This window comes from Carassius carassius, chromosome 21 (assembly GCF_963082965.1).
Source record: "Carassius carassius chromosome 21, fCarCar2.1, whole genome shotgun sequence".
Taxonomy (NCBI): domain Eukaryota; kingdom Metazoa; phylum Chordata; class Actinopteri; order Cypriniformes; family Cyprinidae; genus Carassius; species Carassius carassius.
In genome coordinates, this window is record NC_081775.1 from 26,457,734 (window position 1) to 26,746,091 (window position 288,358).

Sequence of the window (288,358 nt, forward strand, 5' to 3'; positions counted from 1 at the left end):
AGTGCACAGTATTTGATGACAGAGCTACTGTGTGTTTCATGACGGCAGTCACAGGAGTGAACTGTATCTGTGTTGGTTCAGTGCCAGTAACAGAGGTGACCCTGTCACAACACTCTGCCTCTTTAATTAGTGTGAGCACCCTGAGGATGTGCTGATTACTCCTTTCATTACGACCGCTAAGAGCTGAATAGCAAATGGGTGACAATTATCTGCTTGTCCTGGTGTCAGGCTGAGAACTAATCACTGCTAAAATCAATTGATATAGCACAGATTGGCCAAAAATATGCAAGCATGTGACTGCAAAATGCTTAACGTGATTTACTCAAGGGAAACGTGTTCCTGAATCAACATCTCTGTTAGTCCCATAATGACATTATGACCATCCAATCAGATTTTTGGGTTAGGTCCAGTGTTAAGTCCAGGCAGAGAGTCAATTTTAGCTGTTAAGCGATAGCATGCATGGGTTAGTTAGTTTCTACTGGTAAATGCAGCCCAAATTTTTTTTTTTTTTCAAAACATATACACTATAAGTCTGAGATTTTTTTCCATCAAGAATGCAATAAATTGATCAAAATTGGCAGCAAAGATATTTATAATGTCACAAAATATTTATATTTCAATTAAATTCTGTTCTTTTGAACTTTCTATTCATATAAGAATCCTGGGGGAAAAATGTTGCTTTATCTTTTCAATAATCAGAAATGTTTCTTAAGCCCCAAATCAGTATATTAGAATGATTTCTGAAGGAACATTGAAGACTGGAGTAACAATGCTGAAAATTCTTTGTTGCATCACAGAAATAAATTATATTTTAAAGTATATTGAAAGGGAAAACAGTTATTTTTCAAATTGCAATAACATTTGACAATATTGCAGTTTTTACTGTACAGTATGTTTGATCAAATAAATGCAGACCTAGCATTAAGATTTCTGTCAAAAAAAGTGTAATTCTTATTGACTTTTAACTTTTAAATGCAAATATTTTTTGATATTATAGCAGATGTTTGTTAGTGACTGACATTTTGAAAGTTCTTGCATCATTGCAGCTCTTGCGTTATGAAAACATACAGTATATAATGCCCAACAAGCAATAAGTGAGTAGATGCTTCCCAGCAGCCTTCACTGCAAAAGATGTTATTCCAGAAGCAATAAAAGCTGTTGATCCAAGTACACATGGTTAAATGAACTACAGGACCAAGGCACAAGAGTTGAAGTTGTGTGTAGCACAAAACGTGAGGCACAACCTTCAGGTATGTGAACGAGACTAAAACATCGGCTTGCTCCTCAGCGAGGGGGAGGAGTGTCAAGGACAAAATCTCCTGGAGAAATCTATGGCCAATTTTTGGCCAATTAATGCAGCGCTTTGGCTTTACTCCACAAATTACTGTACACTGCTGCTGTGAGCATCAGAGTGTGGAAGGTGCGTATGGGTCATTCTCATGATGAAATATGGAGTTTGGGGATTGAAGGGAACAGCTGACTTCTTATAAGCATTGCACTGACCGATTGGACACCACCTCACTGGGAAGGGCACTGATCATGTGAAATCAGCGTAATATAAGCTGCTTCATATGCACTTTCAACAAAACACATATGTAAGCACAGCCATGACTTTAAACAAGGGGTATGTGCTCACTATCTAGCTGTAGAGCAGATTGGGGCTAGTTGTTACAAGGGAAAAGTCATTTTTTGAGTCAGTTACACAAAGTTCTTCTTCTAGCAGTGGTCTTGTATGTTATAAAGTGTGACAACTTGCCTTTACCTTCAAAATCTCAAATGTATAATAACTCTAAACTCAAGGTAAGCAAATCTCTAAGCTTTTTGATAAATGACTTCAACTTGTGATAGATAAGTATAAATCAATACTCACACCACACAGGATTTTCATCACCTGATCTACCAATGTATTTCTCATGCAAATAATTTAATATCACTATGTCAGAGACACAAATGTGATTTATTTGCAACCTGCACCCAAATATGTGCATAGTGTGGGTGTGTGTGTGTGTGTGTCCTCACACCTTCATATTAGCACACTGTGTTTCACTTGAATGGAGAGCCAATACTTCTAAATGATGTATTAAACCACCGATCTGCTATACAGTAGTTTCATGCATCTCTATTAAATATCAAAGGACACACACCCCCTGTCATACCACCAAAATGATGCCTATGAGACTTAGATTGGAGAACATTCATGGCAGCCACAAGCCTTGGGCCTTGGATAATGAACTTTTCAAAGGTTCATCTGATGGGCACCTCAGTTCGGACTAATCACTATAAATCTGCTCAAAGGTTTGCCAGATTTCAAATTACATACTTCCAGGGGGTCCAGAAACAGCTGAGCAACTGCCATTGAGATGAATGGGAATGCTAACAGATTGCTTTCTCCAGGAATTAAAGACCTTCACTAGCGACAGTCGTGAGCTGATTCAAAAGACAGCAGATGGGGAAGCATAAGTCCATTTCAAGCTTTTAAGAGTCCTTAAAACAATGAATGTAATTAGGGATGGACTAATAAAATCAGCCAATTTTCAAGGGAATTTTTGCATTACAACATTCTAGAGTACAGTAGTAAAAATGGAAAAGATTTAATGAATATATAATGATGCACTAATATTACACTTGTAGCCAATACCAATAAATCTATCAATATTTTTATATCTACATTTTCAACAGATGGCCAGTTTCATTTTAAATGCTATAAGTGAATTTCAGCATCATAGCTCCATGATGTACAGTATAGATTGAGATTGTATTAAAGATTTAATAAATATATAATTAGGAATGTACTAATATTAAAATTGTTGCGGATATATCACTGTGACCACCAGTGAATATTTTCATGTTATCTATATTTTCGATTAGACTCGCTTCACTCTCGACAGAGAAACACTAAACGGAAAATCATCTGTAATACAAGCACACAATAATCTACTCAAAGAGTGTGTTTGGATGACCTGCAATATATAAATACAAAAAGATCAAATACAAAGTAGAGAAACAAACATGCATCATATGAAAGACAGTACAACTAGTTTAGTGTCTCTTTATGTCTGAAATGTGCATTCAAGTGTTTACACACTTTTCCTGTGGCTCCATAATTTTTCACACTGCGTTTGTCACTCAGAAAAAACACTGCATCCAGAACTGAGTGTAATATCTATATAAATGTTGCTTTATCACAATGAATAAGCCAAATTTTTGTTGGACTAGAGTTTCACTTACCCTCAACTTTTTGTGTCTCAGTCGATCAAGATCAGTAAATAATCCTGCACTGAAATATCAAGTGTGACATAAAAATCCCTTTGGTATTGATGTACAGTAGGTCAACAAAGCTCAGCAAATCATGTGTCATATTAACAGCTTCGGATCCAGAAGCTCATTCTTATTCCATGAATCCATATTGCTTTGCAGCCTTGAGAAGTGTGTGAAGCTAATACAGGAGTGTTTATTATTGAGGGCTGCTGCTTAAGCTTTCATATATCAAGGTCAGTGCAATGTCATCTTTGATATGCTTTATGTCCAGGGGGAAAGAGGCAGAAACTACAGAGCGGCAGTTAACATGACATGTCATTTTATAGAGCAACCTCTTGAGGATCCTTGAAAATATATTGCTAAACTGGACCCCAACACAAGCTTTTTAGGCATTTTAGTTAAGAAAGGAGAATGTTTTATCTCCTACTATGAACTGTGTTTGTGTTGGTTAAGCTTCTTCCATGTTCAATTGTGCTGTGACCAGAGTCCAAAATTAACATTAATTAACTGATGACTGATCTGAATCATTTTTAAATCAAGTAACATGTAAAAACTGTCTACTAAACATAAATATTAGTTGTCTGGCTCATCTAAATAAGTGACACAATGAAATAAGAGACAAAATATTTTATAAAATATAATAAAATATCAAACATTAGTTTTTTGTTTTTTAAATAAAAATAATGCAAAATACAGTTTAATGTCTTGAAATTTATATTTATACGAAGTGTATTTTCTTAATTTACCCGCCATTAAAGTGGCAAAAATCATAATTCTGGACCCTTGTTGTGATTTCAGCATTAATAAGCTTAAAATAAGTTAAATAATTAATATTTACTTTCTTCTGTGGATGCAGCATATCGCAGTCTACCAACTGGCTAATGGTATCAACCGACCAGAACACCTTACTTGAGATATAAAGTCTCAGTTTTTGTCTTAAACAAAGTTACAATTACAGAAAATAAAGGGTCAGTTGTGAGATACAGTCAGATTCCTATCATTTTGACTATATCTTAAGTGAGACTCTCAAAAGGTGATGTATTGTGATATTAAGTCACAACTGTGAGAAATAAAAGATAATTTATAACATTGCAATCACAAGTCAAAATGAGCTTTTTTCTTCTTTTTGAGAACACGCATAAGCAGACCACAGTACCATTTGGATAATGTAGAAATCCCTTTGATAATTTTGCATAGTCATGGGTTACAACAACAAAGAAAAGAGATTTACAGATTTTCAGCTGAAGTTCAAACAACTTGTGCTAATTAACAAGCAACAAATTCCAATTAAGCAGTTTCTTTTAATGTGGAATTAATTCCAAACAGCCCACATGATCTCTTCACAGTACAGTTGAGTCATCTGAAGTGCATCTGGCCTTTTGTTTGATTCATGGCACTGGTGTTAACAGAGTAAAATAACAAGAAAGGACAAGACTCACCTGATTTAAAGAACAGTTCCTTTTTCTTCTTTGCAACATTAATCTTCAGTTCAAAAATATCATAATTGCATCATCAGACAATGTTGTTTTGTTGCTTGACATAACAGGTGACATGAGTTCATTTTCCCAGGTGGCGTTGCATATTTAGCTCGATGTTTTCATGGTATTCCTGAATCTTTACATTAGATGGCATTCTTCTGAGAAACGCTCTGCTGAGGGCGATGTCTGTCCAGCAAAAGGACGAGATGACAGCGGAGCATGCATGAGCTCGTGGAATCTTTCAGACTTCCTTGGCTTGTTTGAAGCAAAACCACTCAATTGACATCAGAGTTCAGTGATAAATCCATGTTCCCATGGAAACTTCATGCTATTTTTGGGCCTGCGAGTCGAGCTGTATAATAGACATTTGCATATTCATGTCTGGCCAAAGAGAGGCAAGATGCTCAAAGCGTTTATCATCGGCCATGAGCGCTGATTGAATAGATGCTTGTATCATAATTAGGTGCCATTAGTACTGGGGACAATCGGGCATCTTTAAGGGCCCTTTAGCTCAAAGACAGAGGGTTACAGTTTTCACAAAGATTTAAAAGCAGCTGGTGCAATTACTATGAGAGACCCATCTCAAAGTAATTGGTCTCAAATCTTAATATCAATGTGTAACACTGAAATCAGTTGCATTTCCAACACATGAGCAGATATGGATTTAGAAGCAGCCCTTCACACAGACTCCCTTTGATTCTCAAACACCTACTGAAATTAAACTTGCAGCTAAAAAAATACTGGCCTAAAACATTTTCTTGCAAATAAATAAATAATCAATCAATCAGTAAATAATGTGTATATGTATTATTATTTCATGACACGTATGATACAACTATTATTATTATACTTTATGTAATATTGTAACATTATAAATTATGAGATATTATACTCATGTACAAAACTTAAATTAAAGTTAATTCATAAAGCTTAAAATGTTTTCTTGCAAAAAATGACAAATTACTTTCACATGTATTTATGATTATATATTACAATTATTATTATTAATAATAATACATATTTAATGCAATATTATAACATTATAAATTATGAAATATTGTACTTAAGTAGAAACCTTCAATTAAACTTCATAAATCTAAATAAAAAACAAATACTAATAATAATGTACACTACTATTAATAATATTAATATTTAATATAAGTAATGTTTTAATTATTATTATTATTATCAATATAACTATACAAGCATTAAATATATTATTTGCAGTAGTATAATATTAAGATGTATTATTTTGATTTATGACTTAAGTATTAAAATTACATGAAGCATACTATTTTATAATTTCTAATGTTACATAATTTATTAATTTATAACAATTTATTATTATCATTATTAAGTTGCTAAAATTAACCATAAACCACAATGTGTACACAATGAAAATTAAAAAAAAATTCTCATTTATTTATTAACATATTATATTTACATATGCATCAATGGACAAGTACATCAGACATCAGCATGGCGGCAGATGTGCCATTGTTTCAGCGCATGCAACACGAATAAAGACATCAAAAGTATCATCGCAGTACAATCCATTTCATATTTTAACATCTGCATAGACAGCGTGTCAAGTTAATGTTGCGATATATGGGCTATTACATTAAGAAGGAGCGTCTGGGGAGTAATAATCAACTACTGTATGTTGTATCACCAGAGTTAGCTTTGTATGGGCGGGTTGATGCTAAATTGGGCTGATATTTCTAAATCATCTAAGGGTGGCGGTAAAGCTCTGAGGACTATGATCAGATGTGATGCCGTTATTCACAGATAACACTTGAATAAAGGCTCTGGCAGGGGGCTTTTAGAGCAAAAACTTCTCCATCTGTCTGTCATAATCCCCTTCTTTTCCTGCATCTAGCCAGCAGCCTCTAGTTCAACCAGGGCCAGGCGAGCAGATAAACACAATCTGTGTCCATTTGTCTTATTCAGCTGGTTTAAGAGCCATTAAATGTGATCTGTTTCATCTGGTTTTAATCTAACCAGGTACAGGTTTACAGGGATTATAAGAGCACTTTCTGCTCTTCTGAGTGCATTTTAAGCTTATAATTGCGTACAGGTTTGATGTAGATAAATAAATCTTCTCTACAGTTCATTCGAGGTCAGCTTGGCTGAATTTGTAGGTCTGCATGCAGAGAGGCATAAACCATTCCAACAGTACAATTCAGAAGGTCTTTTTGAGCACTAGCTACATTTTTATGGTCTTACCAAAAAGATCACGAGAGTCACAAGTGAACTAGTGTGGAAAGGATCTATAACAGTGTCTGTTCTTCACATCGGTCTCATCATGAATGGATGGGATGCGAAAGGTCTATATTTGATTTGAAGATGACTGACAACTCTTTGGAGAGCAGATTGTGCAAAGCCACGCCGTCATGAGCGTACACCCATCGCTCCCCCGTCCAATCGTATCGTTTCGGCCCGCTGAGAAAGGAAGCATTTCAGAAATGTCTGATCAAGCTGAATACAGAACATATTGCACTCATTATATCACAGTTAATATTTAATGCAATAAATAGCATTTCTAAAGGCAACGAATAATACTGGCACTTTAAGAATTTGAAATTGAGATTTCTAAGGGTTTTATTTAAAACTGATTAAACAGTTAAGCATAACAAATGAACATTAAGATCTTGGTGTTTAACCTTTTCGGTGTGGAGAGCCAAATCTGTCGGTTGGGTGTGTGTTTGTTGATAACGTATGTACCATGGTCAGAGCCCACTTTCACTGTCAGCACTCCATTCTGTTAAAAAAATGTAACACTCATGTAATCATACGAGGGCTTCATTCCGAGGCTTTAACATTTATCCTTCCAGAGGAGAGCAAGGGGCATGAATGACCAATCAATCTGTCAGCCAGGCCTGCTGGTCACCTACCAGACGCTTAAATGAAACCACAATGAGTGCATTGACTCAATCATTCACTGGGTTTGAGAAAGATATTTGCTAAATAAATTAATGAATAAATACATATCTATGCTTGTGTGTGTGTGTGTGTGTGTGTGTGTGTGTGTGTGTGTGTGTGTGTGTGTGTGTGTGTGTGTGTGTGTGTGTGTGTGTGTGTGAAAGAACTGAAAGTGGCCTTACTCCAGTCTTACAATAACAAGCTAAAAGCTCTGAGTGTTTACAGCCTTCATAAATCCTGCAGGAGATGTGCATTTTCTCTGTATGGTGCTGCAACAAAGGCTGCTACACAAATGGCTTTTATTTTGCTGTGAACTCTTAACAGAAGTCGGGCAAGAGCACTTAACAACAATAACACTCAAACAAACCTCTTTTCCCATAAAAGAAGAGAAAAGATGCCATTACAAAGGTTTTAGGACTCCTTTTTCACTCTACAGAGCAATTACTTAACTGCAATGTTCCACAAAAAGGATGGGGATATCAAGTTTAGATACATAAATTACATGACAGGTGAAGTGTGCAACTTTAAGATTAGATTGAAAAAAGCAACTCCAAATAATGCCAAAAATATTTTGAATTAAATAAATAATTATTGCAATTTTTCACATTTTATAATTTTTATTTACTTCTGTAATGGCAATGGTCTATGTCAATTAATCTAAGAATAAAATATAGAAAGAATATAATATAATATATTTTAAATCAATTAACACCTCCAAATGTTTCTACTCTACATTTATATCTAATTATAGATCCTGGTTCATCCAAATAACAGATTTTTCATTAGGGTTAAGATGAAAAGCACCACTGACATATAACATGCAAGGATGTGAAAACATGGGCATGAGTACGTACTGTACAGAGAAGACAACATCATAGTCCATTCCAGTGAAGCTCTCATCTGTGAGGTCTTCAAAATACTCCGCCAATGCATCCAGTGTCTCATCTGCTAGTCTCTCATATTCTGTCTCTGTTAGATCTCTATAGAAAACAATCACTGTGTAAGTTAAGAAAATACTAGACTCCAATCATTGCAAAATAATTGTAAATCACAACTGCTATGTCTTACTGCACAATTCTTTTAAAATGAATAAATGTTGTGCTCTGTCAGTGATTAAATTTTACACTGAGAATTAGCGAACACTATTTACCTGAACTGAAGTGCCTTTTCTTCTCCAAGCGGCGTGCTTGAATGGAGCTCCCTTCTCTTCAGAATCCAATCAAACCTCTTGCAAATATTTAACCCTCTGGGCTTCTTCGCCCGAAAACGGGCGAAAACTTGAACGTTTTGAAATGTTTAATTTTTTTGCTTCATCGGATGGGGATGAAACTTGGTGACTTTTGTTGTATTACCTATATGAACACACAAAAAAATCAAGGAGATGATTCTGATATGTTAAAGGGTCGTAAAAAAAAAAGTCACACTTAGCTTCCTCCCGCCCGAAAACGGGCGACATAGGAAATGAATGGGAAATACGAAAAAATAGGAAAACTCAGAGAAACTTTTGGTGGTACAAGCTACAGATCAGCAACTGTGCTGAAAAAAAGTGTACAGCAATGAAGGGGTGACACTCTAGAACATCAAGAGTGCAAATAAGACCCCCCCCCCCCACACACACACACCGCCACGCACACAAACACACATACACAGATAAACTGGCGACTGCAACAGCAAATTTGTAGAATATTCCACATAAAATCAATAAATGAAAAAAAAAAAACTTGCTCAAATGCACACACACACACACACACACACACACACACACACAGAGAGAGAGAGAGAGAGAGAGAGAGAGAGAAAGAGAGAGACTGGTAAGACTGCAACAGCAAATTTTGAGAATATGCAAAAATAAATAAATAAAAAATACAAAAAGAGACTCTCGCTCAAATGCAACACACACACACACACACACACACACACACACACACACACACACATTCACTCACACACACACACACACATTGTGTTCCCTTTCTAACCAAATGCTATAGTTTGATTGTAATCATAATGCAAAACCTGATACTTATCTAAACATTTTTGTTAAGAAAATAAAGTAATCATCTTTTAGAATATCTAAATGTATATCTAAATAAAAAAAACGAATAAGATAGAGAAATCATGTCTAAAACAACAAAAGGAATCAAAAAGCCTTTCTATATAGGATATATAGGAAGCTATAGACAGCCTACAGGCTGGTACAGGACATTACACAAAAGTGGCTATTTTTTAAAGCCACTAGATGAAGTTCTTCTCCTGGAACATTTTTTTTTTAGGCTGGCACTCTATTTTGATGTGAAATGCTGCATTTATTGAAATTTTTTTTTTAATAAATATAAAATAAAAAATGATATATTAATTCTAATGGAAAAAATAGCTCATACAAATTATATAATTAATTCAAAGTATCATAAAAAATTCTAAAAATTCTAAATAATAATCAGAAAACATTATAGAACAAAAATATATTTGATTGGTTTTCCTGGGAAAAAGTAAAGTACAATTTTAAGGCTTCGCCCGTTTTCGGGCGGTAGGAAGCTAAGTGTGACCCATTTACGAAGAAGCCCAGAGGGTTAAATAGCGGTTAATATGGGTGAAAGAAGTTAATTTAAACTTTTAGACATTTTGAGACCTGATTTAAAAAGTTTACATTTATTAATTTTGCAGACGCTTTCATCCAAAGTGACTTACAGTTCAGAAATACAAGTGATTCATCATAAGATGTCAATAAGAAATCATAGTAATACAAGCTTTCTGTCATCATTCAAAACAGTAGACGCTAGAACAGAAAGTGTTCAAGGAATAATGAAAGTAAAAGCATGCGTTCACTTTCACTTTTCCTATGTCTATGCTTTCGATATTCCTTAATCGCTTCCTGTTCTAGTGTAGCTAAAATGTAATAAATGTCTCATGTAAATATTCAAGCTTTTACTACAATGTAAAAAGGCACAAAAGAGCCGTGTTCGTTAACGTTACCTGTATATGTCCTCCACATCCATAGGTCCTTGTGACTAACTGTGGCTGTCACAAACAAAACAGACTTAAAATCACGCAAATCAAGACAAACTATTCTGACAACTAAAACACAAACAGTTACACTACTTAAGCTAATCAAAATTGGACTAGAATACAGCGTAAAAGTCCACAATCATGTAACTAACGTCGTATTGCAAGAGCTAAACTACAGCGGTTTGTTTAACATGCAACGTTTTATGAGAAGCACCTAAAAAAAGCAAGCCACTCTGTTCAGACCTTATATAATAGATTTGTTGTCTATAATAAAAAACAGCAAAAGACATTTAACTTTACGACAAGTAAGAGTCAATTATAAGAGACGCGTCTCATCATAACCTGCCACGACGCAGACTGACAATTCAATTCATCCTAAACGTTTGTTTACAACTCACTCACTTCAAGTCCACTTCTCATTGTTGACAGTCTGGAAGCTTGTTGGTGACATTTCCACGTGGAGCTCAAGCTAAGTAAATAAAGACAATGACACTTGTTAGTTAACCTTGACATAGCTTCTAAAAGATGCAAGTCCGCAGATAGCATATGCCGCTTCGACGGTTTTCTTCTCGCAACATTTCAAAATACAAGTCCCAACAAAATAAAAGTCCGCTTTATTCAGCAAGATTTTCGTTCCTATAAGTTTCTCTCAACCGATTTGTCTCGTTTCTTATAAAAGTAATTTAAATGTAAACAACCTCTATTTTTACAAATGAAATGAGTAGAAAGTTTTTGGTTTTTGAAAAATACATTTAAACAAAAATTTTATTTTATGTTATTTTAAAAGTGAAACGAATAGAGTTTTTATGGATTTAAAAAATAAAAATAAAAAAAAGTTTAAGATAGATAGATAGATAGATAGATAGATAGATAGATAGATAGATAGATAGATAGATAGATAGATAGATAGATAGATAGATAGATAGATAGATAGATAGATTCCACCTCAAACCACTAGATGGCGCCAAAGAAAGCGAGTTGACATTATGGAAATGAAAGGTATTTCTCTGAAGCGCAGGAGGAGGCGGAGACACGCAGCCGTGTGACTTCAGTCTCCTTCATTATCGATTCCACAAAGTAGAGGGACACTGAGTACACTTACCTCTAGTGAGCGAAGCACTACAAGTCTCGCAATATCAGTGTGTACTCAAATCTCTCTGTCTGAAGGCAAGACAGACGCCCACCCTAAAGGACATATATACAGGTAAGACAATTTTTTTTAAATTATGCTTATTGTGATGTAAACTGTGTGAACCTGTCAGATGGCCGTACCTGTACTAGTTCTGCGGTGTGTTTTCCACTCTCAAATACTCAAAACGTCATATTTGACATTTTCATGCGTTTAATTATGCTTCAGCTATGCATACTTCTAAAAGTACCCATGTAGAAAAAAACTTTAAATGACATAGCCTATATATATATATATATATATACTCAAAGAGTATAGTTATATTTGTTAATAGCAAAATCATAAAATAGGCTATTTTAAAATGTTAAGAGTTTTCTTTTAGGCTACTCTCTTAAGATTGGCAAATTACGTAATGTTGCAGGGAAGTGTTTTCTCAGAAATATTACGAGGTCTTGTAGATGTGTTGACTGCATCTCCAAATCTAGTGCGCTGTCTATAAAAGGTTAATCCAGCCAAGGTTCAGTGAATTGTGGGCTATCATTTGTCTCTGAACAATAATATTGAAAATCAATGTCAATATGTACATATACAAAAAAACAACTTTTAAACTAACTGTGAAATGCTCATTAAAAAGTATGACAATTAGCCCTGGTCTCGCTTTTATTGATTTAACTTTTATGATTTCAGTGAGAACATGGATAATAATGGATATGATTTATTATTGATAGTTATTTCAAACTATCCATATCGAATAGGCTGGTCTTATCACTGTAGGAAACATATGTGTTGAGAAAAGCCATAAAGATTATTGCATGTTCATAGTTGTTCACATGCAATTTAATAGATGAGAAAAGTCTCATAACTTTTACCCACGTTGAAAATAACCCAGACTGGACAGTTGTTTGGACAAGCTTTGTACCTGGAGGCACGAAGTCGCATGACAGCAAAGAACAATGAGAGGAAGAAGAAATATTCCTCCGGTCTCTCGAAGCTCCGTGTCTCTTGCGCAGATCCTTTTCCCAGGTGGCTTTTCCCAAAAGCCTTCTGCAGCAGTACTAAACTGCATGATTCTGTTTCAGAAGCTTGTCTGATGCTGGTATTTTTGTGCTCTTATGTTGTGCAAAATACCCCAGTTGCAAGTTTTGCTTGTTTATGCAACAAAAATAAAAGGTATGTTCAGAATATAGTATTAGCATAACAGTCTAGTGTCTACTGCAGTATGTATTGTATACTGTCCACATTTTCTGTATGCATTAAGATTACCTAAAAAGTTTGTTTGGTAATATTTGATTATATTTTAGCAGATGTCTCTGAATGACTTTAGATTTATTTGCGGAAAATTGAACTAAAAATAAAGAGTTGATTACTGCTTGCCACTCATGTGCAACTTGATGAGGCGATTATTAATGTGAAAAGGACTTCATGTTCTGTTTACAGACAAGTTTCATCTGTATCCCAGTCCTCTGAACCTCGGAAATCAGATTAATAAGCCACATCATTTCATTTAATTTGTAATCTTTCTGGAGCCTTTCAGAGCTGCAGCTGATTGATGAACAGCAGTCGTGAGCAGCGATCTCACTCCCATGCACATTTCTTTATTGCTCCCACAGTGGCATGCCACATTCCTCTCTAGAATTCAGACTGCAGACAGCCAATAGACAGCAGCTGACACATACCAGATTTACCGACTCTTTATCAACATAAGAAAAAAGATCAGAGTTTACCTTAACTAAACTGCTCTTAGATCAGCACAGAAAAGTTGGGATGGGACGAGACATACTCCTTTCAGCTTGATGTGTAAAATACCATCTCTCTGGCTGGATTGTGCGACCATAATCATTATTATTTGATGGTGACCTTTTCACTAATAGAACTAATCTTGGCACATTACTTTTGGTGTTATTCAAGGTACAAAATTCTGTAGAAATATGTATAGCTTAATAAAATATGCAGCTCTCCCCTAATATAAGTGGCAGCTCTGATGCTGCTTTGGTTCTGTGCAAAAGAAATGCAGCATCAGTGCAGCTTTAAAATGTATTATTGTCATGACAAGCGTCAATATATTTTTTTTTAAATGTATTGAGATAAATACTTTTTTAATTAATTTATTTAACTTTACATTTTCATTTCTTTTTTATGTACATAATTTCATATTTAAATGTATCTATGTATGTATATTTGAATTTGTATTTTTTTTATTGTATTTACAATGAACTAAAATTAAAATGAATTAATAACTTTATTTCTGCACTGACATTTGTTTATGTATATGTAGTTTATACTGCCTCTGCAACATTAAATAGTGTAAATGCACTTTAGTATAGTAAATAATATGCCACTTCAGAGACAGCTTTTGTGCTACGTTGGTATTAATGGATAATTTTGCAGTAAAGCAATCTGTGTTACATTATTCACCAGTGAAGGTTATATTATTTAATACAGAGAGAGCGAAAGGCAACGTTTTGCGTAGGATTTTATGTTCCCTAGTCTTTCATGCAGCTTTCACTGCTGAAGGTTATCGAGCCAGTGCTTTTGAATGGGAAATCACCAGATGTAAATGAGCGTCTGCAAAAACACATCAACTGCATCACTGTCAACTTTCCTTCTACACCTGTGTGTAACTCTCACTTAAAGAATTACATAATGAACCTGAGCCAAAGGTTTACGAGACAAGCACCTCTTTCGTTTGAGCGACTGAAGGTCAATCAGTACCACAATGTTCCTGAATATAAACGAAGATGATTCAGTTAATTGTGATTGTAATACTAGCTTTCATGAATAAAAGGCAAAGGACATTTCTCCCATTGACCCATAGAAAAATGTGCAGTTTTCGTTTGACACATTACATAACCATGCTCCCTGAGGTTGTTTCAGCCTGTAGGCTATTTAGCAGGCGGTCATGATCTCTTGTGTCTTGTGACATTTGTAAAAGCATAATGAAATGCATTCTTGGACGTTGCCAACCCTGAATATGTCTTCTGTTCTGTTTAGAATGTGGAAGTAATAGCTTGTTTGGAAATTGCTTTATGTTTTAATACCACTATATTTGGATACTCCACGTACTGGAAATATTAAATAGGTGTGCCTATTTATATAAACTATTATTAAATAGTTTTTGATCCATCACTAGCAAGATCAGAGAAATGAACTGCCTACATCAGATAACTGTCTATCCATTAAAAGCCAAACAGTACATAGTGTATATAAAACTTGCCTGTCCACTTATCAGTGGTGTTGGTTCCAGAAGTATAGCGTCTTTAAAAATGCCTTTGTTAAAGCTTTATAAATCGTTATAACCAGCTACAAGGTGAATCACAAAAAAGTATGTGAAAATCAGAGAAGAATTATAGTGGAGAAGGCGCGCTCAACTCCCAAGTCAAGTAATGGGTGCAAGTAATAAAGAAGTTATCCAAAATCAGAGAGAGAAGGCAATGGTCTCGGTACTTAACAGCTTTATTGAGGGAGAGAACTACAGTTCCATAAAGCATGGCGAATGACAATCAAATTAAAAACAATGGTGAAATAGAAAACCAGAAAACTACAATTTGTATAATTTCATTGTTTTGTACAGAAACAACATCTTTTTTAATATATTTTAATATATACTCTGTGATTGGTGCAGTCTTCTGTACAGAATCAGGGGTATTGTAGTTTGTCATCACAAATTCCATTGTCTAACATGATAAGTTAAAATAATGCAAACAGATGGCTTCAAAAATATGCCATGAACAACCTCGGGGCTCAAAACAGGCCTGTCTTTAAAGGTTTGGAAGTTATAGTAAAAAATAATACTAATTTCCCTATGAAGAAAATGAATGGAAAACCTGACTTCTGCATTCCATGCGGAGAGGTTGTGTGTGTTTGCTATGAAGTTGCTAAGGCTTTCTGATTCTTTAGTGTCACAAATGGTCACATGACATGCCAATGCTGTTCGGATTCAAATCTGCAACTTTTCAGTGGCATTATTTTTTTATTTGAACACAACAAGGGTGTGATGAAAATTTTAATTTGAAGTGAATTAATTTGTTTAATTCTCTTTAGTGATGCAAAATATGTGATAACTATACACTTCAACTTAGTTTTCCAAAAATCCGCAACACATAACCATTTTTTTCCCATTCCTCTACTTTTCCATAGTTTTCGTGTCTAAACAGAAACACACACTAAATGGTCATGTTTGACCAATGTACTCACATTAAGTGTGAGCAGTCACTAATTGCATTTGTAAGCACCACTACTGTATGTCTCAGTTAAAAGTGTAAAGCGATTACTCAGACTAGATTGGGAGGGCAGACCCACACTGCCCTTGAATGCCTGTCAATGAGCTTTTTGTAGTGATTGGCTGCTTTATGTGTAGACTGAGCCAACATTCTCACATTTAGTATTAAATGTCAGAGAGCAGTGCATGTTAACTGCACTGTGGGGGAGAGACGAATGGAACTGCAGGCGATGTTGTTGATCTCACTGGTTTCATAATAACAATGGAATCTAGACATGCATATCCTGTTCTTTTGATTTTCCAAAAAAGCATCAATTGTCCCAATGGCAACATGTCCCCTGCGGGCAACAACAGGCTCCTGAAAAGGCTCTTATTGTCAGATACAGTCTGAGGGAATTATATGTCCCCTGCATGGATGGGGCTTTTTGACGGGGTTTTTTGTTAGCATGCTATGAGTCTTATGGACAGGTTCAAACTTTTCGTATATAATATGCCTTTAAATAAGCAAATGTCCCCACAACAACATGAGAGAACTTGGAAATGTTTTCCATATGTCATATGCAATGGAAACTATGTACAGCTGAAGTGTTTAATGGATACCTACATCAACAGCTGGATTATGACCAACATTATTTACTTGAAATCGCTCCAGAAAATTTACATCATGTTGACCTTGACAGTTTGTTTTTGCAAATACAAAACAACAATAAATGTAATCAGTTTCAATTATTATTATTTTATTAAGGTCAAAGTGCATGTTCTATTTTGATAATTAAATCTCATTCCGTTACTGTGAAATTATCTTATTCATTTAAATGTTTGGGGTTGGTAATATTTTCTAAAAAAAAAAGTCTCTAATGCTCACCAAGGCTGAATTAAAAAAAACAGTAATATAGTGAAATATTATAATAAATGTAAATAACTGTTTTTTATTTAATATATAAAAAAAAAAAAATTTATTCCTGTGTTGCAAAGCTGATTTTTCAGCATCAATACTCTTATGAAATTGTTATGAATTGTTATGAAAACAGTTCTGCTGTTTAATGCTTTTTTTGTAAACCATGATGCATTTTTTGGATTCCCCAATTGATGCAAAGTTCAGAAAAATAGCATTTGTTTGAAATAGAATATTTTGTAACATTATAATGTATTGCTGTCAGGTGGTGTGCTGACTACTCCTGAAGATTTCATGGAATAATTATGGCTGTATGTGCTGCTTTAAGTATTAAAGAGGTCATTTAATTCCATGGCTACTTCACAACTTCCTGTCTGCAGCATGCAATGACTTAACAGGCACAGTAAAGAGAAGTGCATACTGGTTTTCTTATCACAGGACTGGACCTCAGCCAGAGTGAGAGTGGAACAGCAGGTCCAACTCCATCCTGGGCACATCATTATCAGATAGCAGTGTGATAAAAGTGCATAAAGAGGTTTATTATGTGCCTGGTAGACATCTACCTTTCATATCTTTCAGTTATGGATCATTGACTTTCAATACATTTTAGTTTTATACCTGAAGAGTGAATAGATTTTTTTTAATATTACAATTTTCTAAACATTTGTAATTCTGCAGAGGAATTTGATCTTTTTCTGTATATTTTAGGCAGTTATTATATGTGACCCTCTCTGTGAAATCCAGGCTTAATTCTCAAAATCTAATTATGAGAAAACCATCAAAGTTTTATTTCAACCATTAATTTCACTATGATTTCAATCTTTGACATGGCCTTACTCGGTCAGCTTTATTGAGCTTGATATCAAGATATCAAGGTTACATTTCCACAGAATGTTCTTATTATAAAGGATGTTTTTATGTAAAATATTAAATCACAAAAAAAGCTGGGTTTTCACAGGCTGAGTCACATATGCAAGTACATACAGTAGCATACAAAAATAGTTAGATAAATACATAGCACATATGTGTTCCTGCAAGGGGTGCTTTTTATTTGCTTAATTGTTTTTAGAAGAAAGTTGAGTCTGTATGTGTTTACTTCACCAAAAAGTCATCATTTGATTTAGAATTGTTTTAGAATCGCTGTTTATTCACCTGTTCACATAAATAACTCTTTCTTAAATGCTCAGTATGTTTTTGATTCACTAAAAAGAATCATTTCATTCATTCAAGAATCGGACTACACAGGATGTGCTGTATGCGTGTGATTCACTAAAAGGAACCGATTAAGAGTAATTTGTTTTAGAAACAGACTACACTGAATATGCTGCATGTGTCTGAGTCCCTTAAAAGAGCCGGCACAATAGAGTCATTAATTGGAGAATCGGACTATACAGGTTGCACTGTATGTTTTTGATTCACTAGAAACAACTTACTTATGATCAAGTCAGTAGTTCAGTAATCTTACTTAAGTGATTGCACTATGGATTCAGTACATGTTACAATGTTGTTGCTGGATAACCTTTCTGAGTATTTTACTAGTATGCATTGGCTGAAGTGCTGTTAAAAAATATAAAATGTTCTTTGTTCCCAAACCTAATTAGGACACAGTGTACGACTTTTGGTTGGATAGCACAGAGAAGTGCCCTCTACTGCCCCCTCGAGCACTGCGACCCTTGCATTAATATTTTGATAAAGTATGTTTGTGGCCTCTTTTTCAAGCTGTTTCTTTTTTCTTTTCGTTTCTCTTCTTTGACTTCCACGGTTAATCGCGCTGCCCTTGCTATGAGTCAAGTCTTTCAGCAGTTGGTCTGCTTGATCACCTGGCTCACATTTCTGCGCTCATGCTGAGTTGAACTCGCCCGGAATAGTAAATAGAAGTGTAGCCTGAATGTCATCCCTTCCGTTTACTCATTGCTCCCTTTCTTTATCTCGCACTTCCTCCTTCTGACACTCCCCTGCTGCTCCTCATAGGTCTTAAGATAAGCTCCTCAACACCGCCAAATATATATAGCATATGTTCTTTTTTTTTTTTTTTGCTGAGAGGACTGGAAATGACAGAGAGGATCCCCTTAATACAGGAGTTTTCAATCCTGCTTCTGGAAGGGCCAATGTCCTGCAGAGTTTAGCTCCAACCCACCACAAACACACTTGCAAAGTAATCCTGAAGACCTTGAGTGCTTATTTTAAAGGGCAAAAAATCTGGATTTTTATAAAAAATAGCCAAGTCTTTATTGGAAATTTATTTTAACTTACTACATCTGCAGGATCTGATCTGCCCTGCGGTTGGGCTGTGTCTCCTCACCAATATTTAGTATTTACAGTTTCATTGTTCTCATGTGAAGTAATGCATATTGTCCCAAGTTCAACTGATTTCTCTAAAATGCCTTTAATAACATCATATCCAATTACAGTTTGTAGCGGGACACATTTACACAGTACACTAAGGCATTATGTAATGATTATCACTGTATCCAATTAGCGAACTGAAGAAAGAACCTCCAGTCAGAACAAAGAGTGCATTTGTGAGGCCTGTGGCTTATTGGATATGCTCCTAATCTAGCTTTAATCCCTCAATTAAAATGAAAGGACATGGAATTTTGAGCCTCTCACTCCTAAATAATTCTCTTATAAAGTTAAAAGTTAGAGTTTCACTTCAAAATAACATTTAATCAGAATTTGCATAACTGCACATTGTAAAAAAAAAAATGTGGAGGGAAAATTGAGAATAAACATGCATTTAGGCTAAACTGTTAGAAATGTAGATTTTTTTCTGCACAATAAGGGCATGCTTATAGTAAACTAAACTCTTGGCTAACACTGCTTACAGTTAATAGATATCACTTGCTCACCAATGGATCCTCTGCAGTGAATGGGTACCATCACAAAGAGACTCCAAACAGCTGATAAAAACTTTACATTAATCCACACGATTGCATGTTTGTAATGAACTAATCCATCATTAAGACGTGTATAACTTCAAGCTGTTGCTTCTAGCTAAAATACAAGTTCATGATCCGTGATATTGCATCTCTAGTGATAAAGTCATCTTGTCTGAATCAGGAGAAAAATATGCACAGATCAATCAACTTTTACAGCTGGAAACAGTCCAGAACTGTTCTAAACTAACATGTTGGTGGATTTTTGGTGGACTGGAGCTGTGTGGATTACTTGTGGATTATTGGGATGTTTTTATCACCTACCTATTCACTGCAGAGGATCCATTGGTGAGCAAGTGATGTAATTCCAAATTTCTCCAAATCTGCTCGCATGTTTGCCATTCCATTAAAATTGAAATTTGAACGGTTGATGCCACTAAAAGCTTTGAGATTCTGACCTCAAAAATGCTAAAATCCTCCCCAATTAGTCTGCCAAACTATTATTTGTACCATTCAAATCAATCGGAATAATCATTGCCTTCGGTAGACGTGGCCACTGTTTACAAGCACTGAACCTGTGCTCATAGCAACCACAAAGAGAAGAAGAGATAGATGGAGAGAGTGAGGACTAGTTTTATGGTGATGGAATCAAAAGTGTTTTTCTGTTCTCCTCATAATGTCTGGCACATGCTCACATATCTTTAATACCTTTAAAGGGCACTTGTTTCTTCTAAGAGCACTTCACGATCCATGTCTTTTCCACTGTCAGTGCAACATAATTTGTTTGTGCTTCTTATAATTCGACTATTGTAACTGGATTATAGAAAACGTCATATGCAGTATGTTAAACTTTAGGTTTATATTACAAAGTAATATGATGATCAGGGGCCTCCAGTCCAGGAAGACGTTACCGTAACTTGCATAAGTTGCTTCGCTAACTAAAACTGATGTTTGATTATTCATTTCTCAGACTCTTGTATCCATAAATCATCTTACTATATATTGACACTGCTTATAATGATTTGGATTTATCATAATAAAGACACACATCCGTTCAAAAGTTTGGGGTCAGTAGGATTCTTTTTAAGAATATTAAAATTAATACTTTTATTTAGCAAGGATGCATTAAATTGATCAAAAGTGACAATAAAGACGATTTCAGTTTCAAATAATTGTGTATTAAGAAGCAAATCAGCATATTATAATCATTGCATGTTACACTGAAGAGTGGAGTAATGATACTAAAAGATTCAGAAATTAATTACATCTTAAAATGTATTTAAATAAAAATCAGTTATTTTAAATTGTAAAAATATTACAAAATATTACAATTTTTGCTGAGTTTTTGGCCAAATAAATGAAGCCTTGATGAGGCCTTTATATTAATTATATAGATATTAATTATACACCAGATAGTTTTTAATCTATGTAATTAAAAAAATAAAAATTAATGTGCCAAATCACTTGCTTAGTAAATCGTAAACAACTTGATTGTAATAACTGAATTCCCTTTTTAAATAAATATTGCCGACTTTTGAATTTGCATTTGCATTTTATAAAATCCCTATGGCAATCATCCTACTCCCCTTAACTGTGGTAAAATCACTCTAATGCATGGCCTCTTGTGTCATATTGCGTATTTGATCGTTAAATGTTCCATGATTGTACCTGGCTAATATTTAAACACTGATCCATAAGTTAATGTTGTGACGTTTGATGTGCCCTTTTCTAAGTGTAATATTTTCTCAACTTTGTTTTGATTGTTCTTCAGTGCTGACGTATAATTAATGACAGTATTGTGGTTAATGACTCAAGAAGAAAGTTGCCACTGGCTTGTTTTGCCCACAGTGGATTGTGTAATAGATCTGGATAGCAGTCTTAGGGCAAACTGACACACAGGTGTTAGACGCTCCTCAGACAGCAGCTGGTTATCAGGAGCAAACATCCACACTTTCCCTGTGTTTTACCCCTCTGCAGGCCCAACGATATCGATGTGTTGGCACAGAGCGAATGGCACGAACCTTTTAGAGTCACAGGCTGCTCTTGACTCTGAATAAGGGCTTGCAGTTTGTTTATGCAGACAGTCTGAAAGGCCATTATTTGTCATTTGCGCAGACTGTGAGGCCCTGCTCTCTCTCTGCTGATTTTACGACGCACCGTTTATTCAGTGCTGTGGATGCAGACAGACACTTAGTTGGTCACAAGATCAATTTAAGACAATTCTGCATTGCCTCAATGAGAACACCTGAAATCAATGTTTCATTAAAGGGGAAGTGAGGTTTATGCATCACTAGCTTTACAAACAAGACTGCAAAAATTTAAGTTTCAGTACTCTTTTCTCTCCGTCATTTGAGCTTAGTCTACCAATAATGCACATTTTAAAGATTTAAAAAAATTAAATAAATAAATAAAAAACATTCCAAATGTTTAAATGTTGGAACATTAAAATATTATTTAAATAATATAAAAATATATTTTTCTAAAACAACAGAATATTTTTCGTATTCTGAAGAAAACATTGTCAAATAAAAAGCTTTAAAGACCACTACTGTTCAAAAGTCTGGCTTCGGTAAAACTTTAAAATATTCTTGAAAGAAGTCTCTTATGCTCGCCAAGACTACATTTATTTAAACGAAAAATACAGCAAAAACAGTAATAATATAAAATGTTACAATAAAATACAAAAACACAATAACACAATAACAAATATATATATATATATTGTAAAGTTATTTTTGTTAAATGTAATTAATTCCCTTAATAATATAAAAAGTAGGCACTGATATTAATTTATAAAAAATAATAAAATACAAATTGCCATAACAAAAGCAATCAATAAAAATGAATAAAACAACAAAAAAATAATTTAACAGTACACAAAATCTTAATGGTCAAAATAAAAAAATTTTTAGATTTTGGGTTGAAATGTAACCTTGACATGTTCTTGACAGATTTTCGTGATTCACCCCATACATCTTGTAAACTGTTTGGTTTTTCAGCCACTGCCACACACCTATGCTCTGGCTGACAGGAAGAACATAGATTCTGACCCTGACCTCTGCTTTCCATCCAGTCCACATGACTAAGCCATGCAGGAGCGCTGAACAGCAGACCAACACCTGTGTTCTCAGTTAAAACAAGGTAAACCTCAATTGCATCATATTTTATTAGCAGAGCCACACATTTTCTGCATTTACAAGCCACTCAATTACTCTGGCAGGATATCCTGTGGTCTGTGTCAGGCTCCTTTACAAATCTGATGGTATACAGCTGGACAGACCCTGAGGATGTTATTTACATAGGCTCGGCTTATGGTTGTGAACTAGACTTTTAACTCTTTATCGCTTCAGATGTCATCCGCCAATGAGAATGGAGTCAGCGGGTCTAGCAATAACCGTAGAGAGAAAACATACAAAAAGGTAAATAGTTTTTCTTTAATATTGTCTTTGTCTACCATAACATTATAAAATATGATATTATTGTATTTAAAAAGCAGTTTTAGTGTCATTTTCTAGCTTTGTGTTTCATGTGTTTATGTGCAGACATTTTTAATGTTTGATTTATATATAAATTTTAGCCACAGTTGCTTTTAATTTCAGTATAACTAGATCTAATCCATTGCCATTAAATTAGAAAATTAGAAGAAAAAAATGCAAGGACTTTCAATTTAATTAACACTTAAAATGTAATTGAAAAAAAATATATATTTATTTATTTATTTATTTATTTATTTTTATTTTTTTGCTAGATAAAATATAGACCAGGAAATAAACTAAATATACCAAAACACATAAAATACATAAAAATACAGTAAAACTGTAAACAAAGCAAAACAAAACTAAAAGTACTTTGTTGACTTGTAAATGAATTTTCTAAAGCAGGACCTCTGATTCCATGACTATGTACAGCAGTTATTAAATGAGAGAGTCCCTGAATGTTGATAAAACAAAAATGATTGACAAATTGTCTGCCATAACTCTGTTCAGTGAAGAATGAGCTACTTTTTTCCAGTCACTTTATTTTCAGTTTCTCGAGTGACAAGTGTAGTATGTTGATAATGTCCACCCTCCTAAATGTTGGTATCAACAGAGGTCTATCAGCTATCAATCAACTTCCCAAAATTCCAGGATTTTGCAGTGTTGACAGACACTACACACTTGTAGCCTACCTTTCATGCTAAGTCTGATCTAATATTTCCAGTGAACCTCGCTTAAGGGTTCTGAGCCACAAATGTCATTTGTTTAACCAAAGGAAATTTAGGAGACAAGTTTAGTGTTGCTAAACTCAAATTACTCAAGTATATTCATTTGTTTTGCTATGTATTTCTGGTACTGGTACAGACTACTTCATCTGCCCTAAAAGGAGCTATCCAGCTTGGCATTGGTTACGCCGTGGGGAATCTGACCTCAAAACCTGACCGAGATGTGCTCATGCAGGACTTCTATGTGGTGGAGAGTGTGTTTTTACCAAGGTATGAACAGAGGACAGTGATGCACAAGACATTAGCATGACTGTGCGTGATATTGACAGAGTGGTCTGGAATGAAGACATTTTTTCACAATTTCTCACCCATTGCATTTAGTTTGGGTCATCTGCTCTTTGTTTCTTGTCAAACAAGGAAATCTTAAGATCAGGGCATCTTGCAGTGATTAATCACACAACAAAAGGCAGTGTATCACGAGAACTAAAAGCTCATGCTACATACTGCACTGTTGATTCTCGTGCAAATGATTCCCAAAAGGCTCTTCAGAGTAAGCAGAAAGTTTATACAAGATTCAAAGGGACCACACTGATCCACTAGCCTGACTTCCTTATTTATAGAGTCTGATTCTCCCACTAGGGATTGCACTCCAGTTGTATGTGCTCAGTTTGGACCAGTTTGACAGTCTGTGGAGATGGATTAATAGTGTACTAGCTACTGTGTATACTTTGTGATGTTTGCTATTTAAAAAAAATGAAGCATTATGCAGAGTTTGAAGTAGATTTTGCATCCTGTGTTTACTGCATACTAGGGATGTGCAGGAAAGCCATTATCTGTATTTATATTGGGTATTTGCATTCGGATTGAAGTTAAAGTGGGCATGACTTACAGTAAGTTGGTTAAACTATCAAAGAGGTAAATAGATAATTTCTTAAAAGCACATACACTTCATACCAAGTTCATACAATACTGTTTAAAAGTTTGGGGTTGGTAAGATTTTATGTTTTTGAAAATGCTCACCAAAGCTGCTTTTATTTGATCACAACAGTAAAACACTACAGCTGTGAAATATTATTACAGTTGAAAAAAAAACAGTTTTCTATTTTAAATTTCACATGATCTTTAAGAAATAATTCAAATGTGCTGATTTGCTGCTCAAGAAACATTTATTATTATTGTTATCAATGAGGAAAAAAGTTGTGCTGCTATATATTTTTCTGGAAACTGTAATACATTTTTTTTATTATTAATAGAAAGTTCAAAAGAACATGTAAAATTATAAATGTCTTTACTGTCACATTTGAGAAATTTAATTTTTTAACTTTTTAAACTGACCCCAAGCTATTTTTGTATGGTTAGTAATAGTGATCATGCATAACAGATGTAGGCTAGTATGTATTCTTACATGCTTTAGATGCACTTGGAATGACAATTGAATTAAATTAAATGACAAGTGCATGATTCACATTATGGCAGCAAATTTCTAGAAAAACATACATTTATTATTCTATTAGGCCTATACATAATAACAAAACAGGGCACCCCAGGCAAAAAATAAAATAAAATAAATAAATAAAATTACTCAAAAGCTTTTGTTATTAATTTTAAAGGCAATATTCATGCTTTTCCTAAATAAGGTAATCAGGCACATCCTATACTACTGAAATAATTGAAATACACTGCTATACTATTCTGAACATATTTACATTCATCCATTTGGCAGAATGCTAGTATCCAGAGCCGCTTCCATTGCATTCAAGCTACACATTTGATCAGTTCTTGCTTTCCCTTGGAAACGAACCCATGACCTTGATCTTGCTAGATTATGCTCTACTATGTAAGCTACATAGACTGCATTACCGAAAACAAGGGCAAAGAAATTATGCATACGTCTATGAGACAGATTTGCACATGCAGAAGCCCCATTTTTCAGAGTTAGGTCAGTTGTCTGCCCCTCATCAGTCTGCTATTGTTATAGTTCACAGAGAAAAGCTGCAATTCAGAGGTCAGTTGTAAATTTTGGATTAGGTTACACAATGGGCATGTATTGGGGTTTGATATTGAGACATAGTCTGCAGCAGCAACTCACTACCCCACTTGTGAGGGATCAAAAAATGCTTGTTGTTTATCGTTTCAAAGTGGTATTTTGAGTGATTATGACATCATCTGGACCGTTCAAGTCACACTTTTAGGAATTATTCAAACGGGTTATTCAATCCAAATAATAATGGCCTGCCTCATAATAGCAAAAGGCAAAAAATGGGTTACAGGACTTATATTTTTTTCCCCCAGGGCTTGCTTACATTTCATCATGTGGAACTGCTGTGACTGACCCTGGTCTTTAGTTTGTGTAAGCGTTAATAGAGAAAGACTAGGACCTCCTTGTCCTCGGGCATTAGTTACTGTTGTGTGTCTCTGGAAAAGATTACCTCATGTGTTTACTGCTGGTGGCTCACATTGCAACAAGGACGCACTCAATGGGGCTCAGAAAGATCAAATGTGTCTCTGTTCCTTGGGCAAAAAGAAGCATTTAGGTTAGGTAACAGTTTCTCACAATTTCTGGTGTTCTACCAGGATTATATTTACAGACAGACCCCAGATTCTACCCAGAAGGCTCTTGCATTGGGGAATGTGACGATCATTAAAACAACACACAGTTGATTCATTTATATGCTTTGTTTCTTTTGTGATACCTTCAGCAAATCCTTTCACTTTTGCAGTGAGGGGAGCAACCTGACTCCAGCGCATCATTATCCAGACTTCCGTTTCAAGACGTACGCACCGCTGGCTTTCCGCTACTTCCGGGAGCTGTTTGGGATCAAGCCAGATGATTACTTGGTAAAACATACTTTTTGATTTTTATTGGTTTTGGCCACTCTCTTCACTTTTTTTATTAAAATCAACATACTACTGTTCAAAATTTGGGGTCATATGGAAATAAAGACATTCATAATGTTACAAAAGAACGTCTCAGGTTACGAATGTAACCATGGTTCCCTGAGAGGGAACGAGACACTGCGTCCTCTGAGGGGACACTATGGGGAACACCTCGTCGTGACCCGTGTCTGAAGCATACTTTGAAAAACGCCAACGCGTTGGCCGGCGACAGCCTCTGACGTCACTACCAGCGCGACTATAAATACGCGCCCGTAGGACCCGTCACTATCTTCTTCGTGAAGCTTGCGTCCGAAGCATGGCAGGGAGCTAGAGGACGCAGTGTCTCGTTCCCTCTCAGGGAACCATGGTTACATTCGTAACCTGAGACGTTCCCTTTCAAGGGAACTTCGAACTGCGTCCTCTGAGGGGACACTATGGGGAACAGTATACCCACGCCGCCATGCTGAGGGGAGTGCAGACCAGAATCATGGCAAACACTAAGTACCAACTCTACCGCTTTTCTCTTCACCGGGAGTCGCCCCTGGGACGGTCTGACGGCTGCCTTATGACATTATCCCTTACGGCCAAAGGCCTAAGCTACATACCCAATTATCCTGTAGGGCCCTGGCCCGGGGTAGAGCTAAAGGCTTGGAATCACAGAGATTCCTTTAAAGGGATACGGCTAAGAGCCTGGCACTTTCCTCTACCAAGTCTTTGCCTGTCACACAGGGGCTACTGCTAGCTTTCGCAAAAACCTGCCGAAAGGGCTGTCCCCACAGCACTCTAGTAGCGGCGCCCTGTTCTAGATAGGTATCCGAGGATACCTAGGTGGAGTGGTGCCCAAGATGAAGGGGGCTTAAACCAACTCAAGAAAGGGCACGAAGCAGCAGCGCGAAGCCCTTACCATCTAGGGATTTTAGAAAGAACGCAGAGACTAGCGTGCGAACTTACCACAATGTGGATTTTAGAAAGTGCGCAAAGACTCCCGTGCACACTTACCATAACATGGATTTAAAATACTGTTCTAAGGAGGGGTTCTCGTGGGACTCTGTCAGAGCAGCTCGTAGAAGAATGGCCCGGGAGCAGAGCAATTGGAGGCCTCAGCCCCTGCCTCAGCAGGATGCCTGCTCTCACAGAGCGTCTCAAACAGTATGTGGTACTGGAGCGCTCTGAAGAACCGGGAATCAGTCTCCCAAGAGAGGAAGACTCCGAGCTCCGAGCAGCATGCTCATAGGTGACCCTTTCAGAAAAGGGGAGCGCTGCTGAACTACCCGAGAATTGCCCACACAGCCCCCCCAAGTTGAGGGGGCTTGGGGTGTACAATAAGTACACACCGGTTGGATGAAGCCCAAGGAACACCGGGGCGAATCATCCCGAGAAAGGGAACGAAGCGGAGCGCGTAACCCTTACCATACAGGATTTTAGAAAGTGCGCAGAGTCTTGCGTGCACACTTACCACTTTACGTGGATTTCAGAAAGTGCGCAGAGTCTTGCGTGCACACTTACCACTTTACGTGGATTTCAGACAGTGCGCAAAGCGTTAACGTGCACACTGACCACCATGTGGATTTGAGAAAGTACACAGGCAAGCGTGTGTACTGAAAGGTTACCTGACAACCACAGTATGTGGGAGCTCACATTCAGAGAGGCCTGTGAAGCCTGCTACCTGATAACCACAAAATGTGGGAGTTCACCTACAGAGAGGCCTAGAGAGGCCTACTATCTGTTACCAGATAACCACCTCAGTGGAAACTGAAAGCAATATGGAACTCGACTCCAGGGAGGCCTGGTGAGGCCTACTACCTGACAACCACAAATCGCGGGAGCTCGCTTTTTAGGAAACGCACAGTATGTGGGAGCTAAATCTCCAGGGAGGCCTGGTGAGGCCTACTACCTGGCAACCACAGTATGTGGGAGCTCACCATCAGGGAGGCCTGATGAAGCCTACCACCTGACAACCACAATATGTGGGTAGTCCACCCAGCCCCTCATGATAAGGGAAGCGATGCTTGAGGTGTATATCACATACACACTGGTTGGATGAAGCCCAAGGAACACCGGGGCGAATCATCCCAAGAAAGGGAACGAAGCGGAGCGCGTAACCCTTACCATACAGGATTTTAGAAAGTGCGCAGAGTCTTGCGTGCACACTTACCATTTTACCTGGATTTCAGAAAGTGCGCAGAGTCTTGCGTGCACACTTACCACTTTACGTGGGTTTCAGACAGTGCACAAATGTTAACGTGCACACTGACCACCATGTGGATTTGAGAAAGTACACAGGCAAGCGTGTGTACTGAAAGGTTACCTGACAACCACAGTATGTGGGAGCTCACATTCAGAGAGGCCTGTGAAGCCTGCTACCTGATAACCACAATATGTGGGAGTTCACCTACAGAGAGGCCTAGAGAGGCCTACTATCTGTTACCAGATAACCACCTCAGTGGAAACTGAAAGCAATATGGAACTCAACTCCAGGGAGGCCTGGTGAGGCCTACTACCTGACAACCACAAATCGCGGGAGCTCGTTTTTTAGGAAACGCACAGTATGTGGGAGCTAAATCTCCAGGGAGGCCTGGTGAGGCCTACTACCTGGCAACCACAGTATGTGGGAGCTCGTCTTCAGAGAGACCTGATGAAGCCTACTATCTGAAAACCACAATGTGCTATTTAGTGGAACGCACAATATGTGGGAGCTAAATCTCCAGGGAGGCCTGGTGAGGCCTACTACCTGGCAACCACAGTATGTGGGAGCTCGTCTTCAGAGAGACCTGATGAAGCCTACTATCTGAAAACCACAATGTGCTATTCCGTAGAAACGCATAGTATGTGGGAGCTAAATCTCCAGGGAGGCCTGGTGAGGCCTACTACCTGGCAACCACAGTATGTGGGAGCTCGTCTTCAGAGAGACCTGGTGAAGCCTACTATCTGAAAAAGCCACAATATGCTATTCCGTGGAAACGCATAGTATGTGGGAGCTAAATCTCCAGGGTGGCCTGGTGAGGCCTACTACCTGGCAACCACAGTATGTGGGAGCTCGTCTTCAGAGAGACCTGGTGAAGCCTACTATCTGAAAAAGCCACAACATGCTATTCCGTGGAAACGCATAGTATGTGGGAGCTAAATCTCCAGGGAGGCCTGGTGAGGCCTACTACCTGGCGACCACCGAACGTGGGAGCTCACCTTCAGAGAGACCTGGTAAAGCCTACTATCTGAAAACCACAATATGCTATTTAGTGGAGACGCACAGTATGTGGGAGCCAAATCTCCAGGGAGGCCTGGTGAGGCCTACTACCTGGCGACCACCGTATATGGGAGCTCACCATCAGGGAGGCCTGATGAAGCCTACCACCTGATAACCACAATATGTGGGAGACCACCCAGCCCCTCATGTTGAGGGAAGCGATGCTTGAGGTGCATAACAAATACACACTGGTTGGATGAAGCCCAAGGAACACCGGGGGCGAATCATCCCAAGAAAGGGAACGAAGCGGAGCGTGTAACCCTTACCATACAGGATTTTAGAAAGTGCGCAGAGTCTTGCGTGCACACTTACCACTTTATGTGGATTTCAGAAAGTGCGCAGAGTCTTGCGTGCACACTTACCACTTTACGTGGATTTCAGACAGTGCGCAAAGCGTTAACGTGCACACTGACCACTATGTGGCTTTGAGAAAGTACACAGGCAAGCGTGTGTACAGAGAGGTTCCCAAGCATCGCAGAGGCGCTGGATCGCACGGGAGCGGTGAGCTCCAACCCTCTTTTCTAGGCGAGGGGAGCATCACCTGAGGCAGTAAATACAGAGCTTCTTGCCGTAACCACCACCTCCCCGGATGCGCCAGGCGGCCCCTCAGGGTGACCTGGCCGGACATCTATGGAATTCCCTGCAGTGCTGTGCCAATTCTTTGGCCACCTAGCTACTGTAAAGGAAACTCACAGAGATTGTTAGTAGACACATAACCACCAGCAACATAACGTCCATAAACAGGTAGAGCAAGGGTTACCTACTCACCCACCCTCCTGTACTGGAGTCCCGCTGCGGGGCGCCCCCTTCTGGTCCGGACCGTAAGTAAGGCGGTTGCTATGAACATAGAACCAACCAAAACATCATAGGTCCAAAAGGAGACTGTTATGTGAGAGACCGTCCACCTAACCTCGATCAGGTGGAAAGCTGGTGGCTACAGGGGAATTAGGCAGGGGAGGACAAAAAACAGAGGTTAAAAACAGAGGTTAAAAACATCCGGAGCTACTAGGTCATCCTACCGCTCTGACCCGGGCGAGGACGCTGCCTCGTCCGAATCACGTCCCTCAGACCCTGCTTACCGCTCCGTGACCCGCGGTTCCTCTTGCCCCTGCCCTTAGGCGGGGGAGGAGCGCGAGCCGCAACACTAGCCTTCTGCGCCCCTCTACGACCCTCAGATCGAGATGGGCCAGGACCCCTGAGTTGCTCGGGCTCGGACCTGGACCTTCGTGGAATGAAGGATTTAAAGGCCGCTGAGCGCGCCCTTGCCTCCCTGAACTTACCGACCACCATCTCGACGGAGGTACCAAAAAGCTCAGAAGGCGAGACCGGAGCATCGAGAAGAAACCCCCTTTCTTCCTTCCCGATGTCAGCCAGGTTCACCCACAGATGTCTCTCCGTCACTACCATGGCCGCCATAGACCTGCCCATGGCGGAGGCGGCCTGCTTGGTAGCTCGGAGAGAGAGGTCTGTGGTGCGGCGCAGCTCGGCTACCTGGTCAGGTGAAAGGCCCTCACCTGTATCCAGGTCCTTCAGCAGGTCAGCCTGGTAGGCCTGGAGCACCGCCATCGTGTGCAGTGAAGCCACAGCCTGACCAGCTGCCGCGCATGACCTGCCATTTAAGCGGGATGTATCTTGGAGGGGCTTAGATGGCAAAGCGGGAGATTTAAGAGAGGACGTTTGCCCCACAGAGAGATAGCAAGCCAGCGTCTCTTCTACAGGGGGCATCCTCTCATAGCCATTCTCATGCAAGCCCTCGATATTAGCATAGCTCGTATGCTGAAACCGGTGGATGCGAGAGGAAAACGGCCTCTTCCATTCCTTTTCGACTTCTGCATGTAAGTCAGGCAAGAATGGAAGGCTCACCTGGGCTGGAGGGCTATGGTCAGACAAGTACCGCTCAGCGAGGCGACCTCATGGCGCTACCTTGCTGGCACGCTTCCATGGCAAATCTGATTTTGCCGTGGCGCGATCCATAACCTCTAACAGCTCCTCATACGCGGGACAGGAGGATCGAGAAGGCTCAGCCTCAGCTTCTTCACCACTCTCAGACATCTCCTGCTCTTCCTGGGTAGAACCCAGCAGAGCACTAACTTCAGTGTCAGAATGGGTTAATGATACCACATCTGCCTTCCGAAGTTCGCTCTCGTTCGCCGCCGGAGAGTGTGAAAAGGAAGGTCCCTCTCTACACTCCTCAGCGAGATCCATTTGTGATCCCCACGAGCTCATTCTCCTCCGTGCCTCGGCAACGGCGGGACCTGAGCCGCGGGATCCAGATGGCTGTCCCTCTTTCCTCGAAAAGAGAGACAAACGAGAGTGGAGCTTTCTCAGAGAGAAACGCTCGCAGTGCACGCAGACCGCCCCCTCAAGGACATCGCCCGCGTGCTCTTCGCCCAAACAAGAGACGCAAAGAGTGTGTGTGTCATCGGGTGTCAGATAACGCTGACACGGATGCACACACTGTCTAAACGCCTTGCTAGTGGAAGCCATGATGAAAACAGTAATAGATCGCTCTTACCGTCTTGGTTTTTCGTTTCTCAGATGCACGCTTCAAACAAAACAGTCAACTGAAGACGAAGAAGATAGTGACGGGTCCTACGGGCGCGTATTTATAGTCGCGCTGGTAGTGACGTCAGAGGCTGTCGCCGGCCAACGCGTTGGCGTTTTTCAAAGTATGCTTCAGACACGGGTCACGACGAGGTGTTCCCCATAGTGTCCCCTCAGAGGACGCAGTTCGAAGTTCCCTTGAAAGGGAACTACAAATTTCACATAAATACTGTTCTCGGATTATATTCAACAAATGATCCTGAAAAGAAATGCATCACAGTTTCCACAACAAAATTAAGCAGCACAGTTGTATTTACCTTTAATAATAATAATAATAATAATTCATGTTTCTTGAGCACCAAATCATTACATTTCTGAAGGATCATGTGTGACTGAAGACTGGAATAATGATGCTGAAAATTCTGCTTTACATCACAGAAATAAATTACATTTTAAAATATATCAAACTAGAAAAAAGTTATTTCAAATTGTAATAATATTTCACAGTATTACTGTTTTTACTGTGTTTTTGATCAATTGAATGCAGCCTCGTTGAGCATGAGACTTCTTTCAAAACTTGTTTCTTACTTTGCATGATATATAATTGCAAAGAAAAAAATGGAAAGGGGAAAGAACATTTTTCTTTGTGTTTTTTCATTAAAATATAATAACTTATTTTGCCCTCTGAACAACTTTTATTTTTATATGACATCACAAATCCTTTTTGCCTTTAAGCGCCTCCCCTCCAACCATCTGTATTATTTTAGTGCGTAACGCCAACTTTTCGCAATACAAAAATTGTTAATAGATTAAATGTAGTACTATCTTACATTTTTTTAAATAGAAAATAATGTTTATCTCGGACATATCATCATATTATGAAAAGTAATGATGTGGCGAATGGGAAATGCAAACCAGACACATTAATGAACTGCTATGGCTCTGATTAAGCACAGTTTTTATGTTCCTATTAATGCCAAGACTATTATGTGCTTAGTTCCCTAAAATCTCCCTCCACCTGAGCCCTAACAAAGCATCTTTGTGTAAATTAAAGTTCAGCGGCTGCTTACATCAAGTGCCAGTAAGACTGACCAAGAGTACTACTGACCCCTGATGAACTTCACCGCTGCACCGTGCCAACTGTGACTGGCAGGAACTCCGAATCTCCGTCCTCATTTGTAAATACCCAAATTTGTTTGATGTGTTCTCACTATGCAAAAAGTGTCGTGGCACAGTTTCCCTGCACTGCAACACCGCCTCACTCTGACTCGCAGTCACTGCAGTGCCTCTGCAGCATCTCTGCAGCTCTCGTACAGTTTGATCCGCATGTTTGCATGTGTGTGAGTCAGGGTGGATGATGCTGATTAGGGGTATGATCTTTGTCGAGCTGTTAATTACCTCCTATGCTCTTTGACATCTAATAGCCTTGTAATTAGCCCAGCAGAGCGATATCGCTCTCAGGTGCATGATAGTCTGGTCTTCCTGTGTAATTTATGAACCTGCAGTATATCATCCCCTGTTATGAATCTATTGTGCACGGCCTTTAGATAAAAATGTTAATTATAGTATATGCAATGCAATGCAGATGCTTGGCTTTATGATGACCCTAATGACAAGGGAATACCTGTTAACATAATACCCTTCAAACCTTTTTTGCATTCTACATTTTGCATAGCACTGCATGAAAATAAGGGGAAGTTGTGGCCTAGTGGTTAGAGAGTTTGACTCCTAACCCTAGGGTTGTGGGTTCGAGTCTCGGGCCGGCTATACCACGACTGAGGTGCCCTTGAGCAAGGCACTGAACCCCCAACTGCTCCCTGGGCGCCGCAGCATAAATGGCTGCCCACTGCTCCGGGTGTGTGTTCACGGTGTGTGCACTTTGGATGGGTTAAATGCAGAGCACAAATTCTGAGTATGGGTCACGTCACTTCGAATAGAGCTGCATACGGACCAGTAAACTCTGGTACACACCCCAGATTTTCAGACAAATGAAGGGGGCCTAACCTTCGTGGCACTGTGCCCTCCCCTTTTGGTCATTCATGTTAAACTGGATTGGTTGATTTAAACCAGATAGCTATTGGGCCACTGAGCAAAAACACTTTCCTCAAAATTAATTTAATTGGTAAACCAAAACCCCTTACAGTAAAATGACTTCATTGGTTACATTTACAATACATCCCTCCCAAAAACCTTGTGTGGTTGGTTGCTGACCAGGTGGGCAGATTGATAATAATAAAACAATTTCAAAAGAAAGCAACATTTAAAAATACAACATCTAATTTGAATGAAAGATTTCAAACTAATGCAGTAAATAACACACGAAATGAAGTGTCCCAGCAAACTACATTCGTTATTGTGGATCCTGTGTGCATCCACATCAACAACAGTATCTTCCTCATCTTATATTGAGCTCCACCATTGCTGTCCTCCACAGTGCTCTTTCTGTGTTTGCCTTGGTTGACCTTGTCCCCAGCAGCTGCAAAACAACAGTAATGTTGACAAGAATCTTAACAGGCTAATAGCCTATTTAAGAAACTACATTATGTCAATTTCTAAACTTACTGTTGGCTCTCTTTGGCTGATCGAGTGTTTTAGCTAGGCCTTTCCAGAGTTAAACTATGAATACTTCTTCCTCATAGCCTTGTTATAATTCCTGCATGATACCTAAAAAACGTAAAATGTTTTTGTAAACGATATGTGAAACAATACAAAAATGGATAAAACATTGCCACAACCTCCTGCACCTAGGTTAACATATGTAATCTCTGAAGATACTGTAGAAAAGAGAAAACATTATCTGAGAAAAATGACAGTATAAATATAATTTTGACATTAAATATATTAGTTTTACACAATATAAATAATACATTTTACCTGGTTTGTGCATGCTGTTGAAGTGGATTCTTCCAAGAACTGTGCAAGCTTACAAATGTTTCAGCCTGTAACTGTTGGTGTCCTCAAGAAGTGTGACTTGAGATCAGGTCAAACACAAAAGTCTTTGCCGGGAATTTGGAAAGAATAAAACTGGGGAGAGAGAATGCCTTCAAATGATAAAACATACATAGATATGTTTTCTAATGTCTCTGTCAAAAATAATACGTCCAGCTATATTTGGAGGCTGAAAGGTCTGACAGCCACCAGTCCTCACAACCAGCAGTGTTTCAGCTGCATATGTCCATCAAACTTCACGGATTCCTGTATATTTCTGGGTTGCACTTTATTTTACAGTACGTGTACTTACATGTACTTATAGTGTACTTACAGTGTATTTATCTAAGAAAGTTCTGGTAATACAAGGTAACTACACGGGGTAGGTTTAGGTTTAGGGGTAGGTTCAGGGTTAGTATCTAGTTATTACATAGTTATTGTAATTACTATAATAAGTACATAGTATGTACACGGGGAACAGGACTAAAATAAAGTGTACACCAGAGTACATGGATATTTCTGTAAATTCACTGTTCTGTGTAACTTGGTTCTGGTAATTTCCACACACATAATGGGAGTTCCTTTTATTTGCATTTAATGTGGACACACTTCTAGAAAAATCAGCATGAAGTGACTCAAGCGCACAGTATATCTATTTTAGATCTGATTTCTTATAGCTCAAGGGGTAAAACATGGTAAATGTTTTCTATTTTCGGGGAATATATGCTACCATTCAAAAGATTGAGGTTGTTAATGTTTTGAACAAAGTCTCTTGTGCTCACTAAGGCCGCATTTATTTGATAGAATACAGTAAATACAGTAATTTTGTTAAACTTTGTCAGTAGTCTTGCTACATTTAATGTTTATTTCAATGGGTGGTGTTCCAATATTTCCCAAATACAGTTATCTATGCATTTTTTGTGTGTTTAAAAAGTATCTTAGGTTTAGGCAATCTGATTAAACGGTCAACATGATATTCGTTCATCGTTTATTTGTACATAATAAAGGAATAGTTCACTCAAAAATGAAAATTTGCCTTTCAAGATTGTTTCTTCATCAGAGCAGATTTGGAGAAATTTAGCAGCACATCAATTGGATTTTGGTGTGATAGGGCAACTGACCTGAGGGTGAGCAAATTTGTATTTTTTGGTGAACTATTCATTTAAGTTGCTTAGTACAATGAAGGATGTTTTGTACTGTATCTGGGCACTAAACATTCAATTCAAATGTCTGTATAAAGTAGAAGCGAGGTCTAAAACGCAGTAGAAAATGGTCAGGCTACGATGGAAGAAAGTGATGTTTCATGCTCTTCTGATTTTGTTGTGTACATTTTTATAATTATGTAGATGGGGCAGAGGAAGCGCAAGCTAATTAACAAGCCCCATGCACACTGGATGACACGCAGTCCAAATGCAAATGTCCATGTGTTTGGGTTGGAAGTACAACGTGACTGTTGACTTTCATTAGGCAGGCCTTGAATGTGAGTGTCTGGCTTCGGTTCAACACTGTCCTCATGCTGCTGCTGCTGTGTCCCAGCCTCCTCAGGGAACCCCGCCAGAAAACTCAGTAGAAATGTTTGCTTTAAGACCTCATAACTTTAGGGTTTTTTATGCAACCCCAATTAAACCACGGGACTTCCAGGCAGTAATAATCTGATTTTACAGTGTTTTTAGGAAACACATTCAGTATAATGCAGCCAGTCAGTTTGGTGATGTTTTATAAGTCATGTGTTATGAGTAACTCCTTTCTTTTGGGTTGAATCTTTGTTGCCAGTTTAACATAAATATGAATGGGTGATTAGGTGTTTTAAAGCCTATATTTAAAACACAGGTAAAAATAGATGCCCTTTTGTAAAGGTCCCAGAATACCTCATTATAAATTGCACACACTGTTTATCTATGGTCTAAAGCATTTCAGACGCCCACTGTTTCAGCGACCTTGGTTTCTATTCATTTTCTTTATAGGAACTGTCACAATTAAATCAAACATTTAATTAACTCCTTTTTAAATGTTTTCAATCTGATTGTAATTTAATTTTACTTCTGGGCCCATGCTGTTGTGCTCTATTTAAAGACTCTTTTAATGGATTGTTTTTGTTGTAATCCTGCAGTATTCCATTTGTAAAGAGCCCCTGATTGAGCTGTCTAATCCGGGCGCCAGCGGCTCGCTCTTCTACCTGACCAGCGATGATGAATTCATCATCAAAACCGTCCAGCACAAGGAGGCCGAGTTCCTGCAAAAACTGCTTCCAGGATATTACATGGTAGGTCTCAGTAGAGGACAGACTCATTCATCTCCTCGGTTCACATGAACAACAGCGTCAAAGAGCCGCAGTATGACTTACAGTTGACTATAAACATTAACATGGAAGAAAGTATTTAAAGATCAAAAATGGCATTTTCCTTTAATAAAGCTATTTTTGTTTTCTCAGAACCTCAACCAGAACCCAAGGACTCTCCTCCCCAAGTTCTACGGCCTGTACTGTATTCAATCTGGAGGAATCAACATTCGTCTTGTGGTTATGAACAATGTTCTGCCTCGGTCTTTAAAGATGCACTACAAATATGACCTGAAAGGCTCCACGTACAAGAGACAGGCGTCACGAAAAGAGCGGGAAAAGGCCTGCCCCACATATAAAGACCTAGACTTTGTGGACATGCATGATGGCTTGTACTTTGACACAGAGACATATAACGCCCTGATGAAGACGCTACAGCGAGACTGCCGGGTGAGTGCTACTCTTATTTTGGCCTTTTTCTTGTGCAAAAGTTGTGGGTGGTTTCCAGAGCAGTGTTGTGGTTGTTAACAAGTTTGGATTTTTGTGTAGCGTGAGTCCAATAGAATAGAAAGCAATTTAGAAAGTAAAACAAAAACAGTTTCTGTGGTGACCACCCTTTATTTGATCAAACCTGATAATCTGGTCTGAGGATCATCACAGTGTTGGATTACAAGATATATTGTGTCAAATCATGCACTAAAGTGTATCATATGGCTCATGGTTTACTAGAAGAAATGAAGTTCAAAAACAGGGCCATCAAAAAATCCTTCTATTTTGTAATTTACATTGCTAAAAATTAGATGTTTGCAGAACAAACAATGAAAATTTCTTAAAATTCTTAAAATCTGCAATCATTAAAACAATTCTCTAACATTTTTCTGTTTTTGTTTTAAAAAGATTTACATGCAAATTTTCCCTTTTTTACAATTATTTTAAATATTGTGAGCTTTGTCTCCTTGACATTTCAATAAGCAATGCAAACTACTGTACTAAGTTTTATGTATTTATTTTTAAAGAAATTAACACTTTGCAATTATATAATTATATAAATTATACAAAGAAATTATATATATATATATATATATATATATATATATATAATTTCTTTTGAACTTTCAATTCATCAAAAAATCTTGATGAATTTAAAATGTATCACAGCATATTTATGAATTATTTCTAAAGGAGCATGTGACACTGAAGACTGGAGTGATGATGCTGAAAATGTACATTCACATCACAGAAATAAATTAAATTTTAAAATATATTCAAATTTATTTTTCCACAATATTATTGTTTTTACTGTATTTTTGATAACAAAAAATGCAGCATTGGTGTCGAAAACTTAAAAAAATCTTCCCAACTCCATACTTTTGAACAGCAGTTTACATGGAGAACTAATTGCCGGTTGTCTTAAACTGTTGACAACATCACAAAAACACTCATTACATGAAACCTCATGAAATAAAAACATGTATTAAAGACCTTAAAACACCACAGATAGACCTCAAGACTACAAGTACGTTTCTAAGCATGACAAGAAAATCAACAGCATCAGTGTAAATAGAATTGGAGAAGGTCAAGTGATACAATTACATTAAGTATGAGGCAGAACCACAAAACAGCCAGCTATGCTTGTTATTTTGAGTGCAACATAATAGACAGGCTGCGTTTGATATGCATCATGTTTTGTGTTTTAAAAAGTACAAGTGGCTTTCTAACATGGCGCATATATCTCCCAAGATTCAATATACAGTTTTGGAACCATTGTTCCTCTAATCAAAAGTAAAGATTTTTTAGTCTCATCTTCATGCACAAGCACTGGGGAAGATGCCGCAATTCCATGGAAAACATGTTCATGATAGTCTTCAGCTCCACAGTAGCTTATTAACAGATTCAAAATGTGCTGTGTGGCAGACATCTCCGTTCAGCTGGGAAACAAACCGCATAAATCCAGTCTGGCATTCCTTTCTATTTCAGCAGCTCAGGCTGTCGACATGGTCTGGTAAATTTTGTTGTGCTTCACATTATTTAGGTTTTTTTTTTCAGGAAATGATTTGTAAACAAACAGATGGTATTTTCCCTCCTAGACAGTTTCCATTACTGCTTAAATATTGGCACTTGGTTGATAATGTCTGCCTGACATGATCTGACAGTGTTTGGAAACCACCAATTAGCAGCATTCCTATGTTCTCCAAAAAAACATAGGTGTTGCAGGTGATAGTAATGGAATTGCTGTGTAGTTGTTAAGCTGTTCTGGGTGGTTTTAGGGCATTGTTGGGTGGTTGAATAACCACCACCTCTAAAATTAATGTAGTTAGAATAACTCAAATACAGTACCATTTAAAATTTGGGGTCAGTAATATTTTTTTAAAGAAATTAATTGATACATTTATTCAGAAAAGGTACATAAATTGATTAAATGTGTCAGTTAGAAATGATTATTTTTTGTTATGTAATGTAACAAAAGATTTATATATCAAATTAATGCAGTTCTTTCAGAATCTTGGATAAACTGCGTCATGGCTTCTACAACATTATTAAGCAGCACAACTGTTTTCAACATTGATGATAATAAGAAATGTCTCTTGAGCAGCAAATCATTATATTAGAATGATTTCTGAAAGATGATGTGACACTGAAGACTGGAGTAATGATGCTGAAAATCCAGCTTTGCATCAGATAAATAAATTACATTTTATATAAGTTACAAAAATATTTACAGAAATATTTTTTATTGTAATATTAGTTCACAAGATTACTCTTTACTAATGTATTTCTGAACAAATATATGCCACCTTGGTGTGCATAAGAGCCTTTGAGCCTAATTTGGTCTTTTGTTTGAGTTCATACTGAAATCCTTGATATTTGACTGTCAAATCAAAGTACAATTTTGTAAAAAGAAAACAACAACATAAAAACAGTATACTTAAAGGAACAATTCACCCCAAAATGTAAGTTTTGTTCTCATTTTACTTTTGTGGAGAAATGTGGTTTGTTTTGGACCCTGTTGACTTTCATTGCATGGACACAAACAGTTATAACATTTTTCAAAACAGATAAAGAATGTAATACAGGTTAGAAACAACGCAAGGGTGAGAAAATTACGACAGAACTTGAACTTCTGGAAGCCTTTATTTCTTTTTCTTTTTCTGTATTCGCCCCTCACCTTGCTGTCCAGGAAAAACTATTTCTATAAGATTTATCTCATTTTTCATTTTTGTTTCCTATTTGCCCACTGCAGTGTTTTTCAATGACATGTTTTCTTTTACTTTGTAAGTTCCTCTAAAATCAAGCTGCAAGTAAACAGCCCAGTAACTGAATTACCCAAATGATTGTGGCGTGATGTTGAAGTGCCCCAATGCTGCATTAGGTAACCGGCCCTCTGTGGTCGCCTTGTGCTTCTCGAATTCTTCAGCAGAATTGGCACTCGACTTTCTTACTGTTCAATTGTTTACCAACAAACAAGCTCTACAACGGTGCCATTTCGATGGCATTCCAGACATGACCTGTTATTAAAAGTGATTCGGGACAGAATGTTCCCTATATGTAACAGTCTGAGAGATTGTCTTTTTTGGCACCTGAGGTATGTGCTGACCGGCCGGCCCCTGTGAGCACTGAACTTAAAGGATCAGCCGTAATGCGTGTCACAAGAGGGCCGGGGGAATAATGAGAACTCGAGTTTCACACAATAATGACCATATTTGGGGACATTCAGCCCGCTGTAGCCCACCCTGCCATCCAGCTCCAGCATTTGGGAAGAACATAGTCTTTTATGGATTGAAATAGTTGAAAAGAAGTTATTTTCTGTCATCTTACATCGTACTATGTTCTTGATGCAAGGAAACACAAACTGCAGTCCAAACACATTCCCATGAGTGCTGTAAGATTTTATTGTTAGCTTTTCCTTCTGGCTACGTCCTGTGCAGAAAATGAAATGAACACTAAGCAGAAAGTTTCTCTTGAGTAAGCAACACACCCTGGGCTTCAACTGCGGAGCACAATAGAAGCAAATCTATAAGAATCAAGAACAAGTGTTTAAACGGTTTCTATGCAACTCGTCTCCAAGCACTTATGGGATTTTGATAATGCATAGAGCACGTTGCCAGCATTTATCTTCACTCTTGATGTAAATGTCTTCTCTGAGCTGAATGAAAATGAGTAAGCATTCATTTTAATACCTGATTTTGACAATAAAGAACGCTTTCAGTACACCGTATCTGACAAAAAAAAATAAAAAATTATATATATATATATATATATATATATATATATATATATGTATATATATAGTTATATACATACACACACATAAACACACATAAAATTATATATAATATATTATAATAAAAATAATATACAGTGAAACTTATTATTATTAAAATGCCATCATTATTACTATTAATAATAGTAATAGTAACAATAATAATAATAATTATTATTTTTTTTTTATTGAACTTTTTCCCTAACAAGCTGCCCTTAAAGAGTAAACACCATGAACATGGATTATGCCTATGTATTCACAACTAACCAGGAAGTGAATGCAAATAATCATTGTTATTACATAGAAACTCCTTGTAAAGTTGGTTCTTGTAAGTTTATAGGAAGATTTCTGTCTTAAAAGAAAAACATTCTTTAAAAAATGTTTCGCCTAAACTCCTATTAAATACAGGCACTGCTAATGTATTTTCTATGTGCATTAAAAATAAATTTAATTTTTTAAATATGTCAAGTGCACAAACAATAATAAAACCTAATGAGAAAATAAAACCTAATAAATCCTAATGAAATCTTTTTATCGGGTCACGGGAGTTCACACAGCTCATGTTTACATACAATATGAACACAAGTGACACATTTTTTCACTAAACTCTTCACCTTATGTTAATTAATGACCAGTGACTGTGAAGAGAAACTACATTCTCCTTTGAGCTGACTCGACTGATGGCTACAAACTAAGCTGCAAAACATTTGGTTTTAATAGTGGTATAGCAGCGAGCCATTGTGGACTGCTGCCCTGAAGCCCAGGATGTTTACTGTGGAAAATGGAAAATACTTTACATGAGTATCTCAAAACATTTGTTTCTTTTTGGTTTAACGCACTGAACCACTTGTCAAATTTAGCCCATATTTGTACTTGTTATATTTTGTTAAGGGCTCATAAGGAATCAAACGAAAGCTTGATGTGCTATGAAAACATACAGCAACTTTCAGAGCTCAAAACTTCCTCTCCAGTTCAAAAAGACCAAACGGCTTGTTTTGAACTTTCTGATTTTAGACTACTTAAAATATTTGAGAACACGATCATTCGTAGTTACACGTCAACAACACGTATTCAGTCTAAAACCTAATGTAAACTAAACTGAAAAACAATCCATGTACAAACACTCTTCACTTTGAAATCGCTGGTAAATTTCACAAAGAATTCTAACATGTTGAATTAAACATGCAATTTTGAAGTAGAACGACTTTTTCAAAAACAAAGAGTGTTTTTCACAATGGAAATATGTAGTAAAATTAGTTTGTAAAAAAAATTTAGTACTCAGGCCTATTTTGGCTTACATAAAAAGGGGTATATATTCAAAAGAAAAATGTTAATCTGTTACTCCACCCCAAAAAAAATGTGTAAATGCCTTTCAAAAACAAGTGAACCTTTGACCCAATGACTTCATGTGCCAAACAAGCGGTGTTGCCTTCCACTGCTGCCATTGTTGGGTATTACTGTGACCTAGTTGAGGGCCCATCTGGAGGCTTTTAGATGGTCCTGATGGGATGCAAAACAAGGATGTTGTGTGTCTTTATTCAAATATTATGCATTTGAATATGGAGGGTATGAGGGGAACAAGAGCGTCATGCAAAAGTGAAATTCACTGGCTCATGGCTACAGCTTTTACCCGATTGTTTTAGTATGTTTCATTTTAAGCCAAACATTAGTGATGTGCAGGCCTGGAAAGTTTTCATGTAGATATATAGTATTCCTATAACACTGAGAGCTAGAAGCGCACATCTACGTGCTCTATGGTTGGTTTCTTGTGTATTTTTAACAAGTAGAGATCTTTTATCTGCTGAGATCTTTTATCTGGTGACCTATTGATGACTAATGTTTGTTTAAAGCCTGTTTATAGTTTCTTACCACTGATAAACAAATCGCTTTTCCTTTTGACACATTTATGAAGATGCTATGCAGACTTTCCCCTGTCTTTTGCCTTTTTTATTTTTTATTTTTTTATTTTTTTACTTATTTTGTCTTGTTTTCAATGGCTAATGTCTAAAAATTCTTATATCAAGAACCAAAATGAATCAAGATATTAAGTCTGAAGAAAATGTTTTCTGAAGAAAATCATAAAAATTAAGGCCACGTTTACATGACAACGATGTAGTCAAAAACGGAAACGTTTTTCCTAAAAAGTTTCACGTATACGCAACAACGTTTTTATAATGATTCGCGTTTATATATCCACGAAAACGACCAAAAGCTATGTATTACTTATGCCAGGCCAGTAGTTGGCACTGTCACTTTGTTAGTAAACAGTACCTGAAGGGAAGTGATAATTATATGTAGTATATGTGTTGGTTGTAATATTGGTGAAGTAAATCCACACTTTGCTGAAGAAGTGTTAGCAAACTCTTGAGCAGCAACAACAGTACCATGTACTCTGCCACTGTTGTGTATGTTTTTTCGCCTTTGCCTTTAAAATCGACATGTGCTGTGCATGTCTACATTCCTAACATTGACTACGCACGCGCATTACGTCACCGTTTTCAAAGATTCCCGTATTGGGTGTTAACCAGTTTTTGGAAACGATAACGGTGGCGTTAACAAAAACTAGCACTTTGAAACCCGTTTATAAAAACATGCGTTTTTAGTACCCAAAACGGCATCATCGTTTAAACGAACAGACAATACTCATAAAAAGTTCAAATTTTTGGCTGAAAACGTTGTGCGTAAATGACCCCTAAGTGAGCTTATGCTTAAAATGACAAAATATTTCAATGAGGTAAGAAAAATAAACTTACCTCAGATGAAAACAAGATTATTTATCTCGATTTAAAAAAAAAAATCTGTTAGATAATAAAGCATAAACTTATTTAATTTTGCCCTAATTTTTTTTTTATTAGTTTTGCCTTTCAAGTAAATGCTTCAATGCTACAAAATAAAGAAGCTTAAGGTGCATTCACGCCATATCGGAATTCCCGTGATTATGAGATTCCAACTTGTAAGAAGCATTTACATCCTCGTAGCACTTGTAATCACAACTTGTGAACTGGGAATTTTCTGAGAGCACTTGTACCACGTGACCGCTGTACCACATGAACATCGCAGGCTCTGTTTAGGCGTTGATGGTTTTGCCATAGAAAAGCATAATTCCGAGTCTAAGGACATGAACAGCTCCGAGTAGAACGTCACGTGCTGTCATTTCGAAATTACGGTAATTACGATATGGCATGAACGCAGCATTAGAGCTGTGCAAGTGGGTGTTAACTTTTTATTAAAGGTAACTAAAACTAAAAACATAAAAAAGTTTGTTACTAATAAAATATATTTTACAATAAAATAAAACTAAATAATAAAACTGAAATAAAAACTATAAAGATATTTGTTTGGTATCCTGTAGCAACCCTATGCCCTTAAAAAGTAACGTAGCAAACAAGAGTTTTGCAGAATGAGGGTTACCATCTTGACAGAGAAAAAATAGCAACAGCACAGTGGCCAAAGACGAGGTACATTAATCAGGAGGTTTTTGGCTGTGGTCCTTGTGATATTGTGTGTGAGATTCATAGTGAGTTAAATGTTGTGTTGTATGTCACACAGGTTCTGGAGAGTTTTAAGATCATGGACTACAGTCTGCTGTTGGGGGTGCACATTCTGGACCAGAGTCACAGAGAAGGAGACGTCAACATTGTGGATGGGAAGAGGACCGTGGGACAGAAAGTTCTTTACTCCACCGCCATGGAGTCAATTCAGGGAGACGGCAAGGCAGCCGAGGCTTTGACTACCGATGACACGTGAGTCCCTGATATTAAAACCAGTGTATATCCTGTTCATATATATTCAAAATGTGTGTGTAGTTATATAAACAGATTAATGCACATTGGTTGCAAATACAGTATATATATTTTTTTTAGTACATTTTTTTTTTTGTATTTAGCAAGTGACTTTCACCACAAAAAAAACCTGATATTTTACTCCAAAATCTAAAGAAAAAAAAGTCTAAATACTTTATTCAAGAACATGTGTATTTATATACATTATTATTCATATATATTATTTATTTGTATGAATTAATATGTGTATTATTTATTTATATATCAATATTAATTGTACAATTCTAATAAATAAAACAATTATAGGATTTGTTAGGATGTCTTAATGATCTAATTTAGGAACTGTTATATCCAAGATAAATTAAATAGAAATTAATTATTTAAAGAAACACCTTAATTTATATATATATATATATATATATATATATATATATATATATATATATATATATATATATATATATAGACACACACACACATATATTTGTTGAACTGTATTATTTATTTTTGATTAGTTATGTCTTTAAAGAAAAATAAATTGTTCAGTTTTTTTATTATAATAATAAAAACACAAATTAGACTGCAATTACAATTTGTCACAGTGCAAAAAAATAAGATTAAAGCTTTATGATTTTTTTTTTTTCTTTTTGTGGGTGAAATTGCTTGTCTTAACTTATGATATGTTTATTTCCCAGCCACTAGTAACATAACATAATTTCTACAATGTTTCCTTTCATACAGAATGGGAGGCATTCCTGCAAAAACACACAGGGATGAGAAACTACTTATTTTTCTAGGCATTATCGACATCTTGCAGTCTTACAGGTAAGCCTGGTGTCAGTTTACAACAAACCCAAGAGTCCAAATGTCATGTTACACACCAGCTTACAGCATATTAGTTCATACTTGCTCTTATTTCCCACTAAGATTCATGAAGAAGCTGGAGCACTCCTGGAAGGCACTCGTCTATGATGGTGTAAGTCTATATGTCTCTCTGCTCTCTTCATTTATGAATACACTATTCATACCGCTGGGGAATTAAAGATGCTTCCTGGTTTAATTGTCTTGTATTCTCTTTCTCCAAGGATACGGTGTCTGTGCACAGACCGAGTTTCTATGCAAACAGATTTCTCAAGTTCATGAGCTCCAGAGTATTCAGAAAGATTCAGCGTAAGTCAACAATGCGAGCAAACTCATTCATTATGCAAGTATTACATAATCACAATGGGATACGTTTTGAATGTTCAACGTTATCATGGTCTGCAAAATTAATATTTTAGGAAATGTGATAACACTGCACAAAAAGGTCTCATTTGTTAATGCATTAGTTAACATAAACTATGAGCAATATATTATTTTGTTGATGTGAAAAACAGTTGTAAAATTCTTCAAAAACAATAATACCAATATAGTTGTTATTTTTTTGTTCATGTTCATAGTGCATAAAATGATTTTAACAGATGCTTAACTGACTAACTTAATGTAGATGTAAATGTAGAAATGAAGACTAATAAATACTGTAGTATAAATACTGTTAATATTGTTCATTATTAACTAATGTAGTTATTAATGTTAACAAATTAAAACTTATTGGTAAATGTTACTGATTATTTAATAATTAAGAAATAGTTTAAGTCATTAGACATTTAACAATATATTTGTGAATATGAAAAAGAAGAATTAAATAAAAAATAAAATAAAAAACACATAATTTCCTATGATATTCGGGCCTCTAGTTTAAAACCGGGTCAAAGAAGTGCATTGCAAGCAGTGGAATTATAATTTGAATTAATCTGATTATATATAATGTATACAGTATTTATAAAACTTCCTTTCAGTGAAAAAACATAAGAACAGAAGTTGCCTCAGTATTCCTGCACGACCGTCATTATTTTTCAACTTTATTTTCATTACTAAGAATATTGTGAAACAACATTACAAAAGCAGAACTTCTCCTTGCTCTTTCTACAACCTAACAAGAAGTCAGGAACTGTAATTCACCTCGGTAATCAGATTTTTACAAGCCAAATTAAAATATCAGAATGCAGATTTATTTTTATCCTTTCTAATAAAGTTAGACAGCAGACCAAGATTTCATTTCACGGTCTAATTGTCTGCTGCCAGGTAACAGTTAGAGGAGAGTTACATCATCATATTTTCAGTTCATTTAGGACAGTGTCCATAATTAGTCTTTTTGTCACTCATCCAGCAAATCGTTTCTCCCCGAGCAAGAGGGCACGGAGCTCCATATCAGCGCTGAAGTGCTCTTCTCAAGAGGTCCTGTCTTCACAGAAGGAGCAGAAGGCCGAGGAGAGGACGGACAGACTCGGAGGAGCCCGTAGTCTTGCCAGCCTGGATGGACAAGGTGGGCGCCACTGACTATATGAAAACTCTTCATAGGCCTAGAGGGCTTTTTTGCATGAGAAAATATTATCTGAGAGACATTTTAAACTCTGGATTAACATAATCATTGATTATCATGTTTCATATTTGACTCAGGATTAGTTTAAGTTTCAAGTTTTCACATTGTACATCTGTAAACCCAGGGTTAAAGGGATAGTTCACACAAACATGAAGATTCTGTCATAAATTAAGTCACCCTCCACTTGGTCAAACCTATAAGAATGTCTGTCCTGAGTTTCTTCTGTTGAACACAAAAGAAGATGTTTTGAAGAATGTTGGTTATACTGAACAAAGTTGACGGTAGCAATTGACTTCCATAGTACTATGGAGAAAAAAAAAATGCTATGAATGTCAGACTGCATTTAAACTAGCATTTTCGACCCTCGAGAAGGAAGAATTTTTAAAATGCTGCAGACTCTAGAAAACTTAGTATAAACGAACTGAAACGGAGAGTTTTGAAAACGTTGGCGTGGCTGTCCACATTCGCTCTGCGTATCCTTGATGACCGTGTAAACAATAACATCATGCTCATTATTTTATCCATAGATTTGTGTAGGTAGATGGCCAATTCACCCGCTCCGGTTTTTGGGTGAACTATCCCTTTAATGTTCTTATTTGCATATTAATGGGGTAAAAAGGGCATTAGTCTGGGGTTAAAAAGATACCTTGGGTGAAGTGCGGTGTAAAAAGCCCTTGATTGGCATCTTATGCCATCACTAAAGACAAATGGTGACATTTACTTGCAAACATCGGTTCTATTACCGCTGACATACACAAACAAGAAGTGTCTGCTTTTTATTTTGTGCAATATTTCTTGGAAAAACCCTGAAAAATGAGCTGCCGTCTGAGACAGTCATTTATTTTTCCTGACAGTCATGTCTTCCTCGTTTAATTCGCATTTACTACCATACACAAACCTCAGTGGCAGAAGTTACTAAGTGTCCTTGCTTTGACCTTTTGTACTGCTATATTAGTCATCGGCTCAGAGCTGCTGCTGGGTATGAATTATAATAGAAAATGTGAGATCTTACCATTCAAAAGTTTGGGGTCAGTATATATATATATATATATATATATATATATATATATATATATATATATATATATATATATATATATTTTTGTTTTTGTAAGAAGTATTATTTGAAACAGCAAAAAATGTGAAATATTATTACAATTTAAAATAACCATTCAACCTTGTCAATGCTGGATTTTCAGCATCAATACTCCAGTCTTCGGTATCATATGATCCTTCAGAAATCATTCTAATATGCTGATGTGCTGCTTAAAGAAGATTTACAGTTTTGCTAAATATTTTTTTTCAGGATTATTTGATGAATAAAGTTCAAAAGAATAGCAGTTATTTAAAACATAAATAATTTGTAACAATGTGAATGTCTTTACTGTCACTTTTTATGAATTTAATGTATCCTTGCTGAATTAAAGTATTCTTTATATACCGGTATATATATATATATAGACTCCACACTTTTAAATGGTAGTTTAGTTACTTTGTCATGTACTGTACATTATTCGTCCTCCCAGTCACCTCGTATTGTCTGCTCATCCCACAGTGTACTGGTCCTATAACCGTCCTGACCTGGTCCCTCAGACTCCTTACCCGTATGAAGCCTCATCCTTGAGCCACACCCTCTCCCCGCCCTCTATTTATGTCACCGATGGGTACCGGGAGGCCAGATCGAACGAAAGGTGACACTTCACATCTCACAAACCTTCAGACCCATCAACCCAACACACACCTCTTACCTTCTCACATCTCCACTTCTCTTCCCGCCACAGAGATACTGAATGGGGCAGTTCAACTAAAATATGAAAATTCAGTCATCATTTAACAAACACATTTGACTTCTTTCCATGGAACACAAATGGATAATTAATTTTTTAATAGTCATAATGAATATGGACTAAGGCTTTCAGGCTTCAGAAGGTGGTTATAGCATCATAAAAGTATCGTAAAAATAACCATATGACTTGTGCATATGGTTTTGTGAACTGAATCAGTTGATTCATTGTCAAGATCTGACTCGAAATAATGATTTCTACACAAATCCAGCATTGCTTCTTCTCTCTTTAACACACCAAGGAAAGCTAAATGTCATTATTTTTGTCCTTTCATTTCAGTTTCAAGTTATTTACTAGCTTAATGATACATTGGGGTCCTTTTTAAAGCCTAAAAACTTTAATTTAACCATAATTTAATGGAAATTGTTCAAAACCTTTTTGTGTTTCTCCAAAGAAAGAAAGTGAAATAGGTTAGGAATGACATGAGGGTTGAATTATAGGGTCGATTAATAAATCATTCAGAGTGATTTTGAACGGAATCGGTTAAGTTCAAAAGAATCATTCCTTCACAAATTAAAACTTATCTCATAGAGATACGTACCAAGGAAAGCTAAATAGCATAATTTTTGTCATATGATTTGAGTTTCAAGTTTGTTCCTTTTTGAAGCCAAAAACATACTTATGTACTTATTACATTTAAAAGAGCAACAGATACTTCAAAATCCTTTTGTGTTCCATTAAAGAAAGCTTAGGAATGACAGGAGGGTTGAGTAAATATTAGATTTTTGTTTGAACTATTCCTTTAACTAACCAAGCCACAGTGTGACACTTGAGATCGATTTCTTGTATCCTGCTGTAGCGTGAGCAGCTGACCAGGTGCTTTCATGCTACACTTGTTCTGCTGCTGGATTCTTTGTGTCTGGTTTTCACTGATCTCTTCACCTTTGACTCACACCTGTTTTAAGAGGCATTCCTGTGAAAAGACCTCATAAATATTTTACCTGCTTGATAAGGACGAATATAATAGTGGTGTTGTTTTATAACACACAATACCACGAAAAGGGGCATTCGGTGCTCCTCAGCTTGAACAATGATTACTGAGATAAAAGAGCTTAGTCTGATGCTATCTTGTTGACTTAACATAATAGGTTAAGTAAAGGTGGTTGTTAAGGCAGACTATTGCTATTGCTTATACTTCATCTTAGGGATGTACACATTTCAAATGGTAAGTTTGATCTCGGAAAAGTTTACATTTTGCTCACCAAGGCTGCATTTATTTGATTTAAAATACAGATACCAGTAATAAAAAGTGAAATATTTTTACAATTTAAAATATTGTTTTCTGTTTGAATGTATTTTAAAATGTAATTTATTTCGGTGATGCAAAGCTGAGTTTTCAGCAGCATTACTCTTGTCTTCAATGACACATGATCCATCAGAAATCATTCTGATATGCTGATTTGCTGCTCGATAAAAAATTTTTTATCATCATCTTAATATTTTTGCGGAAAATTCTTGCATTTATAAATGTCTTCACTGTCACTTTTTATCAATTTAATGCGTTCTTGTTGAATTAAAGTATTGATTTCTTTCAAAAAAAAAAATCTTGCTGACCTCAGGCAGTCAAAGCATTTGATGAAGTCCAGGGTGAGCCTGTGTTAATGAACACCCTCAGCGTCTGAAAAGTGTCACATGCTCAAAGTGCTTTATGTTCATGAGGTGAACAAGGGTCTGGTTGCCATGGCAGCAATAACTCAAGAGATTATTACAGGCAATAAAAACATAAGCACATTCCAAAGTGGATCTAGATGGCCAGCACTCATCTGAAACATGTCACAGTAATGATGAGAAATTTACAGCATTCTGTACTGGTCTCCCTCACACACAGACACACATATCCCTTCTGCGGCATTTATGAGGCCACCAGCTTTGCTCAATATTCATCCGTCATGTTTTGAGGAATCTTAATTTGTCCTCTGATTCACTGCTGCTGTTGTTTCCTTTCAGATGTGCCTGCTCAACATTTACATTGGAGGACAGCGGCATCTGTCTGACATCGGAGCAAAGCACCATGGACATAGACAGAGATGACGACTCAGTGCTGGATGTCTACTTTGTGAGTTTGTGCAGGACAGTTAGTCGATTGCATCTCTAAGGATCTAGGGGTCTTAGTCAGGGTAATATAGAAAATAAAAAAATGGGAGGAACAGAAGTATAATGTTTCATTGACTTAATTATCAATACCAAGGAACACTATATAATCCACTGTACTATTTAATCCCTCACAGCCTTATTTTTACTCCCATTGAATTAAATATGATGCCTACCCTGCATAAGGTGTTTGGGATCTGCAATGAAACTGTCAAAAATAATAAAAATCTGTTATTATGTGGCTCTTTGGAATAGAAGATTCTAATTGGTCAGGTAATATTTTGTATATTAACCAATAAACATTCAGGACCAATTATAATCCATTTTGTGCGTATGTATAGTAAATGAATATAAATTTTTTATTAAATTTATTATTGAATTAAATATTTATAAATTATAAATATATGCAATATAATAATGAACACGTATGTATACATTTTCTTTTTAGGTTTTTTATATTAATGTTTTTATATATTAATTCTTAACATTATAAATGTAATGTATAAAATATTAGATATATCATGTATGAATAACAGATTTAATTCCAAGTTACTGTTTATATTATATTACAAAGGGTTATTATTATTATAAATAAAAACCTTTTACCTATAACAAATGTTATTCTTTTATTTTAATTTATAATAAAATTATAACTTGTAGTTTTGACTGACAAATCGTATCCCTGATTTTTATCAATATTTATAAATATCAGATTAAGGCTAGTCAGTCAGTTTTACAATGTTTCATTTAAAAAGGTTTAATAATAAAACATAAAAGAATAACATTTGTAATATAAATAATAACATTTAGAATTTAATATGATATTATAAATATTAAAACATTTATAACATGATAAATAAAATATCAATATTTAGAAATATCAGAATATGTCTATAATGTATAGAAATTTAAAAATATATTAGTAATAAAAGTAAAAAAAATAATAACAAAGATAAACCTTTGTAATATTATATAAAATAAATAATAAGCATAAAATAATAATATAAAACTAAATAATCTCCTACTGTTAAAATATTACTATATTATAAAAACTATTTAAAAAACAGAATACTGTAATTATTTATATTACATTAAAAGTCTTTAATATACTTTTTAATGTACTGTATATTATGAAAGTAGTACTGCCACTAATAATTTACAACTTCTATAAACGTTGATCATATTGTTGCTCTCTTTTCCAGTAAGGAGCAAATTGACATGACCTCCCCATCACCTGCTTCTGCAGTCCTCCAGATCCTCATGTGCCGAGAGCGCCACCTGCTGCCAAACAAAGAAAACATTCGCCAATACAACATCAACAATCATCTGATCACAGTGCTAAACATTTCCTCTGTTTGGAGGGAATGTGGCTACAAGAGTTCAGATTCATGGACATCTGTAACCAGATGCTGGTTCAGCTTTTGTAGCCCTTACATTACAGCCAGCTCTGGGCTCAGACTGAAGACAGATGTCACATCACGCCATTCATTGTTTTGGAAACATGCAATAATTACGCTTCTTTGATATGCAAAGATGGTTTATAACGGCTATCTTCTTTACCTCTTAAAGGATCTAGTCTTTAGTGACCTAGATGCATTGCGTGGCGATTCAAACTCTATGGAACCGAGCTTTGTGCAATTTTCATACATTATACAAGTGTGTGTTATCGTAGTTCTCCCCACTGGAGTAATAATCCTGACATTTTATTTCCAAGCTAACAAAGTTTCTAGGAAACAACAGATGTTCTCAGACATCTCTGTAAATGAACTGTAAATGTTTGAGTGTCTTTCACTGTGTAACGTCAGTCATGCTCAGATTTACACTGGTACATCAGCTCCTGATAATCAAGAGTGGGATTTGCATCGCCGGTGTGCATTATTTACATGTATCCAGATGCCAGAATGATTTTATGTGCTAAAATGCATTCAGTCTTTCAAGTGGGGACGGGTGAGTTTCATACACACATATACAATCTCTCAGGAGATCCTTTTCCTAGAAATGATTGCTTGATGTTAGATGCTAGAGCACTTCTGATTTTAAATGCCATGTCAGAACTGTCTTTTGAATATTATTGCACATTTTATTTGTTTTAAGGCCATAATTTATTAAATCATTATTATAAATGAACTTTGTGTTGGTCTGAATTTCATGTGAACCAGTATTTGGCCGTTTTGAGATTATTGCGACATGCATTAGTTGTGAATGAGTGTCCATTTTATTTTGGAAAATTTGTATGTATTTTGTGTTATGTACAGTCTGCACTTACATTCAAATGTTTCGGGGTCAGTAAGATTTTTGAATATATTTGAAAAAAAGTATTTTGTGCTCACCAAGGCTGTAATCAATTTGATCAAAAATACAGAAACAACATATTATTACAATTAAAAATAACAGTTTTCTATTTGAACAAATTAAAAAATGTAATTAATAATGATGATGGCAAAGCTACATTTTCAGTGGCCATTAGTCCAGTTTTCAGTGTTACATGATCCTTTAGAAATCATTTTAATATGCAGATTTGGTACTCTAAACATTTTTTAAAAATAACACGGTTTATTTAAAAGAGAAATCCTTTGTAAATATTATAAATGTTTTCAATGTCATGTTTTGATCAGTTCAGTGTGTCTTTTCTGAGAAAATTCTTTTTATTTTATTTACCGTAATACATTTTCAAAGAATATATAATAAATACTGAATTAATGCTAATTAATTAATTAACCCCAAACAGTAGTGTATCTTGATTACGTAAATGTATCAGGATTGTCAGTGAAAATATCTCATCATTCATTGCCCTTTATGTACAGTATACACAGAAACAAAAACAATTTTCACTCAGAAATTGATAGTAAATTTCACAAATAATTACAAAAATTGAATTTGAATTAAATATGAAAATGAGAAGGACTGAAATAGTATTTGTTTGTAAATAAATAAGCTTTTCCAACAAAATGGAAAAATCTTTTACAGTAACAGGGCATTTATAGTGATTTTATATCAATGACTGAATATATTGGGCAAAAAGTTAAAGTTTTTTCTGTCTGTGAGGCTTGTGTTTTTAGCTCATTGGGGTAAAAAAAATTTTTTTATTTTATTTTAAAACCACAAAACATTTTATATATAGGTATTAATACTAACACTTAAAAAAAATATGAAATCTAATTAATTACTCTGCATAAACAACATGTATAATATATAATGTAACATATATAATGTAGTGATAATAAGTAGTATATATATATATATATAAAACAAAAAAAAATACCAACTAGAATGTTATTGCAAGTTGCAGAAACAAATGCGATGAAAGCAGTAAGCTAATAAGAAATAAAGGCCACAAAACACCCATTTAATTGCATGGGATCTTAAAGGAACATCAGTCGTCTTGGTGCACTTCCTCTTTTCACTGTATTTGTGACCATTTGTTTAAAATATCTGTGCTAATAATATGTTTGGGTTTTAAAGACAACTGCCATCATCCACAGGGTAGGAATCAGAAAGCTGTGCAGCATTATGGCTGTAGATAATGAAGAGATTGTTCTGGCCACTGCGGTCTAAGACTCCCTTTCTGGAGGAGACAAGAGAAATTACGGCAAAGAAGAGGCCCTTGTACTCGGTAAGAGAAGATATCTGAGCAGATGTGAATTCAGAGGAACATTACTGAAGATTGTCATAATTGACCCGACTGAGTGCAATTGAGATAAATTGCAAATTGCTCTTGTCCAATGACTGGCAGACTCCAGTAAGGACTTGAAGGAAATTCTACTTGCCTTGTTGGAAATGATCGCGAGCAGGAAGGTATCTAGACACGGCCGAGACCAGGCTCTGAAACTCCTGACCAAGAATGTGCCAAGAAAAGACAAGAAAAACACGAATAACTCCAAAGGCCTTTTCACCATTGACCATGGTTTGTTATTAATCATTTTAGTTCATAAATATATCAATGTCATAATAACAGTGGATAGCTGTGCACGTGCTTTAATTTATTTGGAGTATTCTAACTGAGCAACTGTGTGTATGAGGATAATTATTTGCATAAAATGCACCCAAAGCACTTTTTTATAGCCTTTGTTCTAATATAAATTTAATCTTAACATGATTATAAGGACATACAGAGTATGTGCTTTTTGCATATGAATGGTAAATTTCGTATGCTTAGAATATAATTTAGTATGAAACTTTTTGGAGAATAGAGATTTGTTCATAAAAACGTTTGTAAATTTCACAAGCAAATTGCTAAGTGTGTATGTGCGATTTGTACTGCTAGGAGGACAGCAATGACATCATGTCACATGATGTTTTTATGGAAATAGGTCCGAAGAAGATTCTGAAGGTCTGCGGTCAGGTTCCAGATCTTCCGGATCAGTTACCGTTGACAGAAAACACACAGCTGATTGCTAGCGTTCTCCTCAACAAGCTTTACGATGACATGCGCTTTGACCCTGAGAGAGATAACTTCAGAGATATCTGTGATGAATATATTAAGTAAGTTCCACTTTCACTACAAAACTAGGATTGAATATAAACATCTATGTGGAGTTGATAATTAATGTCGCTGGTTACCATTAACAGGAGCAATTTGACCCCAACGACATGGATAAAAACATCCATGCAATAAATACTCTGTCAGGCATTCTTCAGGGGCCTTTCGATGAGGGCAACGTCCTTGCGGATCGTCAGGGGGTTATGGAGATGATGGTGGCTCTGTGTGGATCTGAGCGAGAAGTGGACCAGTTGGTAGCAGTGGAGGCCCTCATTCACGCGTCCACCAAAACCAGCAAGGCCTCCTTCTTCATCAGCAATGGAGTAACTCTGCTGAAGGACATGTACAAGAAAACTAAAAATGAGAAGATCAAGATAAGAGCCCTTGTGGTGAGCAGACACTTTAAGCACTATTCAAACTGTGTTTGTTGTAGTGTTCATTAGTTATTGAACAAGATCAGTTGTTATATTTTTGCATAAGTAACATGATACATCCAATTTATTTTCTCAGGGTCTGTGTAAACTGGGATCCGCTGGAGGAGATGATTACAGCCTGAGACAATTTGCTGAGGGCTCCACTGAGAAACTGGCCAAGCAGTGCAGAAAGTGAGCATGCCAGCTATTCTTCATTTGTAGGACTCATATGATATTTGAATATAATTTTGCAGGAGCTGTGTTCAAACATAAAGTAGCGTTCAAAGGTTTGGGGTCAGTAAGATTTGGATTTGGATCTAAAAAAGCAACAGTAAAGACACTTGTAATTTTCAAAAGATTTATACTTCAAATAAATTCAGTTTTTTACTTCAATTTAGTGGTTGTTTTCAGCATTGATAATAATACGAAATGCTTCTAGAGCAGCAAATAAGTATATTGGTTTTTGAAGGATGTGACACTGAAGACTTTGATTTACATTGTCAGCAGTGGCAGTGGTTCAGCATTGCATTTCAACTAGATTTGGTTTATTCTAGGTGACTCTGCAACCCTACACTTGATGTGCGTACAAGGAAATCGGCCGTTGAAGGTTTGGCTTATCTTACAAAAGATGCTGACGTAAAAGATGACTTTGTTGAGGATGAAGCAGCCCTAAGGGCCATGTTTGAACTTGCCAAGGTGTGTGTTAAAAGATAAAAAGACTTAATTAACCTGATCAGTTGTGCAGATTTTTTCAATCCATATGATTTAATAGTGATTTACATATAAATGTACAAATGGTAACACATCATTGTTCTCTTCTAGTCAAAAGATAAGACCATCCTCTATGCGGTCGCCTGCACCCTGGTCAATTGCACCAACAGCTATGACAAGAAAGAGATCATCCCTGAGATGGTGCAGCTGGCCAAGTTCTCCAAACAACACGTCCCTGAGCAGCACCCGAAGGTAACATACACAGAATCCTGTGATGTGGCTAATCAATCTTTAAAACTACAAATACTCCATGTAGTTTCTCAATAAATGTATGCTTAGTATACAAGAATTATAATTTGTTTTAAATAAGGTCTGTGATGTCACTGCTTGAAACGCTATGCTGGACGAGTTAATATATAGCTACGTTTTAAAACATTTTTCTTGTGCTTTAGGATAAGAAGGACTTCATTGAAAGGCGAGTGAAGAAGCTATTGAAAGCTGGAGTCACATCCGTTCTCGCTGTCATGGTCAAAGCAGATCATTCTATCCTGAATGATCAGACCAAAAAGATGCTAGCAAGGTAAGACTCAAAAATGGGTCAAAAGTCTGTTCTGATAGGGTTGGCAGCAAACACAGCTTGTTTTACACTGAATTACTGACTTCATCGAATGAAAGCATTGAAATTCAAAAGACATTTAGAAACCACATTTAATAAAAGACTATTTATTTATTGATTGATTGATTGATTTGGAGAAATTGATTGATTAAACTTTTTTTATTGTAATTTATTTCTGCATTACATCCTGTGTTTTTAAATCTAGACCCTGATGCTAAAGCTAGCATTCTAAAATCTAATATGGGCTGATGATTTTTTGCTGCTAAAGTTAATGCTCTTACTATTTTTGTCCACCCAGAGTGTTTCTTGCCTTGGCAGAAAATATTAAAGGTCATGGCACAATTGTAGCTCAATGTGGAGGAAAGTTAAAAGTCCACAGACCAAACGCAACCCCAGTAGATACTTCAGTAAATCAGCCCTTGAGGGAACTGACAAAGGAAAAATAGCCAACCATGCTCTGGTAAAGATAGCAGCCGTCTCCAACCCTGAAATCGCCTTCCCTGGCGAGAGGGTAAGATAACCTTTTACATGTTTATCACTACAAAAGTCATAGATGAAATGCTCTAAAATAATTTTTTGAGACGTTAAAAGATATGTATACATTGCACAATAATTGAAACACAGTATCTTATTTTGCATGTTTTTTGAGCATATACAAATCGAATACCTCATTTTCCATATATCTTTCCTTTCCAAAACAGATATATGAAGTTGTGAGACCTCGCTAAACTCAGAACGAGATGGTCTAGAAATCTTTGAAGCTCTGCTGGGTCTTACAAATCTGGCTGCCTTGAATGACAAACTTCGGTAAGTGTTATAAAAAATGTCCCATCTGTCATCTGGTGATGATCTAAAAACATTTTAGTTGCTCTAAAACCCCAAAAATTACATATTAAAAGCTAACAATTTAGGAAAGGCAGAATTCAGAACCAAAATAGCCAGGCAGAAAAATCCAAAAACAAAATGCATTAAGACCAAGATCAATAAGAAATGAGAACAAAATGTGCTAAAGGACTGCAGTTAGAAACTGAAACAGGAAGTGACTTCCTAGAACTTTTTGAAACTGTAGGAGGAACTGTAAGCAAGCGCACACTGCAAAGATGGAAAGCAAGATTCAAATTCAGAATCAAATTCAAAATAAAACTTTTGGATATTTTGTAAAATGCAATAAAATCAAGAATCTGTGATTTGTTCCTTCTCTTCTGTTCCAGAAAAAAACTGTCTGTTAAGATCACTGAAGTAGTATGTATCATTAACAGCAGTCAGTTCTACAACCCGAATTCCGGAAAAGTTGGGACGTTTTTTAAATTTTAATAAAATGAAAACTAAAAGACTTTCAAATCACATGAGCCAATATTTTATTCACAATAGAACATAGATAACATAGCAAATGTTTAAACTGAGAAAGTTTACAATTTTATGCACAAAATGAGCTCATTTCAATTTTGATTTCTGCTACAGGTCTCAAAATAGTTGGGACGGGGCATGTTTACCATGGTGTAGCATCTCCTTTTCTTTTCAAAACAGTTTGAAGACGTCTGGGCATTGAGGCTATGAGTTGCTGGAGTTTTGCTGTTGGAATTTGGTCCCATTCTTGCCTTATATAGATTTCCAGCTGCTGAAGAGTTCGTGGTCGTCTTTGACGTATTTTTCGTTTAATGATGCGCCAAATGTTCTCTATAGGTGAAAGATCTGGACTGCAGGCAGGCCAGGTTAGCACCCGGACTCTTCTACGACGAAGCCATGCTGTAGTTATAGCTGCAGTATGTGGTTTTGCATTGTCCTGCTGAAATAAACAAGGCCTTCCCTGAAATAGACGTTGTTTGGAGGGAAGCATATGTTGCTCTAAAACCTTTATATACCTTTCAGCATTCACAGAGCCTTCCAAAACATGCAAGCTGCCCATACCGTATGCACTTATGCACCCCCATACCATCAGAGATGCTGGCTTTTGAACTGAACGCTGATAACATGCTGGAAGGTCTCCCTCCTCTTTAGCCCGGAGGACACGGCGTCCGTGATTTCCAACAAGAATGTCAAATTTGGACTCGTCTGACCATAAAACACTATTCCACTTTGAAATAGTCCATTTTAAATGAGCCTTGGCCCACAGGACACGACGGCGCTTCTGGACCATGTTCACATATGGCTTCCTTTTTGCATGATAGAGCTTTAGTTGGCATCTGCTGATGGCACGGCGGATTGTGTTTACCGACAGTGGTTTCTGAAAGTATTCCTGGGCCCATTTAGTAATGTCATTGACACAATCATGCCGATGAGTGATGCAGTGTCGTCTGAGAGCCCGAAGACCACGGGCATCCAATAAAGGTCTCCGGCCTTGTCCCTTACGCACAGAGATTTCTCCAGTTTCTCTGAATCTTTTGATGATGTTATGAACTGTAGATGATGAGATTTGCAAAGCCTTTGCAATTTGACGTTGAGGAACATTGTTTTTAAAGTTTTCCACATTTTTTTACGCAGTCTTTCACAGATTGGAGAGCCTCTGCCCATCTTTACTTCTGAGAGACTCTGCTTCTCTAAGACAAAGCTTTTATAGCTAATCATGTTACAGACCTGATATCAATTAACTTAATTAATCACTAGATGTTCTCCCAGCTAAATCTTTTCAAAACTGCTTGCTTTTTTAGCCATTTGTTGCCCCCGTGCCAACTTTTTTGAGACCTGTAGCAGGCATTAAATTTTAAATGAGCTAATTAAGTGGATAAAAGTATAAAATTTCTCAGTTTAAACATTTGCTACGTTATCTATGTTCTATTGTGAATAAAATATTGGCTCATGTGATTTGAAATTCCTTTAGTTTTCATTTTATTAAAATTTAAAAAACGTCCCAACTTTTCCGGAATTCGGGTTGTATATGAATCATTTGTCAAACTGTCATCTACTGCTTTCCTAAGTATTGTGGTACACATGGAACAATGTTGCTATCAGATACTCATACCAAAGATGATTGGCTCTGTTATTATGTTTTATTATCTACAGACTGGGCAGTGGCTTGAGATCATACAGCGATTGTGCATTCATGACAACCGTGAAATTCAGCACAGAGGTCTTGTGACAGTGTTTAATATGCTGGATGCTGATGAACAACTAGCCAAGAAGCTCATTGAATGTGAACTGCTGAAAATCATGACATATGTGGCAAAACTAGAGGACAACCCCAAGAAGCAGGATGCTATTAATGCTGCCCGCGCCTGTCTGTCTAGAGCCATGGATAGTGGACTCATCAAACCATTTTCAAATTAAACAGAAAACAATTCATTGTGACTTATGATTAGAGGCGAATAGAGAACGATCTGCTTTCTGGGAAAGTGGAAAGACTGCAAACCATTTGCAATATGTTTTATTTTTCTACTGATAAGCATAGTTCTTTTTAATAGATGATATGTTTGTGTGGATGTGGAATTTGTTATTTATTTTACGTGCTCATTTCATATTTTATATGCACTTGTGAAGTTTTGATTCACAGATAAAAATCTTTTTTGGAGAAGATGAATGGAATCAATTTCTTCATAATGATATTACCACAATTACCCTTTTTAATTTATTTGTGCAAGTAAACCAATAAAAATTTACAATTGAACAGTTTATTGAACCTTATTAAAATATTGCAAAAATAAAAACTAAATTTTAGCCCACAATGAGCAAAAATACCCAATTTGATTTGAAAACACTAGGCACGTTATACTTTCACTGAAGCAAGCAAACGATCTGTTTGGAAAAGTGAGGAAATAACTGATCTCTGCTTCATTACAGTTTGCACATATTTTTTGTCGCGAACGTTGCTCTTTCTTCAAAACAGCCGGTAAAAGAGTCGCGCGATAACGCGCGTCATCACTTCGACACGGCATTAGATCTGGCTTTTGTTCACACAGCGCTCGTCCCGGGTCGAAACCCAGCAATGTTACTAGGTCCCTTCCGGGTTCAATGCCGGAATCAATCCTGGGACGTGGTTGCTTTCACACAGAAGGCGACCCGGCAATGTTCCGGCAATATGCCGGGTCCGACGTGTAGTGTGAAAGGGGCTTATGTTGCTCTCTCTTTCTCACTGCTGGCTCTTTCTCTCTGCTGGCTTTTCTTTGCTGACTCTTTCCTTTGCTGGAGCTCTCTTCTCGGGGCCTTGCCCTCTCTCCCTCTTTTTCTCCATCTCTCTACCCTACCTCCCCCTCTCTCTTTCTCTCTCAGGTAATATTTTACATGTTGGTTACAATTAACTATATCTATTTTGTAACCAATTCAAGTTTAACCATAACCAAATTTTGTTATTAAACCATTTTCAATTATTAATTATGTGCTAACTAGTCTTGATTTGATATTAATTTGAAGTGCTACCTATTGCAATGCAATATAGTCACTTAATAGCAACGTTCTCCCACATATTTACCTATTGTAACTGCGCTTATTTCCGTCGTTGGTATAAGTGGCAGTGGGTGGTAATAGACTAGAAATGTACAGTTTCATACCATTGTGCTGATAACATTTCTTTAGTCCTTCGGTAATCCTACAGCCTGAACCACTGAAGGGAAACCACCCTTACAATAGCTTGCACTGTCAATCAATAGGATTTATAAGGCGGTATATCAGACTACTTTCATAAAATGCATATAAATATCAGTTATCATTCTATACCTCCGAATAATGTCTTAATGTCTCATATTTAAATACATAGTTTAATGACCTCTTTAGTTTTCATTCTGAGGGCAAACATATCCAGTGACTGAGAGATGTACAAATGAATGTTTCTTCAAAGCCTGTTTTATCATATTTGATACTTAAATGTTAACATAATGGTTCTAAAAAATGGACATTTGTATGGAAAGTTGCTTTAGTCAGGTAATAATATCTCCAAGAGGCTTCAAGAGACCTTCCTGCAAAGCTAGCTGAAAAACTATGTGCAAGTGCACCTAGGGCAAAACCCCTTTAATTTAGTTAATAGAAGTTAATTAATAAATAAAATCTATTTATGACATTATTTTTGACAGGATCCTCATTTTACAGCATTTTTACACAAATGCCTAAAAATTTTAACTGCACTGTATTTGCAGATAGGTTTCTTGAAGTATCTTGGAGACGTTGCCACAGTTCTTCTGGATTGAGTCTGTCTCAGTTTGTTCTGTTTCTTCATGTCATTTCAAACAAACTGCTTGATGATGAGATCAGATTTCTGTGTGGAGCACTGGATGCTGTCAGACAAAAATCTCACTGGATTATTACAATTAACGGCAAAATGAATGTTTGGAAATATAAACTGTTATTTCCTACAGACACACTAAAAACAAAAGAAAGAAAGAACTGCCTTAAAACCATTTTTAACTGGTGAAAATACAAGTGTTCTAATATTTTTGGCCACCACTATATTCTCTATGCAAATATAAGTTTTTATATTTTATATTTTTATATACATTTTTCTGTCCCTAGCCTTTACGGAAATATTACACTTGAAAAACACTTAAGGGTTAGATTTTTTTATATTTTAAAATAAAACAATGAGTTATTTCAACAATTAAACCTTCTTGAGCCATTAATATGGCAATATTTGTTTTTAATTAATTATAAAGAGTTCCAAGCACCACAAAACTGCTTGTCCCCACAGCCATATACAGAGGGCTAAGTGCTTTATTTTTAGGTCAAAAACAGGTTTTTCTACCATTTGTTAAGTCAAAGACTATAGAATACCCTTATATGAGATTCACTGTGCCACTTGTGTTACCATGTTTTTTTTCTGTCACACTAAATAAAATATGTCACATGTGACATGATTATCATTTTATTTCCATTGATTTCTGCTACACTCAAGAGTTAAGATTTAAAGGTTTGCATCATTACAGGTTTATAACTGTTTTTTAAATATTTCATTGTTAGGCCTATAGCAAATACATAGTTGCGCAAATGAACTAACATCATTCGCACTTTTAACAAATCTGATTAAAATAAATTAAACAAAATCTCCTTATTTGTTACATTATCATTATTTTTCTGTATCTGACTACGTGCTGAAAAAAAATATTTAATAATATTTTATAAAAACCTTAAGTATCTTAACCAAAGATAACATCAGTGACAGACAAAAAAAATGGTACATGTGGTCTTTAAATAAAGGCATAAAAAATATAAAAAAAGGATAAAGCTGTCATTTGTTTATTCATAAAGTCAAAGGGTAATTTAATAATGTGGTTTAAGTTTAAATGTAAAAAAATAAAAATTAAGCCATACCAAAAGTGGACGTTTCTGTAGAATTACCCATTTTTATTATCCTATATTAAAATATAGTTCCACTTACTACAAGTAAGATGTTTAAACTGTATTGTCCGCATTCCTTCAAAACTAGGCTTAAATATTTTCTATATGCATTACACCTTCTTTGGCTTTGCCTGACCAAAGGTCTGTAGGGGCAGCATGGCCCGTTTCACAAAACAAGTTTACCAAATAAGCCAGGCTTATTTCAGTTAGTCTGATTTATTTTGAACCAAATCAACTGACAATACGTCAGACTAACTGAAACAAGCCTGGCTCATTTCGTACACTTGTTTTATGAAACAACCCCCAGGACAAACTCAGCTTTGTTTTGCTCAGTGAACATTTCGTCCAGGACTGAATGTTCTTTAAGGCGTACGAGTGGAGTTCAGGAGTGCAGAAAACTGAATAGCGCCACCTAAAGGACGGAAGTGTAAATGAGGCTTTTTCAGAGCCACTACGGATATTTGTTAAATTCATGCTACTGGTGTCTACTCATTATCGATATATAACCATATTCAACTTCCATTTCAATCGCTGAATCGACATTCTGAGATAAATCATCGTATAATTTGCAACGAACTGCGTCGTTTTAATTGTTGGACTGCGACTACTAGCGATGTCAAAAGGAACTGCACGCAGGACGCAAGATGGACACGAGCTTCTGACTTTCTGTTTCTTTTTCGTTTCGCATTTGCTCGCGCGAGCTACTCTCTTCTAGATACCGCTGTGTCCCTCGAGCAGACGGCGCGCGCTGTCGAATGAATCGGAATCCCGGTCAGAATTCGAATTCCGATAAAAACAGTTCTTCAGAACGATTCGCTGGCAGCCATTCTTTCCCACAGCCCAACGTTTGCTTGTCTTTATGTGGATTCGCTTCCTGGTTGCAACACACAGTCACACAGCCCAATTCAAGTCCTCCAAAACGCAGTTCAGCTTGAGAGACCAGTCGTCGAGCATAATATTTGTCCTTACAGCTTTAAATAAACATTTCATTAATGTTTTACGGAAAAGGCGGTATCTTTTTATTCGTTTAAGTGGAATGTCGTGAGCCGCCGAGGATTAGAAATATCTAATATATCGAGTGCAAAGCGAAAAGCTGGGATCTATGCCTCGTCTTCATGGAGAATGTGACTACTCGATCAACAGAAGGTGACTGGCTTTAGTGCCCTAATGGACACTTTAGTTTCTGTTTTGACGTCAATAGCGTTTGTATCATCCGTTTTGTGCTGAAATATCTAGTCGTGCATTTTTACATTTCTATATATTCAGAAATTCAATCGACACTATTTGTGTGTGTGTGTGTTCATTTTGTTTGTTTGAGAACTACCGAAACTGGTTAATAATTTTTTAGGTTCAGTCATAGGTATTTCAATATAGTCACACTATTGCAGCTTTGTGAACAATTTTAAACGACTATCCTATTTTGGTTGAAAGAAGACCGGTTTGGTTGGGTGTTCTTAACTCTAAAGTTCTGCAGTTGAGTCAGCATGGGCCTGGTAAAACTACACGTGATAGTTTTACCTTTGCTCCAAGCTTTTGGATTAATTTGAATAAGGGTTGACTACAATCACGTTTTTCTGTTTACAACTGAACAGTGTCCTCTCTTGTACTTGGACCAATAAGTGTTTTCTAGATCTTTCTGCATGATCTCTTATATGAAAATTATTCTTATTTTGGTCTTTATTCTCAATGTTTAGACATTTCTAAATTTAAATTATGGCCAGTAATGTTGATGTATTTACCGTTATGTGATATAAACCTCTTTCCATGTTATATTTTATGTATACCCTTATGAAAATTAACCACGGTTTTGCTACAAATAAAACAAAAAAAAAACATGGTTACTATATTTAAACCACAGTAACCACAACTTATCCATGGATTTGCTACACTAATCATAGTTTTAACCGTGGTATGTGTAGTAAAACTGGTTGTACAAATAATGATTAATATGCCAAAAATAAAATAAATAACACAGGAGTAGGCTACTACACTTTTAGTGTAATAATTTTCATAAGGGTATAAATGTTGAGTTTTTAAGATTGTGTCACAATTGACATTGCAATATCGATTTTGTTTATTATTATAAATGTGGTTACTGTTTTAAGCTGGTCTAAGATGAACATTAGCTGGATCTAGCATGATTTACAGACGTTTCAAAAACCAGCTTGACCACATTTAACTGGTATGACCAGCTAAAAAAAAATTTTTTTTCTAGAAAAGTTAGAATTTGGAAATCCACCATGTGCTGAAGAGAATAGGCTGCATTTCATATTCTGTATAGTTGCATCAGTTAATAATGAACAGAGTCATTTAATATGTGAAATTTAAGTCGTTGTATTCTACATTAGGAAGATTAGTTTGGAAACGGGAGTTGGCACAATTTTACTGCACTTGATGAACATGGGGTTCTTTCAGCATAAGGATTGCGCAATTGTTCTTTCTTTAATGCTGAATACTGTTTTGTTTTTTTAATGTTGTTAAGCCAGTTCATGAAACTGTTGGTTTTTCCTAACAAAGTTATTCAGAAAATGTCTCTCTACCAGACTTCTTGCTTTTATTGAGCATTTATCTCAAAATGTCCTTGAGATGACTTTTACAACATGCTCTCTGGTTATGATTCCAGAGCGACAATATGAGACCTCCATTTTGTTAGTTATTGGAAATAAGTAATGTTTTGGAAGGTTGTGAAGCGGTTAGTATAACTCAAACATGTGTCCTGTTTTACCAGGTCTTCTGCAGCCTGTGCATCCAGGCTCAGTAACCTTTAACGAGAGTATTCTAGCCCCACTTCATAACAACTATTTGTATGAAGAATCAAAAGAATGTTTCACATACAATTCTGCCCATTTGATCAACAATGGCGCTTTACAAAAACGGGTAAGTTTTTGTCTGAATGTTCCCCATTCTGCATTTAGAGTGATTTAGTGAGATTTGCATCATGTTATAACAAATCTCTTCTTCCAACAGTATGCTGCCTTTCGTTCCGAGAAACGGGAAAAAGGATATTCTGAAAAGGAACTTGAAGAGTCATTTGGCTTCCTGTTGTTTGATGATGCAAACAGGGTATAGGAATACAACACTAAGGGAGCTTAAACTGTTCTTTCTAAAACTTCAAACCCATTACTGTAACATCTGTTTTTCCACAGGCAAGGAAAATTGGCAAAACAGGCTTGTTGGTTGGACAAACAAAATGCACTACTCTTGGAGACTCCTCGAAAGGTAAAGAAAGCTAGCCACTGAATTATTTGGTGGTCGTTTCAGCATAACAGCCCGATTTATTTACTTGCATGCACAAGATAATATTTCACATGTGACTGCAGCAAGATCAGGCAAGGGGAGGTTCTGAAGCCTTTATACTTGTCTGACAGGACTTGATGTGAATGTGCTATTGTCAGCAACGGTTACTGGCATGATTTTCATTGGCACAATTCAGTGAATTGTTAATAAATCATAGCTTTGATTCTTTTTATATACAAGTGTTGTAAGTGAATTGCAACTTTGTTGTATTGCAACTGAGCAACTGCTTCAAACCAAGTAAATTACTAACCAAAATAGCATATAACAGATTAAAATGATGGCTTTTAATAGTAGTAGTGTTCAGTTTAACTGCATATTTCATCTGGTCTCTTTTAAAAATGGAAAAGAAAAGTGAAAGTATGCTACGTAAGAGATACAGTTAATCTATAGAAAGAGAAAGTGAAGGTTTGCTTTTACATTGGTCTTCTCACTATGAGCTCAAATAACCTAGATACAGAAGTATTTACTTATATTCAGGGCTCTGAAACCTGTTCAAGGAACGAAAACAAAAAACGGAAATGAACGAAATTTTGACAGAAACAGAAACAGAATCAAATTTTATAGTTCCGAACAGAATCGAAAAATTGAAATGGCCATTAACCGGTTAATAATGTTATTTTATCGTTCCATTTAATATTTAAAATTTGCTGTCAACCAATCACGAATTCCAGCAGTACGGCATATGCAAATGTGCTGAAGCCAACGAGTGAAATGTCCGCTCAGCTGTGAACTCATCATAGGTAAATTGCAATGGCAATGCACCGCCTTCAGGGCCGGATTAAGACCAAATTAGGCCTGTTGACGCTGCGAAAAAAAGGCCTATTTTTTCTCGGCGTTGGTGCATGTGCATTCGACACTCAAGCGCCAGCATGCTTAACCTTTCCTGCCCAACTGAGGACCGCGGCTCTCTTCTGATTATTCCCAACTCTGAGAAGCTCTGCTCGATGATGGCATATTGAACATCATCATGCACAGATAGATGCGCAACCCAATTTCAACATTTTGAAATGTCTGGGAAAGATTTAACAATGACAAAAGCTTGTTCAAGCTCTGCTGATTCGTTCACAGTGACCGGTTTCTGAGTGCATGAATGCAGCAAACTGTATCAGCTAATTTTGACCGATTAATAATCAGTTAAACGGTTTAAAAAGTCATTTATTTATTTTCAGTAAATTATCAAAATATTTAAAAAGGTTTGCTGCATGGTTAATATACGCTATGCGTATATATATATATATATATATGTCTATTTCTGAATGAAATAATCTTTTTCTCTCTAAAAAAAGTGTTTATATACATATATATATATATCTGAATATATATATATATATTCAGAAATAGACATAATCCAGACACAAAATGTTTACAAACATTACAAACTATAATAAACACTGTTAACATAGGCTATTTTTTATAATCATTTGGCATTCAAATACATCGCGAATACTGAAAAATTTGATTTTGTGTTGAATGAGACCCAACGTTGGTTTGAGTTTCGTTTTGGCATAAATTAATTAGTTTTGGTTTGTCGTTAATATGCTAATATGCTATTCTTTTTGCAAATACAACGTTACTTATTATACAGTAACTATTATTCTAAATTCTTTGCACTGTGACGTTACTGACTAGGGATGTTAATTTCGTTATTTTTCCTAACCAACAACCTTTAACCGACAAGATTATTTTAATTTTTATATTTTAATAATATTTTAATTTTAATATTTTAATGCTAATAAATAACATTTTAGCATCCAGATATGTCGGGTAGCCTACATGGAAACATTTGGATTCCTGCCGAATGAGAGAGGTAGGCATCAGCTTTAATTAGTTTTTGCATTGACGTTTTTAAGCCTATAACTTTAGAGCATTTGCTTTGGAGATAAACTAATAACTGTTTTTATAATGTTTTAAATATTTTACTTTAGACTAGTTACAGGCATTTTAGCATTCATTATTTCGGAAGTAATAGGGCTAATAAAATGCGATGTGAGGCGTGACTTACGTTTTTTTTTTTCACTCTCACAACGCAATCTTATACAAGTGTCTTTTTTTTTAACAATGCAGCAAACATTTTTAAATATCTTAAAAATATTTTTATGTCTTTAAAGTGTTGATAGAATTGTTCTTTTTTTTTTTTTTTTTTTTTTTTTTTTTTTTTTTAAAGTATCTTACATTTCGCCAAAATCTAGAGAAGATGATGCTGTATTGGCTGTGACTAAGCGTTAGATCTCTATTTTTTTCTTTTTGAGTAAAGAAAACACTATACTTTATTATTATTGTATTATTATTATTATTATTATTATTATTAGGCAAATTATAGGCAAATAATATAAAAAACGTTATTAACCGGTTTTTCTTCCACCCGAACCGGTTTCGGAACGGTAATAATATCAGAGGAACGCAGAACAGAAACGTTAAAATATCGATTCTGCTCGGAGTCAACCAATTGAATTTTTTTTTCCGTTTTTAAGCCCTGCTTATATAACACGTTTGCTAGAGACTGCAAGACCGTTATAAACTACTGCTGGAAGACTATATCATATTATGGAAAAACAAGACCCATTTCAAGCAATTGAATCTCATATCATCTGTAACATTGTGGGAGTATCATGGCTTGAGCATGAGCAGGTAATTATTAAGTGATTTGTAATACATTTTGTATCGACAAGTAGATTTAAGAGGATTATCTGGGTGTTTGGTGGACAACAAAAATCGGGATATGGGTCATGTAGCAGCACTACTACTACTACTACTAATAATAGGAATGTAACGATTCAGTCAACTCGATTCGACTCATGGTTTGATTCACAATTATTTTTATTTTTTTTTTTACAAAATTTGATTTAAGACATTATAAATTAAATGTGTCCTTTTATTATTGCTTGGACAAAATGTTACACATTTCTTTGTGAAATTGAAATATAACACTATAATTATATACTAATATACCTGCATATTATTGCTTTTTTGTTGGTTTTGATTGCTTCTCTTGTCCTCATTTGTAAGTTGCTTTGGATAAAAGCGTCTGCTAAATGACAAAATGTAAATATAATGTACATGTAAATAACAAAACAAAAATTGAAATTTTAAAACAAAGCCCCGAATCGAATAAATTACACAAAATAATTATCTTCATATAAACAAAATAATAGAGGCAACCATTGCATTTTAATCAAGAATCAAAAAAAGATGCTGCATACATGCAACATGAGCAGTTTTTATCTAAATTGTTTTGAATAATTTTAAAATTTAAAGCAAAAACAGAATGGTCTGACTTGGTCTTTAAAAATATCTGCATGCAACAGAAATGGCAGATTAGCTGAACGAGACGCAGATGTCCTCTTTGTCAGCATGTAGCACTAAAAGCGTTTCCTTGGTTTCTGCTGTAAACAAAGCAGCGTTGCACTTGAACTTTAATATGAATTATACAGAGGCAAGATAAAAAGAAGAAAAATAACATCTAAACTTTTCTAAAGACAGTAAGTTTCCCTCAGACTTACATATAAACTCCTACCCCTAAATTAATCGCAATTTGTTTACCATCAACCGATTTGAATCGGTACATATTTAAATCATGGTTAATCGTTACATCCCTGACTAATAAACAATCTGGCAACTGAAAAAAAAAATTTTACTTAATGGGAAAGTTCACCCTAAAAAAGGACAATTCTGTCATTAATTAATCACCCTCATGTCGTTCATCCTCGGATCACAAATTAAGATATTTTTGAAGAAATCTGAGAGCTTTCTGACCTTGCATAGACAGCAAGGGAGCTACCACAGTAAAGGCACAGTAACACAGTAAGGACATCAGTAAAACAATCCACATGACATCAGTGGTTCAACCGAGAGTACCACTACACATACGCGTGCATTCCTGCACATAAACAGCCTGCGTCGTGATGCTCTCCAAAATGGTCCCAGGGTGACTTAGAGGAGAAGAATTGTTGTATAAATTGGTTATTTTTGTTTTCTTTGTGCACAAAAAGTATTCTTGTAGCTTTGTAAAATTATGGTTAAAACACTGATGTCACATGGACTGTTTTACTGATGTCCTTACTGCATTTCTGACCATTTGTTTGACCCTATGGTCAAATGCAGAGGGTAATAGGTTTAAATATTTATTTTCATTACAATTTATTAAAGGGGTCATATGATGTGATTTTAATTTTTTTCTGTCCAAATGTTCACGCAAAGAAGGAAGGCGTGGTTTCATTAACTGCAGTTAGTGTTGAAGCAGCCATGTCAGGGAGATGCTGTGTCTATCTAGGTAAAAGCAAAAGCACTTCATTTGGCCTTCTGAAAGTAGATGCATTTAGGAATCTTTAAGATTACTTAAGATAACAACAGAACAGCAACGCATTTTATGGACGACCGTTGCTATCATATTAGTGTCCTTAAATGCAGGAATATTTTCAGACCGAGTGAGTAATCAGTAAGAGGGTAAGAGTAAGTTTCAAAGTCTGAAAATGTTTTCTGACCATCTGATGTAAACCAAAACGTCAAGAACTGGATGTAAGGGTTGTAAGAACTGGCTTAATAATTACCAGCTCTAAAGATTAAACTTGTTTGCTGCAGTTTGACAAGTCAAGGTAAACAGACCTTCCTGAGAACTCCTTGTGCACCTTTTTTCTCATCCAAAAAAATGCTGAAAAACTAGTATTGGGTAGGTAAACATTTCTCAGAATTTTGGAATTACACCTTACTTTGAAGCACACGTTGTTTGCTTTGATGTTCAGACTTTATATTTTTGTAACATAAAGACTTCTTTGAGGGCTCATATTTCACAGTCGTGATCTCATGGTGTATGAACACCATCAGAGCTCTCAGGACCTTATATGTTTTGTCTTGTGAATATCTGAAATGTGGGTTGAAAATGTGAGTAGAACATTTGTGTGAAATGTATTGTATAGAGTTCTGTTGCACTGTTGTGTAGTTGTTTTCTAGTATTGTTGAGGTGATATTATCTCATTATATTTCTGGTATAAATTAGGTGTCTATATCTCAAAATACTCGGACTGCCTTGACCTGAAGCGCTGGTACGATGGGAAGACAGGGTACATAGTCCTTATGAAGCTGACCAAGGTATGCAAGTTGTTGGAACATTTTAATTCTTCCGCCCACATTCTATTACTTTGTGCTGATTTTTTCCTAATGCACCTCATGCAAACATGTTTTCTTATATATTTAAATATCAGGGGAGAGTGAAAGAGGTTACAGACAACTACACCCAGAATTTCACTCCTCCGACAGCTGGCTACGACTGCCACATATCAGATCAGCTTTGTGCTGTGTCTTCAACTACTAGTTCTTTCTTGGCTTATGAGCGAACACAGGTGCTAAAGCTCTCAAAAAAGCTTGCTTCCTTCCTTCCTTCCTTAGTTTCAAACTGTAAATCTAACAAAGTTGGTTTATCTTACAGTACTACATGTATGAACTCCGTGATGGAAGCAATGAAATAGACACATGTCCAAGACATGCTTGTCCGTATGCCATTGTGGCATTCTCATATGGGAAGATGAGCACCACGCCGGAGTTGGAGCAAAAAAGGTTTGACAGTTTTTATACTCTTTTGTATCTTATTAAGAGAAACTTTGTTTTACATGTGATAATGGTGATTTTTGACAACTAAAGTTTTTTTCCCTACTGTTTCTTTTAAAGCCAAGACAAAACAGGTAAGCATTAGATTATTTTGCATGCTTTTTTCTGTTTTTTTGTGGTGAAATTGCAAATAGCGCAATTAGCGAAGATTGTTTAATTCACAATCTTGTCCATTGGCATTCTTTCATTTATTGTAAAGGGTTTTGCACTTCTTTTGCATAATACTCACTGTATTTTAAATGTTCCTTTGAGAGTGTGTAATTATCAACATGGTGTTTTAAGTTCATCTTGTATTGTAGTGTTTCATTACCAACCATGGATTGGCCAGTTCAAGATTGAATCTACTATCTATGATGTTGGTCTTCAGTCTTCGAGCGGAGCCTGGTTCCCAGCCAAACTGTATGTTTTATTTAACAACATGTACAAACCATATCTGGTAATTCACCAAAAAGCTGCCCAAAAATCAAGGGTAGATTAATATGTATACTATACTATGTACTTATACGCCATAGGACTGAAATGCAAACTGTATTTTCAGCCCAAAGACAGTTGAAATTGACCATGCAATTTGTGTGTCTGAACTGAAGAGGACCTTGCCACGCGAAATCTTTGAAACTTGCATTGTGGGTGAAGGTGTGTTTAACATTTTATTTTGGTAACTGACAGTATCACTAATATTGGTGCTAAAACTGTAAATGAGTGCTTGCTCGACATTTTGTAATTTATTTCCCTCCATCTCCACACAGTTTGCATAGATGGCAGATGTTTCAACTTGTATGACGTTGTGTCCTCTAAGGCGAAAAATGACCTGGCTCAGATAGCCCAAGAGCTGAAGGAAAAAGACATGGTAAATATGGAGAAGAGGGAAATATTTTTAATAATTGTATAAATCTCTGAACTAATGTTAACTAAAGTTTTTTTTTCCATTCAACAGGCTCTTGTTATCCCTCTGGAAGATTCTGGGTTTCTTATACTGTTACACTCTTCGCACCTCTTCTCTTATGAAGGTAAGATGTTGACCAACAGACTCCAGTCCCACTAATTTTCTTTAAAAAAAAAAATTAAATTAAAATACACCATGAGTTCCGGTTTATTAATTAGTAATGTATGCTTTTATTAATGCTGTCAATTCCTAAACTACACTATATTACCAAAAATCCTAAATGTATATTTGTTTATATCTGATTATTAGACATAAAATAAAAAAATTATATATACAGGTGCATCTCAGTGAATTATGCTGCATTTCCACCGAAATTACCCGGAACAATTGTACCAGGAACTTTTTTCCCCAGGAACTTTTCCCCCACTAGACCTGTTGCTTTCTGCATTTCCACTGCGGTCTAAAGTACTGGGAAGATTAGGCAAATAGACTGGTGACGTAGGTCTGCGCGCATTTCTCAATGGGTCATGTCGGATACATCGTATTTACGAGTTAAATGCACATGAATGCCGCCACAAAGTCGTAATTACGAGTGGGAAACTTTCTTTAAGCTCAGAGTTTCCGAGTTGGGGGCTTGTCAATGAGAAACATGAGAGAATCAATGGAACGATGGATACGTCTGTTGTTGAAAGTAATTTTTTAGTTGAAATTGATAGACAGGATTGCAATATAACAATTAATAAGTTTTTATGTGATACAGATTAAAGTGGCTTCATAAATTATAATTTTTTTTTATAAAAACGCAAACCACACCTGATGCAAATTCTTAGCTTTTTATTTTCTATAAGGAGAGTTAACAAACCCTGTTGTACTATCTTGTAATTTATTAAAAGAAGGTACACCGCCATCTTGTGCTGACTTACTTCAACGCACCCGCCATCGGAATTACGACTTGTCAACTCGTAAGTACAAACTTCCCAGAAGGACTTGAACGCAACAAAAGTATGCATATTTTGGACTTGCATACTCGGTAGTTCGGACTTTGTGCATTCAATGTGATGCAAATCCGGTAATTCTGCAAACAGCAGCATACTTGATAACATCAGACAGCTCGTCTTGGCTACTGCAATTTTCCTCACAGTATTTTACAATAAAACAAAATAGGATATCAAATACCACTGCCGCTTTTGGTTTTCATTTAAACATAATAATAGCCGCATAAATGTACTTAGTTCAGGAAAATGTGTATATATACAGCCATTACAATGAAACGAAATATCATATAAATGGCTTCTTTTTATTTTCATTCTAACATATAGATAAACTGAATACAGACCAAAGATTACCTGTTCGATTTACCCCATGGCTGAATTATATTTTATGTTTAACCACTAAAGATACATCAGAGCCAGCGTCACATATCAGAAGGTCTAGCCGAGTAGAGACTGCTCTCGGCGGATGCATGAGCACTGAGCTCCCGCTGATCGCGTGAAGATGACCATCTCCAAAATCGGCAAAACACATTTTTAAATAGGGGCTGTCTTTGTAAATAAACTGCAGATTTAAGTTTTAAACAACTACATTCTCGCCTGAAATACTTAAAAAATTACATTTCATGACTCAATAAAAGGAATATTTGGAAAATTATATGAATAAATGTGGGTTGAAATCACAATGCTGTGTGAACTCAACCAATCAGCATGTTTGGTGCCCAAGTCCCGCCCCTGAAGGTCCAGGAACTTTGAAAAAGTACTACCTTGTGAGCAGGGACTTTCTGAGGGGCATTTTTTTACCCGGAACTTTATTTTTCCTGGTTCCTGCGGTGGAAACGGACTGATTACCAGCCCAAAGTCCCTAGTTCCTGGGTAAAGTTCCTGCGGTGGAAATGCAGCTTTAGAATGTCGTGGGAAAGTAAATTTATTTCAGTAATTCAACTCAAATTGTGAAACTCATGTATTCAATAAATTCAATGCACACAGACTGAAGTAGTTCAAGTATTTTGGTTCTTTAAATTGTGATGATTTGGCTCACATTTAACAAAAACCCACCAATTCACTATCTTAAAAAATTTGAATATGGTGACATGCCAATCAGCTAGTCAACTCAAAGCACCTGCAAAGGTTTCCTTAGCCTTCAAAATTGTCTCTCAGTTTGGTTCACCAGGCTACACAATCATGGGGAAGACTGCTGATCTCACAATTGTCCAGAAGACAATCATTGACACCCTTAACAAGGAGGGTACGCCACAAACATTCATTGCCAAAGAAGCTGGCTGTTCACAGAGTGATGTATCCAAGAATGTTAACAGAAAGTTGAGTGGAAGGAAAAAGTGTGGAAGAAAAAGATGCACAACCAAGCGAGAGAACCGCAGTCTTATGAGGATTTTCAAGCAAAATCGATTCAAGAATTTGAGTGAACTTCTCAAGGAATGGACTGAGACTGGGGTCAAGGCATCAAGAGCCACCACACACAAACATCTGAAGGAAGGGTTGAGAAGTTCATAGTCCAAGTTGCTTGAAGTCCAGTGTTAAGTTTCCACAGTCTGTGATGATTTGGGGTGCAATGTCATCTGCTGGTGTTGGTCCATTGTGTTTTTTGAAAACCAAAGTCCCTGCACCAGTTTACCAATACATTTTGGAGCACTTCACGATTCCTTCTGCTGACCAGCTTTTTGAAGATGCTGATTTCATTTTCCATTAGAATTTGTCACCTGCCTACACTGCCAAAAGCAGCAAAAGTTGGTTGAATGACTATGGTGTCGGTGTGCTTGACTAGCCAGCAAACTACTAGAGAATCAATGCGGTATTGTCAAGAGGAAAATGAGAAACAAGAGACCAAAAAATGCAGATGAGCTGAAGGTCAAAGAAACCTGGGCTTCCATACCACCTCAGCGGTGCCAGAAACTGATCACCTCGATGCCACGCTGAATTGAGGCAGTAATTAAAGCAAAAGGATTCCCTACCAAGTATTGAGTACATGTACAGTAAATTAACATACTTTCCAGAATTGAGGCAGTAATTAAAGCAAAAGGATTCCCTACAAAGTATTGAGTACATGTACAGTAAATTAACATACTTTCCAGAAGGCCAACAATTCACAAAAAAAAAGTTTTATTGCTCTGATGAAGTATTCTAATTTGTTGAGATAGTGAATTGGTGGGTTTTTGTTGATTGTGAGCCAGAATCATCACAATTAAAAGAACCAAAGACTTTGACTACTTCAGTCTGTGTGCACTGAATTGATCTAATACACGAGTTTCACAAATTGAGTTGAATTACTGAAATAAACGAACTTTTCCATGACATGCACCTGTGTGATTTTTTTTAACCATTTTAGTCATTTTTAAATAATAAAGTTATTTTAATTTCTTTTATTTCTAGATGCAAAGTCTGGTAAGGCAGCAGCACTTCAAGGCATGTTTATTTTCCCAGACTCAAGAACTGTGCCAAGAGGTATTAAGGAGAATCATTTTATTTATTAGATTTTTACAACTATGTACTTAATGCAGCTTTTATTTGAAAGTCTTTCACATCTTATAAACATATCTTTTGTATGGTTTTATGTTTAGATGCCAAGTGTGACCTGCAAAATACTAAGGTGTCAACAGAAATAATGCAAGTAATCCCAGCGCTCAACTATGCAGAAACCGAGATGGAAAAATGTCCTCCAAACCAGCAGGGGCACTCCCAGGTGTCTTTAGAGAAGCATTTGCAAGACTATGGCACTCTTTTTCACCCAGGGCTATTGGATGTTCCAACCAGGGAAGCCAGTATGTTTCCAGATCAATATGATGTGCCTGGTGGTTTTACCTTAATATCACCTAAATGGTCAAAGGAGGCTGGCACTCGCTTAAAATCCTATTTTGATGAGCCATGTGGCTTTACTATTCCAGTAGGGAGGGCATTGGAGTTACTCACTGCTGGTCGACAACAGCGTGGTGATGATCATGACGATGATGTCTATTACTGTATATCATCACCGGAGGAGGTGCCACAGACTGATGGCCACATTGAAATGGAGGAGACAAAGCAATCTGAGGCCATCAGTGATGCTTCTGACAGAATAGCTGAAACAGTTAAGAGACAAAAAGATGAGCAAAAGCATTTGTCCACAGAGCAGCCTCAGCCTGCTTTGCCAGTTACAGTAGGTGACAGTGTGTTGGAATATCCAACTTCCACAGTGTCACCCAAACTGGGTGATGTCCCTGCAAAGAATTGCGTAAGTATTGAGAATGATGTTGAGAAAACATCTCAAGGTAGTATTAGAGGAGATGCTGATGGAGTCGGCGTATCTACAAAAGAGACTCCCATCCAAACTAGCAGTACACCATTAATCAAATCAACAGAAGAAGGTGCTGCTGGGGGTATTCAGGATAATACACATCCTGAGAAAACATTACCTGATCCTGATAAGAAAGTAAATCGGCGGTCCTTTTCAAGGCTTAGAGGTAGCAGGCGTAGAACTCATTGGAAAACCATGAAGAATAAAAAAGAAGTTAAAAAAAACATTGCTTTACCATCTTCAAGTTTGCCTGTCGTTTTGCCAGTGAATTCTCCCGATGAATCTACGAAAGGCCAGATTAAGACTGAAACCTTTCATCCTGATGACATCAATCAAAAAACCCATTCAACTCGTAGGGGCAAGGGACGCAGGAAAAGGGGTGTGAATCGAAATCTTATTAAAGCCAGACAAGTACAAGGCCCTTTATTAAGTGTGTCAACTGAAACTATAGATGATCAAAGTCCCTCAAAAAGAGATTGGCGGTCACATCCAAGGCGTAAAAGATTGTGGAATACAGATGCCAATCTGAAACGGTCTTTAAGATCATATGCTGTAAAGAATGATGAGACTAAAGTAAATATACAGCACAATGAAACAAAACAAAGTTTGTCTAGCACACCCAAGAGGAAGATGGAGGGATTTAATCTAAGGGAACGATATGGCCTAAAGACCATAATTACAAACTGTGGTAGAGTCTTTGTCCCACATGGTTCAGATGCTGACATAGAATCTGCACAAAAGGAGAAAACGCATGTTGAGATGAGCATTGACACTGATACAGAAATGATTTCTCCTCTGGAAAACAAATCCAAAGAAAAAGTGGATAGTAAGGGAGAATCTCCCTTGAAGGGTAAGGAAGAATTGCCCTCTAAAGATCCACTGGTCAATTACGAAGAAGGCTCAGACAGCACTTCTAAAGACATGCCAAGTGCTCTCTTGTCAGCATTAAGGATTTTGAGAAAACTTCACAAAACCCATCCATCAGAAAGTGACAGAAGTCAGGATGTATGTCCAGAAAAGTCCATGTATTCTCCATTAAACGTGGCTGTTGGTGTCCAAAAAAATATAAAAGATCATCCTGTTGCTGTTCAAGCAAATGCAACTTCCAGTATTCCTGGAGTTTCTGACCAATCCATGTCCCTGGACCCAAAAGTATCCTCTCCTGACAAAATCAAAAAGAAAGCAAAACATGTGTACAGTGCAATATCTATAAGCAAATTGAAGACGGTGCTCAGACGGGGAAAGAGGGTGAAATCTCCTTCCCCTGGTGACAATGCAAAATCTGAGTCGGATAACGCAGGGCCAGAGTCAAAAAAAGGAAAACTGAACACCATCGTGGATCGAAAGTGTAATACTGCCCAAAATGAGCTGACAGACAAAGGATCACAGCCCATAAATGATGAGGCACAGCACACGCCAATAAAAAGTGTGGAGTTGACAAAACAACCTGTGTCTTGGAGAGGTCTTATTCACAAAGCATCAAAAGAAAATGGTAAGAAAATTATTAGTTTAGACATCCTGTCATTGAAAAAATTTTCACATACCAAGAGTGAGAAAGTGTCCGGAAAGTGTTGTGTATATATTTGCAACCAATTTCAAACCTCAAACCTCCTTTGTGATTACATTTCATTCTCTTTAGTAAATTACACTGGCTTGATATTGAGGTATAATTATGCTGGTGTATTAAAATTGGCCCCACGTTTTCCCTCTCCATCTGTCTATCTTCCGTGTGCACGTTCTTCTGCTTCTTAAGGCCACTGTCTTACTCTACACGCCCTTCTTCTTTTGCATGTCTGCTTGATTATGCACTGCTTCTACTGCTATTTTATGCTTTGTCTTTGTTTTTGTCTATTTCTTACAGGGTCCCTCAATTTTGACACATCAGCACCTTTTGAAATAGCTAAACGCGCTGACCCGCAGCTCATTTCTTCACTTATTGGGGATGGGGTGGGAAACAGACGAATTAGCACTGATGGCAAAGCCAGTGCACAGAGACTGAGCACGGGTGCTTCTCTGCCCTCAGATGCTTTGAGTTTACTGGCTGACTTGGCCCTTGGTGCAAGTAACGATAAAATGTTAAAAAACTTAGAAGCCAAAGCTGGCCAGGAGGCCCTTGATGGAGTGAAGGCTAGCGGCTCCCCGGAGTCAGTCCTTCATGCACTTCTTCGTTATCCATCTGCCAGATTTAAATTACCCCCCAGGTCTCCTTTCCCAGAAGGTCTTTTAGTGACTGGGGAACTGATTTTGGAAATATCAAAAGAACATTCTTACTCACAGCCCACCTCTCCGCTGTCAGGTTTGTCAGGTCCATCTCTCAAGGTTTCTTTTCCATCCGGAAGTGTAGAATCGCCTCTGTCATTGAAAACTGGGCTTCATCTGAGCCTACCCAAAGATGCTGTGGCCTCATGTCATCAAGAGGAAGGGGGTAAAGCAGAATGGAAGCATTTGATTTCTCCAAATAAGCCATTGTCTGAGATCCTCAAGACAAAACCGCGAAGATCAAGAATTTTACGCAACAGAAGCATAATCGAAAAGGAGGGAATGATTCATGTGACGAAGATTTGGAAAGAACCTTATGATTTTAAATTTGACAGCAAGTTCACCAATGACAGTAAAGACAAAACTGTCACACGAGCACTTCATGGGTAAGTATTGCTTGTTGCCCCAAAATTTCGGTTAAGGTTTAAATATGATTATTAAAGTGAATATTTAATATTGTATTTATGTTGATATTTGCACAAGACAAATATCAAAATATTATGGCCTTTAGTTACTATTTTTCTGAGTAGGGATGTATATAGTGTCAATTTAAAGGAATAGTTCACCCAAAATTAAAAACTAAAAAATAAGGATTTGTTTTTTCATCTGCTGGTTTTTACTTGCCTTTCCAATATTTTTATCCATCCCACTAAAACAGTTATTTTAAGACTATTCATTTGTTCTATTTTCCATAAATATTTCTGTTGTTTAATTAAATGTTACATGATGCATGATTGCTTTGTATTTATTCTGATTCTATTAAGAGTGTTACAAGTCTTTACAATTAAAATTTCTCTAATTTAGCCATATAACATTTTTATCCATGTGGTGACAAATCAGTGGAATTTGCAAAACCAATGTAGAATTTTACAAAACACCAAATGTCTTGAGTTCGCAAGATAGAAAAATTCCACATGCTTAAAATATGCCAAAGATCTGGTTTGCACCCTCTATAACAGTTTAACACCGTTTAACAGTTTTTGTGGTAATCCTTTGAGTCATCATAACCCAGAATCCAGAAATGCTCTGATTTCTTTTTCTCTTTCCTAATATTGACAGGAAATGGAACTTCAACATTGAAGATACCTATGAGGATGTCCATCTTATTTTTCACATGTGGATTGGTCTTTTCTATAGTAAGGCCACGTCCAGGTTATTTCACCTTGAAAACTGCACTGCATTTCCAAAGGAGAAGACGGTTGAAATGGTTCATTTGGACATAAACGCTATTCAGAATGCTGTGTCATTGCTCAATGTTGATTTGAGCCAGAAAGAGGACTCGGCCAAGCCTGTGCATATTTCATCAGAAGTTTTGGATCTTTCTGTGAAAAATGATGAGCCTGCAAATTTTAATTTAGTCTCAGATCAGAGCTCAAAAAAAGGCACTACATCACAATCTCATAAGCATGAAACGGCACCTAGGCATTCACCTTCTGGGACAAGTCTCTCCTCCAGTCCGAAAGTTACAGCATTGGTGGTAATGTATTATATCTTACACCATTAAAATTGTACTGTATTTAGGTGATTTTAATTAATACATTTTTCCTTGATGAGATATTTTATATTTTTATAGAATTTTAAAATATTCTATGACAATATAAATCAGTAATTTATCACTTTTACACCGAGTGCGAACCCAATGATTGCCTTCTGCTAATTCACGCCATTATGCTAGGTGGCACCGACCAGTAATGCATTTTTCCTTAGATATGCAATGTATGTGGTATATGGTCCACGGCTCAGTATACAGCTTTAAATTAAGATAAATAAAGTTTGGTTCTACGCCAGAAACACAATCTATCTATATTGCCTACAAGAATATATCTTAAAATATAAATAGAGGTATAATGAGCATCAAGCTACATTTGAAAATGTATGTGATTATGTTTTTGCTTAAAACCCACTTTAAACCTTCACAGAGTACTTGTAATAACTTTAGATTGAGATCTAAAGTGGATTATAATTCTGTAATAAGCAGACATGCACAAAACAGAGCCTGTTTATATATAAATAAGTTATATATTTGCTTCTTCTACAGTGTGTGTGATTTAAAAACAATTTTTCATATTTTGTGTTCATATTTTCATTTCTGTTACAGAATTATAGAAATCTTGTACCAGTGGAAAGTTCAGTCCCTGACAATGATGATGACAATGATGATGACACTGATGATGAAAATGACGTCACCACGGACTGCTCATATTCACAGCACTTGGAGAAAAACAGTGCATACAACCAGTTGTGTGAGCAAGCATCAAATATGAGAATAGGTGTTCGAATACTTCAACCAAAGGTCAGAAATGCTACAAATAATAAAGCATCCACCAGCATGGCCACTTCTGGTCCCCATAAAATTGGTGTTTTCCATCAAATTCTTGGTCCCATAAAACCATCAGCATTCTCAAAACAACACCGGCTTATTTTGGGTAGGAAAAGTTTTGATCTGGGTTTAAAGAATCAAACTGGGCATGTACCACATGTAATACTGCAAAAGGAGAAAGTGTCTGACAGTGCAGAAAGTAAAGAGATTTTTGAAGCAAAGACAGAAAGAAACAAAGATGGTTCCCTAGAAGCTCTGGTTAATGAAAATGCTGACAAGACTGTTGAACTTAAAACTGGAGCATCCGTTTTGGTGGAGGAAGAGAGTGTATCTGTAGCTGAAGAGAGTAAAGTTGTATTAGATGAAGATAACCGGGATAGATGTCTGACAATGATGGAAGATGGAAGCGTTGAAGAAAACATGACTTCCGAAATGCCTAGCCAAGATCAGACTAGTCATGCAGAGCATAAAGGGACTGTTCATGTAATGGAAGATCTTAAAAGTACACTAGATCTGAAAGATCATGCAAACATGGTTGATGAGCCGAGAGCTGATTCATCGCATGAGACTACTGTTGAAGGGCATAATGAGACTCCTCTTATAATGGAAGAACCTAAACCTGTACTAGATGACACAAGTCTAGTTGACCATGCTGATGAGCTAAGTGATATTTCATCAGATGAGACAAGAGCTGAAGAGCTTACTGAGACTTCTAATACAACTGAAAAACTTAAGACTGTGCATGATTTGAAAGATCACTCAAATATGGCTGATGCGCTGAAAAATGCTTTATCGGAAGAGACTAATATTGAAGAGTGTAATGAGTTTTCTAATGCAAAAGAAGAGCTTATTCTGAAAGATCCATCAAATGTTGTTGAAGCATCATACCATGAAACTGAAGGTAACAACACTAAAGAGCCCGTGAAAGTGAAAGAAAGTTATACAGGTGAGGAAATGATGCAAGAAAATGAGATAAAATCAAAAGAAGAGTCAGACCTGGTTGGCAGTGATACTGAACATGAGACGTCCACAGCAACGGAGGAATATCTAGATGACTTTACTTTGGTTTTGGAGGATGATATGGAATTCAGTGATGAGGATTCTGAAACCAAGCTACAGAAGGAAGTTAATGAACAAAATGCCTCCACTGAGAAATCCTCTGTCTTCAACGATGATGACCATGACATGAAGCTGCAGAAGAGTGAAAAACAACCTCAGACACCAGAGGAGGCAAACCTTGTAGATTGTGCCCTTGAAGAATTTAGAAAAGATTCACTTCTAGGTGCAGATCAGCTCATATCTGTTCAAGAGAAACGCACCCTAGCTGCTAATGATCCTACTGATGGAATGCATGATGAGGGTGAAACCAAGACTACTGAGCAGAGTATAGTGGTCCAACAAGAGGCTCTTGATGTTTGTCACGAGTCAAAACCAACAAGTACTGTTGAACTCACAAAAATAGATATTAGTCATTTAGAAAAAAATGGCGAAAGCGATTTAGGCCAACAAAATGCATTTCAAGTCACTGGTGAGGATGATACACTTTTTGATGTGAATGAAACACAAAGTCAAGATTCTTGTGAAGATCAAATGATCGACTCAAACCAAGAACGTCTGTCCCTAAAAATCTTTGCATCACCCCCAAATACCATGACTGAATCTCATGATGAAGCCGTTACTCTAATTGACAAACCCTCAGAAGTGGAGGTAAACAGCATGCTCTCTACTCCCACTCAAGATGAAATTCCATGTTATCCAGAGGTAAACAAAAGATTCAGGAAAGAGGATTTGAATAGGGACTTGTACTACCAAGACAACACTGATCACGCTGACATGATGCCACCTAAAAGTCCAGTAAGCCTTCAACCCCATGTTTCTACCACAAAGACATTATATGACTTTACAGGGCATTATGAAGAAATCCACAATGACAACCTAAGATGGAGTAGGAACAAATACACTGGCACAGTGGATCTTAAAGATAAATCTGCAACAACTACTGAGCATTCACCCAATGAAGACTCTTTTTCATTAAAGCACAAACTCTATCCCACCTCCCAACAAAAGGACGACTGTAACTTCATAGAGGGTGCATCTCAAAATGATTCTGAACTCTATTACATAGATGATTTACATGGATATTACCACAGATCTTATGAAGACATACCATGGTATGATTTCCAAACAGAGGAATCCATTGATCACCAGTTTTACTCATGTGGAAATGACTCTGGTGGTGACAATGATTCACCCATTTGTTCCAAGTACATTACATCTGAACGCAACTATTCTTACAAGCACAAAAAGCATGCAAAGACAGAGAGGGATGACCACTGTTGGGCAGGAAAGAATTATAAATCGGACACTCTTTCTTTCAAATACCCAATAAAGGTTACTTGTAATGCAGACTATGAGACAGAAGTAGCCCGAAGTCCAAAAAAGAAGTCTCGAAAAAGAAAATTATGTCAAAATGCTGAGCTGGATGATGATTCTTCTGACAACATACCAAAAAAATTGTATTTGGAAAGGTATCAAACAAAGCCAACTAGGTCATTCACAGTTAGTTCCATGTCGCATGTTAAGCCAAGCACGCATCAATTTGACTGGCGCAGGTATTTCAGAAGGGAGGTGACTTGCAGTCAGCTATTAGATGCGAGTGAGAGGGATAACAAATTTGACATTCCACCCTCATCCATTGTTACAATTTTAGATGGGAAAGGAAACCGTGTTATATTTAATAACTCTCCCACCATGAAACCATCTTTCGATGGAAGTAGTTTGACTAAGGGACTGGAAGACTCTTTTAATGAATGGCAGGAACAACAAAGTAAGGCTGACGTGACCCGGTCTGCACTTGATTGCGAGTACCTCATCTTCTCTCAAAGAATTAATCGGGTTCTCACTGAAACTAAGAGCTCTACCACGTCACACTGTAGGTCAAATCCTGACCCGGCTTCATGTCCCATGACTGTCCAGTTTTCAAATCTCAGTGAAGTAGAGAGTTCCCCTGAACTTTGTAAAGCACAACTATCACTTACCGATTTTAAGATTAAAGTGGACATGTCCGATAGGAAAGAGATGAGGGAAACAGTGAGAAACCACAAACCACATCTCCAAAGACTTTTCTGTGAAAAAGGCAGTGCTGTTGAGTTCTCCGGAATATCAGAAATAACAGAGCAATGCGCTGTTGCATACAAGTCCATGATGAACGATGTCTGCAGCGGGAAGTCTCTGCCTCGTCCAACTGAGCCAAGAAAGAGGAAGTTTGATCGGGATAGAGTTGACCGTTATTCTGGATTCTGTGGTCGCATGAAGAAAGATGTTTTGGACAGTCCAAAGTTTATTGTGAGTCAAGCTAAGATTAAGTACAGGTTTTATATCCTTGTCACATCAACAGATCCCTTCTTTGAAGAAACCAAGGTAAGAAAGTTAATGCATTAAAAGAATCTTATAAAGTGGTCCAAAACAGTGAAGAAAGATTTTCATGTGATTTGTTAATGATTTATAGAACCTTTTGGAGATTGAAGGCCACAGACCGGTTGAGCCAGACGAGTTTGACCTCAATGGTGATAATCAGTCCCCTTTGCTCATTATACTGAGAAATGAGGACATTGCAGAGCACACATGTAAGGTAAGTGAATGCATGAAACTCAAAATTGTATTAAAGCACTAGCGTTAATTCCTCTGTAACAACGATGTTAAGCTAAAAATGAGTAAATCATCTTTTAAGTGGATGATTTGACCCAGATGCAAAATGGCAGCTCGAATCATTTCATTGACTCATTTAGTAAAAAAAGACATGATTAAATGTATTTGTAGATTGGTCAATTTTGCATTTGATATTTGATTTAATTTTGCATGCTCATTTCCATACTTGTACATTTAAATTGCCTTAGCGGTTATCAAACAGTAAGCAATAATCGAAAATAAAAAAATGGGGGGAAGTTGATCTTTAAAAGCACTAATCAATCTACTTAAACTACTTAATGTAATCTTTAGCAAATATCAAGTAAATATAGTTTTTCAAACTGTACATTGTTGTTATGCCTTGATTCAAACTAGTTTTTAAACAGTATAATTTTTTAATATTGGCCTTTTATCAGTTATTGGTCATAAAATGAAAATAACTCTTGGCTTATCATTATCCTTCATAATTTTAATATTATAAATACATTCCTAGAAGAAGAGAAAAAAAAGTTATGCTGTACTAAATTTAATCCTGTTCCTAAATGGAGTTTAATTGAGGTTGGCTTCTGAATTTTCTTTTTAATTTAACCAGGTGCCTTATTTGCTGGAATTAAAGAAGTCACCCAGTGTCCAGTTTGCTGGCATCGACCGACCCGATGATGTGGTGAACTGCACTCACCAAGAGCTTTTTGCTAAGGGAGGCTTTATAGCATGTGATGAATTGGCTCTCGACACACTTACTCTAGGTACTGATCAAGTTGCTACACAAATTATGCATGTTGGTTTACTGGAAATGGACTGATACATTATTACATTTTCATTGGACTTATTCTGTTACATTTATTTGAAGGTGACATGAAAAAAGTTATTGGGATTCTGGAAGAGTTAGACAAGCAAGGGAAATGGAAATGGTTTCTGCACTACAGAGACAGTCGCAGACTTCGGGAAAATGCAAGGTATTAAAAATGTGTGGGCTTTTAAGAACTGATCCTCATTGTGTTTATACAAAAGCTACGATTAGTTGGTATTTGCTTATTCAGTTGTGGCATTGAATCTCACTCTCCTCTAATGTCCTCGACAGGTCCAGTCCTGAAGCAAGTAAGAAACAGCAGTTTCTAGATTGCTGTCAGAAAGCTGGCATAGTCGAGGTCTTGCCCTATCATAACTGTGATGTCATGTCACGGGACCGACCCGACTATCTCTCTTGTTTGACTCGACTTCAGATCCAAAACGCCTCAGTTCGGTTTCCTGTGTTTATTACAGGTGAGAATTTAGATTTGTTGGAGTATTCCACAGTTGGAGTACTACGAATAACATTTATGAATAACATTTCATTTAATACTTTAAGAATTACAATAACCCAATTCATTTTTTTTTTTTTTTTTTTTGCAAAACATAAAAAATTGTTATTTAATTGTATCAAATATATAAATTTTACCGGATTCCTATGTTTATTACAGGTGAGAGTTACAATATATAATAATGCTGGCACGGTGTGTTTATAGATGAATTGTTGTGATATTTGATGCTGCAGCCCATATAATGAATTGAAAAATATGTTTTTTATTGAGAAGATATAATCGGCAATGTCATGTATATTTGAAGACTCTCTGTCTTCATCAAGTATTGAGTCCAAGTCAAGTCTCGAAGACTCAAATTTCTGTCTCTGATTCTGCTATCCACTATAGTCTTGTGGTTACATGTTATGGCTGGAATTAACTAGAGAAAACTTGTTTCCTGTTATTTTAAGTTTTATTTCTCTATCTTGGTTCCTGGTTGCTTTCTTGCATAATCAGACCTTGACTCTTGACCAGTTTGTAGGTTTGGTTTGAGGTGAGGTTAAAGGTGAGACTCTACAGGCAAAAGCACAGTTTTTTTCATGCAACTGTAAAATTTGTATTCTTCAGACTTGTTGAAAGAAAACATCCTTTTATAGAACTTGATCTATTTGCAGCTGTGGATTTCAATACATATTTTTAAAGGCCATTTTCCTTAAAGTGAGATTTTTCTTCTGCACTAAGGCAAAAATCTCCACTTGAATTCAGTCTGGTAATATTGAAAATATTGCATTATCATACCAGGAGTTTCATTTCCTATACATAATCTGTCCCACCAACCATATAAAATATGATGACTCGCTTATCCTGCTGCTGATATCTGAGGTTATTTCACTTTAATTTCAATATTTATCTTGCACTTACTGGTTGTACGAAGAAAAGATAATCTGCAACACAGTAGTCTATAGCAGACATTTATCCTTCTTTAAATTAAACAGTTTAAATAAATTTCAACAGCTGTTATTATTAAAGTTATAAAATTATCAAAATGACTCAATTTAGGAAATATGTTGTGATAATGTTTACCTTTTGTTTTGTTTTTTGTGTTGCAGACACACCAAGTGAATCCTTTGGAACAAATGGAATTTTAACAATGAACATTTACACATTCTCACGGATCCTTTCAAACGATACATGTTCAGTGTCATAAATCCGTGTGTTTTTTTTTTGTTTAGTTTTTTACCAAAATCCAATGTCTTACCATTGGTAAGTACACCTCTGTTAATAGAAATAATTTATTGTTTAGCATAAATGTTAAAGCATTTATCTTTGTCACTAATGTGTAATTGCTTAACATTTATCAATTTTCCACTTTACAGTTCATAATACAACGTAAATGTACAAATATTGGTCATGAAAATGTTTTAGTATGTTTTTACTAGACGTTGTTTTTTTATAAATGAAATTTGACTGAAACTCTAATAAATGAAATGATTTAATATGGTTGTCATTATTCAGCTTTGCGTATTTAGGAAATGCTATATCATAATTTATATACACAGTGGCATATTCTTTTATCTATTGTGGGTGTTAAGATCTATAGTTTTCACAATAGATGTAATACATAATAATGTAGGAACAAACTTTGATTATAATGTGTTAAGCTACTAACGTGCCTGTGTCTTCTTTATAATTAATCTACTAGACTTTTGGCTCTGCTCTGAAAAGGTTTAACATACAGATAATAGCTCATCATTAGTTATAATAGGTTGTTATCGCCCATTTAGTGTTCATTGTTGTTCTGGTAGTTCTCCTTTGTAAGAGTCTAAATGTATTCCGAAATAGTTTGATATATATTTTGACTTGATATGGTTAAAAAAAAAAAACCTAAGGAAGGGGAAAAGCAGTCAACAGTCAAGGTAAGCTACTTCCTTATTGATTCTGGTTTTTATTTTACTTAGGTTTTATTTTTACTTAAGGCCTATTTCCTTTCATTTTATTTTCCATATTTAGTGCATTAGCATTATTATGTACACACAAAGTAGGTGATTAAGGAATAGTATATGAATTTATATCATTTTAAAAATAGTACTAGCGGCATGTTAATTTACATGCACAAATGTTTTTATTAAATATTTTGTTTAACTGTTGGACAAAGACAAGTGTTAAAAAAGATTTTGATAGACTATTTTATTTTAAGTTTATGCATACTGTTATCAAATGCAAGTTGTGCATGCCAAAAGTATTGGGTTACCCCCTTCTAATGAACAGGTTTGACTACTTTAATAGTTTACATGAGTACAAATCTTAATGTTTATGCATATAATGATATTCTAGGGAATTGTGTGCTTCTAATTTTATAGCAACAGTTTGGACAGGACATTTTTCTATTCTAACATGACAATGCATCTGTGTGGATAGGTAAGGTTCAAAAAGAAATGACTGATTCAGTCAGTGTGGAAGTACTTGACTGGTCTGCAGAAACCAAATCTGCAGCTGAACATGTACAGGTTCTTCTCAAAAAATTTGAATGTCGAGGGAAAGTTCATTTATTTCAGCAATTCAACTTAAATTGTGAAATCCATGCATTAAATTAATACAATACATACAGACTGAAGTAATTTAAGTATTTGGTTCTTTTAATTGTGATGATTTTGGCTCACATTTAACAAAAACTTTTCTTAATCTTAATCTGGGATGGAGGTGATGAGTTTGTGGCACTGCTGAGGTGGTCTGGAAGCCCAGGTTTCTTTTACAGTGGTCTTCAGCTCATGTGCATTGTTTGGTCTCTTGTTTCTCATTTTCCTCTTGACAATAGCCCATACCTTCTCTATGGGGTTCAGGTCTGGTGAGTTTGCTGGCCAGTCAAGCACCAATAACATGGTCATTTAACCAACTTTTAGTGCTTTTGGCACTGTGGGCAGGTGCCAAATCCTGCTAGAAAATAAAATCAGCATCTTCAAAAAGATGGTCAGCAGAAGGAAGCATGAAGTGCTCCAAGATTTCTTGGTAAACGGGTGCAGTGACTTTTCAAAAAACACAATAGACCAACACCAGCAGATGAAATTGCACCCCAAATCATCACAGACTGGAAACTTAACACTGGACTTCAAGCAACTTAGGCTATGAGCTTCTCCACCCGTCTTCCAGACTCTAGGACCTAGGTTTCCAAATGAAATGCAAAACTTGCTATCATCCGAAAAAAGGACTTTGGACCACAGGGCAACAGTCCAGTTCTTCTTCTCCTTAGCCCAGGTAAGACGCCTCTGACGTTGTCTGTGGTTCAGGAGTGGCTTAACAAAAGGAATACGACAACTGTAGCCAAATTCCTTGACACTTCTGTGTGTGGTGGCTCTTGATGCATTGACCCAAGCCTCAGTGCATTCCTTGTGAAGTTCTTTAATATTCTTGAATCCAGTTTGCTTGACAATCCTCATAAGGCTGCGGTTTTCTTGGTTGGTTGTGCATCTTTTTCTTCCACACTTTTTCGTTCCACTCAACATGCTTGGATACAGCACTCTGTGAACAGCCACCTTATTGGCAATTAATTTTTGTGACTTACACTCCTCCTTTTAGTTGATTAGCTGGTTGGCATGTCATAATTTGTTGAGATAGTGAATTGGTGGGTTTTTGTTAAATGTGAGCCAAAATCATCACAATTAAAAGTACCAAAGACTTTGATTACTTCAGTCTGTGTGCACTGAATTGATTTACTATGAGTTTCACAATTTAAGTTGAATTACTGAAATAAATTAACTTTTCCTCGACATTCTAATTTATTGAGAAGCACCTGTACATATAGTATATTGACAAAAGTATTGGAACACCACCTTCTTTAGAACAGAAAAAAGGCACTTCCAAAACTGTGGCAACAAAGATTGAAACATAATTCATGTATTTAAAAATTGTCTTTCCATCTCTGTTTCAACAGTTTTATAAGTGTCTAAAATAACTGTGTCCATATATACAAGTTATTGGTGTTAGGTGATGGGTTTTTGGCTCAAGGTTTCCATTTAAAGTCACATATGCCTTATACATATGTATTATCATGTTAGAATAGAAAAAAGTCCTGTCCAAACTGTTGCTATAAAATTAGAAGCACACATTTCCCTAGAATAGCATAACCTTATATTCTTTAAGATGTAAGATTTATACAAATGTAAATGACTAAAGTACTCAACCTGTTTATGTGCCAAAACGTTTGGTAATAAATAGTGTATTTTACCGTTTCCCAATTAAAAACATAATTGTGATTATTGTGCATATCAAATACCTTTAGAATAAAATCCACAATAAGAGGCTTTGACTGTTTTAAACGGATTTTGCATGGTTACATAAAATGTAAACATTATTTTCAGAGCTTCATCGGTCTCGAGCGTTCCAAATTCTAATTTGTAGCCATTCGCAGAGTTTTCATCAAAGCAGCGAACTGTTGCTATGGATACCACGTCAAATGATTCGCGGTCTGTCCAAACTATAATCTAACTTTATAATGTCTGACAGATGCTCCAATGTTAAATGTTAAACAATGTTAAAACTTAAAAGTACTTGTTTAAAAACGAATTGCTTAGCACACTCTTCTCAAACCCTCGCCCATTGCGTCGTCTGACATGGCATCTGCTGGGTTCCGCTTTCCGTATGTGAAAAAATAAATAAAGATCCATTACCGGATGCGTTTAGTTTTGGTTTTAACTCAACTTGCTGTCAACCCGGAAAGAGGCTGCGCTCGAGGCACGGGGCTCGGCTTTCGGCGCGGAACTTTCATCTGTTTTGGCGGATAAATGAACGCATGTTGTGCGTGTATTGTGTTCTGAGAGCGCGCTGAATAACACACACACAGCAGAACACGGATGAGTCACCAGACTTTGGGACTTTGGAAGTGAAGTAAGTTGATATTAGGTGTGGCAGTTACGCACAATAGCGACTTCCTCTCGTAGGCGACTCGTAATATCGTTTTCCATGGGATTTCATAAAAACCTGGTCCAGGTGAAGTACACCTGCATCCACCTGTCATGGACCCTCTGGAAACTAGCTTTTTCTCTATATGCTGGATTTACAGGATTCCCACGCTCATGAAAACGTTTACCTTAAACTTTTATAGTCAGTGATTTTTTTCAAGCTATACTCGGCTATTAGTATCGCTTAGAAAAATTACTCCTTTTTTTTTTTTTTTTTTTTTTTTAAGTGTTGCCTTTATAAAATACATTTTAGTTATCTAATCACGAGCTACTGGAATAGTCATGAATTCATTTTTCATAAGATGTGGGAACCCTGGATCCATTATTGACAGAATAAAGACAAATATTAGGCTACCATGTTCTAGCGAGTACTGATTGATAGTTATTATTATAAGGATATTTTCGTTGTTGCATTTTTTGTATATATTGTATAATAATATGTATTGTTTCTAAATTAGTTTCTTTTATAAAATATATTTATAGCTGTGTTTCGGGCCTATATATACCCACACGCACACATGGACTATAAATATATAATGTATGTATATGTGTGTGTGTGTATATATATATATATATATATATATATATATATATATACATATATACATATATATATATATTAGTGTTATCACGATTAATCACGATTTTTGTTTGCATATGTGTGTTCGGTGTATATTATGTATATATAAATACACAGACATATATATATATATATATATATATATATATATATTAGTATATATTTTTTAAATATTTACATTTATATTCATATTTGTAATATTATAAAATATATTTAATTAGCATAAACATTTTTTGAATTGTATACATGGATGTGTGTGTATTTATATATACATAATAAATATAAAAAGCACACATATATTATGTAAACAAAAACTTTCATTTTGAATGCGATTAATCGCGCACGCACACACACATATATGATGAGGTCTGCTTCTGAATCAATATCGAGTTTTGTTTCAAGTTAATTTATTTAAACAAGGTACCAAGAGTTATGTGTGAGATTTCAAGAGTTATGTGTGAGTTATGTGTTTTTTTTTTTTTTAATTAGTATTATTATTTATTCATTCATTTGTTTGTTTTGTAGATCTGGGACATGCCTTACCTGGACAGACAAAATCGGACCTGTGGATTCCTGGATATTGAGGAAAATGAAAACAGTGATAAGTTTTATCGGCGTTATTTTATCTTGGATACTCATGAGAATTTTCTCCTCTGGTATATGGACAATCCACAGGTATAGCTCTTTGTGTGCATTCAAGTTGCAGTATGGCTTTACAGATGATTTTCTTTTTTTACCTACACTCCAAACCTCAACTTTGCATTCTAAAAAATTCCATCCTGTATTTTTGCATAACTGTTTTTACTTGTTTCCTTAAAAAAAAATAAAAAAATAAAAAAAACAGAACTTACCTCCGGGAACAAAGTTTGTTGGAAATTTACGACTCAGTTACATTTCAAAGGTATCAAATTCTACCATAATATAAAAAGAAATACGAGACTTTTTTATAATAATTTATTTCAATTTTGTTTTAACTTGTTTGTAGGTTAATGAAGTATCAGTAAAGCAGAAACCAAAAGCAGAATTCTGCTTTGGTAAGTACATAAAATGGGTATGTTTTTGTTGTTGTTTTTCTCCACCACAGTATCAATAACTTACTACTTTTTGTCTTTCAGTAATAAATGCATTGTCCAGACGGTACTTTCTGCAGGCCAATGATGCTTTGGACTTGAAGGAATGGGTCATTGCTCTGAATAATGCCACCAAAATTACAGTATGTGGAGCTTTTTGCATATGCACTGTTGTTATGTATGGGGTTTTCTTTGTAATATCCCATCCATATGCTAATAAAAATGACAAAAATCCACAAATAAGCATTCTTAATTAGAGCCTTTGCAACATCAGTTAGGAGATGAAAGATTAGATTTTACTTTGATTAATGCAAAGTCATATACATTTTGTATCTGAATAAACTAATGAAACTTAAGGCATATCCTAATCAGTGCATATCTTTTTAAGGTTCCAAAAGCATCACCAGTGACCCAAAGCACTGATGCCACAAATGTTTCAAACCCAAGTCAGTCAACATCTCGACAGGCGTATAAAACAGCAATTGTGGGAGGTGTGGTTGTGCACACGCCAGTCCAGCAGGTGACCGATTTGTATGTGTTCTTTATTCATCTATTTAATTTAGGAAAATATGAATATGAATCTGTTGTGTTTTTCTCAGAGCGATAATGAGGACGTCTTCACGAGTGAACTAGGATCACACGTCACTTTAAGGAGATGTCAGAGTGTGCGTCCAAATGTCTCGAGGTCTGGCTATTGTGTCAAGCAAGGCAATGTGGTAAGACCAGTGTCTTGTCATATCTGTTGAGTAGAATCAGTTTTTGCCGATAATATGCCATAGATGTTGTTGTTAAAGGAATAGTTCACCCAAAAAATGAACATTTACTCACCCTCAATCCATCTGAGATGTAGCCTAGATGAGTTTGTTTCTTCATTGGAACATATTTGAATAAACATAGTATTACCAATGGATCCTTTGCAGTGAATGGGTGCCGTCAGAATGAGAGTCCAAACAGCTGATAAAAACATCACAATAATCCACAAGTGATCCACACAACCACAGTCCATCAATGAATGTACTGATAGGTTAAAAAAGTGGTTGTTCGTAATCTGTTCAGATGAAGAAACAAAATAATCAACTTGGCGTGAGGATGAACCTTTTATTTAATTTAGCATGTTGTTGGGTCTATGCAGTTAATAGTATTATTACATTATTTCTGTTAAATAGAATTGTGTACAATATGTCATTGGATCACTGCTGGATGTCCAATACTTCTATAGAAATGTTTTACAAGAATTTTGTTAGCACTACAATTAAACTGCATCATTTTTCAGAGGAAAAGCTGGAAGAGGAGGTATTTTATTCTAGATGACCAAACTGTGAGCTACTATAAATCTGAAATGGTAAGATGCTGCAATGGTAAACTCTTTAAAAGAATGGAAATGATTAATTTATATACTGAACAGATATTTAAAACCAGTACTCTGTCTCTTTTCAGGATAAGGAGCCATTACGCAGTATTCGACTGCAGGATGTGCTGAAAGTTAATGAGTGTCTTGTGAAATCAGGGTGAGTATGCTGTGTGTGTGTGTGTATTTGAAAGAAGTTATTATTAGAAGTCATTATGCTCATAAGGCTACAATTTAAAATATCAGTATTCTATTTGAATATGTTTTAAAATTTAATTTATTCCTGTGATGCAAAGCTGAATTTTCAGTAGTCATTATTCCAGTTTTCACTGCCACGTGATCCTTCAGGAATGATTCTAATATGCTGATTTGGTGCTTTAAAATGAAGTTTTTATCTGCTTTGTCATACAAAAGGGAATTTTGTTATTTATTGTGGTGTTTGTTGTAGAGATCTGCTGTCTCGTGATAACCTTTTTGAAATCATCACCAGTACCAGAACCTTCTACATCCAGGTAACTCTGTACTGAATTAATTTAGAATGATTCAGGTGTCAGTAATAAAGATAATATTGTTGGTGTAGGTGGACCTCATATTATGCACATGGTTCATCTCATTGACTAGCAGCCAGATCTGCAGCTGTTTGTCAGTGTATTTACAGATCAACTGTTTTTTGAATCATCCTTGCATAAATGCTCTGTCACTCAAGCGAAACATAAATAACTCATTATAAATGTTTTTCAAGTATGTGGCAGGTGTTTATGTGGCTACTGTACTGTTGAGCCATGTTGTAAATGCAAATGAGGCTTATGGAGATCTTTAATCTTTTATTTCATACAGCACAACTAAACAACTTGAAGTTAAAAACGTCAGTTTAACCTGCTTTTGTATGTGTGTGTACAGACAGACACCCCAGAAGACATGAAGGGCTGGATCAAGGATATCTCCTCAAAACTTCAAGACTTCAGAGGACCGTCTAAGGTAAATATTCTTTAAGTGTTTAAAGTCATTGATCTTTCAGGTACTATTTATTCTTTCAGGTATTATTATTTGTTTGGTTGTTTTGCTATATTCAATGTTATTTCTCATACTTTTCAGATATTGTTTCCTAATGTAATTTTTTTTATTATTATTGTTCATTCAGGCAGTTTTCTTTCCATTTGATAAGTCATAAGTTGCATGGATACATATTTTTAGCAAAAAACAACAAATACATTGTAAGGGTCAAAATTATTGATTTTTCTTTTATGCCAAAAATCATTAGGCTATTAAGTAAAGATCATGTTCCATGAAGATATTTTGTAAATTTCCTACTGTAAATATATAAAAACTTAATTTTTGATGAGTAATACGCATTGCTATAATTTCATATTACTTGCATTGCTAATTTCCAAAAATTGACCCTGAAGACTGGTTTTGTGGTCCAGGGCCACACAGAATAAGCAATTATAATAATTATGATTAAATATAAATGTTACATTTTTATACTTATAGACATTATCTACAATATTAACAACAATCCTAGCTTCTTTTTCTAAATAATTTTTCAGTTGTCTTCAAAAAATTTGTTGACAAATTGTTCCTTTATTTTTCTTTTTTTCTAAACAAATAAAAATACATATTACTGTGCATTTTAAGATCTTATCTTAGGACATTTCTAAAATAAAATAAAAAACGCAATGAATGAGAATTTCTAACAGTAGTCCTCTCTTGATTGACAGTTGCGCTGTTCCGGCAAAGTCTTTTCTGTGCAGAGGAAACCTCAGCTTGTGAAGTCCTGCTCCACTGTAGATTCGTGGCAGCCCTGGACCCCGGTGCCCAATCAGGAGAAGCATTTGAAGGAAGAGGGTCAGAGAGAAGGGCCGTACAGCTCTCTTCCCTCACTCTCACACATGAGCCACATCTTTCAGTCAACGACTCGACAATCTCGACAACGACACCATTCCCAGCCTCAGCTCGCTCCCAGCGACACAGACTTTCCTGACAGTCTTGACAATCTCCGCTCCACTGATGTTTAGTTTGCTTTGATGAATACTGCTGGCCAGCACATGGACAGTGTTATGATTTTAGCTTTTTGATTGTTGCTTTACTTGTTTAGTGGTGTGCACACAAGAGCTTCAGTCATTGCAATGCTGCTCACTCACTCTAAAGGAATAGTTCCTAATTAGTACCCAAAACTTCTGTCATTATTTACTCAATCACCTATAAAACTCCAACAAGCAATGTATGGCAAGAATTGTGTACCAATTCTTCAAGCAGTTGTACTTTTGTCTTTCTACAGAAAAAAAAAACAATACTTTTGGAACAATAACCAAAAAAAAAAAGAAAAAAAAAAAGGTTTGGAACAATATGTAGAAGAGAACTGTAATTTTGGCTGTTTGACTATTCCTTTACAAGAATGTTTCTTTTTATGTATGAAGGAATGTAAAATGAGGAAGGATCATTTGGTGAAAAGACATTTCATGTGTTGTATTGCTTTAGTTAATTTCCCGTGACATAAAGTGGGGTCTAAAAGTCTGAGACAACTTGTGAAATGCTTTTTTATATCATATAATATGTGTATAATGATATTTTCTGCACAACAACATATGAGTGAATAGTTATAAAACTAATAACATTCTTAGTATTTGGTAGATCTATCTTTTGCTTTAATGACAAACATGTTATCCAGCATGATTTAAAAATGTCCCAAAGAGCATCTTGTGCACTGCAATTAATATTTTGCTTTGTTTTACATCGTAACTGTTTTTTTTTTTTTTTTTTTTTTTTTTTTTTTTTGAGATATTTACATTTCAAGATTAAAAAAAAACCTCAATTTTCAATGTGGTCTCAGACTTTTGGACCCGCTTGTACACTTGAAAATATTGTTGGTACGTGTGGTAGACTTCAGTCAAGACATGTAGACTTATTTTGAAGACATTTTGTTCAATATCACTAATGAAGGCGCTTGAAAGATTAGGTAAACTTTGACTAGACATTTTCATGAATGAAAACATTTTAATAGCCTCTTGATTGCTTTGAAATGCCTGAAAATGTTAATAGACTTATTTCTTTTGTTGCTGTGAATGGTACTACAAGTAGGTAATGTTCCTGTTGCTCAAAGTACTTGCTTTTTTTATATGCGTCATTGTTAGATATGTATCATCGCTTTTTACATGAAATAAACCAGTCCTTGAAAAAGAAAAATGACAATCTTTGCTCCTCCTGTCCAAACAGCGTCGCGCTTTGACACTGAACTGATATTTATTTCAGGCTTGCGCTTGATAAAGCAGAGCTAGCTCAAAATGGGCGGAGTTTGGCGGTCTGACCGTTTTCAATAATTGGTCAGATATAAATATGCTATTTTCATAAATGATTTTAATTTTCCTAATTCAGTTGCGGTTACATATTAAGAATGGCATCATTCAGGTATAAATTATCCTTCAGATTATGTCCGAAGTAGACGCGCAATGTCACGTGATACGAATTACTTTTCTCAGCGCTGATGTGAATGCACCAATCACAGACGCTTATTCGTCAGAGGCGTACAGTTGCTTTTTTAAACCATATACATGATGTCTATGTTTTAAACAAACTGCTGGTGCGGCTTTACATATATGTCAGATACCAGTCTTCCAAATTAACGCGATTTTAATAGACAAATATATACAGTAAGACGAAACACCCTCAGATTTTAATCTTGCTTAACGAGAATTCGTCTCTTTGAGCCACAATGCGCCCCCTGCATGACGACAACTTTATGTCTGTACAAGTACAGTATTATTCGCCACAGAACTGAAATCAGGCCGAGTGTTTGTAAACTATGGCCGACCCTCATGCCGTTTAGATATGCGACACACATATTCTAAGTTTATTCTCGTATAAAAAGGAGTAAATGATGGAATTTGAAATAACACGCTCGAGGCCTTCGCTTTTTGGTGACATTGGTAAGTTGACCTGCAGATGCTAGATGTCTGACCTGTTAAATGAGACTTGTTAGACTGCAAGAAACCAGCGGTCTGGTAATCATTTGACTGCAGGACAGAGTTCACTGTGAAAGTATGACACGCTTTCATATAGTTGACTAGATCCAGGCTCGATGACAAATATTGCTGGCAGAACTGTAGTGTGATCACATGCCGTTTGGCCTTGAATCAGTCACCAATGACAATTAGGTTCCTAAAGCCCTGGATCAGTGTGACCTGAGTCAACAGATGGATGAGTCAGTCTCTCTGTCCTGCGGAAATCTTCCTTTACTGTGCAGTTAAATAAATCAATAATTTAGACACCATGACACTGTTACATTCCTTATAAAACACTGAGTTAAGGACTAGCCATTTCAAACACTCCTGATCGTCAATTTATTATTTGCACAATTGTTGAAATTTCTTTGTTGTGTGACTTAAACACTTAAAATTATATATCAATGTATTTTCCTATTATTCCAATTTTAAATTGAGGGGCATTAATTGATAATGACTTAATTAGTCATTAGATGCCAGTAAAAGGCTCTAAGGATCACAGTTCAGCTAAAAAAAAAAATATTATTCTGATTTTTAATCTTTACCAATCTATCCTTCATACCACTAGATTTTACCCATTTGTCAGCAAGGTATTTTTTGGAATATTATAAAATTTTGTATGATAATTCTTTATATATATATATATATATATATATATATATATATATATATATATATATATTTCAATAAGTACAGGTCGGAATAAGTATGTTGTTTCATTTTTACATTAAAGTAGACACCACTTGCATTTAAAATGCATGTACATATGAATATAGAATCACTTATATTTAAGTTGATGCAGACACCAAAATGGGACGTCTTATCTTCATAGTTCCGTTTGGTGTCTAAATTTCACTTTACCATACTGATGCATTATTTGAAAATCATTTATATGTACCATAAACGCCTAGCTATGTGTTGACGTTCTGCTTCTTCATTCTACCTGCAGCTCATGGTCTTGGGTTCTGGACCGATCGTTCAGCGGTGCATGAGGCCGCGGCTCAGGGCAGAGCTGTGCAGCTCCAAAAACTGATTGAGAACGGAGCATCGGTCAACATTGTGGCTGTGGACTCGATTACACCCCTGCATGAGGCCTGTATTCGGGGCCAGACACATTGTGTGAAGCTTCTCCTCGATGCTGGAGCTCATGTAAGAATGTTCTTCATACTCCAGGCCTCATGAATCTGTCAGCACATCGGTTGTTTATATAAGTGTCACTGTTAACAGGTTGATGCTCGTAACATTGACGGCAGCACTCCGTTGTGTGACGCCTGTGCTGCTGGTAGTCTGGAGTGTGTGAAGTTGCTGTTAGAACATGGAGCCATGGTAAATCCTCCCCTCTTCACCTTCTCTCCCCTGCACGAGGCCTGCATGGGTGGTAAGTTACCTGAAGCTTGATGTAACACAGTTACGTGTGTTTATTAAGGCTGTCAGGTGATTAAAGAAATTATTAGTATTTTATTAATACATAATAATATTGTATTAATATTAATATTACATTTATATGTTTATTATGGCTATCAACTCATTAAAAATAAATAATCATTTGTTTTTTAGTATTATTATATTAATATATAATAATATATATAAGATATAAAAAATTATTTAACCAGGAAGTATTATTATTATTATTATATCTACAATTTTATCTAGAGTCATTTATGTATGTCTGTTAGGGCTGTCAGCTGATTAAAAGAAATATAATAATACATTTTATTATAATTATTTTGTTATTTTTATTTTATATTTATTTTATTTTTATATTAATAATATAATATTAGATCTAAAATTAGGGCTGTCTTGTTAGGGTATGTTCATTAGGGCTTTCAACTTATTAAAATAAAAATGTATATATAACAATTATATAAAATATAGTATTTTATATATATATATATATGTATATGTGTGTGTGTATAGGGTTTTTATTACAGGTGTCAACTGATTAAAATAAATATGATTAATGTATAATTGTTATATAATATACTGTAGTATTACATATACAATTTAACCTAGGGTAATGTATGTATGTGTATTACAGCTGTCAACTGGTTAAAAGAAATGATAATAAAATAATAATAATAATAATTAAAAAATAATGTTTTGATTAATAATAATGTAATAATTTACAACAACATATGTTATATCTAAAATGTAACCTAGAGTTGTTTATTGATTTTTTTTTTAGTTCCAGAACTGATTATTATTATTAATAGTAGTAGTATTAACATTATATTATTCTATTAATATTTAATTATATAATATTAAAAAAATAATAATTAGGATTATATTAATCATACACTGATTACATTTTCAGATTAATCACAAATAACCACATATATCAATATTTTTTTCGACTGCCAGGTAACTCTAAATGTGTTCAGCTCATGATTGATGAAGGTGCGTTGATGGAAGCTCATGACTGTCACTTCGGCACTCCTCTGCATGTGGCATGTGCAAGACAACATCTCGACTGCGTCAAAGTTCTGCTCAACGCAGGTCAGCTTCTGCATTTACCTTTCTTTTTGTTTTCTTTTTATTTAAAATTCAGTTAATGCATTAGCTAACTTGATTAACAGTAAGCAATATAGTTTTTACAGTATTTATTAGTCTTTAATTCAATTGTTCATGTTAGTTACATTTACATTTAGCTGATGCTTTCATCCAAGGCGACTTACAATTGCTATATATGTCAGAGGTCACACACCTCTGGAGCAACTAGGGGTTAAGTGTCTTGCTCAGGGACACATTGGTGTCACACAGTGGATTCGAACCCGGGTCCGGTACGTCATAGTAAATTATGCTTCTAAGGATGTCTGTGTATTCTTGTATGTATTTGATCCTGTATTTGATCCTGTTTTTAGGTGCAAATGTAAATGCTGCTAAACTTCACGAGACCGCACTGCATCACGCTGCCAAAGTGAAAAATCTGGAACTAATTGAGCTTTTGGTAGAATCTGGGGGAAATGTTTTCGCCCGAGACAACCTTGGAAAAAAGCCCATTCAGTACACCAGAGCCGGCTCAGCACCCGAACTCTGCCTAGAGTTTTATGAATGTAAGTAGAAGTGCTTCATTTATAAGTTTTGGATCTGGTAAAATGATAGAAGAGTTCTTTTTTTGTAGAGGGTTTAATGAGATATCAGATTTCCTTGTATATCTGAGATAAAAAGCTTAATTGTGAGTGTTTAACATAGTCTAACATTAGAAACATCCTCTAAAGTCCAACCAGACCATTTACAGCACGGTATGATTTATTTTAAGGGATATAGAACAAGTGGAAAAGTAAAATATGAATAACATGACTCCTTTAAAGTCTGTGAATTGCAAGAATGAAATGTTTTTTTTTTTACTATTTTGGCTAAAGCGGCAAAATAATTTTCTTGTTTGACATCTTCCAGCCACTCCTCTCAGTCTTCAACAGTTATGCAGAATTGCTTTCAGAAATGCCCTCGGGAAACAGGGGCTGGGAGTGTTGACTCAACTGGGTCTCCCAAACCGAATCATCTGTTTCCTGTCTTATTTACCAGCTCCTCCCCTGGAGCTCTTCCAGTCCTGACGATCTGCTCTGCTGAATAATGGCCACGACAATGACAGCATTTAAGAAAAAGGGAAATTCCTTATTGTGAAGTACAGCTACTGTAACAGCTGCACTCAGTATTTGTCACGTATATTTGATATTTTCCTGCTGTCACAGAAGTGAACCAGTCCACAGATGACATGGACATTTGGTATGGAAGCAGTTTACTGCCAAAATTCCTAGAATAATTGGACTTGGAAAGAAGCACCTTTCATGGTATTTTCTGCATCTTACAATGAGACACAATAAGACAAAAAAACAAGAGTCCAATCCATAATACTAGTTGTATAATTAACTTTCTTAATCTGCATTATGTGATTTCATTTAAGTTATTAGATTTGTAAATACACTGTATATAAAATAGTCTTATTTGAATTCATTTTTATATGAATTATGCTAACTGTGTATATCATAGCTTATTCTCATTAACAATTTGTATAAAATATACATAAATATATTGTGCAAATGCAATATAAATGAATGTTGTACATAGAGTGTTTTAAAAATGTTGTTTTGGTTTTACTTCTTTTGTGACTTATTGAACATAATTGTAACAGAAATTGTCATTTCTAAATTGCACACCATTACAGTTATGTTTTACTTGACCTGTGGTGAGAATTAACCAGACTTACTACTGCAAGGACATGACAGAATTGGTATTTATTTATTTTTTAGTCACTGCTATAAAGTCTTAATTTTGCTGTAGTTTGTGCATACTAATTAAAGTTTTTATATATATTTTTATATGTTTCTCTGCACTTTGCACAAATTATCTTTCCAAATATGATGCAAGTATCAAGTAATGTTAAACAGAAGTCCAACTTTTTTTTATTCCTATACGAACAGGAACGCTACTGTTGCACTTTTATTATCTAAGTTTTATTTTTACATCATCAGACATAGCCGTATTTCAGGCAACAACAACGACATGACTTTTATTTTGACATGATTTGTGGAAATCTGAAGCCGGAAGTCGCCGTGAATCGTGAAGTTCTGGGGGAAGCTGCTTGGTCAACTCTTATTCAAAACTTTGTTCAGACTTATTTAACTGCTGTCTTTACAAGCTGAATCTGTAGTTTCCTGACTACTCTTGTTCGTACGGTTTGCGTGGCTTCCAGACGAGTGTGAAGTGGCGTTTAACGTGCTCCTCATGGCATTATTTTGGGCGAGAGAGCAGTAATTCGCAGAGCCCTGTTGATCAGATCAGCCAGAGGTCGCAGAACTGCAGTGTAAGCGGTAAGTTTCCTTCTCCACGCCTTACACACTCACTCTGTCCTCGGCTGTTTACATTCATTTTCATCTGAACTGACACTGAGTGCATTTTTAAACCGCTGATTTCCTTATAAAGGCTTTGCGTCAAACCATAGTGAGCTGTCTAAATAGATTTCTCCTGATATTTTGACTGATTAATAACATCTTTTAAGTTTTCTGTGCCAGGTGTTTACTGTTGATCAGCCTATTGGTTTTCTTTAGGGGTTTTGACCTGATTTGATCACAAACATGATATCAATACATGATAATCAGTGAAAGTATAAACGCCACAAGCAAGGTAATGGGATGGTATGAGACGTTCAAACCAGTGTAAAGTAAATATTTACTTGGAGTACAACCACAATTGTGTATAAAGTTTGATTTTCTTACTAACCCCATGGTTGGTTAAAGTGTGTTACTTTCTGTGCATTACGAAAAACAATGTAAGCAGTAACAGAATAAGGGAAATTGTTCCTTTCCGAAAGATTGATATTTGTTCTCATCTTGTAACCATAAGTTAGTGTATTTATAAAAAAAATAATAATAATAATAAGTGATTATTTGGCATATGAAGTTGCTCTAGAGTTTTCAAATGTGATTTTCTGTTCATTATTTATGGAAGCCTTTTTCCACCATAGGATAAAACACATCTTTTTATTTCACAGTTCTGGCTTTTTTTTCTTACAATTCTGAGTTTATATTCACAATTCAGTCCTTTTTATAATTTATATAAACTTTTCAGAGTTTACATCTCTTTTTTTTCTGCCACAAAATTTAAAAGAAACTATATTTGCAACTTATCTTAAATTTCCGATTTTTTATGTAACCGTTAGGTTTATAAGCAATTTAACATCTCAAAATTCTATTTCAATTATTTGTATTATTTATAAAAAAAAGCAGGCAAAAGCACGCATATGAATCTAAACTGGGTGCTCGACCAAAAAACAAGCAGAAAAATATTTAAATGTAAAGTTGGCAACACAAAAGCTACAAAGGTATCAAAAATGTATTGTTTAAAAACTATCGCATAGTGTATGTGATGTTTCGAGCACGTAGGCTCTTCATCAGACAAATGAACAACACTGATTTTCCAATCTTTATAGGACTACCTCCCAAGTAATTAAAGGTCACATGACCGTGCAATATTATCATGATAACAACTAGTTAGACAAAGAGAAAGACTAAGAAAAAAGAAAATATATATACATGAAACCAAATATAAAGAACTATGCAAAATACAAATCTTAATATATTAATCAACATCAATAAATACCTACCTACGTACATAAATGATAACCACAAAACATTATATAATTCAATATCCTGTGTTTTAAAGAAATCCTCATTTAATCCTCTAGGCGACAACGTGTCCAGTGTATAGATCCAGAAGACCTCCCGCTGTAAAAGTTATTTATTAATATCACCTCTGCAATGCGGATACTTAACCTAAATATTGGATTTTGCCATTACCAATAGGTAGGTTGGACCACACTGGCCGATACCGATTAATTAACCAATAGTTTTTAAAATGGATACTGAAAAAAAAAACTTTATTTACAAAAAGTAGTAGTAGTAGTAATAATAATAACAGTAATAGTAATAGTAAATGTTGAAATTACCACTCTCTAATAAGGCCCTATGAATTTTTCCTAAATTCCCTTTTATTTGAATTTTTCCTAAATTCCCTTTTATTTATTTGCAAATTCTGTTATTGAATTTTTCTGGATTCTGTTTTTTCCATTTTAATTTTACTCCACTCCTTTTTAATAGTTAAATTAAAGTGTATTAATCATAAAGTAAGTCTAATTAAATAAAATCACGAAACTTACACATTTTCAAATAAGTTTAATAAAAGTTTAACAAAAATTACATGATTAGGGCCCTATGAAATGTTTTATTTTTTCTCACCATATTTTTTTATTGTTACCAAATTCTGTTTTAGCATGTCTAATTATTTGAACGCATAAAACAACTTTATTTATTTTTTCTTAAAGAAGCCTAATGATTTTTTTTACCCTCAAAAATTCTGTATTTACATTTTTATTGTTATCAAATCAAGGCGTGACACATTAATTTGAGTACCCATTAGCTGCTTTAGAGGGCACTCCACCCCATACCTTTGCAACTCATTCTGGACTCCATTCCCCATAACCCCTGCCTAGGAACTCATTGTCGGACTCTACCTGCACTCAAAAAAATTACTCTTTAAACTTACTTAAGTCAATTATGGACAGTGGTTCCACACAACCAAATTGTGTTTTGATAACATTAATGGAATTTTTTGAATCTATGCAAACTCCTTGTGTTGTGACAACACAATTGAATGAAGAAGAATCTATGTGAAATAGTAATGTCCAACCAAATCAATTTATTCACTTTGCCTTAACTTAAACCGGTTAAGTTAACTGAACATGTTTTGGTTTATTACAATCTAGCCAATTTTGTTTCACTCTATCAACATAAGGCCTAAAAAAAAAAATTGTTTAATTCCAGTTTCCGACCGACCCTTTCAATTTATGTGCGACCCAAATTTATTTTATGAGACTGGGGAAGAACGGTCTTTCACACATCGTTAATTAAATTACAGTTTCCTTTAAATGCTGTTTTACACTTAAGTAATCTGTTAAAAACCATTAAGTATTGCATCAAAACCCTTTAACTGTCAATTCCTAAAGTGAGCTATTACTTAAGGTTTGGAAATCGTAACATTAAGAGAAACACGGGGGGAGTCAACAATATATCGCGGAACAGAGAGGGCACTGACAACATGCTGACAGACAGGACATTAACATTACCAGCTTACTTTTAATATGAAACAAAGTCTCATTTGGTAATTTCACCTTTCAAATGTGGTCATTTTTTAAAGAAATGTAAACAATAAATACCGTTTTGTGGGTCTTGAATGTGTCAAACAGATCGCTGTAAGTTAGATCATCAGTTAAAACTAACTGATCTTCTCTTGCTTCTAGTTAATTTATAGCATCAAAATCAAATAAACCACATAAATGAACATAACAAAGAATGTTGTTTGACTACAAAAAGATGTCTGTACACTCCGTTTTTCAAGTTCAAATCCTCCATGTTAATCTACTATGAGATCGCCTGTCAAACTCCCGCGAAGGCTTTTTGTGTGTGTGTGTGCGTTTTGCGTGTCTATGGCAACAACGGACTTTAAACGGGAATACAGAATCACTGTCGTAAAAGTACCGGTACACACATTTAAAATCAGCGCGCGTGTGTGTGTGTGTGTGTAAAACCGCCACTGGAGAAAAAAAATAAATCCCTACCGACCAATGACCTCAACTGACAACCAACCGGAACCAAACTTTTTTTTTTTTTTTTAGGCCTAAGGAGGTTTGTTTCAAATTACTCATTTCAATTATGGACAGTGGTTCCACACAATTAGTTCTAGTTACTTTAACTAAATATTTTCTATTTAAAGTTACTCACTTCAACAAAGCATTTTTTTGTGTGATTTGTCTTGTAATGAGTCAAAAGACAAGATGTCACAAATGATCAAAGTGTATTTGTTAAACAAGCAATAAATAATTACACACAGTTACAGTAAATACAGTTTAAACCACATTACAGAATTATAAAAAAAATTACACAAAATAGCAGAAATATCAAACTACTCATTTTCTAACTGGCATTCATGGGTAACCAATCAAACCTTATTCCAGGAACAGGAACTGGCTCCAGAAATAACTTCTTCAGTACTCCAAATGTGTACCTGAGTTCAGGGGGTTGCTCAAGTTCAGTCCATATATCAGTCCCAGAAACATGGTTTTGCAGACTGTAAACTGCTAGGTCCTGAAGAACTTTATCCTTTAAAACTCCAACTTCTGCTGAACTGTCTTCAATGATGCAGCTTCAAATAGATTCCCACGAGTCTTCTTGATCACCTCCTGATTGCTGCCAACGTCTGTATCCTAGAAGTATTTAAAAGGATGGAGAACTCAAATTCTTGTGTATTAACTTTAACAAATCATTTATTAACCTTGAACTCACCATGTACTCCATACTGCTAGGGTCTTCATTTGGATACTTCAATTTCATTAGTCTGAAGATGAAAACAACAAAATTTAGCTTTTGTTTTTTCCCCACTAAAATTACATGGGAAAAAAAGTCAGTCATTCATCTTCTTATGGGAAATACAGGCAAGCAGAAAATGGTACACACATCTGGACCCTGCACGGTAAGCAACAGAACTGGAATATTCACAGACCCAGAAACATAGTAAGGACATCAGTAAAACAGTCCATGTGACATCAGTGTTTCAACCATAATTTTACAAAGCTACAAGAATACTTTTTTGTGCAAACAAAACCAAAACAGCGACTTTATTCAACAATTCTTCTCCAAATCGCATCTTCCACCATTATCAACAGCACGTAAATAATTCATGCGCATGGTGCTGCTGACCTTGATTACACGCAGAGGAAAGCAATGTTCATGCCTCTTGTTACTCTCCATAATGGCGGCATATGTGATTTGGAGAAGAACTGTTGAATAAAATCGCTATTTTTGTTTTCTTTGCACAAAAACCTATTCTTGTACCTTTGTAAAAGTGTGGTTGAAGCATTGATGTCACATGAACTGTTTTACTGATGTCCTTACTATGACTCTGGGAACATTGCAGCCTTTATGGAGGTTCAGAAATCTCTCGCATTTTCATAAAAATATTAGGGATGCACCGATTGACCCGCCATCAATCGGAAACCGGACGGTTTTTGCTAAAAAAAAACCGCGATTGGTAATCGGCCGGTCTTTGGCCTTTTTTTCGGCCGATTTTTCCGGAAGTGCGTCCGCGTGCTCAGACTACGGGTGCTTCTCAATTAGTGATGTGTCGTTCTTGAACGATTCGTTCATTTTGAACGAATCTTTAATGTGACTCGGGAAGAACGAGTCGTCTCGGGGAGTGATTCGTTCAGTCGCGCATGCGCATTATTCTATAGGTTCTGTTCTAGTAGTAGTGATTCACCATACATGTCTATGGATTCACCTGTCAGTCAATGGAGTCTTGAGCCGGAAAGAGAATTGATTAGTTCATAGTTCGGGTGTATCGGGTTTTTGACTCGTTCCTTAATCACGTGACAGCCCCATACGCTAAAACCAATGCAATATGAGCCGGAAAGAGAATTGATTAGTTCATAGTTCGGGTCTTTCGGGTTTTTGACTCGTTCCTTAATCACGTGACAGCCCCATACGCTAACCCAATGCAGTCTGAGCCGGAAAGAGAATTGATTAGTTCATAGTTCGGGTCTTTCGGGTTTTTGACTCGTTCCTTAATCACGTGACAGCCACATACGCTAAAACCAATGCAATATGAGCCGGAAAGAGAATTGATTAGTTCATAGTTCGGGTCTATTGGGTTTTTGACTCGTTCCTTAATCACGTGACAGCCACATACGCTAAAACCAATGCAATATGAGCCGGAAAGAGAATTGATTAGTTCATCTCATGAGTCTTCGGGTCGGGTCGAGTCATTCCTTAATCACGTGACAGCCCCGTACGCTAAAACCATAGACAGTAAAAGAATGCAGTATTGAGTCGGAGAGAGAATTGATTAGTTAATCTTTCGGTTCTTCGGGTTGTTCGTTCTTTTGTCCCGTGATGTGACAACATTGGCTGGAGTAATTATTAAATCAGATTGTCTGTATAAACCATACTTTTGTAACATATGACACTTTATAAACATTAAAAAACACTGTGTACATACTTTTGAATTGTTGTTTATTGTTTATTTTTGTGCCATTAAAGCTTTGTAACAAAGAGGACAACTATTCCAAAATAAATCAAAATAATAAAAAAGTATAATAAAGATAAAACTAAAAGATAATAAAGCCACAGGGTCTAATAACCTTAACAAATGAACTTTAAAAGTACAATATAAAAAAAGAAAAACTAAATATTGCACAACAAGCTTTGCTTTTTTTATATAATAATTTAAAATGAATACATTTTAAAATAAATAACACTTTTGTGCCAAAATAAAAACTTTATATCAAAGAGTATAACTATTCCCCAAATAATTTTAAACCATTTAAATAAAAATAAATGAAAATGAAGAGATACTAAAGCTACGGAGCCTTATAACAATAACAAATTACCTTTAAAATCACAACAACAACAAAAATATTGCACAACAAGCTAGTCTTTTTCTAAATAAATAAAAATAAATAAGCTTTAAAATAAATAACACACTGTGGCTATATTTTTAGGACTTGCTTTAAGGCATGTTTGCATTAAAAAAAACAAGCTCCCTGACCTTGGATGGGCTGAGTCTGTTTCTTCTATCTGAGATAATCTGCCCAGTTTTAGAAAAAATTCTTTCAGATGGCACAGATGTGGCCACAATGCAAAGTCTTGTCTTTGTGACTTCAGAAAGGCTTTTGTATACTGGTGAACATCTCCTCCACCAGGCCAGAGGGTCTGATGTGCGGGGTAAGAGTGGCTCTGCAAGGTAGGCCTGCACCTTTATAGCATCTGAGGTCTTAGAAGAGGTAGCAGAAGGCCTCAAGCTTGCTACCCTCTCGTCAAAGTCTTCCCAAAACATGGCCCCTGCACTGGCAGTAGCACCAGGATCTGAAGTATCCTCCTCACTCTGAGCTGGGTTAAAACTGTTAAAGCTGAAGTTATCATAACCTTAATGTTTTAAACTAACATTAATAATTCAAATTCAAAATTTTATTTGCTTTTAATGTATATGTCATTATGTCCTTTTTTGAGCAATCTTCTTATACATATATTACACCAATATGTCAAGTCTGCCTAGGAAAAGCAATTATTATACTAGCAAACTCAAAATTGGAGTAAAAATGAACAAACTAGTATAAATACTTTTTATTGTAAGCTTGAATTATTATATTATTATATAGCCTAGTGTTTATTTACCGATAGACAGTCAAAAAGACAAATTAATCAATATTTTATTTATAACAGGGTTTTATTTATTTATAAAATAATAACAAACCACAGATCCTCAACAAACAGTAACAAAAACACAGTGACAGAAATAGCGTATGGGTCTGTCACGTGATTAAGGAACGAGTCAAACTCGACCCGAGACCCGAAAGACTCATGAGATGAACTAATCAATTCTCTTTCCGGCTCAAGACTGCGTTAGTTTTGCGTATGTGGCTGTCACGTGATTAAGGAACGAGTCAAACTCGACCCGAAACCCGAAAGACTCATGAGATGAACTAATCAATTCTCTTTCCGGCTCAAGACTGCGTTAGTTTTGCGTATGGGTCTGTCACGTGATTAAGGAACGAATCAAACTCGACCCGAGACCCGAAAGACTCATGAGATCAACTAATCAATTCTCTTTCCGGCTCAAGACTGCGTTAGTTTTGCGTATGGGTCTGTCACGTGATTAAGGAACAAGTCAAACTCGACCCGAGACCCGAAAGACTCATGAGATGAACTAATCAATTCTCTTTCCGGCTCAAGACTGCGTTAGTTTTGCGTATGTGGCTGTCACGTGATTAAGGAACGAGTCAAACTCGACCCGAGACCCGAAAGACTCATGAGATGAACTAATCAATTCTCTTTCTGACTCAAGACTGCGTTAGTTTTGCCCATGTGGCTGTCACGTGATTAAGGAATGACTTAAACCCGAGGACTCTTGTCAGATAAGAGTTGAAGTGAGCTAATCACAGACTGAAGACCCAGGTAAAGAAGGATTTTTTTTTTCTGTATCTTATAGCATTTTAGTTTTGTACTGTTTTTAGTGGGATCAACGTTTGCGTAAGTACTAGATGTGTTGGGGAAGTAACACATAACATTTTCATTACATTTTGCTAAAATGAACGAAATGAACGAAATGACTTGAAAAAAGATTCGTTCATTTTGCTGAACGAGACTCAAAAGTCCGAGTCGGTAAAATGATCCGAACTTCCTATCACTATTCTCAATATCCCTACTCGTCTCCTCGCTCCTCCGTCCTCCATCCTATGACCCGGAAACCGATCGAGCACAGCCATCTTGAAGGACATCTCAATTCTCTAATTGCACCATGAGGAGGCAAGGATCGAGGAGGGAGGAGGCTCCATGAGGAGCGATGAGCGAGGATACACAGGTTTATCCTATGCGGAAGTCTTTTATCGACTTAACGTGACGCACATATAAATTCTCCTCCCCCTTCACATCTGTTGTAATAGTTTTTATTTATATTTTACCTTTTCACTTCAAATAAACCATGCATGTCATATATTTCAAACAGGGCATCTTGCTTTATTAATATTTATTATGAATGTCTTAATTAACAAACTTTAACAACATAAGGGCAGATCCCTTTAATTACAGCTGATGACGCTGAAGGGAGCGAGGATAAATCATTTCACTTGATTCAAGTCCTCCATCCTCACGTCTTTTCCTTGCGTCCTTCCCTCGCATCCTGAAAGGGTGGTGCTAAGACACGAGGAAAGGAAGCGAGGAAAGGAAACGAGGATGCACAAATATGAATTGAGAAGCACCCTACATCTATGAGGGTGAGTAATTAATAGCAGACATCCCAAGTCTCCCGGAAGTTCCGGGAGTCTCCCGCATATTGAAAGCGGCTCCCTGAGACCCGCAAATTAATTAAAATCTCCCGGAAACTATACCGAGCGAGCAAAAGCGCGCATGCGAAACAGATACTGTGTTTCAAACCGTGTAGCGCACGCATGGCAGAGAGGGAGAGGGAGCGAGAGACCTTGCGTGTGTGTGCTAATGTGCGTGTGTAAGAAGCGCATGTAAGACAGAGAGCATCCTGATTGGCCTGTTTCTGCAAATCAACCAATCAATTGTCAGTGTGGGCGGGCTTTTATCTCTTGTCCCGAACAAAATTAATCAGTTATGTCTATCTAGTAGAAACAGGAGCACCATTGCAGAGGGAGAGTGCCACAAAACAAAAAAAGTATAAGACACATTTTACGGCAGACTACACGAAAGTGTACCCCTGTCTTATAGGTGTCAAACATAATGACAGTCTTGCTCAAGCATTGCCCATGGAGGGTTATATGATTGCAAATATATATACAAATATACATCTGCATATTATTCAGGTTAGTTGCCAAGGCTACATGAAAACAACCAACTCCTTAGACCTGTTTAAAGTTGCAATGGAAAATAAATAAAAGCAAAAATGAAAAAAAATAAATTGGGGGGGGGGGGGGTCCTCCCTGAAAGGACTTTTTTCAGGTTGGGATGTCTGTAATAGGGCTGTCACTTTTGTGAAAAAAATCATTTTCGATTATTAAGACATAAGTAATCTCCAAGATTATTTTAAATAATGATTCAATCCATTTCAAACAACTGTTCAAAAAAATTTAACTTTAAACGGACTTGAGAACAGGCCATGTGTCCAGAGCAGAGCGTTTTTTTTATTCACTATATGTCCAGCTGTTGAGAAGACGCGCTCCGACCGCACTGATGTCCCAGGGACACTCAGGTACAGCTGCGCAATTCTCCACCACAGAAGCCGGTCACTGTCAGCTTGCTATATCATAACTCAGAATCTCCTGTAACTAGAAGCGCGAATGAGGCGAATTCGCGTCTACCGCGCCGCGAGACCTCCAGACGCTCTATTCGCTTTTGGCGTGAACGCAGCATAAAAGGTCGCTTTCGACGTCACTGGGTCTTATAGGCTCGTAAAATTGCTGGTATTTTTTGTCTAGCTTTTGCAACGCATACTGCACTTTCGGAATTCTTTTTCTTTTTCTGCTTGTTTGTGAGGTTTGTTACATCTATATTTTTAATTGTTTAATTATTTTAAAATGAATAGTGTACATATTTGGTTAAAATCGATTCCCTATTTTCATTTTAGAAACTTTTTTTGGTTGGTCCGATCGATTGTGCCATCGATTTTCGAACTAAAAGTGACAGCCCTAGTAATTAATGACATGTTTATTTTTGGGTGACCTAGCCAGTTAAACACACCTGAACCAGCTATTTAAGGTTCTTGGGAAGTTTAAAACATTAAAGTATTACTAGAAGTTCCAGGCAGGTGTGTTAGAGCTGAACTCCACAGAACACTGGCTTTCCTAGAGCAGGTCTGGACACCCCTGCCTTGCATCAAAATGAATTGTTTTTGGGAGGCAAATTCATTCATAGTCAGTTTATAGTAATACCACATATTTTGTATTTTTTGTATTAATAAACCTAATCTTAATCTATCTGTCTTTTTTTGTCAATTTACAGTGGCCAGTGAGAGAATAATGTTTTAATACGAGGTTGTGTTGAGTGCAGTTGTTCTTGTTCCACCTGTCTAGTGGGCACCAAGAGGGTTTCAGTATTTGTCCAAGGACTCTTCTTCAGTATGCAAACATCTTCATAAGTTCTGTAGTGCGGATCCAGTTTGGCAAAGACTGTTGATTCTAATGGGCCTATGGTAATTTTGTATGTCTCAAATTCTGCACAAATCTGTAAACACATAAAGTGCAATGTGTTACAAAAAAAAAAAAAAACGTTTAACAGCAAAAACCAATTCAATTATCAAAATATTAAGTGATTTATTTGTGTGAGTGATGAATAGTGTCATGTTTACCATTCCAAAATGGTGAACCTGATTACATATCTGGAGCATTTGTATAATGTGAACAGCTCAGAGTAGTGTCCGGTTTAAAGTCATTGTATGACCACACCGCCATGTTCATAAACAAATCTTCAAATACTTTCACTGTGCTGAGCCAGGGCTCTCCAAACTCGGTCACATTATATGGTTAGACATTTATTTATTATTTAGCTTTTTGCCATTAGTTAAAATATACATATTCTAACAAATAAAGGGAATTACTTCCGCTTTTGAAAGTCATTATGTATTACTAGTATACAATTAATTTATACAAATAAATATATTTTGCACACAAAATGAGAAAAGAGAGAAACTCCTATTCGCCATTTGATTAGCTATAGGAGGAAGTGGCTGAATGACAAATCATTCTGCCTCTTAACATCTCTTATTGTAAGCCATATGTATAATAAAAGTAAAGGTAAGTGATTTAAGTGACGTTTTATTTTTGGATAAACATTTTACTAATAAATACAATCTCTCTTAAAATACCTTATTGGGTTATGATATTTAAAACAGTTTGGTTTGATCTAGCGCAGAACTAAAACTTTAATGAACTATTTCCCACAATTATAAAATAAATGTATGATTAGCTAGCTCCACACTGGAGAGCTGCTTTATAACAGGAAATCACGTTATAATTCTAGCGACACTGACTCTGTATTTTCATGTTTAATATTGAAAAGCTATCTATTGCATAAGGACTGTTATATAAATAAACGTGACTGGACATTTCTTTACTGGAGTGGCTGGAGAACCTCAGAGTTCGTGCAAACATCCACATCGCTGTAATCAAATATGTTCTTAAGAGCTGCTTTTACATCGCGGTCAGTTTTTGTTGTGTTTATGCAGTTATTGAGAGCAAGGCGTGCAGTATATATTTACATATTCATCCAAGGTTCGGATCGGCTCGGTTTGCTCAAACTGAAGTGCTATCTTCTTCTTTTGAATTGAATCAGGAGAGTGTACTACAATCTTGCGCTACAGCGCCACACTGGTCAAACTGCATTATTGGAGGCTTTCACATTAGGCATACGAGATCAAACAACTAACGTTACTCAAAAACATTTGCAGACAATTTTTTTTTATCGTCGACGTTGTCGATAATGTCGACTAATTGTTTCAGCCCAAGTATATATATATATAAGTTACTCAAGTCAATACCTTACAGAGAGTCGTGCGCTTTCACATCTCCCAACCGCTCAAAATCATCTATTAATGGTGCAGTAAACAGATTACACAATACTAGACTGCAAAACAAAAGCACCCCAAAACAGAAACTCTAAGAGAAATTAAAGACTTTGACTTAACACAAGAAAAACTTTAGATTTTCTTACCTGACTGGTACCTCTTGCTCTCCTTCGCACCGTCATCAAATGCGTTGGAAATCGTCACTTCCGTTTTTTTTTTAATTACAAAATTAAACACTTTACGTTAGTTTAACGATTGATAATTAAGTAAAATTGAAAATGAAACATTTTAAGTTGATTAAGCACAATACAATTGTGTTTTGGCGGAAAACTAAATATACTTGTGTTGTTTTAACAAAACATATCTGTGTAAAACGAACAGTGCCACAAATCCATTTTTTTGAGTGTGTTTCCTATCAGGAGGACTATAAAGATTGCACACATTCTCACTCACATTGCTGAGTACTGTTTGTATGTTCATTCCTCGCCAGCCATTGTTCCCGTGCTTTTCGTTGCTTCCTTGCCTTGCCTTAGTGTTTTGCGTTGGACTGTTTATCTAGTTTTTGATTGTTTGCTGCCTGCCCGTTTTGAGGGACATTGAAATAGTTTGAATGAAACATTGGCACATTATAGAGAGTGATCCCAATCTCAAGATAGCAGGTTGACGATTTTAGGTGCTGCACTATGTCTTCCAGAATTTTGCTATCAATTGCTTCAAAAATCGACATAGTATCTTTTTTATATTGTGGTCTAATCTGTCTGACCTCTGCATTACTTGAGGATGTGCTAATTGCCTTCCTGATATTGATGATCTTCTCAGAAAAGAAGGATGCAAACTCATTGCATTTGCTGTCTGATAGCATTTCACTGGGAATCTGACTTGGGGGGGTTTGTCAGTCTCTCAACAGTGGCAAAAAGAGTACGAGTGTTATTTAAGTTACTGTTTATAAGGTTTGAGAAGAAATTCTGTCTAGCTGTGGCTAGTTTCACATTAAAAGCATGAAGGCTGTCTTTGTAGATGCTATTGTGAATTTCAAGTTTTGTCTTCCGCCACATCCGCTCTGCTTTTCTGCATTGTCTTTTCATAGTCTGAGCTGCTGTTGATCTTCTCCAAACTGATTTCTGTCTGTTTGTTTTCTTTCTGATTATTATTGGAGCAATATCATCAATAACATTCTTAACTTTTGAGTTGAATGAATCAAGCAGAGTATCAACAGAGTCTGCAGAAATGCTTGGTGTTAAAGATATAGCCTCCATAAATAGTACACTTGTGTTCTCGTTAGGGGTGCACCGAAATTTCGGCCGCCGAAAATTTTCGGCCGAAATGGCATTATCGGTTTCGTGCCGAAATAAAAAAAAACAGCTGAAAACGTAAACCGAAAATGAATGTCACCCGCCCCTCCCATCCGTGCACAAGCGCTTAGGTTTCACTCACGGTCGAGCTGTTATCACGCGTCTGCCTATCAAAGATTAAGCATGTCAAAGGGCTGTCACAATCAAAAAAAGCTTGTCACAAAAGCTGCACAATCGATCGGACCAACCAACACAAGTTTCGAAAACGAAAATAGGGAATCGATTTTAACGGCCTTCTCTCGGAGCGCGTCCAGCTCGCCCACTATACGCTCGCAACGAACGCGCGTCACGCAGCAACTGCAGGTTCTGACACACACACACACACACACACACACACACACACACAGCCTATTAGTGCATAATATCAATGTAGCCTACAGTAATGTTTTTCATTGATGTTATGGCAGTCCACATTGCTGACTTGTGCTCGTCTCAAGCGCCCTCTTTACGTTGGCCCTAATGCCTGTTTAGTTGTCAGTGGATTTGCCTATATTTGGCGTTGAAAAACGGATCAACGCCAAATATAGGCAATTTACTAACGATTCAATGAACACTTTGCCTATGTCTCAAAAATCGAACAGGATATTTTTTTCACAAAAGTGACAGCCCTATACGAGAGGACACCAAAGTTGCAATATGTAGCATTTGTTCTGCAAAAATCTCCAAAATTGTGGATTTTTTTTTTGCACAATTTTTAAAAAACTATTTTATTTGATGGAACATAAAACTTGAAGAATAATTATTATTTATATTTATTGTTAAAAATATTTTATGTTTTATGTAACTGTTAATAAAAGTTTGATTATTATATTGTGATTTTTCAATTCAGATCCATTAAATCCAAGCAATATATATATATATATATACGTTTTTAAAAGAAGCCATTTTCGGCTTCAGTTTCGGTTTTCGGCCAAGTGCATCCTAAATTTTCGGTTTCGGTGCAGAATTTTCATTTCGGTGCATCACTAGTTCTCGTTAATGCATCTCCTTCTGACAGAGACCGATCTAGATTCAGTTGTAGCAGACATCAAAATATCAAAGAAAATACAGAAGTGATCAGATAGTGCTATGTCCTTAATAACAATGGATGAAATGTTTAGACCCCTACTGATGATTAAGTCTAGAGTGTGTCCACCTTTGTGTGTGGGTCCATGCACATGCTGAGTCAGGTCAAAAGTGTTTAGAACCGTTATCATTTCTTTTGTAGTTTTGTTTTCTGAATTATCTATGTGAATATTAAAATCCCCTGCAATAGCAAAACAGTCAAACTCTGAGAAAATCATTGATAACATTTCTGTGACCTCTTCAACAAAGGCTGGAGAGTATTTTGGAGGCCTGTAAATAATAATAAACAGAATGCGTGGAGCACCTTTCAGCACAATCCCTAGATATTCAAAAGACAAGTACTGACCAAATGACACTTGCTTGCATTGATAGACATCTTTAAATAGAGCAGCTACACCCCACCTCTCCTAACAGTCCTGCAGACACTCATGTAAGTGAAGTTAGGAGGGGCTGCTTCATTAAGGACTGTTGCATTGCAGCTGTCTTCAAGCCATGTTTCGTTTAGAAACATAAAATCCAGATTGTTTGTGGTTATAAAGTCATTGATTAGAAATGATTTATTCTTTAGTGAGCGAATGTTTAAAGATGCTAACTTGATGGCTGTGCTTTGTGTCTTTACATCAATTTTAGTTTGATGCATAATAGGCCGCAGATTAGATGAGTTTGCCCTTCGGCTTGAGATGGCCTTAGACTTTCTATCACGTGATAAAACTGAAATAGAGAAAGCTACAGGCACACTGGGTTCCCACTTGTTCAGTAGGCATTTGTGAATGTTGCTGTTATTATAGCGGGGACCCGACACATCACTGAGAGCTGCTATCAGTTGTTTTTGGTTCACCTTCAGCAGATAGAGGGTTTGGGCCCTGGCGTTGTGGCAGTGGTCGAAGAGCTCTCGCAGGAGCAGGGACCACAGGCTTTGGTGGTTTTGGGGCCTGCCGTTTTTTTTGTGATATCTGCGGGCTTGCAGCAAATGAGTGAGAGAGTTTAGTCCCAGCATACACCAATTCCTCCATTTTCTATGAGAAGCACAGAGGTGGAGATGCTGGAGAAAGTGATAATGTGTCTGGTGAGATGGGCTGTGTCTCTGGTGTTTCCGGTGGCTGCGATATGTTGTCCTTTCTTTCCCTGGCTGTTTTCCAGAAAGTCATCCCTGGGTGCTGAATCTTGTAGCTGTTTTGATACGTCACAGTCAGTCTGTGAGGAGCTCTGTGGGCAGGGCTCAGCCGGGATAGTGTCCATGAGCAGTGCTTGTTTTGGCTGTGTGGTGTTATCAGTGTCCTTGTGGGATATATCAACCACATGATGACTCGGACCCGGTGTGTGTGTGCTGAATGGATTGACACACTCTGCTGAAGGATGACGGAGGAAAAAGTAGATATTGTCCTTAAACACTCTAGCACCAAGTTTGTTTGGGTGGACGCCATCCGGTTTAAACAATTGTCTATGGCCCCAGAAAAGATTGAAGTTGTCAATGAAATTCACTCCTTTTATATTACAAGATCTTTGTAGCCATGTGTTCAGCCCAAGCAACCGTGAAAACATATTTGTTCCCCTTGCTGGGAGTGGTCCACTGATGAACGACTGAACTTTGAGTCTTCGAAGTGTTTCAAAGAGTTCACTGAAGTCCTTCTTAAGGAGTTCTGACTGCTCTTTGCGAATATCATTCTTCCCCACATGGATGATGATTCGATTTGCAGTCTTGTGCTTCATCAGAATGTTCTTAAGTTCCTTGTTCACATCAGAGACCGTTGCTTGAGGAAGGCAGCATGTTGTTGTAGTCTTGCTACGGATGTTTCTGATAACAGAGTCACCCACTATCAGAGTCTTTGACTCGGCTGCGCTCTGAGCTGAATGCCGCTGTCTGCTCGTCCTTGAGCGCCTGTTAGTAGCGATGTTAGCTGCTGGCTGATCAGATCCATCTTTAAATACATTTGGGGATTCCTCACCCACATTCATTAATGCTTCAAATCTGTTCTCAAGATGTATAGGGGGTGGTTGAATGCCAGTATTCACAAGCCTTGTCATAGTCGAATCTGGGGTAGAGGAAGCTACGGCAGCAATACGAGAAACTCGTGACAATCTGATATTTCGTGTTCCTTTGGGTCTCGCTCCCTGTTTGTGCCATCGATTAGTGTGATGATCAGTTTCGGCTTGTTCCTCTACACTTGGTATAAACTGTTGAGATTCATAAGATTCGTGGGACTCACCGGCTGTATGCTGAGAAGGTCCATGACGACGGTCTGCTAAGTGTTCCGTCTGTTTTGGAATTCCAGCAAGTAACTTTGTTTCAAGAATCACAATCCTTTGTAGAAGTTTGCAGCAGTTCATGCAACAAGTAGATCCAACAGGAGGCATTTTTTCTCTCTTCTATTTGAATGTAGGCAGTTGTTTTCCCCTCTCTGGAATGTAAGCTGCTGGCAGTGGGAGGCAAAGTTTTCTTTTTGTAGTATTATTCCAGTCCCAAAGAGTTTTTAGTTTTAGCGTTTGTGCCAAAAAATCAGTTTTTTGAGCACTGTGCTGATCTGCTGATGTAGAAATCTTAGAAAAATCTGAGAAAAGTACAGAAATAAGAAGCAAAGCGCAGAGCAGTAAGCTAGAATGTCCGAACGGTAGCAAAGCCGGAGTAATCAGATGATCAACGCACATATACTCAAATTCATTTTTTGTCAACACACCTAAATCAACGAATAATTTTCAAGTATTGTATACAAATGTTTTGAACTGAGCCAAAGGATTTGTACACAATATTTGTTAAAAAATGAATTAGAAAGTTGTCTGTGAATTTCAAATTCATACTTTATTCAATCTAAAATAACCACTGCTCCACCGGTGTTGCCGACTTTACAATTTGCAGAAACCAGCTTCCATAGTTCACAACCCATTTTACTTCTGTAATGTGTGTTTTACTTTTATATCCGGGCTGAATGTGAGTTTGCTGGTTGGCTGTTGGTTAACATTATCCAATTGGCCACACAGTGACGTCAGTGGAAAAGGGAAAGTTGTTGAAGAGGAAGAGCATGTAATTAAATTTTTCTTTTCTTTAGATCAATGTGCTCAGATGCATAGCTTACCATTTTGATTAAACATGCATGTGTAATATCTTAAATTGATAAAAGTAAAAAAAGATGTTTTGAGCTGAAATCTGTGTCTCAGGTCTAGGTTGAGCATGTAAAATGTCAAGTAAACAGCTCCGGGGGTCAGTGACCTCTGCTTCTCTCTCAGGTTTATGTTTTTTCCTGGCTGTACTCTGAGAATGACTTTGACATTTAGCCATTCTATAAATAGATTGTGGGGTAATGTTTGCAGAGGGGGATGCTTTCTTAAAGAAACTGTTATTACTGTCGTGATGTCAATGGTCATATTACAGTGGGGAAATTGTTGAATAGCCTCCAGAATGAGTCATAAAAATGAGAAGGTACATAAGACAACATTTTATCATTCACTGTGCAATATCCTGTTAATTCACTGTCTGTAAACTGTCACCCTGACAACTGCTGAACCCTGCATAAAGCTTTGCATGCATGGGTGCTGTGGTCAAGTCGTGAATGAACCATGTTGCTGTTTTAATTCATTTGTTGATTCATGATTACTTTTTTGCTTTGGCTGTATATAATTTAACCTTGTGTGTTTTTGTGAAACTTTTATAAGCTCATCTTGTCCAGGATTCCCTCGAAGAAGAGATTTTCTTTTATCTCAGTGGGACATTTCTGGAAAAATAAAGGATACAATTAATAAATCAAGTGGAGCATGGGAGCATGTTACTTTTCTTAGCATCTCAGAGACGAGACGACTGAAATAATTCTGTATAATTTATTGTTAAGTTTGGGGGTCAGTGACAGTGTCAATTATCTAATTAACAAGTTAAATTACCAGCCCTAAAAAAATATATATATATGAATATAATATATATATATATATATATATTAGGGCTGGTAATTTAACTTATTAATTAGATTAATTATGGAGAAAAACAACAGCGTTAAAATTATTAACACATTTAACGCACTTACCCTGTCCCAGGCCTATGTGGATCATCTGCCATTTCATACAGTCCATTGATGACTAATATGAGGCAGGGCAACAAATTACTGCATGATGGAGCCTAGAGAATATCCATAAAATTCAAGATATGGGGCAAAATGCCCGTTTGAGATTGTGTCTCATATTTACATCACATAGTTAAGAAATAGCAAACGAAAAGTAGACTAAGTGCAATATCAAAAGAGTGCAAATGTGACACTCCTGTTATACAAAAGGTCATTAAGAAATTAATATTGTGTTATTTTAGACACAATGTGGAATTTGGTGAACCATTTGGCGCGTTGAACAATTGGCCATGCGTTGGCTTTGAAGTGGCGCTGCACAGACCGATCGGTGTTTGACATCAAAGTACCGCGAGAGCGATTCAAAAGCACAAGGAGTCGTCTGCTCTCTGAGCTCTTGCGGTTCTTTGATGTCACACACCGATCGGTCAGATGGTGACGACCCGCTTCAAGTCGAACAAGCCTAATGATTCAATGAAACATTCATAAAGAACCATTTACTTCACTACTGAATGAATCAGCCATTTGAACGAATCAAACGAATTCATAAATGACTCAATGACTTAATCATTAAAACATTTACCACCACCTACTTACCCTAACATTCTTACGAACTTCGTGAAATTTATCTTAAGAAATTTCTTAATTTATTTCTTAAGAAGATTTTTGTGTATCCGGCCCCAGTTCTTTTAAATGATAATAATATTTCACAATGGTACTGTTTTTACTGTATTTTTGATCAAATGTGCATCTTTGGTGAATGTAAGGCTTCTTTGAAAAACCAACCCTAAACTTTTAAATGGTAGTGTGTTTTATTACTCTGATAAACTCTTTCGGTTTAGGCAAAAATTCTAACATTGCCAAAGCAGTAACAAACTAGTATACAAACACAGACAATTTGTGATATTTATTTGTATGTCAATCTGTTTGTGAGTACTAAAGTGTTATTTACTATATGCTTGTGCATTCTATCTGTCTCTCTCTCTCACAGGTGGTCTCTCAGGACTGTAAGATGACGGAGTATAAGTTAGTTGTTGTGGGAGCAGGTGGTGTTGGGAAGAGTGCTTTAACCATCCAGCTCATTCAAAATCATTTTGTGGATGAATATGACCCTACTATTGAGGTACATAATTACTTGAACTGTCAAAGCTGCATTTATTTGATGAAAACACAGTAAAAACAGTAATATTGTTAAATATTATCACAATTTCAAATAACTATTTTCTGTTTTAATATATTTTAAAATGTAATGTATTCCTGTGATGCAGAGACAAATTTTCTGCATCATTACTCCAGTCTTCAGTGTCACGTGATCCTTCAGAAATCATTCTAATATAATGATTTGCCGCTCAAGAAACATTTCTTATTATTACCAATGTTGAAAAGAGTGGTGCTGTTTAATATTTTTGTGGAACTGTGACAATAAAAAAAAAAAAACATTTGTGACATTTGTTTGAAATATAAATATTTTGTAACATTACAAATGTCTCTTTTGATCAATTTAGTGCATGACCCTAAATTTTTAGAATGTACTAGTGGACTTCTCATATTTGATATTTAACACATGACCATCATCATGGCCTGCATTGAATATTTAATTAGAATAGGATATATGTATACCGTATTTTTCGGACTATAAGTCGCATCAGTCCAAAAATATGTCATGATGAGGAAAAAAACATGTATAAGTCGCATTTATTTAGAACCAAGAACCAAGAGAAAACATTACCGTCTACAGCCACGAGAGGGCGCTCTGTCTTCAGTGTAGACTACAGGAGCACTGAGCAGTATAGAGCACCCTCTCGCGGCTGGAGACGGTAATGTTTGCTCTTGGTTCATTTCTCTCGGTTCATGTCAAATTAATTTAGATAAATAAGTCGCACCTGACTATAAGTCACAGGATCAGTCAAACTATGAAAAAAAGTGCGACTTATAGTCCGGAAAATACGGTATACGTCCATTACTCTAATGTTTAGTTTGAGTCATGTAATCATGAGACTGTCAGGCTATATGCAGATTTCCACTGCTAATCATGTCCGTGTCTTCAGGACTCTTACAGGAAGCAGGTGGTGATTGACGGTGAGACGTGTCTGCTGGACATCCTGGACACTGCAGGTCAGGAAGAGTACAGCGCAATGAGGGACCAGTACATGAGGACAGGAGAGGGTTTCCTCTGTGTCTTTGCCATAAACAACCTCAAATCCTTCGCCGATGTGCATTTGTACAGGTCCGTATACTTATATACCATATACTTATAAAGTTAATAAAAAGAAATTTGCAAAAAAAAAATGTAGGAAAATAATTAAAGATTATTTTCAATGCTCATTCGGACCCTCTGTTTTTAAGGGGTGTGTCGGTAATCAGCCACTGTTATGATTGGCTAACGTCATTGCATAGGAAACTGTATCAGTGCCCCCTCACTATGGCATGTGTGTTTTGACAACATAATAAAAATAAAATGGTAATTTCCTGACAAAGCAAGCATTATGTAATCATTTACTTCCAGATTGATACAGCTGCAGTGAAATCTAGTACCGCTTCATCTTTCAACTATCGTTTTTTTGTAAACTCCCCATGACACTGTGCCTTGTTTACAAAACATAATGCTCTAAATAATTGTATGATGCGATCTAGGATGCAATTGAAACTGAAAATTGAAAACTCTCCACTTGTTCCTTATGCTGGGATCCTTCTTATATCTGCACAAAGACACGAACGATCTATTTAACCCAAACGTGTCAAAGTAAACGTTCATTCATTTCAGTTGTCCTTTTAACGACAGACTCAAGAGCGTGGAGTGTCTATGCTAAATGCTAAATGCGAGTGTCACGTCGCATAATCAAGTGTCAGCCGTTCAGTGATTGAACACTAGAAGGATGGTGGCCTTTATGCAAATGTTTGCAGCCCTGTGACATCATCATGCCCCCACAGATCCGAACGAGCTGTTTTTGGAGCTTAATGAAATAAATGCTTTGTTAATAATGAGGAGGATTTTTTTTAAGCTATGAAACTTACATGTTTTAATGGTACAAAGACATCCTATTTGGCAAATTTGATTTCTCGTGCCATGACCCCTTTAAGCAAGTGGATGAAGTGCAAGACATATCAGTAATGTCATAATTTCTCTTATAAATATGGCGTATTTGTAATATGTTTTTCACAAAGTTTGTAATATGGTAATGTGCTTTTAGAGAACAGATCAAGCGCGTGAAGGACTCCGATGATGTTCCCATGGTCCTAGTAGGGAACAAGTGCGATTTGGCCAGAACGGTGGACACCAAGCAAGCTCAGGAACTTGCCAGAAGCTACGGCATTGAGTTTGTAGAAACTTCTGCCAAGACCAGACAGGTGGGCAAAGACTTTTCGTCAGTTCTCTGCTTTTCATGAAACCGTTTGTGTATTAGTGTAGCTTGCTTATATTCACTTTATTGTCAGGTGATGGCTTTTACTGTAATATCAAACCAAGCATAACTCTTCAATGCTAAAAAATATCCTTTGTCTATTTTTGTTTTTCAGGGGGTTGAGGACGCTTTTTACACCCTCGTCCGTGAGATCCGACATTATCGCATGAAAAAGCTCAACAGCAGAGAAGACAGGAAGCAGGGCTGTCTGGGTGTGTCCTGTGAAGTCATGTGACTGCACTGCCTCCCCCTTTGTTTTTTGTTTTATTAGCAGTGTGTTGACCAGGCAGCTAGAAGCCACGTGACTGCGTGTGTGCAGAGTTCGCCCTCTGCTGGCTGAAAGGGATTCATGCACAACTGGTCATCATTCCTGTTGGCCTGCTGTAATAGAAAAATGAGGCCTTTGGACATTTACATGTTTCAACAGAGGCTCGTTTGTCTCATTTAGTACTTGGGTTTTCCCTGTTCATTGGGAAGAAAAATGTAAACAGGCATTGAGTTCTTCTTTCTTGGCTTCTGAGCTGTTATGAACACAACAACACATTGGCGTTGATGAACATAAATTCTAAATTGCAGAATGGTGCATCTCATAAAAACATGCCCACGTTTCACCACAAAATTTTAAGAATTAAGAAATTATGTATTGAAGCTTTTTTCACGTTTTAACATTTTCATAGACATCCCTCCCAGAAATTCTCATCGTTAATGCATCCAAATGTTTTATTTGTAATTCCCATTATTCACATTGGTGATACCCATTGTTGTGATGCAGTACATTTTACTGTAATATAGCCTAAATATACTATGATGCATAAATACTTCAGTTTTTTCTCTAATGAGAATGTGCTTAATTGTCAAAAAATGTGACAATTACTTGTAACTTGTAAACTTGTAATAGTCATATAAATATTATTAAAATTGTCCACCCAAAATCTCAGACCTGAAAAGAGAGAACATGAAATGCCCTTTAATCTTAATCCGTAGGTCAATGCTCAGGAATACTGTGAACGCAGAAGATCTTCAGAAATGTATGGGATTATTTCTATTTCTTTCTTTCCCTTTTGCCTTTCTTTTCACCCTTTTTTATTTTTTTGTTGTAGCCAAAGAGATTGTTTAGCATTTACTTTTACCATTTTGTCTCATATACTGTAGTTCTTCACTCTAGAGTCTAGAGTTTTTTTATCCTCTTTGCTGTCAGATGTTAATTGCATATTTTGACACATAATACATAATGAATAGAATGACTTGGTTTAGATACAAAAAAAATCAGATTTCCCACATCGGATGCGATGGATCTTACTTAAAGGGCCTTTTGAATCTTGGTGCTGCTGGTGTAAAGCGCATGCCAAATCTGTGTGCCACCTTCTGCGTCCTGTATAGCATGACATCTTTTAGCCCATGTTAAATAATGTCTTAAATTTTCATATGGAAGCTGTAAAAATGCATTTAGCTGGGATTTTAACAGACTACAGTAAGGTTTGCTGCGATGTTTATTTTCAAGTCTGTTCAGTGAAGTTTTATCAAGACTTTAAAACTATTATTGGTGTTGACTATTGTGTTATTTATAAGGCATTTATATGAACCTGTGCCTGATTTCATTAACAGTGAAATCTGAAAACATGTTCCCATTAATTGTACTGTTTGCGTTTGGCCTTCCGTCTTTGCTTTAACAGAGGCAGGATGTTTTCTATAGAATACAAACCAAGTTTGCCATTACATTAACAATCCTTTCTTTATCAGCTATATGAAAACTATATTATTATAATTTTTTTTACTATCTTATTACTATCTCAGACTTTAGTCTTTAGTCAGAAAATTGTGAAACAAACATTTCATGTCTTTTCTTGGGGTGGAAATATGTTTATCAGATGTTTAATGTGCCTATCATATTACAACAAGTTTTACCAGTAAATTAATTGAAAACTGAGCATATTGTGTGTATTTCTCCTACATATCCATGGATGTACGAGTGTATATGTGTGTGCGTGCGTGTGTGTGTGTGTGTGTGTGTAAATAGATACTTACATAATATCACTCTTTCCCATGTGTGAACTTGTCACTTGAACTTGTCTGTCTGTCAAACCTTAAAATAGAGTTGAACTCACTCTCAAGCCCACTGTATCCAGTACACAGCTCTGGTTACAGTGTGCAAATACTGCTTAATATTGCCCATGTACAGTGTCCAACAGCTCACTTCCCCGCTACCAAGGAGCAGTGTCGGACCAGCCAGCTTTCTACAGGAAGAGTGATAGTGTCAGAACCAGCAGCCAACATGCCCAAAATCGCTGTGCCCGGTGAGTGTCCATCACCACCTGAATCCATCACACAATGAAAAGATTTGGTTTTAACAAAACATATTACTATAAAAGTTGCTTGTCATCACATTAAATGAGCATAATGGCTTAACTGATGTGTCTGCAAAGTTTTTTGAAGAACAGAAAATGTTGCATAAGATCTGGACGACACCGAGGTCTCCGGCAGAAACTGTAATCTAGGACTGGGAGTGTCCGAATAGTTATTTCTGCCAATCAACTCTTAGAAGCTTGTACAAAAAGTACACTAGGCAAGGTTAGGTATTCCAAAAACTATTTTTGGAGAGCATCTTGGGGCCTTTAATTCAAAGAAAATGGCAACTGTAACCCTTTGAGTTCTTCAACTGTGTCCCCTGATGTTTTATTAAATAGCAGCTGATTGAAAACAGAGGTGTAAGGTTTTCAAGCCTGTTCTATTACTTCATTAACACCTGTGATTAGGTTAAGTCTGTTTAGACTGGAGTGCAATTTGTATCATATTTTTATGCATTCATGCAGGAGTTCACACTGATGCTTTTTGTAGCTGTGGCAATGTGGAAGATTGTTAGGTCTGATTAAGCGATGTTTCTGACTTATTAGTTACAGTACATCAAGGCGTGCTTGAAAATGCAAGAGATTCTTTTGCTAGTCAGCACGTTCTAGTGACTCAAATGTCATGCTGGTGCTTGACATGCCATAAGTCACTCAAAGTTTATTTTTACATCATAAATGTTTGTCCACGGTGTTCTCAAGCCCTAGCGTGTGCACCTGTGGTCATGTGTTTACATGCTCAGTGCAGAATTTGCCAAATGTTAAAAGGGTCATGGGATGCCTATTTTCCACAAGTTAATAGGATTCTTTAAAGTCTCAATGAAAAGACTATAGCATAGTTTGGTTAAAATTTCTCAATGGTAGTGTAAAAAAACCACACTTTTTTTTACCCTGTCAAAAACGGCTCATTTCAGAGCAAGCAGTTTTGTAGCATTTTCCCTTAAATGTTAATGAGCTCTGCCGACCCCGCCCCTCTCTGCTCTCTGAGGGACTGTTAACTAAGCACATCCTGATTTTGCTGAGTTTGATGTGTTCCTAAGTCAACATATTTTGTTGACCCTGGAACAACATTGTACTCCAAAAATGTATTCTTGACCATATGACTACACCTAAACCTAACCTTAACCATGAATATTCCCTAAAATCAGAGGAAATGATAGATGAATGGCACTGATGCACAAGCACCAAACAGTGATTTTAAGCGTAAACTTCACAAAATCTATAAACTGGTTCTTCAAATCTGATTGGTTAATCACAATTTTCTTCCAGGAACTACAAAGATGTTGTCCCAGGAACACGTCTCACTTGGTAAAATCAGGTTCTGCGTTAACTAAAGCTGCATTCATCATGAAACTTGCTAATTAGCACATTATTAGGAAAGGCGATTTGCAAAGATTCCTTAAAAAAACCTTATACTCACTTTTTTCTGTAGGTGAAGCTGGACCACGAATGATTCTTGTGAACATAGATGCATTTAGGTAGATCGGGGGCGCATTCCCTTCAGAAACAAACGTAATCTACTGCGTCTTCATCGGCTGAAATGTCGTAAGTAATTGGCAACTGCTATGTTCATTATAACATTCAACAACAGAACACCTCAATCGCTTTGGAGTCATTCTCTACATCTGTTCCGGCGGTGAAACAATGGTGGAATGATGACGGCTCACTCAAAGTGGGTCTAAAGTAAGATGACAGTCAGTGCTGAAACGCTACTGTCACTCAAACTATCGTGGGAGTGGCCTGTCTGTGTGACGTCACAAAGACAGACATCTGAAAATTTGGTGTAACACTTATCATTATAGGGTGGTTGTTTACACACTCTGCCAATACACATTTCAGTTCATACCACTTGTAAAAGTGCATGTAGCATCCTATGACCCCTTTAATAGTTTTAACAAAATAAGAAGAATCATAAAAATGACAAAAACAGTAGACAAATAACTATTCTAAACCTAAAAAACACAATATTAAGAGTCAAGCATATGTAAAATTTTGGAAATTATAATTTAAGTAAATTCAAATAGATTATTTGGGCATACTGAACATAAAAAAAAAAAAATTTAATGATCACACTTATGTTAAAACCATTAACATATTGCAGATTCTGTAAGGTGTGTGTAAACTGTATGACCACAGCTGTATTCTGTTCTTCGGAGTAGGATATTGGGTTGATTTCAGACTTGCATTGCTAGACATGCTGCTTTTCATGTGTAGCCTAAGAATAATCTAAATTTACATTTACTAGCTGTGATTGGATATCAGTCACTGATATCACCAGGTTTAAAAATAGAAAGAAGGGAAGGCCACATGAGCTTAGGCCGCTATAATCATCTGATTAATGTTTTCACACTCGTGTAAAAGACCCTCGAGTCTGATACTGGTAAACGTGTAATTTATTAGATGTTAATACATTTGTCTCTGCCTATTATTAAGCTGGACAGGAGAAAGTAAGTCATCTGTTGGTTAATGATGTGAGTTTAGGGCGGGACCATCTGTTTAGCTGACCAATGGCAGATTGCAGGTGTGATTCTGTAACTGTTTCTCCTATTTAGTTTAGTGAACGGTGTAAATAACACTTCATTTGATGACTGTTTTAGTCCATTTGGGTTGTCAGTGACTAAATTTTCATTTGCCCCTCTCTACATGAATCCTGTACCATGTCTGATGGGTACATGTTACTAACCCAGCAGAGGAGGAGCGTAAGTATTGGTAGAAATCGTAGGCGGATGATTGTTTGTGTGTTTGGAAAGGGCATGAACTGGAAGATCTGGGAATCTCAGTACCCGTCCCATACTGGCGTATCCAATAGATTGGCCATGAAACTCCAGGTGGATACACTGTGTGTGATTTTTGAAGAACGTTTTAGAGTCGAGGAATGTGGACTAGGGGACATTGAATATTATTTAGGATAAACAAATTGTTTAGTTGTCACAATCCATGTCATTTACCAATAGCTGTAATTTACTCACCCTCAAGTTGTTCCAAAATTTTATTTTGAACACAAAAGATGGTATTTTGAGGAATGCTGAAAAAATACTAAGGAAGTCCAAAAATATTGTTAGGGGAAAGAAATTTATACAGGTTTGGAACAACATGAGGTCGAGAAATGATGACACCATTCTCATTTCTGGGTGAACTACTGTATACATTTAAGGTTGGATTGTTATTCGGGCCTTTAGCTGAGCTTTAGGTTGCGTCTCATTTATCTCCCTCAGTATAATGTCTAAACTCTAAACAAATTTAGGCACTAGTGAGACACACCAGGACACTGATTGGGACTATTTCTTTTTAAAATGGCCAACTCCCTAATTAATACATCGACTACACAAGTAGGAAGCTAAATGAGACGCGCCCTTAGTTTTCAAATTTGTGATGTAATTTCCTGTTATTTGTTCAATTGTGACAAAAGAGGGCTCCACAGGACAAAAACCCACCCATGATTTGACTTTGATTTGACCTGTAAAAAAAAAATAAAAAAGTATGATCATTGGAAGTGAACACTAACAAAAGTTTGCCTCTGTGTGAGTAAACCGTTATAAACAGAGTGTATAAACAGAATGTCAAGCCTTGTTTGAGTACTTTTGAGAATGTCGACAATCTTGTGAAAACGTCACAGTTTTGAGCATGACTTGATGAGATTTTTGTACTTTCTACTTTACCTTTATCAGTGATTGCAATTTCTTTTCTATATAAAACCTTCTTAATTTATTGTAAAATTCATGACTCATGCTTTACAGGTTGCATGCAATACAGAGAGATCTGATTTAATATTACAGAATATTTTGCTATTAATGTGACATCTGATCCCTGAAATGTGAATAAAATGACAGTTCCGATGTGTTGCTTACTAATTCAGTCCAACCTATAACCTCCTTTTCTTTTCAATGTTTTGGATCTTCCTTGCCCACTCTTTGGAAATGCATAATCAGAAGGGAGTAAGTATAAAGGAAACCGTCGGAGATCAACATGTTAAAACTGCTTCAAATGTCCATCTGTATATTTTATTCATTTGTTTGTTTTAGAAGAAAATATACATTGGGGTGCAAAAATCTTGAGACAAAAAAGAAAATCTAAGCCAAAAAATGTTATGGCATAAAACAATTGAAAATATTTAATCATTTGTTTTAGGTCACTAATGAAGTACGTGCATTTGTAACATTGATCTCAACTCTTCTGTACAGATTTTCTTGCTTGAATACTGCTGTAGTCTATACACTGACATACTAAATACCAAGAAAGACATTGAAATTAAGAAAACAAGTAGTGCAAGTAAAAATGATTATTCAATCAGAAACATTTTGCACCCCACTGTAGTTCATAAGCAAACAAATGACAAAGTTGTGTATTTCTGTGCATGTTTAATATGATTCTTAAAAAGCTTTTAAGATGTAGGCCTCATAGTTTCTTATCTGTTCATTTCTAAGTTATGATTTGGGTTGTGCTGTTGTTAGTTCGTGATGTGTGTCTTGGCTTAATGAGTTTGTCATAGTTTTGTTCATCTTTGCATGGGAGATTGTTCCATCTCTGCTAGCGGTCACAGTGACTCAGTAGTTGAATCATTCTGAAAAAGTGTCTTTGTTTTGCCAAAAGCAGGCTCTGATTAAAAAGTTCAACATTAGAACGAGAGTCTCAAAATTGTCTAAAGCATAATCATTCAGATGCTTAATATAAGTACAAGTTGGTTGTCACTTATCTTGTCTTATAGTTTTTAGAGTATAACATTTTATTTTAAACTTAAATAATGTTTAAAATTTGGTCTCACTTAATGCATTTTAACTGCTTTTGGGCCTTTTAGAACTCAGCCATCTCCTTTTGCTCCACTTTGGTTGGCCTCCATCTCCTTAAATAACGAATTTGTACTAAAACCAATGTGGTGCATGCTTTTTTTGGCCATCAGAGACGGATGATCGCACACGTGCCATCGCAGAGCGTGTGTTTGCTTCGGAGACCAAAGATGATGATGTCCGTGACGAGATATCCCTGTTTGATGTGCCTGATGACTGTCCTATCCTTAACCAAGAGCTGGCCCAACATGTAACAGAGGATGATGATGAGGAGAAGCGGTCAGTGTACAAGTCATACAATTTCAATTACATAACTGCTTTTTAATTAGTGGGTTAGTGCACCTAAAAAAGGAAAATTCTGTCATTAATTATTCACCTAGACTTTCATTCATCTTCAGAACACAAATTAATATATTTTTGATGAAATATGGTGGCAGAGACTGACCCAGAAGAGAAGAAATCGTTGAATAAAGTAATTATTTTTGCTTGCTTTGTGCACAAAAAGTATTCTTGGAGCTTCGTAACATTAGTTCACCACTGATGTCACATGGACTATTTTAATGATGTCCTTACTACCTTTCTGGGATTGGGAATGTTTCAGTTCAGAGAGAAAGCTCTCGGATTTCATCATAAATATAGGCTAATACAAGGTCTTCAGCCCTAAACACAGTGCATGATTTTTGGCTTTCCCAGATGAAATATTGGCATTGTGAAACAATTGTGGCTCCTAATCGGTGGTCTTGTATTGTACAGTGAGAGAGTTTCAAAGACAGCCATTGTCATGGTCTTGTGACCAAAGATTGCCTACGATACAACATGATCGTCGCACAGTATGTTTGCTGTTGCAATCCACGTTAACTGACCAACCAATAAAAATGTGACATGAAATCATGCGACCTAAATATAATATCCCTTCCAAAAATATATCCCTTCCACTTCCGCCACTTCCACTTTTTTTCAGCTCACATAAAAAATGCAACTGTTAATGATTTATCATGCCCTTTTTGTTTAGCACTAATGCATGCTGATGTCATTTTACTCTTCTATAGTAATGTGCGTCGTATCATACGAGTCATCGTACAGTCTACACACGTCGTAGCCACATTTATTAGATCCATGTCGCACAGTTTGATGCACAGTGATCTTATGGGATTGCTAAAACCGTGCCGGATGTTTTGGGCTTTACAGGTTTGGAATGACACGAGGGTGATTAATTAATGACCGAATTTTCATTTTTGAGTTAACTATGCCTTTAGGTAAATTAGGTAATTATTGTTTTGCTAGTTGATACAACAGAACTTTATACTGACATCTATTGGTGAGGATGCAGCATAAAAAGTTTTAGGGTACTTACCTTTTGTAGAAATATACAGTATTTAACAGCAATTTCTACTCAAATTAATTAAGTTTAAGTGAATAATACTCGCCTGTAGTCTCAACATGGCTAGCATCACGAAAGAGAACTCCTTTTCTAGGCCAGTGATACGACTGGAGGCTTAACCTCCGAGTGCACATTATTTGTCAAACATAACCCCTTTTGTCTAAACTGTCATTAATGAATTTAGTTGTTAAACATCATTAGAAAATGTACTTAATGTTTCTATATTTTTTAATTTTTGTATTCCTTATTTTTCCATTTTTTATTTAATTATTTTGACATTTGTCTCGCATAAGCCAAATTGCCTTTTACTGTTCAATTCTTTTTTTTTTTTTTTAGTAGCCGTCAACAATAATGACAGTACGAGTACTTACCGTCTGATACTGATCCGACAGCCATCTACCGTCAGGCAATGCAATAACTGCAATAACAATAACTTTTGTTAGCTTATTTTAACTTGTTTTGAGGTTATTAAAACTTTGTTTGAAAACTAATTATTTCTTAAACTTTTTCCCGAATACAATTATTTTGTATTTGATTTTGCATATTTTTTTGCATATATATATATACACACCTTCTCATTCAAAGAGTTTTCTTTATTTTCATGACTATGAAAATTGTAGATTCACACTGAAGGCATCAAAACTATGAATTAACACATGTGGAATTATATATGGAATTATATACATAACAAAAAAGTGCGAAACAACTGAAAATATGTCATATTCTAGGTTCTTCAAAGTAGCCACCTTTTGCTTTGATTAGTGCTTTGCACACTCTTGGCATTCTCTTGATGAGCTTCAAGAGGGAGTCACCTGAAATGGTCTTCCAACAGTCTTGAAGGAGTTCCCCGAGAGATGCTTAGCACTTGTTGGCCCTTTTGGCTTCTGTCTGCGGTCCAGCTCACCCCTAAACCATCTCGATTGGGTTCAGGTCCGGTGACTGTGGAGGCCAGGTCATCTGGCACAGCACCCCATCACTCTCCTTCTTGGTCAAATAGCCCTTGATGCCTTCAGTGTGAATCTACAATTTTCATAGTCATGAAAATAAAGAAACCTTCTCTTTGAATGAGAAGGTGTGTACAAACTTTTGGTCTGTACTGTGTATATATATATATATATATATATATATATATATATATATATATATATATATATATATATATATATATATATATACATATATATACATTGTAAATGAAAATATAAACACTTCATAGTCTGTGAAAAAGGTCCACCCAAACCTAATCTTTAACCAATCCCTACACAGTAAGAAGCATCTCAATCGCACTCAGCCCGTGCTAGAAGATAAACCAACCTACTTGGAGGTCCCTCACTTCCAGAGAGTGTCCATCACTGGCGACTACGCTGCTGGGGTACGTTCCAAAATATACATTCCAGGAACTGACTGGAACATGACCATGTTATGTAAGTTTTGATTTGTACACTGCCCTTTGTACACGGCCAGCTGAAATGGATCAGCTGGGGGGGGGGGGGGGTGTCTCCGTCTTAGCAGGTGAAGCCCATCCCAGGATGTGGTTTCTGATATCTATATCTGACATTTAGGAGGGGGATTTAAGAGAGTTCAGGAATTCGCTTTTCACATGTAGTCATAAATTCCTACTCTTTTCTAAGATTCAATCTCATCCACTCTGGCATGATGTCAAGGACATGGTGACATTTAAATATAGTGTCACCCAGTCAGTGCACTCTATTACTCCATATACATTTGCATTTGTCAACCTATCACATTTCCAATCATAGATATTGGCATTTGAAAGATGACAATCAGCGTTGGCATTGCACAGAATCACGTCCTTCCAAACTGTTCTGCAGGTGACCATGGATGACTTTGAGCTGGCCTGTAAGGGTCTGTACCGTGCCCTGAACATCAGAGAGAAGTACATGAGGTTGGCTTTCCAGAGATTCCCAGACACTCCCTCTCAGTTCTTACGCAAGATTGAAGGAGAGCACTGGAAAGCCGAAGACCGAGTGCACCCTCGTAATAACAGAAACAGAATTCCATGATAAAAACATAAATTTTTGATTTAAAGGGATAGTTCACCCAAAAATGAAAATGCTGTCATTAATTACTTACCCTTAAGACCATCGCTCATCTTTGGAACACAAATTAAGATATTTCTTAATAAGAGAAAAAATCGTTAAATAAAGTCGTTATTTTTGTTTTTTTTTGCGCTCAAAAAGTATTCTCGTAGCCTCATAAAATTAGGGATGAACCCCTGATGTCACCTTTCTGTGTCTGGGAACATTTCAGTTGCATTGCTGTCTATGCAGGATCAGAAAGCACTCAGATTTAATCAAAAATATCTTAATTTGTGTTCCAAAGATGAATGATGGTCTTACTGGTTTGGAACGACATGAGGGTAATTAATGGCAGAATTTTCATTTTTGGGTGAACTATTCCTTTAACATAGCTGCCTTAATACTTTTACTTCCTTTTTTACTCTTTCATTGTAAAAATAAAAAATGATTGCGTTTGTTGAATTTAGTGAAATATAACACAACTGCTGTGTTGCAGTCTTCACCTCTCCTCCTAAGTCTGGTGAGGATCCCTTCTGCACGAAGGACTTCCCTCCTAACCTCGGCTACGTCGCTCGCATGAAGGATGGAGTTATCTATGTCTACAAAGATGCAGCATCTGCTGATAAACACCAGCCTCTGAACAACCCCGGTCCAGATCTTGTCACATTCATAGACGACATGAACTTCCTCATCGCCTTGATTGCTCAGGGCCCAACGTGAGTTCACAAAAGCACTGCAGATCTAGATTCTGTATTCTCTCTTTTCCATTGCATGTCACTATCCAAGTTTTTGGAGAAAAAAAAATATGGTTAAGAAGTCAATTTAAATGAATGTTACAGTACACATTTAATTATTATATTATATTATATTATATTATATTATATTATATTATATTATATTATATTATATTATATTATATTATATTATATTATATTATATTATATTATATTATATTATATTATATTATATTATATTATATTATATTATATTATATTATATTATATTCACTACCATTCAAACGTTTGGAGTCTATAAGATTTTTCAGTCTATTTGAGAGAAGTGTCTTATCTGCACTAAGGCTGCATTTATTTGATGAAAATGCTGTAAATGCAGATATTAGTCTTCAGTGATCCTTCAGAAATCATTCTATATAATAATTTGGTGCTTAAGAAACATTTCTTATTGTCATCCTGCTTAACAATATATATATATATATATATTTTTTTTTTTGAGGATTCTTTCATGAATTGAAGGCTAAACAGAACGGCATTTATTTGAAACAGAAAACTTTTGTGACATTATAAATGTCTCTATTGTCACTTTTCATCAATTTAATGCAATAACAAAATAATCTTTGAACGCTTACTGACCTCAAACTTGTGATATGTTTAATGTTGAATTTTAAGGCTATAGACAATAAAACAGCGTAAATGGATTCTTGTGTTTTGTTCCTCAGAAAGACATACACTCATCGTCGTCTGAAGTTCCTCATGTCAAAATTCAATGTGCATGAGATGTTGAATGAGATGGAGGAAATGAAAGAGCTGAAGAAAAATCCTCACAGAGACTTTTACAACTGCAGAAAGGTATGATTCCCAGTATGTCATTTAGACTTAAATAATTTACACACGACCACAAATGTTGACAGTTCTGTTGTTGTTATTGTAGGTTGACACTCACATCCACGCTGCTGCCTGCATGAATCAGAAGCATCTCCTCCGCTTCATCAAGAAGTCCTACCGTGTGGATGCGGATCGTGTGGTGCATGTTCTGAAGGGCAAGGAAATGACCATGAAGGAGCTTTTTGCATCTCTTAATCTGCACCCCTATGACCTGACTGTCGATTCTCTGGATGTGCATGCTGTAAGTATCACACAACACCTCACAAAGGTTCTTCAGGGCCTGGTTACCCAGATATGGGAGGAAAATATAGAGAGAATCACCACAGAAGTTCAGAACTAGAAATAATGTGTCAAAGAATCCTTATAGCACTATGCAGTGCTCACTATGCAGTTGTCATGTGCTCTATTTTTAGGCCATCACATGGGTTACAAAATCCACTCTGTGTATCCTCAGCTGTTTTGACAGCATTCTTAGCGCTCCTAATTGCTAACAAGAACTGTTATTTGTGATGACTCCAAAGTGATTTACAGTGATTTAATGCAGGGCAGACAAACCTTCCAGCGTTTTGATAAATTCAATGCCAAGTACAACCCTGTGGGTGCCAGTGAGCTGCGTGATCTTTATCTGAAGACTGAGAACCACATATCCGGAGAGTATTTTGCAACCATTATTAAGGTAAGACTTGGGTGAACCATGCAGTTACTGATTTATACTAACGGGAAACCAATCAAATCAACTGGAATCTCACAGGAAGTTGCTAGTGACCTGGAGGATGCCAGATATCAGTACGCAGAGCCTCGTCTGTCCATCTATGGCTGTAACCCTAATGAGTGGACTAAGCTTGCAAGCTGGTTTAACAAGCACAGAGTCTTTTCTCCTCACCTCAAGTGGATGATTCAAGTGCCTAGAATCTAGTAGGTGAACTTTTTCACTTCTCACACTCAGTCATTGGAAACTGTACTAACAGTTTATCTCTTGTCCTCCTCTAGTGATATTTTCAGAGGCAGGAACTTTGTGCCACACTTTGGAAAGATGCTGGAAAACATCTTCCTCCCTGTTTTCCAGGCCACCATTGACCCAAACTCCAACCCAGAGCTCAGTGTCTTCCTGAAGCATGTGAGTGAATCTGGAAAATATGGTAATAGTAATACATGGGACAATTTTTGTTCCATATAGACTACTGTTCAAAAGTTTGGGTCAGTAAGATTTTTTTTAAACACTTTATTCAGCAAGGATGCATTAAATTGATCGAGAATGACAGGAAAGACATTTGTAATGTGATATATTCATCAAACTATTCATTTCTAAAATAGCACAACTGTTTTTAATGTTGATATAATAATAATAATAAATGAGCAACAAATCAGCATATTATAATAATTTCTATAGGATCATGTGACACTAAAGGCTGGAGTAATGATGCTGAAAATTCAGCTTTGTCATTACAGGAATTAATTACATTTTAAAATATAATAAAATTTCACAATATTACTGTAGCCTGTTATCTCCTTCATCTCTGCATTTTGTCTCTCTACAGGTGACTGCCTTTGACAGTGTGGATGATGAGTCCAAACACAGCGGTCACATGTTTTCCACAAAGAGCCCCAAACCTGAGGAGTGGGACGTCGTGAAGAGCCCATCATATTCTTACTGGATTTACTACATGTATGCAAACATTGCCCGACTCAACCAGCTGCGCAAGTGAGTATCTCGAAAACACACAAAAAATGCAAGCAGCTTTGTAGACTGGATAATTGCTGTGCTTGCTACTATTATTACAGCCAATAATAGGGGCTTCCTTGCGTCTCAAACCCCATTTAATAAACGTTGGTGTGTAATGCATCCCACACTGTTTGAGTTTATTTTGGACAATAAAATTGGCATTTATTTAAATTTGTTAATGCTTTTGAAAAACAGAGATGCATTTATTGGATCAAAAATTTAGGAATATTGTGAAATATTATTATAATACATATTAAAATGTAATGTATTCCGGTGATGCAAAGCTGAATTTTCAGTCTTCAGTGTCATGATCCTTCAGAAATCATTCTAATATGCTGATCAACAAAACATTTCTTCTTATTATTATTATTAATGATGAAAACATTTGTGCAGCTTAATATTTTTGTGGAATGTTTACTGTCATGTTTTATCAATTTAATGCAACCTTGTTCAATAAAGGTATTGATTTCTTTAAAAAAAAAATATATATATATATTATCAGTGTATGTAGAGTTGTAGAGAATATTGTAGAGATTTGGGTGTGGGCTGTAAGCAACCAACTAGCACTACATTTTGCACAAGAATGCACCATTCACATTTACTTCAAAAAATTTTAAAAATCTAAAACGGAACATTGTGTCATGTACATTTCTTATAGAATACTGTGAACACAAAGAAATAAATTATTAAAACCAGTCCATAAGAGGTTATCATATAAGAAAAGTTGCACTAAGATGCAATTGACAATTGCAATTCAAGGGAAGTCGTGGCCTAATGGTTAGAGAGTCGGACTCCCAATCGAAAGGTTGTGAGTTCGAGTCCCAGGCCGGCAGGAATTGTGGGTGGGGGGAGTGCATGTACAGTGCTCTCTCCACCCTCAATACCACGACTTAGGTGCCCTTGAGCAAGGCATCGAACCCCCAACTGCTCCCCGGGCGCCACAGCATAAATGGCTGCCCACTGCTCCGGGTGTGTGCTCACAGTGTGTGTGTGTGTGTTCACTGCTCTGTGTGTGTGCATTTCGGATGGGTTAAATGCAGAGCACAAATTCTGAGTATGGGTCACCATACTTGGCTGAATGTCACTTCACTCACTCACTTGACTATGTGCTGTGTGTTTGTGGCTTCCAGGGAGAGAGGTATGAACACATTCCAGTTCAGACCTCACTGTGGTGAAGCTGGAGCTGTCACTCACCTGCTGGCCTGTTTCATGACTGCAGACAACATTTCTCACGGTCTCAACCTCAAAAAGGTTAATGCACCATTTACATTACATTATATTACATTTATTCTTTTATCAGGTGCTTTTATCCAAAGCGACTTACAAATGAGGGCAATGGAAGCAATCAAAATCAGCAAAAGAGCAATGATACACAAGTGCTATAACAAGTCTCAGTTAGCTTGATGCAGTACACATAGCAAGGGCTTTTTTTAAATCATATAATAAATAAAAAGAAAACAGATAGAATAGTAAAAGAATAAAGCAAGCTAGTGTTAGAGTCCTTTTTTGCTTTTGTAAATTGTATAATAAATAAAAAGAAAACAAATCGATAGAATACAAAAAGATTAGAAAAGCTAGTGTTATTTTTTATTTTTTTAAGAAAACAAGCAGTAAATGAATATAGAGTGCAAGTCTAAAAGGGACAAAGTTTTTTTTTTAAAGAATAGAATTAGAATAGAGTCTAGAGGGTCAAATAAAGACGGAAGATGGAAGTGATGTTTTAAGCCGATTCTTGAAGATGGCTATGGACTCGGATTGAGTTGAGTTGCAGAACGCAAGCTTCTAGAGGCACATAAGTCTGAAGTAATGAATTTAGGTAAAGGGGTGCAGAGCCAGTGGGAGTTTTGTAGGCAAGCATCAATGTCTTGGATTTTATGCGGGCAGCTATTGGTAGCCAGTGCAAATTTATAAACAGAGGTGTGACGTGTATTCTTTTCAGCTCATTAAAAATTAATCTTGCTGCTGCATTCTGGATTAAATATAAAGGTTTGATAGAACTGACTGGAAGACCTGCCAAGAGAGCAATGCAATAGTCCAGCCTGCACAGAACAAGAGCTTGAACAAGGAGTTGTGCAGCATGTTCCGAAAGAAAGGGCTTGATCTTCTTGATGTTGAATAAAGCAAATCTGCAGGATCGGACAGTTTTAGCAATGTGGTCTGAGAAAGTCTGCTGATCATCAGTCATAACTCCAAGGTTTCTGGATGTTTTTGAGGAGTTATGGTTGATGTGCCTAACCTGATGGTGAAATTGTGATGAAACGATGGGTTTGCTGGAACCACAAGCAGTTCTGTCTTGGAAAGGATGAGTTGAAGGTGATGGTCCTTCATCCAGCAAGAAAGCTGAGATGCAAACAGTTACTGTTGGATCATCAGGATGGAATGAGAGGTAGAGTTGAGTGTCATCAGCATAGCAGTGGTATGAAAAGCCATGTTTCTGAATGACAGAACCTAATGATGCCATGTAGGCAGAGAAGAGAAGTGGTCCAAGAACTGAACCCTGAGATCCAGCAAGATAAGTATTGAAGATTTGGATTCCACTCTTGCCAGTCTTAGGGCTTCAACAACTGAGAGCAAGGCAGTCTCGGTTGAATTTCCACTTCTGAAACTTGACTGGTTGCTGTTGAGGAGGTTGCTCTGTGCGAAAAAAGGCATTTTACCCTGATTTATTACATTTATTACATTTACCCTGACCAATACACCTTACCCCCATACACTTTCTCTGTCTTCAAAATACACTCATTGTCTTCTCGCGTTCCACAGAGCCCTGTCCTGCAGTATCTGTATTACCTAGCCCAGGTCCCCATTGCCATGTCCCCACTCAGCAATAACAGTCTGTTCCTTGAGTACAACAAGAATCCTCTGCTGGAGTTCCACAAGAAGGGACTGATGGTCTCTCTGTCCACTGATGACCCCATGCAGTTCCACTACACTAAGGTAAGGCTTCACCCCTTTTCTTATGTACAAATGAGTAGCTTCTTCTCCCTCTTTTCCTTTGATATGATACCTGTGTACTTATTTGAATCCTGCAACACTAGGAGCCCCTTATGGAGGAATATGCCATTGCAGCCCAGGTGTTCAAGCTCAGCACCTGTGACATGTGTGAGATTGCCAGAAACAGTGTTCTCCAGAGCGGCCTGTCTGCTGAGGTGAGGGCACCTGACCAAACACATCACTAAAACACTATATATAGAAACATTTATATATTTACAGTACAGACCAAAAGTTTGGACACACCTTCTCATTCAAAGAGTTTTCTTTATTTTCATGACTATGAAAATTGTAGATTCACACTGAAGGCATCAAAACTATGAATTAACACATGTGGAATTATATATGGAATTATATACATAACAAAAAAGTGTGAAACAACTGAAAATGTCATATTCTAGGTTCTTCAAAGTAGCCACCTTTTGCTTTGATTACTGCTTTGCACACTCTTGGCATTCTCTTGATGAGCTTCAAGAGGGAGTCACCTGAAATGGACTTGAAGGAGTTCCCCGAGAGATGCTTAGCACTTGTTGGCTCTTTTGCCTTCTGTCTGCGGTCAAGCTCACCCCTAAACCATCTCGATTGGGTTCAGGTCCGGTGACTGTGGAGGCCAGATCATCTGGCGCAGAACCCCATCACTCTCCTTGCTCAAATAGCCCTTGATGCCTTCAGTGTGACTCTACAATTTTCATAGTCATGAAAATAAAGAAAACTCTTTGAACTATTTTTTATGTTTTTGAAAGAAGTTTCTTCTGCTCATCAAGCCTGCATTTATTTGATCAAAAATATAGAAAAAAAGTAATATTGTGATATATTATTACAATTTAAAATAATTGTTTTTAAATTTATTATACTTTAAATTATCATTTATTTCTTTGATGCACAGCTGAATTTTTAGGATCATTATCACATGAGCCTTTAGAAATCATTCTAATATGATGATTCATTATCAAAGTTGGAAACAGTTCTGCTGCTTAATATTTATTCAGAACATTTTTTAGGATACTTTGATGAATAAAAAAAAAAAAAAAAAAAAAAAAAGCTGTGTTTTTAAAATATAAATATTTTGTAATACAACCCGAATTCCGGAAAAGTTGGGACGTTTTTTAAATTTTAATAAAATGAAAACTAAAGGAATTTCAAATCACATGAGCCAATATTTTATTCACAATAGAACATAGATAACGTAGCAAATGTTTAAACTGAGAAATTTTACACTTTTATCCACTTAATTAGCTCATTTAAAATTTAATGCCTGCTACAGGTCTCAAAAAAGTTGGCACGGGGGCAACAAATGGCTAAAAAAGCAAGCAGTTTTTAAAAGATTCAGCTGGGAGAACATCTAGTGATTAATTAAGTTAATTGATATCAGGTCTGTAACATGATTAGCTATAAAAGCTTTGTCTTAGAGAAGCAGAGTCTCTCAGAAGTAAAGATGGGCAGAGGCTCTCCAATCTGTGAAAGACTGCGTAAAAAAAATGTGGAAAACTTTAAAAACAATGTTCCTCAACGTCAAATTGCAAAGGCTTTGCAAATCTCATCATCTACAGTGCATAACATCATCAAAAGATTCAGAGAAACTGGAGAAATCTCTGTGCGTAAGGGACAAGGCCGGAGACCTTTATTGGATGCCCGTGGTCTTCGGGCTCTCAGACGACACTGCATCACTCATCGGCATGATTGTGTCAATGTCATTACTAAATTGTCCCAGGAATACTTTCAGAAACCACTGTCGGTAAACACAATCCGCCGTGCCATCAGCAGATGCCAACTAAAGCTCTATCATGCAAAAAGGAAGCCATATGTGAACATGGTCCAGAAGCGCCGTCATGTCTTGTGGGCCAAGGCTCATTTAAAATGGACTATTTCAAAGTGGAATAGTGTTTTACGGTCAGACGAGTCCAAATTTGACATTCTTGTTGGAAATCACGGACGCCGTGTCCTCCGGGCTAAAGAGGAGGGAGACCTTCCAGCATGTTATCAGCGTTCAGTTCAAAAGCCAGCATCTCTGATGGTATGGGGGTGCATAAGTGCATACGGTATGGGCAGCTTGCATGTTTTGGAAGGCTCTGTGAATGCTGAAAGGTATATAAAGGTTTTAGAGCAACATATGCTTCCCTCCAAACAACGTCTATTTCAGGGAAGGCCTTGTTTATTTCAGCAGGACAATGCAAAACCACATACTGCAGCTATAACAACAGCATGGCTTCGTCGTAGAAGAGTCCGGGTGCTAACCTGGCCTGCCTGCAGTCCAGATCTTTCACCTATAGAGAACATTTGGTTTGAACTTTTAGTTTTCATTTTATTAAAATTTAAAAAACGTCCCAACTTTTCCGGAATTCGGGTTGTAACAATATACACTACTGGTCAGTAATTTGGGGTCAATAATTTTTTTTTCTTTCTTTTTTTTAAATAAAATCAATACTTTTATTCAGCAAGGATGTGTTAAATTGAAAAAAAGTGATAGTAAAGAAAATATATTATTAGAATATATATTATTAGAATTTTTTTTTTTTTAATAAATGCAGTTCTTTTTAACCTTTTATTCATCAAATATATTAGACAGCAGAACTGTTTCCAACACTCATAATAAATCAGAATATTAGAATGATTTCTAAATGATCATGTGATAGACTGGATGTTACACTGAAGGCTGCAGTAATGATGCTGAAAATTCAGCTTTGCATCACAGGAAAAAATATTTTTTTTTAAAGTATATTCAAATAGAAAACTATTATTTTAAGTTGTAATAATATTTCACGATATTACAGGTTTTTTTCAGTATTTTTGATCAAATAAATGCAGGCTTGATGAGCAGAAGAAACTTCTTTCAAAAACATTAAAAATAGTAATGTTTCCAAACTTTTGGTCTGTACTGTATGTATGTGTGTATATATATATATATATATATATATATATATATATATATATATATACATACATACATACATACATACATCTTTTTTTGTTGTGTAACTATAGATTATATGTGTAATGTTTTTGAAGTAAAATTATAGCATTACCAAATGGAATTTCTTATATATATATATATAAATAAGAAATTCCATTTGGTAATGCTACTGGTGGTAAATTTTATTTAATTCAGTTAAACAACTTCACAAGCTACCCTGTAATACATGATTTGTAAATCAAAAATTATGTGTGTAAGTGTTATATTTATTTTTATATTTTCAGTTTTCATTTTAACTTTACTTTAAAGCTCATTTGGATTCAAAAATTAATAAATAATATCACAATAACACAGATTACAATTTACGTATCTGAATTTAATCAGTTATTTTATTAACACTTTGTATGAGCCTTTATTTTTTTATATTAGAGTTTTCATTGTAAGTTTCAGTAACTTGCCATTTTTATACATTTTTTATTTTGCATTTCTGTTTAGCTTTTATTTATTTATATCAGTTTTATTTTTAGTAATTTTACTACTTCAACTTAAACCCATTTTATTTAATTTAGTTGCCATCTGAACATTTCTGATTTTCAACTTTTTTAAGTTTAGGGTTTTCAATTCATATTTATATTTTTTATTTTATTTCATCTTTGTTTCTAAACTAAACCTTACTAAAACTATTTTGATAAGTTCTACTTTTAGGTAACAATATCAACACTGATCTTAATGTTTTGGGGGCTTTTCACACTTAAAAGCAAGAACTTAATGATTCCATATCTAATAAATAATCATTCTAACTTATTAATTTTGGGAGTTACACATCTTAAGAGGGTTAAGCAGTGTTTTTGTGGACTTTCAGCACCATCATCTTCTGTATAGCTTCTTTACAGCTGAGCCGCATCTTTCAACATCAACACTAGTATTATACTGATTAAACTGAATCAACACCGAACTGATATGAACTGAAAAACAGCATTGCTGCCTTTTGTACAACTGTTGTGTTTACATTGATCTTATTTCAAACTTTATGATCAAGTCTAAGCCAACAAGAAGCAATGGTTAAACATGAGTTAATTTGAATCAAATTGACTCTAAAAGTTGTTTCAACTTATTAACCTGACTTAAAAAATAATTTGTTGCCATGATTTTTTGATCATATTATTATCTGTAACATGTCTGTACCATACCCAAATTAAGAATTAATGAGCATTTCTACAGTAATATCAGAGACGGCAGAGAAAGAGCAAGAGTGTTTAACTCCGCAGCAACACATTCGGATTCTCTCATCTGTAGCGCTTACTTTATCTTTGACATTCCGTCTTTCCTGTTCTTGAAACAAAATTAATGCTTTAGGTTGATTCAATATTACTATTACTCTTAAACAATAAAGACACTCACTTATATTAAAAAAAGAAATGTAAGTTTTATTAACAAAAGCTGTTTTTGAATCCATCCTCATATTGTCAGTTTTCTCGTATCACGTGACCCCAGCCTCCAAACTGCATACGCCCCACCCCCGGTTTTCCTACCCCCCCCCTCAAAATACCCTGCAGCTATGCACAATCTGTACTATATAAAGTGTTATAGAAATAAAGGTGACTTGACATTGCAACGTTATCTTTTTTTCTCACACAAACAGGAAAAGATTCACTTCCTTGGTACCAACTACCTGAAGGATGGTCCAGAAGGTAATGACATCCGCAAAACCAACTTGGCTCAGATTCGCATGGCCTACCGCTACGAGACCCTGTGCTATGAGCTGAACCTCATTAGAGAGGGCGTGATGGCTGACTAAACAAACATGCACTCATGAAAAGTGGATTGTTCTTCACTCTTCTTAAATGATGTCACTTCAAATGACATTTATATTATGATCAATGTGAAGCCCATGAGATAACATCCATGAAACATAGCCTATATCGTAATGAGAATTGACACTCCAGAACATATTGAGTCTTCTTGTACACAGGAGTCCGATTCATCATTGGCTTGTGCATGTGTCTTATGTCTGATCTGTAAGTCAGGTTTACAGTTAACTAAGTTTACATCTACTTTGTGCCTTAATGTATCATATTTTTGTGGTCGTGCTTTGGAAAAAAGCCTGTTACAGTTGACTCAATAAACAAAATCTATATTTAAAATGAGTGTTCTGTATAATTAAAAAGTGTTCTGATTTTTATATTTAACGTAGAATGGAAATTGACGCCATTGTTTGCTCATAACTTGCCATAATTTAATTACTTTTACTTTTTTGAGGTGTTAATGCTGTCCTTTTTCATACAATGAGACTATCAACATCAAAACTATCATTAAAGTTAATCCATACCCATTTCACTGTATTCCAAGTCATCTAAAGTCATACAAGAAGTTTGTTTAAGCAGCTATATGAAATTTTCCCATCTGAAGCTTTTGCAAGATTTTCAGTAAATAATGATTATTCAGTAATTTGCACCTCTGCAAATTAAAATGAATCCTGACACATTCGGTAAACATGTCATATACATGAGAACCAATGACATTTGTTATCATCGATGCCAAACACAGGCAAGTGTGCACTATATATATATATATATATATATATATACAGTGTTGGGGAGTAACTAGTTACATGTAACGGCCTTACGTAATTTAATTACAAAATTATTGTAACTGTAATTAGTTACAGTTACTACGAAAAAATTAGTAATTAAATTACAGTTACTTATGAAATTTTTAACGATTACAAAGGGGATTACATTTGAATATTTACACACATCCACATACAGATTTAACTGATTTATTTCCCAAATTGCACTGACTATTCTGAAACATACCGCCCTAATAATTTCCGGGATGTGGAAATACAGTCTGGTTCATAGAATCCAGTCATAAAAACGAAATGTCTAACGCGGACGGAATATCCCACATTTTGGATGACTAAATCAACAGTAGGTCAGTACACTTGAATCAAAACATGACATGGACTAGTGTCTGTGAATATAAAGCCCCAAAAATGCAATATATGACTTGCACATTCTGCCTGTCTGTGGAAATCAGGCGCGGACTGGACACCGGGAGAACCGGGACAATTGCCGGTGGCCTGGCAGCCGATTTTGCCCCACTATTTAATATCATTATTGTATAATTGCCTGCCGAATGTACTAAATCGATCATTTGCGAATCCGCCATTTGATAATTAAATCTCTAATAAGTCATGAATTGTTAGTCATGACTCGCGCGCTCTCCGCGCCTCCGCCAAACGGTTTGGATCAGACTCAGAGTAATCAATGCGAGAGAGAGAGAGAGAGAATAGATAGAATAGAGTGGACTGCTGGAGCAGAGAAGCAGAACTACTGTTCAGGGTTTCAGGTCAGTTTCATCTGTAAAGATGCTTTTTTTGTCTTTGTTTTTTTTTTTTATTTAATCAAGCAGCAGCACATTGCTCATCAGTCATCACTCAAAATACTATATAAAGGACATCATTATTATCAGTTGTAATGTTACAGTAGGAATTTATCTGAAAAACAAATCCGATTTTTTTTTATAGGTTTAGGGGGAGCTACGACAGACAACACCACAACCCTTACGAAAATTTACATTTTAATATTTAACTATAAATCCAGAGAAAATGGTTACTATTGTTTAAATGTGGTAACCAAAAATGTAAAATTATTTTACAAATGTATTTATTTAAAAATAAATACAAATCCGTTTGCAAAAAAACAAAAACAAGGTTATTTTACTTTCATATAGGCTAATAAAAGCAAGGTTAAATTTTGTAAGGGAAAAACATGACTCGTGTACAGTATCAGGATTTTTCTATAAAGATATTGTAGTATTGTAGAGTATTGTATTGTAAAGTATAGTTTTGTTCAATCTTGAGTATTTAAGTCATGAGAGGGATGGATAACAGGGCAAAATAAAGAGACTGAAGAGAAAAATGGAAGTGAAGGTGCAGTTCAGGAGAGAACTTTTAATTATTTTGCATGTCCCCAAATTAAAGATTTCAACCTTTTTTATGTCAGGTCCATAAAAAAAAAATAGTTTTGTCCATTAATTTGTTTGTATGAGTTTGAATTTTCCAGTCTGAATTTTTTTCCCAGTCCGCCCCTCCTGTAAATTAATGGCAAAGACATGGTTTCATTTACTACACATAGGCCTACTGAAGCTCGCAGTGTTTTCAACCTCTGCCGCCTCAATATAGGAGTACACGAGCACATAAACGTAATTTCTAGAACTGCTCTGTGTCATTTCATGTGCATTTGACTTATTTTGAGAAAACTATCATCATGTACAAAGAGACAGTTAAAAAAAAAAACACCAATGTTTCAGGAGTTTATTACACAGAATACGTCACATGCTTATTAGATAACTGTATTTAAGTTGATGTATATGCTTTTATTTATTATTCTTTAATTTTCACAAATTTAGAAAAGTAATAAAAAAGTACTCAAAAGTAATTAGTTACATTACTTTAACCTATTACATTTCCAAAGTAACCTTCCCAACACTGTGTATATATATATATATATATATATATATATATATATAAAAGAGTGCTTTATGGGCTACACTGCTCCCAATAAAATATTGCCAAAGCATTTAAATAAAAAGCAGATATAGCATACATTTTCCTCGTTTCATTATAGAGTTAAAACAAAAAAGTATTCAAGACAATACAATAGCATTTCCGAGTTAATGCAACGTTAAGGATGCAAGCAGCCGTTAAAACCCAAAGAAGAAGAAGAAGAAGAAGATGGTGAGTTTTTTTAACCGAATCAGTTCCCATGAACACACATGGCTGCTTTTATGAAGAGACACTTTTATTGCAGCTGATTCATCCACTCAGAGGAACCGAAGCTCAGATGAGGAACTGACAGCTCGGGAGGAGGACTTACAGGAACACATATCCACTCCTCAAGGAACGCCGATTACATGTTCAGTCGGGAATATAAACAGCAGCAGGAGTTACATTGTTGCCAGTTACCGGGAATTATTTGTTACTTTGAAACGCGTCGCTTATCCGCGGTGAAAGTGAATGGATACAAAGTTGTTGTTGCTTTTTCCGAGCAAGTTTTTTTTTTTTTTTTTTTTTTTCTAGCAAGTTTTTAGCCGCCTGGCTAACCAGCCGTAAGATATGAAGACTTAGGCTCCACAACAGATTTAAAGACTCAGTATTTACTCTAAGTGAACTCTTATGAGAACTTTTATTTCGATTTATTTCAGCGGAGTGCAACATATGTGTTGTAAAACAGCGAGCAAGTTTGCCTAAGTAAGTTGATATTTCTTCATAACAAAAGATCTGAACTAGCTGACATGATAGGGCTCTACTGCTTGTATGTATTTCTTTATGTAATTATGTATGTCTTTATTTACTTAGCCTATTTAAACTGTATTTATTTTCATGTATTACGTTTTAAATTTGATTTAATGAATGATTTTATTCTATATTTACATTCTATATTTCTATATTTTATTTTTCTTACTTGATTTTAGAGATTTTAATAATAAATACCCTTTTTAAATGTTTATTCATGTTTTATTATAGACACCTTTTGTTTACATTTAAACCATGCTGAAATTTAGCCTTCAAATAAACATGCTTATCTAAAAAATAATTTATTCATGTTGGATAAAGTCTAGTTATTCAGCTTTTCTCATTTCGCCTTTGGGTGAAAATGTCTGTAGTGTTGACACCATAGTTGAGTTATTTATTAACTTTTTCAGCTAAATATGCTTGACAGTATTTGACACAATGTTTTGTCATATAGACATGATTAGGTGTAGTTTTGACAGTGAACTTGCTCACTTTCCCCCTTCTTGATCTACTCCACCCAGAGACATGTCCCCTCATGCACAAGTACCTGTGGTGGGTGGATCACCTGTTCAAGGTAATATTATAGTTTATTTATGTCTTGATTGTCTACCATTTAAGGGCTTGGGTAATACTAGTGTCTGGTTGATGTTGGTGTTGTAGAGGTGTTATGTGTATGTCTGCGGTTGCTGATGATTCTTTTGATAACCAACCCCCAAACATAGAGCTCTGTCAGCGTACCTGGAATAAGGCGGCTTGGAGAAAAGAGAGAAGTGATGTATACCGCCTTTCAGGTTGTGGGTTAACGTCATGAGAACTTCCTCCTCGCACGCAGTCGGGAAGTTGAAGTCAAGATGACTAGAGTTAGATGGCTTACCACAGACCCTCTCAAGATATAATTAACCGCTTGGCCTGGCTCGTCCAAACCTACGCAGCACCATGTGTGAACTTTGCCATGTCCAATTTCATTCTAGACATCTGAGTCACAAAAAACAAGCTTGGAAATACAACACCAGATTTGTACAGATTTGTAAAACCACCATCGTTATGGACATTCTGCTGATCCGGCCTTCCTGTGAATCAGGAAACACAGGCTAGGCCTTCCTGCACACGCTCGCAGACACAAGTGGGTCAGTAGATGCGATGATCAAGGGGGATGGGATCTGGCTTGAATCACAGAGAGATTCCAGAGCGTACGTTAGATGTTGGTCATCCAGAACAAAGGCATACTTTTTGGGTCCGGCTGATCAAGTGTGGTCATATTTACTGAATTATGTCGTTCAATCGCAGTGCCAAGAAATTCTAGCATGTCTCACTCTCAGCGTAATGTGCAACGTGTCCAAAACACTTTGGCTGCAGATGGGCTTGTGGTAGAGCAGCCAGATCCATCCCGTCTACATTAGACGCAGGAAAGAGGAATTTCAAGTGGCCTCTTTTTGTTGCATAGACACCAGCACTTATTAACATGCATGAAATCATGCATATTTTGCTCATTGATGTGCTGACCACTGGTTCTTGTGCCACAATGAAGGCCCTTCTATTATGTGCACATGGATGTGGAAATACTTGGAATGCCCGTCCTTTTCGTGCAGCGGCTGAAAGAAGCTTTTGGGGAGGAGTGAAATTGAATTACATTATGCTCAAGTGTGCTAATGCATGGCCGTGTTTGAGACGGGCCCAGCTAAAGAGGGTCGGAGTGGGGGTGGTGGGTGTTCCTGGGGATGGAGGCCCCCAGAATGCTTTGTGTTCTACCATGTTCCTGTGGTTGTCAGTCTCTTCTTTGTTAGGGTTTTTATTTTTGGTTTCGCTGCTGACCTTGACAGTGACGATCTTTGGTTTCCTGCATTTATGCAGCATGCAGGGACTGTCATCTTTTATGTGTGCAAAATGTGCTTATCAGTTGGATGCATTGTTAAACCTGACATTGCATGTTTTTGTGAGATATTTATATATATATGTACTGTATATGAGATATGAGAAAATACAGAAAGTTTTTGTACAGCAATATTTTTAAAAAGTGAATTACGCTAGAATAAGTTTTGTGATTTTGTTGAGGTGTGCATGTTCAAAGATAATATAAATAGAAAAAAAAATCTAAGAAAAGTTTACCTTGAAGATGTATTTTGAGCATGAAATATGAAATTAAATTTAGGGCTGCAAGATTTGGGAAAACTTTTTTGGGGGTGTTCACCATGCTTAATTTCATATATATATATATATATATTTTTTTTTTATGGTAAGCCTCTTTCAGTAACCATTTCAGTTTTAAATAAATCCACTTGTTGAGTTTGCTTTTTTCCTTTGCAGGGTTCAAAGTGAAGGAAGAATGGCAGAGGAACTGACTCCTACAGGAAAAGGGTTCTTTGTTGATCTTTATTAACATCATTGCACCACAAAGGAAGGGTTTCTTCCTTGATAGGCTCACTGTTGCAATGCCACACAGTCCTGCGGTGTGACGGCAGCCTCGTGGTGATGCTAGCCCTTGGAGGGGACCATGGAAAAAGAGGAGGGAATGTCGTCGCAGGGAAGACGACGGCAACAACGGCAGCGTGGCCGATCACGCGAGAGCCTGGCGTCAACATCAAGCAGAAAATCTCCCAATGGGAGGGACTCAGTCAGCAGGAGGATGTCCCCAGTTGGAATATTAAGCCCCAGCGGACTCTTGCATCTCGCAGGCTTTCGGGAGACCTCCTTGGAAATGGACTTGATGGCAATGATGGAGGTTGTAACAAAGCGACTTTATCAAAAGCCAAAAACCTGGGTTTGGATTTCAGGGAAAACCAGATGACTTTTAGACCAGTTACAGGTGAACTCCAGTCTGATTTCCCAAGAAACCGAACTCATTCAAATAAATTAGTTACATCAACTCCTGTGACGAAGCCTCTAAGCACTGTAACCCAAGTCCAAGATGCTAAACTGAATGTTAAAAGCAATAATATCAAGACAAACCATTTCACAGATGTCGAAATTACATCTCTACCTCGATGTGTAGAGGATCCAGAGGCGTCCTTGCCTCCAGGGAACTTTTACACCTCCAGGGGTTTCTGGAAACGACTGGAGACAGATGACTCTTTCTGGGAGAAGGAGAAGGATTCCTTGATGGTGACTAAGGGTCTTGGGGAAATTAGACCTCTTTCTCCTCCACCTAAACCACAGCGCACATTCCAGTACAAGGGTGCGAGCAGTCCGCCCGGCCAATGGATCCCACTGGAGAACCAGACTCCATCAGTCAGCAAATCGAATCTAGTCCGGAAGCATGACATCATACTAAAGCCACCCAGCTGTCCACCTCCTCCTTGTCCAGTCAATACTATCAACGGGTTTTCCAGAAACAGAAAGAACAGGTGAATACTTTTCCCACACTGCAGCTTACATTACACAGCTAATCCCAAACATAAGAAAGGAAATGAAGGGGGTTTGAGTACAGCGTCCATGAGTTGTACATACTTTAAACTCAATTTATTATTCATGAAAAAGATCTTGTCAGGTGCTGCATTAAATATGTTTATGTAATCACTTCACAATCACAATATATGAACAATACGTTTTTTCATTGAGGTTTTTAGAGTAGGTAGCAAGCATGTATACAACAAAACAATCATGGCTTACAAGTTCCTAGAGGGGCAAGGTAGACAAAAAGAAAATACAGATGAAGAAGTACAAAATCAAACAAAAAATTGCCATCAATTATTTCTGTTCTTTTATTGTTGAAGTCTTTAACAGCGTTTTTAAAATTCATATGATGCCATTTCCACCATTGGACGTCCACTCTTTCAGATCTGTTCTGAATTTCTAATTGTATTACTTCCACTTTTGGTTTTCGACCCAGTTTGTTATATTTTCATTTTGCTGCATCTTAAGTAATGTCATGGCACCAAATGAGTTAATTTAAAATAACTGGGATAATAAAATGGCAGATTCCAAAAACTAGAAATATAAGGTGATCAAACAACTTCCTCATATAATTATATTGTACAAAAAAGCGGGTTGATAACCCTTTATAAATAGCATTTTGCTGGCTTTCAAAACCTGTTAAACCTGGTCACAAATGATATATCCTCACGAACAATAGGTGTTGGCCTGAACCGTTCTCATAACCGACATGCCTTACCTTGATTAACAGCTCAAATCATGTGGATTGTTGAGGAGAGGTGTGTGCTACTAGTTTTCAAAGTGATCAGATTTTAAACATCCCATAGACTTACATTGAAGGACCCGATCAAGAATATCACAGAATGGAGAATATAAAATATGTTTACAAAACTTGAAACATATTTGCTCCGGTCCGGATATGAACTATGATCGGAGCAGTGAGTTAAACTCATCGTGGTGTTCAGCGCAGAAACCGATCTCTCATGCATACGCCATGTGTTGTCATGGTCATGTTTACAGAGGTGAACTGGCAGTGTGGAAGTACGAAATTAGTCCAAAAAAAAAACAACAACTTTTCCCTTAATAATATACATAATGAGTGCTATTATTGTTTTCACTGATGTTCAGCATGTTCATATATGTTGACATTTCTTGCTTCATGACACTTTAAAGTGACAGTTTAGCCAAAAATTTAAATTTTCGTAATTTTCTTACCTTATGTCTCTTTTTTTTCTGAACATTGGTGCCCCATTGACCTTCATATTGTGGGGAAAAAACATAAGGGGCCATTCACACAGAATGCATTTTTCCATTGCAACGCACTACTTTCCCATTGTTTGTCGATCTAAACATGCTCTAGAAGGACATGCATGACTGTTGTGCTCATGTCTACCATATTTTGCAGTGTATTGCACATTAGTACCATGTTTTTAAGATGACGTCAAGTTAAAATAATTTCATCTTTTACATGCAGCATCATTCATCAATGTCAGTTTCAAAACAGTAGACTAATCAGAAGACCCCGGAGGCGGGGCAAGCATTAAAAGCTTTTGCTTACAGTTGCAAGTAAAAAAAAAACAAAACAAAAAAAACATTCCTGAGCACTGTGTCTCACGTTTTTAGACGCTTTCTGTGCGACCTGCCACTAATGCATTCGTCAAATTTCCAGAGAAGAAAGTAAGTCATACAGGTTTGAGGGTGAGTAAATGATGACAGATTTTTTTGGGTGTACTTTTGTGTAAACACCTCACAGGTTCTTAAGAAAGTGTACAGATCTATTTGTCGTTCTTGTTTATTTCATACTCTGAGTTGGACATCTTTGTGTCAGAGGACATGGTGTGGAGAGTTTAGTTGTGAGTGGCTGATAGTTTAGCTGTCTGGCCTTGTCTCCAGCTGTCATGTCAGCTGTTCTTTGGCAGAATCGCAGCCCATTGTCCACATTTGACCTACTTCTGTTTCAACGAAGCCTGCTGTAGTCACTCAAGGGCTTTCTGAACACTCATATGGTCACGCTGTTGTGTTCACTCCTTCCTCTAGTAATTGTTGTTCTTCTTGATTATTTGGAACCCTGTTCCAATCATTATGTGTCAATTCTATATCATGTTTTTTTTTTTTTTACGGTTTGATATGAATTCTGGTACATTCCTTTTTGGATTAATGGTTACCCTTTATGAAAGTCCCTAAACTTGTTGTTGGATCACAATACAGTGACTGTAACACTCTTGGTCCTCTTCTCCACAGGAAGTCATTTGAGTTTGAGGATGTGGTACGGCGGACAGCCCAACAGGCCTCTAAAGGGAAGGAGGGCCTTCGATCAGGTCTTTACCATGCCTGGTCTGAAGACAGCATCTATGAGGACATCTGTGAGTGATTCTGAGAATGCCAAGACATGTCATCGATCAGATATTACTGTGAAGCACTAGAAAATGTTTACACCGACTCTTGATTACTGTATTATTTTTTTCTTATACACTGCCATCCAAATGTTTGGGTTCAGAAAGATTTTTTTTTTGTAAATTATTATTATTTTTTTTTATTTAGGAAGGATACATTAAACTGATCAAATGTTTTTTTTTTGCTTTGTTAGTTTTAGTGGTGCATACTCTACTTGCATTAATTAACATGCTTACACAAACAGATTTCTTAGATGGCTTCCTCTGTTTTTGTGATGCCATGTCAATTTGATAGTCTAACTTGTAAAAAAGCATCCCATTTTAGCTGCATGAGACCATCTAGCTGTTTTTGAAAGCAAAAAGGTATCTTATTTGCTGAATAGTTGATTTTGAAACCATGTTGTTTTGCATGTCCCTAAATGTAATGAAACCAGAGTAGAAAACACCAAAATGTTTTTTTTGCATGACTTCTTTTTATAGTAGCTGCAACTTTCAATTTTTTACAGCGGATATTTCAAAAGAGAACCCATATGAAGACCTCAAACTTTCTCCTATGTGTTTACCTATAAGACGGCCACGAAACTACACAGTCGGACAGAGAGAGAGCCCACACATCAAGGTGACTGTCATTTTAAATGCATAGTGATTTAGTCAGATTTCAGTTAGTAGCATATACACTTGCTCAAATCTTAATTATTTTGTTCAGCAAGGATGTATTGATCAAAAGTGATATAAAAGGCACTCGTAATTTTGCAGTAAATTTCTTTATTAACTAAACTTCTTCTTTTGTCTGTTACTGTATGCAGATCTCACCGAAGCCCTTCACACTATTACCTAACGCCGACAGGTTACATAAAATGGGGCGGGACCGCAAAGAATCCATAACGTCACCTACACGTACCTGTACTACAAACAGTCCTAAAACATCAACAGCAGCCAAACCTGCCACTTCATACAGGACAAACCGACAACCCCCGGTAAACCCACACGCACAAACACGTGCCTGAGACGTCATTAAACATTGCTCAACATGTGCCTGCTGACACCTGTTTCTCTGATTGTATGCATATGAACTTTAACCAAACTGTTACATGATATAATAAATTCTTTAGTATATTAGAAACTGAAGCTGCACCCAAATGCTGATAATACAGCCCAGCATCTTGAGAAAAAGACCTAATATTACCTACATAAGTTGAGTTAACAAACTAATTTTACATTAGGGAAAGTTTTTTCATTAAATAAAAAGTATATATCAGCTATAATGCACTCATCGAAACAACAAAAGCAGTCAAATGTCACAATTATAGTTTAATTGACAAAAAAAAATTCTAATTGAACTAACAATCTCTAAAGGAGTGGGAAAATATGTTCAAAAACTCAGTTTAATGTCATAGAACTTCACATAAACACAAGTTTATAAATACAAAATCTGTAATTTTCTGACACTATTTGGATGTAGTAAAACACCCACAGATGTAGCATAAAACGTGTGTCATGTTTGCATTTTCTTCTTTCATTGGTCATAATTCTAACCGTGAAATCAGGATAACACATAAAATCAGGAATAGGCATGATTCATGCATGTTAATGTCTTCTGAGAATTCAACATATAGTTGTAACCTGGCTTAGAGGGAAATAAGAATCACGTCTTTATGGCAGTTTTTCTGCTGATTAAGGTACCCTCTTTACCTTACAAGTCCTTGTCAAAAGCAAAAAAATGTAATGACATGCATCATACTTTGTAAGAAGCAATGCATGTTCTATTTTGTAAGCAAGTAAGAAACAAGTATTGAAATTCATTCAAAAAATATGATGCAGGGCTGGGTAATAATTTTACATAAATAAATATTTTTTGATGGATTTGATACATAAACCATCTCTCTAGCCTGTTTTGTCCCAGTTCTCATGAATAAAATAGCAGTGAATATAAGAGAAACAGACATAGTCTGAGTAGAAATGTCAGCTTTGATGCGTTAGCAGGAAGAGGGAAAATGAGGGAGGAAGTGGTGAGAAGATGGATGGATGGTGGCAGGAAACATGAGAGGTTGAGGATTATCATGAAGTGCCTGTGCATCATACTGGACGCTGCTGCTGACTAATCAGCTATATTCAGCTTTGTGTCAGTATGATCCATAAAGTTATTTTGGAAGAACTCAAATCAGCAGGCCGTGGCAGCGTATATGTTGCTCATAGAGAAATGCTGTTTTAATAAAGAGAGTGAGCAGAAAGGGGAGGTAAGAACCCGCTTTTCTCCAGTAGAAATCACCCATTATAACATCAAACAGCTAATGTGGAAGTTGTGCTGACTGGTTAGTGCAGATGTTATTTCATCTGTTCAAAGTGAAACATCTGAACACACTACCAAAATCTTATTTTAGTTTTATTTATATATATTATTAATATTTATTAATATTTTGAACTGACTTTTGTATTTCCTGATTTCATTGGAAGAGTATTATACATTTGAATAATTTTGTTAGTTTTGTTATATTCCTATTAGATTTGTATTTTTTTAGTAATTTTAGTACTTCAACTTAAGCATATTTTATTAAATTTTTTTGCTAAGGCAACATCTCATTTTCGTTTAAGAAACACATTGTATTTTATTTTTTTTATCTAAAATGTAGATATTATTTCATTTCAGTTACCAAAAACATTTTTTTTTTAGTTGACAATAATATTAGGACTGATAATGATGTATAATGTGATTTAAAAGAAAGACATGGTGTTTATGTACTTCAGTTTTCCTCAGGGGTACATAAGACCAAAATAGCTGGGACACAATGTTTTAGAGTGCAAATCAACAATAAATATAGAAAAATTGTCTTTCTTTATGAATATAGTTGATTGAGGCATATTTTTACTATTCATTTATATATTTTCAATCATACTTTTAATGATTTAATCTTTTGCTGTCATTTTATGTTTTAGTATGTCTTCCTTTTTATAATCGTTAGCACTTGTATGTCATGTGCATCACTCAAATTTGACTGTAAATGAGACTGTATGCTCATTGCTGAATGTATGAATATTATGGTACTTCATTTCAAGAGCATCTCAAGACCGTAAAGAGATTCATGCTTGCTCTGAGTGGTGCCTAAAAGGCCTTTACTGTCCACACATGGTGAGCATTATGTGTTTATCTGGGGAAAGCACCAACAAGCTGTTTCCGCTCATCAAGGGTAGATGCCACAACAGTGTGCTGTCTCACTGTGTGATGCGGGCAGACCTCTGTCCTCTCCATGAATATGAATCATAATTAGCATGTCATGTTTGCTCTGACCAGACGTACACATTAGATGCACGTCGCTGGTCATTATGATGCATCTAGTCTTCTGGTTGTAGTTTTGTATATTGTTTGCATTTGTTTTGAATTTAAAACATTTATTTGTTTGGCTTCTATTTTAATTGCATTTTGTAAATATGTTTTATGTTGACTACAAAAGTTTGGGCTCGGTAAGATTTCTTTCTTTATTCGGCAAGGATGCATTAAATTGGTCAGAAGTAGGTTGTTGCCAGAGAACCCTTCTTTTGAACATTTTCTATTCAGCAAAGAATACTGAAATAAAAAACGTATCTCATTTTCCACAAAAAATGTTAAGCACCAGAACTCTTTTCAACATTATAATGCTCCTTGAGCAGCAAATCAACAGTAGAACGGTTTCTAAAGAATCACGTGACACTGAAGACTGGAGGAATGAGGCTAAAAATTCAGCATTGCATCAAAGGAATAAATTAGATTTTAAAAATATATTAAAATAGTAAATGGTTATTTTAAACAGTAAAAATATTTCACAATATTACAGTTTTTACTGTTGAAAATAAACATGAGGAAACATTTTAAAAATCTAAAGTTGTTGGAATATTGCTTTTAGTAGACAAAAATGAAATCTTGTTTGTGTTTCTCGTGCAGCTTGTAAACAGGATCCAGGAGATATTTGAAGCCAAAAGAGGAAGGAAACGAGTATGGGCGACAGCAACCAGAGGTAAGAGGATACATATTTCATATTTACCTGGTTTACCAAGAGAAGTCATCTTACCAGGCAGGAAATGTGTTTTTTTTTTGGCAGATGAATTAAGTGGAACAGAGAGTGATCCTGAGGAGAGCTCTAAAGGTTAGTGTCTCCTTCAGGCCTGGGCTCAGAGAACTCTTGTTTATTCAAGTTTAACTTGTATATTAAACCAGTTCTAAACCCATCGAGGCTGTTTACATTCTTTTCCCATAGATCGCTCCCAGCGAACAGTGTACGTTCAGTCAACTTTAAAGCGGCGGCCGGGTTACCACACTTTAGAGAGGGACCTGATCCAACTACAAGAGCAGCAGCTTTTCCAGCAATTTGTAGTGGTGTCACTTAGAAAAGCTTCCCCTGGAAACACATACATCCCTGAGATCACACAACAGTTCCCCACGAAGGTAAAGAGACCTTATAAATTGTAATGACAAATTCTGGAAATAATATGTGGTGGATCTTAATTTATGGAATTTGTGTTTCAGCATTTTCTTGTTTTTATTTTATTTTATATATATATATATATATATATATATATATATATATATATATATATATATATATATATATATATATATATATATATATATATATATATAAATACTATATACTTTTTATATTTATATATTGTAATTCTGACTTATTTCATAGAAATAAAATACAATTATATCAAATTATTTAAAAGATTATAATGTACATTTCTGTCTATCTATCTATCTATCTATCTATCTATCTAGATAGATAGATAGATAGATAGATCTTTTATATAATATATATTAAATATTTATTTTTACATTTATATATTGTAACTATTTTTATAAATATAATAAAATCTAATACAAATTATTTACATTTTAATTTCAAATTAATGATACTAATTTTTAAGTTGTAATATATAATTATATATAATATTTATTAATATGTTGTAATTATTATTTATTTTATATGACTGTAATAAGATATAATAACATTATTTACGTTTTACTTTTTTAATTATAGAAATATGAAATCAGTATAGAAAATGTCATTATTATCTATTTGATTGTAAAAAAATATATTTTTCTGTCTTTATTTTGCATTCAGTTTGAGAAGTCTTCTCGTCTGTCTCGTGAGGCTGAAGACAGATTAAAGGCCATTCCCAAGTTTTGTTTTCCTGACTGTCAAGACTGGCGTCCCTCCTCGGACCACAACAGGTAACATGCTAATATTAAACAATTGATGTTACTTGGCTAACTAATTCACACTCCTAATATAATCTTTGATTATCGCCCACAGTGAAACATTTTCTTTTGTCCTAACCGGGGAGGATGGGAGTCGCTTATTTGGATACTGCCGCAAAATCCTGGTGAGTTTGTAAAGGCAATCTCACCTAGTCAATTAAAAATGATACTTAACAGAAAAATTCACTTTCTGTCACTTTAATTCACTGTCATTCCAAACCTCTCATCGATCATCATGGAGGTTTGAAAAACATGACGGTGAATAAATGATACAGGATGGCATATTGTGTAGTAAATCTATACTAACCTTGACCTTTGACCTGTGTCTTGCAGCCCAGCGGGAAGGGGAAGAGACTGCCTGAAGTTCACTGCATCATCAGCAGACTGGGCTGCTTCAATCTCTTCTCAAAGGTCAGGGTCATTTCAGAGATCAGATATGAACTTCCTGTTTAATCAGCACTAACCCTAAGACAGATGCTGAATTGTAACGGTCTAAATTGTTTGAGAGCAGATCTTGGAGGAGGTGGAGAGGAGGAGAGAGATTTCCCCTGCCTTGGTTCATCCTTTCATGCACAGTGTCATGGAAGCTCCCTTCCCTGCTCCTGGACGCACCATCACCGTCAAGAGCTTCCTGCCGGGCTCTGGGAACGAGGTAAGATACTGTGTAACTCAGGAAAGATCATCTTTATTCCTGTAGTTTATACATTCATTTATTATTCAGTACTACATGTGGGCTTACAAAATGAAGTTTTGAATTTATTTACTCCTATAAAAGCAGATTATAGGTATTTATTTAAATCTTGACATTATTTATTACTACTCATAAATGTCAAAACTTGATCTTTCTTGTTTTATAATTTTGTTTTTTCAACATTTATTATAATTATTTGTAATTATTTTACTTTACAAATAAATGGTTGTAACACTAGTGATGACTTCTAATAAATTTGTGTGTTTTTTTTTTTAAAGAATGTGTCAATATCATCTCAAAACACATGCCACTGATCAGATGAAAATCAATAAATATAATAACAATAATATCAAATAATCATTTCAAAGAATATCTTGAAAAAAAAATCACATTAAACTAATGTTAAAGTGAACTTCAACCATACATCAAAATATCATCTTAAATGTAAATCAAAACTTTTTCGACATGGCAGGAAAATCATATGCGCATTTGAACAGCCTTTTTAATATGAACTTTGACCTTTGAAGTACCTTTCTAAAACTTTCTATATTTTCAAAATTGTTTTTATAGCGTAACACCTGTGACAAAAAAATGACTGGACAAGCATTCTTGAATTATATAATATTATTAATTACTTTTTTTGCACAATTGTTGTAACTTGTACTTATGCTTAACCCTGCAAAACAATATAACTTAAAAAAAAAATATATATTTTTTATAAAATGTAATAATGAATAATTACATTATTAATTACATAAACATTTATTATTATTAATTAAACATTTTTATTTTTATTTTATTTTTTTGTTTAAAAAATTGTTTTTGTTTTAAAAGAAAATAGTTTTACGAATATGTAAAAAAAATTGTAGGCACTTATTTTATTTTACATTTTTGTTCTTTTACATGGAGTTTCTTAACTGTTTGAAACAGTCTCCTGAGGATCATCCGCGCGTCTCTGTTGTGTGTGTAGGTTCTGACTCTGTGCAGGCCGGTGGACTCTCGCTTGGAGCACGTAGACTTTGAGAGTTTGCTGCAGTGTCTCAGTGTGACCAGACTCCTGCAGGTCTTCGCTTCTCTGCTGCTGGAGAGGAGAGTGATCTTCATCGCAGACAAACTCAGGTGCAGACCACCACCCATGCTGATACCCAAATAGAGCTACAGCTAGAAATAAATTCAAACCTAACTCTGTTTGTCTCTGGCCAGTGTCTTATCCCGATGTGCCCATTCTGCCTTGGCGTTGCTTTATCCCTTCACGTGGCAGCACACGTTCGTACCGGTGCTTCCTGCCAGCATGCTGGACATATGCTGCTCTCCCACTCCTTTTGTGTTGGGGGCGCTGTCTCCGTCCCTGCCCGAGGTGCTGGATATGCCCATTGAGGAGGTCAGTCACTTTGAAGGAGCCTTTTTAAGTTCACTTAGATTTCTAATCAAGGATTTTCCACCAAATTTGGTAGTAATTAATTGTTTAGTAATAATTTCAGACCTCTTTCTGACCTGTAGACCTTAGTCAGGGTAGTGCCATATTTAACAGACATTACATTGAGGCTGTGAGGGATAGAAATACAGTGGGTTCAATGGATTGTACTTTTGTTTAGCAACTAATGTTCGTCTGATGAAACATCTTTCTGAAAATAACTTTCAACTGAGAAAAACCTGTTCTAGGACCTTTCTACAGTCCGTATCATTGTAAAGACTGTATGTCTTATCCCTCACAGCCTCGTTTCCATCTGCATAAGATTAAATAAGATGACTAAGATCCACAGAATAAAGATCTTTACATATATTACCTGTTATGATTTAATAAACACTGAGTAATGTTGATGCATGGTGTATTGGTGGTCATGATTTCCAGAGATTTTCTCAGATTAGTTTTAATACTTTGACTGGGTTATGAACATAACTGGGTTATGAGTGTTTTATTTCAAAACCATCCAGTTTTACATGATGTACAAAACTTTTCCAGAATCTTCTGGCCTGTAGAAAGGGAGTTTTCTCAAAGGCTGTCATGGATCTCATATAAGATGCTTCTAATCAACAGAAGAGAGCTCTGAGATTTGATTACGACTACAGCCAGAGTTTAATTTAATAACCGCCATGCCTTGAATTGTTCCCATTGTTTAACAGCTTGACAATCCCCATGCCAGCAATAAAATACTATCTGATAGAAGTATTAGGTATTAAAATCATATCTATAAGAGGATCCCAAAAAATGAATACTTGTTTTGTTTGATTTATTGGCATCTGTGTTGCATCCATGGAACCTTTTCATTGGACAAAATGGTCTTTTTAGTGGAAAAAAGGTTCTTTGGCGTTTTAAAATGTTCTTTACTATAATTAAAATAAGAGTGGTTCACTAAAAGTTTCTTTGAGGAACCCTAAATTAATTTTTTTATGACATTACTGCAAAATTCTCCATTTGGAGCCTTTATTTTTTGAAATTCTAGCAGATGCTTTAAGTAAAAATTTTAATAACTTTGCGATCTTTCATTGAAAACAAAATTGCATTTGTCTTGTTTAAATAAACTGGTGAACTTTGGAAAAATATACAACACTGAATTCTGAGGTTCCTGTTCTTATGCATTCCATTTAGAAAGGGCATGAAAGACATACATTTGTTACATAAAAAAGGTTCTTGCTTTTTGTTGTCATTTTGACCTTCCTTTCTTTTTTTTCTTATTCAACCAGGTTCTTATTGTGGATTTGTGTGCGGACAAGTTTGTTGTTCAGGTGAGTATGCAGGTTTTAGTCTCCTAATAATACGAGGTGTGCCCTTTTGAATGTACCACGTGTGTGTGTGTGTGTGTGTGTGTGTTTGTGGGGTGTGGTATGAAACTCAAGTCACGGCCTGAGTTGCTGTGCTGTATTATCATTCAAAAACATAAATCTGGTTGTTTAAACAAGTGGTTTTAGTCATATTTGTGACCCTGGACCACAAAACCAGTCTTACATCGCTGGAATAGCCAAAAAAAAAACATTGTATGGGTCAAAAATTTTTTATGCAAAAAATCATTAGGATATTAAGCAAAGATCATGTTCCATGAAGATATGTTTTACATTTCCTACCTTAAATATATCAAAACTTAATTTTTGATTAATAATATGCATTGCTAAGAATACATTTGGCCAACTTTAAAAGGCAATTTTTTTAAATATTTAGATTTTTTTTTTTTTGTACCGTCAGATTCCAGATTTTCAAAAAGTTGCATCTCGGCCAAATATTGTCCTATTCTAAGAGATCATACATCAATGGAAAGCTTATTTATTCAGCTTTCAGATCTCAGTTTCAAGAAATGTACCCTAAAGAGCGTTTTGTGGACCAGGGTCACATTTATACTGTCATCAAATTCCAGTTGTTTTCCTTATACGCCATAATTGAATATATAACTGCTTTCAGAAATCATTCTAATGTGCCCAAGAAACGTTTCTTATTTTTATCAATGTTGAAAATAGTTGTGCTGCCTAAGGTTTTTGGTTCTTGGTGGAAACCGAGATACAATTTCAGGATTCTTTGAATAGAAAGTTCAAAAACATTATTTGAAATAGAAATCTTTGGTAACGTCTTAACTGTCACTTTTGATCAATTACAATTAGGGCTGTCAAATTGATTAATCATGGTTAATTGCATCCAAAATAAAAGAGTGTGTTTATGTATTATGTGTGTGCACTGTGTATATTTATAGATGTTAATTTTTAATGCATCCTTGCCAAATAAATACTCATTTCGAACCTTTCTACAATCAGACTACAAACAGCGGAATATCTGATTGCTGACAAATCATTTTGTAAAATGTAATCATGGGCCAATCTGGTCTTTGTTTGAAAATGTCTGTTTCTTTCCTACATTTGTGCCTATATTCATCTTCTCTACTTGTTGTTGTCCTAGCTTGGAGATGAGGACTGTATCTTACCTGGAAAGCTGCAGGCAGCGCTTCAGGAGATACTGGAGAACAGGGAGGAGATCCTAGAACAAAACACCAGAGACAGGAAAGGAGGTTAGAGTCCTCACACGTGCCGTTATTCACAGCCGAACCCACAGCAGTTCATTTTTAAACTGGTTTAACTGAAGGTTTCCTCCATTGTCTTACTGTGTCAGAATGAGCTGTTCACCTTTTAAAGCCCTACTGTCTGTGTATTCATGATGTGATGAGTAACCAACCGTTAAACAAGGCCAGTGAGGTCAGGATCATGCTGACGAGTGTGATTTAAGTTGTTATAGATGTTACGTTAAGCCGGCCCAACGACAAATGGTCATTATGGCAGTTATACTAAATATTAAAGGACAAATGGTTTGGCAAGCACCGGTTTCTTGTGTTGAGTTTTCCTGTTAAAACAGGGAGTTTTAGGCCTGTATTTATCAAATAGCAAATACTTTTAAACCCTATTGTGATGATAATTGTTTCTCATGTGGATGTCTGTAAAAATAAATTCACTCATGAATACGGATGACGATTTATTCACAGTGGAGGAGCAAGTTCTGTGATCCTAAAAGCCTGCTCGCGTGGCCAGTCACATGATAGTCTGCTGTAAATAAAATCAAGTGTATTATTATTGTGTAAAATGTATTAAAAATACTTATGATTAAAATGTATTCTTATTATTCAAAGCATATTTATTTATTGTTTGATTATTTAAATGTCCTGTTTAAAAATAGATCAAATAGACATGCTATAGTTGTTTATAATTATACGCGATACATTTATATGCATTAAATTCTATGTAATACACATTTTAAAATAGTTTTTAAAGTCCCATTTTGAAGGTTTGCATGCTTTTCTTCAATGTTTGACAAGCAAAACGGCTGATAAAAACATCTCAATAATCCACACACCAGTCCACCAATGAACATCTTGTGAAGTGTTTTTAAGAAAGAAATCCAACAAGGCAGTTTTTAAACTTTCACTTCTAGTCAAAATATTAGTCCATATCCATCCTCCAATGCTTTCTCCAGAGAAACTGTCTCCAGTGGACGGTTTTTGCTTTAAAACAGTACTTGTTCTATGCATTTTTCTCTCCCCATAAAGATGAGATGACTTTTTCAATTATGGATAGAGGTGTCTTATTTTAGCATGAAGAAATGGTAAGACGTTAAAAGTGTCTTGATGTATTTTTTTCTTTCAAACATGCAGCTTTTCACTTTACAAGATGTTTATTGATGGACTGGAGTGGTGGGGATTATAGTGATGTTTTTATCAACTGTTTGGATTCTCATTCTGACGGCACCCATTCACTGCATCTATTGGTGAGCAAGTGATGCAATGCTAAATTTCCCTAAATCTGTTCCAATGAAGAAACAAACTCATCTACATCTTGTATAGTGTGAGGCATTTTCAGCCAATTTTCATTTTGGTATGAACTATTTCTTATTCCTCACATTAGCATATAAACCACAAAAGTCTTATTTTATGGGCTTTTTAAGCTTCCGTGTATTTTTATATATATTATGCAGTATCAATGTGTCACATTGTGGTTTTATTCTCCTAACAGATAAATCAGACCTGAGCACTTTGGTGTCAGAGGCTTTTGTGTGGTTCTTTGTTGAGCTGGTGGGACATTATTCTCTGTACATGAGCGACACAGGACCCCGTGGCACCCGAGAGCTGCAGAGCGACGCTTTCAGGAAATCTCATCCGTCCCGAGGAGTGCGACAGTTTCTCCAGCTCTTCATGGACACACAGATGTTTGCTGGTTTCATTCATGACCGAGAACTCAGAAAAGGAGGTGTTAAAGGTGAGAGAAGAAATATTCTGGGTTAGAGTTGTTATCTTTAAGGTAAACTGTTCCTTTAAGTAATGAGAGGAATGTTTTGTTGAACAGGGCTGTTTGAATTGAGAGCAGCAGAATATTTGGATTCCTATCCTGAACCTGAACCAAGTGGAGTCAACAAATTTCTTAAGGGGCTCGGTAAATCTTTAGCTTCTTTCCCATTTGTCTAAAATAAAAAGCAGTTTTTTTCCACTATTGTTATTAACAAATATTTTGCTTTGCAGGAAATAAAATGAAATTCTTGCAGAAGAAATAGCGAACAGACGCCAAGTAGGAGAGGCTTTTTGTTCAAAAATGTGTGATGACTCGACCAGCATGTCAGTTCCTCTCCCGTAGCCAATGCTGAAGGGTGGAGATGAGTTCTAGACTGGAATCAGCTTGTTCTGCCCTGAAAATTCTCCTGTCACGAAAGAGGAAAAGGCTGGAAATGAGTTCATAAGCACAAGGAACAAAGAGGACTGAATTAGAACAAAGAGGAAAAGGAGGAGTCTGTGTCATGCCATTGTAATTTTGTTAAATAAAGAAAAATCGGGACTATGAATGCATAATAACAAGAGTTGAGTTAAAGGCCATGTCAGAGGTCTTACTTGTTTTATTGTCTTTAATGTAATTTTTATTAAACCAGGCAATAAGGTAAGCATATGTTTTAACCGAAAACCTTTTCCAACTGGAAATTTGTCGTTTAAAAGAAAATATGATGAAGGATGACTTCTATTCCCCTTCAGGAATTAATTTATGATCCTTCGTATGCACAGAAATAGCCTTTCCAGTTAAATGTCCAACATTTATTTTTAGCCAAATTTTCTGTCTCATAAACTATCGATGCAAATGTTTCAGTTTACATTTTGTACAGTTTTGTTTTTAGACAAACTAGATTTTTTGTAAGATTAAAAAAAAAAAAAAAAAACAAGTTTCTGATGCATTGTTGGACAGGAAGTGGGAATCAAACAATGTGATCTTGTTGAAGAAATGGAACATTTAGATGAATGTTCAGTGATTGAGAATGTACAGGGTGCGTGGATGTAATATGTGAGAAACTTATAATGAATGTGGAGTGTACAGTATTAAAAAACAGCACTTACAGTGGTAATGTGGATTAGGTGTCTACTTGAAAGAAGCTAAATAGCTATAGGCTAATAGAGATTTGACCCCTTTTTTTTTACATATTACAAAATTGCATTTGTGTTTTTTCATACTTTTTACAACTACTATTATTCCTAAAACATGTAAAGTAGTAATAATAGTGAGCCACTGTGCCAGGTCTGTGTATTAAAATCAACCCAAAGGCTAATTAAAACTAGGCTGTAACAAGCCTGTAGACCCTACCCAAATATTAAAACTCAACATATGCCACTCTCATACCTAAAATCGTTTTTATACAGTCTATGCCTAAAACACATGATTTACAGTCATGACAATGCCTTATACACAATTTAATACTTGAAAATCACTAGTAGACCTACTCATAAGGGCCCAAACTCATAATCTAGCACAGTTTTGTCATTAGCACAATGTAAAATATTTAAATGCACACATTTCAGTCAATTACAATTTATGCAATATGTCAAACATTTAAATCGCAGGGGAAAAACAATATGTAAATGTACCAACAGGCATGGACAATGGAGTAATTTGGAAAAGGGGAAGAAATGTAGAACATAGTTAAAAAAAAGTTGCAAGATGGTATTCAGCAGGGTTTAAAATTTTCTGTTGAAAAAACTAATGTTTTTTTACAAGGAGGAAAATCAATGAAGGCTTTAATTTAAAACTATACATAAGTAATTTCGGAGTACTTTGTTAATCCAAGGTTAACATGGGTAGAACATATAAGGAATGTGGAGGATAAGTCTAAAAAAGTAATCAATATAATGAGATGTTTATTAGGGTTAGAATGGGGATTGGATTATCAATCACTGAAATATATATATGTAAACTTAATAAGTTCAAGAATATATTATGGGATGTGTGGTATATGGATCAGCAGCCAAATCTGTACTTGCGAGACTTGATATAATACAGACTAAAGCATTAAGACTATGCTTCGGAGCAGTAAAAATTATCACCAGTATCTGTACTACAAGTAGAAGTAGGAGAAATGCCACTGGACATTCGACATAAACGAGTGCTGGTAAATTATTCGATTAATCTAAAGGGACATAGAGATGGACATCCTACTAAGAGAGTCGGGCAAGCTAGCTGGGAAAAGGAGAGGGAGCCAAAGTTAGTTATGGATGAACAGGAGATGAGGCAGCTAGAGATTTGAGGGTGAGCGAAAAAGAACTCTGCCCACTTATTGGATGGCCTGACTTTCCAGTATGGAAGATCGAAACCATGGAAGTTGAATTACATCAAGGCAATAAATATGGTATTATATACTGATGGGTTGAAAGATCCTGAAAAAGGAAGGACTGGATCAGCCAATTTTATAGTTAAAGGGTTAGTTCACCTAAAAATGAAAATTAGTCCATAAATTACTCACCATGAAGTCATCCTAGGTGCATATGACTTTCTTCTTTCATACAATTCCAGTCAGAGTTATTTTAAAAATGGTCTTTGATCTTTCAAGCTGTTGGATGCCTCTCAGCAGGTGTTGCACTGCATCGGTCCATGAGAAGTTTAATAAAAAGCACATCCATAAAAATAAAAAAAACCTAGATTAAAGTGATTATTATGTTTTGAATATGGATATTTTTTTTTACAAAAACATATCTTCGTCTACAGGAGGCCTTTGTTCACCCCCCGGAGCCGTGTGAGACACTTTTTTTTTATGGATGTGCTTTTTATTAAACTTCTCATGAACCGATGCAGTGCAACACCCACTAAGAGGCATCAAGCAGTTCGAAAGATAAAAGACAATTTTTGTAAGTAACTCTGACTGGATTCGTATAAAAGAAGAGGATGACTTTAGGGTGAGTAATTTATGGACTAATTTTCCATTTATGGCTGAACTAACCCTTTAATCAAGGAGGTGAGGAAAGCAAACAAACCATGAATTATCTAAATGTGTATACAGTTGAGTTAAGTGGAAAAGTATAGTTTGGAAAGAAACAGTGAGAGAATGGCAAAATCACTGGGAAAAGCTAAAGGAAGACGTTTGTATGCCATTCAAAATAAAGTTGGTACAGAAAGGAATTGGGGATGAGGGACTAGGAAATAGTGATGACAAGATTAAGAATCGGACACAGTCATTTAAATAGTATACATTACAGAGAAGCATCCTACTGGTTTGAACGGGTTTGATGAGGAAAATATGATCGCGGGAAACATGCTTGGGTCGCAGGAGAATAATCCAGAAGATGGCGGTAATGTAACGCTCTCGGATGCAGGCCGCCGTTAAACCTCGAAGAAGAAGAAGAAGACGGAACGTATTTTTGTAAAGGATGGCAGGACCGGCCTCAGTCGCTGGTGATGTTTTTGTCGATGCTCTGCCTTATTTCGACCAGGGTTACGATGCTCCAGGGGTCCGAGAAGCCGTAAGTAGGCTGAATATGTCTATCTGCACGTTCTGTCTGCTTAAAACGACGATAAATAATAAATGTTTGACCTGTGTTCTCACTATGCAGTCAGCTAACGGCTGAGCCTACTTCTGGTTCTAAAATGAGACCGTTTAGTTGTTTAACCATCTCATGTTTCTGTTTTAACTACGCTATAGTGTTACTGTTATCTCTATTAGCGGAAAATAAATTACATTCGAATCGTTTTGAATCGATTTTAGGCAGCAGCTTTGGTGGAGGAAGAGACGAGACGATACAGACCAACCAAGAACTATCTGAGCTATCTTCCTACGCCAGATTTCTCTGCTTTTGAGGTAAAAGAGAAAAATACCCGTTCTGCTCCTATTGTACTATAATCTTCATGTTCACATAATAATCTTAGTGTTATGTTGTTCTCACTAGACTGATATCATGAGGAATGAATTTGAGAGACTGTCAGCTCGTCAACCCATGGAGCTGCTCAGTATGAAGAGGTACGTTTATTAAACAAAGTTTCTGTTACAGGTGGTCAAATCTAATATTGTGTTCTGCTTAATGTAACCTCTTCTAGTTTAAATAAGTTAAATTAATTTTTTTAATGAATCTATTGTTTGTTTATTTGGATCCCTATGGGCTTCCACAAACTGGTGGCTAATCTTCCTGGGGTCTACATATCTGTACAAAACAAAATTCATACAAATAAGAAAAAAGATCCCAAGTACAGTTACAGCAATCACAAACTTATACCTCTAGCAGTAGCAGCACATAAACATTTATATAAGCATACCTTCACATTTTCTTCAAAACGCATACGTGCCTTGCTCTTTTGTATATTTATGGGAACCATATTCCAAGCAACAGAGCCTTGATAAACAGTCTTTTCATCAAATTTGTTTGAGGACATGGTAAAATAATAATAAGATGGGCCTTACTCACATGTCTGAAACCCACATATACTAGCTTTTCAAAGAAAGAACAGGGAGTTTGATACTTAAATATTTTATGGAAATATACCAATAGTGTTAAATGTTATTTAAAATTTAACCTTCGCCAACAGCCATGATAACTTTCTATGCATATCACTAACATTAGCCTAGAATTAATAACAAGGCACAAGCCTGGCTTTTAAAAGTTTTTATTTTTTTTATATGTATATATGTGTGTGTGTGTGTGTTTTCCAGATTCACTTGACCATACATTTTGGCAGTAATCAAGATGTGATAAATATAATGCCTGCACCTCATCTTTTAAAACTAAATATGGAATAAATGCAGAACATTTCCGATCTACAGATGTCTCTGGGCGAAAAGGCAGCACTAATATTAATAGCTTGTAGCAGCCTATTTCCCAGTGAAGTAAGACACTAGCATAATCTTATCCACCTAATTTTGCATTGCAGAAGTAAGCTATTTTCTGTGAAAATCCTAAACACTGATTTACTGCATTTTGCATTATGATGATAAAATAAAATGATAACATAACAGTTTGCAGTACAGCTAAAATAACTTAAACTGAATGAATAAGTGATGTTTCAATAATCAAACTAGCTTCACTGTTGATTCACTACAGATTTACTTTTAACATCCATTTATCCAAAGAGACTTGTACTGCATTTCAGGTACATGTTTTTATCAGTTCTTGGTTTAATCAAACTCATGATCTTGGCATTGCTAGTGCCATGCTCTACCTTTTGAGCTACAGGAAGGCCTACAATTGTTGGTTGGGCTAATTTTGAGTCTACATTCTTATCTAAAAAAGTGAGTTGTTTGCTGTTAAATGTTCCTGTGCTTGTTTTCTTAGATATGAGCTTCCTGCTCCAACGTCTGGGCAGAAGAATGACATCACAGCATGGCAGGACTGTGTCAATAACTCGATGGCCCAGCTGGAGCACCAGGCAGTGCGCATTGAAAACCTCGAGCTCATGGCTCAGTATGGATCTAATGCATGGAAGGTGTCTAATGAGTAAGTGAACACACCATTGATATAAAGAAAACATGAAAGTGTACTCACCCTAAGGCCATAGTAGTTAGTATATTAGTTAGCCATAATTTATGATTGATGACATTGACCTTTGATCCGCCCCCTTGGGGATTAACCTTATGACCTTTTAATGGTCGCAGCTGTGGTTATGACATGTGATATGACATCTGTTTTTAATAAATCATGCATATGTCATCATTTTTTACAATATCCGTGAATGTTCGGCAGCTGTGATATGACATCGGTATTGTGATATATCATGTCATTAGGGATTAACCTTATGACAAGTGTTATAACATCTGTTAACATCTATAAATAGCCATACTAAAGCCTGTTTTTCACTTAGGTCTATTTGTATTACTAAAAAATATCAGATTACTCAATTGTCAAAATAATCAGTAGATTACTTAATTACCAAAATAATCATTAGTTACAGCCCGAGATTAGTTCAAATATTTATAACAACTGCATTGTTTTGATTTGTGTGATTTTAAAAGACAAATATTTTATCATTTAAAAAAATCTTAAAATTAGTATTAAAATATTGACTCATTCTAGTGAACCAAGTATCAGTATATCTCGTGTATTGTCACAGACTAGAGTTGAGAAGTGGTGAAATAGCTTATTTCCCAATTTTATGATACGGCTTTCATTCTTCAGGTCAATTATATTCATGAAAAAAAAAAAATCTAACTTTGCCATAATATCCTTTGAAAAGTTGCCTCAGTCATTGCATGCTTTTTTGTGCCTTTTTTATTAGTTTATTCGAATTTGAAAGATAATAACAATATTGTTTGATAAGTGAGATCTCTGATTTTAGTCCTTGAAAACCAAAAAAGTAGTGCTTAAAGTCCTTGAAAGTCCTGGAATTTCATTCTGCAGTTTCTGTACGAAACCTGAGAACGGTCAAGCTGTCCGTTAATGCACGCAGATGCACTATGACAGCTGTTTGCGATATTTCATGAAATGAGATAGTGGTAATGTCGTCCATTATGGTCACCTGTTTGTAATACAGATGCCGGACCTTTAGTATGCTACGTGACATCTGTTTAAATCGAACTGTCACGCTAGCACAGAGGTTTTGGTCATCCTTCACGGATGTGAGAGAGATATTGGTTTAGGGACAAATTTGAAAAATAAGTAAAAGAATATCAATTTTAAGAGATAAAAATTCATGTTGATTATTGTTGTGGACATTGACGGTGTTGTCAATGCATTGATGTTTAAAATAAAATTACATCACTAAATGAATCAATAAATGAGTAATAATAAAATATTGGAAATATTGCAATAAAATGACACGCACATACACGCATTCTAATGGTTGTTTTTCTGATTTTCAGCAATATAAAAAAATGGGGTTAAATAAAATAGATTAAGTTGTATACTGAATTTAAAATACAGAAATAAAAACGTTTAGATTGATGAATAAAAATAAATAAATCATTACAAATGTCTTAAATTTTTCAGGGGTTGGTATGGATATTAAATCTTACACAATGCCAGTTGATAGTTGAAGCTGAATTTAGAGTGCAGAGAGGAGCAGAACAGCAGATACGCAGACTGAGAGGGGATCCCTGAGTTTTTACATGTTTACTTTCGGAAAACTTTCTCTCCCTCTCTCTCTCTCTCTCTCTCACTCACTCACACACACACACACACACAATGTGTGGAATCAGGGGTCTCTCCACCCCCCCCCACACACATACAGACAGACTATACCAGACTATAGGAACTAGGTCTCTCTCACACATGCACACGTGCAGATTCAGTTGTCCCGAGTCTTATTCTCTTCTTTTAAATGAAATCAAAATATGTTATGCGATCACACACAATATAAAACACAACATTTACAGTAGTTTTAGTCATTACTAAAAATAAAAAAAACATGTTTCTTTTACCAGGATTAGGGAAACATTTTTTTTAACAGGCCGAATAAGGCACAATTTAATTCAGTTCACATTCATTTTTAATTTAAACAATTTAATTTAAACAATTTAATTTAATGCATTATTTCCTGCAGAGACACTTCAGATGCGCACATTAACAGACAACGTGACCGTTCTCTTATTTTAACTGGAGGTCAGGTAAATATATTGCAAATGGTATCATAATGCATCCACAGTACAACAGCTAAGCATGATATATTATAAAGCAGCTGGCACGTACCGGAGGTCGGGTATCAAGATTACTGTGACGAGTGGGGCGGGGCCGAGAGCTGTGGGAACAGGAGCGAGGCCGGTGGAGTGATTGGAGATGAGCGACACCTGCTCGACCCACCGGTCTCGAGTCCCACAGAGGAGATGGAAGGATATAAAACAGGAGCGACAACAGTGAAGGACGAGAGAGGACCAGGCCTGGACTTTATTTTGTATTTGGTTTTTATTTGTGCACGTCAGTCATCCGTGAGGGGCTGACGCGCTGTTTTGTCTTTATTTTGATTATTAAAGCTTTCATTTTGATTGTCTGCCAGTTCCCACCTCCTTTTTCCCAAAGATTACAGAGTTTTTATCGTTACAATTACAAACCGATGTTATAACACTTGTCATGAGGTTAATCTCTAGTGACATGATATATCACAAAACTGATGTCATATCACAGCTGCCGATCATTCATGGATATTGTAAATATTGAGTAATTTCACAGCTGATGACATAAGCATAATTTATTACAAACAGATGTCATATCTCATGTTGTAACACATCGTAACCACAGCTGCGACCATTAAAAGGTCAGTCCCTAAGGGGGTGGGTCTAATGTCAAAGTCATCAATCAAAAATTATGATAGGCGGTGTAGCATACTAACTATTGGCCATACAAAATGCAGATGAGTTTTTTCCTCATTGGAACAGATTTGAGAAATTTAGTGTTGCATCACTTGCTCACCTCTGCAGTGAATGGGTGCCATCAGAATAAGAGTCCAAACAGCTGATAAAAACATCACAATAATCCACATGACTCTAGTCCATCAGTTAACATCTCAAAGTGAAAAGCTGTTTTTGTAATAAATTCATCAAGGTGTTTTAACATTAAACCGCTTGTAAGCTGTGCTTGATCTGTACATATTACTCCACCAATTCAGTTAAGGTGACTTTCATTGAAGAAAGCAATATTATGGATAGAGTTAGTGCTGTCAAACAATTAAACGTGATTAATCGCATCCAAAATAAAAAATGTTTACAAAATATGTGTGTACTGTGTATAATTGTGTATATATAAATACACGCAAAGTATATATTTTGGAAATATTTGCATGTTTACATGTATATATTTATATTCGTATAATTTATTATATAAACCTATATTTTTCCTAAATATGTATGTGTATATACATGTAAACAAATATTCACAGTACACGCACGCATATGTAAACAGAAACTTATTTTGGATGTGACAGCCCTAGATATGACACGTTTTAGCTGGAAGCAATGGGGTGTAGTTAAAGACTTGATGATGGATTTGTTTCTTACAAAGATGCAGCTTTTAGCTTTACAAGATGTTTATTGATGGACTGGAGTTGAGTGGATTACTTGTGATGTTTTTAAACAGCTGTTTGAACTCATTCTGACGGCACCCATTCACTGCAGAGAGAATCCATTGGTGTGCAAGTGATATAATGCTAAATTTCTCCAAATCTGTTCACACAAAGAAACAAACTCATTTACATTTTGGATGGCTTGAGGGTGACTGGATTTTCTGCAAATGTAAAATTTTGGGTGAACTATTTCTTTAATATAGGACTGACCTACTTTGTATTACATTTACACTTAGGGAAGTCGTGGCCTGGTGGTTAGAGAGTCGGACTCCCAATCAAAGGGTTGTGGGTTCGAGTCTCGGGCCGGCAGGAATTGTGGGTGGGGGGAGTGCATGTACAGTTCTCTCACCACCCTCAATACCACGACTTAGGTGCCCTTGAGCAAGGCACTGAACCCCCAACTGCTCCCCGGGCGCCGCAGCATAAATGGCTGCCCACTGCTCCGGGTGTGTGTTCACAGTGTGTGTGTGTGTGTTCACTGCTCTGTGTGTGTGCATTTCGGATGGGTTAAATGCAGAGCACAAATTCTGAGTATGGGTCACCATACTTGGCCGAATGTCACTTCACTTCACTCACACTTCACATTATTAGGGGGGTTAAAGTCAGTTTAAAAATGGTGAACACTATTTGTGGGGTCATGACTAAAAAGCTCACAGGATTAAAATGCTATTTAATTCTTTAATTTCACAATATAAATAGAAAATATAAACAATTGGGAGTTCTATTTGTGGATTTTTTTTGTTGATCGTAATTTGTTGTCTCTATGAAACAGTAACTTGGCCTTAATGATTGAAAATGCACAAAAGGAACTACAGAAGGCTAGGTGAGTGACTTGTTGGTCAATGCAATTTACTTTACGTATGGGTGTTGTATATTGTGGTTGTGCACAATCTATTTAACTAGCTTTTAAAATAAATCTTAATATTTCTATTCTCCTTTCAGAAAGCAGATACAGGACCTGAACTGGCAGCGCAAAAATGATCAGCTGGCTGGAGGAGCCAAACTACGAGAACTTGAGTCAAAGTAAGTACTTTATTATGTTTCTATATGAAAAACATTTCCAGAAATTGTCCCCTAGTTAAATTGAATTAGTTTGCTCAGCTCTGATGGAATCATTTCTGCTTATGTTTTTACAGCTGGGTGTCTCTTGTTAGTAAGAACTATGAGATTGAGCGAGCCATCGTACAGCTGGAGAACGAAGTGGCACAGATGAAACGGCAACAGGGTGATGAGAACAAAGAGAATATTCGACAGGATTTTTAAATAATGAAAACCGTTCAACACCATCTTGAAACTGTCAGACTTTGATAAAGCAAAGGATCACCAAAGAGTGATGTTGTGTTTCTTGTTTTGTTCCGTTTTCTTTGTAAAACACAAATGCGCAATAGTGTTTTAGTGCAAACAGAGGGTGAGCTAATGTATAGTTCATGATTTTGCACCAAAATTAAACCAGATGTCCATTTCGATTCTGGAAATCAGTAACTCACATTTGTTTACTGTATAAATAAAGTACTTAATGTGGGTGTGTTGACAGTTATAACAATTTTTGTTTATGTAAGATTACCTGGTGGACATTTAGTTCCTTAAGTTTTATGTTCTACTCAATTTTTAATATTTTTTTACATATACAATAAAATGGTGAAATGACTTGCATTGTTCAGTTTCTCAGTTAAGACTCCACCAATGTGTCTGTAAATGGAAAATATAAATTATCTAAGAACATCACAGGCTACATTCCACATTGTTCTTTTTTTCTTTTTCTTTTTTTACTTTTAATTCCTCTTTCATGCCATTCTCGTTAATCTTCTACACGAATCAAAGTGAAGTTCAAAGTAACTTAAGTTTTAAACTTTTGTATTAAATTGTTACATGTCACAGTGGTTAGTTGCTTGAAGTTAGTGGTCTGTTTGTGAGTCCCGAGGTATTTTAAATATATTGCTTAATTGGGTGCTTTTTCTTTGATCTCCCAAAATAGTGCACACTGCTCATTAACTTGATTTTTTTTTATCGATTTGAATGCAACATGGTTAGTTACTAAGAAATTAAATTCATTGATCTTCCTCCCGATCACACTTATAAAATATTTTAATATTCCATGCTTCCTTAGAATCGAAGTAAACTTTTGATACTAAAATTGTATTGTGAAGACTATTTAAAAAATGGTGATCCTATATGTTTGTAACATGTGATTTTATTATTTAGCATTAGAAATAAGCATAACATGACAGCGTTTTTTACCCCTTCTGTTGATTTTAAAACGCACGCTTCTTTCATCAGCAAAAGCCACGTGATCTCAATATATCCGCCCCCACGAGGCGACCCTCTCCTCGTGATGGCATAGAGTTTATTTGGTCACGTGAATCATCCAGTAAACATTTATCAAAGTAGTATTCAGTTATTTATGTGTAAAACTTATTAATGAGTGCAGCTTTAACATGCACAAAAATAGACGCAATTAGTCGCCCTCAAACAGCTTACTTTCGCAAAAGAGCAGTGAAAGAGAAACATCAGCTAATGAAGATTAGTGTGGCATTTATTATAATAGGTCTGTGTGACGCTTTTGATTAACAAAAGTCTGATAATTTGCAGACCATTAATGTAAGAAATTGTAGCTTTAAAATACAAATTTAAAGAATAAAAAAGATTTTATTGCAATTAAATGTTAATTTACGGATGTTAATTTATTTAACGCCAAATATAGCGTTATGATGTTTAATTTATTTCATAATTTACAATATACGTACTTTTTAAAAAAATAAAGTAAAAAAAAAAAGTTTTTTAATAAGTTATTTTTTTTTATTGAGAACATGTAAATAACGTTACAGAAAAAACAGGCATCAAAAACAGAAACCAAAGATGGTTAAATAAAGAAAAGAAGAAGAAAAAATAAATAAATATAAAATAAAAAGACATTCACAAGACGCCAAATACAGATTACTCAGATTAATCAGATTACATATTAAATACAGAAATACTCTGTATTTCTCTGTGACGAACATGAGAGCGACGGCATGACGTCACCCCCATCAGGTTTTCTGAGTGCGTCGAACGTCAGGCGGTTCAAAGAGGAGCAAAGATGGCGGACAACAAAGGCCAAGATTGTACGGAGAGCTCCGCGAATATGGAGGTAGGGGCTTCTGGAACAGAAGATAACGGAGACGGCGGCTCAAAGGACCCAGAGGCTGTGATTTTAATCGACTCGGAGCCGAAGGAAGGAGCAGACGAGCTCAATTCTCAAGAGACCGTTCCCCCGGCGCTGACGACATCCAGCAGCGGCGGCGGCGGAGCTACAGACGAGACCCCAAACACCGAGAGCACCGAGCCACCGCCGCCGGCTTCCTCCTCCTCCTCCTCCTCAGCGGACAGCACCGCTGCTGGCGCATCACCCGCTCTCATTAACGAGATGTCGCCTCCTCCAACAGCATCCTCAACCTCCTCATCTTCAACCCCTGCCGCTCCGATAAACCTCCTGGATACGTGCGCTGTGTGTAAACAGAGTCTCCAGAACCGCGACTGTGAACCCAAGCTCCTGCCCTGCCTGCACTCCTTCTGCCTCAAGTGCATCCCGCAGCCGGAGCGAAAGATCACTGTCCCGGTGCAAGGGCCCCATGGACAGGACACTCGTATTGGTAAGTTAGGAAATGGGAAGTTAGCTTCGCCAGTTCTGTCTCCTATTCTAGTTCTTTCCCCGACTATTCTGTGTGTGCCTATGGATGCTGTAACCCAGTTGGTTTCAATCTTTTAGATGCCTCCGACTCCCAAATATGCGCAGAGGGCCACTATCCTAAAATTTGAAAGACAGCCATATATTTGTATTATATAAAGTGTAAATAGCGATAAATGCGTTAAAATAGAATTTTTCAGCGATAAATTTTCTTTACACTAAATGAAAATAGCAGTATTTTCTTAGCGATCTGTTATTTAAGATACGTGCAAATAGCGAAAGATTCTGTTTACACTATGTATAAATAACAGGATTGCAATAAATAAATAAATATTATTTGGAATATTTTTAGTTTCTATTAAGTAACAATACATTTTTCTCTACATTCACCAGAATACTGTACCGTTAGATAGCTATTTATTCATTAATTCTTTGCATTATTTATTTAATCTATTAGGCCTAATTTGCTTGACCTTGTTGTATTTTTTACATTCTTGCAAAGTACTACTGATTAATTCTTTGTCACAATTTGTATTATTGCAATAATTCTATAGGCTTGCATAAAGCAATAATGGAGATATCGGATGTGATTGTTTTTGCCATTGCAAAATGTGAACTTTTATTGCACAGCTGTATATATAAAGTTAAATATTTGCATATTCAACTTTACATGCAGTATGCTTACATAAAGCAATACTTGCTATAATGCAAATCTAAACTGCTTGATTGTTTATATCATCACAAAATGTAAACTATAATAATTACCCAGCTCTAAATCTGCTAAATGCAACTATAAAGCATGATGTTGTAAATGTTAATGTCATGATTTTCTGTAAGACTGCTTTGAAATGCTGTGCATTGTTTAAAGCAGTATACAAATAAAATTGACTTGACACAGGCAAGCAGTTTGAAAACCCCTGCAACCAACCATTACATTTTAATGATAGACTCTCCAATTAACTAAGCCGGCAGCCATATCACCCTGGAGCCCAAGACTGGTTTCCCACTGAAGCTAAGCAGGGCTGAGCCTGGTCAGTACCTGAATGGGAGACCTCCTGAGAAAACTAGGTTGCTGCTGAAAGAGGTGCTAGTGAGGCCAGCAGGGGGTGCTCACCCTGTGGTCTGTGTGGGTCCTAGCGCCCCAGTGTAGTGATGGGGACACTATACTGTCAACAAGCACCGTCCTTCGGATGAGACGTTAAACCGAGGTCCTGACTCTCTGTGGACATTAAAAATCCCAGGATGTCTTTCGAAAAGAGTAGAGGTGTGACCTCGGCATCCTGGCTAAATTTGCCCATTGGCCTCCGACCATCATGGCCTCCTAACAATCCCCATATCTTCTGATTGGCTTCATCACTCTGTCTCCTCTCCACCAGTAAGCTGGTGTGTGGTGGGCGTTCTGGCGCACTATGGCTGCCGTCGCATCATCCAGGTGGATGCTGCACACTGGTGGTGGATGAGGAGATACCCCCAGACTATGTAAAGCGCTTTGAGTGCCTAGAAAAGCTCTATATAAATGTAATGAATTATTATTATTATTATTATTATCAACCTTTCAAAATAATCAGCCTTTTCTAAAGTCGATTAGTTTGCTTTAAATTGGATGCAATGATGTTGCGGCCTCTGTCACATCATTTGCCTCATGTCAAATGATGTGACGGGTGTCAATCTGAGTGATAGGCTTTTAATATGTAGCAACCAGATTTGATCTTTTCTCAGTTGCTGGTCTAGGGCTGCACGATATTGGGAAAAAATGACATTGCGATATTTTATTTTTCTGCGATATATATTGCGATATTTTTTCTTACAAACAAAAATGGGGTGAGCACACTTACATTCTCATTTTAAATGATTTAAACATCGACACCATCGCGTCAATTGATTAATATGCGGGAGGGAGAGAGAGCAAGACAGCGCTCGTGTTGTTTGAAGACGGCTCGCTCTCTCTCTGTCTCTCTCGCGCACGATCTCTCTCTGTCTCTCTTGCGCACGCTCTCTCTCTGTCTCTCTCTCTCTCGCGCGCTCTCTCTCGCGCGCGCTCTCTCTCTCTCTCTCTCGCGCGCGCGCTCTCTCTCTCTCGCGCGCGCGCTCTCTCTCTCTCGCGCGCGCGCTCTCTCTCGCTCTCTCTCGCTCTCTCTCTCTCTCTCTCTCTCTCCCTCTCTCTCTCGCGCTCTCTCTCTCTCTCCCTCTCTCTGTCTCGCGCTCTCTCTCTCTCTCCCGCGCGCGCTCTCTCTCGCTCTCTCGCGCGCTCTCTCTCTCTCTCTCTCGCGCGCGCTCTCTCTCTCTCTCGCGCGCGCGCTCTCTCTCTCTCGCGCGCGCGCTCTCTCTCTCTCTCGCGCGCGCTCTCTCTCTCTCTCTCTCTCGCGCGCGCGCTCTCTCTCTCTCTCTCTCTCTCTCGCGCGCTCTCTCTCTCTCCCTCTCTCTCGCGCGCGCTCGCTCGCTCGCTCTCTCTGTCTCTCTCGCGCGCGCTCTCTTTCCCTTCCTGTCTCTCTCGCGCTCTCTCACTCTCTGCCCTGTTAAACTTGCATGTGTTTTTCAGTCCTGTCAATGAAAAAACTTTCACTCTATGATGGTTAAGCTGTGCAATTAATCTGCGAATCACATTCGTCAAGGGCCGGGGAGCAGCTGGCCCGTACAGTTAATGAATAACAGATCAAGTACGACAGCCTACATCGCACATCCTGCGATGTGACTATCGTGGATTCGTACATCGCGATATCGATGCTTAAACGACACATCGTGCAGCCCTATGCTGGTCTATGAGACATATGGCCCTGATGTTTTGACACGTCGTTGTCTGCGTACTGATGATCAGATTTGGTGATGTCAGTATATTTGTGCCATAAGAGCCACCTAATGTGGTTAACACACGAGGTAACTGAGGATGTGATAATGCAGGGGTCATGGCCTGTGACCTGAACTCATGTTGTCATTCATTAACAATGGGTTTCTTTGACAATGCACACTGTGTCATCCACAAATGCTGCGTTTTTGCTTGTAAATGAGGCTAAAAGCAATGCTGTGTTGTTGTCGATTTGTGATGCATGGCTTAGTTTTAGCGTGGTTTGTTGGAGCGTTATCACTTGGTGTCATTATTGGTGCAGTGGAAGTATGAAATGATCAGCATGACATTTTGGTCAAACACTTGCTTTGCTGTTGACTCCTGAGTGCAGTGTATTATTCATTATGCTTGCGTTTCTTATAATAAGTTACCACCATGCACTGTAGTTAATAATAGATGTACTCTGCATTAGCTGTTGCATGTAAAGCTGTTTTCATATTTTGTTTGTTTATTCGCCCATATAAGGGATCACTGATGAATATTTATAAGCCCAAAGACTTAAATTTATCTTTAAACCTCTTCACTTCACTAAGCAGTCTCTTCACTGTTATTACTAACTGCGGTCAGATCAGTATGATCATATTGGATCAGTGTTCATTACACCACAGAATATTTTGTCAGTGTATCCCATATTGAAAAGTTCATTCCATTGACCAGAAGTATTCAAATTAAGAGTAGGTTCAGTGTATGAAACAAATTTGCACAAAAATGATATTTTTGTATTCTTAGGATTGTTTGCTTTAATTGAATAGGCTACACTGGCGATTGCGTTTGTCTGCTTGCTCTGAGGTGCAAGGTTTTATCATATGAAATTGATTGTGTTTAGTGGCTTCTCCTACTTTTCTTGGTGATACTTAGTGCCAGTTTATCAGGAAGTGACGATTTTGTTCTCTTTGACGCGTTGGATGGAAACTGTGCTTTATTCACAATTGTTTTAATGCGATTATTCCAGTTTTGCACATAAGTTAAATTTGAATCTTTGAATGGAAACTTCTAATGTCTAAAAAGATTTTGGACATACTCTGGTATAGTTTATATTAAATTCATTGTTTTTATTTATTAACTAATTTTAATAGGCAAAACAAGTAATTAATACAGGCTTGTTTGCTCTTTTTTTTTTTTTTTATTAAAATTGTTAAAAGTTCATCAATCTCATTCTTTCAGTCCTGTTAACAAAGTTATTGAATGGAAAATGTTCAAATAAATGTTTTTATGTAATTAATTTTGTGAATGTAGTTTAATTAAAAAAAACATTTTTCTTATAGATAAAAATAATAAAAAGTAGATAGAATAGATAGAGCTAGTGTTAGAGTGTCAAGCTATTATTACAGTAATTAAAAAGAAAACAAGGAGCTATAATAAAAATAATAGAGAATTCTAGTGTTAGTAGGTCATGTTTTTCGTTTCTTAAAAATTAAAACAAGTAGATAGAATAGAACTAGAATAGAGAGTTGTATAGTATAAATCTGCAGTTAAGATTTTTTTTTTTTTGAACAACCCTGTTACCATCATATAATTAATTTTTTTATTGAAGGAAGTCGTGGTTTTAAACGGTTAATTTCTGAAACGTTGATAACAAGGGTGAAAAATAAACTATAAACTCATAATATTTAATTTGATAGTCTTAAGTGGATGATCAACATTTTCTGAAGCTTAAGAATTTCAGGACAGTCATCATTCCTTAATACTTTTTTCTTTTTAAATTTTTCTTGTGTGTGTGTATAAATGATTCCCTAAACTTGAGCTATATTATTTGGTGGTTTACTTGTAATTTTTTTGGGATCAGTAATTGATGGTTCACTTGCCAGGTTTGTTTTGGGCTTGTCGAAGACGTTTAATTAAAGTTCAGGAGGAAGGTAACTCAGAGTTTACCAGCGTGACTCATCACAGTAACTGACTGAGAAAACTGCGTGACACACACTTTGCTGTTTGTAGAATCTTAACAAGCACTTTGTTGTACTCAAGCATGTTGTCCAACTACAGTTGTCAAACTGTTATTCTCAGTCTGACTGTAGCTGTTTGCTTTGCTTTCAGACACTTCATGGAGACTTTCCTTGATGTCCAGAGCAAATAAATCCTTCCAAAGAAATATAAACACCAACAACCTATTTTTGTCAATAATATACACCATGTTTATGAAATTTAAAACCAAAATTTTCAAAATGTGCTCTAGTTTGTTTGTGCTATCATATGAATGTTGTGAATTTTGCTATTGAATCTTAACAAATCAGTAACAATCACCCATTTTGAGCTCAAACATAATTTAAGTGTATCCTAATATTAAAGAGAGTGGTTCACCACCCTTGGTTTTGAGTAATAAGGCAATTTAATTGCATTCCAGTGCTCTGCATATGAATAAATGTGCCTCAGGCAATGCTCCACTGCCTCCAGTTAATATCAGTACAGAGTAACTCAGCTGTGAGTTGCACTGTGTTTCAGTGCAGTGTCTCCAGCTGCTCTCACCAACCAATCATCAGATTGGTTTTGCAGCTGGGTGCTTAGGGGAAACCGGCTGAAAGCTGTATGAGCCAGTGCAAACTGGCTCAAACCGGTTTGGACTGGTTCTATCTGTAGCTTTGTGGGGGGATTGATGGGCTGTCAGGGAAAAGAGGTGGGGGGTGTTGCATGTGATGGATGGGGGAGGTGCATGTCCAATCACTCAATGTTTTCAAATTAAATTAGGATAGAATTAAATTAGTTTTATGAATAGATCATTATTTGTGGTGAAATGCTGCTGCAAGACTCACACAAAGAGCTGACTCTTAGTTATTGTAGCAGATGGCAATAATGGATAATAAAATCTTATGAATTATTAATAAATCAAAATCCCTTTTTGGATTTTAAATGCATAAGAAGACGGCATTACTGTCTTATGCAATCTCAGTAAAAAATTCAGCATTCCCTATAGGAAGGTTTATGCATGTGTGTGTATTCATTAGAGGAAAAACCTCTTGAAGCCTTTGAATTTGTATCTTTTAATCTTAGGTTGTTAAAAAAAAGTGTATACACTGTGCCAGAAAGAAGTCATCAGTTTATCTGTTGATTGGTCAGTCCAGTCACATTCCTGATCACCACTAAAGATCTTTTCTTTTTTCTTTCCTGTTGTTGTTGAAAATAGTTTTGTCATGATTTTTTTTCTAGTTGTAAAAGCTTTTCTGTAGCAATTAGAGATGTCTTGATGGTCAGCTACTCTCCTAGTCCAAGTAGTTTCATTCTATTGCACTCTGTTTAGTTCTTTACAAATGCCAGAACAGGCCTTAAACAAAATGTATCTGACCTGGGGTCAGGTGAATGTGAAACCAGGACCTCCTGAACACCAAAAAAGTCAACTATTCATTCAGAAAACCCATATAAAAAAAATAAATAAAAAATAAATAAAATATATATATATATAATTTATATTACAATGGGAACAGAACCTGAAAAATTCTGAACCAGGTCATTCTTTACAATTTAATTTAATTTAATTTAATTTAATTTAATTTAATTTAATTTAATTTAATTTAATTTAATTTAATTTAATTTACATTTTTTCCTGTAATATCAGTTTTTGTCTAGGGATTCAAATGAGGACTGTTTAAAAATAGTTGCATGACTCTCCTATATAGTATACAAAGATAAAGCACTCTTTTGTTTGTTTCTAGACTTTTCTAACTCTGTGTTGTTTTTCTTTGTTCCTTTTTCATGTTTTTTGTGCAGTTAACGTCATGCGTTGCACGGTGTGCCATCAGGAGTACAAACAGATTGACATGGTGGACAATTACTTTGTCAAGGACACTTCAGAGGCCACAAGCACATCAGTGGAGAACTCTACACAGGTCAGTATCAGCCCTGTGGTATTGTAGGGTGTAACATAGTGGATGGCGATATAGCCTTAAAATTATATCACAATATTTCAAGAATATTTGCGATTAAAGATATTTATGACTATATAAAGAAACAATATGGAACAACTTTTTTTAATGGTGATTGCAGTTGGCAGGCAACAGCATTTATTAGTGCAAACAAAATAAAGGGCATTTTCTATTATTTTCCAATGAGCCTTTGTCATCAATGACCAACTACCTAATTCAAAGTGTAAATCTATTCTCATAAGGTGGCAGCAGCAGCTGTGTATTCAGCTTTAAGCAGACCGATCAGTGTATGACGTCAAAATACCTTATTACCCCAGGGACCCAAACTAACATTTGAGAGTTCTACAGATGGTGGCACAAGGAGCAGATATGGTAGCACGCGGGTGGTGTGCGGGAGTATTAGAATCTAGATTATTTAATCATAAAATTACTATTGTCTTGCATTGATAAATTCAGTTACTAATAATTTTACATGTTGATTTCTTGTTTATTATTCTTTTGTTTATTGTTTATATAGATTTGACTGTAAAGCACTAAGCTTGAGTTAAGATGCATACAAAATGTACTTTTATTGACAACAGTAACTAGGGATGCACGATCACGATTATTGTTGAAAACAATAATCGTGACCATCTGAAATTAATGGCAGTATCTGCACAGTAAGTAGCCTACATTCAATACAAACATAGATGGTACACACATCAGCATTTAGCTTTTCAGTATTTTTTTAAGTTTTTAAATTTGGTTTAAAAAAAAAAAAAAAAAGCTTTACCAGTGAGAATAAAAAAGTATGCTATATAAATAAATGATTCCAAAATGTTAAAATCAAATAATGTTGGTGCGAATAAAACAAAGATGCAAAGTGTTTCATTCGTCCAATTAAAAAAAAAATAGGGTAATGATTCACATCTATATTTTTTAACTTGAGATTAATAATTGGTGGAAAACTTTTTTTCAGTGTGCTACAGCAGGTGATTTTTAAATCAAATTAAGTCGATGTAATTTTAAGGTAAAATAAAAATAATCATCCTATACAGAACTGACATTTACTTCTGGCTTTTCAAACGTGTTTGCAAGTTATACTTTACAAAAAAAAAAAGCATTTCAGTTTTGTCACAGTTTAGTCAGTTTCGTTTCTCATCCAACACTGATTACAATGTAGTCTGTGCACGCCGGCGCACTTCTGGAAAACTCGGCCGAAAAAAAGACCAAAAACCTGCCGGTTTACCTGCGTATTTTAAGCAAAACCGTCCGGATTTATGGCCGGTCAACCGGTGCAAAATTAAATTTTTATTTAGAAAATTTATTTTTCACTCTTATTAAATATACCATTATTCTAGTATATGGAAGTGGAGGAAAGGTAGCCTCAGCCTAGTATGATGCCGCGTTCCAGGCAGCCCGTAACCCGTGTTTTTCCAACCTTAAACTAGGGGTGTGCACGGATAGTCGAACATTCGAATATTCGTTCTGCTCTAATTATTCGATAAATAAAAATGATATTCGAATTTCGCAAAAAAAAAAAAAGTTCACAATAAAACCTAATTTGGTCACTTTCTGTGATTTTCCACTGCATATTTGAAGGTGTATGCAAGCAAAAAATTATTAATGAATGAATAAAAGGGGCCATTCACATATCGCGCCTAATAACGCGTGGAAAATGCTATGCGCGCCGCTTTCTCCTTCTTTCCAAAGCGCTCGGGCAGAAGCGCTCCATTCTAAGCAACAATGACGCGCTCTCTCCATGAAGACGCGGAAATTTCAGCTAAGGATAAATGGATTTGCAGCACAAAAAAAATCGCTTTCAGTAGCTCTGCTACTAAATTTATTTCAAAATGGCAATCCATATACAGCTATGAGCAGCTGTTCCTTCATCTTGGCTGAGCTTTCAACGTTGTTACGGGAAAGGATGAAGCTGAATGTTTAGTTCTTGTCACATGACCTGTGGTGCGCTTGCGGCATTCCGAAAAGTTGAGATGTTTTTAACTCGATGCAGTGCGGACGCGTCTGGATAAAACTGGACCGCGACGCACCGTGTGCGCATCGCTTCCATTATGAGCGCGCATTCCGCGCGCCTACATTGGAAATAACGGACTTGAGCATGCAAAAGATGCGATATGTGAACGCCCCCACTGCGGTCTTCTACAGTTCTTCAAATATGCCGTGGAGAATCACAGAAAGTGGCCGAATTCAAGAACATTGTTGCGGCATCTCTCAAGCAACGAATAAACACCGCTAACTTGGAGAATGCAGTGAAAACTCCTCTTCTCGCGTCTGCCCTAGACCCTTGGCGCAAACATCTCAGGTTTCTCGATGAAAACATGAGAGAAGTAAGAAAAAAAAAACTTTTTTGAACATTATCAGAACATTTTCCTTGATGCGAGTGGTGCGTCACCAATGATGAAGAGAATGCAATGCCCACTCGTCTGAAAAGGCTGAGTCGGTTCTCCAGCGATGATTACAGAGAGTCCAGCCGAGACGAGTGGGAACATTTCTTGCTGGAGCCATGTATTCCACCAGATGAGGATCCCATTCAGTGGTGAAACGAAAACACGAAGCGCTTCACAAAACTTATTCGCTTAGCACACCGTTATTTGTGAGTCCCGCCAACGTCTGTGCCGTCAGAGCGCGTTTTCTCCGTGGCCGGCCTTATTGTTAACAGACTAAGGAGCCGACTTTCCCCCGATCATGTTTACATGCCCGTGTTTCTTAACAAGAACATTTGAAACAATAGAAAAAAAGTTTTGCTGACAGTTTAAAAGTTAAGTGTAAGCTACATTCTGTACAATAGCCTAATTGCTGCAGGCTGCTTTACGTTTTTTCTTTGTTCACTTTTTATTTTTATTTTTTTGCTTTTAATCTGTACTTTTGTTTGTTTGCACGCATTGTTAAAGGTTTTCCGCTACAAAACACGATGTGTAATGTTCAAGCTTATTGTGTGTAAGTTTGTTCAAAATGACGGAAACAAATGTTGCTGAAAAATAACGTCTGACTCATTAAACTTAATTTAAATAAACGAATATTCGAATATTCTTTTTTTGTGAGCTCAAATATTCGAATGTGATATTTGTGGAACACGCCCATCCTTACCTTAAACCTGTGGAAGTGCACTGGAACGGCAGTCAAACCCGTGACTTCCCACACGTGAACTCGTACTAGATCGATGTACTCCGAGTTCCGACGTCACACAGGATGCGAAACAACAATGACAGCCCCTATGGATAATACTGCCTACGGATGCAAAGTGGTACACGTTGAAAAATCGATTTTAGGTCAATGTAACATTGCAATAAAATAAATAATCAAGCTAAAATTCCATGCGCTCAGAAAGTTTGGCGTAACTTGCCTGGAACGGTACAAAGTCATTAGTCGTGGTATGAAATAGTGATTACGAGCTCAAAAACCTGCCTGGAGCACAGCATCAGAACTATAGCGACTGACTGGGATGAGGAAGAGGTGGCAAGAGCCAAAATGTATGATGGCCCGCAGCCATGTAATTTCAAACCAGCCAGACGTGAGAGGGCAAATGAGGAATTGCCAAGAACTGATGTCCGTCAAAGCCAATTAAAGGCATGGTCAGAGAGAATGAGTGGAGAGTTGAAGTGTCCTGGTGAGTTGCTATCATTTAGCAACGCAGCAATGAGCACTGGAGCTAGTCTACGAGCAGCAGTGCACAATAACGACACACATATTTTTTTTACTGTCACTGAATAGCACTGAGTGAAAAATCAACTTTTTCTTTTTATCTAATGGCAGTGATCATGACGTTAGTTCAGATAAGTACCGGTACCCTTTGTCATAGTGTCGTAGTACTGGTAAACTTTGTCTTTGTCATCTAGAAATAGAAGGCATCATGCTAGCTATATGGACGTTTCTAAGCGTTTATCTTTTCCTCCGGTGAAAATGTTGTTGCAAACGTAGCCGCGTGTCTGTTGCTGTGTTTGGCAGTTGCTTGTGTGGGCGGTGCTGTCCCATGGAAACTGCGTTGGAAAGCTTGTGCTGTAGGGAAGTGAGTGTGTTTGGGTCGCTGTTGGCCGATATCTCTCTATCTATCTGTCTGTATATCTTTCTATATATCTAGTATATCTATCTATATATATATCTATGTATTTATCTATTTATCTATAATCTCCGCTATCTGAATACTCTCGTCTACTACTTGTCTCTCTAGTCACTCTCATTGCTCTCAAGGCGGGCTTTGGTAAAGTCTCTCCCCAAGGTGACGTAATGCAATGCATTGTGGGGGAAAGGAGACCGCTGTAAGATAGTACCTACTTTTTCGTATTATATTCCGTTTTGTGATACCCAACAACATAAAATATAATGGATAACAGTTTAAATGTTTATTACCAACAAGCAAATTGCACAAATTCGTTGAAAAATTAACCCTGCAACATGGCCTTTAAGTTTTTTATTTTTTACCACACCATGGTTACGGTTAGTGTTACCGCGTCTGGTTTCCTGAGCGTTGTGTATAACAGATAATTCTGTTGCATCTGTGCAGAACCAGCGCTTATGAGTTGGACAACGCAGTGGTCGCGCCAGTGTGACCGCACACACAAATTTGCCACCGACAGAAAAAACACCTAATTACCCCTTATTTACACTGCACACGTCTCTGACATGGCCACCATCTGCGTCATATGTCATTGCTTCGTTATATCATTGATATCGCGATATTTTATTTTTTTATCATGTAAAAAAATGATATCGGTACTATCATGGATGGTATGATGTGGCACATCCCTAGTGTAACAACTGCATCTGTTAAAAAGACTTGACATCAGTCCTGAAATGGCTTTTGAATAAAACATTTTTGCGTTAGTCAGCAAGTACACCATAAATGTATTTTAGAAAGTCATCTTGTTGAAATGAACTAAAATGGCTTTTAAATCAAATTGAAAACGAATGAATCAGTTGGTATTCACACCCCTAGATTAAACTTGGCTTTATTAGCTTGCATGCTATCGTTTATAAATGTTTGAGTTTTAAGTCATTAAATCAGTCCTCTGCTTATTATTTTAAAAGATGTCGTAATTTATTTGCTCTGTAACAGGTCTGCACCAGCTGTGAAGATGATGCCAGTGCCATTGGATTCTGTGTTGAATGTGGGGAGTGGCTCTGTAAAACCTGCATTGAAGCACATCAACGAGTCAAATTCACTAAAGACCATAAAATACGCAAAAAAGAGGAAGTATCTTCTGGTATGTGCTAGGATCTAGTTCATTTGCATGTTCAGTTGCTTATATTTGCTAGGGAGTTGCGATATGATGGTTTTTGTTATGCTAAAACATTCAGCTTTGGTCTAGTGGTCTTGTAGTTTGGATCTTTCAGTAACGCTATGGAGTATCTGTTTTGCACATTTAGCAGACTGAATCGTAGTACAGTTGCTATGGAAACAGGCAGAGTTGCTTGCTCAGCCTGTATGGAGGGATTATTGGGTCAGATTATAAACTAAAAGTCTTAAACCAAAACTAAAATTCTAAAATTGAAACTTAAAGTCCAAGTCGAAAATTAATTTGGTATTTAGGATTGGGCATTTGATATTTAGGATAGGGCATTTTCTATTTAGGGTTGGGTATTTTCTATTTAGGGTTGGGCATTTGGTCATTTAGCCATTTAGGATTGGGCATTTGGGGATTTAGGATTGGGAATTTGGTATTAAGGATCGGGGATTTAATCATTTAGCCATTTAGGATTGAGGATTGGGCATTTGAGGATTGGGCATTTGAGGATTGAGGAGTGTATGCAAATTAGGAGGCGTGGCCCAAATACTGGAGGCTGGGTTTGAAATGGCTGGTGCGCAGAGGCACCTTATAGACAGCAGAGGGAGCTCCCAGTGCTAAGGAGCACACTGTAATGAAACCAAACGGAGCGAGTGAGCGGCTTGAGCGAGGACTGTGTGATAACTTCAACTTAATGACAGCTTTGTAACATTTGTGGCCTCAAACACAAAGTCACCAGTGAAAGGAGTGCTTTCGGTCTGACGACGAGAAAGCAGCAGACAGTGCAGCAGGTAAGATGCTAACATTAGCTACTAGTTATATAAGCTGATATTGCTAACATGCTTTAGTAGGGTATAATTATATTGGGTATATTGCGGTTAACCCCTCTGACATTAGTAGATACACTCCTTTCACATAGTTTTTTTTTTGCTATATAGCCTATATATTTTTATAAAGATTGTGAGAGAAAAGAAATTAGGCCTGTTCGACTTGAACCGGCGCTGCACACTACAAGACCAATCACATGGCAGTTGCTTCAATGCATTTAGGTGTGAGATGGTCTTGACCAGGACCACACACCTGCATATGCAAATGCATTGAAGCAACTGCCATGTGATTGGTTGATTAGATAATTGCATTAATGAGAAATTTAACAGGTGTTCCTAATAATCCTTTAGGGGAGTGTATATATACACATACACATATGACATCAAAGAGAGTAGACGCTCCTTATGCTTTTGAATCGCTCTCGCAGTACTTTGATGTCATAAACCGATCGGTCTTGCAGTGTGAAGTGCCGGTTCAAGTCAAACAAGCCTAATTTGTTTTCTCTCACAATCTTTATAAAATATATATTGGCTATATAACAAAAAAACAAACAAAAAAACCCCCAGAAACAAGATCATCTAGTGGCAATGTGAAAGGAGTGTATCTACTAATGTCAGAGGGGTTAACTGCAGTTTAAAAAACAAAACAGCATGTCCCAATATAATTATACCCTACTTAAAGCATGTTAGCAATATCAGCTTATATAACTAGTAGCTAATGTTAGCATCTTACCTGCTGCACTGTCTGCTGCTTTCTCGTCGTCAGACCGATAGCACTCCTTTCACTGGTGACTTTGTGTTTGAGGCCACAAATGTTACAAAGCTGTCATTAAGTTGAAGTTATCACACAGTCCTCGCTCCGTTTGGTTTCATTACAGTGTGCTCCTTAGCACTGGGAGCTCCCTTTGCTTTCCATAAGGTTCCTCTGCGCACCAGCCATTTCAAACCCAGGCTCCAGTATTTGGGCCACGCCTCCTAATTTGCATACACTCTTCAATCCTCAAATGCCCAATCCTCAATCTTCAAATGCCCAATCCTAAATCCCTAAATCCCCAATCCTCATTCCTAAATGGCTAAATGATTAAATGCCCAATCCTAAATACCAAATTCCCAATCCTAAATCCCCAAATGCCCAATCCTAAATCCTAATTTGCTAATTGACCAAATGCCCTACCCTAAATAGAAAATGCCCAATCCCCAAATACAAAATGCCCTATCCTAAATACCAAATTACCAATCCTAAATACCAAATTAATTTTCTACTTGGACTTTAAGTTTCAAATTTAGATTTTTAGTTTTGGTTTAAGACTTTTAGTTTTAGACTTTTTTAGTTTATAATCTGACCCAATAATCCCTCCATAAGCCTGTACTGTTTTCATTAAAGCTAACCCACTTAGTTTCCCTCATTTTGGTTGGCAAGGGGCATATGAGAACATATGGCAGACATATGGGGGAATAGAGGGTAGGGGGAAGAAATGAGCAGGAAAAAATGAATTTGACTTGGTGGTTCTGTGTTGCAGAATCGGTTGGGACGTCAGGCCAGAGACCTGTCTTCTGTCCGGTGCACAAGCAAGAAGCCCTCAAGCTCTTCTGCGAGACATGTGACACTCTAACCTGCAGAGACTGCCAGCTACTTGAACACAAAGAACACAGGTCAGCTGGATCACAGTGTTTACAGTAACCACACACCATCATCTTCATAATGATCATCTTCATCTGTATTAAATCATCTGGCACTGTATGAAAGCGTTTTTGGGCAAGAAAATTAAATAAAGAAAGACCTAGAACAAATGCATGGTATTAAAGGAATAGATCAGACGACAGTTTATAGCTCCAGAAAAGTCTGAATATATGCACCATATAAGATAATCTTCACTTTCCCCAACCTTTTTTTTTTTTTGTGTAGGTACCAGTTTCTAGAAGAAGCCTTTCAAAACCAGAAGGGCATCATTGAGGCCTTCATGGCTAAGTTGCAAGACAAAAGAAACTTTGTGGAGTTTTCTGCATCTCAGGTGCAAAACAGGTAGGACTTTATTACCCATCAGTTGCATCAGATGAAATTCATGGATATTTTTTTTTCTGTTACAGAAAAGTGCCTGGACATGATTGAATTATTGTGTTTTATGCACTTTTTATGAGTAATAAATGTAAAAAATGTGATGTATTTTGCTCCCCCTTTCCACTTTAGAATTAAAGAAGTTTCTGAGACGCATAAGAAGGTTGAACATGAGATAAAAATAGCAGTCTTTACTCTGATCAATGAGATTAACAAGAAAGGCAAATCTCTACTGCAGCAGTTGGAGGTAAGAATACAGGCATACAAAAATTCTTGATTTCCAATGGCAGCAAGTATGAAATTCCAGTTAAAAGAAGTTTGCATGGACAGCTAAGACATAACAAATAAAGCATCATGACCTGCATATACATTACTTTTCAAATTGCGCAAATTGAAATTGAAAATTGAAAATAGGTCCAGTTCAATTGCTTTTACGCTTACATGAGGTGGTTTTTAAGCCAATTCAATAAAGGAATATTTCACAAAACTCCAATGAAACAGTTTTTTCTGCATTTACAGCTTACTTGGTGAATGTAAAATTCACATGATTATTCTTCAATGTACTATAACCTTCAAGAAACACCTCATTAGGAATTTCAACAATTAATAGATGATTGATAAATTGTCGATAAGAGATGCAATCGATTAAAGCTATCGATGGTCTGTTAACCTATTTAATGTTGGGCTGGATAAGGCTCATGCGCAAAACATGTGCGAATGGCTGTGAGTGATGGTATATAATTGCATATAATATTGATAAAATATTGCAAAGGTTTTGTGCAAATTTGTAATGGAAACACACTTATTGATAGAGGGATTAATGTGTGTGTGGATATGTGTATATTAGGGTTGTTAATTTCGGTTATATTTACTAACTGACAACCAACACTCATTAACCGTTTTTTAACCATTAATCGACAAGATTATTTTAAATTGAAATTGAATTAAATTAGAAAGCGGCATCCTATTTTTCTTTAGGCTTATTTTACTCACAAATTAGTTTTTATTGTGAATGCACACAAATAAAGGCAAACCGTTTACAATTCAGATTATTTTTATGACTAAAAGGAGAAGTTGCTTCCACTGTTAGATGGGAAAAATTCAAGTGATTGTGCTGGCACTGCATGCGTGCATTGTTAAGCTTTGCTACTTTGATAATGCAGCCTGTTCATTATCATGATAAAATACAGCCAGTCAAAACATGAAAAAAAAAAACCGAGAGTGAAGTACATAATAAATAATTTGGAATTCGAATACATCGCGAATACGGAAACAATTGATTTTGTGTCGAATGAGACACAACGTTGGTTTCAATTTCGTTTTAGCCTAAATGAATTAGTTTTGGCTTGTCGTTTATGTTGCTATAACTTCTTATAGGCTATTTTTTGTTATTGTTCTTTTTTTTTAATAGGCTGCTGTTATTTAAAGATTTGTTGTGGAGTGAGGGGAACTAAAATAGCATAGCTATTTATGCTTATTATAACGTTTGTAAACATTTTGCATCCGCATTAGGCCTATTTCTGAAATAAATAATAAAATGCAATTTATTAATAGGCTTCACAATGTTTTTTTCTCTCTTTAAAAAACCAAAAAAAAAAACCCACCTGTTTTAACAATGCAGCAGACCTTTTTAAATATTTTGATAAATTACTGAAAAATAAATAAATGACTTTTTAAACCATTTAACTGATTGAATTAATCGGTCAAAATTCTTAATGGTCGGTTAACGGTTAACCGGTAAAAAAATTAACATCCCCAGTGTGTGTGTGTGTGTGTGTGTGTGTATATAATATATATGTGTAAACTGGATCAAACGACAAAGACCGCTTACAGACCATTTCAATCAACCTTTACAACAAAACAAGGAAAAAAAACTATTTAAAAGAGAAAAATTGAAAAGCCCTTTATGCAGAGACATAGATAATGCAGTTTAGATGAAAGCTTCTGCTAAATTATATGTATTAATGTATTATAAATGATGCATGTATTGATCATTAGAAATGTGATCCTGAGTGGTCGCAGGTGATGCATTGGAGCTCTAGATGTAGATAATTCTAGATGTAAACAGTGATTTGTCTCAGCTGACCATTTGTGATTGGATCACCTGGGATGCATGTTAATAAACCTAGTGCAAACAAATTCATTGTGTTTTTCCAGCAACTACCTTGTGTAAATCTTATCACATGCTATAGATCTTGCGAAATGTTGTGGAGGAATCTTTTACTGATGGTGTGAATTGGAGCAAAACTGCTAGGGTACGAACAAAATGACTTGAGTTTAGAAAAGAATGAGGCAAGACAAAAGTATGAACAACAATCAATCTATCGACATCTGAAGGAAAAGGATGACATGTTCAAGGAAGAGTTTGGACACTGAAGATATATGGTTTGACGGATGGCTGAACAGGGAAGTGCTACTTATTAGACACCTAGAACACTGTCCTTCAGGGCTCAACCCGATTTAGCCCCAATTGACACCTTTTACTCCATTTCACACCAGTCTGTGATGAATCGAGTACTGCAGATGTCACAGTGTTTGATGTTACATCTTCAGGGAGTCTGCACTGTTCTCCTCTCATAACTGATGAAGCCCTTCAAGTGTGGTGAAACTTTAAGCAACCAGAGTCTGTATTTACGCCTGATGTTAATGTCCATTTCTGGTGATCCGATCACAAGTGGGAAGCAGAGACAGATGGCTATCTTTCCCTGGTATAAACGTGTTTTTTGTGACTGCTTGTGAACAGACTTTATGAGGATTGTCTTCTGACTCCAGACATAAGAAACTGATCACATTTAATTTCCACTAACCTAAGAGCAGAGCGGAACAGTGAGATAACTGACTACTTTACTGCTTTGTTGCAGTGTGGTGGTGTTACAGTGAATACATTTCTCAATTTGTTTATTGTTTTAGATGGATGGAGTATAACATTTGCCATGTGACACACATGGAAGGTGTGACACATTGTACTTTTCAGCATAAACCAGTGAACTTGTTGGAAAGTAAAACTTTTACAAATTATTTTCATTAAAACAAGATGTAAATATTATATGACAAACTTAAAAAAAACGGTGTTTAAAAAATATGAAAACTTGCTTTGGGACTAACTGAAATACGTTATAAAATTACCAAAGCAAACACTAAAACAAAAAACTATTTAAGCTAAATGGAATGAAGTAAAACAAAATCTAATAAAATGACCAAAGTGCATTGCTAAAACTTGAAATGAAAACATAATATAAAATAAAAGCCATTTCTAAATACTTTAATTAAAAATAATGTTAAAATAACACTGGTGATTTAGTTGTTTTATCTAGTTTTGTTTTTGTAGTTCACGACACTGTGATCACAGTTACCCTGCCTCTCTACATCTTATGTTGGCATTAGAAAGTTCATAATATTGAGGCCCAGAATTTGTTTAATTTCAGTCATGCATAATACTCTTCTCTTCCCTTATCATTCCCTCCATCACCGTGTAAAGAGTGTGACCAAAGAGAGGAGTATGAAGCTGTTCAGCCAACAGAGAGACATCGGGTGCCTGGCCCAGCAGATCATCCATGTGCTCAACTTCACCAACTGGGCCATCAGCAATGGAAGCAGCACAGCCCTGCTCTACAGCAAGAGACTGGTCAGCACACCCGTTTTCTTTTCTTTTAGGTTCTGTTTTTGCAAATGTGTCATTTGTTTTGGCACTAAACCTTCAAACAAAAACAGTACTGTTTTTGGAGATGCCACTTAGACCATTTCAAACATAACTACTTCATTCTAAAGGATGTTGTTTAAACAGGATCTGGACCTTGCTGTCATCAGTTACTTAAATGACAAACAGCATGGCTATTCTTTACTTTGTCTTTCCTCATTTGCTTTTTTCTGATTTTGTCAACACTGTAGATCACATACCAGCTGCATTTCATTATGAAGGCCCGTGTGGACCCAGTACCTCAAAGTAATGGAGCAGTCCGCTTCTTCTGCGACCCCACCTTCTGGGCCAAGAATGTGGTTAACCTTGGTACTGACTCGCCACTAACTAAACTTGAAACCTGTTTTTATAGCACACTGAGAGCAAAAGCCCTTTTACACCAAGTTTAATACATTTTAAAATTAAACTTTGTGTCTGAAATATAATTCTTCAATTATTTTATTTTATTAAACATTGTTTCTGAAATATCATACTACAGGATTTTATTTTTTATTTAATTTAGTTTTTCAGCAGGTTTTAATGTATTGCATTTTGTTCGTATATACTAAAATTAAACATTTTGATTTGAAATATCATATTATTGTATTTTTTTGTCCAGGCAATCTGGTAATTGAAAAAGTGCCACATACTGCTCCTCCCCAAATGATGGTCAATCAGCAGATCTCTCCCAGTCACAACCACCCAGGTAAGCACTCAGGACAGATAAACCTGGCCCAGCTGAGGTTGCAGCACATGCAGCAGGCTGCAATCGCTCAAAAGCACCAGCACCAACAGCAGCAGCAGCAGCAGCAACAACAACAGCAGCATCAGCAACAAATTCAGCAGCAGATGCGCATCGCCTCACAGATGTCCCAGCATCCCAGACAAGGAGGTCCACCACAGATAACCAGTATACAGCAACCGGTAAGTTAGAGATTAGATCTTTCCTTCTTTTCCACACATGTCTGGTTTATTCTGGACCAGTATAGATGTGCTGTTTAACTAGGAAAGCTTGTAAAACTGGAAAACCTGGTTGGCCAGCTCTGTTTTTTGGTGAAAGTTGATGACCATTAAGGTCTTTCTGGTTAAGCTTCATATTTGTCAGATGAACATTGTTAAACACAAGCAAGAATTAATTTTGAAATAACCGCACAATTTGTTCAGAATGGATGTCAGCAAAATTATATTTGGTTATTCTTATAAATATTTGTTGAGTTTGAAATTATAGTCATCCGATGTGTTTGTTCCTGATTGTATGATTTGTTGTTCTAAGGGCCCGGTTGTCATTTCTTCCTCTGTCTTGCTTTTCAGCCACCTAGGCTCATTAGTATGCAAGCCCTCCAGAGGGGTGGGATCAATGGCTCCTCCCACATGTATCCACCTCATCACCTGCGCATGGTATCAGCGCAGAACCGCATGTCTTCAGCGCAGCCCCGACTCAACGGGCAACCGTATCCTATGATGCAGCCGCAGTTACAGAGACAGGTCAGTGCAGAGGCTCCAGCAGGTCATATGATTAAAAAACAAAAAATTAAGATGTCTCTCTTTTCCTTCTCTGTTTTTGATCGTTTTGATAAGAGAGAATATTTTTTTAAATTATATTATTTAGGGTTGCAAAGGGTGAAACATTTCCTGTACTTTTCCAGAAACTTCCAAAATTTCCAAACGTTTCCGAAAGTTTTCAAAACTGTTTTCTGCCTCATTGCAACCCTAATTTTATTATGTCTGAAACATGATGTATGAAATATCCTACTACATTATTTATTGTATTACTACTTTTTTTTTTTATTAAAGGTCCCATGACATGGATTATTTCCTTTTTCTTTAAATGCTTTTTAATGTTTCCTTAGGTGTACTTATATTGTTAGTATGATTTTTACATTTAAAATTTAGAAATAAAAAGCATTTTTGTATCCTGATATTAGCCCTCTGGCTTGAATGCTCTGTTTGAAGGGGCGTGTCTGCTGTGAGACTCCGAGTAAACGACAACTGTTGTGATTGGCTGACATATTTGCATTCGAAATGCGTATTACATGTGGAACCCCTCTCATATATATATATAAACAGTAGTGTTGTCACGGTACCAAAATTTCAGTATTCGGTACCGATACCAGTGAAAATCCACGGTTCTCGGTACAAATTTCGGTACCAAAGCAAAACACAAAAAATGCTAATTAAAAAAAAATAACTTTTTAGCACTAAAAATAAAACCAATGCCATTCTTTATACTTATTTACAATTGTGTTTAAAGTTTTTCTACAAGTTATATAATTATGAAAAACAGTAAACAAGTTTCACCCAAATTTAATTTGTCTTAAAATTTATAAAATTTAAACATTTTATTTTTGGTAAATAAAGGGGATTTGCTATTAAAATGAAAACATGGAAGAAATATTGTGATTTATTTGTTTAAAAAATAAAGTTTTATAAATTTTTTCAACAGTAGTAGCAGTATCACATACATTTTACTAAATAATAGTAATATTTCTAGCACAATGCCTTTATGTAAAAATTAACTTTTAGGCCTAATGAATGCATATTTGTCATTTTAACTTAACTTAAGACTGGTGGCGATGCTTAAGATATTTTTGGTCATTGAGCGTTTCTGTAAAAAAAGCATGGTAAGACTCTCGCTCTCTCTCTCTTTGCATGTGTTAGAAACAGCGCTATCAGTAAAGCAACGGTGAGTCGTGCGCCTTTACAAAGAGTTTACAGAGCATCAAATACAGGTGCGCTGTGCGTCCATTGAGATGAACTGAAAAGTTCAGATCACTTGATGGAGAGAGAACTCTGAAGCTCAGATGCTGAAATTAATGCAAGCGTCATGCGCTTCAGTCTATGTAGTAAACAAACCCGCACGTCTCTGCCATTCATTAATTCACACAGAGACGCGCAGAACACGGATTCATATTTCAAACAACTTTTGCGGCTTAACATTTACAGATACTGGTCCATATGGAGATTTGATTAATTTATGCTAACTTTGACAAATTCCATGACTGTCCATATTAAAATGTAGGTTTCAATTTCCAAATGGATTTTGAGATTCCGTCCTCGTTTTCTGCTTCGCGGAAATCATAGCGCTGAACTGGGTTTGAACGGGACCTCGGTACCACCGGTACTAAAAGAAACCTGGTACCGTCACATTTACATTTTTTTAGTACCGACTTGGTACCGAAGTACCGGGTCTTTTGACACTAATAAACACTAATAAACAGTATTAAACGATTTAGAAAGAAAGTCTGTGTGAACTTGAATAATTAGCTACACATCAGAAATCACTGATCAGGCATTAATGAACACTGTTACTCACTGTTTGTGGCGGTGCTGTCGAATCCATATCATAAAAGCCTGTTTGTAATGCCTGTCCTGACATTGCGACTGAATTATATGTAAATATTTGGGCAGGCAAAGCAGAGAAAGGGGAGGTAACATTTCTCCTTACAACGTCACAAGGAGGAGATTCAAGATCAGCCCGTTTGAGCTTCCATTTTCTCAAAGGCAGAGAAAGACAGCAAAATCTCGATTTACACCGATTAAAATTTCTAGAAACTTGGGGACCATATACAGGCTAGGGGAACTCATATTAATGTAAAAAAAAACTCAGAAAGTGAAATTTTCATGTTATAGGACCTTTAAGTAATTATTATGATTAAGAAGAGAGAGCATTTCTGTTATTGACACCAACAAAGCATGTGACATTGGCATGACATAAAGCCCAGGATTGGAAATGTGAAAATATTGCCGCGTTTCCACCGCAGGAACTTTACCCAGGAACTAGGGACTTTGGACTGGTACTCGGTGTGTTTCCACCGCAGGAACCAGGAATTAAATAAAGTTCCGGGTAAAAAATTGCCCCTCAGAAAGTCCCTGCTGGCGAGGTGGTACTTTTTCATAGTTCCTGAACTTTCTGGGGCGGGACTTGGGTGCTAAACATGCTGATTGGTTGAGTTCACGCAGCATTGGTTGAATTCAACCACCATTTATTCGGATCAACATTTAAAAAATATTATTGTGTTTTATTAAACAACTGTTATTGTGTCATGAAATGTAATTATAAAAGTATTTCAGGCGAGAATGTAGTTGTTTAAAACTAAAATCTGTGGTTTATTTATAAAGACAGCGCCTATTTAAAAATGTGTTTCGCCGATCTCAGAGACGGTCAGCTCCACGTGATCAGCGGGAGCTCAGTGATCATCTATCCGCCGAAAAAAGCAGCCTCACCTCGACTAGACCTTCTGTTATGTGCCGCTGGCTCTGATGTCTCTTTAGTTGTTAAACATAAAATATAATTCATTTTGGGTAAATCTAACAGGTTATCCTTGGTCTGTATTCAATTTATCTATATTTTAAAATGAAAATAAAAAAGGCAAATCTATATAATATTTCGTTTCATTGTAATGGCTGTATATACACTTATCCCTGAACTAAGTACATTTCTGCAGCTGTTATTATGCTTAAATGAAAACGAAAGGAGGCAGTGGTATTTGATATCCTATTTCGTTTTATTGTAAATACACAGAGAAAAATTGCAGTAGCCAAAGCGAGCTGACTGAAGTTATGAAGTACGCTGCTTATTGCAGATTTACCGGATTTGCGTCGTCGCGGACATCACACTCCCGAGTCGAATGAGCAAAGTCTGAACTACCGAGGATGCACGTCCAAAATCAGCATACTTTGTATTGAGAAACGCGCGCAGACCTACGTCACCAGTCTATTTGCCTAATCTTCCCAGTACTTTACACCGCGGTGGAAACGCAGAAAGCAACAGGTCTGGGGGAAAAGAAAGTTCCTGGGAAAAAAAGTTCCTGGTACAAGTGTTCCGGGTAATTTCGGTGGAAACGCGGCATATAAACAGTGTTAAAATATGAACAGTTTGTCTGTATGTAGAATCTTTATAACAATAATGTAATCATTATACGGGACAGTGATACTGATATTAATCTCATATATGAAAATGTGTAATATTAATATTTCTATATTTTAAATAGTTTTATTTTAAATTCAATAGTTTAAGTTTAGTTTCGTAGCACTGCTTACTAGGGCTGGGCAATATGTCAAACATTTCTTATCGATAATCGCTTTTAAAAGTATAGTGAAATTTGATAATATTATCTAAGCCCCACCTCCACCACGCTCCGCCCCCGTCGAGATAACATTGCGACATGCTCCATAAACACACACCAGGTTCAGTTTTGTCTTAATTATTACTACAAAGTTTGGTTTTACCTTTTTTTAGTTTGTGCTTAAACTAATAGAAAACATTAGCTTTGCTGTTATTTTGGTGTTGCTAATAATTTCCCCTCTGTTCTTATCAAATTTGTGTTTGAAATGAATTTCATTTTGTGAGAACTGTTGAGAAAAAGTAATAAGCCTCTTTCACACTGCACGCTGGTCCCGGAAAATTGCCGGGTCACCTTCTGTATGAACGCAAACACATCCTGGGATTGATCCCGGGTCTGATCCCGGGTCGGGGACCCAGTAACATTGCCGGGTTCAGTCCCGAAACGACTTTTGTGTGAACAAAAGCCATAACTAATGCCGTAAAGGGTGTGTCGTAGTGATGATGTGCGTTATTGTGCGACTCTTTTACCTGGTGTTTTGAAGGCTGATCAACGTTCGCGAAAAAAAAATGAGCAAACTGTAATGAGGCAGTGATCAGTTAGCTCCTCACTATCCACGCTGAAACTGAAATTGTTCGCCTGCTTAAGTGAAAGTTAACCTGCATAGCGTTTTCGACTCGTAAATTACACGTCACATCCTGATGTCATGTGTCTTTACGGGACTTTTACGGGTTGTGTGTGAACGCACACACAGATTCTGGGTAATCACTGGCAGTGTGAAAGGGGAAAAAACTAGCGACCCGGGAACAATTGCCGGGACACATTACCCGTGTATTTTCCGAAATCGCAGTGTGAAAGGGGCTGTAGAACCCCATTTTAAGTTCATCATGGGAAGTTGGACATTCTGGCGGTGATTGTAAGAATGATAAATACATGTTGATGTCACATAATAATGTCTTGAATAAAATATGCCTATTTTCCGATGTTTCTCTTTCTTTTTGGCATTATCGCCTGTGTAGACACGTTTCATTATGGTAAGTTCAATTTCCTTAATTATAACAATTTGCTTTGTTTTTAAATTTGTAATCAAGCTATAATGTATTTGATTTTATAGTTTTTTTTATATAAACTTTGTTTTGTTGCAGATGGATTAAGAATTTATAGTGCTTTATCTCAGCTTAATTTAACATAATTATATTGTATACACAGTTTAAAAAATCTTAAAAAATATTGCACTGAAATTATTGCAGGAATTTGCTTATTTCAATTATAGACTACCTGTCATGTTTTTTTTTTTATCATTATACATTGTTTAAATAAATATTCAGAAACGCATGCAGTGTTACTTTTTGTCTTTTTTTTTTCTGTTTAACTTTTATTAAACAGCAGAAAATAAAATAGGCTTATACTCTAAATAAAGATAAATTATATTGGAACGCATCTCCAAAATAATCGCATACACAGATGCACTTTGCCATTACAGTAGTCAGCACTGAACAACAGACAAATAAAATATAAACGGTTGGCAATTCATTACCTGAATGTTAACATTGTGATACTTAAGAGACATCGTCAATATTCAATAATATTGTGAGATCGCCCAGCCCTACTGCTTACACATTCTTATTCATACTCAAATTAAATTTATAAAGACATTCAGTGTCTTTAATACAGAGACTTAGGGTTTTCTGATGTTGTTTTCTTGATTTTTGTTTGAGAAAAAAAATAGTAAATTGTCTTGCGTATTACACAGGACTAATATAAACAACACCACATTCCACATTAAGAAAAAAGTAAATGTACTTGCTGTATCAAAGAATTTTTGCCATTTTCCAACACCCTTCCCTTTTTCTCCCCTCACAGCACTCTAATCCTGGGCATGCTGGGCCCTTCCCTGTGGCGTCGCTACACAACATTAGTGCTGCCAACCCCACCAGTCCTACCAGTGCCAGTATAGCCAATGCCCACATTCACCGTGGCCCCACTAGTCCTGTTGTCGCCCCCATAGAGCTCATACCATCAGTCACCAACCCCGAAAACCTGCCCTGCCTGCCCGACATCCCTCCCATTCAGGTAATGTACTGTTGCATTTTCTTAGACTGATTGTCAGATGATTGTGGAATGATATAGATCTGGCCTGGTAACCCAAAGGTTCTAAATTCAAACCCCAGAAAGTGTGATCATGAGGACACAAATCTAATAATCGGGTGGAAATGTAATAAAGGACCTAAATGTAATAACATTTGGGCTTAAATGTAATAAAGCATTTAAATGTAATAACTTTTGGGTCTAAATGCAATAAAGGTTTTAAACCTAATTTGGTTTAAGGCACCAAAGGCAACGAGACTAAGACAATCTCTGTTCTTGGATCTGCTATTATTGTTTTTTATATCACAGAAGCTTCCTTAACCAAAGCAAAATTAAACAAAGCTGAATTGATTTAGAGCTCGTGTTGCAAAAAACAATTTAGTTTTTGTAATTTTCAGCTTGAAGATGCTGGTTCGAGCACACTGGATCACATTCTCAGTCGATATATTTCTGCTAGTTCATATCCTGCTGTTGGCCCCACCAATCCCTCACCGGGACCTTCTACACATTCCCCAGGATCGTCAGGTACTTGCTGTGTCAATTTTAAACATGGATTATTTGGATTCCAAATGTTCGTAAAAATTAGCATGCATTTAAATAATGTCATTATAATATTCATGCACATAAGAATTTGGAATGTATAGTATTTATATATGTTTAATATATGCCATATTCATCTTGCTCTTGGTAAAATATGAAAAAACTCCTATCCAACCAACCTGGGGGGCCAAGGCTACGCTATTTGGCCAGCTCAGTGCCTCTGGTTCTGTATGGCAAAGTCTCCCATCCAACCATATGCACCAACCCCGGAGCTCAGGCTGCATTAGCCCCAAGATCATTATTTATGCCATATGCTACTTCACCACACAGCCCTACAGTGGGGCTCGAAAGTTTGGGCACCCCTTGCAGAATCTGTGAAAATGTGAATAATTTTCAAAAACTAAGAGAGATCATACTAAATGCATGTTATTTTTTATTTAGTATGATTTTGAGATACATCTTTTCACACTGAGGACAATTGAGGCACTCAAATACAACTATTAAAAAAAGGTTCAAACGTTCAATGATGCACCAGAATATAACAAGATGCATTAAGAGTTGGGGGGTGAATACTTTTGAACACGATGAAGATGGCCAAATTTTTCTTTTGTTGAAATAATTTTTTTTTTTCCATTTAGTTCTGCCCTTCGTAAGCAACATAATATACTTGTATGCTTCCCAGAACACAAATTAAGTACAATTGACCTTGATCTTCAAATTCCAAAAGTTTTCACCCCAGTCATTGATCATCCAGACAACCACACACCGTATTAAGAACCAAGGGTTACCAAACTTTTGAATGGGGTTATTTTAATAATTGCAGCAATTTTTTTTTCTTGTGGACTAAATGTAAACATCTTTTATGTACAATATCTTACTCGGGACAGTACTTAGTAAAAAATAACATGCATTTAGTTTTTGAAAATTATTCACATTTTCACAGATTCTGCAAGGGGTACCCAAACTTTCAAGCCCCACTGTATGTAACAATCTCACAAACAACTCCAGATTGCATATTCATTCATTGCTGTGCACCAGTGTTACGATAACAATTTATATCAAATAATACATCATTAATAGCGGTTCACTTCTGCGATTCAGTACGATTGCGTTCACATCAGCAGCAAACCGTACCAGAGTTCACATGAACCGTATCCCAGACCACCCTTTTTAAGTGGACTCGGGTACGGTTCGTGGGTGTGCACCTGAGTTCGAAAGACAATGTTCACATCATCCAGACAAACCGAACTCTGAAGTCAGTCGAACACTGGTGCGCACCAAAAGTGCTAGTGTGAAAGCACCCTAATTTCGCATTTTGTACCTCTTGTAAATTGACAAAAATATGCATTTTAAAAACTTAGGCTTGGTAGAAAGTTTTTTTTTTTGCCCTCAGCTATAACAATGTTGGTTATCGTGTTAATTTTCTAAAAGATTTAATTCTTTTAACGCTCACAGTGACTCCTCTTCTCTAGGTTTATCTAATTCTCACACTCCAGCTCGTCCATCCAGCACGTCAAGCACGGGCAGCAGGGGCAGGTCAGCATTTGCATTTTTTTACCTTAGTCATTTAAAGTATAAAAAAAAATATATAATTTGTTTCTGTTCTTTGAATAATATTACTTGCAGTAATATCAGCAGTTGTTGATTATAGCTAAAAACTATGTATCTTAAAAAAAGAGACATTTGAATAATAAATAGTTATTTGTGTCTTCTGTTTTTGCTTCTGTGTGTGGGTTCAGTTGTGGGTCAGCTAGTAGACCTGGGACGGGGAACACGGCAGTGGACCAGGTAAAGGTCAAACAGGAACCGGGAGTTGAGGAAGAATGTAGCTATTCTGGAGCAAACGTCAAAACGGAGCGCAGTAAAGATGGCAGACGGAGTGCTTGCATGGTATTTATCTTCAGCTTACAGTTTCTTCTTGGTTCTAAGAGATACAGTTTGTTTCATGTTATACGGTGTCTTACTGTTGCTCTTCTTCCTCAAACCAGATGAGCAGCCCAGAAGGAAGCCTAACTCCCCCTCTTCCTGTCCTTGGCTCGGTGTCAACCGGTTCAGTCCAGGACATTTTAAGAACACTTGGTGAAAATGTTAAATCAGAACAACAAAGCAATCAGCGCTCATCCTGTACGAAGCCAAACTCCAGCACACCTCTAACCAATGGGAGCACCGCTAACGCCAACAGCCAGACCACTGTGGGAAAGGAAGACGACCCGAACGAGGACTGGTGTGCTGTGTGTCAGAATGGAGGAGAACTGCTGTGCTGTGATCGCTGTCCTAAAGTCTTCCACATGACCTGCCATATCCCAACACTCAAATCTTCTCCCAGGTGAAGAATGTGGCTTTATTTATCCAGATAATGCAACACACTTAATTCAGCATTAATTCTGTTTTTGTGTAGTACGTCTGGGCTGGTAACTGAAAGTTTATGGGTTTGAACCCTACAAGGTGCAATCGGTGGACAATTAGCAGTTGAAAGCTGAAATAATAATAAAAGAATAGAGTGCGCTAGAGTTAGACATTTTTTATAATAAATAAAACGAAAACAAGTAGATTGAATAAAAGAAGATTAGAAAATGCATTGATATTATACCACTGCGCCCACTGGGGATAGTTGACTCTAAAAGGGCATGGTGGTATAATATCAATGTTAAATTATATTGTTAATTATTCTTTTTTTTCACAGCTTGTTAGACCTTGCACTAATAATTATCTCTGGTAAACAAATTGAGCAGAGAGATAAATAACTGACCAATTTGTTTAGCTAGTCATTACAGAGAGGAAATTTACATATTGTGGTCATAAAAGTTCAGTAGCATAACAGCTTGTAGGTCAGGGAGAGGGTGGGAAATATTCTTGAAAATATTCTGTTTGTGGTGCCAGAAATTTGACTAATATTAGGTAATGGACTTCAGGGTAAAAACAAACATTTATGAATGTTTTAAGGCTTTAATGCCTTTTTGTGTGTTAAATGATGTTATACCTTCATTCTGCTGCAGTGGAGATTGGATGTGCACCTTCTGCAGAAGTCTAGCAAATCCAGAGATGGAATACAACTGTGATGACGATCCACCAAGTAACAAGGACAAGAGTGAGATGGCAATGAGTCCAGAGGACCAGCGAGTGAGTCACACTGAGAATAACAATCATATTCAGAAAATGAGTGAACTATGGGGAGCACATAGTACTTTGGTCCTAATTAGAAGACTGGCAAAGTAAGATTGCTTTATGAGGACATTTAATTTATCCCAAAACTTCATACAAGGCACTCTATAATGTAATATCAATTATGCACAGTATATTATTTGACAAACAGTAATGATGATGCTAAAAACGTAAACTTTAGTGACAGCAATCACATATGGTCAACAAATCTTGTCCACCAGAGTTCCTCATTAATATATATTTAAAGTTTTTGCACAACTGCAGATTGTTAATGTCTCTTCTTCTCTCCTCTTCCTGTATTTTTAGCGTTGTGAGCGCTTGCTGCTGCACGTGTTTTGTCATGAGCTCAGTACAGAGTTTCAAGAGCCTGTTCCTACATCGGTGAGTTTCCATCAAGCCCACAATATCCTCATTTCCCATAAATGCAGACGTTTCTGATGAAGTGTTCTTAAAGGGCAAAGCTCAGATGTGTAATTGGACCATTTCTCAGTACCACTGGTAATATTTAATTGCTGCCTCTCTGCTAGGTCATTAACACTACTGCAATAAAGCTTCTAAAACAGCAACATCGCTCACATGTAGATCTGTAGTGACTCCAGTCATCTGTTTTCAAACATGGATTGAGCCTCTGGGCCATTTCCTGCTGTTATTTGTCATAGCAGGATTATGATTCTTGTGTAATTACATTATTGAGTGAATGTAATAATGCATCAGGCTGACAGGTAATAACAATGATTTTGTATTTTCATTGGATTTGGTCTTATATACCCCTCGATTTTACTCACTTTTTTTTGTGACTACTTCAGTCTATGGCTCTGTTTTAAAAGCTAGTGAGCTGTACTGCTGTCAACATGGGGATTTCCAGCAAGTGATGTCATTGTTGTCAGATTTTTTTTCCTGATATGAAATGTTATTTAGATTTCACACTGACATACAAACAGCCTTGTCTTTCTTCAGTCAGTTTTTCATGTAACATTTTTATTTTAGCTTCACTTTAATGAATGAATATGATTTTTAATGGTTTTAGTTTTAGCTAACTACACTGGAGCAGAGAAAACGGAGCTTTAATACTGTTAAATAGTATTAATAGTTGTACTTTTTCCATTTGAGATGCACATATAATACCTAATGTTGAGTTGAAGGGTTTGGAAGAGATCCCCATGTTGAACATTATAGTTTTAATGCTGAAGCCTTGATTTCTCTTCAGGTACCCAATTACTATAAAATAATAAAGCATCCTATGGATTTGACCCTGGTAAAGCGGAAACTGCAGCGAAAACATCCTCTGCATTACAAGAGCCCTAAAGAGTTTGTGTCCGACGTGCGCCTGGTCTTTAGCAATTGTGCCAAATATAATGAGGTGAGTTCGGGGCATGTCCTTAACTTGTGTGGGGGTGCATGTAAGAAACAAGTTTTTAGAGAGTATGAAATGCACTAAAGCAGCACAGCATGAGAACATGTGATGGATTTGCATGAGTTTACTGCCTCTTATGGTCACCAGTACTAACTATCTAAAGAATGGTTTCAGTCAAGCTGAGCATTAATCAGCGGCTGGATGTTGAGCTTGTGTTTGTCACAGGGCTAACACACTTTGTGGTGTTTCACGCCATTGAAGGGATGTTTATTTTAATGTTGCACAGTGTTTTGGTATGATGCATTTGATTATTGTTCAGTATTGTTATTTGAACAATAAAATGACAATCAAATGCATGACATGAATGCCAGTAAACTAATTAATTTATTTTTTAACGCCCAACATGCTTTAGATTAGCAAGTTTTGCTAGACTTAATGAGGAACATTCTCATTCTAAAGAATACGTGACACTTCTCAGCTTTTTGTACTAGCATAATATTAGTAACTTTAAAGTAAACATACCTGGAGTAAAACTGTCATTTTGATTTCATGGGGTCTTTTGGAGTCTGTATGTAAAGTGTACATGTTTAGTGACTGTGAAACTGTAAAATAAAATTAAATGGCTCTGATGCATTCAAACTTGCATCCCATGTACACAACTTATTACATTTCAGGTGTATGTATCATGGAAGCTATTATTTTAGTATTGAGGTACTAATATAGTTTTTATTAATATTTTTATATTTTCCATTTTCATTGTAATTTTGTAATTTTTGGTAGTTTTTGTAAGAAAAATGGTTTTATTTTCAGTTTGTCAACTAGTCTGTAATAACCGTGCCAAGTTGCGTTTTTGACATCATTTTAACAATTTAGTTAACATTATGAATATGAAGTGTTTGTTATTGACAGCAAATCTGAGTCATGCCATTAGACATCAGCGACAGCTGCCTTTTTAAATAGAGTGGCAATGCTTTAATCAAATATGCAATTATTACACTGAATGTTATAGAGAATTTTCAGCTTCTTTTTACCAAAGGTTGAGTACATCCATTTTAGGTCGTTTCAGTGGATGGATTTGTTTTGTTTGGGAGTTCATCACAGTGGCCACAGTATGCTTGAAATTCACAAATAGGGTGTTAGTTGGTAGAAACGGTAGAAACATTCATGTTATGAACTGTTGCACTGCTATTGTGATGATTTCTAGGCTTCCTGAAATGTTTTTTCTGTCTTAAGATAACTGTAAAATGTGGTAGATATTTTACCATCTTCACAAAACTTCATGATTGTGGCATTCATGTCAAAGAAGCACGTTATTATGAGCTATTTCTAAATTTTCTGTAATTTTTCCATTTAATTTATCTCTGTTGCATTTAGTTTGTTTGTTTGTCGTCATTACTGGCACGGTTTCGTATTTTTATTCGCCCCCCCCCCCATATTTTTAAGGCAAATCCCCTTCTAGTTTTTCTTCTTGGTGAATATATAGAGGCTGTTTGTTTATCCCTTCTAACTGAAAGACATTTATTAAGAGCAAACCGAAAATTGTGCTCCTTGGACATTTTTAAATCCAGATGAGGCTGTGACCTCACTGTGTGGATGGTATAAAATCTTTCTTCCCCCCCTTTTCTTTTGAATTTTTTTTTTTTTTTTTTTTTGGTGTCGTTGCCCTTTTTAGATGTCACGAATAATCCAGGTTTATGATGAGGAGAAAGAGAGTAATGTTCAGGTAAGATGTTTCGTACACCACACCGATGGGATCAGCAGTGCTGGCACCCAAAGCAGCTAAAATGGGAGTTTTAACTCTTTCTGTGCTTCTCTCCTCTTCCTCATCCTCCTCACCCGTTCATCCCTGGGCCTGCATTTCACCTGGTCTCTCCTCGCCCTTCCTCACATTTCCACACTCTTTCCCCTCTCCTCCCTCTCCTAGGCTGACTCGGAAGTGGCAGAGGCGGGCAAAGCCGTGAGTCTGCATTTCGAAGAGAAAATGCTGGAGATTTTTCCCGAACAGACGTTCCCAATAGTTGTGGAGAAGGAGATGCAAGCAGAGGCCGATAAGGATTCGGAGGACTCTGATGATGACGACGTCGTACAACCGAAACGCAAACGCTTAAAAGTGGACACCGAGAAGCTGTTGCACTTCAAGTGAAGAATATGAGGAAACGTCTGTGAGAAATAAACTGTCTTCCTCTCAAGCTCAGTCTTATTCTGCCTTCTGAAGGGTGGAATAATGCTGGAACTGATGCGAGTCAAATGCTTCGTTTTTTTCATGTTCTCCCAAACCCTGATTGTACATACAGCGTGAGAACTTTAAAACATGCGTCGTGGACACTCGGAGGATCGATAACAGAATTGTTGTGTGTGGATAAAGACACTTGTACAGATTTAAATAGTCTTGTTTTAGTCTGATTTAGTAAATAACATGTTTTTCTTTCTTTCTTAAACTATGAGTTATTATTATATTTGTAAATCTATTGTGAATGATACTTTATAAATGATACTCATCTCTCCCTTCTGTTGTATGATAAAGTATCATATATGGCCCACCTGCTTCCTTTGCATGTGTATTTTCTTATTCCTACAGTTGAAATCCCTTCAGTAGGTGAAAACTTGATCTTTATTTTCAATAAAACGGTGACTTCTGGATTGTTGGAAAGTTTAATCGCAGACCCTTCAACTCAAAAGATGCATATTAAATGCACAACAAAAGCCAATACAAAAGTACTCTCAACAAGCATTGTTTATTTCTTTCCAATTATATATAAACGACAGTATTGCCATTGTTACATTTAGAATGGTTATAGCCTTGGATGTTTGAGTAAATGTTGAAGTGTATTATTTTTAACTTTTCATTTGTATATTCCAATAATTTGAAATCCATTAAGTTCAAAATGTAAACATTTCAAGACGCAGTATTATACAATTTTTAAAACCTTAAATAAAATATCTCTGAATTTTTATTCTCCAGACTTTCCTGTAACTGCTGATACATTCAGAACAAGTCAACCATATAACAAACTAAATGAAGGTTTTAACTGTGTTCCATGGCAGGAGTATTTTTGTCAAATTGAGGCAAGTTGTCACACGTGGGTTTTACATTTATTATTTGCAGCATTTCACAGTGGTATTTCTTGTATTATTTACAACACCTCACAATGATATTTGGTGCTTCGTAATTGGTTTAATCTGTGTATATAATTTCTTGATGGCAGGTTTTCAGAGATGCTCAGCCTGTTCAGTGAATTGTATATTGGGCAATCGTTTTCGAAAGCTTTTTTTTTTGTAGTCATGACTTTAGGTTATTTCTATACAGGTAATGACTTTAAAAATGAACCTACCAATGAGAAACGTTTACTGGAGATAAAATGGGGACCTTGTGGGGGAAAAGCCCCGTCCTCCGATGTATTTTACTAATTTGACGACCTGTGCAGTCTCAGTTTGTCTTGTGTACATGTTCGTTTTCCAGCTTAGAGATTCTTAGGAAATTATGTTTTGCGTCACACCTGCGCGTTCTGTTTTTGCTGAATGGACATGAAGTCATGCGTGATGGTCAGCTGATATGAGCGGAGCCGCTGTGTGTTTCTGGAGGAGACGGAGCGTCACACTGCCTAAAGGTAAAGACAATTCTGCTGGTTTACCCCCCTTTTCATAACACACTGGTAATGCATTTAGCTTATTTGTACAGTTAGCGGTTCGGAGCTCCGAATGCTACTCAACACGTTTAATCAACGGTGTAGTGTTAAAAAAAAAAAAACAACTTAACACCGATCTGTGAAAATGTCAGACATGTTAATCACCATGATGTAGTTCCTAAACTGCTTTTGTTGACTAAAACACAAACTGTGGGAAAATGACTTTTTCCAGAGATTTATTGTTGTTATCATTACTTAAATTAAGCAATATTATAGTGTTTTGTTATATGAAAAAAATACATTAAAAGTAATATTTATATTCAGAATTTAAAGAAACTGACACAGCTTAAGACTTGAGTTAAATGTTAGCGATAGGTCGAACCGGTTCAGAAAATGGTTGAACGATTCGTTCACGATTCGCACTGAATCGTTCGAGCGCTTCTCGACTTTCACCGAAACGTTTAAAATAAAACATGACCGTTTTATAGAACACGTATCTTATTTTAATAAGTAATTGTAGTATTGTTTAATGTAAATTCACTTTATATTTCGGTTCTAAATTACCTTTATGTTTTCTAAGCTGAATCATGCAAATACATCTTGTATTTATAATATAACTTAAAATTTTGAAGATTTTAGAGCATGTCATATTTCAAGGATCACATGACGAATTTACGTCATGATGACGCCCAAAAAAAAAAAAGCTGAATGTTCCTTTTTTGTACCGGAACTCTTAAATTAACTGTTCGGAAGAACCGATTCGCAAAATGAGTCACTAGCGAGGCTTCCGGTGTCTTCACCGATGATGACGTCTTGCCTCAACGAACCAACCACAACGTTAAACGATGACCTCTTTTTTTTGACGACTTGTTTTCCTCTCGAGGACTAAGATCGACACACTGCTACTTTTCTACCTCAGCAGCTGAAGATCTACATCACCGGTAATGTGCTGAACGTATATGCATACTTGTAATGGCATTTGGCTCCGTTAGTGTTCAAACATCACTGCACTTTGTTTGGAACCATAACACATCTGTTTTCATAAGCGTTCCAGCTGAGCTGTTTGCATAAGAACAGAGAGTGCTAGTGTTAGACTGTTTTTAAACAGATATTCTGCTAATGTCATCTCTTCTGATTGCTCGCTGCTGTTTTCCAGTGATGTCGGATGGGGTGGTGCTCGGCGGTGATGGGAACTTCAGCTCTCTCTGCCCGCACGGGATCGAGTGGATCTGGTATGGACTTGGTGAATGTGCTCAGGATGGCAGAGACATCGCCAGTGTTGTTCTCGGACTGCTGTCGATAGTTTGCTTCATGGTGTCTTCACTACCGTGAGTAGGCCTACGGTTGTGCTGTTGCACTCTGTATGGTGTAGTTTCGACATAATGGATATAAAATTCATTCAGGCACAGCAAGAATTGTTAAGATTTCGTATAAACGTTCAACAATTTGGGAACAGTATGATTTTTTATTATTATTTTTTTTAGGGAAAGTAATGCTTTTATTCAGCAATGGTGCATTACAATGACCAAAATATTTTTTTTTTTAAATCTATTTAAATCAAATGCTGTTCTTTTGAACATTCCATTAGATAAAGAATTCTGAAAAATGCACCGTGGTTTACACCAAAATATTAAACAGTACAAATGTTTTCAACGAAATTGTATTGATTTCTGTAGGATCATGTGACACTGAAGACTGGAATAATGACTGCTGAAAATTACGCTTTGCATCACAGGAATAAATTACATTCTACACATGTAACATTTATTTTAAAATGTATTAGTATTTTGCACTATTACTATTTTTGTTGTATTTTTGATCAAATAAATGCAGCTTTGGTATAACATTTTTCAAAGCATTACTGGCACCCAAACTTTTAAACGGTAGTTTCTGTGTAGAGGGACACATTTTGCACATGATGAGAAATGATGAGCTCATACTGACTGTTACTGTAGGCAATACTACAGTTCCTGCAAGACAGGAAACATGGACAGCGCTCTATCGATTTGGTTCTTGTTATTTTGGCTGGCCGGTGACTCATGCAATCTCATTGGATCGTTCTTAGCTGATCAACTTCCACTACAGGTAATGAACAATTGACACATTCTTTATTTACCGCTTTAGATAAAATATTTGCTCAATGAAAGAAAATGAACCCTAATTGAAAATTTTTGCTGCAGTTTGAACCGAGGCCTGATTTTATTATTATTTTATTAATCTCATTTCTCCTTTAGAAATACACTGCAGTGTACTACGTCCTGGCAGACCTGTTAATGCTGTCAATGTACAATTACTATAAACTAAAGAATAAGTCATCGAGGGGTGAGTTGGAAATGATACTTCACTAGCGACCATTAGGATAGGCTCTATGTAATTGGTTGCTTTCGAGACATATCTTGCATTCATCTATTTTTGTCTCCAGCAATAATTTTCCTGACACACCTGCTTTTTTTTTTTTTTTTTAATCCAACTATGTTGCATTAAATGTGCACATACTTGCATATATGTAGATACACACACACAAACATATATATATTTACTAATATTTCAAAAAGCTTTTAATTTTAGTATTGTTTATATTAAATTTAATTGATGGAATACTTTAATTGTCATTATATTTTTATTATAGTATATTTTAATTAATACTAAAATTAAATGCAAAATATGAATAAATATAATTTATTTATATACTTTTATAGTATTAATTTATATTTTGTATTAAATTTTTATTTTAATATTTTCATTATTTTAAGTTTAGGTTTTAGCTTTGTTTTATATTTCTATTTTTCTTTTCTTATATTCATATCCGCTTTAGTTGGAATAATTTTAGTACTTAAATTTTCATCTTTCAGTTCTTGAAAAGTTTTGTTATAGTAACGGTGATAACATTATTCAAGAATGGCTCTCAGTGTCCCATCTCTCTGTACATTTACTGTTTATTCCTCTGTGACCTTCAGCTTTCACAGTCTGTTATAAGAATGTCCTGATGCCTGAAACGCTAATTCATAGAAGCGTCTTTCTCCTCTGCAGCCAGTAACAGCGCATTGCTGAATGCGGTCAGCGTGCTATGTCTTCTGGGAATTTCATCATCCCTCCGTAGCCTCCCTCGCTCAGCCCTAGAGGATCAGATGCCTGTGGGGTTCAAGGGTCGGGCGCTGCTGGCCGTGGAGGGGGATAGCGGTTCGGTGCAGGTGAGTTGAGTTGAGTTAAGATGCACTTCACTCATTTATGTGATTTCAGCATTGATTTGAGACTCGGTTGTTTTTGTGTTTTTCAGCCCTTTGATACAAAAGAGATTATAGGCTTTGTCTTTGGCTCAGTATCTTCAGTACTGTATTTATGCTCCAGACTGCCACAGATGTACACTAATGTAAGTCTTACTTAATGTATGTGTTGATGAATGTCACTAAATCTCTCCAGAACATAATATGTAATATGTCAACACGAAATCATAAGAAAGACATATTAATTTATTTTACATTAATAAATGCATTTTAATATTAATAAGCTTCATATTCTAATAATAAGAACCCATTTTTTAGGCCTAATAAGATTGTTTCCAGTATAACAAGTTCTTGACAGTAACTTTGTTTTTCTTTTTTTTTACGTTTTAAATATGAAAAAAAAGAAAAAAAAAGAGTAATCTGTTCCTGCTCCTCATCAGTGTTTTTAAAACTTGTGATTTTAGAAGTTGTCACAAGTAATGGTACATTGTTTTCTCTTTTGCACTGAGCACATAATGTGTTCATTGTTGTGTTTGCAACTTTATTTCTAATATTTGCAACAGTATTTTTCATTGTTTGGACATTAGATTTCACAGAATGGGCCTTGTAGGGCCAAAGTCCACTCTTGAAATTTGCTGGAAATGTACTCAATCTGTTCTACATCTTGGATGGCATGAGGGTGTTTATTTATTGGAATAGATTTGAAGAACTGTAGCATTGCATCACTTGCTCACCAATGGATCCTCTGCAGTGAATGGGTGCCGTCAGAATGAGAGTCCATACAGCTGAGAAAAACATCACAATAAGCCATACCACTCCAGTCCTTTAATAAATCCAAAATCCATAACTCTTCCTCCAGTGAAAAAGTCTCCTGTTGTCTTCTCACACCAAAATGTTTGTTAAGAACTGTATTGGACTGTTTTTCTTGTAAACTCTGCTTGATCTGTGCATATTTCTCTCTTGATTCAGATGAGACTACTTTTTCACTGGAGAATCAATATTATAGATAGAGGACTCACATTATAGCTAGAAACAATGGTTCAAAATGTCTGGATGGATTGGTTTTTGTACAAACACACGGCTCTTTGGTTCACAAGCTGTTAATTGATGGACTGGAGTTGTGTGGATTATTTTGATGTTTCTATCAGATGTTTGGACTCATTCTGATGGCACCCATTCACTGCAGAGGATCCATTGGTGAGCAAGTGACATAATGTTAAATTTCATCAAATCATTTGTGATTAAAAAACTAACTCATCTACATCTTGGATGGCCTGAGCGTGAGTACATTTTCAGCCATTTTCACTACTCCTTTAAAGTCTCTAAAAGTCTTTATTTTTGTTAATACAAAATATAATTTCTTATTTATATGAATTATTTTCTACATGCTTAATGTTGCTTTTCATTGCAGACATCTTTTGTGTCAATGCAGTGACTGACTACACTTATTATTCATACATTTGCATGCAGAGCTTAAGTACAGGTATTACTTCTTGGTGTAGTTGAAATATTTCTTGCTGTCCTTCAGTTTCAGAGGAAGTCGACAGAGGGCGTGTCTTTTTTCCTATTTGCTCTGGTGATTCTGGGAAACACAACATATGGCATCAGCGTGCTACTGAAGAACCCAGATCCAGGGCAAGGAGAGGCCAGCTATATCATACACCACCTCCCCTGGTTGATCGGCAGCCTGGGAACACTCTCACTTGACCTTATTGTATCCTTTAAAGCCACGTGTTAGCCACTGAGCTGTTAATGAGGTCACTGATTCCCAACACTGTCCTCCTAGAACTAAAGAGATGACATTTCTAGATGCATCATCAAAATGAGAATTTGGAGGATAAAACATGCTCATGAAATTTGCATGAAAATAATGTACCGTAATGGACCTAAAACAGGCTTTATTGTAATATTAATTTAATGTAGCCGCGGAAAGATAAAAGTTTTTGTCAGAGACACACTAGGATTATTATAGTTAACTAAAACTAATACAAACAAAAACATTTTTTTCGGTGCTTTAAAATGAAAAATATTGACTGAAGGAAAAAGTGTATGTGTATGTATATATATATATATATATGTATATATATATATATATATATATATATATATCTTTTTTTTTTTTTTTTGGTGAAGAATATTTTTATTTTATTTGTCTTTTAACTTGATTGAAACCGAAAATAAAAACTATATTTAAAAAATAAAAAAAATTCAAACTTGCAGAAAATAAAAATATAAAAACTAATTCATATTATTAATAAAATATCAGTGATGCTAAAATAAAAAGCTGAACTATGAGGTTTTCTCAAAACTTTAACTGTGTTGAATTACATTGATTATAGTTGACATGGTTTGTTTTGAAAACATGCGGTCAAAGGTCACATGACTAATGTTTTAGACAATATTGCATAAATGCTGGGGTCATTGTATGATTGACATTCTGGATCACTTGAGGTCACGCATATTGACGAAACTCTTGATTGCTGCCATAGCATCAAGCTGTGTTTTACATTACTGAAGCCATGTGACTTCCTTTCATGTGAAGCTCATTTGTCATAATCTCATGAGCACTGGGCCTTGTTTGAATGTATTCAGAATAGTTTGAAATTATTGAGGCTTTTTCCCTTGATGCTTTTCTTTAGATATCCGTACAGTTCATGATGTACAGCAAATCTCCTCGGGATTCTGCAGGTAGAGATGAAGAGACCGCTGCACTTCTCCATAACTGAACAATTCCCATTCCTGCTGTGACTGGATGAAATGCTGGAGAGCTTCACATTTCCACAGCCAAAGCTGACAGACAAGAATCCCTTTTTTCCCCTAATAGTTTTATCTAGATTTTATTCAATAGGTTTTATACCTAGCAGTGTCAGTGGTTAAAATTTATTTTGGTCTGATAGTAAATAGTTAACTTTCTTAATTGGTTCAATATTTGGCACTAAAGGGACTTATTAAACACTTTTGTAATGTTTGTACTGTACTTCAGAATTCAGTTTTTTTTTTTTTTTTTATACAATGCATGCAATCATGTATTTTTTTTTTTGTTATGTACAGTGGAATGAATGCTGCATTCGGCAGATCTAGCAGTCTTGACTCAGGACTGTGAAAAGGTTCTGTCTTAAATCTGTGTACTGTAATGATGTTAAAAGGCTGTTTTTGTGCAATCAATTGTCAAAAATGTTTTGACGTTGTAAAGATGTTTTAAATTTTTATTCTGTGGCCTTTGATTTGATTTAGCACTGCACCTGTCATTCAGTGGGTACCTTTATTGAAGTTCTTTACTTTGCCTGTTTTCTTCTTTTTAGTTCTGTATCACAGCACAACACTCACTAAAGATTTGTGTTTTTCTGAAGCCAAACATTCTCGAACTCTTTCTTTTTTGGTGTGGACAATCAATTTGTCTAAATCTCATTCATATTTATCTTTCCAAACAAATCATCAACATTAAATTGCTCTTGCCACACATTTTGCTTCTGTAATATCGTGAATGAAAAGAAAAATCATTATGAAAGATTAATCTATCAGGAATTGATAGGAACTTGAAAAGCGGCCACAAAAAAAAAAAAAAACAGCGAGAGGTGAATTTGAGTTTGCATTGGATTGCCATAAAGACAGTATCCACATTTGAGGAGGTTTAGCAACTTGGGAGGCCGAAGGTCAAGTTTATCTGCTGGAGCACCTTCAGGAAACTCAATGGTAATGCTTGTTTCTAATCCTGTTATTTGCTATTGTAGGGTAAATTGTGATTGTATGTTAATGCAGCAATTCCCTTTCCAAAGGTTTAAAGTCATTTTTACTTTTGTTCTCAGCACAGGAGCTTTTAATGGCTTTTTAAATAAAATTAAGTTCTTTTTTATAACCTAGTGGGTTGCCTTTGCTGCCTAAATGAAATGGATCTCCATCAGTAAGATTTGTATACTGTTTTAGTATTTATTAATATATTGAAAGATCTTTTATTCAATTTTCATTTTTGGAATATTCTACAGGTTTAGTAACTTTAGTACTGCACCTTATTCAGTTAGTTGCCAGTTCATTTCATTCTTTAAAAGTTACACTTTCTAATATTTATATTTGTCATTCAGTTAATAAAAATATTTTAATAGTTTTAGTTAAAAGGATAGTTCACCCAAGAATGACAATTTTGTCATTATTTACTCACCCTGATGTTGTTCCAGACGTTTTAAGACCTTCATTCATATTCGGAACAAGAATTACGATATTTTTGATGAAATCCAAGAGTTTTCCAACCCTGCATAGACAGCAATGCAACTGACACATTCAAGGCCCAGGAAGGACTGTTAAAATAGTCCACGTGACATCAGTGGTTCAACCGTAATTTTATGAAGCTATGAGAATACCTTTTGTGTGCAAAACCCCCACAAATAATGACTTTATTCAACAATTCTTCTCATTATGTCAATCTCTGCCATTCATTCATGAGACTATCACAATGCCATTGGCAGTGTCAGAAAGCTCTTGGATTTCATAAAAAATATCTTAATTTGTGTTCTGAAGATGAACAAAGGTTTTACAGGTTTGGAACGACATGAGGGTGAGTAGTAAATGACAGAAATTTCTTTGGGTGATCTTTCCCTTTAACAATAAAAGAACATTGATCTCCATAGGGAGCAATTCTGTGTCATATCAATAGTGTTCATTTATATAGAAATATACAGTAGACAAACATGTAAAATTGGTCTTCCGACTAAGGTTATTTTTTCTTTTTTTTCAAAGAACTCACAGTGCATTATTGGATTTCCTTTTTTAAAGATATTTGCAATGCTGCCCTTGAATTTGGCCAAAATCAGCTTTTTCTTAGAAGGCTTTGTAATTGTCCTGCGTAAATTTCGGAATAATGTTTGGGTTGCTTTTGTGTTACTGTTACCTTATAACACTGCCTATGTATTCAGCTCAGTAGGTTCCAAAACAGCCCCTATTTGAATTTCTTGGAAACATTTTTTGTTTCAGGAAGAACATTGTCTACCCCATGGTTCATATCAGCAGCCCTGTTGTTCCTGGAAAAACACATCTATGTTGTTTTTCCTCATTATAACAGTCGCTGTCAATAGCATCCTGTGAGTTAAGAGCATCAGGGCGGGATCTGCAACCCTCAGAATGTCCCCTCTGCCCCCAGTGAAGGACATGAAGGGCCCACCCATGAAGCAGAAGAGGGGTTGGGGTCTCTCTGCATGCGTGAGGAAGAGAGAGACAGATAAGGGGTTTCGAGTTGCGTGCCTGCAGCTGAATTGTGTAGTGACACGTGGGAGTATGTCGGAGTGGTTGTGAAACCCTAACTGAGCAGGGATGTTCTCTGAGGAGCGGCAGGAAGAACGGAGAGATAGTGTGCGCTCATCCATCAGCTAGATGAACTAGAGCTGTTTATAAACACTGGGCTGCTGGGAATGTTCTAATGAGCCCACTCATTCACATAGTGAAACGTCATTATTTCACTTAAACAGCTCCTCATTCCCATCACTTCCCTCTCTGATTGTGTGCAACAGGTCCAAACCATTAAATATCGGTTCTTAACTTTTTATGCCAGATTTGAAGTCGATCTTAAAAGCTGGACAGGACAATGTTAAATTGACCTTTTTGGTATATTATCGACTTTCCGTGACCCCATGTTTAAACTCACATGTACTGGTATGTGTTTGAATTAATGGTTTGTGTTGGAGGGAAGCGCTGTTTGTTTTGCGCATGTGTGTTCCAGTGTGTGTTTGGCAAGTGCTGGACATCAGGGGCTGAACTGCTGTCAACATCACAAATGCAAGAGGCACAGCAAGCTGAGATCCAGCACATGCAACATCAGCGCTGGTGAGTACACAAAATTGGTTTTCTCTAGAAACTCAGTGCTACCAGAAGAGAGTATTGATAAATTCTTAAAATATCAAATAACAATTATTGAATCTCTTTGTAAAAGTTTTGAAAAAATTATACAGTTTATAATGGATGGTTTGGAATGGATTGTAAAGAAAAAGCAGCAGTAAGTGTCCATCATACATAAAGTCTGCTTTGTTTGTAAAGCATCCCAGGATGCTTCCAGAAATGTTTTGTCCATCTATCTTTCTATCTTGGGGTTGGTTAAATTTTTTTTTTATATTTATTTTTAAATATATTTAGAAAGTAGTTTGTTATGCTAACCAATGCTACATTTATTTTATCAAAAAAAAAAAATATATATATATATATAAATATTGTGCAATATTATTACATTATTAAAAATCACTGTTTTCTATTTTAATATATTTAAAATGTAACTTATTCCTGTGATACAAAGCTGAATTGTCAGCATCATTACTCCAGTCTTCAGTGTCACATGATCCTTCAGAAATCATTCTATATGATGATTTGCAGCTCAAGAGACATTTATTATTTATTATCAATGTTGAAAACATTTGTCCTTCTTAATATTTTTTTTATATTTTTCAGGATACTGTGATGCATTTTTAATGCATGTTTTCTCATTTTATCCCTAACCCTAATCTTTAATGAATATAAATAAATAACAGGATTTACCTGCTGTAAAGTTTTTAAGTATTTTTATTGTCACCTTTGATCAATTCAATGCATAAAATTCTTGCTGAATAAAATGATTAATTTCTTTAAAAAAAAAGTGTAGTTATTTTTTTTTATTAACTCTATAAGCAAGAAATACATTTTGTTAAGTTGAACAAAGCTTCATGAATGTCTTGACATTTTGCAAATCAGTTTATACCGCTCCAACTTCCTTTGCTAAGTGACTAAAGTCTACTTCACACTCACACAACAAACATCATCTTTAGTTCTTGGCTTTGGTAGGTCAGTGTGAACATGACAGTTCTGTTTCTCAACATTCCAAATCTAACAAACAACTTAAGTATGTTTGAAATGTTGGCGTTTGTTGAGCAGCCATTTAGACATTCTGTTGCATGTTTATTCTGTCCGTGAGCTGCTACAAGGAAGTCAACATCGCAGACAGAAATCAATGATAAGTTGACATTTAATCAATATGCACTTTGTTTTTTAATAGACTGGACTGCTTCAACTGCGTTATCTATGTGGATACCTCACATGTTCATTATCGCTGAGTTAACCAGCCTTACATCAGTCTCTCACGATAAACCACTGTTGATAATCATCTTCATTCAAAACATTACAAGCACCTCTGGACTTTAGTCCAACATCCCCCAAACGTCTAGAATCTGGTGTCTTGCTTAAAACTGTAAACACGGCCTGTCTATGAGCAGCTAGCTAATATCAAAAAAAGATAATACGTGGGCAAATGAAAATAGCAGATACAGTGCTTTCTGGATGTTTCTAGATTTTTAACACAATGGTTCTTCTCGCACAATACTTTCATCCAACACTTTTAAAAAGAAATGTTCATAAATGGCATCTATGGTTCAATGAAGAACCTTTGACATCCATGGAACCTTTATATTCCACAAGAGTTTTTTTTAAAATGGAATAATGTTCTTCACACTAAGAAAAAAATTGTTATTTTCAGAAATGTTCACAAAAAGGCTCTTTTCTGGGAACCAAAAATGGTTCTTCTGTGGCATTGCTGAAATATACTTTTCGGAATCTTTCTTTTTAAGAATGAACAACTGTTATATGCTGAAGGCATGTTTATTTATATTGTTGCTATTTATGATCTTGTGAAAACTGTGTGAAAAATTAATGAGTGTGCAAACCCATTGGAGCTCTGCTCCCTTTAACCCCATGTGGAATGAACCATCCATGGAGTTCAAAGAAGGTTGTTTTGTTAATCGTGCAGTTTTTTTTTTTGAGGGAAGATCCACAGTCATTGTGATGGATGGCATGGGAGAGATAGCAAAAATTTCCCTCCCTTGGGTCTCAGAGGCACTAATGATATATATATTTCGAAACTGCGAAACCGAGGTCAGTCTCTTTGAGTTGCTACCACAGTAATGCCATTGAGGATGTTCTATATCAGCTCAACGGGCAGGATACGAGAGGGTGTGTGAGCGTCCGTGTCTTAATTTGAGGAGTTTTCAGGAAAGCCTGCCCCTTCATGGGGTCTAAAGTATATCGGGTGGGAAGGTTAGATTCTTGTAGTCTTCAATCTTTTCAATGTCAAAGATTAACCGCATGACAAACAGAGCCGTGGCAAACACAGCGTGTATAAACACTCCCTAAAGCTCCAGAGATGAGCTGGATGTCACTCTGTCATTCCTCTTGGGAAACAGAGAGCGGCAAACATTGCCACACAAAACACAAAGTTAAAGAAAATGAAAGCAGGAGGAATTATAGTTCAGAGGATCTAAGGTGTAGATTTGAAAGACCCCCATCAATAATGTGTATTTTTTATTTATTTTGCATGCATGCATGCTATAAAAGAATTCAACATGAGATGCTGGTAACTGTACTATTGAGCACTACAGGATTTCTGAGAACTCGTGAGTCATGCAAGTGATGTTGAACTTTGAATGATTGCTCAAAGCATTAATAGTGAAAAAGTGCCTCTGGAAAAAAAGATATATACTGTTCAAAGAGTCATTATGATTTTTTTTTAGAAAGAAACTACTGCCTATTCAGCAAGCGCAAAAACTGAAAAGTATGAACTTGAAAAGTATAAGCATGTACAGCACTCAATGCTTAGTTGGGGCTCCTTTTGCCTGAATTACTGCAGCAATGCGGCGTGGCATGGAGTCGATCAGTCTGTGGCACTGCTCAGGTGTTATGAGAGCATAGTGGCCTTCAGCTCTTCTGCATTCTTGGGTCTGGCATATCGCATCTTCCTCTTCACAATACCCCATAGATTTTCTATGGGGTTAAGGTCAGGCGAGTTTGCTGGCCAACAGGGATACCATGGTCCTTAAACCAGGTACTGGTAGCTTTGGCACTGTGTGCAGGTGCCAAGTCCTGTTGGAAAATGAAATCTGCATCTCCATAAAGTTGGTCAGCAGCAGGAAGCATGAAGTGCTCTAAAACTTCCTGGTATATGGCTGTGTTGACCTTGGACCTCAGAAAACACAGTGGACCAACACCAGCAGATGACATGGCACCCCAAACCATCACTGACTGTGGAAACTTTACACTGGACCTCAAGTAACGTGGATTGTGTGCCTCTCCTCTCTTCCTCCAGACTCTGGGTCCCTGATTTCCAAAGGAAATGCAAAATTTACTTTCATGAAAGAACATAACTTTGGACCACACAGCAGCAGTCCAGTCCTTTTTGTCTTTAGCCCAGACGAGACGCTTCTGACGCTGTCTGTTGTTCAAGAGTGTCTTGACACACGGAATGCAACAGCTGAAAACCATGTCTTGCATACGTCTGTGCATAGTGGTTCTTGAAGCACTGACTCCAGCTGTAGTCCACTCTTCGTGAATCTCCCCCAAATTTTTGAATGGGTTTTGTTTCACAATCCTCTCCAGGGTGCGGTTATCCCTTTTGCTTGTACACTTTTTTTCTACCACATCTTTTCCTTCCCTTCGACTCTCTATTAATGTGCTTGGACACAGAGCTCTGTGAACAGCCAACCTCTTTTGCATTGACCTTTTGTGTCTTGCCCTCCTTGTGCAAGGTGTCAATGGTCATCTTTTGGACAACTGTCAAGAAGTCTTCCCCATGATTGTGTAGCCTACCGAACTAGACTGAAAGACCATTTAAAGGCCTTTGCAGGTGTTTTGAGTTAATTAGCTGATTAGAGTGTGGCACCAGGTGTCTTCAATATTGAACCTTTTCACAATATTCTAATTATCTGAGATGCTGAATTTGGGATTTTCCCAAATTAATGTTCATTTCTTTTCAAAATTAAAAGAAATAAACTTTGGAAATATATCAGTCTGTGTGTAATGAATGAATATAATATACATGTTTCACTTTTTGAATGGAATTAGTGAAATAAATAAACTTTTTGATGATATTTTAATTATATGACCAGCACCTGTGTGTATGTATACAGTCGTGGCCAAAAGTTTTACAAGAATTACATAAATATTGGAAATTGGAAATGTTGCTGCTTAAGTTTTTATAATAGCAATTGGCATATACTCCAGAATGTTATGAAGAGTGATCAGATGAATTGCATAGTCCTTCTTTGCCATGAAAATTAACTTAATCCAAAAAAACCCTTTCCACTGCAATTCATTGCTGTCATTAAAGGACCTGCTGAGATCATTTCAGTAATCGTCTTGTTAACTCAGGTGAGAATGTTGACGAGCACAAGGCTGGAGATCATTTTGTCAGGCTGATTGGGTTAGAATGGCAGACTTGACATGTTAAAAGGAGGGTGATGCTTGAAATCATTGTTCTTCCATTGTTAACCATGGTGACCTGCAAAGAAACGCATAGAGCCATCGGATAGTTGCATAATAATGGCTTCACAGGCAAGGATATTGTGGCTACTAAGATTGCACCTAAATCAACAATTTATAGGATCATCAAGAACTTCAAGGAAAGAGGTTCAATTCTTGTAAAGAAGGCTTCAGGGCATCCAAGAAAGTCCAGCAAGCGCCAGGATCGTCTCCTAAAGAGGATTCAGCTGCGGGATCGGAGTGCCACCAGTGCAGAGCTTGCTCAGGAATGGCAGCAGGCAGGTGTGAGCGCATCTGTACGCACAGTGAGGCGAAGACTTTTGGAAGATGGCCTGGTGTCAAGAAGGGCAGCAAAGAAGCCACTTCTCTCCAAAAAAAAAACATCAGGGACAGATTGATCTTCTGCAGAAAGTAAAGTATAGTGAATGGACTGCTGAGGACTGGGGCAAAGTCATATTCTCAGATGAAGCCCCTTTCCGATTGTTTGGGGCATCTGGAAAAAGGCTTGTCCGGAGAAGAAAAGGTGAGCGCTATCAGTCCTGTGTCATGCCAACAGTAAAGCATCCTGACACCATTCATGTGTGGAGTTGCTTCTCATCCAAGGGAGTGGGCTCACTCACAATTCTGCCCAAAAACACAGCCATGAATAAAGAATGGTACCAAAACACCCTCCAACAGCAACTTCTTCCAACAATCCAACAACAGTTTGGTGAAGAACAATGCATTTTCCAGCATGATGGAGCACCGTGCCATAAGGCAAAAGTGATAACTAAGTGGCTCGGGGACCAGAATGTTGAAATTTTGGGTCCATGGCCTGGAAACTCCGCAGATCTTAATCCCATTGAGAACTTGTGGTCAATCCTCAAGAGGCGGGTAGACAAACAAAAACCCACTAATTCTGACAAACTCCAAGAAGTGATTATGAAAGAATGGGTTGCTATCAGTCAGGATTTGGCCCAGAAGTTGATTGAGAGCATGCCCAGTCGAATTGCAGAGGTCCTGAAAACTCTTTGCATAAATGTCATGTAATGGTCGATAAAAGCCTTTGAAACATATGAAGTGCTTGTAATTATATTTCAGTACATCACAGAAACAACTGAAACAAAGATCTAAAAGCAGTTTAGCAGCCAACTTTCTGAAAACTAATATTTATGTAATTCTCAAAACTTTTGGCCATGACTATATATATATGTGTGCAATATATATAATACTATAATGTCTATTTCTAAAAATTCAGCTTTGCCATCACAGGAAAAAAAATTCCTTTGCCAATATATTCCAATAGAAAATGGTTATTTTAAATTGAAATATTATTTCAAAATATAAACTGCACTTTAGACCAAATAAATTCAGCCTTGGTGAGCATAATAGATTTTTCCAAAAATATTTTAAGATACCACAAAACTTTATGGTATCCTATATACAAAACATAATAGTTGCAGTTTATCACGCCATGTAAATAAAAAATGTGCTGAATATTACTAAAGATACTCATTTTGCATTTTAACAAATGCTTAGTATTGTATCACAACATGCTCATGTCGCAAGCAAATATCAGCATAGTTGTGCTAATGAGTTATTGCATGCAATTATTAAGCAAAGCTTTCTATTTCACTTCTCTCCCATTCACAGAAAATGTTTCGCCTTGACTTTGTTCAGCTAGTCAGTTCACACAGCAATCCATATTGCATACATCTTTTGATCATGTCATTCTTGAATAATTCATTATATTCTAAATGATTTTTCCCAAGCAGGATGTGTTCCTGAATCAACATCCTTGATGTTTTTTTTTTTCCAGGACTAATTAGATTTTTAGGGTTACATATTAAGAGAATTCTGTAAAAATATGGCCCCCTAAAAATTGTATTAGTCCTGGAACAATATTCCCTTCAAACATCCAACTTGGCAAAGGGGCTATGCAATATAGCCTTCTGCATGTGTGAACTGGCTAGTGGAACAAAATCAACACATTTTCAGTTTCGTTCATGTTAGAGGGCTTATTGTTTATATTCACATGGAACTGGGGAAGTGAAAGCGAAAGTTTTGTTTTACACCACTGCTGGAATATATCAGTGCACTGGAACTTGTGTGCAATAACTCATTGTTCACAACAATGCTGACATTTGTTTGCAGCATGAGCATGTTCAGATACAATACATTTTATTGTGTACAAGAAGGCATTTATATATATATATATATATATATATATATATATATATAGTTCAAGAAAACAGACAATCTTCTGTATAATATAATAATATAATAAATATAATAAAGCTAGTATATTTAAATGTTTCTATTTATTTTTTCTTCTTCTATTTTTTCTTCTTTTCTTTTTTTTTTTTACAGTGTAGGGATCTCCTCTAAGTGATAGTCAATTGTAAGAGCTGGAGTTAGGAAAAGGGCATTTTCAAATAGCTTTGGATAAAAGTTCTTCTCAATGTAAACTTGGTGATGCTTTGCACTAGTTTCTGAGCCACAAAATTGCTCCCTGGGGATGTCATTCAGTAAACAACCAAAATAGCCGCTCGCTTTAAAGTGTATTGCAGGTCCTCTTTCCAGTTACTAGACGAGTGCAAGTTTAGGTATGTTCACATAGCTGCTGTTGAATGCTGGGAGTCCGCTACAGGCCAAACCTGTTGAAGGCGTTTTGGACGGACGGCTCTTTGTGAGGCCTTTTCTGTGAAACTCATGCCAGAGCAGCAGTTTGGACACACAGGCCTCGTCTCTCGTCTAATTCTCACAGTCAATGCTCTTCAGATCCTCTCAGAGCCCCAGAGGAGCACAGACGTAGATCTCTACAGCCTTTGCTGAGTTCTGTCATAACCTTTTCGTGACAGTGAAGCCTAAAATAACTGGTCTTTGTCTGGGTTTGGAGGGCTTGCTGAAGAAAGGTTTGAAGGCATTGGATTCTGATCTTCAATCAGGTTGATTGAAAGCTTTTGTGCTCTTTTATAGATTCAGACACTCTCTGCGAAGACCGAGAATCCAACTGATCAGATGAGAGAGGGGACAGATCCTGAGATGAGCATGTCGGTCAGTGGCTACCTCTCTGCATCAGACACGTATGACATCACAGAGCCGCCACAGTACTATGGTAAGATTATGCTTTACTATATGTAAATCTGTTTATTATAGAATTACAATGTTGTTAAAATGATAGTTCCCTCATTTTGCTTTTTTTTTCAGATCCTGAAGAACTATGTAATTTTTTATTTTTAACACAAAAGGAGATATTTTGGAAAATGTGTGTTTTGGTCATATGATGGAAGTCAATGGGGACCAACGTTGTTTTGGACCCCACTGACTTTCATTGAATCAGTCTTGTTATTGTTAATAACTAAAATGATTAAAAAACAATATTCCCTTATTGATGTAATTACTAAATAATTGCTCAAACTTAAAACTAAATACAAATTTTAAGAAAATAAAAAGTAATAAAATATAGAAAAACTGAAAATGTAAAAGCCCAAAATAATAAAAAATATTAAGAAATGCGATAATGGTATATTATAAGAATATTTAATATAGTATCTTATATTTTTGTGGCACTATAATGGCAATTAAAAAAAATATTTTTTTCAAGATGTCGCCTTGAGAAACAATTAATGTCCAAAAGGTGATTGGTCAAAGTCAAATTTTCGTTTTGTCGTTTAACTCACTGTGGTGTCTAGAAGGACAGTCAATGATAGTATATAAGCAGGCTCTCGTCAACATGAATGTTTATGAAAAACTCCAGTGGTGTACAAACAGATACTAGCACCGGAAAAAGTTATGCTCTAGCTGTAACGGGACATAAAACATCTGTGAGAAAGACAGGATTGAAGGCCAGTAAAGAGACCACCACAATGCAGAAGGATATTTATGGATGACATGGAAAAACAGAGATGGATTTGCAGGAATTGGTTGGATGAGAGAAGATTTCTACTCAAATATAAGTTTTTCTCATGTGAAATATTTCATCCATTTATTTGCTTGTTGTCACTACTAGTTCTAGAGTGTCTTTCAAGAAATGAAAAAAAAAAAAACCTTCTTTTTTGTGCAGATGTGATTCAGAAATGCTGCCAGTTGTGACACATGTTCCCTCTATGGGGGAACTCAAACTTAAAATCCAACTTCACAACCCTCTCGTCGACATAGAAAAGCTAAAAGCTACCCCATAAGCTACAAAGCAAATAACAACCATAAACAAAACTGTAACCTCTTCAGCTGCATCCTGTTTCCTGAGACAGAAAAGATTCAAAAGGTCTTGCTCTGGGATTTTTTTATTACGTCCCAAAGGCCTCATAAAAGTAGTTAGGTAATTTGAGAATCATGTGAAAAAGGAACATATTTCTTGTGAATCGTTTCATTCATCAAGATGTTCTTCAATCATTTTTGCAGATGTTCTTGTGGATCCACTGAGCTGCTCTTATCAGGAACCAGATCTACAAAGTCCTCTCTATGGCCAGCAGCCATTCAGCCATGTCAATGTGCAGTTTTCAATGTATGGAGCGCCAAATGCTCAAGCGTGCAACCCGCCGTACCCCTACAGCCATCAGTGTTCTGAGTTCACCTGTGAACCAGACATGGAGGTCCAAAGCCCAACAAGAGGGAGCACTGTCGGTCTTCCAGTGCTAAAAAGACCCAGGATGGGCCACGGAGCTCGAGTGAAGGGCCAGGATGAGCTGTGTGTGGTGTGTGGAGATAAAGCCTCAGGATATCACTACAATGCCCTCACCTGTGAGGGATGCAAAGGTTGGATGATCACAATAGTACTGAATTTTAATGCAACGACAATCCACGAAAATGAAAATGAATTCGCAGTGTTTACTAATTACCAAAATCAATACTTATAAAACTGCATGTAATAGCTTGACGAACACAGTTTTCTCACCTGTGTTGCCATATTTCCTTTGGAACTAGGAAGTGGGGTGGTATATATCTAAGATATTGTCTCTTTTTAAAAAAAATAGCCAATAGCGGTGAACTATGACTTGGTACTTGCTATTGCTAATTGCTTGGATATATCCCCAACTGATCATTTTTTTTGGTCTGCCACCCTAAATGGGAAAGACTGAATTTTAAGAATACTAAGAACACTAATATTCAAAAATTTGGGGTCAGTACATTTTTTGGGGGAAAATCAATTATACATTTATTCTGCAAGGATGAATTAAATAGCTCAAAAGTGATATATAAAAAGTGATACATTTATAATGTTACAAGAAATTTCTATTCTACTTTCTATTACTCAAATAATGCTAAAAAAAAACAAAAAACAGTAAGGATACAGAAATCCTAATGTAATACTAGGATATTTTTTTTTTTACAGAAATCAAGAAAAAAATAAGCAGCATAACTAATTTTACTAGCACCAAATTGTTACCATATCAAGCATATTAGAATGATTTATGAATGATGTAATGATACTGAAAATTCAGTTTTGCAGCTTTGCCATCAGGAATAAATTATTCAACAATTACAATTATTTTAAATTGTATTATTTCACATCATTACTGATTTAAGTGAATTTTTGATCAAATAAATACAGCCTTGGTTTTAAAAGAAGTCTTTTCTCCTTATCTAAAAAGTCTTACCAACCCCAAACGTTTTAAACAGTTGTGTATCTCTCTCGGCTTAGGTTTCTTCAGACGCAGTGTGACTAAAAAGGCAGTGTACCGCTGCAAGAGTGGTGGAAGCTGCGAGATGGACATGTACATGCGGAGAAAGTGTCAGGACTGCAGACTGCGCAAATGCAGAGCCGTCGGGATGCTGGCAGAGTGTGAGATTTACGTAAAAACTCTTCACGAGGTTTTCTGTCATTTCTGGGGAAACCGATAACATCAGATGCTACTTCACACAAAAACACTTCAAATCTAATTGGATGTTGAGTTTGCATAAAACACTGTCAGCATTAGCTGATTGCTGGTGTCTTTTTGTCAGGTCTGCTTACAGAGGTGCAATGCCAGTCGAAGAGACTGAGGAAGGGTTCCAAGCACAGAGGACACAGTGGGTCAACAGGAAGAGCTGAGGACGAATACTCTGAAAGCAGAAGCGTCTCGTCCACCAGCAGATTCACCACTCAGGTAAACTTCTACTATTTTATTTAGCCTGTCCAAGCATGAAATTAGAGTTTTAGTACGATTTGAAGCCTGTTATATTTTAAAAATTCAGAACTAGTGTCTTGTCTTCAAAATGCTGTTTGCAGGAATCTGGTTTCTCCAGAGAGCAGAGATGCATTCTGAATAGAATTGTTGAGGCTTATCGCAGGTACATAATTCAAGACAACACACACTGTCGGGTATGTTTTTTTCTTTTCATTAAAAATGAAAACACACATACTCCTCTTAATATAACATAAGATATCACTTTTTCTTTCCCCAGGTGCCTCTGTGGTCAAGTTTGACAAACAATATAGATCTCACACCTCCACAGGCGGAGAAGCTTTTGCAATTTTTGAGGAGTGTACCTGGTCAGTTTCTTCCAACTTCTCTCAGTTTACACCACACACACCTCTAAACGCATCTAATTTGTGGTCATCTGTTGTTTAGGGTTTGAGCTTTTGGATGGTTCTGACCAGAGCACACTTCTGTCCAGCTCTTCAGTTGAAGTCATGTTCCTACTCTTGGCTCAGCAGTTCTCAGAGAGCAATGGTAACACCATTCATTATCACATAATCTGCTTGTTAAGTCTGACATCAAGTGTCTTTTTTCAAAAGCAAACAGTGCTAACATAGACTCACAATGTGCTGTAATACTAAATACATAATAAACAACATATTTTTCTGAAATATATACATGCAAGTGTGTGTATTTATATATACATAAAAAAAATACACAAAGCATGCATACAAATATTATATAATCAAAAACGTTAATTTTGGATGTGATAAATTGTTTGAGAGCACTAGTTAAAATATTGGTGTCTGGGACAATGTGTGTTTTTATAAGCTTAGCTTAATCGTGTGTGCTAAAAATAAATTGTGTTTATAAAGCTTTGATAAAATTTTCATTTGAAATGGAAAAACTCAACAGATGACTCACTGCTATGTTTTCTATCACCAGCTTTATACCCAGCAAATCCGAATAACTCAAACCCTGATTGGGTGAAAACTTTAGAGTCCAAGACTGGGGACAGCCACAGGACACTGACACACTCAGGTGATCTATAATGCACAGTGATAATCATAGCAGGAAAATCTCACAATATGCAATGATTAATCCTCAGTAAGATATATCTTTAGAGTCCAAGTCCAAATGTCTAAAGTTTTAGTCTCTGCTAATATTGTGATTTTTTATTTATTTTATCTTTGCTAAGGTTTGAATGATGAGTTCTCGAGGTCTGTGGTAAATTTCCTCCACAGCATGGTGACTATTGCAGTAACTGAGGCTGAATATGCACTTCTAACAGCGACTGCAGTGTTATGTTCAGGTCTGTGGATTATGATTAACACAATTGTGACTCATGTCATGTGATGTCACCATATTCAGAACATTCATTTATAGGCCAGACAGCAAATGCCATCATAAAGATTCAGCTTAAGCACCTCAAAATACAATTTCTTTATTTATTTAGAACTGTTTCCAATGACCTCCATTTTTTCCGTGTTGTGAAGCAGATAGGCCGTCTCTGCGTGCGGTGGGCTGCGTTGAGAACTTACAGGAGTTTGTTTTGGAGCTCCTGTCCCGAGCTTGCTGCTGCTGCAGTCAGGGGACGGCACAGGACCCACGACGCTTCGCCAGGCTCCTGGGACGGCTGACAGAGCTGAGAACACTACGACACAACCACCTCACCCTTCTCCCACAGCAGCCCTGGGACATGCAGCCTTGAGACAGCCTTTAGGGAGAGAGATTTATGACATATGATCTCTGTTGCAATACACTTTAAATTTTTGCCCAAAACAATATCCCAGGTCAGTGTACTTTTGGTTACCCGTGTGCAAACATAGTTTAATAAAAAAAAAAAAAACAAACAAAAAAACAAAAACAATGTAAGCCTCATTTCTTATATGCATTAAATAAAAATGTTAATGTTTAATGTGTTTTAGGATTTCTTGCTTTTCATTTATGTTGTAATATATATGATTTTGCATTTATTGTTCTATTTATAAATTTTTAGACCCATGTTAATAATATGTAATCATTTTCTCCAGAAGCTTCAAGCTTTTTTTTAAATAACATTTTTCTAAATAGTGCCTTTTGGCAAAATTTGTCATTTTGAATCCAAAATGTAATTTAAATGATTTGTGCAAAACCAGTGCAGAGTGTGGTTGCAAGTGTCCCAAAGATTAATTCATCAAAACACGACCACTTAATAGTTGTAGCTTTAATTATATTTTTATTATGTACTTTAATGACTTATAATTAGATTGTAAGTACACACTTAGTTGGCGCTTTGGGTTATGATTCAAAGTAGTATTTGGTTAAACCTATTGCCTCACAATCATATAACGAAGTGATAGGATTGTTACTGGTACCCGTTAAAAAATAGGTGCATGGCTTCATTTTCCTACAAATAGGAAGTGTTCATTTATAACAGCAATGTTTGTCTGATTTTTTACTCCTAAGTGTTATCTGCTATTTAAACAGGTGTTGGTAATCTATCATATGCAAGCCAGAGTAAGACCTGCAACTGCTTTAATTTCCCTACGACCACAAATGAAACTGATACAGTGGACATATCAGCATATTAATGTTTAACTGTTCAAATTCAAAACTGAAGCAAACATTAGAGGGCTATGTTACAGAGATACAGCGTAACAGTTTCTCTTTTGCTTAGATTTCACAACATCAAGACATCAAGAACCTCGGAACAATCTAGAAAATAAAATTAATTAATCTCACAAAGCTGAGGTCTACATTGTTTAGTAAAAAGAGGGAACGCAGTGATACTTTTTAAGTTATTGAATACTACACTAGTTATTAATAAACTAGATTGTGTATATGCTTGCTTACTATAATTTAACACTTAAAATATTGATTTGTAAATTCATCAAATTAAATGCATGACTTTGAATGAAAGTAAGGTTCGAGTTTATGGATGAACTAATAAACCGCTGATGATCATTGAGTTTGATTAACTCGTGATCTTTTCAAATTGCTAACAGAGACCTGGGAGATTAGCTCATAGGCGTGTGTGTGTGTGTGTTAACGATATAAATATTATTTTAATATGATCGGTGACATGAGCTGTTACGATAAAACACATCTGGATAGAATATGCTGACATCACCTTATGGAAAAGAAATCATACTGCACGTGTTCTTTCATCATCAGTACTGACTCACTGCTGCCCCCTACAAGTACTCAAGCGTAGACTACAAAGAAGGTGGAATATCACATTTCAGGAAAACGTGAGCATCAGTACAAGAACAAGAATTTTACAAGACAATATATTCTTAATTAAGTTACCTCACCAATGGTAAAGTGTTCCTGTAACTTAATTGGTAAAGCATTGCGTTATCAAGCGCAAGGTTGGGGGTTCGATTCCCCGCGAACACATGATAGGTAAAAATTGATAGCCTGAATGCACTGTAAGTCGCGTTGGATAAAAGCGTCTGCTAAATGCATAAATTTAATTTAAACGTTTCTAATGTTATTTAATGACCCACGTACCCCCTTACAAAATACACACGTTTGAGCAGACACATTTACCACAACACGCCATCTTTAAAAAAATATGTGTCCCCATAATATTGTGAAATGTAAGCGTTAATTAGTATACAAACGATTCTCACCTTTTTAATTTTCGCCAGATGCTGTTTGAAAACCATTAAAACAGCCTATGGGGGAAAAAATCCCGACCCCGCGCTCCTCAAAGTCGTCAGCCAACCCGATCTCATCAAATCCGCGCGTTCAAGATGATTGACAGATAGAGAGGGTTTCTGATTGGTTACTTTACAAATTGGCAAAACACGCGCGGGCGCTCTTGTAAGCGACTCTTTTGTCGATTATTCGGAATAAACAGATAGTGATATTTAATGATAGATATGTGATAAGAAAATTATGTTTACGTAAGCACACATCTGTTTTATAATTTGCTTTCTTTGTGTGGACAAATACTCTAAGATGTAAAGCAAATCATTATGAATTCATGCTATTCAAACAATTTCTATAAATATAATTACCCAAACAACAAGAAAAAATTACATCAGTGCCACCTTTACTTTACCTCAAAGTACATTTTCACTCATTTTTAGCAGAAACGTCTTGGTTAGTCAGTTTAGACTGTAATATTGCAACCAGAAAAATAGCCTACATGTATTATTAGGAAATCTAACATTCCATCAGAGCTTTACAATGTTAATTATATATGTTTAAAAATGCAACACAGGTCTAAAATCAAGAAAAATTGATCTTAATCCATCAATATATTAAGACAGCCATGGTAGAGTTTCAATAGAACATTTATTTCCCCGTATGAGAAAATACTGTTTGAGACTGGTTATTTGGTGGGTAGGTAAAATCTGCTGTTTGTACAAGCTTAAAATTTCTTAGAGGTTCCATCTTATAAACGGTGATCAAAAGCTCCACAACTTTCTACAATAAATACAAGGTTCTGTGCTTGATGGTGAAAAGGGAATAACAACAGGTGTACAACATGTCGTCATCACCATCCTTCAAACATTTCACCGTGAAACCTTAAAAAGAACTGAACCAGGATCTGAAAGAACATGTGAAGTTAGATCTCAAAAGCCTATGCAATAGTTTACCATCTTAAATAAGAGATCTTCTTTCCATCTTGAACCAATATAATTTAATTCCTTTATCTCTTTACGATCCATAAATAAATTACTTTTCTGTATCAAAAATGAGAATATATATTTAACCACAGACAACCGTGAGTTGGTACATATACAATTGTATGCCGTTAATGTACATATATATATGCACACACTCACACCATCCGCTATCAAAGACAAGCAGGATACACTACATAGGAAGTCCGTTCCTCTGAAAATCTTTTTACATGTATATACACAACCTTCATTTCTTCATTCCTCCAGGCAATTTATTTCAAAATAAACAAGAAAAAAAAAAAATTAAATTAGATACTATATGATAAAAAAAAAACATATACACAAGTGTCTTTACAATATACAAGAAGTGGTTTTTAAAACTTTAAAAAGTAAAAAGCTATCTTAAGAAAATGGCAGTGATGCATTCAAACGTTTATATTCTTTAAGTTCATTCATTTAAAACAAATTTTTCAGAAATTAATTGCTCTGAACATACCCAAACGCTAAAACTGAGTCTATGTGTGGTTTAGACTCGTCATCACCGTAAAGTGACACCTCATAAAAACAAATTATTTGTAGAAGCCACCGTACTTTCCTGTCCTGAATCTGAAATGACTGAGAGGGTTGTGTCATGAACACATGGATAAACTAAACTGAACTGAATGATCAGGGGTCTAGTACCTGGTGCACTAACCAAATGGCTCTCAGCCCTCCTTAGAAAGCCCATGTGAGTGGTACGTTAGGACAGATGTGGTTGGCGTTTCTGTTCTACATGTAGTTGGAGCCGACAAAACCATGATCTCCTCGAACTCGGCTCAAGTGGATTATAGCTCGGTCATAGGCCACCTGCACGGACTTCCGGATACTGGTTTTCTTGCCCTCCATCATACGCAGTTTATCAGCCGTGTCATCAACGCCAAGAGGGATCACTTTATCTCGTGGCAGCCACTGCCTACAGAAACATACGCAAGAACAGAAAACTCAGTGACAGTTCCTTCTGAAACCAGTAAAGCCAGCAGATACCATCAATGGATATCTGAAAATGCCAAAGTCTGGAGGATAAAGCTGAAGTAAATCCCCAGTGTTGTGCTCACCAGGTGCGTTTGTTGTCAAAGAAGAGAACCAGGAAGAGTTTCTCGCCGGCTTCTTCTTGTCTCTGTTCACCAAGGCGCAGCACGTCAAGCGGAGGCACAGGGATGGGAACTCCATTATGCAGAAGACCCTCCTGAGGCATGTCTGGATCTATGATCTACAACATAAGAGCAATTCAAACCATTCCTTTAAAATTTGAATGTCAGTGGTTTGCTTTAACACTGCTCACAAGCCCAAAAAACAGGCTATTTGGTGAAAAAAAAATAGGGTATATGGGAAGTTGTGAATGAGAGATTTGTAATGGTGTCCGAAAACAAAATGTGTCATAGAAGAGAAGCAAATTTTAAATAACATTTTGAAATAACATAACAGGGTTTTTCCAAACTGGGATTTGTGAGTCAACAAAGGTGGTAATATTTGAGTAATAAATATTAAAAGGATTTCATTCAATAAAATAAAAATTCAAAACATAATAAACAATCAATAATAAATCACTTAAGGGTTTGTTGATGGAACTGCAGTGAGTTAATAAAATGCTAATTAATTAATTCCTAAAAAAAAAAACAAATAATAAAAAAGGTGGAAAAAAAAAAGTTTACTAGTGAAGCAAGTTGATGAAGTTAATAATTAGACCATAAAAATTATATATGTAAAATATTATATTTTATTTAAACAAAAACAAATCAAAATATAATAAATAATAGGAATCAAAATAAAACACCTATGAAAAAAAAATTTGAATGACAACTCTGAAATATTAACTTCTCAGAGGTGTTTTAGGTCAAAGGGGCTTGACTGAATAATTGAACCAACATGTTGTATTCATGTAATATGAATGTAGAGCGCCCTCTCTCACCAGAGCAGGGTAGGACGGATATCCTCTGCTTTTGGCCCACACCAAATCCAGAGGTTCAGGTTCAGGCACATCACCATTTGACAGAACATCTGCATAGAACAAGGATTGTAATATCCACTTTTTTTTTTTTTTTTTTACAAATATACTGACATTTCATAGGGATTCATTTCTTACCAGTCCCAGTGTAGTCAGAGTCTCCGTTAACAGTTTCTAAAAAAGGGACTTTGGACAAAGCAGGTTTCCCTCTGCTCTTTTTAAGGGGCGAGACACTGAAAGCAAAGAAATGATCAGTTAACTGCACGTCAGCTATATGATGCAGAGAGGTTTCAGGTTTTAGTTTTTCCTCTTACAGTTCTCTGAGAGTCGGAGATGAGCTGCATTCTGAGTCAGAGCCGCCATCTTTGTGCTTTCTGAATCCGTTGGTGAGAGCTAAATAAAAAAATAGAGAAAGGGGTGTTTGAGAAAGGTTTCATTACTATAAAGTATTATCCATACCACAATTTCAGTTCGTCATGAAAAAAGAAACAAGATTGTGCATGCTTTCTAAAATGTAAATAAACAAAATGAAATGTTATCCCTCCAAGGTCTCCTCCCATTTATGGAAACTGATACAAAAGTGAGTTTATACTGGTTATGATCTTACAACCATAAGCACATTTACATTTTGTTTAAGGCATATAAAAACCTGCACGGGTGACAGCAGTTATTTACAAGTAAATAAGACAGGGTTACACTTAGACGCTTGATGGTTAAACATTAGAAAATGAAGAAATGATAACAAATATTATATTAGTATTGTAATTTTACAGCTGGAAAGTAAAACATTTATTATTTTTCCTAAATACTTGTAGAATATACTTGTATGATAGCAATATTTCCTATTTTGTTTAATATTTTGAAGCAATAATAAAAATTATTATTTTACATAAATGATATTGTGCAAATCTGGAACCTTCACCAAAACATTTTCAACCAAAATCATGGTGCCCAATCACAAAATCATTTCAAATGCATCATGTAAAGCAGTTGTTTTCTTCACCAGGCTCTAGAGTGAGTCGAGGGGGTGTTCTCTCACGCTCTGGACTGCAGCTGTGGCTTCTTGCTCTCTGTTTTCCCGGGGTTGATATGGGCGGAGGTGTTGAAGGTTTTGGCTGGGCTGAGGTTTCAGTCTTGACGGTGGCGGTGCAGTTGGGTGTGCATGCAGGGTCTGGGTCAGTGCTGATGGCCTCCTCCCTGCTTCCGTTCTGCATCTGATTGTCTCTCTCACGCTGGAGCTTTGCTCCATTTTTTGCTTTTCTGAAAAGGACGGACGTCCGCCGGCCGACCCCTCCTGTGGCAGGCCGGGTCGGTGACTCTGTGGTGGAGAAGCCATTGATTAGTTTGTTCTCGGGCGAGCAGTCCTCAGGTTTGGTGCAGCTGTTCACAGGTGTGGTGTCTGAATAGGCCTCTTGGCTCTCAATGTTGAGTTTGAGGCGCTTAGGTGTGCATGGGGATGTCCTGGGGTCGGATGTCATGGGTCGGAGGGTTGGCGGTTCTTGGTGGGTGTCTGCTGGTGGAGGGGACAAAGCCAGGCCTGTGGGTTCCAGCATGGGTGGGGGGGTTGATTTACAGTCATCTAGATGAAGAAGAACAACCAGATGTAAAATAAATAAAAAAATACAATCTTGAATCAGACTGGCATTGCTGAATGAGAAATCAAACATTTTGCTGAAGGGATGATTTTGGTTCTGATTCCACTTTACAGTTTCTAACTACACATTAGTAAAGTTAATTATAAGTTAGACATGATGAAAGTAACAACTTGTGAACTTTGAGTGAAGGCCAGTTCGCACCAAGGATGGTAACTATAACAATAATGAAAAAGTAATAGTTAATTCTAAATTTAAAAGAAAAGCACACCACAACTATATGTTTCCTTCCAAAGATGCTATTTTAATTTAAGCTTAAAACTGGAACATTGCATAAAACATTTTGCGAATCAAGCACCGCTTCCATTCTACGATCCAAAGAGAACAAAATCATCACTTCCTGATAAACTGGCACTAAATATCACTAAGAAAAGTAGGAGAAGACATTGAATATAATAATTTTCATATGATAAATTACTTGTGCCTCAAACCGAGCAGACAAATCCATAAATGCCGTCATTGCTGTCAGAAGTGGACACCTGCTGTTTGGGAATGCAGTTGTATAATTCAGGCATTTCAGAACGAGCAACAAAACATTTCGAATGCCGTGCAATGCGATCACTCCGCTGGTTAGTCAAGTTATCCCATCCCATTGTGCAAAGTCACATGACTTTTGATGCACATGGTGGAATTTATTCAGTAAGTTTCAATAGTAGTTAATGCAAAAACATTTTATCGGAAAAAAAGTTCATCCAACTCAATTGTGCGTATAAGTTTTATGTAAATTTTTAGAATTTATGACCATCTTGGCATTTCCATTCAGCAGGTTTTTTATGCGATATACCAAAATGTGCATAAAAATAGGTGGACGGAAACAGCTAATAATACCACAGTGGAACTACATCTTTGGAATCCCTCTCAAAATGATTTTTTCCCTCCAGCTGTTAAACAAACACACTGACAGCCAATCAGACTTGCATCTTGCTATAAGAGCTTAAGCATTTAAAGTAGCAGATGACAAAACTGCAGTCTGTACTTATAATAAACAAAGTAATCATGCATAGGTGTGGATGGGAATATAGTTGTACTACTGTAATGTAGATTTTGATCTGAACAGGCCTTATGTCAAGAACAGTTTAGAGCAAGTAAACAATTCACTAGTACAAGACTAGTTTCGGACTATTTTTGATCAATTTATAAAAGTAGAGATGTAACCAAAGTAATGTGTGATACTACTGCATGTGTGACTGGAGTGAATTCTGTTTCTCCAAAGTATCCAGATATGATTTTTTTTTTTTTTTTGTATTAAACATTACAAATTCAATTTTTTTAAGTGCCCCTATAATGGATTTTTGAAAATTACCTTTCATGCAGTGTGTAACAGCTCTAAGTGAATGAAAACATCCTGCAACGTTTTAAATCTGAGATTACACCATGTTTAAAGTTATTGTCTCTCAAAAGAAAGAGTCGACTCTAAATCATTGAAACGAGTTGTTTTTAAAACAAATCCCAAGCCGTTTCATGTTGACATCAACATGAAACATTAGTATATTACCCGCCCACTTGCTGCACATGCAAACCCGGAAAACTTGAAAACTTGGTCTGAATGAAAATGCTAATTCATTCTTTGCCACTAGATGCGCTTTTGGAGTGGTAAAAATATTGGTTTCCCCAGTAACGCTGTACACAAAGCAGAACTGCGCTCACAAACACTGCTTTATTAGGCATTACAGCCATGATAAATTCGAAATGAGACCAATCGAACCAATCATCGCAGATTAGCACCACGCGAAGGAAGGGTTTGGAAAAATGAATTGTTGAGCGAATCGTTTGGGAGACCTTGCATGCATTTCAAACTGTTGTTGTGGACCCCAAAACCAAAATATGAACCTTTAATTAGTCATAATAGGGGCACTTTAAACGAAACACATGCATTGATTAATTGCTTACAATTGGATCAATAACATGCATTTACAAATTGTTGAAAAAACATGTTTCTAGTATAAAAAGAATTAAAAAATGATCTGGAATTCTGGAACATTAACTTAAAAAATGGAATTCTGAACACCTGGTTCTTGTTCCCCAATCATAGTCAAATCTCACCTTTATCTGATGATGACGACAGGTTATGTTCACCATCCATCTTGTCTTCATCCTCCTCCTCGTCTTCTTCTTTGAGGTCTCCATTGAGCATGTGTGAGTTCCGCGACTGCTGCTTATAGCGAATGTTGTTGATTTCTCGGCGGAGCAGGCGTATACGGCGTGTGCGTGCACCACTCGAGCGCATGGACGTCACCACATCTAATTTATCTAGCAGCTCCCTCAACTGGTTTTCCGTCGTCATGTGCAATCGATTATCAGGGTCTAGCAGCGTGTCGACTACACAAACAAAACCAACCATTAATAACAAAGAACAAAAGGTAAACTTAATGCAACTGCATTCTTGGAAAAATTAAGCTCAATTATGTCATGTTACAATAAAAGTCAAGGAATCCCGCCTAATTGAAGGCAATTTACCACTGCCAACAAGTTACTGCTGGTCTTTAGTTTTATATGGTTTCTTGTTAACTACTCACCATCTTCCAAAGTGCAGCGGTAGTAGTCATTTTTATGTGGTGATTCTGCCAGGTGCATGCCCGTGTCCAGGTTGAAGCCTGTGTTTTGGGCTTGTCTCTGAGCGTGCCTCAGGATAGCGCCCCCTAGGTCCCTCAGGCGTATTGCAGCTTGGTAAAACACAGTGTCTTTAGCATTATAAAGCAGGCAGTTATTGATCATGAGGTTGAAATCAGCCTCAAGGTCAGTGACGGAGCGATATTTGTGAGCCTCCAATTTGGATTTTATGGTGGAGAAGTCCATGGGGTGCATGATAAACTCCAGGTAATCTGGGACCTGAGAACCCAAGAGCACAGCTTCTGTGAAACTGAAACTTCAATATGAAGATATTAGAATTTTAATAAAAGAATAGATTTGCGTTTTATAAAGCTTAATGCATCAATTCATTTTTAAAGCTGTTTTATTGGCCAATATACAAAAAACCACCTGTGCCACATATTAATCGATCATGACTTGACAAATTTACATTACTGTTCAAATGTTTGTACATTTCAAATAAGTGCTGTTCTTTTGGACTTTCTATTCATCACATAATCCTGAAAATATATTAAGTTTTCCACATAAATATTAAGCAGCACAACCGTTTTCAACATGAATAATAAGAAATGTTATTTAAGCAGCAAATCAGCATATTAGAATGATTTCTAAATGTGCCAGAGACTGGAATAACAGCTACTGTAATATTTCACAATATTACAGTTTATACTATATTTTTGACCAAATAAAGGCAGTCTTTGTGAATATATAAGAGACTTTTTTCGCAAGTTTTGAACAGTAGTGTATATGAATGTACATAAAATAGACACACCTCTTTCAAGTTGACAGGCTTTGCAAATATTTTTGCAGTATCTTTCTCCTGAAGCTGTTCTAAAGTGGATCGCAGCAGTACCAGGACCGGAGTTAACTGATGCTCAGTCACAGCTTGCTGAATCTTTACCTACAGAAGCAACACATGGTTATATAGTGAGATGCCTGAAATTCTTATATGGTCAAGGTGACAGAAGTCAGCAGATGTAATCAAAAAAAAAATAAAGTAATGGGTCCTATTTCTTCATGAAAATTACAGTTCTGTGGCTTTTAGTCCATGTCTGTGAGCTTTAAGGTCATCAATATGTAGTTCTAAATGTTGACAAAACTAAAATTGAGCAAATTTCAATTTATTGCAAATCCTTTTTAAATTCTTAATATTCCAGAAAACTTGGACAAAAATGCATGCATATACATTTCTGTCCAATGAAAAGTTCCTTTGAATGTGAACATTCCCTTCCCCTAAATTATATTGATATTACAACAGCAAGTAGCAAATTACAGTTTGTCAGTATGTTCAGTTGCACTAATGCTCATACATTATTTCCTTTCCAAACCACCAATTAGTTGCAAAGGAAGTGGCAGAAACGTATTCACGTTAAAAATGTGCCTTCAGAACTTTCATTCATAGTATAAGATGTCACATGTGGTTTTGCCGCGCTGAAAAAAGCACACAAGCCAAATCTCAAGAAGTCCAAATTCACATGCAATATTTGCCAAATCAAGTCATAGCCTAACTCCTATGCTTGCTTTATACTGCAGCATAACGGTAACAGCAGGCTTGTGCTGTACTTTCACAATGACAGAATTTCTGCTGCTCAACAGTTTCGGCTCTAAACAGAATTTTTTTTTTTGTATTATATACCAAATTGAGTACTCTCTTTGATAATAGCTATAAATTATAAAATGATTATTGGGAGCAAGCAATTGAAAAGCAGTTTTCAAAACCAATTGAGAGTTAGCACAAACCTGATCCTCACAAATTCTAATTTTCATGAGGAGGGGCATAATATTTACACATAAATGGTAATTTACATTAAACAAATTGTATTAATTAACTGCATATTCGTATGGATTTAGTAAGATTTATTAAAAACAACATGTTTGTGCTGCTTTCACCAAGCCAGACAGGCATCTTTTTTAAATTCAATTGTTTACTTCAGTGCTTTATATTGCTTCATAAAAGCCTATATGGCATTGATCTTGTTCAATTGATAGCTTAATGGTGCATTTTCAATTCAGCTCGCTACATGGGGCAAAAATAGGCTCGGCACATGTTTTATGCTGGAGGCTGTAAATATGAATCCAGAAATAACTACATCCTGCTTATAATGTCAAACAGACCTTAAAAACATGACTCTGGTTTGACTTGAGTCTATATTTCTGGTTCCAGATAACTTCATTGTCTTTATTATGCAAGAATACACAGTTATTATATGTAACATTTCAGGATGTTACCTGATCTCTCTTCAGTTTCTCTCTCTTGCGAATAAGCTCGATCAGGAGTCGTGCTCGCTCCAGATCGTGACGAAGCTTCTGCCAGTATTTCAGCTCTTCTCTCACAGCATTCAGCTTTTCATCTGGCTCCACCTACACACAGTTTATAACATTCAATAACATGCATGCACAATGCATGATATTGTAGTTGTGCATCAGGGGTGTGGCTTATGTATACAAAATTTAATTATGCATAAACACTGACCTGTTCTACACTTCTCTGACCCTGCAGATGTGAATGTAAACGACGAATGAGAGGCACTCCGTTGCGTGACTGACGCTTAAGCAACCAATAGTTGTGAAGTCTCTGCATGAACTGATTCTTCTTCTGTATGATCACATCTTTAGAAATTTTGTTCAATCTGTAAAAAAGACAGAAAAAAGAAAGCTCTTTTATTTGTTATAAAATATTGTTTAATACTTCAAATATTTATATATATATATATATATATATATATATTTGTGTGTGTATGTATATTTATTTTTGATTACAGCTTACAACTGAGGAATATATAAAATTGTTACTTTTAATGCAATCGATTTATATATATATATATATATAAATACATACACAGACACAAGACAATTACATGCATATTATATATACACTATTATTATAGCTTACAAATGAGGAATACAATAAATATAATTGTTTAATTACATTGAAATTAAATAAATATAATTGTAACAAAATATATAAAATTACATTTGTAATATATAATTTATCTTTTTAAAGAAACAAGTTAAATATATATAATATGATATACTTTATGATTACCTGTGAGTAGGTATTTCTGGGACAGTGATCAAAGGCGTTGTGACTTTCTTTGACACCTCTTCTTTCATTCCTTTCTTCTGCTGCTGCTTAGAATCCAGTTTATTGCTTCGTTTCTGCTTCTTAAGCTGTGGCGTTTGTGTGTAGGCACTGCGACCCCTGTTAGCCCGACACCCCAAAACTCTCCCCCCAGTCTCTTCATCATCCGACCCGTCCTTCGCAGGCGGAGAGTGCGCCTCACAAAATGCAGTCTTTTTCACTGAAAACGTAGTCCCATTCACAGTAGTCTCTCTGACCGGCTCTATTTTCATAAAGAGTCCTGCTCTCTGCGCACAGGTTACATGGAAAGCCGTGTAACAGTTGGCCTTGTGGCACTGAATGGATGCTCCGCAACCTTTCTGCTTGCACAGGTAACATGTTAGCTTCCACCTAGCAGGTGGAATGTTGTCTACGCCCTCGATGGGCTCAAGGAAAACTGTGTTGGCGAAACACACCTCCGGGATCCAAATAGCACAGACCACATGTGCCCATCGCCCGTCGCTGGTCTGTTTAAACGCTCCGCCCCGATTTGGGCAAAGCACGCAGTCCACGGGGTGAGAGGGCGACTGCAGGCAACAGCGGCAGAGCCACTGGCCCTCAGGGATGTAGGGAACGCCGTAACACTCCTGGTGCACCGCCAGGTTGCAGATGTCACAAAACAGGATGACGTTACTGTTGAGACATTCATCGTCGAGGCAGACGCAACAGAAGGCGTCTTCGTCAATGATACTCTGTGAGGGCGCTTGGCTTCGCAACTCTAAGAACGACTCCTTTTCTAGGCGATCTATAAGGATTTCGAAAGTGTCGGGTGACACTTGCGGATGGCTTTCCAACGCTCGTCTTTCGTTTACCAGCTCCAACCAGGCCACGTCCTCCTCGTCCATGTCATACTCTGCATCCGTTTCCATCTCTTCACCGGACTTCTCAATGTAACGGTAATATGCAGAAGGGCGAGGAGGCGCCTCGACTGGTTCATAAGACTCTTGTTCTCTGAAAGTGGGTTTGGGTAAGGTGCCATGGTGGCTGTTCACGCTTGAATTCATCTGAGACTGTCCACAGTTGGAGCTGTGGTTCTGTGATGAAGACGATGACAACTGCTTCACGTCTTTCTTTTTCCCCTTATGGGCTCCCGATCGTCGCGGGGAGCTGACAGCGGTGGTCGCCGATGACTGCTCGCTGTTCTCTTTGTTGCTATTGCACTCAGCAATGTCCTGAGCTGTCATTTCATCTTCAGTGATCACCATCAAGGGGTCGAAGATGCTGATCCGATGCAGTCTTCCATCCAGATCCACCTCCACAATCTTCTGAGCCTGGGCGTACGTTAGGGTTTCTCTGGTGGGTGAAACCTTCAGCCGGTAGGGAGAGAGCGAGCGTGGCTGTGACGCCCCTCTACCAGCTGTACCTGTGTCCGCGGCATCACTTTGGGCCCCGGGCAGGCCTCCCCTCCGTCGTGGTTTTCTCATGGGGACTCACACCACGCTGCCCCTTTGTACCTTGACCTGAGTGGACAAAAGAGAAAAAGAACAAGCATAAGATTCCGAATTGATTTAGAAAACACAAAGATACCAATGTGCAACTGTCCTTTCATTTTCTTGCCAAATAGTCAACACTAAGAAGTTTTCACATCACCCATGGTCGACTGAGTCATGTATCTGTAAATACTGTGTACAATCTCATTTCCTGGAAGTGGTCACAACCCGCATCATGACATGCTGGCAATCTTTTTACTTTTTTTTTATTTTTATTTTATATGTATGGCTTTATACAACATTGTAGTGTTTTGTATAAATGCAAAAAAAATAAGCATATATATTAAAAACAAATAAAAAATAAAAAGGCTATTAGGTATTGTATTATGTGTTAAATGTAATTTCGATTAATTTGCAGATTGACCCCTTTCGGAATTTTATTACACGACCTTTATAATTTTGCTTATTCTATTGTTTGCACAACTTAAAAATAATAAATTATGACGTCTATTTTAATTATGCTAATATGCATTATGTTAGATATTAGAAAATGATACAAAAATTTCATTTACATAATAGAATACATTTACAAATTAAAATCAACATTACAAAATAATTGTGGCCAACTGTTAAACTAAGCAATACTGCAGTTTTGTATAAATGTAAAAAAGTAGCTTAAAGGCTACTTGGCCGTGTAATATAATAATATTATAATTATTAAGTATAATAATAAGTATAAAATCGAATATGAAATTGTATTGGCATGTAAATGTAGACATTGCTAGTTAAGTTAATAACGAACATTCGATTATACAAATTCATTTGAAGGATTAAGTTCTGGACGGTCGCCAATTTACAGTGTTTTTATTTTCGCTGTCCAATGGGCGGGACTTTTGATCTCAACGCCTCTAGCAGTTCGACCTCTTACGGTCAACGCTAAAACCACTTTTAAATCGTAATACAGTGTCACACCGAAGTAATACATTCGTATCAACTACCTTAAACATTTCAGGAGGCATATTGCAAAACTTAAAGTGGAGTTTTGAGGAATTTGTCACTGAAGTGAGACGACCACTAGAGGCTGAGAAGTTTATCAACCTCTCATACTTGGACAACCAATCACAACCGTCCACCCTCTCCGTCCAGCCAATCGGCGGCGATAAAAAGTATCACACAAGGATAATAGTTAGGTTGCGCGTCCTCGATTCTAGAACGAAACGTCAGCCATATTTACAGTCCAACAGAACTTCAGATTCACCCAAGTTTCCCGAAAACCCCCTTACACTAAAATAAACAATGACAACACCGTTACCGCTTTTGATCATAAAACTGCTGTTCTCAGACGGTGTTCATAAGAATATGCTTACCGGTAAACTCTGAAGAGATCGAAACGCCGAGGCTGCTAAAGCTGGCGGGCTAGTTAGCCGCTCTAGCCCGGGTAACCAGCACAGAAACCCCGCGTGCGGTATCCAAACAACCAGCTGAGCAAAGCGACCGTTGACATTGATCCCAAAACTTCAACTGGGGTCAAACATAATACACATTCAAAACCCGAAAATTTACCGTATTTTCCAACCACGACTTCCGTGGAGAGGCAGATGCTTTTTTGCGAAGGCAGTTTAAGCTGGTGGCTTGGCCGAAAAGCCGGTAAAAATTCGCCGATAAAATGTCTCCCGTCTCTCAGTCTTCCATAGTTTCCTCCAGGAAATCTCTTCTGCGCATTCATGAATATGGATTCATGTCCAGTATTTTAACTTATCGTCGAGGCTGAGTTAGATTTAGACGGGAGAAGCAAAGCTAGCTGGCTATTTTCAGCTTCGACTACTACAACCGTCGCTGCCTGCCTGGATAGTTAGCAGCTCGCCAGAAACAGAGGCAGAGCGGAGCTCTCAGTCGAGATGGTAAGAACACGCCCCTTCAGAAAAGCAGGCCATCTACTCTCTCAGCTGAACGACTAATTTAATAAAGCGTTACGCTAATGTTTATTTAACTCCTTTTAAGTTTATGCCACTTTAATGTGTTTAGATACCAGTGTGCTTCCCACACAGTTCATGCTGTGGTCAGAGTTCATCACGACCTGTGTCAGATAATGCATTCAGCTCGACTGGTTGGAGAGGTGCAGACATTAGGCCAGTGAGCGAAGAAGAGGAGCTGCATATTACTAGATAAACGAAACATTAACATTTATGTCAGCAAATATGATCACAAACTCATCCAAGGTGGACGAACACAGTTTGCATGAGAGGAAATAACATTTTCTGTAGGCTATTCGAGACATGGTATATTGGTACAGTTGAGTTAAGGCATACATTATTACATACAAGAAACAAAATACTGTACTAAAGCCAAAGAGAACAGTAAAATGTGAAAAATAAGTCAGATCCTGGAAATCTCACACCAATGTTCTACTCAAAACCTTGCTGGTGCCATTTGTCATGGACCATAAATCACTTCCACAAGCGAAACATCCTGTCACACCTTTCAAAGGATTTGAAGGTAACAAACACAAGTCTTAAAGTCAACATGAAATTAGAATGGACCATTTGTACTTTCTGAATACACATTCTTCGTCTTGTGAAAAAAAATTGTTTTGCATGTTACTCCCAAAAAAGAAATGTTTTTTCTCTGTAATCATTCAGTAAAATGTAATAATTTCCCCTAACACACCATTTCTAAATCCCTCCCCTTTAACTATCTGGCTTCATTTTGCTATGTAATTTTAACACCCACTTCACTAAAAGTCCCACTTGGATAAAGGTCCTTACAGAAAAGCAGACACCGCCAGAATTTTTTTTCTAGGAGCATACCTAGCTTCACACAGAAATATGGCAGATTAAAATGGGTTACCATTGCCAGATAAACAAGTCACTTTATATAAACAAGTCACAATACCAAGGCTTATTTCTTTAAGTGTTAAACCGAAGTCAGTAACAGTGTCCGTTATGCATCCCCATCAATTCATTATACTTTTGTATGTACGTATATATATATATATATATATATACACACACATATACATATATACACATACACACACTCTACCATTCAAAAGTTCAGGGTCAGTAAGACTAACAATTTTTTTAAAGATTCTCTGATAAACAGAAAGTTCAAAATAACAGAATTAAAAAAAAAAAAAATAATAATAATATTTTGCAACATGATAAATGTATTTAATTTATATATTTGGTCAATTTAATGCACCCTTGTTGAAAACGAGTATAACGGTACATAAAAAAAATTAAAATAAAAATTCCCTTACCCCAAACTTTTTAACGTTATACTGATTGTGAAATACTTGACCTTTAAGATCCATAACACTAAAATACAAAATCGTACAAGGCTATCCTTTTTAAATCAGATAGCACTTAGGGATAGTTTACTAAAAATAAAAAGTCTGTCATCATTTATTCACCCTCATATCATCTAAAATTATTTTCTTTTTTGCGTAAAATAATTTGATAATTTAGGTTTGTTTCTTCCCCTCAAAAAGCTACCATATGTCTTTAGATGACTTTGAATATGGCCCACGAGTTGTCTAAAAGAGCACAGGGATGGAATAAATTCTTTATAAATGGTGTGAGGGTGAGCAAATGATCCCTTAAGGTGACATGCATACTGGCGATAAATGTAGGACAGTTACCACTATATCAAAATAAAATGTTCATTCACCAGATGTCCAGATATTCCACATATTCAGTTACTGTACAACATACTGCTATTCATATACTTTATAGGAGTAAATAAACAATTCTAAATTGTTCATAGGCGGAAACTAAATTGCATAACCACAATATAATGTCAGACCCACTATCACTAGGACATTGTGAGTGTGTTTCTTCTCTTTGAGTCTCTTCTTGGGAAAGGAACAAAGCTCCTCACTTCTTTAAACGATAAACCTGTGAATAAAAAAAAAAGATCAGATTGCATTTACATACAAAACATGTGCAAATATATAGTACAGCACACATAAATCTGTGTGTATAATAAGTTGCTCACGTTTCCACTCTTCTAAGGGCAATGTGGCGTTGTCGTAGCGATCATCGTATGGCGTGGGCACTGGGGAGTCCTCTGGGTCTCTCAGGCCATCAAAATAACTGTGTGCCAACGCACCATCAGCAGTGAGACGAGCATCAGCATCTAACACCAGCATCATCTCAAGCAGATCTACCGCTGGAGTTAGTTACCAGTGCAGTGGCATTGAGGGACAACACAGTGGGTCAAAAACAGAGCAACATCAGAATAGCAAAAGCTGATATATGTATTATAATGTGAGCATTATTATATAAGTACAGGGCAAGCTGAGCTATGGTTTGATAATATTATAAAGTTATTTGATCATTTATTAGGCTAGCTGGGTCAGATTTAGGTTGGTTAAGGTAGCAGAATATGCCAGTATAAAAGTTGTTATAGTTACCTACAACTAAAACCATAACATTTTTCGTTAATTCAAATAAAATAAATGTTAAATGACATTAATAAAATATATATATATATATAAAACTTTTATTTCAACCAGTTGCCAAAACAAAATTTTTCCATTTTCATTTAGTTCAACGTGAACTGAAATTAAAACTGAAACGACACACACATATATACATATATAAATACATATACATATATAAATACATATACATTTATTTATAAATAAATAAATAAAAATAAATAAATATTTATTCATATATATTTATTCATATATATATATATATATATAATTTATATATATATATTATTTATATATATATATATATATATATATATATATATATATATATATATATATACAAACATACATACATATATATATACACACATACACACACACACATATATATATATATATTAGGGCTGAAACGATTCCTCGACTACAAAAAATGATCAAGGCAAATTCCTCTGCCTCGAAGGCTCTTTTATTTTATTTTAAATCTCACGTCAGGTTCTTTCGCAATTACTTTTTTTTAATGTGACAACGCGTTTACGTTAGTGATGGGAAGTTCGGATCATTTTACCGACTCGGACTTTTGAGTCTCGTTCAGCAAAATGAACGAATCTTTTTTCGAGTCATTTCGTTCATTTTAGCAAAATGTAATGAAAATGTTATGTGTTACTTCCCCAACACATCTAGTACTTACGCAAACGTTGATCCCACTAAAAACAATACAAAACTAAAATGCTATAAGATACAGAAAAAAAAATTCCTTCTTTACCTGGGTCTTCAGTCTGTGATTAGCTCACCTCACCTCTTATCTGACAAGAGTCCTCGGGTTTAAGTCATTCCTTAATCACGTGACAGCCACATACGCAAAACTAACGCAGTCTTGAGTCGGAAAGAGAATTGATTAGTTCATCTCATGAGTCTTTCGGGTCTCGGGTCGAGTTTGACTCGTTCCTTAATCACGTGACAGACCCATACGCAAAACTAACGCAGTCTTGAGCCGGAAAGAGAATTGATTAGTTCATCTCATGAGTCTTTCGGGTCTCGGGTCGAGTTTGACTCGTTCCTTAATCACTTGACAGACCCATACGCTATTTCTGACATTTCTGTCACTGTGTTTTTGTTACTGTTTGTTGAGGATCTGTGGTTTGTTATTATTTTATAAATAAATAAAACCCTGTTATAAATAAAATATTGATTAATTTGTCTTTTTGACTGTCTATCGGTAAATAAACACTAGGCTATATAATAATATAATAATTCAAGCTTACAATAAAAAGTATTTATACTAGTTTGTTCATTTTTACTCCAATTTTGAGTTTGCTAGTATAATAATTGCTTTTCCTAGGCAGACTTGACATATTGGTGTAATATATGTATAAGAAGATTGCTCAAAAAAGGACATAATGACATATACATTAAAAGCAAATAAAATTTTGAATTTGAATTATTAATGTTAGTTTAAAACATTAAGGTTATGATAACTTCAGCTTTAACAGTTTTAACCCAGCTCAGAGTGAGGAGGATACTTCAGATCCAGTGCAGGGGCCATGTTTTGGGAAGACTTTGACGAGAGGGTAGCAAGCTTGAGGCCTTCTGCTACCTCTTCTAAGACCTCAGATGCTATAAAGGTGCAGGCCTACCTTGCAGAGCCACTCTTACCCCGCACATCAGACCCTCTGGCCTGGTGGAGGAGATGTTCACCAGTATACAAAAGCCTTTATGAAGTCACAAAGACAAGACTTTGCATTGTGGCCACATCTGTGCCATCTGAAAGAATTTTTTCTAAAACTGGGCAGATTATCTCAGATAGAAGAAACAGACTCAGCCCATCCAAGGTCAGGGAGCTTGTTTTTTTTTAATGCAAACATGCCTTAAAGCAAGTCCTAAAAATATAGCCACAGTGTGTTATTTATTTTAAAGCTTATTTATTTTTATTTATTTAGAAAAAGACTAGCTTGTTGTGCAATATTTTTGTTGTTGTTGTGATTTTAAAGGTTTGTTATTGTTATAAGGCTCCGTAGCTTTAGTATCTCTTCATTTTCATTTATTTTTATTTAAATGGTTTAAAATTATTTGGGGAATAGTTATACTCTTTGATATAAAGTTTTTATTTTGGCACAAAAGTGTTATTTATTTTAAAATGTATTCATTTTAAATTATTATATATAAAAAAGCAAAGCTTGTTGTGCAATATTTAGTTTTTCTTTTTTTTCTTTTTTTATATTGTACTTTTAAAGTTCATTTGTTAAGGTTATTAGACCCTGTGGCTTTATTATCTTTTAGTTTTATCTTTATTATACTTTTTTATTATTTTGATTTATTTTGGAATAGTTGTCCTCTTTGTTACAAAGCTTTAATGGCACAAAAATAAACAATAAACAACAATTCAAAAGTATGTACACAGTGTTTTTTAATGTTTATAAAGTGTCATATGTTACAAAAGTATGGTTTATACAGACAATCTGATTTAATAATTACTCTAGCCAATGTTGTCACATCACGGGACAAAAGAACGAACAACCCGAAGAACCGAAAGATTAACTAATCAATTCTCTCTCCGACTCAATACTGCATTCTTTTACTGTCTATGGTTTTAGCGTACGGGGCTGTCACGTGATTAAGGAATGACTCGACCAGACCCGACCCGAAGACTCATGAGATGAACTAATCAATTCTCTTTCCGGCTCATATTGCATTGGTTTTAGCGTATGTGGCTGTCACGTGATTAAGGAACGAGTCAAAAACCCGATAGACCCGAACTATGAACTAATCAATTCTCTTTCCGGCTCATATTGCATTGGTTTTAGCGTATGTGGCTGTCACGTGATTAAGGAACGAGTCAAAAACCCGAAAGACCCGAACTATGAACTAATCAATTCTCTTTCCGGCTCAGACTGCATTGGGTTAGCGTATGGGGCTGTCACGTGATTAAGGAACGAGTCAAAAACCCGATAGACCCGAACTATGAACTAATCAATTCTCTTTCCGGCTCAAGACTCCATTGACTGACAGGTGAATCCATAGACATGTATGGTGAATCACTACTACTAGAACAGAACCTATAGAATAATGCGCATGCGCGACTGAACGAATCACTCCCCGAGACGACTCGTTCTTCCCGAGTCACATTAAAGATTCGTTCAAAATGAACGAATCGTTCAAGAACGACACATCACTAGTTTACGTCACCCACAAAGCGGAAGGAGACAAGCGGAAGGAGACAAGCGCTGCGTCCGAAATCGCATACAGCAAGGAGTCAGCAGTGTCTTGATTTGAGGGCGCGTGCAAACGTAAAGAGAACGTCGTGGCGTGTGTCCACTGCAAGATAGAGCTGGCATACCACAACTAGGGCCCTATGATTTCCGCGATGCAGAAAACGCGGAGGGAATTGCGGAATCCAGTCATAAAAACGGAATTTACAGTTTAATGCGGAATGGCACGGAATTTGCCAAATTTTGAATGAATTAATCAAAAATAGGTCATTGCACTTACATCAAATCACGATATGGACTAATATCTGTAAATATTAAGCCAGAACAGTCTATTTAAATATGAATCCTGCATGTTCTGCGTGTCTGTGTTAATGAATGGCGCAGAAGCGCTTCTTCATTCATTAAACACACGGAAGCGCGCGTGACGCTCCGGTGATTTCAGCATCTGCTGTCTCACTAAATAAGGACATGAACACATGAACAACATCTCCAGAACTGCACGGAGAGTCACTTCATGAGCATTTGACCGTTTGATTTGAATAAAACTAGCATCACATCACATACACAGAACTGTAAAGGTACGTCAACCCGTCAAAATAAAAGTCTGGTTTAAAGACAATTATTTGCCAGATATGTATTACTATTGTTCAGCAGAATGTACATAGCCTACTACTATTAAAAAAAAAAAAAAAAACATTCTTTTTTTTAAGGTTTAATCACACAACATTTCTTCCATGTTTTATTTTTAATAGTAAATCCCCTTTGTTTACCAAAAAGTTACCTTTGCTTAATTTTCAATAATTAAAAGATATATTAAATAAATGTTTTATGTGTTTAATGTTTAATGTGCATCTCAGAAAATGCTTCATTTAAAACCCCAACTGAATGGCACTTAAATGCACTTAATTCATCTGTCAACTTTATTGTCATTGTTCACAGTACAAGTACAGACAGAGAAACAATGGGTAATAATTAAATGTTTATTTTTGATGTATGCATTGCATTCTATGCATTTAAAAAATTAATAAAAAAAAATTCTAAAAAAGGAAACTTAGTTGTTCATTTTAAGAGACCCAAGAGTCTTTTTTTCTCTTGCATAATTAATATTGCACTTTAATTAAACAAAAACGCATTTTATCCGATTACTTGATTAATCGATGGAATTTTTGGTAGAATACTTGATTACTAAAATATTCGATAGCTACAGCCCTAATATATAAACATACTTAGTTATATATATACACATACTTATATATATATATATATATATATATATATATATATATATATATATATATATATATACACTTATGTGTGTTGTGTGTATATATATATATATATATATATATATAAGTATACACAAATATAAACATTTTTTAAAGAATAAAAATGATACAAAATTCTAACTAAAACTTTATCTAAAAATAAAATGGAAAATAAATACTAAATCATTCAAAATATAAATAAAATCTATAACAGAAACTCAATAATGGCAAAATAACACTTTGTAGAGCAACACTTTACAATAAATATTTTTTTTCTTTGAGAATCATCAAAATTGCTGGCGGGCAATTTAAAAGAGTTAAGAGGGGACAGAGTTAATGTTAATCAATAAATATACTTTTGTTCATTGTTAATTAATGTTTGCTCAGAATTAATATTAATTAACAGCAGTGTATTAGTATAGAAATTAACATTATTAAATGCTGTAAACATGCATTAAGTAATTTTAACTAACTGAACCTTTATTGTGGAGTGTTACCAATTCCAGAAATAACTGCAGAGTTAACAAAGCTTCAGAAAACTAACATTGAATAATAATGTCATTAAAATGTTTAGCTGACATTTAATTTTTTTTGGGATGCCTATTATATTCCAAGTTGCAAAGCATAAAAAATCTAGAAGTTTCCAATGGTGTTCCTTAGTATAGAATATGTCTGGCAATACCAGGTGACATTCTATCTGACGTTTGGTGAAAAATGTAAAAACTTAAATTGTTCTGTTGCATTTGCTCAGCATCTTGTCATTTTTGTCAGAAATAATGGCATGTCACATTGACAGGCAGCAACTATGCAGTAAAACTAAATCATAAGTTTTACAATGAAAAAAAGTATCTTGCCAAGCAAGAAATGTGACATGACAAAGGAGTAATTTTTCATTGGGGTATTACTTACCTTTTTTACTGGCTCTGGGAAACAATGTTGAGAAGTCTTTGCGTGGATAGTGGGGCAGGGATTTGACATAGCTTTTTGCCTATTCAACAGCAATGAAGACATTGACATTGATTGAGATCAGGAATGACAGCTGAGCACAGTAGCTAACAGCAACCATCACGCAAAACGTTAATAATTCAAGTTGAATTTTCTCCCTAAATATTCAAGACCATTTTCTCAATCTTTCTTCACATTGCATTAGCAATTCATTCCAAGTTGCATCAGCGATCAGTCTCAGGTTTAATCAAGATTCAGACATATCATGTATTAAAGATACCATCTTTGGCTGCATTGAAAATGTCTTACCTCTGGGTTTTCTAGTTTCTCAATAAATTCTGGACCTGGTGTCCCTGTTACTTTCATTATCTGAATCAACTGGTCCATGTCTGAATGTCAAAAGTTAAAGACAATGAACATCATTTTTGAAAATCATGACAAAAGGGAATAAGGCCTAAAAAAAAAAAAAGTTTGGTTCCGATTGGTTGTCAGTTGAGGTCATTGGTCGGTAGGGATTTATTTATTTTTTTATTAATTTTTTTTTTTCTCCAGTGGCAGTTTTACACACACACACACACACACGCGCGCTGATTTTAAATGTGTGTACCGGTACTTTTACGACAGTGATTCTGTATTCCCGTTTAAAGTCTGTTGTTGCCATAGACACGCAAAACGCACACACACACACAAAAAGCCTTCGCGGGAGTTTGACAGGCGATCTCATAGTAGATTAACATGGAGGATTTGAACTTGAAAAACGGAGTGTACAGACATCTTTTTGTAGTCAAACAACATTCTTTGTTATGTTCATTTATGTGGTTTATTTGATTTTGATGCTATAAATTAACTAGAAGCAAGAGACGATCAGTTAGTTTTAACTGATGATCTAACTTACAGCGATCTGTTCGACACATTCAAGAGCCACAAAACGGTATTTATTGTTTACATTTCTTTAAAAAATGACCACATTTGAAAGGTGAAATAACCAAATGAGACTTTGTTTCATATTAAAAGTAAGCTGGTAATGTTAATGTCCTGTCTGTCAGCATGTTGTCAGTGCCCACTCTGTTCCGCGATATATTGTTGACTCCCCCCTCCCCCCGTGTTTCTCTTAATGTTACGATTTCCAAACCTTAAGTTATAGCTCACTTTAGGAATTGACAGTTAAAGGGTTTTGATGCAATACTTAATGGTTTTTAACGGATTACTTAAGTGTAAAACAGCATTTAAAGGAAACTGTAATTTAATTAACGATGTGTGAAAGACCGTTCTTCCCCAGTCTCATAAAATAAATTTGGGTCGCACATAAATTGACAGGGTCGGTCGGAAACCGGAACCAAACAAATTTTTTTTTTAGGCCTAAGTTGGGCACAGCATTTCTAAATGCAATCGCAGTTAACTAAATGACATTGTACGGACTGATCCTCAGTCATTTGAAATTTAATTAACAGAATGTTAAAAGTTTCACTCTCTTGAAACCCAGCCCTCAGAACATATTCATTCATTAAAAAATTTAAATAAATTAGGCAAAGTGAATGCTGAAGGATACAGTCTTTTCCTTTAAAGAGTGTTTTCCCATTGAACATTTCACCCATGATACACCCAACAGACCAGATATCCACTAGAAAGTAGAAAAAGGCAACAATCACACATATTGAAATATAATAATCATTGCAACCACCAGCCATTAAAACAATGCAGAACATTTGACATACAGTACATTAATGCAGCAAATCTGAATCAGTAGAGTGCATTCAATCTAACTGACAATTAACGATTGCAATCTACATGCAGGAAGGGTATCTGAGCATTTGTAAAGACAACAATATTTAAAAGTGCAAATTATTGATTGCAAATGATTTTGGTTGCTTATTAATAGTAAGGTAGTTGTTAAGTTTAGGTATCAGGTATGAAGAATATGTGCGTTTTACTTAATAATAAACAGCCAAAATGTTAAAGGTGCCAAAGAATGCAAAAATCGCTTTTATAAGGTGTTTAAACACAGCTGTGTGGGTGCAGTGTGTGAAAACAACTAGCCTATAATGGTAAAAATCCACTGACTCATTTGTTTTATAATTCCAATAATTAATAAACAGTCTCTCAATACAAGCAGATCCCGACTATGACGACACAGTCTGGGAAAGTCCCGCCCATTTGTGACGCTTTCTGCCCTATTAGAATATACACAGCCCTTAGTGATAAGCTGTGGTCCAAATTATTGTTCTCTTTCTGTAGCTGCTGGAGATACAATGTCAACGCAAAGAGCCATTAAAAGTGTTGTGTGTTGGGATGCACCAACGAACGTAGCAGTCTCCATAGACCGCTGAGGACACAGTGGTTACCATTAATTTTCGAAGGAAATGTCTAAAAAAAATATAATAAAATAAAAAGGAAAAGTCCTATACTTTGTGCTTACATTTTATACCGGACTGCCTCACAAATGAGGGTCAGTTCAGTGCTGGAGTTGTGCAAAGATTGCTTCTGAAAGAGGGCTCGATACCAACGCTTCATGTGCAAACGTCCAGACTCCAGACAAAGAAAACATATCTGTAAGGCTAATGTTGCTAAAGCTACCATTGTCTCTTCCTGTTTTCACTAATGCTGCCTTCACGTGCTACCAGAATGATCGTGAATAGGAATGTGGTAGTTAAAAATTGCATTTTGGAGCAATGTGTGAGGTCAGTGACACGGTCACTACATGAGCTCTTGAAGCTCTTCACTTTTCTGAGATGGGTGCAGGGTTGCCAGGTTTTCACAACAAAACCCTCCTCCAGACATAAAGCAACCTGACAGCAACAGTAATAGTGTAGGGGAGAACCGGGGCGAAAGTAACAAAGAGATTTTCTCAGAGCCTATTACTGCATTTGCATTCCCAGCTATGACGGTATATTCAGCATTCAATCCTTGATGGAGCTGAGAAATATCACGTGATTTCCTCATCATTTCCCGCAGTTAGGTCGGTAAAACTGTTTTCGAGTACAAAAAGTAAATTATTGAAGCGGTAATTTTTTTTAATTAGTTGTGTTGTTTTTTTAGTTTCATGTGTCACAGTAATGATCAATCTACAGGTTATTTAGTGCTTTAACACATCCTAAAGTTTGCATTATCAAAGTTTTTTAGTATAAAAGTAAATCAGGTTTAAATGCCAGGAGTTCCTGTTGGGACAAAAGTAACAGTTGTTACTTTTGTCCCGCTACAGTGACAAGAAGTATTTATTTTGTTCCGGTACATGCTATTCTGTGAATTTCTGTCTCTTGCATCATTTATTAAAATGTTTATGTCATATTATACCAAAAGAATATGTCTGAGTGAGGGTCAGAAAGACAAACAGTGGTCTGGTTTTATCCAGATGTTTATGAGAGAGCGTTTCTGGACATAAAGGAACATCTGGGCAGCTCCTACCTTGCATTTACCTTAGTTATATTTAGGTTTTAGCCATACCTTAGCTTTTACACCTCCAGCTATGAATTTGCAGTGTTTCCAGATGTTTTAATGCACATTTTGAATTTATGCATAAAAACAACTGGATGGAAACATGAATAGGCCTACTGTTACATTATGTTTTAATTTATATTATGCCAATGTAATTTAATTATTGTATTGTTCATTCTGTTGAAAAAATGTTTTATAAAAATACACTGAAAAAAAAAAAAAAGTTTTTTTTACAAAAATAAAAGACAGAATATGTTTGCAGTTACATATTTACAAGGTCATAGTCAGGTATACTTAATAAAAATAAGAGTAACAGAAAATAAATCTAGCTTATATTGTTGTGTTACTTTTAACCCACCTGTGTGTTACTAACCGATAGGGTCAAAACCTGTGTGTTCCCAACCGATGGGGTCAAAAGTAACAATGTGCAACTTATGTTCAAATTGAAATTATACTGAAGCCTTTCTACATTTCTACAAAATACCACCTGGTATTGATAGACCACACTTATGAGTTACTGACCACAGCAGAAATATATCTCTGTCTACAACATTATCTTTTAAAATGATGTTTTTCTGAAAAATGGTACTTTCGCCCCTGCTCTCCCCTAGTAGCCCAATTCCACGGCAAAACCGCAAACTTGGCAACACTGGAAGGGAGGCGGGAGCACCAGCTCATTCTCATTTAAAGGGGACACACACACATAAGCCCTATTCGGACGGGACTAGTTTTCTAAACTACGTTTGAGTTTCGATTCTTACCACCTGACGTCTGCGATTTTCATGTACCAATTCGGACGGGACTAACATCTACGTGTTTATTACAGAGGTGGGAGGGTCTGATTTGTGCATCTGGGCGTCACAGAGATCACACGCTCTGTATGCGTGTATTGCATTCATTCAGAATGATTGCCATTAGTATTATTACGCAATAAATACTAAATGGCTAGTATAGCAAAACCATGTTAATGTGTGGTTCCTTTAGTTCAGGGATCAGCAACCTTTTCGGCATGACGTGCCATTTTTTATTTTTATGGTTAACCACTGTGCCAAGTGTGCACAGCCCCCCCCCCCACACCCCGATGTAATTCTGTATTTAAACGGTACATACACAATTTTTTATTATACGATAAAAAAAAGTTTTTTTAACGTTTAATCAACGTTAATGCACTGCTTTAATTGATGAACGTGCACACACAGACACACACACACACAACACACACCACTCGCACACAGAGATCTGAGATCGTGCTGTGCAAAAAGTAGCATTCAGAAGCTCATAAACCTATGAGTGTTGTCACGCTACTTTTATTAATTGATACTGAATCGCTACATTATATTTCTCAACAACAAAGGGGCAAAATCGCTTCATTGTCTGCAGAGAGAGACAATTTACCCCCCCCCCCACTTTCTTTCTCTCAAAATGGCCATATTTCAGAAAATTTTTCATCACTGGATATAGCTTTAGGTCATTTAACATTTCTATGGTAAAACGTATTATTAAAAGTTGACTAATGTTAATTGATTTGCAGCTTCATCTTACCTCACTCTCTTTAACGTTAAACTGACGCTTCGCGCTCTGCTTCTGTGAACAGTAAACCCCGCCTACTTTGATCTGATTGGCCATCTCAGTGATTTTGACATTGACGAGTGCTGTTAGACCGAGGCTTTGATCTGAAGCACCTAGTATGTGCAGTGTTTGCACGTGCATCCATGCAAGTTAATTCTCACACTTTAATAGTATTTGTAGCTCCTAACAGGCTGTGTGACTATGAGAAGTTATTACATCAAACTGTACGTCATTATACAGTTTTCCTTATTGCTTGCGTGCCAGCGATTATCCCTCTGCGTGCCACTGTTGGCACGCGTGCCGTAGATTGCCAACCCCTGCTTTAGTTTAACTTGTTTTCCTTTTTTTTCCCTTTTTTTTTGTGTAGTAGGCTAAACCTACCATATGTTTAATTTTCAGAAAGGTACATATGTAATTAAAACATTATGTAACTGAGTGCATAAATGAACGTGAGTAATCTTACCTGATGCTGATATTACAATAGCCGGTATTAACAGTTTACGTGATCTTGCTCTTGATTTTATTATTTTTATTATTTTTTTATTATTATTTCTTTGTCGGTAAGCAAAAATATCAAACATGCGCACGGTAAGAGCATCTACAGTAATTCACATTGGCCAAAACACACAAGGAAACGCATTGTGAAATAAAATATCACCGGCAACCACAGACATTCGCATTCGGACGGGATTCGTTTTCTCAGAGGATCACTGAGTTTGCTGAAAAACAGTAGATAATTTTCTCTGGAATTATCACAGAGGTTGTGTGAGAAAAACACAGACGTGGCAGATTCGGACGGGATTAAAATCACCAAGTACGTCTGTGAAACACATATTTCTCTAACAACCCCCTGTAAAACTAGTCCTGTCCGAATAGGGCTATAAACGGAGCGTTTCAGCTCATACCCTAAAAGTGGCAATTTCAAGAAGCTATAAAAATTATCTGTGGCGTATTTTGAGATAAAACTTTGCATATACACTCTGGGGACATCAGAGAAAAATGTAAAATAATGTATCAATGCATTCTGTGGCACCTTTAAAAATATGCATGCTAATAAGAAACTAGTTAATAGTGAGAATAGTGAGAATAGTGTTCCCTAATAGTGTTACCATATGTTTTGCCTAATCAGAGTAAACCTAGCTCTCAGTAATAATTTTAAGAGGTGTGTATGTCTTAATGAATGACAAACATCTTGCCTGTCTGCGTGTAGTGCATCCAGTTTAGAATGACCTCAGGGGCCCGGTACCACCTCGTCACCACGTAACCGGTCATCTCTGCTTCTGTATGACGCGCCAGGCCAAAATCCAGGATCTGCAAACAGACCAAATGCAGAGAGTCACTGTCAACTGAAAGAGATTTACGCTTCTCTCTTTTATGGTGAAAGAATGGTGGCACAAACCTTCAGCTCACAGTCTTGGTTCACAGCCAGGTTTCCTGGTTTGAGGTCCTGTAATGCATAAAGGTGTTAATCTTCCTACAAAGACATTATTCTTGACCAATTACACAAGATCCTAGGGGATTTCTTTAGAAATCTTTATTCTAAATGAGGTGAACTGTATTTCACATTGAAAGTGAGCCGGGTGGCTTCACACAGGTCTGAGCATGTAGAGACACTGCCTCACCAAACAGGAAATCAGTGGCATTACCTCATAGAACAATGTGTGATAGGAAAACTCAGACAAAGCAAAAGCACAGAACCCACTCATAATAATAGAATTAGAAAAACTTTATGGCACATTTCAGAACCTACATGTAAAAAAAAAACAAACAAAAAAACTGGATTTTTGTATAAATCACTTCTGTAGCTTGGCATACATTCATTTTTTTGGACTTTTCAATCTGTGCATCTACCATTTAAAACATACTGCCAGAATGTCTCCAGAAAAGCACTCCTACAAATCTAAGAGCATCTTAATATTGTATTATAGATGCACACGCACTACCATTCAGAATTGGGGGGGGGGGGGGGGGTCAGTAAGATTTGTTTTGTTATCTTAAACAGCAAGGATGCATTACATTGATAAAAAGTTACAGTACATACATTTAAATGGTTACAAAAATATGTATCACAAATAGATGCTGTTCATTTCAACTTTCTATTTAACTAAAAATATTAAACAGCACAACTGTTTTCAACACTGACAATCATAATAAATGTTTCTTGAGCACTAAATCAGCATATTAGAATGATTTCTGAATGATTGTGTGATACTGAAGACTGGAGTAATGATGCTGACAATTCAGCTTTGCATCAGAGGAATAAATTACATTTAGTAATATATTGAAATAGAAAACCATTATTTTAAATTGCAGTATTATTTTACAATATTAAAGTTTTACTGTATTTTGATTAAATACAGCCTTGAGTATAAGAGAATTATTTAAAAAAAAAATATATATATATATATATTTATTTATTTAAAAAAAAATCTTACTGACCCCAAACTTTTGGACAGTACTGTAAATACCTATTTTAATAATCCAATAATGTTTCATAAATTTGTACATTCATTTTCTTTTCCATTATTTGGAATTTGGATAAAGATATTCATAAATAATGAACAAAAACAGCTTTACATGTTGTAATACTTGATTAAAAACAAGACTCATAACAGCAATCCATTTTATTAAATCTAATTGGATAAGCCACATCTGAGGCTGTTGTAAACTAGTTAATATGTGAATAAATGTGAATTCGAAATATATTTATTCCTCTTAATTTGAGAGGGATGACTGCTCTCTCATCTTCTGAGATGAGAGGAAGTGTTGTTAATGATTGTTGATAGTCCACTGATCAATACATATTAGTGAATTAGCAGTAAGTAAATGTAATTCATGGAGATGAAAACTCCCCCATGGAGCACATTTGCATCTCCCGGAGAAAAGCTACAATGATCCCAAGAGAGGCCATGTGCCTTTAATTCAGATCTGTGTGGAAATGATCATTATGAGCAGATGCTGTTTATTCATTGCCAGTCTCACTTACTCTGTGAATGATGCCAGCACCATGAATGTACTGTGGAGTGGAGAGAAACAGAGGGACAAAGAGGAAGAAAGAAATACCACAAATCATTATTATGACATCCTTCACAGTGTTATGTTTCAGTATTTTATTACACTAATAGGACTGATCTGAAAGATTGCATTACCATTCCTACTGGCAATCATCTTAAGCCCAAAGTATACTTCTGTTTTTACAAATACATAATTTTTCACTTTAGTTTTGTCAGATGTTGACCAACTTAAAGTCAACAGGAAACCACATTCACAACCCAGTTTACTTTGGGATTGTGATGAACACTTTTTTCCCAGGGCCGACATATAAAAAGAGAGAAAATGATTTTCCTTAAAACTAACTGGTAACGTATCTGCCAATGCCATCAGTCCTTGACAGGCTCAGACTACAGATAATGGTGGGATATTTGAAATCGCAATAACAAGAAAGATTACTCACTACAATATTGTGCAAACACATTTAACATTTAGGATGCTTTTGATATCAAGTTTTGCTGGTTAGATTTGTCCTTGACAAGGTACAAGATGATCTTCAATTTAAAACATAAAACTTCAGAAACTGTTTTTTTTTTCCCCAAAAGAAATAATGGTAAATTAAATACTAGGAAATTAATATAAAATAGGAAATACATAAAGACAGAAAACTACAGTTCAGTTCAAACAACAATAAAAACATTAAAATGTCCAAGAACTGGTAACTTAAAAGGGTCATATGATGCTTTTTTAAAGATCATTAATTTGTGTGTTTGATGTAACAGAATATGTTGACATACTTTAATGTTAAAAAACATATTTTAAAATACTGTACATTATTGTGGTTTCTCTATGCCCCGCCTCTCTCAAATGCGTTGTTTTCTACAAAGCCCTTCCTTCCGACAAGCGCAGTCTGCTCTGATTGGCCAGCTTATGTGTGACGTGTGAACAGTCAATAGCAAATACTTAAACTATTAAGAAAACATACTTACAGTAGCTGATTCAGAATAAGCACCAGATTGTGATAGCAAAGTGGGAATTGACCCATTGTTTTTTTTTTTTTTTTTTGAAATAGCCTTTACACAGCCAGCCTGGTAGGCTAATCTCCTAGTTTCACAAAACTGTAATCCATAAAATGTGTTATACAAGTTCCAACATCTGGGTTGTGCTGTTCTGTTGTAAATAAATCTTAACCAATGATTCCTCATTGCATCTTCTTTTGGAAGGCCAAATATAGTGCTTTTGCACACAGCGTCGCCCTGAGATGACTGCTTACGGAAACCACGCCTTCGTTTTTTAGTGAACATTTGGGCAGCATTACGCAAATATTTCCACATAGTGACATAGACGTGTGGGGGCATGTTTGAACTAGACGTTTAGCCCGGTCTGGATCAGCCTTCTCTTTTAGACAGAATACATTCTTACAGTCTGTGGGAGACTTTATGCTTTGTAACTCTGCAGATCTTCTACATGCACAAATAGCTACATAACACACTAAAGGAAAAATAGAAATAGCATCATATGACCCCTTTAAACAAGGTTCATACAGATACTGCAAAATAAATTAAAATAAAAGACTTGCACTACTTTTTTGGTTCTGATCCGGCACAGTGCCGGAGAACATTAAGCCCTGTGTGGTGTATTTATAGAAAAAAGAAAATAAAAGAAGCAATTCTTTCTTTATTAGAATTTTTTCTTGTAATAAAGTGCACTGATGAATCATGTACAGTCATGGCCAAAAGTCTTGAGAATTAAATAAATATTAGTTTTCAAAAAGTTTGCTGCTAAACTGCTTTTAGATCTTTCCAGGCCATGGACCCAAAATTTCAACATTCTGGTCCCCGAGCCACTTGGTTATCACTTTTGCCTTATGGCACGGTGCTCCATCGTGCTGGAAAATGCATTGTTCTTCACCAAACTGTTGTTGGATTGTTGGAAGAAGTTGCTGTTGGAGGGTGTTTTGGTACCATTCTTTATTCATGGCTGTGTTTTTGGGCAGAATTGTGAGTGAGCCCACTCTCTTGGATGAGAAGCAACCCCACACATGAATGGTGTCAGGATGCTTCACTGTTGGCATGACACAGGACTGATGGTAGTGCTCACCTTTTCTTCTCTGGACAAGCCTTTTTCTAGATGCCCCAAACAATCGGAAAGGGGCTTCATCGGAGAATATGACTTTGCCCCAGTCCTCAGCAGTCCATTCACTATACTTTCTGCAGAAGATCAATCTGTCCCTGATGTTTTTTTTGGAGAGAAGTGGCTTCTTTGCTGCCCTTCTTGACACCAGGCCATCTTCCAAAAGTCTTCACCTCACTGTGCGTGCAGATGCGCTCACACCTGCCTGCTGCCATTCCTGAGCAAGCTCTGCACTGGTGGCACTCCGATCCCGCAGCTGAATCCTCTTTAGGAGACGATCCTGGCGCTTGCTGGACTTTCTTGGACGCCCTGAAGCCTTCTTTACAAGAATTGAACCTCTTTCCTTGAAGTTCTTGATGATCCTATAAATTGTTGATTTAGGTGCAATCTTAGTAGCCACAATATCCTTGCCTGTGAAGCCATTTTTATGCAATGATGGCTGCACGCGTTTCTTTGCAGGTCACCATGGTTAACAATGCCATTCTAACCCAATCAGCCTGACAATAATCTCCGGCCTTGTGCTCGTCAACATTCTCACCTGAGTTAACAAGACGATTACTGAAATGATCTCAGCAGGTCCTTTAATGACAGCAATGAAATGCAGTGGAAAGGTTTTTTTGGATTAAGCTAATTTTCATGGCAAATAAGGACTATGCAATTCATCTGATCACTCTTCATAACATTCTGGAGTATATGCAAATTGCTATTATAAAAACTTAAGCAGCAACTTTTCCAATTTCCAATATTTATGTAATTCTCAAAACTTTTGGCCACGACTGTACAGCTAGTCCACAAACATACACTACCGTTCAAACATTTAGGGTCAAGATTTTTTTAAAAACGTCTTAAAAAAAATAGAAGAAGTCTCTTATGCTCACCAAGACTGCATTTATTTGATCAAAAATACAGTAAAACAAATATTGTGAAATAATATTACAATAAAAATAACTTTCTATTAATATATATTTTATGTATGAAATATATATGTAATTTATTCCTGTTATGGAAAAGCTGAATTTTCAAAAAATCTTTGTGTATTAATATCAATTTGCTTAATATTTTAGTGAAAACTTCATACTTTTTTAAAATATAAATATTTTTTAACATCATAAATGTCTTTTAGGGGTGGAACGGTTTGCGGAAAAAAAAACGAACCGTACGGTTCGGCACGCGCTTGCACTGCGATTCAGCCTAATTATGACAATGCATCTGTAATGTGGTTTGCTATAAATAACACGTAAAACAAACAGGGTTCAGCAGGGTTAATGGATGCGCGTTTTGGCCATTACAATAACGACGATGAATGGGGGGGGGGGATAAACCATTCACTCTTGTTCAATGCGAATGCCGTATGCTGGAATATGAACAGACATTTATTCTGTCATACCCAGGTGGTGAGGCGTGCGCACACAGGTGAGACCTGGACAGCACACGTTGATAACTGTGCTTTAAGTTAAACTCTTTTAAACTTTGCAGGTTTAAAAGAGCCAGAGGATGTGAGCTCGTGGCCTCACGCATGCAGTGAGAAGATTTGTGCATGTGCTCATCTGAAGCACACAAACCCGCACCTCAGAATGCGTGCAAATATTAAGCTCTCTCTGAAGTAGTTTAAATGGACAAATTCACACGCAAAAAAAAAAAAAACCTGTATCAGTGCTTTCTCTTTAAGTGACAGCACTTTCTTAATATTAATCAAACAGCAACAACAAAGAAATATCTCAGTGCTCTTGATAGAACAGCTTTTGTAACTTTAATAAAGATTCATCTTTAAGTTATATTGTCAAATATGCAATGCTGTTTTACATTTCATTACTTTATTCAATTTCTGTACATAAAAACTAATCTTAGACCTACCTTAAAAAAATGAAAATCACTGTTTATTTTATTTGTATCTTTACTCTTTTTTTACTTTATTATTCTTATTTAATTAACATTGCACATACCGATCGTACCGAAACCGTGACTTTAAAACCGAGACACAAGCAGAACCGTAAGCTGAACCGTTTCACCCCTAATGTCTTGACTGTCAGTTTTGATCAATTCAATGCATCCTTGCTGAATTAATTTCTCTCAAAAAATAACTTTTCACTGACCTTGAACTTTTGAACGGAAGTGTATTAACAGTCAATTTTGGTTCCATGTTCTGTTCTGACTGGCTGTGTTGCATCACACAGCATTTTAATTTTCAGAAACTGCTGTAAACTTGTTACATCATGCCTGGTTGGGAAAATGTTGCCTCTTTTTGTGAGCTGTTTTGGTCTGACCTTTAGTCCGCACAGCATTTGATAGACCAGGAACTGGATACGGTCTTCTGTAAGGATGCCCTTGACTTTAGAGAGGTCTGTGTACATGTATGGCATCACCAGGTAGCTAAAACAGAAATCAACTGGTTATTTCTTTTTTAAAGGAATAATTCACCCAAATATCAATTCGGTCATTATTTATTGACTATCATGTCATTTAAAACCCATGTTATTGTGTTATCATTTTTCATTTCTCATTTTTTCTCTTTAAATATGTCTTAGAAAGGTCTCATTAAACACTTACAAGTCTTGGAAGTCGTCCAGTCTGGAGGCAGGAGTGAAGACGTCTAACAAGCCTATTACCTTGGGTTGGACAGCAAAATTGACACAGGAAAAAAGCAAGTGAGTCACAGCCTTTTCAAGATGTTATAATGGTGTTCGATGGACAGTCTGACTGAGTAAAGTGGCCTCAGTTTCAATGTAACCTTTTAAAAACTTATATAAGGTACTTATAATTTATGATACCGCAATAAATCATCAGTGTGTCTCCAGGCACCACAAATATCCTATTCTGAACTTACACACTGAGTCTGCCAAGCTAAACATTTGATACTCACACCATTCTCAATGAAAGCAATGGGAGTATGGTGTGATAAAAGTCTTTTTGTGCCATGCAAGTCATTCAAGCCATTGAAACTGCTGGAAAATAGAACTAACAATGTAAGCTTCAAGAACTGACCTCAAGGCATGTCAAGCATAAATGACACTTACATTTTCATGTTTCATATGTTTGAGCAGCCTCAGTTCACGATAGGCTCTCTTCGCGAAGATCTCTGACTGAAAGGGTCGGTGCAGCTTCTTGATGGCCACCTTCTCTTTGGATTTATTATTAATGGCCGAGCTAAGAATAGGAAAACAACCATAATCATTTACAAATATTGTGAACTGAGGCTGAAAATTTAATGACACACTGTAACAAATTTAGGAACTGATATAGAAACTGCAATATGCAAATAAGAATCTGCACAAGCATGTTAGTTGATGTTACGTTGCTTGGCTGCAAAGTCTTGTTGTCAAAGCATGTGGGTTTCACAGTCCCCCACTTTCACCAGTGTCTGATCTTAAAGCTGTTGTGAAGGTTTTGAGACATTGAACCATGAACAGGAAATGTCAATGCTGCTGGGATATATCATGTCATGACTAAATTTAGCAAAGATCTGACTGTAATAGCGAAAATACAATATATACAGTAGCATAAGCATTCTAGTGAAAATAACCTGCCAAATTAGAAATGCATGATACATTGGTGACATCAGCAGCATAGTCAGTCTGATTTGGCCGTATAATGAAAAAACTCAAGCCAGATTATAATGTAATTGACAGGATAAAGACACAACTTCACAGTACAATTTCATGAACTACCATGATTTCACAGTGTCCATGGCAAAACAACTTTTGACATTTGAACATAACATTAATATTCAGAACATTACTTTCCTTAAAACTAACTAATCTATTTGAATGGTACTCATTTTTTCATTACTCCAGTCAGTAAGAGTGCAATAGTGATTAGGTTGTCTTTAAATTTCCGAAGTGATTATTCACTTAATAATTGCAGGTTGTCACTAGTTCCTGGGAACCCATTGAAAATTTTTGTTACTGAACAGGCTAAATCTTTCCGTTTCAATAAATCTGAAACTACTTTAGTGAACATAAACAAACATTTCTAAAGCATTTATTAATCTTACTTCATGTTCATTTTAATATCTGCTAAAACCTTTGTATCTGTTAATATTACTTACTGGACGTGAGCTAACATGAACTTACAATGAACAGTTGTGTTTTAACTAACTTCAACAAATACCACAACAAATGTATTAGTTAACATTATTTAATGTTACGTGTTACCGTATTCCCTTTAGACGAATACAGTATGTACCCCCTGCCTAGGTTTCGCTTGTAACTGTTCCAGTTTAACTAGAAAATATTAATTAGGTATAAGTACTTATTTCCCAGTTAACTATTTAATTATGAGCTACTAAATAATTAGTATGGAATACCTACTGTACCTGTCAGTGTTGCAATAATGACTAGTAACCTAAGTACTGCTGTATTGACTAACAGAATCAGTCTGGTCATTATTACTACTAACTATACGATAGTTGGAAGCAATGAATGCTAAAGCGGCTTGCCACATTGTTCGACTTCATGTGGGAACCTGTTGAAAGGCAGTTCACGAGCGTCTACCTGCATGCCAGGAACTCACCACACGCTGCCATAAGCTCCCATTCCGATCTGCTTTAAGCAAACGTACTTGTTCGGAACTTCCCATACTGTACTGTTGATCTCCTCGCGACTGAATTCCACCCGTGACTCCATTTAGCGATGAAGGAAAACAGGCAAAGAGCAAACGTTCAACGCGCACACAGTGACTCCTACGCGATATTATGCATTCGAGCACCAAAACGTCACTGAGTAGGAACGATTCTTTTTCACGGACCAAAATAAAACAGCCGTTTATCTGGTTCCATGTAGTGTGGAGCGGCCGCGGAATCGACGCTTTAAATCACTAGCCATTCAAACTTGGCTCCATGATCGAACGCGCTGAGATCTGTCTGAGGCTGACGTCATGATCCCCCGCACACGCCCACTTTCGAATTTAAACAACTGCGGCTTTGATTGACGCACTGCTGCTCACCTCCATGTAAACACACACGGGTGATTCTGCAGTTCAGTTCACACAACGTAATGCTCGTTAACTTTGAATGCAATAAAATATATAGAAATTTATGTTTTAGCAAATTCTCAAATAAATAGTTAAATAAATTCAAACTGTCCCTCTGATGCTCTATGATTGACTCTGATGATTGATTTCCTGTCACGTTGATGACAATCGACTCAGTGATTGCAGTCGACAGCAGTTAACATATGACCAATTTAATTTAAAGTATTAGTTTTTAGGCTTTTATGTAAAAAGTAAAATTTACTTTTTACAAATTTGTATTTGTATTTGAAGGGAAATTAAGTTGTAAAATTACAGTTTCAGACAAACATGAGATAAATGTGTACATAGCTAAAAGTGAAAATGATTAATAAATGTGCTGATATTTTAAAAGAGAAATTCTACAAACACTTAAATTAAACAAAACAATAAAAATGTTAATAAAACATCAAATTAAGTTCCATTTCTTGACAGTGATAGATAGATAGATAGATAGATAGATAGATAGATAGATAGATAGATAGATAGATAGATAGATAGATAGATAGATAGATAGATAGATAGATTGATGAGGGAAACATGTAAATTAAAATGTTTGTGTCATTTCACAGAAATTCAGCCAATTTCACAAACACTTAATTTAGATAAAAATGTTTTTAAAGGGAGGGAGAGAGAGATTCAAAATTAGATATAATGATAAAATTAGGCATACTTAAAAATAAAAATGGTTAATAAATATACAGTTATATTTTAATAGATAAATTCAGCAAGCACTTAATTTAGGTAAAATTTAAAAAAGAAACTAAGCAAATATAAAATCAAGTATGATTTCCTATAGAGAGAGAGGGAGAGGGAGAGAGAGATTTTGCTCTAAACAACATATATTTACCTGCAAGGCTCAAATTCACTCATGGGACATCAGAATAGAGCAGATAAGGGACTAATATTCAGCCTGGCTGTATTGGAAACTGGCACATCCTTTTGGTATATCAGGACACTTATACCAGCGTGATGGATAGTACAGTAAAGGTTATAGTGAGCCATCATAAAATTAAATGCAGTGGAGAATCTGCGAGTAGTAGCTCTTGGATATTCCCTCTGGGGCTTATTCATCTCTCTACTAGTTTTATGGGTACTGAACCACTCAATTATTGGAAGACTATAACAGTGAAAGACAAAAATAAATTCTTACAGGCTGTGCAATGAAAGCTTATTTATTTAAACAGATGCTTGCCACTAGATGGCACTGTCAGACAGTCATAGAGCAGCAGCATTGGTTGCAGGCATGACATCTGTGTAATATTAGTCACAGAACCATATTCACAGACTGATTAGATGTGCCTTTTACTTATTATTTGAGATTCTGTAGCATGATCCAACTACATGTTGCAGCTTGTGAACCCATGAACACCTATTAGGTCTCTAAGTTTAATATTTAAATATTAATGTGTTGGTTATAAAGGAATATGAAAACATTAACAGCTCAGCTTGTCTAATAAGCCCCTTCTAAATCCATCGAACATTTTCAGTGTCAGAGAGCTGGCTGACATGCTCTTGTTAAAATGATGAATAAAAAAAAGTCACTGTTTTACAGCCATGACTTCCTGTGTTGCAGTGCAGAGATAATTGGCTCATTAGCAGCAGACTGCGTTGTGGTGGGCTCTTCCTTCCTGAACTAACGGTTGTGGGGGGCTTTGGCTCATCATCCGTTCTGAATAATCAAACTGGATCTAAATGTCAGTAGTGTCGCTCTAATATGTATTCATAACTCGGGGGGATTTATTTATTAAAATATCTGGGTGGTGGTGTAAACCAGAGTTAAAATACACATTTAAACCTGGATTGACACACTGGCAAATTATTTCAAACTAGTACATGTTGTTTTTTCTATCTTGTTTCTTGGAAAGCCTTTTAATAATAATGCACTATAATAATGCATTCAGAAGTCTTAGTAAAACATTGAGTGTCATTTTACAGCGTTTAGAATTTTGCAGATTGTTCTGAATACAGAGAATATGACAGGTATGAGCTTTCCAAATGTGTCTTTTTTTTCTTCTTCAGGACCCATTTTTACACATCAACTAAAGCTGATGTTATCATCTGCCTAATTTTGCTAGCTTCTAATTAGCGATGAATTACGCCCACCATAAAGTTTGACTGGCTTTTGACATGGATGTGTTTTCTCCTTCCTTTTAACCCTTATGCTGTGCTGAAAATCTTTTACTTAATTTGATGTTCCTTTTAAAACTTGCTTGTAAATCTCATTATGCTGTATTTTATTCATTTTTTGTCTGCTTGTTTTCTTTCAATTAGCACAGGTTTTGTATCTCTTTGTCATACCTCATTGATCTGAGCTTATGCACCTCAGTTTTTGAGTAAAATAAGCATTATTTGTTGATAATTTTGGCAATGTTCACTCAAGAAGCTTATTTTCTATTAAATAAAAAACCATTATTGTGTTGATAATGCAATGCTAACTCAAAATGAGGTGTACAAGCTCAGATCATTGAGACCTATGATCAGTCAGTTCCAAAAAGATATACAAAACCTGGTTGCATTGAAAGAAAACAAGTTGATAAAAAAACTGAATCCAATAAAGGTGGTGGTGGTGGTGGGGTGGGTCTAAAAGAAAAGTAAGAAAATTAACACAGTTTTGGGGAAGTTGTTATGTGTCAGCATAGTCAGTAAGTATTAGTCTGAAGCAAAAACTTTAATAGCATTTTTGGGTCAAAAGGACTATAACACAACATGTTGATGGCTAAAAGCATTGCATTTATTTTGCAATCATAACTATGTATAATTATATAGTTGCATTTTACTTGCCAGTGCCACTATATTCAACACAATTTTTGTGTCACATCCCATCAGTTGAGAACAACAGGACAATTTAATGGACTAAACCCAGAATGCAGTGTTTTCACCATTTATTATGTTTTTCTGCATAATGCTGTATCAAATCTTTGTTTTTTCTTCTAACAACCCAATTTACCACACTTCCTCTCTAAAGAGAGTTCGGAGAATGGAAGAAATGTGTCAGAATAGTTTGCCTCTCAACTCATGAATAATTTAAAGAGCATGAGATTTCATATTAGTGAAAATTTAGACATTTTCCGTCTTGCGTCGAAGAAGAAGGACATTGAAGATGACTGGCTGTTTGTCTACGGGGAAATGCAGTCATAAAGAAGGGTTAGAACAAACAAACAAAACAATCATTATTTTCACTTGTTAAAATCCCTCTTGTAATCAGATCAACAGTTCGTTCTGCATCTAGAAAATTACACTGCTTGACTGGCATTTCTGATCCTCTTTTCAGTTTGTGCGTATTTAGATGTGATGTGAGACAGAGTTAATTCAAAGAAAAAGCAAAGGGGATGTGGGGAAAAAATCATATTGGGGTACGTTGCAGTCACCTGAGAATGCCCTGCAAAGTGGACTTCAAATGGTATTCGGTCAAGTGATATTATAAATCTAATAGAGTTTGATCCATCTGAAAAACAAGCAAATGTAATATGAAACAAGTGTTTTGAAAAGATATGCAAAATATACCCATCAGTTAGCTAGGCTACTACGTTTGGCTAAACACCTACAAGACAGTTGGCTACATAACAGTTAAGAAGATACATTTTTTTTTTTCCTTTTTCATATAACAACCTCACAATAGTCATTAATCACTAAAAATACATTTCGTATCCACCTTAGTTGTCACATAAGTAAGTGCAAGGCTTTCTCATCTAGTTATAATGCTGTACAAAACACCCTGTTATGCTCCACACTGGTATTTGTTATGCATTATAGCATTCCTTATAACAGGTTTGTAGCGAAACAATTATGCACTTAGTTATTTAATTTTTAATTGCAATTTAACAGGAAATAGCCTACTTCCGCATTGAAAATTACAAATACATATGGATAAACACACAGCCTATTATCTATAATTTACATTAAAATTTGAGCGTCTCAAGCCACATACAGCAGTGCGTCCCTGAAAGAATCAGTGTTGTTGAACGAATCATTTGATCCAATGACTAACTCCATTCACTTGTTTTGCTCTTGAATGAGTTAGTTTTTGAAGAAATCAGTTTAATTAATTATTAATTTATTTTCTCATAAAGGTAATTCACTTGCTTTGTTCCTGAATTAATCAATGTTGAATGAACCAATGACAAACCGATGACTCGCTCAAAGTCAGTCTTGATTCGTTCCTGACTGAACTGGTTTTTTAAGGATTCAGTTGAGTAAGTTATTCAATTTATGACTTATTAATAAAAGCTGTCACTTGTCATGACCTATTGGTGAAACAACACAACCTGCAGAGGTCACTGATATTCCCTGCCACTAGTGCACAACCTAAATATTGTGTTCAAATCAAGTTTACATTTTAGAGATCTAATTTTTAGCATATTGGAAGCATTGAACCCTCCTCAAGGACACTATGAATCAGAACACAGCTTTTTACATATCACAAGGAAGACGTTCATCTTTATTTCATGAGTCCTGGTTGCCATGTGACCATCCAGGCAGTGATTAGAAACAAATTAAAGATGTGATTTCACAAGTTCCACCTGCTTTACTGAGGAATTAAATCACTGGCCTCAATCAATGATGCTATCTGGGACTGGCGTAAAGAGACTCTGGCATGATTAATGGTGATGACCTTCTCCACGACCCAAACTCCTCTTCCCAAATCTCTTCCATTTAGATGTGACCTTAGGACAGGAAGTTTTGTAGGGAGCCCTCAGCATGCTAATGCTACCAACAACCCACAGGAGGCTGAGCAACGGCGCGCCACGGCTCACTAACTGCGCTGCTCGGTGCTGTCGGAGCTCAGCATGTTCCTTTTAAGATGACAAGGCATCTCAGGAATGATGTTTCACACATTAGAACAAGTTACAGCATCTTCGTGATTCAGAGAAAACGTGGAATGTTCTATGATCCAAATTGTTCCACTTAACACGTGTTTCTTGTTTAATTTGCCTCGTTTATGAGCTGATTTGCTGGGCTTTGGCGGTGTGACCTGCATGGTAAAGGCTATGTAAAAGGCTATGCCATTTGCTTAGTTCAGATTTCTCCTGCCTCTAGCTCTTCATTTCCTCCCGTTTCACCTCCACTTCCTTTTCTGCCACTGTTTAGTCAGAGGCAGTAAAAGGCTCCTTTTAGGGCTGAGGATAGAGATAATGAAAAGTCCCTGGTCTTGTGAATGTTTCATTTGTTTTAAAGGGATTGAAATTGGATGGCAGATGGGTAATAAGCTTTTTTTCTGTTCCCCCACAGACACATGCACACATCCACACAATCATTCTTTCTTTCCCTCTTTGCAAACACAGACACACACACATTTTTAATTATCTTCGACAGTGCCGGCGGCCCTGCACTGTGTGACCGGTCAATGTACATTCGGGCAACAGTAAGCGCTGTCATTACCATCCATTACATTAAGAGACGAGTCCTTTACCACACCGTTTGCCGGCTTCCTCTCTCTCTTCCTCTTTCTCATCTTCTCATTGTTATAGACTCCATTGTGCCGCAGAGGCTGCTGTGCTGGTCATTTATGTATCTCAATTATTTATGCATGGGTTTATTTGCTCATTAATTTGGATTCATTGGGAAATTAAACACATGAGACATTTTGGGTCCTCCATTATTCCACAACAGCACTTACCCCTCATTGTCATGTTTCTCTGACAGAGAATATGCAACGCTCCACAAAACAAAGGGAGCTATTATGAGCCAAAACTGATAAATACAGAGGGTTGAACTTAATCCAAGATCATATATCGAAATGATCTGTTTTGCTCAGCCAAGATCATGCAAAAGAGTCTAATACAATAAACTTGTATCAGACTAAACAAAGAGGTCAGAATCGAAAGCTATCACCAGGATCACCCAATGGAGAAATAATGCTTTTGTTTCCTCATTTGAAAGTTGCCAAGAAGTTACTCAGGCCAGTAGTTTGGACAATGTCAGGCTCGTCCAGATGCTCAAAGTAATGATGGAAGAGTCAAAGCTTTTTGAATCACTGAATCAATTGAACCAAATGTTTTGCAATTTGATTCACTGTTTCAAAGCGCTCAAAACCAGGCACTCTGGGGATACCTGATGGTCAAAATAGTTTAAATGCAACATTAACTCAACCCAAACATGCATATATAGAGACTAGAGACCTTTTTTCAAACCAGTTACTAATGTTATATATATATATATATATATATAAAATGAAAATGTAAGCTATGCAATCTACAAATCATTAAATACCAACATAAAGTGTATGTATAATATCTGTTCTTGTATTAAATTGCTAATACTTGTGTGTTTGACCTGACATCAATTAAAACCATTATCATGAACAACACCAGAGTGTAATGTTTTGTAGCACCAGAGTCGTGGTGTTTAAACTTTTCTGGGGAATTAACCAACACATTTATAGTTCTCTCTGCATATTATAGGAATGGTTCACCTAAAAACCATGACCCTAACCTTAGTAGTGAAGTAGTGATATCTGAGTCTTGAATGATTTGTTTTTTCATTATTCTCAAATGAGTCAAATCTTTTGAATGAATTGGCTGTTTCAGTTGGCTGATTCATATCTGAGTGATTCTTTCATGATCCATTTTTCGTATTTATACTCTGACTTGCTCAAGAGTCTGGTCATGGAGTTGCAAAATTAAATTACTATAGTAACTGCTCACATAAAACTTGAATAGACTGGGAAAGCAATATGGACTACTTTAATGGTGCTTCTGGATTTGTTTTGAAGCTTGCAATTTCTACTGTACTTAAGTGGGAAAATTATATATGAAATTAAGTCATATGAGTTTGATAAACATGAGGGTGAGTAAATAACGACAGAATTTCATCAGGCTGAGATGATTAGGTATTTAAATGTTTAAAGCACCATATTTCTCCTTTAACCAGATAATTTAATAAATACAAAACAGAGACACAAACAATGACATTCTGGGGATATAAGAAGACCATATGACACACACATGTCTGTCAAACTTCTGCATATATTTGCCTGTACATAAATAGAGGGCATATGTGTGTTGTTGTTTTCGTGCAGACATTCGGATGTGTATGTTTCTGATTGAGTGAATGTGGTCGCTGTGTGTCACTATATATTAAAGTCAGTAAAAAAATGTGTTACTCACGCCTGTCATCCCCCAGTCGGCTACGGCCCGTTAAGTGACAGTGATGCTGCATGTCTGACATTGAGGCCCAGGAGGCCAGCACCTGTGAGAGAGAGAGACAGGGACAGAGATGGAAAGAGACCCTTACTGTCTATCCCAATCGTCAGGTCCTTGACTTCATGCCTCACATTTGACCTGGCAGAGGATACATGTGACCTACAAGCAGGGTTGTAGCTAAAATTTAAGTTGATCACTGTATGATTGACTTTGCTGTACACTTGATATTTCTATTGGATCTTGAACATTTCTTGTTCCTATTGCATTTTGTTAATAATTTTAATGCACTGAAGTGGTAATTGCATGATTCACTGAAGAAGGCTTGTTGCCGAAACATCTGATTGTTTATTAAGAAGATACAGGGATTGCATATCCTTTATCTGTAAGTGATGTTACTTATTGATCTACACACCCAAAACGGGTTGAGCATAATGATTTTTATTTTAGGGTTTCTACAGGGATTATTAAATTCAATTTAAGACATTTTTACAACCAAGTAAGGAAAATTTAAGGAATAAAATATAAGGGAACACATACGTCAATATGTTTTTTAAATATGAATGTCTGGGGACAAATACTTCCAACACATATTATGCCTTTAAAACTGCTCCCAACCTTAAATAAATAACTTTACTGTACCCAGGGACGGATTGGGAGTAAAAAATGGCCCTGGATTATCTCCAAAATAGGCCCACCACAACAACAAACAGTTGCTGTTATCTCACAATATTACAGGATTCCTGTGGAATTTATGGCAAATAACATCACAAAACCCATGGTGACAGAAATTCTAATGATTTTGACAAAAAAAAAATTACAAACTTTACAAAGTTTCAAATGTCTGTGTGTCTGTCTATGTGTGTGTGTCTCATGTTAATCAGACTAATCACCTTACAGGCTTCTTCATTTACTCATTTTTCTAACTCAATAGCTCTAAAGGTCTTTGCACACCGAGTCCGAAATGTTCGCATGCATTTTTTATATTTTTTCAAAATCATCATCATTTCCTATCAAAATGTATGCGACGGATGCAAAAAGGCAGAAAAACGAACCTGATCCAAAAATTTTTATGATGGACGAAAGTTTCGGAGGCAGTGTGTAAACATGATTGACACAACGTGAGGTCGTATTTATTTTTCAACGTGCAAAAATTTCATTTTACATCTCAAGAAAATGTATTTTGATTTAAAGTGGTCATATGATGTGATTTCAAGTTTTCCTTTCTCTTTGTGGAGGGTTACAAGCTGTACGTGAAAAGATAAGATCCCTAAAGTTGCAAAGACTAAAGTCTCAAACCCAAAGAGATATTCTTTATAAAAGTTAAGACTCATCCACGCCCTCCTAAAATGACTCGTTTAAACATGCCCCCACACATCTATGTCACTGTGTGGAAGGATTTGCATAACATAACACCACCCAAATGTTCAAGCAAAGAATGAAGGCATAACTTTGATTCTCGCTGTAGTATTGTTACACAATGCTGGTGTTCTGACAAATAATGCTGACTCACAGCCTGCAAGTACTTTTTCATATTTAAAGGATTTGCCACTGATGATTCAAACACAAGTTTTGAGCAGTGTAGAGCATTGCTAGTTGTTTGTTTTTTCTCCCATCCCAAATGCAGACATGGTTTTATATTTAAGCTGCATGATGCAACGCAACCCGTGAAAAGACAGTATAAGTCATTCTAATCCATAATTATGTCCCCACTGGATGCTACAAATGCCTAGTTTATAATGGATTTTATTGGTTTTATCTCGTCGCACTGGGACACGGCATCAAAGTATGGTAAGGGGTGTAACATTTCCGTCACATGCTTGAGGTATTCGGCCAATCACAATGCACTGGATAGCTGGCCAATCAGAGCACACCTCCCTTTTCAGAACGATGAGCTTTGTAAAAATCAACGGGAAAATAATGTTTTTTGAACCTTAAACCACATAAACACATTTCATTACACCAAATGCACAAAATAAAGTTCTTTTTTAGCAAGGTCATATGACCTCTTTAAGGATGTAATTTAAAGTCCAAAACACTGAGTAAGATAGAGTAAGATTTTTCTTTTATTTTTATTTTTTTGCTGTGCATGCAACATTTTATGCATGACTATGAATTTAAGACTTTAATCAAGACCTTAATTAATGGAAGGATGAGTTAAGACTTTTTAAGAACTTTTTCAGACATCCAGAAACCCTTCTTTCAGGTGAGTAAATGATCGATGATCAAATATATGTAACGAACGCACACACAAACAGAGAGATCCAGTTGCAGTGTTTTAATAGGGGGAATCCAAAAATCTATATCCAAACAGGCAAAAGGTTAATAACAGAAAGGCAGTCCAAAACAACAAACACGAAAAACACTAGGGAACATGAAAAAGCAGGGTGACATAAACCAAGGAGTCCATGAAACTGATAGAAACGAACAGGGTATATATGGACAGGAGAAAACGATGAAAGTGGGAACTGAGTGCAATTAACAGGTGTGCAATAACCAGTGATGGATCGGACAAAGGTTTGTGGGAAATGTAGTACCTGCAGTGGGGTGACAATAAGGGGAAGTGAGACCACTAGTGAACACCCAGGGAAACACAGACCAGACACTGTAACAATATACTGTAGCCTACCTGGACAAGGTTAATGTTGAGCCGTGCTTTTGATTGTGCTCAAAATCAAATAGCTTTCACTGCCAGGGCAAAAACAAAACTTAATGGTTCTGTGATTCTTCTAAATAGCACTACTATTGATTAATGCTACTTTCTTCTAAGCACTTTGTGCTACTTCCTGTCTGACTCACTCAGCTCGTATGTATTTATCACTCCATTGCTATAACTACTGGCACTGCAGATTTCATTAAGTAGCCTATATACATACAACGATGGTAAACTCTGATTGTGACTGTTGTCCAGACTCCTTTTATATATTCATTTGTTTATTTGTGTTCATGGAAATCTTTACAGTTAACAGCATATGATAAAAAATGTAGAAGACACAAAAAATATAATAATAAATAGTTCAGTTTGGACTTTCTTACTGCCTCCTCTTCTTTTTAGAAGCATATGCAGTTTTTGGCACATGCTTTTGTAAAAAAAAAAAAAAAAAAGCATCTGGCAGAAACATAAACTCTAACTAGATATATATAAAAAAAAGATTACTGGTGAATCAAGTGAAATATAGGAACTGTAAAACTGTGATGTGGGAGGGAAGGTTTTCCTTAATGAGAGAAACACTAATTATATGTGTTAAACAAATGAAGAAAAAATACTTTGCTTGCATTCCTCAGTTCACAGTTTTTCTGTTTGTCACATGTTTGAGGTGCAAATTAGTGCTTACACCCCTGCTTAATGTCACACCTATAACAAGGTGTCTGAATTCTGCGCGTGTACACACACACACACACACACACACACACACACACACACACACACACACACACACACACACACACACACACACACACACACACACACACACACAAATGGAGGAAGAGAGATATACAATAATGTAGTTCTTACACATTACTCTTGAGTTACTGGCTTCCACTGCAGTATGTTTAATATGACATACTACATTGTCAAGGCAGAAAAGGCAGATTCTTGAAAGCATTTCCTAATATTCTGAGAACTATGCAATCTGTCCTGAGAATTCAGAACCCAGTCTTAAGAAAACATCAAAGTGCTAGAAAAGGGCGTGTTTGGTGAAATAATGCATTACTCGCATAAAAGAAATAATGCACAAATGCAATAATTGTATGCAATGTTGTTGTGGCTTTAACATTTACATTTTAAACTGAATAAATGGCACTTAAAGTTTCAAAGTCACTTGCAAAAATGAAAATGCACTTTGAAAATGCCAACGTGATTAAACTGTGTTTTTCATTTTTTTACATGGTTATTTTAAATAAATATACATTTAACTATTACTTATAAATATCTTGTTTTTACAAAAACATTTGCATAGTGACACATTTTGCCGTAGCAGCCCTGTACGGAGCCCCTAAAGGGACATGATGGAGGAAACATTTTTTTTTTGATTTCGTACAAAGACTTCCTGTTTACTTTACAGCTTGTAAGTTAGTGTTCCATACAGCTCGTACATTTATAATGGAGAGGTTCATAGAGTTTTATTTTAAACTTGGACTCAAATTCAAATTCAGTCAGCTTTGCTTATAGTTTAAGGCATGGTTTTGGGACATTTTAAATTCGATATTAGGCCTAATAAATGCTATTAATACTTTTAACAATTGTAATATTAATGACCTTATTAATAGCAATACTATCAGTAAAGCAGACAGTCATAATGCAACATTTCTGTAATGGACGGATTCAGTATAGACTAAAACCCAAATATTCTACACAGTTTATTAATAAAATATAGCCTATTATGTACAGGAAAGCAAACAAGGCCAGAATAGCTATAAACAAGCCAAAACCTAATTTAAATAGAAATTTAAAAAGTATGGGCTCACTTACTACTCTCATTCAGTGCAAATCCAAATGTTTCCATATTCACAATGTATTTGAAGCTAAACCATTATTTATTAAATTTACTGGGCATTGTACATTCCAATATCGACGGGGAAAAAATCATAATGAACAAAAATGTGCTGCAAGACTGCATGTGAGACATTTATTTTATATAACAGTTCAACAAAATAGGCAATATTAAGTGTACATTTTTACATTTTAAATGTAGCCTACATTTTAAACACAATATTGTCAATATCGTTTGCTATATTTTCCAAGGAAATAATAGTTCCAATGAAATCTGCAACAGCAGTGTTGTGTGTCTCCAAGCAACAGCAGTTTGTTAGTGAATGAATCTGCAGCTCTAAATGACTCGGAGAGTCAGTACTGATTAATAACCCTTTCATAACTACACCCATTTGCTTCCTTACTGAATGAATGAATGAATGCTTCGCCTTGCTCATTAGATAGAGACTTGCCGCCACTGGCGATTTTAGTTTCGAATCTACCAGTATAACTTCGTTTTGCCATCATTTATTGCTTTATTATATTAATAATAC

The 288,358-nt window shown here is 36.3% G+C and overlaps 14 protein-coding genes, 2 long non-coding RNA genes and 1 pseudogene across 31 annotated transcripts; 13 read left to right on the forward strand and 4 right to left on the reverse strand.

The window, feature by feature from the left end:
* Positions 1–6,144: 6,144 nt before the first annotated feature.
* Positions 6,145–11,084, reverse strand: LOC132097298 (frataxin, mitochondrial-like). The gene is made up of 6 exons (XM_059502928.1): positions 11,067–11,084; positions 10,632–10,676; positions 8,809–8,885; positions 8,518–8,638; positions 7,400–7,497; positions 6,145–7,178 (listed from the first exon to the last, which is right to left on the reverse strand). Exons 1-6 carry the CDS (start codon positions 11,082–11,084, stop codon positions 7,040–7,042), a joined length of 498 nt encoding a protein of 165 aa, XP_059358911.1. The 3' UTR covers positions 6,145–7,039.
* A 631-nt stretch (positions 11,085–11,715) lies between these two features.
* On the forward strand, positions 11,716–54,382 carry LOC132098017 (phosphatidylinositol 4-phosphate 5-kinase type-1 beta-like). The gene is made up of 15 exons (XM_059504106.1): positions 11,716–11,868; positions 22,783–22,924; positions 23,134–23,202; positions 24,124–24,254; positions 26,705–26,822; positions 37,688–37,840; positions 38,009–38,305; positions 45,666–45,859; positions 46,640–46,723; positions 46,826–46,874; positions 46,984–47,068; positions 48,108–48,263; positions 49,876–50,011; positions 52,112–52,220; positions 53,458–54,382. The coding sequence occupies exons 3-15, from the start codon at positions 23,134–23,136 to the stop codon at positions 53,458–53,460; spliced, it is 1,584 nt and encodes a 527-aa protein (XP_059360089.1). The 5' UTR covers positions 11,716–11,868; positions 22,783–22,924; the 3' UTR covers positions 53,461–54,382.
* Positions 54,383–56,054: 1,672 nt separating this feature from the next.
* On the forward strand, positions 56,055–58,886 carry LOC132097299 (protein unc-45 homolog B-like; annotated as a pseudogene).
* LOC132097234 (uncharacterized) lies at positions 58,887–62,116 on the forward strand. Its single transcript, XR_009422698.1, has 2 exons — positions 58,887–58,986; positions 61,476–62,116. It is a non-coding gene; the product is annotated as an uncharacterized LOC132097234 (long non-coding RNA).
* A 3,000-nt stretch (positions 62,117–65,116) lies between these two features.
* On the forward strand, positions 65,117–89,837 carry LOC132097300 (uncharacterized). The gene is made up of 22 exons (XM_059502929.1): positions 65,117–65,879; positions 67,462–67,610; positions 67,701–67,796; positions 67,880–67,952; positions 73,024–73,115; positions 73,229–73,366; positions 73,453–73,580; positions 73,692–73,705; positions 73,931–74,030; positions 74,170–74,264; positions 74,378–74,478; positions 74,566–74,638; positions 77,895–77,966; positions 78,083–80,287; positions 80,657–81,440; positions 82,114–82,531; positions 83,153–86,794; positions 86,883–87,005; positions 87,654–87,807; positions 87,912–88,017; positions 88,143–88,324; positions 89,451–89,837. Exons 1-22 carry the CDS (start codon positions 65,849–65,851, stop codon positions 89,546–89,548), a joined length of 8,874 nt encoding a protein of 2,957 aa, XP_059358912.1. The 5' UTR covers positions 65,117–65,848; the 3' UTR covers positions 89,549–89,837.
* Positions 89,838–92,793: 2,956 nt separating this feature from the next.
* Positions 92,794–98,617, forward strand: LOC132098018 (pleckstrin homology domain-containing family A member 2-like). Its single transcript, XM_059504107.1, has 12 exons — positions 92,794–93,222; positions 94,402–94,551; positions 94,721–94,777; positions 94,862–94,910; positions 94,992–95,089; positions 95,335–95,466; positions 95,546–95,662; positions 96,220–96,288; positions 96,384–96,454; positions 96,743–96,806; positions 97,195–97,272; positions 98,013–98,617. Exons 2-12 carry the CDS (start codon positions 94,411–94,413, stop codon positions 98,307–98,309), a joined length of 1,173 nt encoding a protein of 390 aa, XP_059360090.1. The 5' UTR covers positions 92,794–93,222; positions 94,402–94,410; the 3' UTR covers positions 98,310–98,617.
* Positions 98,618–99,985: 1,368 nt separating this feature from the next.
* Positions 99,986–104,082, forward strand: asb13b (ankyrin repeat and SOCS box containing 13b). Its single transcript, XM_059504108.1, has 6 exons — positions 99,986–100,217; positions 101,242–101,441; positions 101,520–101,670; positions 102,654–102,788; positions 103,154–103,345; positions 103,689–104,082. The coding sequence occupies exons 1-6, from the start codon at positions 100,166–100,168 to the stop codon at positions 103,844–103,846; spliced, it is 888 nt and encodes a 295-aa protein (XP_059360091.1). The 5' UTR covers positions 99,986–100,165; the 3' UTR covers positions 103,847–104,082.
* A 743-nt stretch (positions 104,083–104,825) lies between these two features.
* LOC132098022 (GTPase NRas-like) lies at positions 104,826–128,652 on the forward strand. The gene is made up of 5 exons (XM_059504110.1): positions 104,826–105,103; positions 124,316–124,447; positions 125,373–125,551; positions 126,516–126,672; positions 126,841–128,652. Exons 2-5 carry the CDS (start codon positions 124,337–124,339, stop codon positions 126,958–126,960), a joined length of 567 nt encoding a protein of 188 aa, XP_059360093.1. The 5' UTR covers positions 104,826–105,103; positions 124,316–124,336; the 3' UTR covers positions 126,961–128,652.
* Positions 108,761–117,274, reverse strand: LOC132097236 (uncharacterized). 2 transcript variants are annotated; one of them, XR_009422700.1, is made up of 5 exons: positions 117,011–117,274; positions 115,367–115,525; positions 115,094–115,171; positions 109,130–109,181; positions 108,761–109,050 (listed from the first exon to the last, which is right to left on the reverse strand). It is a non-coding gene; the product is annotated as an uncharacterized LOC132097236 (long non-coding RNA). The 2 variants fall into 2 exon arrangements; XR_009422699.1 differs by lacking the exon at positions 117,011–117,274 and having other exon boundaries at positions 115,367–115,755.
* A 211-nt stretch (positions 128,653–128,863) lies between the features above and the next one.
* On the forward strand, positions 128,864–148,659 carry LOC132098021 (AMP deaminase 1-like). Its single transcript, XM_059504109.1, has 15 exons — positions 128,864–129,019; positions 133,965–134,130; positions 136,499–136,604; positions 137,065–137,230; positions 137,768–137,987; positions 138,728–138,857; positions 138,940–139,134; positions 139,438–139,569; positions 139,645–139,808; positions 139,884–140,010; positions 140,432–140,595; positions 141,747–141,867; positions 143,377–143,550; positions 143,652–143,762; positions 148,158–148,659. The coding sequence occupies exons 1-15, from the start codon at positions 128,998–129,000 to the stop codon at positions 148,311–148,313; spliced, it is 2,154 nt and encodes a 717-aa protein (XP_059360092.1). The 5' UTR covers positions 128,864–128,997; the 3' UTR covers positions 148,314–148,659.
* A 2,679-nt stretch (positions 148,660–151,338) lies between these two features.
* On the forward strand, positions 151,339–170,349 carry LOC132098023 (DENN domain-containing protein 2C-like). Of its 5 annotated transcripts, none has more exons than XM_059504115.1 (20): positions 151,339–151,769; positions 152,336–152,388; positions 154,119–155,155; positions 157,425–157,546; positions 158,083–158,195; positions 158,383–158,553; positions 161,493–161,565; positions 161,650–161,694; positions 161,806–161,993; positions 162,673–162,782; positions 162,865–162,934; positions 163,143–163,220; positions 163,321–163,461; positions 164,471–164,619; positions 164,704–164,881; positions 166,186–166,227; positions 167,384–167,492; positions 168,994–169,227; positions 169,315–169,401; positions 169,488–170,349. In XM_059504115.1, exons 3-20 carry the CDS (start codon positions 154,284–154,286, stop codon positions 169,517–169,519), a joined length of 2,814 nt encoding a protein of 937 aa, XP_059360098.1. In that variant the 5' UTR covers positions 151,339–151,769; positions 152,336–152,388; positions 154,119–154,283; the 3' UTR covers positions 169,520–170,349. The 5 variants fall into 5 exon arrangements, with proteins under 5 accessions (XP_059360098.1, XP_059360094.1, XP_059360095.1 ...); XM_059504111.1 differs by having other exon boundaries at positions 151,342–151,769; positions 168,985–169,227; XM_059504112.1 differs by having other exon boundaries at positions 151,342–151,759; positions 168,985–169,227.
* A 2,278-nt stretch (positions 170,350–172,627) lies between these two features.
* LOC132097237 (pre-mRNA-splicing factor SPF27-like) lies at positions 172,628–179,623 on the forward strand. The gene is made up of 7 exons (XM_059502868.1): positions 172,628–172,736; positions 172,979–173,071; positions 173,160–173,230; positions 174,537–174,698; positions 179,024–179,074; positions 179,194–179,274; positions 179,388–179,623. The coding sequence occupies exons 1-7, from the start codon at positions 172,644–172,646 to the stop codon at positions 179,512–179,514; spliced, it is 678 nt and encodes a 225-aa protein (XP_059358851.1). The 5' UTR covers positions 172,628–172,643; the 3' UTR covers positions 179,515–179,623.
* Positions 179,624–181,188: 1,565 nt separating this feature from the next.
* Positions 181,189–215,239, forward strand: LOC132098024 (E3 ubiquitin-protein ligase TRIM33). Of its 4 annotated transcripts, none has more exons than XM_059504116.1 (20): positions 181,190–181,880; positions 188,457–188,575; positions 193,665–193,812; positions 196,181–196,313; positions 196,567–196,683; positions 196,849–196,963; positions 200,195–200,341; positions 200,605–200,722; positions 201,012–201,316; positions 201,704–201,890; positions 207,317–207,528; positions 207,942–208,068; positions 209,556–209,619; positions 209,823–209,973; positions 210,072–210,409; positions 211,080–211,203; positions 211,552–211,626; positions 212,453–212,605; positions 214,272–214,322; positions 214,524–215,239. In XM_059504116.1, the coding sequence occupies exons 1-20, from the start codon at positions 181,328–181,330 to the stop codon at positions 214,740–214,742; spliced, it is 3,456 nt and encodes a 1,151-aa protein (XP_059360099.1). In that variant the 5' UTR covers positions 181,190–181,327; the 3' UTR covers positions 214,743–215,239. The 4 variants fall into 4 exon arrangements, with proteins under 4 accessions (XP_059360101.1, XP_059360099.1, XP_059360102.1 ...); XM_059504117.1 differs by having other exon boundaries at positions 181,193–181,880; positions 201,704–201,877; positions 207,319–207,528; XM_059504118.1 differs by lacking the exon at positions 214,272–214,322 and having other exon boundaries at positions 181,189–181,880.
* Positions 215,240–216,908: 1,669 nt separating this feature from the next.
* On the forward strand, positions 216,909–222,804 carry LOC132098025 (lysosomal amino acid transporter 1 homolog). 2 transcript variants are annotated; one of them, XR_009422824.1, is made up of 9 exons: positions 216,909–217,166; positions 217,382–217,553; positions 218,181–218,310; positions 218,460–218,547; positions 219,256–219,416; positions 219,503–219,595; positions 220,978–221,163; positions 222,089–222,312; positions 222,440–222,804. XR_009422824.1 is itself a non-coding variant. In XM_059504120.1 (8 exons), the coding sequence occupies exons 2-8, from the start codon at positions 217,384–217,386 to the stop codon at positions 222,173–222,175; spliced, it is 915 nt and encodes a 304-aa protein (XP_059360103.1). In that variant the 5' UTR covers positions 216,909–217,166; positions 217,382–217,383; the 3' UTR covers positions 222,176–222,804. The 2 variants fall into 2 exon arrangements, 1 of the variants encoding a protein (XP_059360103.1); XM_059504120.1 differs by having other exon boundaries at positions 222,089–222,804.
* A 1,877-nt stretch (positions 222,805–224,681) lies between these two features.
* LOC132098026 (bile acid receptor-like) lies at positions 224,682–237,729 on the forward strand. 4 transcript variants are annotated; one of them, XM_059504124.1, is made up of 11 exons: positions 224,682–225,260; positions 232,686–232,803; positions 234,090–234,443; positions 235,330–235,470; positions 235,632–235,774; positions 235,897–235,989; positions 236,073–236,160; positions 236,240–236,341; positions 236,753–236,848; positions 237,006–237,119; positions 237,304–237,729. In XM_059504124.1, the coding sequence occupies exons 2-11, from the start codon at positions 232,707–232,709 to the stop codon at positions 237,516–237,518; spliced, it is 1,443 nt and encodes a 480-aa protein (XP_059360107.1). In that variant the 5' UTR covers positions 224,682–225,260; positions 232,686–232,706; the 3' UTR covers positions 237,519–237,729. The 4 variants fall into 4 exon arrangements, with proteins under 4 accessions (XP_059360107.1, XP_059360106.1, XP_059360104.1 ...); XM_059504123.1 differs by having other exon boundaries at positions 224,684–225,260; positions 232,665–232,803; XM_059504121.1 differs by lacking the exon at positions 224,682–225,260 and adding an exon at positions 225,391–225,429 and having other exon boundaries at positions 232,665–232,803.
* A 2,346-nt stretch (positions 237,730–240,075) lies between these two features.
* LOC132098027 (bromodomain and PHD finger-containing protein 3-like) lies at positions 240,076–254,191 on the reverse strand. 3 transcript variants are annotated; one of them, XM_059504127.1, is made up of 14 exons: positions 252,766–254,191; positions 252,570–252,683; positions 249,698–251,232; positions 249,125–249,281; positions 248,881–249,012; positions 247,424–247,552; positions 246,579–246,891; positions 246,106–246,381; positions 243,414–243,989; positions 242,725–242,803; positions 242,549–242,643; positions 242,375–242,463; positions 241,521–241,675; positions 240,076–241,378 (listed from the first exon to the last, which is right to left on the reverse strand). In XM_059504127.1, exons 3-14 carry the CDS (start codon positions 251,194–251,196, stop codon positions 241,195–241,197), a joined length of 3,684 nt encoding a protein of 1,227 aa, XP_059360110.1. In that variant the 5' UTR covers positions 251,197–251,232; positions 252,570–252,683; positions 252,766–254,191; the 3' UTR covers positions 240,076–241,194. The 3 variants fall into 3 exon arrangements, with proteins under 3 accessions (XP_059360110.1, XP_059360109.1, XP_059360108.1); XM_059504126.1 differs by lacking the exon at positions 252,570–252,683; XM_059504125.1 differs by having other exon boundaries at positions 252,570–254,191.
* Positions 254,192–254,371: 180 nt separating this feature from the next.
* LOC132098028 (mitogen-activated protein kinase 13-like) lies at positions 254,372–276,067 on the reverse strand. 2 transcript variants are annotated; one of them, XM_059504128.1, is made up of 12 exons: positions 275,694–276,066; positions 274,199–274,328; positions 273,732–273,790; positions 273,449–273,554; positions 269,047–269,076; positions 267,460–267,507; positions 267,257–267,371; positions 262,609–262,680; positions 261,369–261,448; positions 261,024–261,102; positions 255,199–255,372; positions 254,372–255,098 (listed from the first exon to the last, which is right to left on the reverse strand). In XM_059504128.1, the coding sequence occupies exons 1-12, from the start codon at positions 275,804–275,806 to the stop codon at positions 255,016–255,018; spliced, it is 1,089 nt and encodes a 362-aa protein (XP_059360111.1). In that variant the 5' UTR covers positions 275,807–276,066; the 3' UTR covers positions 254,372–255,015. The 2 variants fall into 2 exon arrangements, with proteins under 2 accessions (XP_059360111.1, XP_059360112.1); XM_059504129.1 differs by lacking the exon at positions 269,047–269,076 and having other exon boundaries at positions 275,694–276,067.
* Positions 276,068–288,358: the final 12,291 nt, after the last annotated feature.

Excerpts from the sequence above, each read along its gene's own strand:
- LOC132097298 (XM_059502928.1), bottom strand. Across the intron at positions 8,639-8,808 it reads GAAAAGGCACTTCAGTTCAG|AGATCTAACAGAGACAGAAT; the intron begins GTAAATAGTGTT and ends TGTTTTCTATAG. Across the intron at positions 7,179-7,399 it reads TGGCTCTCCACACCGAAAAG|CGGGCCGAAACGATACGATT; the intron begins GTTAAACACCAA and ends TTCCTTTCTCAG.
- LOC132098026 (XM_059504121.1), top strand. The coding sequence starts at position 225,406 with ATGGATTGTAAAGAAAAAGCAGCA. Across the intron at positions 235,990-236,072 it reads AAGACAACACACACTGTCGG|GTGCCTCTGTGGTCAAGTTT; the intron begins GTATGTTTTTTT and ends TTCTTTCCCCAG. Across the intron at positions 236,161-236,239 it reads ATTTTTGAGGAGTGTACCTG|GGTTTGAGCTTTTGGATGGT; the intron begins GTCAGTTTCTTC and ends TCTGTTGTTTAG.
- LOC132098028 (XM_059504128.1), bottom strand. The coding sequence starts at position 275,806 with ATGGAGTCACGGGTGGAATTCAGTCGCGAGGAGATCAACAGTACAGTA. Across the intron at positions 273,791-274,198 it reads AACATATGAAACATGAAAAT|GTAATAGGCTTGTTAGACGT; the intron begins GTAAGTGTCATT and ends GTCCAACCCAAG. Across the intron at positions 269,077-273,448 it reads AAATGCTGTGCGGACTAAAG|TACATTCATGGTGCTGGCAT; the intron begins GTCAGACCAAAA and ends TCCACTCCACAG.
- LOC132098021 (XM_059504109.1), top strand. The coding sequence starts at position 128,998 with ATGCCCAAAATCGCTGTGCCCG. Across the intron at positions 140,011-140,431 it reads TCAGTGTCTTCCTGAAGCAT|GTGACTGCCTTTGACAGTGT; the intron begins GTGAGTGAATCT and ends GTCTCTCTACAG. Across the intron at positions 141,868-143,376 it reads ACGGTCTCAACCTCAAAAAG|AGCCCTGTCCTGCAGTATCT; the intron begins GTTAATGCACCA and ends CGCGTTCCACAG.
- LOC132098027 (XM_059504126.1), bottom strand. The coding sequence starts at position 251,196 with ATGAGAAAACCACGACGGAGGGGAGGCCTGCCCGGGGCCCAAAGTGAT. Across the intron at positions 247,553-248,880 it reads AGAAACTGAAGAGAGATCAG|GTAAAGATTCAGCAAGCTGT; the intron begins GTAACATCCTGA and ends TTGCTTCTGTAG. Across the intron at positions 246,382-246,578 it reads CCGCTGCACTTTGGAAGATG|TCGACACGCTGCTAGACCCT; the intron begins GTGAGTAGTTAA and ends TTGTTTGTGTAG.
- LOC132098022 (XM_059504110.1), top strand. The coding sequence starts at position 124,337 with ATGACGGAGTATAAGTTAGTTGTTGTGGGAGCAGGTGGTGTTGGGAAG. Across the intron at positions 124,448-125,372 it reads AATATGACCCTACTATTGAG|GACTCTTACAGGAAGCAGGT; the intron begins GTACATAATTAC and ends CCGTGTCTTCAG. Across the intron at positions 125,552-126,515 it reads GCCGATGTGCATTTGTACAG|AGAACAGATCAAGCGCGTGA; the intron begins GTCCGTATACTT and ends ATGTGCTTTTAG.
- LOC132098018 (XM_059504107.1), top strand. The coding sequence starts at position 94,411 with ATGCCTTACCTGGACAGACAAAATCGGACCTGTGGATTCCTGGATATT. Across the intron at positions 94,778-94,861 it reads GACTCAGTTACATTTCAAAG|GTTAATGAAGTATCAGTAAA; the intron begins GTATCAAATTCT and ends ACTTGTTTGTAG. Across the intron at positions 95,663-96,219 it reads GTGTCAAGCAAGGCAATGTG|AGGAAAAGCTGGAAGAGGAG; the intron begins GTAAGACCAGTG and ends ATCATTTTTCAG.
- asb13b (XM_059504108.1), top strand. The coding sequence starts at position 100,166 with ATGATGGAATTTGAAATAACACGCTCGAGGCCTTCGCTTTTTGGTGAC. Across the intron at positions 101,671-102,653 it reads GCACGAGGCCTGCATGGGTG|GTAACTCTAAATGTGTTCAG; the intron begins GTAAGTTACCTG and ends TTCGACTGCCAG. Across the intron at positions 102,789-103,153 it reads CAAAGTTCTGCTCAACGCAG|GTGCAAATGTAAATGCTGCT; the intron begins GTCAGCTTCTGC and ends TCCTGTTTTTAG.
- LOC132097300 (XM_059502929.1), top strand. The coding sequence starts at position 65,849 with ATGGAGAATGTGACTACTCGATCAACAGAAG. Across the intron at positions 65,880-67,461 it reads GACTACTCGATCAACAGAAG|GTCTTCTGCAGCCTGTGCAT; the intron begins GTGACTGGCTTT and ends CTGTTTTACCAG. Across the intron at positions 87,808-87,911 it reads TCTCGACACACTTACTCTAG|GTGACATGAAAAAAGTTATT; the intron begins GTACTGATCAAG and ends ATTTATTTGAAG.
- LOC132097237 (XM_059502868.1), top strand. The coding sequence starts at position 172,644 with ATGGCAGGACCGGCCTCAGTCGCTGGTGATGTTTTTGTCGATGCTCTG. Across the intron at positions 172,737-172,978 it reads CTCCAGGGGTCCGAGAAGCC|GCAGCAGCTTTGGTGGAGGA; the intron begins GTAAGTAGGCTG and ends AATCGATTTTAG. Across the intron at positions 173,231-174,536 it reads GAGCTGCTCAGTATGAAGAG|ATATGAGCTTCCTGCTCCAA; the intron begins GTACGTTTATTA and ends TTGTTTTCTTAG.
- LOC132098023 (XM_059504111.1), top strand. The coding sequence starts at position 154,284 with ATGCTAGCCCTTGGAGGGGACCATGGAAAAAGAGGAGGGAATGTCGTC. Across the intron at positions 162,935-163,142 it reads GATACTGCCGCAAAATCCTG|CCCAGCGGGAAGGGGAAGAG; the intron begins GTGAGTTTGTAA and ends TGTGTCTTGCAG. Across the intron at positions 163,462-164,470 it reads TGCCGGGCTCTGGGAACGAG|GTTCTGACTCTGTGCAGGCC; the intron begins GTAAGATACTGT and ends TTGTGTGTGTAG.
- LOC132098017 (XM_059504106.1), top strand. The coding sequence starts at position 23,134 with ATGTCATCCGCCAATGAGAATGGAGTCAGCGGGTCTAGCAATAACCGT. Across the intron at positions 45,860-46,639 it reads GCTTTGACTACCGATGACAC|AATGGGAGGCATTCCTGCAA; the intron begins GTGAGTCCCTGA and ends CCTTTCATACAG. Across the intron at positions 48,264-49,875 it reads TGCCAGCCTGGATGGACAAG|TGTACTGGTCCTATAACCGT; the intron begins GTGGGCGCCACT and ends CTCATCCCACAG.
- LOC132098025 (XM_059504120.1), top strand. The coding sequence starts at position 217,384 with ATGTCGGATGGGGTGGTGCTCGGCGGTGATGGGAACTTCAGCTCTCTC. Across the intron at positions 219,596-220,977 it reads TGCCACAGATGTACACTAAT|TTTCAGAGGAAGTCGACAGA; the intron begins GTAAGTCTTACT and ends GCTGTCCTTCAG. Across the intron at positions 221,164-222,088 it reads CACTCTCACTTGACCTTATT|ATATCCGTACAGTTCATGAT; the intron begins GTATCCTTTAAA and ends GCTTTTCTTTAG.
- LOC132098024 (XM_059504116.1), top strand. The coding sequence starts at position 181,328 with ATGGCGGACAACAAAGGCCAAGATTGTACGGAGAGCTCCGCGAATATG. Across the intron at positions 196,684-196,848 it reads GCATCTCAGGTGCAAAACAG|AATTAAAGAAGTTTCTGAGA; the intron begins GTAGGACTTTAT and ends TTTCCACTTTAG. Across the intron at positions 209,620-209,822 it reads AGCACGGGCAGCAGGGGCAG|TTGTGGGTCAGCTAGTAGAC; the intron begins GTCAGCATTTGC and ends GTGTGGGTTCAG.